This window comes from Schistocerca americana, chromosome 2 (assembly GCF_021461395.2).
Source record: "Schistocerca americana isolate TAMUIC-IGC-003095 chromosome 2, iqSchAmer2.1, whole genome shotgun sequence".
Taxonomy (NCBI): Eukaryota; Metazoa; Arthropoda; class Insecta; order Orthoptera; family Acrididae; genus Schistocerca; species Schistocerca americana.
In genome coordinates this window covers 750313352-750601709 of record NC_060120.1, presented here as the reverse complement: position 1 = coordinate 750601709, position 288358 = coordinate 750313352, and the positions used below count along the sequence as shown (strand labels likewise).

Below are 288358 nucleotides of genomic sequence, written 5' to 3'. Positions count from 1 at the left end.
GTATAAGTTTGCTCTTTTATTATTTTTGTTCTACTCGGTTGAAGAGAGGTTGATTGTGCCACTGCAAGCCCTCCACTGTGGGGCAAGGGAATGAAATTATAATTTAAAAAACCAGCCCCGGCAGTGAGTAGTTTTACTCCAGACAACGATGGTGTGACTAGCCATCGAAAGCTCGAGAATTTTATTCGAACTGACGTGGCTTGAAACCCGAGCAAATTTTACTCATTCAGTAATCCATTTGAGACGCTGAGAATCTTAAGGGCCTAAAGCACATTACTGTCGATTGTGAGATTGTCTCATTTATACATGCTTCTGAAATCTGTTGATCTTAACTGTGCTGTAAGCCTGCATTGTAGATATGAAAATTCACGAAAAGCTGTATCACTGGTTTCTCTCATATTCACTTAGATATGCGATTGACAGCAGTGTGCTTTAGGCCCTCGTGGATTTCATTTGTTTTCTAGCCAAGTGACATTACTACTTGAGTTTATCATTTCCACAAACAGCACTTTGTGCTTGGAGTTGATTGTGTACTGTGCCGGAATCGGCTTTCTTGTGCAGTGTAAACATGAACTATGTTGAATCTATTTTAAATGCTAGCAGAAAAGGAAAGCTGAGAGGAGAGATCGTGAGTCATGCTTGGATGGCTCAGTTGGTAGAGCACATGCCCGTAAAGGCAAAGATCCTGAGTTCAACTCCCGGTCTGGCACCCAACTTTAATCTGCCAGGAAGTTTCCCCTGCAGAGTGGGAATAGAAAAGTAAATTAGTTAGCTGCAAATGAATTAGGGCCTCCGAGAAACCATCCTTTGATTGAAAAATCAAGTAAGTGTGTCTACAAGCGAAGATTTAACAAGGAAGTGTACATTAGCATAAATCATTGTGTGGATGCAGCGTAAGAATATCTGATTTTCAGCCCAGAAGTAAATTCGTGAATCAATACATCTTTTATGGATCTCGTACATTTCTCTGAAAAAATGGAAAAGCACTAAAACTCCCACTTACCCAAGAATGCGAAACGGAGAGTTCCGAAGACTAACACATTACTTTGTTATTGCCCAAGATTGTACTTAATTATGTACAAAACAACAAAATTCCACAAAAACGTTTTTTTCTTTTGTCAGATACGTTATGCATCTTATTATTATTATTGTTATTATTTTTACTGTTGTTGTTATTATTGGCAGAGGCTTTAGTTGTATACGCTTGTTGATAAGCATAACAGTTATACAGCAGAGGCTATTAATTTCACACTCCCAAACTTACCAGGATCTAAAACTTTATGAACACCCAGAATGTATATTTATGAGACGCCACTGACTATAATTCCTGAATTCAGCCATGATTATAGTAAAAATACATATCAGAAATAATGTATCACTTCTCTAGTAAGAGAATATTATCACCAGCTGCGACACAGTTCCGTATTTGAACAGTGATCCAGTACTGTCAAACGTTTTTTATTCCAGTCTTTGATCACAACATCAGATCAACATTTGAGAGAATATTATCATTTTGAGGTGCGGAAGTTACAGAAATAGCTGTTGGCCAAATGAAACAAAAAAATCTGTAGTCTGCTTTTGGACGAAGTCTGCGCTCTGGACGTTCAGTACAAACTTAATTATCTATATGGATATTATTAATAATTTCGTGTGGCTCAATACACTGATGCACGTCTTTCTATTGGACGCCGTTTTGGTAACTTGTGTGTCCCTAAGCTACCTCAGTTATCCAACCTGGGAAAGGGAACGTACAGTTAAAAGTGGAATCCGAAAAATTTGTTGTTTCTGGCGACTCATCCCATCGTTTAGAGGGGAAGGCTAGGTTAAAACTTAGGCTGAAAAATCCTTCATTTCACCAAGATTAGATCCCATAATCTATCTGTTTGCAGACACGAATTTATGGTTAGACAATCGTGTCCGACATGTATGTAGGTAACTCATTTATAGGTTTTGAGGAATGATTTAGCGAGTATCGAATTTTGTTTCATATATTGCCGACCTTCTTACAAGATGTAGTTTAGGGAAACTGTTGCTGAAACTCCACACAAGCACAGTGAACATGGAGTTCTTGCAGTATTTCCACAACAGAAACTTAGGTCAGCAAATCCATATAGGTCACAAATATTGGTCTGGAGAAACTAATATTCTACCATCATTAATCACCATACCCTACATCCTTCAGGGGTACTATGAAGTAATTAGGTTTGTTAAAGTATGATTAAACCGTATTGACTCCATGCAAAGAGACATGTTCCATTTCCTGCTATTTGTAGACTTTTGTATCCTCTCTTTTCCTGTTCTTAAAACTGTATTATTGTTAAGTTTCCTAATGAAACTGTGGGACGCTAATTGCAGAGTGTTTCGCATCAGTACTGAGATGAGGATAGTATTGGGCGGCAGACACTCCCCACAGCCACTTCAAGATACCAAAGTGTTTAAAACGACTTGAAGAGATCTTCCATTTCCAGTATTTGGCGTTTGTTATCTGTGTAGGAGTGATTTCAAAACCGAAATATTTGTGGAAGAAATGATTTAGGCCTCATCTCGAAATGTTTAATTCATTTCATCAGTGTCATTTCATCTAAATTCGTTCCCTTCCCAATGCTTAACTTTTTCAAGGTATTCCATGGTGATATAAATAACGAGGTGTCTGGTTTCCATGCCTATTTGTGCTTCTGGTTTTACTCTATTTATGTGACCCTCAACTTTTTAGTTAAGCAAGAGCTGTCTGAGATGGCAGAGCAGTGAGTATCTTGAAAGTATTGTTAAGTCTTTCTAATATCCTCCAAGACGAAATGAAATTACAATTAGCATTATTCACTGAGCCATATCTGGCCACAAGTGCCATAACATTTAAAATGGCAGTCTCCTTAAACAATTGCCATCTCGGCAATTCACATATAAATTTTGTGATAACCTAGAGGGATTGTCAGTGTGAAACAGCTGAGAAACAAACTACATGCAAAATGTATGAACTGCAAGATACTGCATGAAAATTCCATCCCACACTAACATAGGTTAACATCTTGTTGCTTTGGTTCTTCTCTGTCTTCAGCTGCCTGACAACTGAAAAGTTCATTCATCAGGCGCTTTTTGCTGTAACTGACAAAGCTTCACCAGAAATTATATTGAAATCGTTAAAGATTAGATGATGCTGTACATCTCTTTACTTTTTATGGAATGAACGATAATTTTGCTTAAGGAAAACTGTTTTCAAGCATATAATATTCTAATGAATATTATTTATTCATCATTTTAATTGTATCTGGTGTTACTAAAAGAGCGAATTGCTTCTAGTTAATGATAGTTTTAGTCTGCAGATTGCATAAAGCAAAAAAAAAAAAAAAAATAAATAAATAAAACTTAACGACAGCTATGGAAGAGTATAATCACAAATATAATTTATATAATTTACTTTGTCTTTATTTATGATGACCGAGTTGCAGTCAGTGTATCTGGATACTGTTCATAAGTATTTAGATTTAAAAACAGCCGACCCGTTGCAAAGGATAAAGTAATCTTTACCTAGGTTTCGATAAGTTTAAACCTATCTTCTTCAGAAGTCGGCCTGAGGAAATGAACATCGTGATTTATATGAAAGGTATACACATAAGTCAAGATTAGAGTTTAACATATATTAAGAGAAACTTGTGTTACAGAATATGAGAAGAATTTCTTGTACTTACACTATTATATTAACATGGAGTAATACGTCGTTGCCATTTTTACAAACGTCTCCGTAGCTCCATTAGTCGAAATCAGATATTGCCCTAAGAGTAGGGTTTGTCAGATAAATAAAATTCAGTACATGGAAGCTGGAGAGCGCATAAGCAACTGAGTAAAATCAGTCTGCGTGGTAGCACTGCGACCAGGGCAGGTGGCGCTCAGGTCGCGTACTAAGTGCCGATTGGGGTACTGAAGCTACATGTAAAATATAAATGTTAATTGCGTCCTTAGATACAGTGACAGTAAATAAGAGGAAAGCATTTAACATTACCATTATGACAATGTGGGAGCCTTAGAAACAATAACGTAGGAACATATTTCAAAAAAGTAGGTGGCGCATACGCCATGAGTTACATGCAGTGGCATATACAGCCAAAATAAAATTATATTACCATATTAGTGAAGCACATAAAACGTATATAAGTCAAAACTTTAAAATAAACAGTAATGGCGTCTTAAGACATAAATTATGAAAGCTGGTCCACAATCTAGTTAATATATATTCACTGGGATCCGAGGTTTTAGGATAAGCGAGAATTACATGAGGGCCAGTGTAGTGGCAGCCATACATCATAAGTAAATCACATTGCATAAAAGGTAGTGAGCTTAGAGATACAGAAATGCATTATAGTTTCCTGAGGAAATAGACAACTGAGGTTATCAACATTAATGTTATGAAGTAAATAGTACGGGTTTAAAGCCTTCAAAAAATTGTCTACAGGCAAGATTCAACTGATCATTGAGTATATTACCGTCTTTGAGCGCTAGATGTTTAAAAATAAATAACTCTTCCCACAGATCTAGTCTCCGTCCTTTAACTTGTCTGTGTAGGATAACCGTGTCTTCTAACTGTTTAGGCGTATGGCCGGCTATCACGAGGTGTTCAGCAAAAGTAGAGTTGTGAACATTAGCTCCTTTTTTACCTAATAGATGTTCTTTATATCGTGTTTTAACAGCCCTGCCTGTTTGACCAATATAATATGAGGGGCAGTTATTACAGGTTAGTTTGTATACACCTGAATTAGAAAACCAATCGTTAGCAATTTCTACTGAATGTATAAGATTTCTTTTTAAGCTGTTGTCTGTAGAAAAGGAGACGTTACAGTTATATTTTTTATTTAGAAGACGTTTAATCCTATACGAAATGTTACCCAAGAAAGTGATGGAAATAAATTTTTTAGTTTCTGTGGTATCTGTGGGGAGGTTATTACTCAAAGTCGAACAATTTTGGGAAATTTTCTTATTAAGCAATTGATCGATCATATTCTGGTTATATCCATTATTAACAGCAATCGTTTTGATGACATTCAATTCCTTTTGCTGATCCGCAGGTGATAAAGGCGTGGTTACCATTCGGTGAATGGCGGAATGAAAAAACGCCAGTTTGTGCGCTTTAGGATGAGTTGAGTCAGCTGGAATGACATTATCTGAATATGTTTCTTTGCGGAAGATATTGAAATGAAAGGTATTATCTTGTATAGAAATTGTTAAATCTAGAAAATTAAGCTCACGTTTATCATTTTGAAGTTCTTTTGTGAAGGAATTTTTTTTTTTCTAGATTTTTCTAGATTTGAATGGAGCTACGGAGACGTTTGTAAAAATGGCAACGACGTATTACTCCATGTTAATATAATAGTGTAAGTACAAGAAATTCTTCTCATATTCTGTAACACAAGTTTCTCTTAATATATGTTAAACTCTAATCTTGACTTATGTGTATACCTTTCATATAAATCACGATGTTCATTTCCTCAGGCCTACTTCTGAAGAAGATAGGTTTAAACTTATCGAAACCTAGGTAAAGATTACTTTATCCTTTGCAACGGGTCGGCTGTTTTTAAATCTAATTACGTGGAACCGTTGCTGTTCCGCAGCTATGTTTAAAATAATAGTTCATAAGTATGCTTTAGATCCAAATCACATATAGGTACAGAAATACGAATAAAATTCATTGATCTATTTGTATTTGTGCTCCCAGCCACTGCAGTGGCAGGCAGCCAGCGACGCTGCATCTTTGATAGATGAGCTTCCCATTGGTAGCCTGCTCAAGATTCACAATGGCTAAGCAACCGTATTATACCTGTCACTAGTCTAATGGAGAATTGGCAACATTTTAAAATACGTTCGACAAGTATGTCTCCATCGATTTACTTCCCGGATTGGTTCGGAATTATCCCGGTAATTTGCACTTGATATATTCTTGTCATTTAGCATTAAATATCCTGAATGAAGATATTGTTATTATGTGTAACAAGATTTTACTCATCCTGTTCATCCAACTCATTCATTGTGTTACAAGCACACTTTTCACAGACAACGGAAGAATGCTCCATTAAGTTTCGGGAATGCAGCCGCATGTGTTCAGCTTCTTCTTCTAATATTTCAGCTGTATACCTTTCAGCCATCTTCAGGAAGAGCCGTACAAGCGTCAGAATGTGGGATCTTGTAACGAAACGAGCTTTCACTAGTTACTGAGACTACGGTTTCAAATATATCCTCATACGTTTTCTTGTGTTTCCTGCATTGGAGTGAAACAATATTTGGGTATGATGTCAGCGATGTCTAATTCAACGAACCATACAGCCATTGTCCATCTCTTTGTTACATAAGCAACAGAGTATTTATTGCACATCTGGTTGACAGTGTCAACCCCTTCCTTCCTCATGTTGTAGTCCATGATGAAGTGTGGTTTATTGGTTCCTTCATCAGCTGTGCATTCACTGTGCTTGGTGCTAAGAAGACCAACACATTTAATTCTTTTTTGGAGGGAGGGGAGCACATATGATAACATTGTGATATCTTTTTGGTATCCAAACTGTGGGGGCCCAATATTCCTCGAATTTAGAGGCAGGAATTCATGTTTTATTTTTCTTCTGAGTTCCCACACAAGTGATGTGCTTCTGCAAAGGTGAGACTGTCAGTAGCTAACTGATATACCAATTGTCGAAAGTATGACTGCAAATAGATCCATTCAAAGGTTCTGCAAGCAGTGCATAGTATCATACGGTTTATTTGACAACTTGTAAGGGACCACCTGCTCGTGTTCCACAATGTAGTTCAACTGATGTTGTACAGAACGTTTTGGCATCATAAACAGCAAAGAATTTCAAGGTGTGTTTGACTAGTCTGTTCAACATATATTGAATGAACAAATGTCATCCTCTAACATGCGTCAACATCTCATCTATGGCTACAAATTGTTCAAAATTATAGCTTTCCTTACAATTTGTAATAAATTTATCCAGATATTACCTGACCTGCAGTTAATTTATCATTCTAATGCCTTTGCATTCATACCACCTCAGTAGTAGAGCTACCTTCGTACGAGGACAGTCTGCATTTTTCCCAGATGTATCCAAGATGGTGGGGATGACGTCATCCAAGATGGCGGCAAGTAGACTTGGCAGCAGCACATGACGTCATTCAGTATGGCGGCCACGACATTTTCAAGATGGCAGGTTTTGGCGGGAAGATAGGCCACTTGGGCTACCTCCACTAACCTAAGTCACCCAACCACCACCTCTTCCTAGGAACTGGCGCCAAGTTTGAATTTTGGTGGTAAAGAAAGGTCACTTGGGGTTTCTCTACCATACTAAGAAAACTGCGTAAACAAAGCTCATCTCATCTACATCTACATCTACATACATACTCCGTAATCCACCATACGGTGCGTGGCGGAGGGTACCTCATACCACAACTAGTATCTTCTCTCAAACAGAACAAGGGAAAAATGACTGCCTATATGCCTCTGTATGAGCCCTAATCCCTCTTATCTTATCTTTGTGGTCTTTCCGTGAAATGTAAGTTGGCGGCAGTAAAATTGTACTGCAGTCAGCCTCAAATGCTGGTTCTCTAAATTTCCTCAGTAGCGATTCACGAAAAGAACGCCTCCTTTCCTCTAGAGACTCCCACCCGAGTTCCCGAAGCATTTCCGTAACACTTGTGTATGATCAAACCTACCAGTAACAAATCTAGCAGCCCGCCTCTGATTGCTTCTATGTCCTCCCTCAATCCGACCTGATAGCGATCCCAAACGCTTGAGCAGTACTCAAGAATAGGTCGTATTAATGTTTTATAAACGGTCTCCTTTACAAATGAACCACATCTTCCCAAAATTCTACCAATGAACCGAAGACGACTATCCGCCTTCCCCACAACTGCCATTACATGCTTGTCCCACTTCATATCGCTATGCAATGTTACGCGCAAATATTTAATTGACGTGACTGTGTCAAGCGCTACACTACTAATGGAGTATTCAAACATTATGGGATTGTTTTTCATATTCATCTGCATTAATTTACATTTATCTCTATTTAGAGTTAGCTGCCATTCTTTACACAAATCACAAATCCTGTCCAAGATATTTTGTATCCTCCTACAGTCACTCAACGACGACACCTTCCCGTACACCACAACATCATCAGCAAACAGCCTCCACTAACCTAAGTCACCTGACCGCCATCTCCTCCTAGGCACTGGCGCCAAGTTTGAATTTTGGCGGTAAAGAAAGGTCAATGAGGGTTTCTCTACCAACCTAAGAAAATTGCGGAAACAAAGCTCACCTCCACTGACCTAAGTCCCCTGACTGCCACCTCTTTCTAGTGATTAGTGAGAAAAGGATTCAGCCTGCACTGGGCTGGTGGAGAGAGGTAGGAGTGTACTTTATTTATTTTGGAACAATTTATTTAGGGATGGAGTATATTTATCACAGTGATACAGAACACATGCTCTGACATGCAACACAGCATACAGACATGTAAACTAGTCCTAAATAACTCATGTATAATGCTCTACACACGCGCTTGCTAATTGTAAACTGTCAAAATAACGCAGTGCACAGCCTACACACATGCAAACCACTCGTAAATAATGCAATACATTTACGTCCAGAGAGCCAAACAACTCGTAAATTGTCAAAATAATAATGCATCTAAAAGACTCTGCAAACATGCTTGCTAATCATCACCTGTCGAAATTATGCACCAGTCTTTATTTAAACAATTAGAGACAGCACCACCATCCAGTGTGTTCGCCAGGAGGTCCACACTCCAACTGGCCTATTACACAGTACCACCACCAGAGAGCACTGTCGTCCATTCAGAGGCATAATCCAAGATGGTGGGGGAAATGGCGGGAAACCGACACTGCCTGTGCTGGTCATAAGTTTTTATTTTTCAGGCAATGTCTCCACCATGAGATCTAGACTCCAACTGACCTAGTACACAATACTGCCACCAGAGGGTGCAGTCATCGCTCCCGTGATGTAATCCCAGATGGTGGTCTGGAGGGGGGAAGTGGCACAAAAATGACTCAGCCTGTGCTGGGTTGCTGGATAGAGTAAGGAAGGAGTGTACTTTATTTATTTTGGAACAATTTATTTAGGGATGGAGTATATTTATCACACTGGTACAAAACACATGCTGGGGTCAGGCCACACAGCCCAAAGACCTGTAAATTAGTCCTAAATAACGCTCTGCAGAAACACAAACAGCTCCTAATTTACCAAAATAATTTCAGTACAGACCTGCAAACTGCTCCTAAATAATGCAGTACACTTATGTGCAGGCACGAAATTGTATACTGTCCAAATAACAAATAGCACAGCCTACAGACCTGCTCACAAAATGATGCAACAGGCACACAATCAACGCACACAAGCATCGCCCCCCACACCCTGTCCACTGGACCACACAGGAGGTTAGCGGCAGCCTCCACGAAGTGACGTGGCCATCAGCTGTCAAACCACACACAGATGCCTGTTAGGGACCCGCACCCATTAGGCGGTGGCATTCTTTGCATACTTTACACCTGAGATATTCCTCTTGAAATACATGTTCACCTAGGCACCATTACTAATGTGACCAGATGGGAGCACAGACTTATTTACAGGACGCAGACACTCCAAGCTGGGCCGTGCACGCACTGTTTCGCTGCTACCCTCCCTCTACCTGCGGTCTGGCGAAGACACTGCAGAAATCCGTTCCAGAATAGCAAAAGCTGCTTTCTCCCTAGCGATTCTAATGGACCATGTGTGACGTGTGGCTGATGCATCACTGCACATCGCTACATAAAATCGCACGTGCATCTAGCAACATTCTCAATGTTATACTGAAGCCACATGGCTATCTAAAATAATAACCTATTCGAACTCTAGTAAATTGCATAGTGTCCCAGAAATACTTACCGTGCGATTTTGTAGGAGTTTTCGTGATGTCTCAGCTTGTATGCACGGAAATACTTGCCCTAACGGAACCTGTTTACGAAAGTAGCGCAGAATAACATCGAATACACTCTTCCCAGCGGTCTAACGTTATACCCCAGTCCATTATGTGTTACCCTTCCTGCTTTCAACACACACAAACGTTCCCACCGCTATGTAGAGGCTCCTATATCCCAGCACAAAGGATGTGAATGAATCGAGCATTATGACTGGCTCTTATCGAATTTACCCGCCGAATTACTGACGCCATCGGTATCGAAGCACCATCCACCGTTTCTTTCTTTCTGCAGATGGGAATTTCAGCAGTAAAATTATTTTGCACAGATCGTTAAATTGCATTGACAGTTAAACCTGCAAAATTGTCTACAGATCATCAAATAGATACGAGACTCACAAGAATATTGGAAGCCAGGAAGATATTTACCAGTATAACTACAATTAAATATTACGATTACTGCTATAGTCTGACACTGATCGATGTACAGGTAATGTCTCCTCTTGACGAGTGTGCTTCTGGAATGAATCTCAGTATCTATAGCGCACATAATTTTCCATGTAAAATATCCCTCTGATACCCTCGCGGTTATCAATGTGCTGAATCTACACATCCCTCTCGATAGGAAACACAGTCGTCCTCTCTAGTCATGCCACAACATAAACCACAGTAACTTTACTGCAAACGCACCTCCATATTCATTCTCAAATTTCCACACGATTGCGAAAGCTATCCAGCACATACTAAGTATTAGTTCGCTATCCGGTAGTCTAGAGGACAACACCTTAATTCATCTACATTCCTACACTCCTACAGGCCTCTCCATTCTGACAGCTCCTACCATTAAAGGGAAACATGAATCACCCCCGCACAGGTCACCGATGCTGCAGGTTGAGCACCCACAGGTAGAATCAATCATCACATATATATTACATCCCTGTACTTACAACTAAATGTTGCGATCGCGGTCTCAGTTGAACGACATTCGACAATGAGCGAAGTATCGGAAATACACCCTGTTGATGGCTATGGCTCTGGAAATAGAAATATCAGTACCATGACTTAACATACTCTTCCCTTTGCTGTCACAAGTGGTTTTGGTTCTACAGATGCATACAAATATCAATGTTAAAAGCTATAACCATTTTACACATGGAGGTATGACATTACCTCGAAATTAGGTGTTTTTTTTTTTTTTTTTTTTTTTTTTTTTTTTTTTTTTTTTTTTGCCCAGAGAAATACCATGATGGCGATCGCAGGAGTGTATAGTATCAGACCAACAAGTCGTGGTTGATTGAGAAGGATCATAGACAGTAGTAGATGGTGTGATGATTGAGGTCGCAAGAAAATGTACACTAGCTTCTCAGATCTCTAGTGTTACATTATCTGCTGGAAATGACATTCATGATTTGGAATTTGGTCTTTCAATTCAAGCACATACCTGCGTGGGATCCTATTGACAATTCCTTTAATGATTACAACCACTACTCAATCATATTTCTGGCACTCCCATATCTCGAAACGAGTCACCTTTCCCAAACCTAGCTGCTACAGGTTAATTCCAATTTGGTTTTAGTCCCCCCCCTCCCCCCGCCCCCCAATGCATCTTGTAACTGCTCCCATTTCTACAGCTTTCCGCATGTGATGGTTCCAATTTAGGCTGGAAATGAGCAGAAGTCGGAGAAAGTCATATCCACCACCTGCTGCAACCCATGTGGAAACAGAACGACCTGAGTTAGTGCAATAGGATCCTGTTTTGACCATTCGGTGGAAATGCGTGCAATGTGGTATGTTTCCAAACTATGAGGGCGAGTCAAATGAAAACCTTAAATATATTTTTAAACATTATTTATTGTGCAGAGGTGGTACAAAGCTGTGTCACTTTTCAACATAATCTCCCCCACGCTCAATGCAAGTCCTCCAGCATTTACAAAGTGAATAAATTCCTTTAGAAAAAAATTCTTTTGGTAGTCTGCACAACCACTCATGCACCGCGTGGCGTACTTCTTCATCAGAACGGAACTTCTTTCATCCCATTGCGTGTTTGAGTGGTCCAAATATATGGAAATCACTTGGGGCAAGGTCTGGTGAGTATGGTGGATGAGGAAGACACTCAAAATGCAGGTCTGTGTTTGTTGCAACTGTTGTACGGGCGGTGTGGTGCCTTGCATTGTCATGTTGCAAAAGGACACCTGCTGACAGCAGTGCACATCACTTTGATTTGATTGCAGGCCGTAGATGATTTTTTGAGAGCTCTGTGTATGATTCACTGGTGACAGTGGTCCCTCTAGACATGTAATGCTCCAAAATGACTCCTTTTTCGTCCTAAAAGAGAATCAGCATAACCTTTTCTGCTGATGGTTCTGTTCGAAACTTCTTTGGTTTTGGTGATGAGGAATCAAGCCATTCCTTGCTCGCTCTCTTTGTTTCCCTTTGTTTCCAGTTGGTGGAAGTGAATGCAGGTTTCGTCACCAGTAACGATTCTTACAAGGAAGCCATCATCTTCTCGTTCAAAGTGCCGAAGAAGTTCTTCACGAGCATCAACAAGTCGCTCTCTCATTTCAGGAGTCAGCTGCCATGGCACCCATCTTGCAGACACTTTGCGAAACTGGAGCACATCATGCACAATGTGGTGTGCTGACCCATGATTAATGTGTAAACATTCTGCAATTTCATTCAGTGTCACTCAGCGGTTTTCCTTCATTATGGCTTCAACTGCTGCAATGTTCTATGGAGTCACAACTCGTTGTGCCTGACCTGGACGAGGAGCATCTTCCACTGAAGTCACACCATTTGCGAACTTCCTACTCCATTTGTAGATTTGCTGCTGTGACAAACATGCATCACCGTACTGAACCTTCATTCCTCGATGAATTTCAATAGGTTTCACACCTTCACTACGCAAAAACCGAATAACAGAACGCTGTTCCTCCCTGATGCAAGTCGCAGTGGGGTGGCCATCTTTATACTGATACTGCGACGGTATGTGTGCATCTGCACTATGGTGCCACCTACAGGCCATTCTGCACGTTGTTTGTATCACGCTTACCAACTTACAGGATAACGGCGCGAAATTTCGATTTGTTATTACAAATTCAAGGTTTTCATTTGACTCACTCTCGTAGATATAGATACTACAGTCCAAAGCAGATCCATGTACATTCAAATAAATCAGCTCAACATGCTATCATTATTATTCTCTAACCTCCGACAGAGAAAGATTACGAACTATAAAAGCTCCACTAACTTCATTTGATATAGAAGTCACCTAGGCATCGATGCTGGCGCAAGGACGCATAGCTGAGGTGCAATCCAGTGCGGAGAAAGAGAATTTGCAATGTTCCCCTGAATAGCATTCCTAACAGGTCACCCCATCCATTATCGAATTTACCAGTCAAACTGCTGCTCTTTATCGTTGTACAGTAACAGATTTAAAAGTGTCGGGATGTAATAGCAGACAGTTAAGAAGAACAAGAAACAAATGATTTTTATGCGCGATGGATCTCCAGATGACTGGAGTTCGACAACGTTTTACGTAAATCAACAAAGCTATCAACTCTAAAGTATTGTTCTAGAGTCTAGGTACGGTACCTGGAAGGTATTGGTAAGAGGGAAGAAACACACGCACTCCTAAGGCTACAATGTTCTGCACTTAAAACAGATTATAATGTTAGATCGCTTGCGTTCCCAAACTATCAGTCATATTGAATGTAGTGCTGTTAATATTCCAATGTTAGGAATACAGGGCGAGTCAAAAGTCCTTGGACACCTTCATAAGTTGGAAGATTAAAGGTAAAATTGAAATGTGATGATGGGAACATAGGTTTGACGTGGGGCCGCAACTTGTGGATTGAATGTCATTCATGGCCGCCATCTTGAAATCCGCCATTTTGGATTCAAGTCTTTTTTTAATGGGAAGGGGGGGGGGGAGGGTGTATGACACATCAAATAACATTCACTTGAGCTCTGGAATTTAGTGGTGTAATTTGTTTTCGTCTATCTTGTACAGCTTAGATGTTATTAATGTTCAAAGTTGGGAAATTACCTTCATACCGACTGCTACAACACATGTGCTACATATTGTCCATCTCGTGCAGTGCACAACTGTAGTCGCCGCAGCCACTCTGGCTGCACTCAGAGGCGAGTGTATCCAGCAGTTTGGTCACAGGCGTGTTGAATGCTTTACTCCAGGGGACATCTTAAGCAGATAGTGTATGCTGAGAGCATCCGTGATTTGAGACACCTGGAGGAACACATACAACATGCCTGTGACCAAATTGCAGGAGACACTCTCCTCCGCTTGCAGTCAGATTGGTTGCGGCGACTACAGTTGTGCTTTGCATGGGATGGACAACATGTAGAACATGTGTTGTAGCAGTCGGTATGAGGATAATTTCCCAACTTTGATCATTAATAAATTCTAAACTATACAAGATAGACAAAAACAAATTACACCACTAAATTCCAGAGCTCAAGTAAGTGTTATCTGATGTGTCATAAACCCCCTTCCCATTAAAAAAATGGCTTGAATCCAAGATGGCGGATTTCAAGATGGCGGCCATGAATGACCTTCACTCCAAAAGTTGCAGCCCCACATCAAACCTATGTTCCCATCATCACATTTCAATTTTCCCTTTAATCTTCCAACTTATGAAGGTGTCCAAGGACTTTTGACTCACCCTGCATATTTCAAGCGCAGGACATACATAATTCTTCCTGCTTTCTCTACAATAAAATATGTTATCGAACTGTATAACGAAAAAAACTACTTCCTTAAAACATTGGCTCTGTGTGATACGAGTACAATACATAAAGCTTTCCGGAGATGTATAGTGCCCATTGTTCACATCCGATCACGATTCGGAAATTATACTATTTCTGCATCAGCCCTATATAAAACGATCGTTAGTAACGGCGAATACCTCTTACAAGGAAACAGACAAACGCATAGCAGCAGCAACCGACGTGCGAAAATTACAAGTCATCCATCACTAACTCTGTAAACAGCACAGCTGTCAGGCAAATGTGTACATGGGGATTGCTCTGCCTCACAAACACCTATCGCTAACTTAGTTATGACGCTGAAGTCTCGATTTTACACCGAAGATGCGACAGGGGGGGATGGAGTACATCACATAAATCAAATTTCGTTTAGAGGAATGTGTCAGGTTTCATCACACATGAGATGGAAGTCCTCTGATGATTGACAGGTTTACCGTTAACGATCGCAAGTAGAAAGTGCTTTAAACCACACAGAGAACAGGTGGCTGTATATGAGTAGAATGCAGGCTATGTCACTCGACTACTGCACCCTGACAGAACAGTGGAAAAATTGACCTCCAGCAACTTCTCCTTCTCTAGAATGCATCATCAGTCAACCATTAAATCGTACCTTGTTACTGCTCCATTTCAATCTGTCACACCTTCCACTCCCTGTTATCCTTTAACACAGATGCAAGTAAGTTTAGAGGCGGATGGTTCTCTGTCTTCCTGAAGAGCATCAAATACAGTGGTCAACTCACGAGTATCATTGGTACCTCAATGGACATACAGTATAATGCTGCCTCGAGGAGGAAAAATTGACTGGCTCCCTGATTCCCTTCGTTTCAATGTCGACGTTTTCTTGGATACCTCTTGCTGCCACATACTTGTTCCCATGTACAAATTGTTCGGCGCGAATCAGAAGATAAGCAAGTACTTCCTCAATTTCCCCACATTTCGATTTATATTCAGTCAATTTATACTTATTCCCTCGTTATTTTTTCGCAATTCTATCGATTTTGTCAGATCTATCCAAGCGATCATGACATAACCTCTCGTTCTGTGTTCTAAAATTGCTTGTAAATGTAGCACAGCTGCCAACACCTAGCCCAAATGCACTGATCGGGAGGTCTAATATAGCACTGTACTCGACTGTATCCAGTCACCTCCACATTGGAGAGCTTTTTCTCTGTTTTCTGTACGTCTGTGTATATGCGTGCCTCGCAGAAGCCTCCCAGGACCTGCAGTAGACCCGAATTAGCTTTCGAATGTGGATCCGCCGAGCATTATATCTGGAGCGATGTTGAGAAGCGGATCCACAATATGCCGTGCACGGGATAGGGTTTGAAGGTTTATCCACCACGAGCAATGTACGAAGCGGTGTTGGGATGCAGATCCACAATATACCACATCCGAATTAGCATTCGAGTGTGGACCTGCCGTGGACAATATATCCAGACCGACGTTCAGAGGCGGATCCACCACACGTCACATCTGCAATAGGATTGCGGGTGGACCAACTATGCATTACGTCCAGACACATATTCTTTGTTCGAAGTTTGGTCCACCAGTGGAGGGGACTGGGTCCTGGGAGCTGTCAGCAAAGCATGCATATACACAGACATACAGAAAACAGAGCAAATGCTCTCCAAATCTGGAGGTGACTGGATAGAGTCGAGTAAAGTGCTGTAATACACTATGTCCATGTAATATTTCTCCACTGAACTGAGGAGAATCCTTACTTCTGTATTCGTTTACATACACAGATTCACAATGCAATTATAACTCCACCTTCATGTACTGTAAGTAAGCAGTGCAGGCAATGGAAACCTGTTTTTGAGCTTCCACGAGCTCCTGATAAACGGGTTTCCCATCTCTAATGATCTCCACGTCGATGGGACGTCAAACCCAATCTTCCTACATTCTTTTGTAAGTGGATTCCTTTTCCGAGTTGGAGTAGAAGGTAACCTCCGTAATGGACCAGCAATGCATCACCATTCATTTTCAAAAAGACCACAGTGAAAATAGAGCAACAAAACACAGACAGCGTCAGCACAGCTCAGCAACAAACCAGGCGACAGCGCAGTCGACACTGGCTAATGGTGCTCTACATGTCTGGCAATGAACATCTGCAAATCACTAAGCAGAAAGTCTCCCTACCGCTACCGATCAGAACTAGGCAGTCTGCCTGCCAAGTTATTATTCCCATATAGTATAGATCCACGACAGCTCGCAGCGCTGGCTGGCGTTATATGGGAAATCACCACAGAGAATATCGTTGTCGGCAGATTCATAATAGAAGCGTAACATAATTAAAATTATGATATTTAGGTTAGATTTTGGCACAGGGGCTTGTTAAATTAGACTGTATTTCAGCCTATAAGCATTTTGTGATTTTGTATGACTAAACGCTGCTGTTAATATGCTAGACTTAGCTATACAAAGTTGGCAATACTGGCTGGCAGAGGGTGAAAACATGACATCATAGTCATAAAGGCTACCAACTTGTGCCAATACAAATCGAGCAGAACTTGGAAGCAAAATGACACTACTACAGGTACAGACACAATAGCATCTTTTGTTCATAGTAAATTTTGTGGTTTTATTGTTTTGATTATAAGGAATTATGTTTTGAAAACTTGGGTTTCAAAACAATATTTTGTAAAAAAAATATTTTACCTTGTAAGTTTCACAAGTTTTCAAAAATTGGAAGTGAGAGGGCTGCTTGTATGGTTGGAGAGGTGTTCTCTGACACCTACAATTTTAGACATTAAGCACTGGTCTCACAAGGGAGTTGTCCAACTTGACATGTCGAAACATGCCATGAATTTCTTTTTATACAGGGTGTTACAAAAAGGTACGGCCAAACTTTCAGGAAACATTCCTCACACACAAATAAAGAAAAGATGTTATATGGATATGTGTCCGGAAACGCTTAATTTCCATGTTAGAGCTCATTTTAGTTTGGTCAGTATACACTGTACTTCCTCGATTCACCGCCAGTTGGCCCAATTGAAGGAAGGTAATGTTGACTTTGGTGCTTGTGTTGACATGTAACTCATTGCTCTACAGTACCAGCATCAAGCACATCAGTACGTAGCATCAACAGGTTAGTGTTCATCACGAACGTGGTTTTGCAGTCAGTGCAATGTTTACAAATGCGGTGTTGGCAGATGCCCATTTGATGTATGGATTAGCACGGGGCAATAGCCGTGGCGCGGTACGTTTGTATCGAGACAGATTTCCAGAACGAAGGTGTCCCGGCAGGTAGACGTTCGAAGCAATTGATCGGGGTCTTAGGGAGCGCGGAACATTCCAGCCTATGACTCGCGACTGGGGAAGACCTAGAATGACGAGGACACCTGCAATGGACGAGGCAATTCTTCGTGCAGTTGACGATAACCCTAATGTCAGCGTCAGAGAAGTTGCTGCTGTACAAGGTAACGTTGACCACGTCACTCTATGGAGAGTGCTACGGGAAAACCAGTTGCTTCCATACCATGTACAGCGTGTGCAGGCACTTTCAGAAGCTGATTGGCCTCCACGGGCACACTTCTGCGAATGGTTCATCCAACAATGTGTCAATCCTCATTTCAGTGCAAATGTTCTCTTTACGGATGAGGCTTCATTCCAACGTGATCAAATTGTAAACTTTCACAATCAACATGAGTGGGCTGACGAGAATCCGCATGCAATTCTGCAATCACGTCATCAACACAAATTTTCTGTGAACGTTTGGGCAGTCATTGTTGGTGATGTCTTGATTGGGTCCCATGTTCTTCCACCTACGCTCAATGGAGCACGTTATCATGATTTCATACGGGATACTCTACATGTGCTGCTATAACATGTGCCTTTACAAGTACGACACAACATGTGGTTCATGCGCGATGGAGCTCCTGCACATTTCAGTCGAAGTGTTCGTACGCTGCTCAACAACAGATTCAGTGACCGATGGATTGGTAGAGGCGGACCAATTCCATGGACTCCCCGCTCTCCTGATCTCAACCCTCCTGACTTTCATTTATGGGGGCATTTGAAAGCTCTTGTCTACGCAACCCCGGTACCAAATGTAGAGACTCTTCGTGCCCGTATTGTGGACGGCTGTGATACAATACGCCATTCTCCAGGGCTGTATCAGCGCATCAGGGATTCCAGGCGACGGAGGGTGGATGCATGTATCCTCGCTAACGGAGGACATTTTGAACATTTCCTGTAACAAAGTGTTTGAAGTCACGCTGGTACGTTCTGTTGCTGTGTGTTTCCATTCCATGATTAATGTGATTTGAAGAGAAGTAATAAAATGCGCTCTAACATGGAAAGTAAGCGTTTCCGTACACATGTCCGCATAACATATTTTCTTTCTTTGTGTGTGAGGAATGTTTCCTGATAGTTTGGCCGTACCTTTTTGTAACATCCTGTATAGGAAGAATACACTGAGAGAACCAGTCAAAATTTTAGCTGCTAAGTCGCACTGCAGTTATTTCACAAAATGTTTAAAACTGGCAAATCCATAGTTCGCTACATGACTGGAGGATTGTACACTCGTACCAGAGCTGTAGTGCACTACGCGTGAGCAACATGGCAGGCGCATGTGCGTATCCTTGGTTGAAGACGCGTCACTAAACAAGATAACACGATTCGCCGTGATCTTAAACTGTAAACGTATTTCAATTTTCGTTGATAGTTTAAATCAGGAACAACTGCCCACAGTTACTGCTCACTCAAATTTGCAACTCATTTAATATCCATAATAATTATCAGTTGCTTTGCTGTGCCAAAGGCTAAGTGTTAACAATGGAATGGAAAATGGAAATGAGCGTTTGGCGTCATTGGCCGGGAGGCCCCTCGCGGTGCAGGTCCGGCCGCCATATCGCAGGTCTTATTACATTCGGCGCCACATTGGGCGACCTGCACGCCGGATGGGGATGAAATGATGATGAACACAACACAACACCCAGTCCCTGAGCGGAGAAAATCTCCGACCCAGCCGGGAATCGAACCCGGGCCCAGAGGACGGCAATCCGTCACGCTGACCACTCAGCTACTGGGGCGGACAACAATGGACATAAAACTGAGTTAATATCAAGAGATCTTCTGTGAAGTCTGGAAGGCAGGTGATGAAGTACTGGTGGAAGTAAATCTGTGAAGAGGCGTCGTGAGTTGTGCTAGAGTAGCTCAGTCGTTGGAGCACTTTCCTGTGAAAGGGAAAAGTACTGAGTTCGAGTCTCGGTCTGTTTTCAGCTGTCAAGAAATTTCATATCAGTGCACACTCCGCTGCAGAGTGAAAACTTCATTCTGAGTCATATTCAATGTGTTTAATGCTTAACGTTAAACAGTGTGCAAATCCAGTTATGGTTCGTAGAATCTGACTGTGAACTGTATAAATGGAAGGAAGACTTACAGTAAGTAATAAATACGGGCCAGAATGAAACTCTCAGAAATGTAAACGAAAATGTCCCGTTAATAATCAACATAACCATTAAAATTGAATAAATAACATGAAGAACGGTCCTTTAGAGGAGTTTTCTTGAGATATGAACCATATAGCATTGCTCGTGGGAGGTAATGCACAGCTACCGATGTACATCTACGAGATCGCAGTTATAGACGCCAGAGGTAAACCATCGTACGTGACATTTCACTAACTTTACAGGAGAGCATAAAGAAGCTGCTTCGGCTTGGATTTTGCTAGCTGTAAAATAAGTCAGATGTAGAATTATGAACAGCGTTGCTTTTTATATCCTTTCCCGCTAGTCTCTACGTTTACTTTGCCTTTATGAATTTTTTTTAATGATACTAAAGGGGTGGAGGGAGGGGATTGGAGGACAGCACTAATGATACGTTACCTCTCAGAAATACAGGGTGTGTACACCGAACTTCCCTATTTTGTGAGGCAGTTTAAAAATAGTAAGTCATTCTTTGTTTCAGGTCTGGCTTCTCCGTTGAGTGCAGAAAGACCTAAAGTTGCTGCCTAAATTTTTTCAACATCTAGCGTCCTTTCATTCCTGAAATGTTGTACGTAGAAGCGGAAATGGCGTTAGTTGAGGAGAAGGCACAAACTGTGTTTTGGTACGCAGAGTTTAAATCCATTGTTATGGCGCAAAGGCAGTTTCGTGGTGCTTACAGAAAAACAGTACCAGAAGCCAAGAGCATAAAAGCATGGCACAGTCGGTTCCTGGAAACTGGCAGCATTACAAAGGGGCATGAAGGAGGTCGGCGGATCTCAAAAGAACAAGTTTAGAATATCCGCCAAACATTCCAACGAGGTCCAAGAAAACTAGTTCATCAAGTTTCACGAGAAATTCAGATGCCTCGTGCAACTGTTCATAAAGTCCTCAGAAAGCGGTTTCGTCTGTATTCATATAAGGTGCAGATACTGAAGTCCAGAAAGCCAGCTGACAAGCAGCGACGATATGAATTTGCATGTGAAATGCTTAACCGAATTGACCAGAACCCTGAGTTCGTTCAAATGGTTCAAATGGCTCTGAGCACTATGGGACTTAACTTCTAAAGTCATCAGTTCTCTAGAACTTAGAACTACTTAAACCTAACTAACCTAAGGACATCACACACACGAGGAAGAATTTGAACCTGCGGCTGTAGCGGTCGCGCGGTTCCAGACTGTAGCGCCTAGAAACGCTCGGCCACTCCAGCCGGCACTGAGTTCGTGTCAAGTATAATGTTTCCTGACGAGACCATATTCCATGTCTCTCGAACTGTGAACAAGCATAACGTTGCGGAATCCACAGTGTCAGGGAAAGGGTACAAGATAGCCCAAAAGCGAACGTTCAGTGTGGCCTCATGTTTGACAAGATAATTGGGCAAGTCTTCTTTGCTGAAACAACTGCCACAGGAACGACGTATCTAGACATGCTGGAGACCGTTGTCTTTCCCCAGGTTGAAGACGTGCAACCAAACCTTTGGTTTCAGCAAGATGGTGCTCCACTGAAATTAAGAAAGAAAATCGATCATTCTTATTGAATACCAGCAGAAACACTAAGATATACAATATTTTCCTTCCAAAAATGCTTTCACGAATATTATTTGTTGAACAAAGTTTAAGTAAACACAAGAAAAATAAAAATTTCAGCTATAGTGGCTTACTTTTAAAAACTAAAGTAAGTATAGCTACTACTAAACATCTGCCACTGACAAACATTTCCGTCCGATTTCAGCCCATTTCATTAATAATTTGAAAGAGAGGACAAAAATATGATATGTAAATATATAAATCACTTGTAGAATTATCTGATATATCTGTATCATGTTCCAATTCTTCCTGGGTCTTCTTAGCTTGTGTTGACATAGTTTTGGTATATTTTTGTAGAAATAGTGAAAACTTTGAGGCAGCCACCTTAGTAGCTGTTGCATATCTTTATACTTTCCTGTAGCCATGGGTCTGACAGTATTTCGTATAGCACGAATTTTCAGGACATACCGCCCTCTTGTTCGCTATTGTACATCAGTCTCTTGTAATGCACCGTGTGTTTTGTAGAACACAGAATGTGAATACTCTGATCACACTTGTAGATGCACTACTTGGCAACCCAACAATTTTTTTGTTGACAAACTTTTGGTTGTCCATTTAACTAGAGGCGATGATGGTCTAAAGAACTTCAAAGTCTTGCCATTTGTAAATCATACACTTCACTCAGTCCCATGAAGCGGCATTGGCGAACAGACTGTTGCCAATTGCAAGGTGTTGTAGTCATGGTATTTTACCCCAGTTTGCTTTTGGTTCGTCCAGTAACGGCACAGACGCTATCTGTCTCCATATGAGTGTGTCCCTTCAATAAGAATTTATGTTTGATCACTTTAAGATCAGGAACACACCTCAGAATCCAAAAAGATGACACAATTATGCGGAAGTTACGATTCTGACATCCACAGTTACCGATCCATATCGTAAGTTCCTCAGTTTGAGATTCAGGCAGTTAGATAGGGCCTATTTCAGCAAAAAAGTTGACATTTCTTTAGGTACGTGACCTGCAACAGTTTCATCGCACATGCGACTATAGGCTTTCTGCTTCGAAGCGTCAAGGATTGTCAAATTGTATGTGCAGAGCTTTCTTAGATAAAACAAACTGGAATTAGTAAGGCGTGGTGTCAGCATACATTTCTGAAAATCAGACATGGGATCCTTTGTTTTTGATCTAGATTCTTTTGATCGATTTTGTCGAAAGTTTTGTTTTTTGTATCTTATATCTGTTTCTGAAAAGTGGGCATCATAATCTGATTTAATTTGGATTGCTTCTTACATCATTTATTAGTTTCACCAGAAACTCATCACAGTCACCACATGTATAATTAGCAGGTTCCTTTAAACCTAACTTAAACTTGGTGTTAAAAATGTTATGGTAAAGCCACTGCTTTGCACTTAACTCATGCTTCATTTGGTTTTCCTTGCAGTGATCTACATACAAAGAACCTAGTTTTGATATATTGATAAGGCTCCCAAGATAAGCCCAATTCATACTGTTCGACATGGCACCGACATATCACAGCACCATCATGTCAAGGTGTGTTCACACTGTCTGTCATGTCACGGCACTTCACGTCAACTCGCATGGCTGTCATAAACTGTTTTTTCGCTGGAACTCCGATCTTCGGAAGATGATTTTCAACTATTTTATGTGCGAGATTTATAGGTTTTCTTTACATCTTGTATTTGGCTTTTAATAGTTCAAGTGCCTTATCTGTACTCAGGTTAGCTAGTGAAACTACATAAATATTGACCAGTGACACTTGCAAAACTGTTTCACACAATCCAAAGAGCCACTTAACAATAAATAAGTCTACCATAAACACATATTTAAACAAACAATTCTAATACATTACTTTATTTAAAGTTCACAAATGACGCATTTTGCCAGTGTTGCAGGGTTGCAGTGCACTTCTTTATCAGACACCACTAATCAGCAGACAATTATATTCCACTCATTAATCAAGCTGATTCCACTCACAGTACTTTACTCACTTTAAGTTGCAGCCATATTGCATTCCATTTCATTGTAAAATATTAAATATGGTACCAGTATGTACGAAAACTTACTTTATAAATCTAGTAGAGGACCACCTATTTTAGTACACTCATGGACTGCTACCTCATTGCTTCAGTTAATCTTTCATCAGTTATTGTAAATTTTAACAAAAGAAATAATGAAATAAAAGAATTTATAAGATATAAGAACAATTGACATCAACCACAAAAATCACAATCAAATGAAATATGGAGATCTGTGCATGGCTGTGTATTGAGAGGAAATAAGATTGGAGGTTACGTGATCAAAACCGAACTGATGATGCCAATCGTCAAACCTTTCTTCCCAAGAAAAGTTGACGTTGATGTGACTTGACATGGCAGGACAGCCAGTGTGCATGTCGCCACTTGAAATGCAGTGCAGAACGTTTTGACAGTACGTGATGTGACAGCCAATGTGAATTGGCCCATAAAGTCCATCTGACTTCTCTTGTTCGTAGTAACCCTCAATTGTGGGGAACATTTTGATGTTCTGTTGCTGTTCCTTATTTCTTCACCCAACTAATTTTATGAAACCTTATTTCCTCTCTGATCTGGTTCAACAATTCGACCAGTAGTTTCTTGGCCAAAACTGCCTTGAAATACATTTCCAAAATACTCAATGTATTTAAGAAAATTTTTTTGCAAACTTGAAGTCTCTGGCCACCAACTTCAAAGTAGTTAAGGTGTGCCACAACACACCTAAACCCCCTCTTTTGTACTAACCGTCTACTCACATTTTTCTGCAATTACATGTGAAGCTCCATATAATCTCTTTAGGCCATTGTTATTTCCTTCACTCCAGAAACTGTTAAAAATACACTGCTTGTGTTCAGAAGTAATGTTTCCTGTACAATTTCTTCTGCAAGAAGATTTGTATGCCGGTATAACACATTTTTGCCGACACTATTGCACCAGTTTTAGATTTTTATTCTACACTTGCTTCCCGTTCTCTTTTCCTTATACTTCACTTCCACTTATTGTGGTGATGCACTCGTTTCTGGCGTCTTGCAAATTCCGTTCTTTCTGTGGTGTGAATATTAATGTCTTTCAGGGTATTAAATAAAAATTAAATTAAGCAGTATCATCTCCATCATCAGTATTATCAGCCAACCTATATGACTGAACACCCTCAGAATTTAAGGGAACTGCACTGTCAGAGTCCTCTGCCTCAGTACGATTGCATTCTATCTCTTCACGTCTATCTCATAGTTGCGTTTGTTACCAATGTCGTCGTGATCGGAGGTGTCCAAATGGTCGAACTCTCTACACTTGTCCTCAACTCTCAACTGTGATAAAGATGGTGACCTCAAAACATATGGAAGGAAGCAATTTAATACAATTTTAAATGATAAAGTCATCGTTAGGTGAATTTAAATAGCAGTAATTGTGTTTAAGTCTACAGAAAGTCTGTTTAGGTACATTTACATAAATGTATATCATACGGCCAACCAAAATGAAAACTGAAAATTGCACAACTGGAGTTCTTCATTTGTCATCAACATATCGATTCCATCATAAAAGTTGTCATAAGGTAATTTCACAAACCCCCTTCATTCGCAATGTCCTAAGCAAATAATCAAAATAGCATTATTGTGCAAAAACGTGATAAATTTCGGTGGTTGAGTAGTAGAGGTGTACCTTTGCTTGATCATGTGATAAGCATTCCAGTTGTGTCAGTTCTGCATATTTCAGCCACTCATTTTCGTCAGAAGAAAGAGCTGCTTCTGTAGTTGTCTTAGGCTCTGAGAGAGTTTCAACGATGTTAGTACTGTCCATTGGTGGCAAAGCATCCAGATCATCATTCTCCTAAATCGGGAAATGTACTGTACATTACGAGCTTTGTTAGTTTTCATTATAACGAATGTTATATTACAACCTGTAACAGCCATGCACACGGACTGAAAGTTTTTGATTTATGATGGACTCAGGTTGTTCGATAGAATATTAGTTGTTGAAGTACTTGGAATACATACACATTTGCTTACCTGTATTAACTTTAGCGCTATTTCCAGTATCCTTTTACTTCTTCCACTAATAGAATTCATTTTATTATTCCAGTCCGTCATCAAATGCTGCTCTAAACATAAAATTCTACAGCAATTTGCTGTCTCCTTATGATTAACAATGCGTATGACAATACGACAGGGAGCGGCGTATTAGTTTCGGTGAAATTGTCGTATCATAACTTTCCATTGTTTACCGCTGGGTTCATACGATAGCATCACATTGCTGAATTTCTTTTCTGTGAAATACATATATGCAAGGTAAGACTTAAACAATTCACATGGGATAAAAACCTCAAAATCCTCGTTTTTGTGCTTACGATAGTTTAGCTCTGACGTCCAAAATTTTGATGAACGTTGCTGATTTCAAGTCTTCTTCAACCTACTTAAGCAGATTTAAGAAATCACACAGTATAGGAAGTCGCAAAACAACGAAGTTTACTTCAAGTAAAAGTGTAGAGGAGATGTCATTAATTCATAGCTGACATGAAGACGAAGTCTGCTGTTTTCCCAACGTCGATCGGTCAGGTGTTGCGGTAGAACTGCGAGCAAATCACACTTCATCATTTCGAGGCAAAATAAGATAGTCTTGCGCAGTTGATTAATGCTGCAACGCATTCATATATACCAATGACAGTGATAAGTATGAGTGGATCATTGTTTCTGCAGCTTTATATTGATCTTCAGGGACCCAAGTCACATTAGGGGCAAAAATTAAAAGAAGGTCTATTCAGTGGTAAAAGCCTTATAAAGGATCTATCAAAATCTGGAAAAATAGAAAAGAATAATTTTTAACAATTCATTAGAAATGATTTCTAACCAGTTGCAGAAATTAATTCAGTGCTTTTGTTGGACTCTTGCCCTGGACATAAGGATATCTCTGCCTTTCACGAGGACGACGAAAAGACTGTTAGTACAATTCAGGTTCCACCCAGAACAACCAATGTGACTCTCGATAAAGCAGTTTTTCGACTGTGGAAAGTATCTTTCAGGAAATTATCGGACAATATAATTTCCCATAGCTCCAGGCCACTTGATGTTTATCAGGAGAACAATACTCTTTGATTTCAGGAATTTGTGTATTATCAGTTTGCATCGGCACATATTACGAATTGCTTGTATTACGGACAGTATGCAGCACAATAAGCAGAACAACGGCCAGGACTCAATAGCAATATTATTTAAATGAAGCTAGTAACAGCTTGGACATGCCTGAAAGCATTACTTTTTTTCCGTCAGGTGTGCCTGGTGTAAGAAAAACGTTGTTTCTCGCCATTCAAATAACACTTGGCTTTATTGTGACGCCTATGAGGAATAAAGAAGGAACTGTTTCATTGTTTCTAAAATATGTACAGATGCACAAATACGTCCGATCTCCTGTGGAAATCTCAGAGTAGGGAACAAGGAGGAAATGGACAGGGACTGTGGATAGGTGGCACTCGATGGAAGTGTGAACCGGTCGTCAGGCGTGCCGAGATATTCTGTGGAGTTAGCATACCGCCGCACGGGATTAGCCAAGCGGTCTGAGGCGCTGCAGTCATGGACTGTGCGGCTGGTCCCGGCGGAGGTTCGAGTCCTCCCTCGGGTATGGGTGTGTGTGTTTGTCCTTTGGATAATTTAGGTTAAGCAGTGTGTAAGCTTAGGGACTGATGACCTTAGCAGTTGAGTCCCATCAGATTTCACACACAGTTAGCATACTAGTGTGTTCTGGATGGCGCAGTGGCTAATGCGCCTGCCTAGTAAGCAAGAGATCCTCAGTTCGAATCCTGGTTGGTACGCATTTTCACTCGCCACCGTTGATTTCATCTTAGGTCCCGATGCAGCTGGCTCCCTTTCCCTTTCATTTTACTCTTCTCCATTTTCAATTTCCATATAAAATATAAATTATACAAAAATTATCATAAGGACTGTCTTACAGGAATTGTTATAAAATGATTTATGTGTAAGAAATATTCTATTTAAAAAAAAAATTAAAGTCACAATTGATGGAAGTCGTCTGTGGTGTACCATTAAGCACTGCCTTCATAACAAAATCTGAAAAAGGTAAGAGTATTGTCCTTACGAAAACAAAAGAATACGTTGAAAAAAAGAAGATTTCATCAGCAAGAACAACATAAAAAAGTTAAAATCAAACCCAACTAACAGGTTTCAAACACATGTTAAAAACGCACTCAAAAACATAGAGTACACATTTACAGACAGAGAGAAAAAGAGACTCGTACAAAAACACCCCAAGCCCCCAACAAGAGATGTCAACCAAAGGTCCATAAAGAAAATTACCCAATCTGCCAAATAGTAAAATTCAGAGCAGCTCCTACATACCTACTAGCAAAACAAATGCAGTCAGAGCTCACCCAGTATTATAAACTAGAAAATTGATAGAACAATGAGAAATACCTCTCAACTGGTAGAACATATAATAGACACTAAAATCGCTGACACAGCAACATTGCTCTTCTTTGATGTAGAAAGCGTGTACAGCTGCATCCCTGCTAAGGAAATTATAAAAATAATAGAAGAAAATCTGAAAACACACAACCAGCTATCTCATGAACATTCAGATGAAACAATAAAATTATTGCAGTTAATAACACAACAAAATCATTTTGAATTCAATCAAGAATACTACATACAAGAAGAAGGATTACCTATGGAATCACCTATTTCAGGAGCATTAGCCAACATTTTAATAAATCATATAGAAAAATTATTATATAAAGACATAATAACAAAGAAAAGGTACAACATCATATACTCGCACAGATACATGGATGACATAATATGCATGGTAGATGAACCTAAAAACAGAATACAGCATCTACACAAAGACATAATTACTGTGCACAAAAACATCAGTTCACAATAGAAGAAGAACAAGAAAACACACTCACCTTTTTAGACCTAACCACAAGAAAAAACAATAATAAACACGCATCTGATATATACAGAAAACCCACAACAAGTGACATTATCTTAAATGCAACCTCAGACCACTCACAGAAGCACAAACATGCAGCAGTCAGACACATGTTAAAGAGACTTAAAAGGATCCCCCTAAACACTTCCAATTACCAGAAAGAGTTAGCGACCATAAAACAAACAGCATTAAAAATGGACACAAAGAAACCATGGCAGACAAAATAAACAAATAATGCAAATAACTAAACAAATCACACTTACTCGAACAACATGCACTATAACAAAAAATGACATACAATGAACTTAAACAACAAATTCACACATAAAATAGGTAACATATTAAAAAAAAACAAGGAATAAACATAGCTTACAAAACAAACAATTCCATCCAAAACTCATCCCAAACTGAAAGCAAAACTAGACCGATACCAATAATGTGGTATCTATCAGCTCAGTTGCAAAGATTGTGAGAAGATATACATTGCAATGACTGGCAGGACATTCGACACAAGATATAAAGATCACATGAGAACATTTAAATATGGTATAAATCATTTGACATTTCCAGATCATCTAAAATAAGAACACCATAGACCAAGCAACATTGAAAACGATATGAAAATCAAAAAAATCAGTAAAGACAGATACTCCTCCTGTACTAAGAAAATTTCCACATACAAAAAACGTTAACATAAAATAAACAGTTCCTCAATGACAAATAAATATTAGAAACCAGACTCTATATAGAATAATTAATGAAATTAGATGAAAAAGAAAAGTGCCTTTTCCATCCTTCATCCCTGGCCTCTCTCTCCCCCACCCCCCTACTCAAGTTTCAATTCCCTTCTTGCTCCTCACCTTCTCCTGTAACTCACACTCCATCATCTGCTATATACTTATGTCCACTCATCATAGTTTCCCCCTCTCCTACAAAAAATACCTCTATCGCTATTCCTTCTCTACTCTTACACATTCATAAATACACAGAATCATAATTAAATAGAATTAAACTTATACAATAATCTAATATCAAAAAATATCATAGGTCAAAGACAAAGTAGTGGAAATGTTATATTGGCAACACTACAAAACACAAACCACAACAAATACTTGAAGCACAAAAACAAACAGAATATAGTGGTGTGCATAATAGTGTATTGTAGAAAACATAAGAAATGTAAAGTGCTGCAGAACATTTAAAAATTAGACTAAAACAATCAGTGTCTAACGCAGAGAAAGAACGTTATGCTAGCAGACGACATTTCCTGATGTAAGAGAGAAATCGATCGAAAATCACCATAAGTACAAATCAAGTTATTCTTAAGGCACTGTTTTTCGATCTAAAAGCAAATCAAAATGTAAATAACTTAATTACAGACCACTGATGATGCTTTACCTCAATAAAGCTATACGCGCCTGGTGAATAAAATCACGCATTTTTGTAGCTGCAATGTCAGAACAAAAATGCGCTCAAAGTTTTGTTTGTCTGTATCTATTTTTATTTGACATTGTACAACAATTTTTAACAGTAATTAATTTCTCTTGGTACAACTCCACATGGGCTTACAAAGTAATTTGCAAATTCGTCACGAATTTCTTTGTATGTGTTTAAAGTTCTCTGTGGTATATTTGGGAGTACAGAAATAGATGATGCGGCAGCATCTGGCCTCCAAGCCCCTGAATCATTTCACCTATCTTTAGGAAATAATAATCGAAGTCTACTTGTGGGCTGTAATAGCTCTTTGACATGACATTTCTCACTAAAAATTTGTGGAGACATACTGCTATAATAGTGACAGTTGGTACCTTCAGGGGTGTAACAAAATTTTTGGGGGGGGAAACGAAACACTGAGTCCATAATACCGAAAGTATTTTTCACAACCCTCCTTGCTCTTGACAATCGATAGTTAAAAATTCTTTCTTTTGAGCCTTGGTTGTGTCTTCCTGGATATGGCTTCTGATGTATTCCTGTAATGGAAAAGCATCAATTTCCATGTGTACATATGGTAGTAGCTTTGTCCCACAAAGTAAACATTAATGAGGTGGAAAGTTCAAATTTTTTTTTAGTTAGTTCACTTACAGAGATTTTCTTAAAAACACCTCCATGGCAGGGAGATCATCAACTTTATATTCCCCTATGAAATTAACTGTAAATCTTAGGGATGCTGAAGCAGAAGAAATTATCTTCACTTAAAATTAGAGTGTAGATTTAATTAATAAAAATATAATCAAATACACAGTGTGAACATTGATAAAGCTGACAAACTGCAGGGAAGGATTCGTGACTGAAAGTGGATGAAAGAAGCTCCTGTGCACATGCAACCAGAAATGCATCGTTGCCACAGTGATGGCACTGACCAATTGAGGCAAAACAACCGCTGTATCGTGTGTGAGATAAGGAGGCGAGCAAGTGTGCCGAGACTTACCCCAATTCACTGCTAGTAGCGTACGGCGTACGTCACCTTAATGCGCCTGCATGTAGTGCGCAAGTATTGCACCGCAATTAAGTGTAAAATTGAAAGTCAAAATTTACATTTAAAAATTAGGTAAAATATATTTTATTGTAATAACGTTTCAACTATCAAGTCTTAATGTACCTAGACCTGATAGTTTCCATAAAAATGCAGTTTTAAGAAAATAATAAGTGGCTCTAAATAACAAAGCTAGAAAACCAGAATTTGGTCAGAATGTGCCTATGGAGCTCATAAAAAAGTGGTACACGTTTCAAAGCTAAAGAACGAAAATAACGACCGGAATCCACGTTTTTAAGAAAAAGGGAAGGCGCTAAAAAATGTTTTTGCTTCAGTTCACCCTAAAAATCATAACTAAGAGACCATGTTAAGCCACCTCTTATAGTTTTTGAGTAATTAAGTGAAAACCAATTTTGTAACTAAAATATACCAAACTGTAGTAGATTAAGTACCTGTAATTTTAATGATAGAAAATCTTGGTTAAAGCAGACGATAAAAACCTACTACATAATAGAGCTATACCAAATTTTAGAGTTGTAGTATTAATAACAGCCAATACAAGTTTTCGTAAAGGAATGGTTCAGAGGTAACCATCTACTGATCTACTGTTAGTTCCACTATAAAAATTCTAGAAGGCAAAGCTTTTACTCGGGCAAGCTGAAACTTTTTCTGTGCTTTCAAACAACTTACTAAATACATGTAAAAATAAAGAAGATTCTGAATTAATTCATAACTATGTTATTAAAGATTATGTGTCCAAGAAAGCGGTAGTTCTGAGGTGGCTGCTGTGTGTTAAGGCGGTAGACAACATACGTTCCCTCGCCCGTCCGCTGCGGCACCTATATACCATACAGCCCGAGAGGCAGTAGGAAGGTTCACTTCGCACTCAGCCACTGTAAGAAGAGACACTGGAAGGTTTCAGATAGATTATATGATGGTAAGACAGAGGTTTAGGAACAAGGTTTTAAATTGTAAGAGATTTCCAGGGGCAGATGTGGACCCTGACCACAATTTATTGGTTATGAACTGTAGATTAAAATGGAAGAAACTGCAAAAGTAGGAATTTGAGAAGATGGGACCTGGATAAACTGAAAGAACCAGAGATTGTAAAGATTTTCAGTGAAAGCATTAGGGAACAACTGACAAGAACATGGGATAGAAAACGTAGAAGAAGAATAATAGGTAGCTTTGAGAGATGAAATAGAGAAGGCAACAAGGTAACAGAAGAGATATTGAAATTAATTGATGAAAGGAGAAAATATAAAAATGCAGTAAACTAAGCAGGTGAACAGGAATACCAACATCTCAAAAATGAATCGACATGAATTCAAAATGGCTAAGCAGGGATGGCTAGAGGACAAATGTAAGGATGTAGATGCATATATCACGAGGGGTAAGATAGATACTGCCTACACGAAAATTAAAGAGACCTTTGGTGAAAAGAGAACCACTTGTATGAATATCAAGAGCTCAGACTGAAAACCTGTCCTAGGCAAAGAAGGGAAAGCAGAAATGTGGAAGGAGTATATACATGGTCTATACATCAGCAATGAACTTGAAGGCAACATTATGGAAATGGAATAGGACATAGATGAAGATGAAATGGGTGATATGATACAGCGTGAAGAATCTGACAGAGCACTGAAGGCCAAACTGTAATTGGAAACAGGCCCTGGGAATAGACAACGTTCTGTTAGTGCTAATAGCCTTGGGAGAGCCAGCCATTACAAAACTATTCTATCCGGTGAACAAGATGTATGTGACACGTGAAATACCCACAGACTTCAAGAAGAATATAATAATTCCAGTCCCAAAGAAATTAGGTGTTGACAGGTGTGAAAAATCACCAAACTATCAGTTTAATAAGTCATGGTTGAAAAATACTAATATGAGTTCTTTACAGAGGAATGGAAAAACTGATAGAAGCCGACCTCAGGAAAGGTCAGTTTGGATTCTGTAAAAATGTTGGAACATGCAAGGCAATACTGACCCTATGGCTTATCTTTGCAGATAGGTTAAGGAAAGGCACATCTATATTTCTAGCATCTGGAGAAAGCTTTTGACACTGTTGACTGGAAAACTCTTTCAAATTCTGAAGGTGGCAGGGGTAAAATGCAGGGCGCAAAAGGCTATTTACAATTTGTACAGAAATCAAATGGCAGTTATAAGAGTCGAGGGGCATGAAAGGGAAGCAGGGATTGAGAAGGGAGTGAGACATGGTTGTAGCCTATCTATACTGAGCAAGCAATAAAGGAAACAAAAGAAAAATTTGGAGTAGAAATTAAAATCCATGGGTAAGAGATAAAAACTTTGATGGTTGCTGACCACATTGTAATTCTGTTTGAGACAGCAAAGGACCTCGAATATTAGTTGAAGGGAATGGACAGTGTCTTCAAACGAGGATATAAAGTAAAAATCAACAAAAACAAAATGAGGATAATGGAATGTAGTCGAATTAAATCAGGTGAGGCTGAAAGCATTAGATTAGGAAATGAGACACTTAAAGTAGTAGATGAGTTTTTCTGTTTGAGAAGTAAAATAACTGTGATGGTCAAAGTAGAGAGGATACAAAATGTAGGCTCGCTATGGCAAGGAAAGCGTTTCTGAAGAAGAGAAATTTGTTAACATCTAATATAGATTTAAGCGTCAGGAAGTCACTTCTGGAAGTATTTGTATGGAGTTTAGTCATGTATGGAAGTGAAACATGGATGATAAATAGTTTTGACAGGATGAGAATATAATATAGATTTAAGCATAAGGAAGTCATTTCTGGAAGTATTTGTATGGAGTTTAGTCATGTATGGAAGTGAAACATGGATGATAAATAGTTTTGACAAGATGAGAATATAAGCATTTGAAATGTGGTGCTACAGAAGAATGGGTAGGACACATTCTGAGGCATAAAGGGATCACCAATGTAGTATTGGAGAGAAGGGTGCATGGTAAGATTCGTAGCGGGAGACAAAGAGATGAATACACTAAGCAGATTCAGAAGGATGTAGGTGGCAGTAGTTATTCAGAGATGAAGAGGCTTGCACTGGATAGAGTAGCATGGAGAGCTGCATCAAACCAGTCTCTGGAATGAAGACCACAACAACAAGTAAGGAAATGTAAGTATTATTATCTTCGTTTAAAAGAAGATTTTTGGATGCATTTTGTCTTGTACTCCTTTTTCAATATTATATTTTCTGTTTGCTCCACTGTTAAACATCAAAATGTCAAGATCTACTGAAACTGTACAACAAGTCGCCATTCTCAACCCACCTAAGAAACGAGTGAAAAGATTAACATTAAGCATTTCAGAGAAGGAAATTATACTGAATGTTTACAAGACAGAATGTGATTTACCTCCAACAACAATAACAAGAGAAATTATTGCTAAAACTCCACATTCCACTGGGGTCAAGTGGCTCATCCATACACTGAGTGCTTTGGGAACATTAAGCTAAACTCACCAAAGAAAGGCAGCCTCACAAAAAAATAATTCAAAATGTTGACGACTTCAGCAGAAACATCATAAGGGGGAAAGTGCACAAGTTTTTGCAATGAGCTGCCTACTGCTGATAAAATCCTCTTCCATTAATGAAGATCCTGATCTGCTGGACTTCACAAGAATGTTTCACTCTTTACTGAAGTAGATAAATTTCATATAAGTTAATCGTGGATGTAAAAGCATGCTGATTGAGAAATGAGAGATTATTCTATGGAGAAGGCATTATTTAAGGATGATAAAATCAGCATGCCAGGAAGGTAGGAAAATCTATGACTTGGGCGAGAGCTGGCTAAATGCAGGCCCTACATGGAATAAAATCTGGGCAGATGATTCAGTGTAGTCAACTAAGGAAGCCTTTCTGTCTGGTTTGTCTACAGGGAACAAAGTGCCATCTGGGAAAGGAAAACGACTAATAACAACGCATATTGGGAGCGAGACAGGTATGGTGGACAAGTGTCTGAGGGCTTTCAAATTGAAAAAAACCCACAGACTATCACGAAGATACTAATCTTGGTTTTCCTAAGTTCTTCCTCACCTTGAAGCTAATTGTGTTATTGTATGTGATAATGCGCCATACCACTCCCACGAACTAGAAAAAATTCCAAACACAAGCTCCAGTAAACAGAATATTATAAACTGGCATTTGTCGGGAAAAAAATCCATTTGAAAATGAAATATAGAAGTGAGAACTACTGGCTGTCGTCAAGGAAAATAAACCAGCTTACTACGCGTAAGTTGTAGATGCTATGGTAAGTTCAGTAAACAAAACAGTTTTAAGAATGCCGCCATACAATTGTGAATGCTACTGAACTTGTCTGGGCACAGATTAAGAATTATGTTGCAGCAAGAAACGAAACCTTCAAACCGGATGAAGTGAGAGTACTTCTGGTTGAAGTGGTCACTGAAGTAATGCCGGATGTGTGTACATACATTAATATTTGTTTCATAGATCATGAATATGACATTTCATATGTTGTGGAATGTGTCACTTTAATATAAGTTTTCTTTATACAAAATAATTAATTTTTTTACTTGTTATTTATTTACTTCATTTCTAAAAATTGGTTTATTGAATAGAAGGAGTTGTCATTCAGTAATTCTAATAATTAAATGTATATGGTGTCTGTTCTTTCAGACATGTCCGAAAGAACAGACACCATTTATGACCTGCACCCGTCTAGAACGAAATTAGGATTATATTAATATCTTCAGCTGCTGATGGGCGTTGATATATATCAACGGGGATAAGTGAAAATGTGTGCCTCGACCGGGACTGAAACCTGGGATCTCCTGCTTACATGGCAGACGCTCTATCCATCTGAGCCACCGAGGGCACAGGGGATAGTGCGACTGCAGGGACTATCTCGCACACGCCTCCTGCGAGACCCACATTCTCACCTTATATGTCCACACACTACATTCGTAGTGTCGCACCCCAACACACTCATTACTCGTGGAAGACATTCTTACCAAGTTCCATAAGAGTTTGGGGAATAAGTGTGCATCCGCTCAGAAGAAGGTCATGGCCGGTATTGCCAGAACTACATACTTATATGGATATGGTGTCTGTTCTTTCGGACATATCCGAAAGAACTAAAACAAAACAAAAAGACTGCAGTCACCCCATAATGAAGATACTATAGGCGCTTTCCTCCTCCTGCTGTCATCAAAAGGCACGGTGACAGGCTCGAAGATCCCACTTCTGACACCAGATAAAGTATCAGAAGGATGGTAACAGACACAAGGGGCTCCATGGGCAATCATACCTAACAGTTACAAAGAGCTTTTATTGCTTTCACTACATGACATAGTAAGGCAGGCATGCCTTGTTGACTCTGGCTCAGGTTGATGAATGGCCTGCTGTGATGGCATCCAACTCAGCAGACGGTCCTTTGGTTCCATATGCGGCCACAGTGGAGGTATGTGGAGTCTGCTGTGTGTGGGGTATAACCCACTGCCCTTGGACAGAAGTTGGCTGGCGCCTGGTGATGTAGCACCAAGTCCTGCTAGGAACTCAGCAGTGGTGGCAGGAAGGGTGGATGGCAGGCCTGTGACACCGAGTTCCATGAAGGTGATGTTATAGCTTCAATGACTATGGGCATTCAAAGGAATGTTAAAGCATACAGGAAAATATTTCTGGTTAGCAAGTGAGACAGCATCAAAATAGCAGAGTGTGTAAGAAGTCAAATGGCTCTGAGCACTATGGGACTCAACTGCTGAGGTCATTAGTCCCCTAGAACTTAGAACTAGTTAAACCTAACTAACCTAAGGACATCACAAACATCCATGCCCGAGGCAGGATTCGAACCTGCGACCATAGCGGTCTTGCGGTTCCAGACTGCAGCGCCTTTAACCGCACGGCCACTTCGGCCGGCGTGTAGGAAGTCAACATCATATATTCAACTCTGAGGATGAAGATGTGTTGCACAAATGGATAAAACTCAAAATATGCCTTCAACAAGAATGCTGCAAATGAGATTCTAATGAATGGAAGAGACCCACCATGGTTCAATAACAACGTTAGAAAGTTGCTATGATATAGTTAAGGCCTGGTAGGCAAATGGAAACAGGGCAAAGCCAAAACAAGCAGTAGGAGATCGAGGTAAGAAGCATTCAGTGAATTTTAAAGTAAAATTTTGCCAGATGATCTGGCTTAAAGTGGTCTTATGTAAAGCCAGTAAGTGGATCAAAATCATCCATTCAACAGGTCAGTGACCATACTTGCACCAAAACAGAAGATAAGAGAGAGGAGGAAATTCCGAAGTCAGTCTTCCAAAATTGTGTCATCATAGTACACCATAACACGGTTCCCCTTTTAATCATTGAACAGAAAATCAACTTGAACTGTTCAACAGTGAAAAGGTAATAGGACCATATAAAATACCCATGGTGTTCTAAAAGTTAATGTGAAATTAAATTGCTCCCCTTCCTTCAATAGTTTATTGTACATCACTTGAGCAACTAAGGGTACCTAGTAATTGGAAACAAGTGCAGATCATTCCTGTTTCCAGGGAAGGCTGTCACACAGATGTGCATAATTGTTGGCCTATATCACCAACAACAATCTGTTGTAGAATTATGGAACATGTGTTATGCTCACACATTATGTCATTCTTGAAGAATAAAAGTCACCTTTATAAAACTCATTGTGGGTTCTATGAGGAGAGATCTTGTGAAACGCAGCTTGACGTGCAGAGGATCGATCATTGGCGCAGGGGATGGTAGTTGAACTTCAACATAAATAAATGTCATGCAATGCACATAAATAGGCAAAAAGATCCACTACTGCTCGATTACACTGTTGTACAAACTGCTGGAAACAGTAAATATCGTAAAATACCTAAAAGTAACCATTGCAGTGACCTAAAGTGGAATAACTACATAAAACAAATAATAGGAGCAGCATCTGCCAGACTGAGATTCATCAGGAGATCTTACGAAAATGCAATTTATCCACAAAAGAAATAGCTTACAAAATACTTATTTGACCTATTCTTCAGTACTGTTCATCAGTCTGGGACCCTTACCAAATGGGTTAATAGAAGAGATGGAGAAGACCCAATTAAGAGCAGTACATTTTGCCACAGAATCATTTACTTGGCAGGGAGGCATTATGGATATGCTAAACAAACTCCAATGGCAGGCACTACAATGTAGCATTGTGAATGAAGAGGTTTACTGTTGAAATTCCATGAGCTTACATTCCAAGAGGAGTTAGGCAACATATTAATTCCTCCCACATACATTTCATGAAATTATCATGAGAAAATTAGGTTCATATGGAGCTTTACCAACAATTATTTTCTACTAACAGCATTCATAACTGGAACAGGAAAAGGAGGAAACAGATTGTGGTATCAGAAGTATACTCTGTAGATGTAGAACCATAAACTAGTGCTATCCTCAGTTTTTCCTCGAGGCTAGAGCCCACACAGTTGTGAGAACATCTCCATCCTGATTTCGCTGTAGAGCAACACCCGTCAATGGCAGGAGTCCACTGAAGCTCCTTCACAGTCACCTGCGTTGGGATACTCCTTAATCTGTTGTTTCTGCCATTACACTGACACACCAACACCAGATTATTCTGGGTTAGCACTCTGGTATGATTACCGTATTTACTCGAATCTAAGTCGCACTTTTTTCCGGTTTTTGTAATCCAAAAAACCGCCTGTGGTTTAGAATCGTGTGCAAAGCAAGCGGAAGTTCTGAAGAATGTTGATAAGTGCCGCCACAACTAACTTCTGCCGTCGAATATACACTACTGGCCATTAAAATTGCTATACCATGAAGATGACGTGCTATAGACGCGAAATCTTACCGACAGGAAGAAGATGCTGTGATATGCAAATGATTAGCTTTTCAGAACATTCACACAAGGTTGGCGCCGGTGGCGACACCTACAACGTGCTGACATGAGGAAAGTTTCCAACCGATTTTTCATACACGAATAGCAGTTGACCGGCGTTGCCTGGTGAAACGTTGTTGTGATGCCTCGTGTAAGGAGGACCATCACGTTTCCGACTTTGATAAAGGTCGGACTGTAGCCTATCGCGATTGCGGTTTATCGTATCGCTGCTCGCGTTGGTCGAGATCCAATGACTGTTATCAGAATATGGAATCGGTGGGTTCAGGAGGGTAATGCGGAATGCCGTGCTGGATCCCAACGGCCTCGTATCACTAGCAGTCGAGATGACAGGCATCTTATCCGCATGGCTGTAACGGATCGTGCAGCCACGTCTCGATCCCTGAGTCAACAGATGGGGACGTTTGCAAGACAACAAACATCTGCACGAACAGTTCGACGACGTTTGCAGCTGCATGGACTATCAGCTCGGAGACCATGGCTGCGGTTACCCTTGACGCTGCATTACAGACAGGAGTCCTGCAATGGTGTACTCAAGGACGAACCTGGGTGCACGACTGGCAAAACGTCTGGCGTATCACACGGCGTGATGGTTTGGGGTGCCATTGGTTACACGTCTCGGTCACCTCTTGTTCGCGTTGATGGCACTTTGAACAGTGGATGTTACATTTCAGATGTGTTACGACCCGTGGCTCTACCCTTCATTCGATTCCTGCGAATCCCTACATTTCAGCAGGATAATGCACGACCATATGTTCCAGGTACTGTACGGGCCTTTCTGGATACAGAAAATGTTCGACTGCTGACCTGGCCAGCACGTTCTCCAGATCTCTCACCAATTGAAAACGTCTGGTCAATGGGGGCCGACCAACTGGCTCGTCACAATATGCCAGTCACTACGCTTGATGAACTGTGGTATTGCTGCATGGGCAGCTGTACCTGTGCACGCCATCCAAGCTCTGTTTGATTCAGTTCCCAGGCGTATCGAGGCCCTTATTATGGCCAGAGGTGGTTGTTCTGGGCCTGATTTCTCAGGATCTATGCACCCAAATTGCGTGAGAATGTTGTCACATGTCAGCTCTAGTATAATATATTTGTCCAATGAATATCCATTTATCATCTGCATTTCTTCTTGGTGTAGCAATTTTAATGGCCTACACAGGCATGCTTAGCAGGCACAAAGAAAAATATTGGCACCAAAACCTCTGAGTCAGTAAATAAATTCTAAAAAAAGGTAGAAGACGAGCTTTTTTCTCCACCCCGAATTTCGACCACTGCATTTTCACACATTATCAAACGAAGTAAAAAGAAATTCCATATTGCTCATCATCGAATGTAGCAGCCTTTCAAATATTCGTAGCAACAAAAATATATTTCTTTACACAAAAACATCAACAATGCACAAGGCTTTAGGATTGTCGCACGAGTTGATACGCTAGGGCTCATTAAGATTTCACGTAGCGGCATCTATTGCTTCGTGGAATTTTGTGAAGTGCTTGTTGGTGTAAGTGAATCATATTGAAGCGCTTCCATTATAGTGCCAAATTCAAAAGGGGAGTTATTTCTTTTGCTGAACAAAGTTCTAATCGCGCTGCAGGTCCACGATACGGGACTGATGAGAGCAACGTCAGGCGATAGCGACTGCAGAGAGACAAATTATTTGAATGTTCAAGTAGCAGGGAAGCATTTAGTGGGTCAAAGTGTGGCTGATATCATCCACTAGAAATAATTTTAAATGAATTTGTTGAGGAACAGCGTCAGGAATTCCTGCCTGTAAACGCCGAAATTCTAAAAATTAAAGACACATGAAATTGCTAGAGAGCAAAAAATCGAAAATTTTAAGTCTAGTCGCAGCTGGATTAATCTGTTTATGAAGCCCTGGGGTTTTTCACTTCGGAGGCGAACTTCCGTTTGCACAGAAGCTGCCGAAAAATTATTAACAAAAGCTTGTGGAATTTCAGCATTTCATAATTAGGCGGCGCACGGAAAAAGTAATACCTTCTTGGTCAGATAGGAAATGCTGACCAAAGTCCCGTATATTTTGACATGCCGTCAAATTATACGGTTGACGCCATAGTAAAGAAAGACATAAGTGTTCTTTCATCAGGAGGTGAAAAACAGCGGATGTCCGTCACGCTTGCTTGCACAGCAGATGGACATGATTTACCCCCATTCACAGTTTTCAAGCGAAAGACTTTACCGAAATCGGAAGTGTTTCCAAAAACTGTGATTGTATGAGCAAACGAAACTGGGTGGTTTTGGGAGGGCATGGTGCTGGAACGGATTAGGCGTGTGTGGAATCGTCGTCCTGACGCACTGCTTGGTTTACGCAAGTAATCTCTGGTTTGCGCAGTCTGTTGGCAATAGATGCGTACACAGGCCATACAACGCCTGCAGTAAAACGAGAATTAGAGGAAAGCAAAACGGACGTGGCAGTAATTCCGGGTGGGATGACGTCAATTCTGCAGCCACTGGACATCTGTTTGAATAAACCATTTAAGAACAAGCTTAAATGCATGTACACAGACTGGCTTTCGAAAAGCGAGACAACTGACACCAACAGGACGCGTAAAACGCGCATGTCTGTCGCAAGTGTGACAATGGATTTATCAGAATGTTTTAAATTTCAGCGTTTAATTTCGATGTTATTGTCAGTCTTATTTTATAAGTATTGCTACTCCGCATTGCACAGGATAAAAAAGCGTGGAGAGCTTCATCAAACCAGTCTACGGACTGAAACTAAAAATACGCGGAGTGATACATCCAAAAGAATGCCTAACAACTCAACTACTGCTATGAAAGGAAATGAAACTGAAAGACCTGAACACTTACGTGACCCAAATATGAAGTATATGTCCAGCGCTGATACTAAATTGTTTGGCCATAACGACGGTGGACCTTCTAAACAGGCAGAGAAACTTAAACGAAGAAAAGTAGTTTTGATGGCAGACAGTCATGGTCGTGGATTTGCTCGCCTTCTGAACGGTCAGTCCAGTTTACAAACAATCGCTTACATAAAGCCTGGTGCTTCTATGTCGGAAGTTTGCAATCATGTACGATCCACAGACGTTGCTGACTTATCCTCTGAAGACTTTGTTGTGCTAATTAGTGGGTCAAATGACGTATATAAAAACGAAACCCACAAAGCAAAACAAGAACTAAAAAGGTGCTTAGGACAGTTGACACACACAAATGTTTTAGTGCTGAACATTCCACATCGGCATGACTTACCGTCTTGGTCATGCGTAAATAAAGAAATAATCAATGCCAACCAACAAATTTCATTACTTTGCAAACATTTCAGAAATGTAGAACTCGTAAATGTTAATAATATTGGGCGCAGATTCCACACATTACATGGATTGCACGTTAACAACATGGGGAAAAAACTGCTCGTCGGAAAAATTGAAGAAATTATCACCAAGAGGCATCAAACACTCAAAAGTAAAATCGTCCTGGATTGGCCCCCCAAATATTCGAAGGAAACAACGCCAGCAAGACCTCACTCCCCAACATCAACAACAAAAGAAGGAACTAGGTGCCTCCAATATTCAGGCACAATGAATGCAGTAACAGCTCTACCAATTGCAGACCCAGCTCAAACACCAGCAGCAATACTATCAACAGCAGGTGCAGCAGCTGAACAACTACCAGGGGAACCAGACACAGAAGAAAATGCTGCTGCAGATGATAATAGAAGAATAGGTGCAGTCGGGAAAAGAAAAGCAGTACTTCCAGCACACCTGAATGATTTTTTATTGACAGGGTAAAGGTAAGTGATCAATTAAATATGCCAAAGTCTAACAATATGCCAAAGCCTAACAAACCCTTTAATTTCATGCTGATTCATCAAAATGTCCAATCATTGCTAAACAAATTAAGTGAAGTTGAAATTTTATGTACTGATGAGCTAAAAAACGTTTCTGTAGTGTGTATAACTGAACACTGGCTGCCTAAAGATGCACTGTCAGTCACAAAACTTGCAGACTTCAATCTTTCTTCATCATTTTCTAGAATTACATCCAGTCATGGAGGGTCATGTAAATTTGTCAAAAGTGGCATTGATTATTGTAACATAAAATGCATTGAACTGTTAGCTGAAGAGAAAATTTTTGAAGTATCCGCAGTTGAACTCTCTGCATTAAAATTAATAATCATCTGTGTATATAGGAGCCCTGATGGGAACTTAAATGATTTCTGTCACCAACTAGAAGCAGCTTTAAATACTATAAAAAACTTCAACAAAACAGTGATCATATGTGGAGATTTTAATATTGATTTTCAAGAAATCTCAAAAGACCAGCAAAGCTTGATGACCCTACTGGAAACATATAACACAAAAGCCACCATAGACTCTCCTACAAGAGTTGCACCAACAACTAGCTCAACAATTGATCAGATATTAATAAACACAAATGTAAATCACAATTTATGTGCCGGAAATCTTAATACTGGCTTCAGTGATCACTATGCACAGTTTATTGCTTTGCACACCCCAAGTGAAACAACTGAGAAAGAGGAACTTGTAAAAGAAGCAAGGAAATTCACTAACAAACAAATAAACCTTTTTGTACAGAGACTAAGTGAAGAAACTTGGTATGAAGTGTATACCTGTGAAAATACTAACAAAAAGTTTGAAAAATTCATGGAAATCTTCATGTCATACTTTGAAGCTGCATTTCCATTAAAAAAGCAAAAATGTCAACCTAACTTCAAGAAGAACAAATGGATTACAATAGGTATTAGAATATCTTGTGCAGAGAAAAGAAGATTACACGATATAGCAAAGACACAGAACATGCCTCATGAATTTCATTTGTACCTGAAGAATTACAAGAGGATCCTCAAAAATGTGGTAAGGAAAGCTAAAACAATGGCAAATGACAAATACATTGAAAACTCAAAAAACAAGTCTAAAGCTATATGGGAAGTTATAAAAAATCAAACAAGTGAAACTAAACAATATAAAAATGTGAACTTATGTTATGAAGGACAAATGATTTCTTGCCCAACAGAAATTGCAGGGACCTTCAACAAATATTTTGCAAACGTAAGTGAAGAGTTGGTGAGTGGACTGGAAGAACACAACAAAATATCACCTCCAACATGCAATAGTGTGAGAAATGTGTCTACATCTTTGTTCCTTTCACCCACAAATTCTGAAGAAATTTTATCAGTTATAAAAACCTTGAAAACAGGCTACTCATGTGGAATTGATGGAATACCAGATGCAATTATTAAAAAATGCTGTCTTGCCTTAGCTGAACCCTTGACACATTTGTGCAACAGCTCACTGGCATCAGGAACCTTCCCTTCATGCTTAAAAACAGCAAAGCTGAAACCACTGTTCAAAAAAGGAAATCCAGAATGTGTTTCAAATTATAGACCAATAGCCCTACTGCCTGTATTTTCTAAAATTTTAGAAAAAGTTTTTTATAAGAGATTGTCTGATTTCCTAAATAAAAATAAGATTCTCTCTCCTTCACAGCATGGCTTCAGGAAAGGCTATTCAACTGAAAGTGCAATATTTGAATTTCTTAATGAAATCTATACTAAACTGGATGCAGGTGAGTTTGTGACAGGCATATGTCTTGATTTATCTAAAGCTTTTGACGTCATTGACCATAGTGCCCTACTGCAGAAGCTTGACCAGTTAGGAATTAGAGGTATATCCAATGAGTGGCTCAAGACATACCTATGTGGTCGCCAACAGGTGGTTGAAGTGCAATATACTGACCATAACAAAATCAGCTACTACTATTCAGGATATGAAAATGTGAAATATGGTGTCCCTCAAGGATCAGTATTAGGACCCATTCTGTTTCTCCTCTATGTCAATGATCTTATGTACAACAAGTATTGCCAAACTACCCTCCAATTTGCAGATGATACAAGCTTCCTTATTAGTGGTAAAACAGAAGAAAAACTTAAAGACTCCGCTATCCAAACAATGAACAGTGTAGAACAGTGGTTCAGCTACAACAAGCTAATTATAAACAAAGAAAAGACAGTAGCACTGAATTTCTATAATGTAAAAGGAAGACACCACCCAAACATAGAAATAGAACTTAGGGACAGAGTTCTTGAAAGTGTTGACAGCACTAAATTTCTGGGACTCTGGCTCCAGAGCAACACAAAATGGGCGGTACATATTGAATATTTGCAAAGAAAACTAAGCAAAACCTGTTACATGATACGGATCTTAAAAACTTGTTGCAGCAAAGCCAGCCTGTTAAATGTATACTACTCCTATGTGCATTCTGTAATTAAATATGGCATAATCTTCTGGGGCAATACAACAACAAATATTAAACTTTTCAGGATGCAAAAGAGAATACTGAGAATTATTGAAGGGGTAAACAATACGAAATCGTGCAGACCCATATTCAAAAAACTGTCAGTTCTTCCTCTTCCTTGCATTTTTATCTATGAAACATCAGTTTTCATCAAACAATATGTCAATAGACACCCAGATATCTTATTAAAAAATGAAGATATACATGCATACAATACAAGGCAAAAATCTGACCTTCATGTGAAACGGGTGAGAACATCATTGTGCCAAAAAGGCACACTACATACTGGGATAAAGATTTTCAATAATCTACCTAAACATATTAAATCAATAGGTAAACTCTGTGGTTTTAAGGCTGAAGTAAAGGCATATTTAATTGATCATTGCTTTTACAGTCTGACAGAATATATAAAAGCCAAACAATAAAAATAAAGATGCATTATTAATATTCTAATTTGTATGTTGCCTGTAATGTTTGTTGTATTTATGAATCTGTGCTAAATTACTTCAATATCTAGTCCTTAGGATTGCAATACAAACTGTATTTTATCTTGTAAATACCTAACCATGTCCAATATCCTTGTATATATTCTATACATATAGGATTTGAAGGACTAAATAAATAAAAAAAATAAAATAAAAAAGACAACAAGAACAACACACACTACGCATTTGAAGTCATCACTAAAAATCTACTACGGAAATCCGACTGGCAAGACTGACTGGGATGTGTGTCAATATGACCAACTCTACGTTCTGAATTTTTTCCTACCTGTGACAAGAGATGGTTACTAATAGAAACTTTTATGAATCGTGAATCACATGCTGTATTCTCTTCACCATAAGAATAATACGTATGTAAACATTATGCCATGTATTCCTTCCTGTTTGCTGCTATCTCATTTGAATCCTATCTGCCTAATAAACTACGAAACTACAGTGAGACAACAGCAAACGCGGAAGAATATACATATCATGTCATGTTTATATTCGTATTATTCTTATGCTGAATAGTGATACAGTCAGAAATGAAGCACGGCAACTGACTACATTTTTAAATATAAGATGACTCTAATTTCTGCGCAGAATGTAATGTACTAAAGAGGCGTCCGAAAGATTTTCAAACGGAGAAAAATTTTCGCTAAACTCTCGTTCAGAACATCATCTGTCATACGCAGTCTATTATTTGGTTCTTTTGCTCATTATCAAAGAAAGCAGCAGTGTAAGTAACAACAAATAGCAGTCTCTTGCCATTGTTTCGCTAATAAGACAATTCCTCTCTTTTTTTATATTGTAAGCGGCGGTAGTGCGCACAAAAGCAAGCCATGCCGCGAGCGGCGACAGGTCGTAAACACTCATTATCAGAATGTGACAAACAATGCATGACATAGTTCAATGATGCATTTTCATCTTAGGGTGACGTAAACACCTATAACAAAGAGAACGGCACTTATCAGATCAAAGCAAAATAAGCAATCGATTCAAACCAGACGAAGCACGTGAAACAGAAAGGGTACCCGTATAAATACGGATGGAGCGCCTGACTCATAGCAATGGCTACATGGTAAAGCTTAACTGCTAAGCTTACAACTCGAACCAAATTACTGTAGCTGTCTCTTCATCCATTCGACCTAAATTGTGTCTCATGTTACAATGGACGAACTTTGTTTCGATTTGGAGGTGCGGTCTGAACTTTTCTCTCCCCTTGAATTTCGAGTCTCAAATTTCAGATGCGGCTTAGATTCGGGAATTTTTTTTTTTCATTGATTTCGAGTCTCGTTTTTCAGGTGCGGCTCATTTATTTATTTATATCCCATAAATCCAATACTGCGAGGCATTCGAATGGATGTAGGATGTGTCAGAATTATTACAAATAATACAAAAGGAATACATAAAAGTACCTCTTGCAAGAGGATATCTGGTATAAGACAAAATGCACATTAATAGGTATAAAAAAAATTACATTAAAAAATATGATCCATCTTAATAGCTAAATGAAAGACACAGTAATGTTTACAATGATTGTATCATAATATACAATAGCACATCAAATTAGTAAATGAAAAAATCAGTTACAATTAACTCTACTGAAATATTCTTCTACCGAATACAAGGAATTATCTAATAAATACTGTTTGAGCTGTTGTTTAAATTTGGGAAGCTCGTGGATAAGTAATTTCAGTGATGGTGGGAGAGCATTGAACACCTTGCAAGCTCATGTAATGGACTCCTTTTTGTACAATAGTAAGGTTTTTTTATTCATAATGGAGGTCCATCTTCCTCCTGGTATTGTGGGTATGGTATGAATTATTGGTTTTGTACGATTGTCCATTTTTACCAATGAAACATAACAGGGAGTAGATGATATATATTGGCATGCAGTTGTCAGTATCCCTAATTTTCTGAAAAGGTTCCTACAAGAATGTTTAGGCTGGACTCCGCTCATAATCCTAATAGCTCTCTTTTGGGCAATGAATATTTTTTTGGATAGTGGCCGATTACCCCAGAAAACTATGCCATACAGCAATAATGCATGGAAATAACTAAAGTAAGCAGTTTTTGTGGTGTCTCAGTCACATCCAGTGGAAATAATATGAACAGCGAATGTTGCTGAGCTGGGTTTTTTGTGGGGGTGTAAAATATGTTCAGACCATTTTAGACTGTTGTCACCCAGAAACTTGGTTGACTCAGCTTGTAGTAACTCCCTACCATTAATTGATCCTCAACTTTTTTCCTTACTTGGAAATGCACAAACTAGGTCTTATTAACATTTAGTGATAACTCATTATTCAGAAACCAATTACATACTTCACTAAAGACAATATTGGCCGATTCCTCAAGATTGAGGTTGGTAGTTTTGTTGATGAGGATAGAGGTGTCATCAGCAAAAAGAGTAAAGTGACTTTTAAAGCTAGTATGCAAGGGAAGCTCATTGATAAAGATGAGGAAGAGAAGGGGGCCAAGTACAGAGCCCTGAGGAACACCACAGCCAATAGAGCCCCAGCTAGATGACAGAGAGTACCCCTCAGAGTCGTTCAACATGACCTTCTGCTTTCTTCCAGCTAAGTAGGATTTAATCCATGAGCCAACTGAGCCACTTATACCATAATATCCAGCTTTTGCTAAGAGGATTTCATGATTAACACTATCAAAGGCCTTAGAAAGGTCACAGAAGATACCAACAGGAGATAATTTATTATTAAAAGACTGTAAGACTTGATGGGTGAGGGAAAAAATAGCTTGTTCTGTTGATACACCCCATTGAAATCCGAACTGGTTATTGTTTAATACCTTATAATGCATGAGGTGTTCAATAAGTCTTTTCTGAACCAATTTCTCAAGAATTTTGGAAAAGGTTGTTAAAAGGGAGATAGGTCGATAGTTGGTAATGTCGGCTTTATCGCCTATTTTAAAGAGAGGTTTGACAATATCATACTTTAGTCTCTCAGGAACAATCCCGTGCTGGATGGATTCATTGAATATGTGGCACAGTATTTTGCTTATCGGCTTATAGCACTCCTTCGGTAATCTTGAAGAGATACCATCTATGCCAACAGAATTCTTGCTCTTCATATCTCTAACCATATTATCAATTTCATGTACTGTGACAGGAGACACTTAAATCTACTTTGTTTTTTCATAAATAGCTTTTTGAAGGGATAACATGGCTTCATTAACAGAAGAAGTTTTTCCAGTTCGTACTGCCAGAAAGTGGTTGTTAAAAATGTCAGTGATTATTTCAACATTGTCATGAATGGTATCATTTGTTTTAATTTCTATTGTGTTTTCTGCAGCAGGGATTTTACCTGTTTCCCTTTTCATTACGCGCCATATGGTTTTAATTTTGTTATTGGAGACATCAATTTCTGATTTTATAGAAATACTCTTTGCCCTTATTAGAACTTTTTTAAGGACAGAGCAGTATAGTTAGTAATGTTTTCCTTTTCTACACTATAACTGGATTTGAGTGAGGCATACAGATTCCTTTTCCTCCTGCAAGATGTTTTAATGCGCAGAGTTAGCCAGTTTTTATTAGAGTAGGTCTCGCGTTTGGATTTGACAGTCCTTTTAGGAAAGGCCACTTCAAATAGGCAGATAAATTCATTTAGAAAAGCATTGTATTTGTCATTAACATTGTCAAAGAGCTCAATCTGGTCCCTGTCTATTTCTTGTTGGGAATTACAGAAGCTATTGATAGACTGTGTGTTAATTACTCTGAAAGTTTTACTGCAGGAATTGTTCTTGCAAAGAGGGCTAACATTATCAATTGAAAGTAGTTGACCATCATGATCTGAGAGCCCATTCAATATACGTTTTACAGTCATGTTTAGAACTCTACTGCTGTCTAAAAAGATGTTGTCAGTTCGACTTGTAGAATTAGCTGTGACTCTAGTGGGAAAATCCACCAGTGCTGTTAAGTTAAAAGAGTTCATTAAATGTGATAAATCATTTCTTCCCACGTTATCTGTAAGAAAGTCAACATTAAAATCGTCTACAATTATATCATCTTTTGTTTCTGAAAAGAGATGAGTTAACAGAGATTCTAACTGTTTTAGAAAAATACAGATTTTTGCCTGCAGGAGCCCTATAAAATGAAAGGACAGTAATTTCAGAGAAATCAGTACAGATTACAACTCTACAAAGTTGATCAATACAGTATTCACTCAAGTCTAAAGATCTATAAGCTATTTTGTTCTTAACGTAAATCACCACTCCACCCTTACCTAAAGAATGTCTACAGTAAAGAGCTCCTAGGTTATAGTTATTCAGTTGCAGTGTGTCACAACCAAGTTTCATAAAGTGTTCACTAAAACAGATTACATCAGCATTATTAATAAAGTCCTTATCTAAAATGTTAATGGATAGTTCATCTAGTTTACTTAATAAGTCTTGAATGTTCTGATGGTAAACAGCAAATTTATTAGCACTGGCTGGAGATTTGAGGTGGTTGATTGGGTTAGTCTCTCTTAAAGTATTAACATTAGGCTTACTTGGAGGTGTAGTTATGATACAATTCTCCTTTCCTTGTGATGATACCATAAAAAATCCTCACTACGAACTGCGGCTTTTTTGGACCTCTGTATCCTCCTCCTTGCAGGTGGCGCTTCTCCTTGGGTTGGTGAAGAATCCTTGTCTGTTAGCTGCTCTGATGGTTCTGCAACAGCTGCAAATGATACTCTGGGTGCTGATGATACTTCATCTTTTGGCTCTGGAACAATTCTTGATGCCAGTATATCTTCCTGAGGTGATGCTGGGAAAGCCTCTTCTGCTTGTGGGAGTGATGATATCCCCTGATCTTCTTCTGAAATTGTTGGTAGGTCTATTCTGGATTCTGAAGTGATTTCTTGAATGACCATTGGAGCAACATTATTTGTTGATGCTAGTACTACTGTTGCAACCACTTCTGATGAGGATGATTTTTCTTCAGTTGATTCAGGTTTTGCTGCCCTTGGTGAAATCTCTGTTGAGTCAGCAATTAAACCTGGTAATGCTGCCACAGGTGTCGGCTCTCTTGGATTCGCTGATGATGGTGAATTTGCTAATGCTGTTAATAGTGGGTCCACTGTTGGGAGTTGAGTTGTTGCAGTAATTTTGGGAAGTTGAGCTGCTGCATATGGCGGTGTTTGCTGAGATACTGAAAGTTGAACTGTTCTGGGTGAGTAATTTATTTTTTTGGTACTTTCATGCAGCATTTCCACATTTTTCTGCAGAGAAGTTTTATGTCCTTCCTGTTAAGGTGCAACCCAAGTATTCGAGTAAATACAGTATGCAAATTCTGAGCCACATGGATACAGACATCCATAATGGTTCATCAGATGGCGGTAGCTGCAACATACTGGTACCAAATGCTCTACCAATGAAATCAGCTGTACTTGCACCATCTGGGTCAGGTGCTGCCAGCTCTCACCATCCCATTTCAGGGACCACTACAGTCTGTCTCACCTCAGAATACAGGAAAACCAGCATCACCCTTTGGTGACTTCTGACTGGCTGTCCTGATGCCCCATTCTCAACCAATGCAGATAACAACTGAAGTTCCTCAAGTAAACATCTGTACGGTCTTCATCGTTCAAGGAATGGTCCGCAGAAGAAGACAAGTTAATCAGCCACTACCAGCAACCTATAACCTATCTACAGTACACAGCACTGCAAGATTCCTAACCCCCCCCCCCACCCCAACCCCCCCCCTCTGCAAGCTAGGTATGAGGAGGGAGGACTCAACAGCATTGCCAAAAAAAAACACCACTCCATATAACTGCTACAACACCTACAGACTGTGACCTGCTCGATCTGTGGTATGTGTTTATGTACCAATAGAGCCAACTACTGGGGCCAATAAAAGATCAGCTGCAGGCTGCTGTTAGCAGCAAAAATTTTTTTCTATTCCATAATTTTATGATGATCTCAGGCTACTCTTTACTATAAAGTATGAGGTTCTTTTGACTGCATTTGACAAGACAGTGTGTGACAAACAGCGCACTGTACATCTACATCTACATGATTACTCTGCAATTCACATTTAAATGCTTGGCAAAGGGTTCATCGAACCACAACCATACTATCTCTCTACCATTCCACTCCCAAAAAGTGCGCGGGAAAAACGAACACCTAAACCTTTCTGTTCGAGCTCTGATTTCTCTTATTTTATTTTGATGATCATTCCTACCTATGTAGGTTGGGCTCAACAAAATATTTTCGCATTCGGAAGAGAAAGTTGGCGACTGAAATTTCGTAAATAGATCTCGGCGCGACGAAAAACGTCTTTGCTTTAATGACTTCCGTCCCAACCCGTGTATCATATCTGCCACTCTCTCTCCCCTATTACATGATAATACAAAATGAGCTGCCCTTTTTTGCACCCTTTCGATGCACTCTGTCAATCCCACCAGGTAAGGATCCCACACCGCGCAGCAATATTCTAACAGAGGATGAACGAGTGTAGTGTAAGCTGTCTCTTTAGCGGACTTGTTGCATCTTCTAAGTGTCCTGCCAACGAAACGCAACCTTTGGCTCGCCTTCCCCAAAATATTATCTATGTGGTCTTTCCAACTGAAGTTGTTCGTAATTTTAACACCCAGGCACTTAGTTGAATTGACAGCCTTGAGAATTGTACTATTTATCGAGTAATCGAATTCCAACAGATTTCTTTTGGAACTCATGTGGATCACCTCACACTTTTTGTTATTTAGCATCAACTGCCACCTGCCACACCATACAGCAATCTTTTCTAAATCGCTTTGCAACTGATACTGGTCTTCGGATGACCTTACTAGACGGTAAATTACTGCATCATCTGTGAACCTAAGAGAACTGCTCAGATTGTCACCCAGGTCATTTATATAGATCAGGAACAGCAGAGGTCCCAGGATGCTTCCCTGGGGAACATCTGATATCACTTCAGTTTTACTCAATGATTTGCCGTCTATTACTACGAACTGCGACCTCCCTGACAGGAAATCACGAATCCAGTCACACAACTGAGACGATACCCCATAGGCCCGCAGCTGGATTAGAAGTCGCTTGCTTTCCGGAAATCTAGAAATACGGAATCAACTTGAGATCCCTGTTGATAGCGGCCATTACTTCGTGCGAATAAAGAGCAAGCTGCGTTGCACAAGAACGATGTTTTCTGAAACCATGCTGATTACGTATCAATAGATCGTTCCCTTCGAGGTGATTCACAATGTTTGAATACAGTATATGCTCCAAAACCATACTGCAAACCGACGTCAATGATATAGGTCTGTAGTTTGATGGATTACTCCTACTACCCTTCTTAAACACTGGTGCGATCTGCACAATTTTCCAATCTGTAGGTACAGATCTATCGGAAGCAAGCAGTTGTATATGATTGCTAAGTAGGGAGCTATTGTATCAGTGTAATCTTAAAGGAACCTAATCGGTATACAATCTGGACCTGAAGACTTGCCCTCATCAAGCGATTTGAGTTGCTTCGCAACCCTTAAGGTATCTACTTCTAAGAAACCCATGCTAGCAGCTGTTCGTGTTTCAAATTCTGGAAAATTCCATTCGTCTTCCCTGGTGAAGGGAGTGATGATGAGGCACATTTTACACTACAGGGTTCACTGAATACACAGATCTGCCAAATTTGGGATACTGTTAAAATGCATGTTGCGCATGAAGAGCCATTGCACTCGCCTTATGTGATTGTGTAGTGTGGACTCACAAACGCTTTTATTCTCAATCTGTTCTTCTTTGAAGTCTATACTTCCAGAAAGCTTGTCAGGAGTACTGTGGCATTTGCATGTTACTGAGACCTTGTACGGCATGTAATTCCTGTTTTGGAAGAGCGCAACTGTGGGGAACATCTCATGTTACTCACCTAGTGAAAGATCTGCTTAATGTAACCATCCACGAATGTGTTATCTCCAAAGGTCATCCAGATGCATGGCCTGCAAGATCACCTAATCTAAAACCAGGTGACACTTTGGTTCTGGGGATATCTAAATGAACGCATTTACCAGGGGGCAATTACAGTCTCTACCTTATCTGAAAGCCAGTATACAGGAAAATGTTGCTCAGATTCCACCGGAGCTGTTGCAAGCAACTGTTAATCACACCGTTTTACAAATGTAGCATTTCATCGTAGTCTCTGGTGCTCATATTGAACAAATTGTGTAAGAAGTGGTTAATAATGAAATCAACATTTGTCTTTCACACTTCTTTGACCTTTTCTACCAATGTCCCATTACTGTCAAATACATACGGAACATTTCTATACGTCTTTCTTGCATTCAAAGCACAGGTTTGCATGTGGTGGCCAAAATTTGAATTTTTTCCAGCATAAATCAGTTCCCCACTAATGCATTAGAATAGCTACCAAGGTCTGCTGCCATACGACAATTACAGCCCACACTGGACTTCTGTGAGTAGCTGGACTTTATAATTCTATGCACCCGGTATTTATAGCTGTGTATGGAAAGTCCAGCATGACAGTTTAAGATTTAGATACATAAACTACAGACAAAATATTAATTATCTGATATGGAACACGAGTGTGGTGTTTTGGTCATAGAACCTGGTTGGTTTGTGGGATTAAAGGGACCAGACTGCTACTGTCATCAGTCCCCCATAGAAGCTGATAATAAGTTGATGCAGCACTCTTATTCCCGATAGCTTTCTTCATTTCAGCATAATTGCTGTATCCCACATTATTGACAATCTGCCTTTACATACACCTATCTAGGCGTGGCCCTACACTCTACTTTTTGCCATTCCTTCAAAGGCTTCTAATAATTTCATTTATTGTCTGTGTTTCATACCCTCAAAGAGCTGTGTTCCAAACACAAATTTTCATTAATTTTTCTTTCTTACTAGACTGGCCACACAACTCCAGTCATTCTTTGGTCTCACCAGTCAGCCTCCTACATCTTTCAGTCCACATATTCTGCTCCAGCTAGTCCCATCATACTCGCATCCTCTCTGATTCTCTCAATCCATCGCAGCTGTGGTCTTCCCCTCCGTCTGTTGCCTCTGATGTCTTCTTCCACCATTGACTGGTGATCTGGCCTTCTTGACGCATTACGTGCCATATCAATTCAGTCTCCACTCACTGATTTTTATTTTCAAACGTTAGTAGCTGTAATTTTTTTTACAGAAAGATCCTTTGCCTAGAGGAGTCCTCGATGCTATTGCTTTTTTGCATTGATCTGTATTTATTGTTTACCTACAATTTAACTGTGCAGCATGCTCATCAATTATGCACACAGTTACCTTCAGTTTTTTCATTTATATGCATATTACAGAATTAGTTTATGAAACATCTGAGTCAGTTCTTGTTCATTTTGATGACCATTACTATCGTCAGTGAACTGTGCTACACTGATTTTCTCGTCAGGGTGAACAACTCCCACATTCACCCGTTAAGACCCGATTTTTTTCTGGAGGAAGGAAAACTCTTTATGTGGCGATACTCTCAGGTGATTCTTTAATGATTTTAGATTTATAAAAAAATATATAGCCAGTTTCAAAATAATTTGTACACTTGGCTTCATTTTATGGACTTAAATAACTAATTATGAAATATTCTCATTTTAATGAATAGTGAAATGATCATTCAATAATTACCATGCAAAATAACAACAACAATATTAAATTATACAGTGGAATATAGCAAATCAACTACATCCGTGTATTCTGGTGGTCACAAGCTGCTTGCTCTGCTACACTGACTTGCTCACAGTTTAATAGTGATGGCCAGCAGTTTGCAGCACTTGTGTATGATGGAAAGGTTGAACATTTGCAAATGAATACCTCAGGTTTCCATTGGGAAAAAATACTTCTGTTGTGGCTCAGGCATAGTAAAAGTCAATGTACACAATTGTAGCCAGAAGGTCTAAAAGAATTGAGATAGTCCTTCACTCCTCTCATTTCTTTTTCTGTACACAAATGTAACCAGTGATGAGCAACTCTGGGTTATATTTTTCCTGATTTTGGTCATTTGTATCATTCTTCAATGCACTTCTGTTTTGTGTAGAGAGAGTGGATTACTCTTCTAGCATCATTGACACCACACTACAGTATTGGTGAACAGGGATGCAAAATCAAATTATGATCTGAAATCAAATTATGATCTGAAAACTGTATGGTTCCCTGTCAGGCACTAGGGGCTTTACTTGATTGCCTTTACTTCATTCCGTCCATTGATGCAAGGAAATCTCACCTATAGTGTCTGTTCTTATCTAACTGCAATCTTTTTTTTCTTTTTTGAAAATTTAAAATTCATTTAATGTGTGCATAATAGATACAACATATATCATATCATGACAAGTTACTTTGACACACTGTTTGATGAAGTCAAAGAACCGGTCGTCCTACTTCCTACATGTATGTAGATAAAGGATAGTTAAGGTTTTTAACATCTTGTTGTCAAGGTATTACAGACTGAGCACAATTTATGTTAGACATAAATGGGGGAGGATACTGGAAACTGACCCATTTTAAAGAACTTTCAGTAATTTCAGATAATCATGGCAATACTAAATATAAATAACAGTTGAGTGTCTCAGCCTATGTACCACCTCTATTGGAGTAAGCACAAAAATATCAGACTCACACACTGAGGCTGTAATACATATTCATACTTAATATAAAACAACTTTAATCTTGAACTGCAGTTATAAAAAACTGCAAGGGAAGATGAGCTCTAACTTAGATCAAATCTTTAACTGCTGGGAGATGGAGTGGGGTGGAAAAACAGAAAATGGGCCAGTGTAAAAGAATTTTGGAATAAAACAAGGGAAAAATGGAAAGCCACTGATTAAAAATCTGTCAACAAAATATTTCCAAATCTTACTGTTTTTAAGTCACAGAGGTACGAAAAAAGTGTATCTGTTAAAGCATAGAATTTAGCATGCAAGAAAGACACTATTCCATGACCAGCCTATATGAGTGTAATCCATGGTAACCTCTGCAAAAAATAGTACTATCCTCACAGACAGTGACACAGAAGGGCAAAGGCTGATGGCTTCCACATATTTCCAAGATTCTTTCAACACTATACCCATTTAATATCATACAAGAACAAAACACAAATAAGAGTCATGCACCTTTTGTTTCAAAATCAGCTTACAGTCAGTAATATATGACTGATACATGTCACATTTTGTGTATCATTATGCAGTATGCTGTTAGTTGTCACACTAGGTTCCAGAACAACAGCTTCAAGCTGCAATAACTTCCTGACTTCCAGTTTTTTCTGTGACTATGTTAAGCGAACATCTGTAACTGCTTTTTTTTTCACTTTCACTGAAAGCAAATGTTTCAACAAAATATAGAATACAAGAATAGTTTTTAATAAACATTACAGTCTTTTGTAACAGCAACGTGAGTTGCATATGCATCACTCACTGCTTTTGAATTCTGTTTTCTACACGAGTCACATCATTTATTCCCACTCTACTATCTTTTAACATTTAAACAGCATACTTGAAAACAAACATAGATATAGGTGTGTGCATAAAATAAATAAATAACAAACTGTTATGCAGACAAAATTCATAAACTGCATCTCCAAACAGTAAAACAGTTGCAGGACTATTTTAACAATGTGTCATAACAAAATCATTACAGGACATGACTACACGTAAGAATGGTGATTGTACAATAGTAATGACAATAGTGAACATAGTGAAGGATATGAGAAAATGAACATTCATGTTCTGATAAGTTACAACTAAAATTACATTTTCTGTGAAATATTAACAATTAACATTGTATGTGTATACAACACAATAAATACTTTTAAAAATGCATAATAAATTACTACAAAATTCAGGAAAGTACTTCAAATAGAGAGCAAATATTATACAAATATTACAATAAATGTAGCAAAAGAATTAATGGTTAAAAGAACTAAATAAAAAATATATAAAGCTAAAACATGTCAATTTCATATAAGACTCAGCAGTTAAACAAAGAAAACTAAATTACAATCAAAATTTTATTTTAGCTGGCAGCATAGTATGTGCATATAAAACCTCTAAAACATTTTTACCAACATCACATTGTAAAAATTTATTTACCCTCTTAACATCATTAAAGGAATTACCCATTGAAAGCCATTTTGCAGGTGAGACAGAAGAATATACAGTAAAAGAATGATAGTGAAATACAGAAATGGAAGACAAACACAAAGTACAATGCTACTTCCCTCTCAACAATACAAATGTGTATATTTGTATAATGAACACTCTTTCACAAGACTTAAGTACATTACACATAAATCAGTCGTGAAAAAATTTTCAAGCCACTCTCACAAGTGTGCATATGTGTCACAGGAGTAACTCAGTAGGCTATAGCAATTTTTGTCCATTGCAAAAAAATCTCTCACAAAAACAGATAAGCTTTCCACATTTCACATCATTCATCGAATAACACAAGTTCCACAAAGACGTGAAGGCCCTATGCAGTCATCGTGGCAAAAGGCTCCACATTTCTTACATATTATCATAGCTTTCAAATTGCAAGCACACGGAGATGTGTCATTTCTGTTCATAGAAACATGATTATTGTGTGTCTGCTTAGAAACATGGGCCCTAACACCACCCTGTAATACAATCTGAGATTGTCCAACTATAGGATATGCCATATTTTCCCCATTGCTGGGTACTATGGTATAACTCTGCAACATACCGTCTGATGCTACATCACCATAAGCTAAATTAGGATTATCTTGCATCCTCTCTCTTCTAGTGACAGGTTGCATAGCTGGGTTTGGACAGTGTACCATAAATTGTTGTTCACTGTAATTGTTACCCAAGTACTCAGATGATGGTCCATTTTGCTGATCCACATCAACACTGGCTGGGCGGCCTCTGCCTATACCTCCACCAGCAGTAGTAGTACTGCCCCCACTGCTTCCTGGTCTAACGATACCACATGCACCAATTTGATTCTGGTTATTGGATGGTGGCGCACTTGATGCACGTGGAGGAGCATTCTTTCTGTTCAGCATTACATGTGTTGTATCATGTTGCTGCTGATCCACACCTGCTCTCTGTACTAAAATGTATTGACCAACATGTCCAACTTGTGGTCCAGGACTTTCCACTATCTGTAATAATTACAACAGAAAAGAATTATTCATACTATTTTTTTTCTTTTTAAAAGTGTGGACATGCTATTTGATATAAATTTTGTTCCCACAAACTAAACTGTACAAAAGAGTAAAAAAGAAAAAAATAATGAATGGGAGAGTGGGAACACTGCTGCAATTCAGTTATTCCATAGTTTTTAAATCGTGGAGTAGATATCATCAGTAGTATAAGACAGATTTAGTGTAGCACGAACCCAATAAGGGCCACAGAAAATATATTGGTTACATTTGTGTGTGATAGGCAGTGTGCTTAATAATTGTTGACTCTTGGTACTTGATGCAGAATCACATCTAATTGTAATTTAGAATTTATTTCCTAAACTGATGGCCTGCAAAATTAGTTGATTATGATTAGTCACCTGTTTCATCACTGGCAGTCTGTTTCAAGTTAAGTGTTTGGCAGTCAAAAGTAAATTATAGTGCAGAATTCAATTTTTTGCAACATTTAGCACCATTACTGTAATATGGATTTATATTTGCCATGTAAAACAACATGTTTTAAAATTGCTCTAGAAACAAAGCATGTTCCTCCAAGTACAGCTAAAATAACTCTAGTATTAAAGGTGTTATGATGTGCTGCTTGTTTATATTTTCTCTGGTATTTATTGACAGTTTTTTTTCCCCAACATCTTGTAAGCACAAGTGGCTACAGTAAAAATTAGTAGGATGGAAGAAGCTGGAAAGCATGCCAACAATGCATTCATGGGAAGATATAACCTCAAGCCAGCAATAATGTAAGATGACTTTTGACAATGCCACACCTACATGCTAATGATATGTCACAGTAACAATTGCATAAAGATGAGTTACAAAATACAGATAACAAACAGCACATCAAGAAGCTGCCATGAAAGCCTCAACAAAGTTGTTATGAAATGCTTGCTACTGAAGCAATCTGAATAAAATTTATGTTCCACTGTGTTACCAAACACACAATTATATTGTAAACAAATTTAAAGACTCCGATTGCAAAATTAATTTCACTTATAACTTAAACATTCTTGAGATAGCCAACAAAACCAGCTTTCCTTCCACACAAATATGATATGCACTTCAAAGGAAAAAGATGTTTTTGCATGAAAGGAATAATGGTTCTTGTGGTTAAATATACAGTATGATGCTGTACTTGGAAAATTATTGAACAAGACAGTGATGAAATGACGTAAGTTAAAAAAGGAAACAGCACCTTATACAGAGTGAGGATAGAGGGCAGGGAATATTTATTTTGTTATATTAGCATGGAAATAGGGGTACTGTTCTCTCTCTCTCTCTCTCTCTCTCTCTCTCTCTCTCTCTCTCTCTGTGTGTGTGTGTGTGTGTGTGTGTGTGTGTGTGTGTGTAAAGAGAATGATAATTAATTACTTAATGTATTCCTTAAATTAATTTAAAGTAATCTCCATATGCAAGACAATTTTTGAGCAATTTAAAGGTTGCAGAGGAGAGGGGACTTTTTAGAATAAGTCACCCTACCTTGATAGACTAGCATCAGTATCCAAATAACGTGCTGCCTGTCCCGACATTGCAATGCATGAAACTATTAATACTGCTGTTTTCATAAGATCTGTTGTTACACTATAGACTTTTTATTTCGCTATATTTCAGGTTTGAAATTATCAGTTGTTTTCAAAAGGTAATATGGACGTATTCTGCCTGTGCCCTTCAAATATTAGCTAACAAGTTTACACCCATATGTACTTTTATTCCCATTTCCATCAGTTGTGAGGGTCAGAGGTGGCTTAATCTGGTAACAGCATAAAAATTCCAACAAATTTTACTTCAAATTCTTGAGGTACCCCATTGTAAAACTACTTTGGTGGACAGGTGTTATGCCTGGATGAAGATTAATCTTTTTCCTTCACCCCCTGCCCCTCCCCCAATCCAGCAGGAACCTCATGTATTCTTGCATGGTGTTGGTCCACAACTATTGCAAAGTATTCACTCGTCTTATCAATTCTGGCAAGCTAAGAAAAACCCTTACCTTAATAGTCTCGGATGTTATTGAATTTAGCATATGTTAAAATGAAGGACTAAGTAAGGAACACCTACTTTTTTGTTTTCTCCAAACAAAGTTTCTTCTCCAAGATACAGCCCTGCAAAGATAAAACTGCACATACCGTTGTGAAGATATGAATTTTGGAAAAAATTTTAAAATGCTTTATCTCTGAAACAGTTGTAGATATTTTGTTAGTCTTTTTATTTGCAAGATAATTGCTTAATGATTACAAAGAAATTCTCCATTTGGAGTTATCTGTCAAAGTTCTTTTACTATAGTGTTCTTAACTTTTTCTATAATTTACAGAATTTTTTTTTTTCCAAAAAATGCCAACCAATAAAATTGATTTTTTTCTGTTGATTAGTACCATATAGTTCTACATTCCCTGAAAAGGAGAGCTTCCACTTTTAGGTTGAACAGGTTTTATAGATAGCTGAAATTTTTGCCATGGCTGTTTTATTATCACATAACAGGCTCATAAAAATCAAAACATAGCCTTATTTAACATAATTTTAGTTTTGAAAGTTGAGTAAGAGTGTCATTTTTCAAGTATTTTAAATGGTTCCAAAATGTATGTGAAAGTTGCAAAGATTTAAAAGGTTTCAATTTATACAATTTCTGTGCACTCTGTTTTGTACTGAAAGTAGCCAGTTAATGAATTAAAAATTTCTTCCACTGCATCAGTATCTTCCTTTGATATAGAGTGATACCTTCCTGTTGAATCAATAGGAACTGGAGCACTTACAATCTTCAAAACATTGTGAACAGGAAGTGAGCACTGATGGCATTGTTGCTATGCTTGAGCTGGAAACCTATATCCAGCAGCTGGTCCACGTGGTAGCATAAAGTTTACTACAATTTTGTTTAACTCATAACTGGTGTCTATAATCACTACAATTCACCAGTCACAGCCACAGTCACACACACATGCCACAAACATCCCCCTTCTCCGGTTGTGAATCCGAATATTATTCTGCTGTTTCCGAGGTGATGGCCGAACAATCGAAATTTCTCCTTTCTTGCTCTTTAAAGTGCGTGCAATATGAGTTCGCCCATCACTGAGTCCAAAAATGTGTCTTCTGAATTCCTTTCCTAGGAGTAGTTAGTTTGGACCATTCTTCTTTTCTCTGCTCACAGAATTCTTCGATTTCCTCTTTCGACAAAAGAATGAGGGCTGTGGATGTATAAGATTTCACTAATCTCGTAAAATCCTCAGCATTCTGAATCGCAGTTTTTTATGGTCTGGAAAGATTATGTTTTGTAGCATGGTGCTTCAGCAGGCCGCCTACACCATCACAAGGCCCTTCCCGTGACCAGTAGCACTGTATACCCAGTCACTTGGCACAAGCGACAGACTCAGTTCAAACATCAGGAATGATGATGCTCTGCTTGGCCCCCGTTTGCAGTTGAAGAATTTTGTGCATTGCTAGCAAAGCATGTGCTGAGTCATGTCTTGTGTTATCACTTATATCTGCTACACTTCTGGTCTTGTTTTGAAAATACAAGCGGGGAGGGCAAATATAAATGGGATTTTTGTTCCTGAACATCAACATTTGGTAGGACTGGCCCCACACTTCTGCTAAGTTTAGGTGGACTGTTACAAGTGAGGAGAGTGTGTTGTTAGATATTTCCTGCCGTTTCGTCAGTAACGCTCATGATATCTGAGCAACTGGTGTATCCCTCCATTGTGGAATGCATAATTATCGAATTTCTTGCTTGTGAAGGAATTACAGCGGCAGGAATTTGCCCAAGATTGACTGCACAGTTCAGTGCATTATCAAGGGGGTGTGTGTTTGCCTGGCATATAAAGTTCATGGAAGGACAAGAACATCCTCAGACCAGCATTACAGACAAAAACATTCGTGCGGTTAAAGATAATATTGATAACGATCGACGAGTGATAGTGTCAGAAATTGCCCAAAAAGTCAGAATCAGTTATGGGAGCTGTAAAGCAATCATCATAAATGACCTAGAGTTCCATAAAGTGTGTTCCAGTTGGGCCCCTAAACTTTTGACTGAAGATTGAAGTTGAGACGTTTGGAGGTCTGTCGGAGGCTTACAGCAAGGTTTGCGGAAGGAGGTGATGAAACATGGGTTCACCACTACACTCAAAAATCCATACAAGCCAGTAAGGAGTTGTGGAGGCAGCACCAGTGAAAGCCATGACTCAACTGTCAGCTGGCAAGGTTTTTTCAACCCCCCCCCCCCCCCCAAATCAGCAAGGCATTTTGCTAATTGATTTTTTTGCATGAGTGACGCACAATCAATGCTGCTTACTACTGCGAATTATTGAACAAGGCGAGAGTTGCACGTCACCGCAAAAGACGAGACCAATCAATTCAACAGGTCATCCTCCTCCATGACAATGTTGCAACCCCATACTGCAGCTCTAACTGTCTCCAAGCTACAGGATTTGTACTAGATTACACTTGATCATCCTTCTTACAGCCCAGACTTATTGCCCTGCGATTTCCATTTATTTGGACTGCTTAAAGAAGCTCTAGGAGGGTGATGATTTGAAGATGATGAGAGTGTGGAAGACTTTGTGTGCAACTGACTGGTAACATGACCCAGTTCTTTTTATGATGAGGGCATCAAAAGCTGCCCATACGCTGGGACCAACGCATTTCCAAAGGAGACTATGTGGAAGAATAAATTATAATTGCCTTGAGTTTTTCAATAAATGAATTTAAATAAAAAATAAAATCCCATTTATATTTGATCCACCCTTGTGTGTCACTCCTGTAAAAATTGAAATCTGGTCATTACTCCATTGATACCTTGTAATTCTTGTAGGAGAATTACAGACAAGTCCTCAGCAAAATCACAGTGTAGCAATGAACATAGTTCTTCAGCCTGTACACACCCCTTCACTTCTGCAATGTGTTGTTGTTTCAATTTCTTCAGATGCTGGTGTGTTACTGCTTTCACTGACGATTTACCAAGTACACCAATGAAACTGTTAAAGGCAACAGTTTTCTTTATTAGTTTATTTTCCTCCCATGTTGCATATGTAATTTCTGCAGAGTTATCTGCTACATATTCCAGGCCAAGTGTCTGTAAAGACAGTCATCCCTTTCCATGGCAGTCACCACATTCTTGAAACAAACAAGTCTCTCGCATGAAGTCACAGGCTACTAATGACTTCACATGCCCAACTAAGGTGTCATATATTACATGTTCCAGTAAGTTCTTCAAAGTTACCACACAAAGTTCAAAATTTGTGCAGGTACACACATAAACGGACATCCCTAGGTGGGTGTGGAACTACCCACTTAGGTCGTAGTGCATAAACTTTGGATCTTCCAATATGTTAAGTTCTATAGTTGCTATTACAAATTGCATAAGTTTCTTTAATATTGCAAGTCATTTATCTCTCCAAACCTTGCACATTTTCACTGTAGGATGCACAATATTCGACAGCTGAATTGATATTTGTGAAAAATTCCTGGCAACAGGTGCAAGAGTGTTTTGATTCATTTTCTTCTGAAGATGGGATTTCTACTTTGAAGAGTGTGGTCAGTTTTGCTGTAGTGTATTCATCCATGGATTTAGTAATTTCTCTGCACTTTCTTGATGCATAGAGCTTATGACCTTGACTTCACTGACCATGGCTTCTTAACAGCTCCCAACACCTGCCTTCGTAGTTGACTGATTCAGGGTATTTAATTCCTCCTCTATTAATGCAAAATCTGCATCATCTGCACCATGGGATGCTTCACCTTGTTCAGATACTATCATTGTTGTTATTCTGTCAAAACATTTAGAACACAAAAAGTCGTCACTGGAAACATCTTCACTTTGAAACAGAGTCTTCGAATGGGAACACTTATTCTCAACCTGAACAAAGTCTGCTTTTTTTGTTTGTTTTATATATCACTCTTTTATGGATATGCAAATAATCAGCACACTTCACTCTCCTGTGGCTCCAATCAGAAGACATTTCAAACAGTCCTTTTCAGAAAACACACTGCAACTGTGTCAACTGGCAAATTCCTCACCACACAACAGAACTCACTGGACGGTCTCAGATTTCTTGGAAACCCTTTTAGTAAACAAATTAGCACTGAACAACTGCAATACAGAAACCAGCAATGAACAACCACGACAAAGAAACTGACAAGAAACAACAACAAAATGTAACAAATATCTGCAACAATGAAAGTGAAAAGAAATAACTGCAACAGAGAAAGTGGAAAAAAAAAAGATAACTGCAACAAAGACAGTAAAATAGACATTGTAACAAATAAATTAGTAAGAAACAGCATCAGTGAAGACATAAAAAATAAAACCTGTCCAGCTTAAAAGTGGAAACCCTCCTTTACAGAGAATATAGTACTACAAATCAACAGAAAAAATCTAACTTTTCTGGATTGGCATTTTTGAAAAAAAAATTTTTTTTTTAGTAAATTACAAAAAAATTCAAAAGGTGACAGTAAAAGAACTTTGACAGATATGTCGAAACGGAGGAGACCATTGTAATCATAAAGCAATTATCTTTCAAATAAAATAAAAAAAAACCTAACAAAAGAACTAGAACTGTTACAGAGATAAAGCATTTTAAAATTTTTTCTGAAATTCGCATCTTCAAAATGGTGTTCGCAATGTCATTTTGGAGGCCTGTATCTTGGGGGGCAGGAATTTTTTAGGAGAAAACAAAAAAATGCGTGTTTCTTACTTACTCCTGAATTTTAACATATGCTAAATTCAATAACATCCAAGACTATGAAGGTAGCCCCCCTGCCTGAAGTGATACGGATTATGCCACCCATTACTGCTTTACCTTGTGAAAGGTGATCAACAAAGGATAATGCCCTTTGACAAACGACACTGTCCATATTCTCCCTGGCAAATGAAATCAGAGAACCACAGTCTTCTATTTTACTGTTCTAGTAGGTGTTTCATTTCTGGTGTGTAGGCGTGTAGAACTGTTGAGCCACACTATTGGCAGAGAGAGAGAGAGAGAGAGAGAGAGAGAGAGAGAGAGAGAGAGAGGGGGGGGGGGGGGGGGGGTGAGGGTGAGTGTGTTTTGGACATGAGGTGGGGGGGGGGGGGGCCTTGAATCAGCAGGTCATAAGAGCTCAATGTCTGACACCATGAATTTGTGCCCGAGGGAGAGGTCATCACAGGTGCTTTCAGGTGGAAGTGGTGTAAAGATTGAAGGGAACGATCAACACAGAGAGTCCAATCATTGCTGCCAATTTGAAGCTGCATCTTGGCAATGCACCAAGTGACACTCACTTCATGATCAGTGATCATCTGCCCCAGAATGCCATCACAGTGCTTCCCCCAGCCAACTTACAGTCCAGATGTGGCCTGGTGGCATTTTTCCTATTCTCTGAGTGAAGAGAGCCTTCAAAGGTCAACACCATGAGGTCATAACAAAGATCATAACAGATATCAAAAAGTCTTCAAGCTGCTGTTTTAAGAACATTCCAGAAAATGAGTCGCAGGGTACCTTCCAAGCATGAAAACTTGTTGGTATCAGTGTGCTGACACCAATGGGTGCTATTTTGAAAAATTTGAACTGTTTTTTGCGATATCTTCAACACAATTTTGAATCATCACTCTTCATATAAACAGTCCACAAAGAGCACCAGTCTTAATACACTCCCACAGATCACTGGAAATATTACTTCAGTGTCTATACATGACTGTAGCCAGGAATATGCACTCCATCCTGCCAGTTGCAAACATATTTGGATACCTCATAGGAACATACTTTCTTTAGCACACGCACATACGGTATTGAGTGTAAAGCTATCCGGGAAGTGAAGAACATCAAACATGGTATTCATTTTTGACATCACCAACCTACTCATTTCCGAGCCACTTTGAGATCTGAAAACAGAAAACTGAAATGGGCCAAATTTGGAGAATAAGGTTGGTGGAGAACTATTTTTATACCAAGCTCATATACTTTTGTTGTCAGAACACATGGTGTCAGATTTTTCCCCCGACAGGCAGTGCTTTTTTTGTACATTTTCACTCTCTTCACCCACATTTTTCATGTTAGTTTCATCTCTAGGTTGTTGTGAATGGTCCACATTCAATTTACAACTATAGAACAATGCCGGAATTCTTTGGATTATGTGGCAACCTTTCAAATATGGTTTTTAAATAACTTTCCTCAACCTTCTGTTTTCAAGACAATAAATGTGTCCCCTATTGAGCATTTAGGTGTCCAAATTTCATCCAGGATATTATGTAACCTGCCATGAGAGCACTACCACCTCAATTTAGTGATCTTCACAGTCTTCCATAACATCATCATAAATGTTAATGACTAATTCTTCTTCGGAAAGCCTTTGTTGGTCGTCTACAATATACCAAGTCTGACTGTCTTACAACTACAGAAAATAATCCATTGTTATTAATTGTTTCTGAGTGCTGGTACAGAGTTTCCATTAATTTGCTTGATCTCATTGTGCATCATTGTGCAGATGACTTTATATTAAACAAAAATGTCTCATAACCACAAAACTTAGCATATTTTAACTCTTTACTGCAGTACACGCAGTGATAATATTTCGTGACACATTATAACAGCATACTGCACAGGGACTCTTTAAGTGGACACAATTTTAAACATGGCTTTGAGCCAGCAACCATGCAAATTAAGATTTAACTTGACCAGGTTTTGACACCGACTATGGGTGTCTTTATCAGAAAAACTAAAATCAATTGTCTGTAAGGATTGTAACGCCATTAACATAGAGCGAAACCAAGAATAGATGGTTATTATACCAAACAAATTTATGAGGTGACTATATTGTATGTAATGACACATGAAAAACATTAATGAGCAAAATGCTCTTATCATATAAAATAGCTTCTTAAAATTGTATACAAATTACAGGTATTGGAACTAACATAACAATGGTACTTGCCGGTAAAAATTATAGCTACATGACATAGCACACCGTACGCCACTAAGGGCTGTAAGAGGAAACAGGTGCTGAAGGTGGCATCAAGCTAAGAGGCTCACAGGTAGAAGTTGCCACAATGTGGACATGAAATAAGTCACTCCTGCTATTAACAACTGAAAAAATCAGCTGCTTACATTAACAAAAGTATTTTAAATACCCAGTATTATATAAAATAAAAATTTTAACCACGACAGTGCGATAGCAGCTGGAAATATCACTTTGCCACGAAGAAAAATGATCCTAATCCTACTCCTAATGATCCAACTCCCCAAGACACTATCCAAATTGAACCCTGCCTGGAACAGTTTCGTCCTCCGTCACAGCGGGACCCACCTCCTCTTCCTCAAAATCACCCTCTCCAAACCTTCCATGAATTTCTCACTTCCAGCCTTGCTTCTCAATCCTCCTTAAAAAACCTTAATCCTACTCCCAACACCACCACTGCTGAAGCCCAAGCTATCCGTGATCTGAAGGCTGACCGATCCATCGTCATTCTTCCGGCGGACAAGGGTTCCACGACCGTGGTACTTGATCGTTGGGAGTATGTGGCTGAGGGACTGCGTCAGCTTTCAGACAACACCACATACAAAGTTTGCCAAGGTAATCCCATTCCTGTTGTCCAGGCAGAGCTTCAAGGAATCCTCAGAACCTTAGGCCCCCTACAAAACCTTTCACCTGACTCCATCAACCTCCTGACTCCACCGACACTCCGCACCCCTACCTTCTACCTTCTTCCTAAAATTCACAAACCCAATCATCCCGGCCGCCCCATTGTAGCTGGTTATCAAGCCCCCACAGAACGTATTTCTGCCTACGTAGATCAACACCTTCAACCCATTACATGCAGTCTCCCATCCTTCATCAAAGACACCAACCACTTTCTCGAATGCCTGGAACCCTTACCCAATCTATTACCCCCGGAAACCATCCTTGTAACCATTGATGCCACTTCCTTATATACAAATATTCCGCACGTCCAGGGCCTCGCTGCGATGGAGCACTTCCTTTCACGCCGATCACCTGCCTCCCTACCTAAAACCTCTTTCCTCATTACCTTAGCCAGCTTCATCCTGACCCACAACTTCTTCACTTTTGAAGGCCAGACATACCAACAATTAAAGGGAACAGCCATGAGTACCAGGATGGCCCCCTCGTACGCCAACCTATTCATGCGTCGCTTAGAGGAAGCCTTCTTGGTTACCCAGGCCTGCCAACCCAAAGTTTGGTACAGATTTATTGATGACATCTTCATGATCTGGACTCAAAGTGAAGAAGAACTCCAGAATTTCCTCCCCAACCTCAACTCCTTTGGTTCCATCAGATTCACCTGGTCCTACTCCAAATCCCATGCCACTTTCCTTGATGTTGACCTCCATCTGTCCAATGGCCAGCTTCACACGTCCGTCCACATCAAACCCACCAACAAGCAACAGTACCTCCATTATGACAGCTGCCACCCATTCCACATCAAACGGTCCCTTCCCTACAGCCTAGGTCTTCATGGCAAACGAATCTGCTCCAGTCTGGAATCCCTGAACCATTACACCAACAACCTGAAAACAGCTTTCGCATCCCGCAACTACCCTCCCGACCTGGTACAGAAGCAAATAACCAGAGCCACTTCCTCATCCCCTCAAACCCAGAACCTCCCACAGAAGAACCACAAAAGTGCCCCACTTGTGACAGGATACTTTCCGGGACTGGATCAGACTCTGAATGTGGCTCTCCAGCAGGGATACGACTTCCTCAAATCCTGCCCTGAAATGAGATCCATCCTTCATGAAATCCTCCCCACTCCACCAAGAGTGTCTTTCCGCCGTCCACCTAACCTTCGTAACCTCTTAGTTCGTCCCTATGAAATCCCCAAACCACCTTCCTTACCCTCTGGCTCCTTCCCTTGTAACCGCCCCCGGTGTAAAACCTGTCCAATGCACCCTCCCACCACCACCTACTCCAGTCCTGTAACCCGGAAGGTGTACACGATCAAAGGCAGAGCCACGTGTGAAAGCACCCACGTGATTTACCAACTGACCTGCCTACACTGTGAAGCTTTCTATGTGGGAATGACCAGCAACAAACTGTCCATTCACATGAATGGACACAGGCAGACAGTGTTTGTTGGTAACGAGGATCACCCTGTGGCTAAACATGCCTCGGTGCACGGCCAGCACATCTTGGCACAGTGTTACACCGTCCGGGTTATCTGGATACTTCCCACTAACACCAACCTGTCAGAACACCGGAGATGGGAACTTGCCCTTCAGTATATCCTCTCTTCTCGTTATCCGCCAGGCCTCAACCTCCACTAATTTCAAGTTGCCGCCGCTCATACCTCACCTGTCTTTCAACAACATCTTTGCCTCTTTACTTCCGCCTCGACTGACATCTCTGCCCAAACTCTTTGCCTTTACAAATGTCTGCTTGTGTCTCTGTATATGCGGATGGATATGTGTGTGTGTGCGCGAGTGTATACCTGTCCTTTTTTCCCCCTAAGGTAAGTCTTTCCGCTTCCGGGATTGGAATGACTCCTTACCCTCTCCCTTAAAACCCACATCCTTTCGTCTTTCCCTCTCCTTCCCTCTTTCCTGACGAAGCAACCGTTGGTTGCGAAAGCTTGAAATTCTGTGTGTGTTTTTGTGTGTTTTTTATTGTGTCTGTCTACCAGCGCTTTCCCGTTTGGTAAGTCATGGAATCTTTGTTTTTAATATATATAAAAATAACTTTCTTGCAAAGAAACCTTCACTGATCAAATAGATCCATCCTGTTCGACACACCCTCGTTCTCACAAAAAAGTCTTTTTTATTCTTCCATCCGCTGAGCTGTTCCACTCCTTCATCTGATGATAATCTCAATGCTGTGATTAATTTGAGAAGAACTATCGCATTCAATAATGGATACCAACCAACAATAACAAACAATATTTTCAAAAATAAAACCAACAACAGAATCACCACCGGTGACACTTCACCTAATAATGAACATAATGATACGAAAAAAAACTCTTCTATACTACTTTAAGGGCCTGTGTCTTACAGGACTAAACATCTCCTCCAAAACAAATATGATTGTAAAGTACCATTTGCTACTAATAATAGTTTGAAAAATAATCTTATTCATAATTTGAAACCAATGCATTCTCCCTAACAAAATTCACATGTTAATCATAACACAAGCTGTGATACATGTCCAGCCTACTGCATAGGTCAGACTGGACAAGCAACTGCTATTAGATTTAAAGACCATCTCTTAGGAAAGAAAGATACAGGTATAACTTGCTCTTTGCTGATCATTTATTAATTACAGGCCATAAGCTAAAGACCTTAATGACTTCGGTATCCTGTGAAAAGAAAAAGGTTTCAGACTTAACATCCACACAGAATTAATTTTTAAATGCCTTTCTCTTAATGATGGTTTCATTCTGAAACATTTGCAGCTACTTAATAAAAATTTCTTTAATGGTGTAAAGCCCTTACATAGAACACCTGAAACTGACTCCTCATTTTCCTCAGAGCAGACTCTAAAATACCATCTTTCTCTCTCCTTTTCATTTACTACATAAAATTCATTTTCACACAAAATGCATAGAATATCTGCTATTGCATTGTCCTGGTTAAAATACCAATACTGGCTGTCGACTTGTGAGATCAACACTTACATGCTCTTTAAAATATATTTGTTAATGTGACAAGCTGATTTTTTTCAATTGCTAATGGATGGTTCGTGTCCACATTGTGGCAACTTCTGCCTCTGAGCCTCTTAATCTGATGCCACCTACTGCGCCTGTTTCCTCTTACTGCCTTTAGCGGCATACTGTGCGCTACATTAAATAGCTATAATTTTTCCTTTCAAGTAACATTATTATGTCAGTTCCAATACCTGTAATATTTATATGGTTTTAAAAATTATTTTAAGAAGTTACTCTATATGATGAGAGCATTTTGCTCGTAAATCTGTTTTCATCTGTCACTAAATGTGGGAATATTTGTTTGGTATATTAACCATCTATTCTGGGTTTTCCTTTATGTTAACTGATTTTGGTTTTTCAGATGCAGACCCCCATAGTTGGTGTCAAAACAGGGTCAAGTTAAATCTTGTAAATAGTCTTCACGGGTTGCCGCCAGGTCATGTTGTGCTAATTCGGTGATATTTCCTCGGGGCAACTGTCCCGACATCTTCAGGTGGTTCAACCTCACTGGTAGCTAGGTAAGATTGATGGTATCCACACGTCAATGCCCCATTTCTAGAATATGCGCACGAAGAATCCACAGGTGCGGAAATCATGCTTGCGCAATGATTTGCAAATAGATGGTGCCATACTCAAACGCCCTTTGCGGAAAATCACAGAGGGGCTCTCCTTCGCGTGTGCCGTATGTTGCGTTAACTAACAGTGTGGCCAGACATTATTCACTAAAGACCATACTAGACCATGTTATGATGGGCCTGTTATCGAAAAATCTTGATTTCCACGTCGTGGTTTAATAGCAGCCAATCCAGGGTTCCGGGTTGTGCTCAGTTGAAATCCCGCATCCATGTATATGAGAGTATCGGCTGAATGGATATGTATCGCTTCCTTAATGAAGCAAACCCAGATGGGTGATACCACGGATAAAACTTCCGTCTTTTCATAAATCATGCAATGTCCTGTACTCGGACAGTGTTCCGCAATTGCCGACTTCTCCAACTGACGAAAGTGTGTATGACGTTTATGTTCATTGCAGCGTTCTTGTACTGTGCGACATGTCTCACCTATATATGCCGCACCACATTGAGAAGGAATCTTGTACACACCACATTTCCTCAGGCCAAGATCATCCTCAACCGAACCCAACAGGTTTCTCAGTTTTGCAGATGGTTGAGAAACACACTTAATGCCATATCTTCCGAAGACTCCTCCGATTCTTGACAACATGGCACCAAAATACGGCAATAAGGCCAAAGTGACAGTTTTGTCAGAACACTGTCTTCAAATGTTGTATTTCACTCGACAGGCTTTCAGGATCAGATACCACATGTGCTCTATGAACTAATGTACTACTGCATTTTCCACGATGGCAGCTTGTGGCCTGCAGATATAGTTCTGTATGCGTTGGCTTGCGGTAGAGGCTATTTCCTGAGGTTCCATCTGCTTTCCTTCATACAAGAACATCAAGAAAAAGTAAAGTACCATGTTTTTCCACTTCCATTGTAAAGTTTATATTCGGATGGAGCGAATTCGAAACGTAGGCAGAGTATCAAGCCCATGCGGCCACACCAAAAATGTACCATCCACATACTGCACAAAACAAGGGTTTGAGAGTGGCCGACTGTAGTGCTGCTTCTTCAAAGTCCTCCATAAAATAATTGGCCACCACAGGAGACAGAGGGCTTCCCATGGCGGCACCATCCAGTTGTTCAAAACATTGGTCATGAAATAACAAGTATGTTGAAGTGTAAGCATGTGTTTAAATAATGCTACTATGTCCTCCTCAAACTTGTTCCTAAAAAGACACAACATTGAAACTTACTAAGAGGTCCGACAATTGCAATCTAAGAGTTTTCAGGTGCCCTACGAAATCTTCAGAGTTTCGAATATGATGGTCGCACTTGCCTACGAGAGGTCCCAATAGTGATGTCACATATTTGGCAACAAAGTGAGTGAGTGCTCCTTGTTACTTACAATGGAACAGAGAGGCACACCATTTTTATGGATCTTGGGTACACATACAGTCTAGGAGGAACTGCAGCCCACTGATGCAAACACTTAGTGACTTGTGCTGGAATCGAGCTCTTTCTGATGAGTTCCAAAGTCTTTCTCTGGATCCCACCCATTGGATCACTTTTTAATTTACTGTATGCAGGATCATTGAGCAGTTTGTATATCTTGCTGTTTTTTTTTTCTTTTTTTTTCTTTTTCTTCCATGAGAGACTGTCTGAGTATGGCACCATCTACCTGCAAATCATTGCATATGCGTGATTTCCGCACCTGCGCTTTCTTCGCGCACTTTCTAGAAATGGGGCGCCGACGTGTGGATGCCATCAGTCGTATCTAGACACCAGCAAGGTTGAACCATATGAAGATGTCTGACAGTTGCTCCGAGGAAATATTGTGGAATAAATTCACACAAAATGATCCGGTGGCAAACCCGTGAAGACTATTTACAACATATCTGCTGGGAAAGCTTGAAGAGTCACAAGTTAAATCTTGTTTGCAACCCGTTGGCTGTATTATATAAATCATACTTGACAGACACCTTGCTTCTGCAGGCAGTGCACTATCAGTTGTGCCACTGAAAAGCCTCAAAGAGTGATTCAAACTTACCACAATATTAACTTTTACCCATTTCAAAAAAACCACATGTCACCCACCACCCAAGGTAGCTACCAATAAAAAAAACGGTACAATGTACTTGTTTGAAAGTTAGAAGACACTGGTTACAAGAATTACACTTACTTACAGTAATAATGTGTAACAAAATTTCCTGGTGTTTTATAAAAACACCCTATCTTCATAGAACTGCCTGTGATCCTCCCGGCTACTGGTCCATGTGTTCCCGCTAAAAGGATTGCTTCTCTTGTGGACAAGTTCTCCACCTGCTCCCTAAATCACACACATCGTCTGATACCTCATTGCATTACTAATTGCATTCTCATCTCATTTTCTTGTTGTCACCTTGTCTATACATGGATATGCTGCCACTGTACACTAACTTTCTCAGCATTCTGTATGCATCCAATTTCCCTCTTCCCTCTACATAGAGATATAAAGATGACATGCTATATGCACCTACACAGCTGCATGCCTTCAAAGGCAATGCCTGTGAACAAAGTTGGAGCAATTGTATGGCACTATCTTCAACTTGTTTATGAGTAATCAACAGAAGTTGGCCCTATGCATCCAATAAGCAAAATCTCTCATCTGATTCGGATTTACTGACAATATCTTTATGTACTACATACAGTATTAGGATTCTGTCTTTTTTTTGCCCAGCATCACCATCTCTTCACTTTATTTCATTGGGTTCTCTTCCTGTGTTGAGAGAGACGTTTTACTAAATGATGCCCACCTTTTTAACTGCTCCTTATATAATTGTAGCTAAGAAACACACACACACACACACACACACACACACACACAACCAGCAACAGTGTGTATACATAGGCTGTGCGGAGGCATGTACAAAACACACACACACACACACACACACACACACAGGGAGAGGGAGTTGAAATCACCACTACAATTTGAGTCCTGGATTGCTGTAGTTTTTTATGGTGAGAGATTATCTTCCGCGTACTAGTTTTCATATGTAGTAAATTTACAATAATTCAAGGGCATATGCTTAGCTACAAATTTTGATCAGAAGTTCAACAAAAATATATCAAGTAATTAAACATATTTTCTTCCTTAAATTTCAGGATAAAGAATGATTAGTTACCATGCTAAATGATACTTCCGATCCACTGCACTGCACTGACGATACTCGGGAAAAGAAGTTAGAAAAACCACTGCAATAGAAGGAAGGTAGGTTAGAGTTTAACATGTTGTCGACAATGAGAGCATTAAAGACAGAGCACCAGCTCAGTTTGGAAGGATTGGGAAGGAAATTGGCTTTAGCCTTTTCCAAGGAAGCATCCTGGCACTGGGCTGAAACTATTAGGGAAACCATGGGAAACTTAATTCAGGATGGTCATTTGGGGATTGGAACTCTCTTCTTCCTGAACATGAGCCTAGTGCCTTAACCAATGCACCACCTCATCCAGCTGCTTCGATAGAGGGTTCCAGTAAAATGCAAACAGTGTATGTTAATCACATTACATATGACAATCCGGCAAGAGAGAAGAAAGGGCTGGGGGCAAACAGGAATGTTAAGTGATTAAGTGGGAATGTGGGACAAGGTAATGTAGGTAATTGACGTCTTTTCTTTTTAAACAATGGAAAATCCAGGATGGGATGTAACAATATTGTGAAAAGGATAGCTGCTACTCATTATATTGCAGAGACGCTGAGTCGCATATAGGAAAAAAATGACTGTCACACGATAAGGTTTTGGCCAACAAGGCTTTTGACAAAGGACTTGTTGGCCGAAAGCTTATTGTGTGACAGTCTTTTTTATTGTGGCTATCTGCGACTCAGCATCTCTGCTATATGGTGAGCAGCAGCTATCCTTTTTATAATAATTCTCTTCTTTTTGTATATAAAAGATCATTACATTCTGAAAGTTAGACTTTGTTTCACTATTGTCCATATGTGTATAAGTTGTCATAAGGTAGGCAAACTTAAATTTTACCTTTATTTGATTGTAATTTTGTCTTGTGAGGCCAACCTTTTGATGTGACATATGTAGAAATTCAAACAGAATTGTACAACACAGAGATTAAGATCACAAATTGGTAAGGTATTATAAATCAGAAATCTGAGACTCATTTACTACGTATTTCAACAGGAAGGAAAAACTTAATCTGATAAATTAATGGACTTACTAATAAAGTAAACAGCACTAATTGATCCAATGAATGAAATTACAGACTCAATTTGGCACAACTTTGTTATCTCTTATTTTGGATGACATGTTGTGATAATCATATTTTGGATGACATGTTGTGATAATCATAATGATGCAAATAAAAAGTTAAGTTGAGGATGTAATTTTTCAAAGTGACACTCTTGAATAAATGTATGACGGAGTTCTTGCCATGTCATATTTGTCAATCTTGAGCTTTCGAGAACTTCCTCTGCCATCATTATCAGGAGATTAGAGTTCAGTAGACTGCTATGTATTTTAGTTGGCCGACTTCATGGAAACTTCAATTTGGCCAACTGAAATCTAACCTCCTGTCATCGAAAGCTTGAGGCTGACCTATCTGATGCTGCAAGAATTCTGTGAAGTATTTAATCAATCAGTTAAGTTATTCTCATATATTTACAGGTTCAAAGCATCGTAAGTAATCATTTTTCAAATGCAGTAGATGTAAGATAATTTGAACAGATACCTACACCTGACAATGCCCCAGCAGCACAAAACTAAATGTAAGGCAGAACATTATGTCTATGTTCAAACGCCACCAAGAATGTGCAATAGCTATAAGTCAGTCAAGAACCCTTGTTTCGACTATGGATAGTTTCACAATTTCTTCTCTGCAGTGATCAACATTCTGTCCTGAAAGCACTTTTGGCTCAAAGTTTATGAGGGTGTTCTCTCAAATTTCTCACAAAGCTTGCTGTCTGGGACTGTAGCTGCATTAGCAACCACAGACAAGACCTTCAGATTCTCACATGAAAAATGAATTACTGGAGGCTTACTGACTGAAGTTAAATGTTTTGTTCTTTGCATCTACATTAAAAGCGGTATATTTAATGATATTTGGTGTTTTATGACTGGAATAGTGTATCACTGATGGTGCAAGTAATTTTCTCGTCCATCTGAGATTTTATACTTTTGTGATATCCCTATATGGGAATATGCTAATATTAGTACAGGTGCAGGCTGATGGCAACAACTGCTGTTCACTACAATGAAGATTGTCAAATGATCATGAGAGGAGAGTACATAATGTAAAAGTATGGTGATTTGCACCACATGTTCATCTTCGCTATTCTGTTTCTCACTACACAGAGAAAAGTAAGAAAGATTAAACCAAAATAAAATCACAAGTGACATTTCAAAGGAAAAGAACAATTATCTACTACATGTTTAAAGCCCAATGAATTAAATAAGTTTCTATTCTTTAATTCAGCATTCTTCCAAGAGTACTCATCTGGAATAAATTGTTATTGTAAGAAATTACTTAAGAGAGAGGACTGAAATGGTATATTAATGAGGAGCCTGTGCTTCCACGATTAATATTCTCATGTAATAAAAATGTAAATCGCACATCATGAGGAGTTGTTATAGATAAGGTTCTACCATTCTACACAACAATGGTCACCACAGAGCACAGAGAGTTAAAAGTGTGTATCTCGTCAACTCCCAAGTCTCTGGGACTGCGAAGTCTGTATCCAGCTAGAAGTAGTAGAGCCCTCTCGGGATTACATATTGTGCAGAAAATTATGTAGAGCACCAACAAACACAACCAAGAAGGAAATATATGACTGAAAACAACAGAAAATATTCTGCAGTGTATTTTGAATTACGATGATCGGAATCTTGTACATCAGAGAGTATAAAATCTGAATACAGGTCCGAAGCAATACAAACTATGACTGCACTGTGAAGAAAAAGAAAAGACCTTGAAGGTTAAATCAGTTCAAAATACTGCTGTCTCATTGATTTATTTATAGAAAATATTAAAAAATGATTAACTTTTAGCAACTAAGCTACATTTGATGTTACTTAAAACTACATTAACATTTTTCTACAACTGATTTCTGAAAGGAACACTTCGGCTTTATATACTCCTAGCTGTGATGATATTTTCACTAACTAACGTCATTTCCGCACATTACCTTCACTGCGAACAGATACTAACGAGAACCTGTCAGCTCTATGGACTCCACGTGGTTTGGGTGTCAAGTCAATTTGCAGTAGCTGTGTGAAAATAGTGCAGAGCACATGTAAATGTGATTTAGAACAGGATAAAATTATTAAAATTTTGGTGACTAACCAAATTTACAAAGCCATTATTAGTGAATCTAGTAGTTGTCAGGATACAAAGTGACAAGCAATAAGTGACAAAGACAAGCCATTAGAGACAAAAAATGTCAGACTGGGGAAGGTTAAGAAAGGTTGGTTGATTGGTTGTTGGAGTTAAAGGGGCTGAACTGCGAGTTCATCAGCCCCCTCATCCATCATATATGTATCGAACCAGAAATAACCCTTGGAAGAAGACTATAAACGTCAAATCATGGGAAGCCCGATTGTAAGCAAGATACAATAAGACAGAGATAAAATCAAGGAGAAGTAGGAGGAGAGTGAGGTGAGCAAGCTGCTCTGCCCAGAATGAAGTTGATGTCCCTGAAGCACGGTAAGTGGTGAGAGCTGCATCTCACACCAGCAGAATCTCATTCTCCGCTGCACCAACAAAACAAGCAGCACAGAAAGATATTCCAATTTAGGAAAGAAAAAACATTAAAAACAGCAAATATAAATGAATAAGGAGAATAAAATTATGAGAAGGGTAGTGGCCAGGCCGGACCACCAAGCAAGAGCCACCACGGGCCCCTTAAAGCCAGACCAGGCGAGGGGTGGTGCACCTCCAACCCCTCAGGTGGTCAATGAGGCCAAAGTGCTCCACCCTACCAATGAGTAGAAACCACTTTAGCAGGTGAAACGTAAACCCAGGTCAGCCACGTTAGCGTTATCTGCTAGCACCAGAGGTAGCACGTCAGCAAGGTTTTCGATGCCACAAAGCAGCCAAATTTGGGCAGTCTAGTAGGACGTGGGACACTGTCAGGCGGGCACCACATCGGGAGTAAACTGAGTCCTCACATCGAAGCACATGGCTGTTGGTCAGCCAAATGTGGCCAATGCATAGTGAACAAAGAACAGTGGATTGCCTGCAAGAAGCATGAAGGAAAGACTGTCACACGGTTGTGGTCTCCTTCATCACCCACAGTTTGTTACAGGACTCCTGGGCGAACCGTTCCCAGTTCCAGACATCCAACAATTGATGGCATAGAGATGTCCCAAGATTCAATTCTCGGATCCATATTTCCAAAATTGGTGTTCTGGTAGCCAACTTCAACAAGCGGTCAGCATGTTCACTCCCAGAGATTCCAATGCATCCAGCAGTCCAAACAAAGACTACTTGCCATCCACCTTCACGGAAGTCAGAAAGACAATCCTGTATAGTCGTAACTAATGGGTGATGAGGGTAGCACTGATCTACAGCCTGAAGGCTGCTCCGGGAGTCACTGCAGATTAGAAGCATCTTGCCGATGCAAGAACGAGCATGCCTGAAGGCTTGTTTGATGGTCACCAATTCAGCAGTTACAACACTGCATCCATCTGGATGCAGTTTGTCCATCGGCTGTTGAGACATCAATATATACCAGTTCCAAACCTGGAAATGCATCAAGGACAACCAGGAACAGGTATGAAACACCACAGGGTCATCTAAATCTTTCAGTCCAAAGAATAAATCAAGATCGATTTGTGGTCAGGGTACACGTCAAGGTGGTGTACGTGACTGTTCTCCATCATGAGGTGACAGTAGGGGAAGTTGGGAGTTCAGAGCAGAGACATAGTAGTCGAATTGCAATTGTGACCTCAGTTCCGGGTCTCTGTTGTGGCAGGTGGACCTCCCAACTAGAAAAAAGGACATGGTAGTTTGGATGCCTATGGGAGCTGCGAACATGAAGAGCTTAATTGAGTAGCTGTTGTTGGTGACTTATCTGTGGTAGAGGGACTCCAGCCTCCACGAGCAGGCTGTTCACAGGGCTAGCCTGGCAGGCTCCTGTTGCAAGACAAACCCCACAATTATGTATCAGGTCCACACAGTATAATCACAATGGTTTATCAGGTCCAGTAATCGCAATACTGGAGATGATGCCGAACCATATGCCAGACTCCCGTAATCAAGACGGGACAGGATCAGGGCTTTGTAAAGATGCAAAAGGGTAGTGCAGTCTGCACCCCAGCTGATGTTACTGAGGCAGTGAAGAGTATTATGATGCAGCCAGCACCTTTGCTTAAGTTGGCAAAGAAGGGGAAGCTACGTCAGACAGTCATCAAAGAACAGTCCCAAGAAACAAGAAGTCCACCACATCGAGACGGTGCCGTTGACACTCAGCAATAACCACACTAGAGGGGCAACGGTAAAAGCAAAAATCAACAGCATACAAGGAGGGTGATACAAAAGACCTCACAGCTGCTGCTAGACCATTTATAGCCAGTAAAGAGAGTGGGACATTTAATACAGAGCTCTGCAGGACCCCATTCTCTTGGATATTTGGACGGTGGGGGTGTTACTGTAGGCAGTGCTAAATGGAACCCAGAAAGTAAGGTATGACAAGAAGTTTTGGACAGAAATCTGAAGTGCGACCCTGAGACCCAATTCATGTAGATAGTGAGTATCCGGTGTCACCATGTGATGTTACAAGCCTTTTGTAGGTTGAAGAAGACAGCAATAAAGTGTTGACAACAGTCAAAAGCTGTCCGGATGGCAGACTCCAGGCAAACCAAATAATCAGCAGTGGAACCACCCTGAGAGGAAGCCAGAGGGCCCAAAACTCAAGGAGCCAACACAGCTGCCAATTCCAGACGTGTTTAAGTAACTTACAGAGAACATTAGTGAGACTAATTGGGTGACAACTGTCCATCTCTAGGGGATGCTTACCTGGTTTCAGTACCGGGACAATAATGCTCTTGCTCTATGGAGATATAGTTGAAGATGGTAAAGATGATAATGACAATCCACTGATTGATGTTTGAACATTTGGACATGGATGTGGCCTGGCTCTGGGACTGTACAGGGCACAGCGCAAGAACACTGAAGAATTCCCACTCACTGAATGGAGCATTGTAGGGCACCTGGCAGTGAGCAGTGAAAGTTAAGTGCAATCACTTAATCCACTATTTGAGGACATGAAAGGCATGTTGATAGTTCTCAGATGCAGAGCCTCTAGTATAATGCAGAGGAGAAAAAAAAAAGAATGTGTATGTGGTCCAATGGCTGAAACGTAGGGTTCCCAGCATTCTTGCTTCCATCATTTTATTAGAGCCCACTTACGATCTCTACTGGCCTCGGTGATTTTTGGCATCCATCAAGGTAATATCTTCCAACGGAGGGGGAAGAGGGGGGGAGAGAGATCGCTAAGTTGGTTGCCGACAGAATGGCTTCTACTGCATTCTGGACAACCTCATCAATGCCTCCATTTAGTGGGGAACTCACAACGACAGCGGAAGTCACAGTGTCCCAGTCAGCACTGTGGAGAGCCCATCTAGGCGGGTGCCCAGGGGAGTGACAGGTAGATTGGGACGTGATCGCTACCATACACATCATTGTGGACCCTCCCGTGGATGGATGGGAGACGGCCAGAGCTGCAAATAGAAAGCTTAATGGCTGAGTTAAGTTCCACGAACCACACTGAAGCGTATGGAGGCACCAGTACTGAAGAGACAGAGGTTGTGATCTGCCAGTGAGTTTTCCATGTCTTTACCATGGCCAGTGATCGTGGTCCCACCCCAGAAAGGATTACTAGCACTGAAGTCTCCCAAGATTACAAAAGGTGGGGAGCGCCGAGAAACCAATGCAGACAAGACGTTCTGAGGCACTCTACCACTGGGAGGGAGATAAACTTTACGGATGATAAAATCCTGCAGTGCCTCCGAAGTTGTAAGAAGGGATCCAAGTTCACTATATACAAAGTTCAGAACATATGGGTACAATTCCACCTGACACCCTACCATACCTGGCATAATTCTTAAAATATCCCCAATAGGCATGAAGGGCAGGGGTATGCATTGCTGGAAACCAAATGTCCTGAAGGGTAATATAGAAAGCCGGGGAGGAGTTTAAGGGATGCTGTAGCTCAGAAAGGTGGTGGTGGTGGTGGTGGTGGTGGTGGTGGGGGGGGGGGGGGGGGGGGCGGGCTTGAATTCCACTGGAGAATTGCGCTATTGGTATACAGTGGGGGCATGACGGGATCAAGGAGGCAAGTTATGCTCCATGGTCATTCGTCTGCTGCCATTGGTTGAGAGGGTACAGTATTAAGACACATAGGTTCTGAGACACATTTTGTGGTGTGATCTGGTCCCGAAGTACCCCTTCCTGGCTAGGGAAGGCAGACGAGGGTGATGCATCTCCAACTGAGGGATGGGAATCGGCGTCCTTAGTGGGTGGGGAACCATTGCTCCCAAAGCGGGTGTGGGGGAAGTACCCAATTTATTTTGACCACCCTAAATAACTGTTTGTCCAGATGCAAATTACAAAATGTTTCAAGCAAATGTTCTTTAGCCTTCAGGGGGACATCAATTAGCATGATTACCTTTGTTGTAGCTTTGCTTTTTACAAAGATATGAACAGTGGTATGACTTTTTTAAATGACACCCTATATTATTTATTCGATAATTCATTTCCTCTCCTAAAGACCATTCAAAAATGTATCACAGTGTACCATTCACTGAAATACAGCATTATTAATAATGTAACACAACACTGACTTTGAGCCCGGGATCACAAACTTGTCCACTTGCTGGAGTTCTCAGAAAACAAATGAAAACCAAGTAAAATCGTAACACAAAATTGACTTTGACTCTCCTGTACTATTGCCCAGGAGTAGAAGATTGAAAGGTATTCAAAGTGGTGATCCTGGACACTGATACACTGGTGCACTCATTAAATGAAAGAATTATTTACTGCTTCCAGTGTTGCCTGCTGAAGAGAATACAAGCAAGCACGATACGTTCCTGCATGTCCTCTGGAGTTGTTGGAATATCACGATAGACATCTTTAATGCATCCCCAAAGGAAAAAGTCCAGAGGATTTAAATCAGGAGACCTAACAGGCCAAGTTACTGTTCCTCCTCGACCAATCCACCTGGCAGGATACCTTTGGTTAAGAACACGATGTGCACGCAAGGGTTTATGTGCTGGACATCCATCGTGTTGATACCACATAAGCATTCTGGTTCTTTGTGGTACTTCATCCAGAAGAGGAGGAAGAATTTGTCTGAGGAAGTTGGCATACTGTGCCGTTTAGACTACCACTGATGAAATAAGGGCCAATAATTGTAGTTCCAAGCATCCCACACCAGACGTTTAACTCTCCATTGACGCTGATGTTCCACCTGTCTAAGCCATCGTGGGTTGTCGCTGGACCAACAATGCAAGCTCCTTGTTTGAGAAGGAACATTCATTGGTAAATAGAACATTGGAGAAGAAGATCGGGTTGACGAGGATTTGCTGCTGCGCCCACTGACAGAACAGTACACAATTCTGGAAATCATTCCCATGCAATTCTTGATGTAGTTGTACATAGTAAGGATGGAACTGTTGACTAGGGAGAATACGATGTACACAGGTTTTAGGAATGCCAATCTCGTGTTCAAGCTGTTGTGTGCTCACACGTGGATTCATAGCAACAGAAGTGAGAAAAGTAACTTTGGCAGCTTTGTCTGTGCGAGTGCTACAACGATTGCATTGTCATGGGTTGAAACTTCCAGTTCCCTGAAGCGTCGCAACAAGATGAGAAAACATCTGTCAGGAAGGTGGGTTCTTGTCAGGATATCGCTCTCTGTACCGTTCCGCTGCCTGCACAGCATTTCGTCTAACTTCAACAACAACAATAAAAGAAACGTTATGTCGATGCAATTTGTAGGAAGGACAGCCTTTACTGCGTGCCTACTCTACACAACAGTATTTAAAAGGACTAAACTATTGTACTAAATGTACCTGTACATAAGAAAACAGTACTGCAATTACTGTTCTGATAACTTACATTCCCCATAGATGAGTAGCACTTCCACCTTCTTTTCGATGGCGTACATGCTACTCACGCAACTCTTCAACTGACGATCGTTGACGGAATGACGGGTGTGCATTCTACTTATGTTTACATTTGTCCTCTGTCAATGTCAGCTTGTGGATGTGTTCCATTACCCCGAGTACCTGCACTAAGTGCAGGGAGCGCCAATGTCAAAGTTGTGTTATGTAATTAATAACGTCGTGTTTCAGTGAATGGTACACTGTGATACATTTTCATTAGGTCTTTAGTAATTAATAACACCGTGTTTCAGTGAATGGTACACTGTGACACATTTTTAATAGGTCTTTAGGAGATGAAATGAATTACCGAATGAAAAATGCAGAGTGCCATTTAAAAAAAATCAAACCACTGTTCAGTATCTTCGTAAAAAACAAAGCTGCAATGAAGGCAATCATGCAGATTGATGTCCCCCCGATGGCTAAAGAACATTTGTTTGAAACAATTTGTAATTTGTATCTGGACAAACAGTTACTTAGGGTGGTCAAGATAAATGGGACACCCAGTAAAATGGAGGAGAGTACCACTGGCAGAGAGGGTGACATCGTCACAGCTATGGCATAAGACATTTTTATGCGTGCAGGATGTAGACGTTTAAACTTTTTCTTTGCCTCTTGGTACATCAGTCTGTTCAGAGTCTTCTATTCTTGTATTTCTCTCTCCCACTCTCTCTCTCTGAAAGACAGTACAATCTGATGAACAGGGAGAATGGTGTTCTCCACAGTTGATGCAGACGGGAGAAAGGACACCAGGAACGTTCGCATGCAACAGTCATCCACAATCCCCCCAGACTGGTCTGGCATCACAATGCCAAGACATGTGCATGAATCACATATTTGAAGCACCGCATAGGAGGGGGGACATAGGTTTCATGTCACGTCGCTATAGCATCCATCACTTTTCAGGCAAAAAATTCCCCTCAAAAACCAAGATGAAGGCCCTGGTAGCAACCCTATTGTCCTTTGACCCCCTATGGACATGACGGACAAAGCATACAACCTGCTGCCCCAAACTGTCATATAGCTCATCATCATCAGGCTGCAAGAGGTGGTCATGATGAAAATTATGAACTGAACCATGTTTAGAATATTATGGGGAGAGAGTCATCGGAATGTAACCCAGCTTGTCACAAGCAAGGAATGCTCATGAATGGGTAGGTGCGCTGTTTTCATCGAAACTGACCCACTCTTCACTTTGGGGAATACTGCGGACTTCCCAAACTTGCCCTCTATAGTCTCTACAAAGAGTAAAGGTACTGTGGCCCCATTTGTCCTCGTACAAACCTGGTATTGGGGGACCATTTCTCTGCTTGTTACTCAGCCCTAGGTTCCTCCCATGGCCTAGCCAGCAAGGAAAGATTTTGGGGTCGTATCTCTCTCAGTGTTGAGCGAGTTCTTTCCTTCTGAAGAGATTGCTGTGTCTGTATGACCACCAGTGGGAGAAAGCTTCATATGCTTCAGATGCAACTCATCTGCCATGGTGCACCCACTTCAAATGTGGGTTCTCCCAAGGCACCAACAGCGCGACCCCCGCCTACTCACGAGGCTACTACCATGGAGGTACCTGACAAACTGCTGCCCCCCCCCCCCCCCCAACACACAAAAACAAGATGGCTATTGTGCTGGATTTGGGGCATACTACCTTACTGGAAAGGAAGGGTGCTAACATGAAAAGTCACAAACTGGAACAGGCACCACACTGAGCGACCTTCTCTGCATGCCTGCATGATCCCCATTTCTGAAAAATTAAATAAAGTGGTGGATACTGAAACACAACTATGGAGATCATGTATTTATTAATGAATAGGTGTAGAGAGCACCAGAGGTGAAATGGAAAAGAATAGTGAAAGTATAGGCTTGCAGCACATAAAGGGAAGTAGTGCTGCAAAGGCTGGGGCCCTGTGGTAGCTAAGAATTGTGAGCCTTCTAGGCCTCTGGGAGGAAATAAGTTATATTTTATTTTTCTTCAAAGGAATCATCATGGCATCTGTCTTACAAGAACCACAGAAAACCTACATTTGGAAGGCTGAGTGGGGTTGGACCTACAATCCTCCCAAAAGCAAGTTCACTTTTTCTTGCCAATGCGCAGCCTTGCTTGGTGTTGACATGATAACACAGATAAGTAAAACGCTACCAGATAATCAAAAATTTATGGTTATAATAATGGGAACAAAGAATGGAAAGAGAGGAGTCATTTTTACAGTTCATCACAAATTTGAATTCATGTTAGTAGTGACATTCAGATGGACTTCACAGATGAGGTTTTGGGGAATATTTTTAAAATGCTTTTGGCATCGAGATTTAGGTACGCATCATCAAAGATACGTAAACACCAACCATTTCTGCTGGCGCATTCTAATCTGAAGGTTCAGTGACAGGCTAGAATCTGGAATGCCACAACTGCATAAGAAAAAGTAGCTGACTGGGAACCTGAACCTGCTTTTTCGTGGCGATGTGGAACTACACGAAGTAATTGAAAGACATTTCTTGTTTCTGTGACCCAAACACTGCTGCAAAGAGAACCCACTGCTGCAACACACAGGCATTTTTGTCTGAACATTGCATGATGACAACATGGAAAAAGTGGCTTCAAGGAAAGGAACAGACCAAAAGTACTTGTATTTGACTATAACACGCATATGGCAGCTGTTTGGAAGAATGAGAGACAGCTTGCAAACCATACAACAAAATGAGGAATGTATTAGCAGGTGGCATTCCACTACAAATCTGAATGGTATGTTTGAAAGTGCACACAACATTCTACAAGAATTATGGGTGATTATGGAATTGGAATTTCTGCTCACAATGCAGGAAAACTTGTGATCTGTGGGAGTGCAGACTACTCCAAACAAGTACCAACCAAATTCACTCCTACAAAAATGTTTCCTACCTAACATGGAACATCATGAATTATCTTTCAAGGCAGTGTGTGGGGTGAACTGAAGCTAAAGAAATATGTTTTACATTTCTTGTAATGATTTTTGTGTACACTTGTTTGATTGAATCCAATAAATGGACAAACAAAATGAATACTAATGTTTTATTCATTTACATAATACTTTTATTCTGCATGTTTAAATGCAATTCCTTTTTGAGATTAAAACACTGCTTCACTTTTCTTTCAGTAGCTCTAAACTAACAACAGCCAGAGAGATTTCACTGCCTACATGGAAAATACACAAGAGTAAAATGTTTCAATTTTAACACACACTTTTTGTGCTGTTGCTATCAAGTCTACCACTGCTTCTTCTTCACAAGGCAGGGTAACTGCATTTTATATGTGGGGGTTATGATTACAATTCATTCATTTATGTATCATGTTCCTTCAAGCATGTGGAAAGACACAAGTTACACATAAATAGAAACTACCACTTCAGGCAACTTCTGTTAAGTACACTAAAAACAAATTATGACTAGTACCTGATCTACTTACACTGATAATTATGAAAATTACTGCAGACTGCTTGTGCAGTTTATATCAAATATGTCAGATTGAGCATTTAGATAACTTTACACAGAACACCATTTTATGCATGTACAGGGTGAGTCAATGAAGACTTTACAATTTTGGATGATATAGAAATTTATTGAGATAACTTGCCCTTTTGTAGCAAACAACCTCAAGTTTCACATAAAAGTGTCAAGTTTATTTTGGTTTGATGTGACTGCCATTTCTCATATGGCAAACATCCCAATGTTAATAAATTAATTCCCACATCTGTTGCAGTAAATCAGATATAACTTGTGCAATGGCAGTGTAGATTTAATTTTTCAGGTGGACTAAACTGTTTAAGGGGGGGGGGACATGGTCTCCACTGAAAACCCAGAGAAAGAAATTTCGTAGTGTGAAGTCTGGGGAGCGAGGTGGCCAACCGACTGACCTGGGAAGCAATTATCGTGGAAACCTTGAAATTTCTTCAGAAAATGAGGTGGTGTATTGTCTTGCCGTTAGTAAACCATCCTATCTCGGTCATCATCACTGATCTGTGGAATTAAAAAATTTTCAAGCATATCCAGATACACAATAGCTGTGACAATTTCCTCCATGAAGAAGAAAGGGCCATACACTTTCAGTCTGCTAAGAGCGCGAGAGTAATTTGTAGGCCTGCTTGGATGTTCTTTAGCGTATTCAGTGCAAAATCTATGCCAAACATTTGTTGTAGAGTTCGTTTCATGAAATAAAAACACACACAGAGCACATTCCATACCACTGAAAACAGCCATTTTAATCGCGCACTTTGCTGGCACTCCTGGTGACAGAATGGGATACTGACACACCATGTGAATCAAATTTGACATTGTATGCTTCAAAATGACACATCCCCATTTCTGTAAGTTACCTCCATAAATTACTATACCATTCCAAAGCTGTAAGTCCTTTTGGACTCACCGTGTATAGCGACAAAGTAGAAGAAGAAAAACCTTTTAAATTTGACTCATGTGAAATTTACATTCCAAAACCAAAATATTTTGATTAGGTACACCTTTAATTTGTTTTTGAGCATCTGAGGATTTTCGATTTCCAGCCCTTTAATATACTGGTAATCTGTTATATGTTTTTGTACTGTATATTCTGAACCCCAGACAGGGACACACGTTCTATATGGAAATTATTTTTACTTCTAGTAACATAGTTGTGAATTTTGTAGTTCATCGTAAATTAGTTCTTATAGGTAACCGGAAATAGTATTAGGGTGCACATGATTCGTTTACCTGAAGAGGCTTTGCAAGATGTTTGGCTATGAACTTTATGTAGTATTCTTACAGCATGCACATGTTGAATAAATATTTTCCTGGTCTCAGCTGTGCTGCCCCAGAGAATTACATCTTAAGATAGAATTAAAAAAAAAAATTATTCCACAGGGCAGTATTGAGAGGAAGTGTGTAAAATATGCTAGGAATCCAGTCCGCAGGTTCAGCACAATGCACAGAAGGCAAAGTCAGCTCATAGTAAATTTATCCATGAGTTTGTGCCACTTCAGTTCATTATTGACCTGGGGCCTCATACTTGTGTAACCATCGATTCGACTCGGGGTACCTAAGTAATTTTTATTTGTTGGGAATTGCATAATACGAATCTTTGTAAGATTATAGGCTTAACCGTTTCCTGGGAACTTGTAATTCTGTACCATTATTCTCCTGGGTGTGTCTGCTATGGTTTATTTATTTATTTATTTATTTTTTTACTCAACAACATTATACTTACATCATCATCAGCCATCACAATTTAAGAGTCCTACAATCTTACAGGCAAATAATTTGCTTATGTTAAAATAGGAATGGGCCAAGCAATGTATCTTGTGGGATACCATATTTTACTTTTCCCCATGCTAACTTTGGTCTCATTCCTGTGGTATCTTTTCTGCATTCTATTGTTGTGGCTCCATCAATGTACTGCTGATACCAGTTGGCAATATAGTTGAAAATATCAAGAGAGTAGTTTTTCTTGTTTGGTTCTTACAGAACCGGAAGAATATGGAAGCCAAACAGAGCTGTTTTGTCAGAAAAGTAATTCACTGATTTCTTACAAGCTATCTTCTACAACAATTTTGTTAGAGTGTGAAGGAAGGAGTTTCAGCTGCAATTAAAGGCATCTTGCTTATTTCAGTGTTTATAAATGGTTGCTATTACCACATACTTCTTTTTAATTAAATATGCCTTTACTTGTTTACTGATTACAAAGGTAAGTTAAATGAAAGGGGGATGGGAGGTTTGAAATCCTACCATTATTGCTTTTCAGTGCCCAAATGAACACACTCTTTAATGGCTGATTTGGCAAAAGTGACGTCTGCAGCTGGATTACCCAAAGTTTTCCATGACCCATCTTTTGTCCCTGTATTTTCAGCTACTGTTAGCACAAATGCACTGATTTTTTTAATTAACATTTTGAATTTAACTACATCTGCCTCATTGCTAAGCACTACTGTCACCAAGGAGTTGAATATCAGGAGCTGCATTACTGAGTTTAATCATTTTATACTTACTAATGTTCCAAATTGCCCTTAGCGAACTTCTTTCCTTTGTTCATGCAATAAACTCACTCTGAATAGTGCACCACAGAAAAGTTTGCTTTTGTCTTGCTAGCTAAACCTGATTGATGGGGGATGTTTCACTGCTAACATCTGACTTTCTTGGTCAAATAAGTCAATATGGGGCTCTTTATCCACTTTATGAAAGACAGCTGGATTAGAAAGAAATTATCAACTGCTCTTTTTACTTGTATTCTTCCTGGGTACATTACTTTGGGCTACAAACCAAAGCTCATCATCATCAGTAGTTCAAAGTGTCCTTGATAAAAATGAAACATGTTGTATAGTCTTCAGTCCAAAGACTTGTTTGGTGCAGCTTCCTACACTAGTCTGTCTTGTTCAAGCCTCTTCATTTCTACATAACTATTGCAACCTACATGCGTATTAACCTGTTAACTGTAGTCAAATGTTGATCTACAATTTGTAATGCCAAACTTACTTCCATTTCTGAACTGACTATTCCTTAATGCCTCAGGATGTGTCCCCCATCAATCAATTCCTTCTTTATTCAAGTTTTGTCATAAATATCTTTTTTTCCAAATCAGATTTATTATTACTTCATTAGTTACCTGGTCTGCCCAGCTACATTCTACAAACATTTTCCTACAACATTTATACTAACTAATGTTTATCATCCTTCTCGAGAGTAACATTACAAATGCTTCTATTGCCTTCTTGTCTGTGACATTTGTCATCTTGGTTTTGCTTCATGTAAAGGTAAATTCCAGATAAATACTTCCAGAGAAGACTACCTAACACTTAAATTTATATCAGATGTTTCAATACTTTCTTGTTCAATAACATTTTTCTTTTTTCTTTTTTTTCCCCCTAGCCAGTGTTCTGTAACCTTCTACTATGGTCATCATCAGTGATTTTGCTACTGAAATAACAAAACTAGTCTTCTGATCTTGTATCTCATTGCCCAATATTCTGCCAGCATCACCTGATTTAATTTGCTATACTTATTCACTCCACTATCTTTGGTTCACTTTTGCTGATGTCCATCTAGTAACCTCCTTTCAAGGAACAATTCTGTTCAAGAGCTCTTCCAAGTCCTTTGCTGTCTCTAATTGAATTACAATGTCACTGGCAAACCTCAAAATTTTTACTTCTTATCCCTGGCCTTTAGTTCCCTTCTCATTTTTCTCCTTGGTTTCTTTTACAGCTTGCTCATCGTACAGACTGAACAACGATGGATATAGGCTACAACCATATCTCATTCTGTCCGTAACTACTGCTTTCCTTTCATTTCCTTTGAGTCTTAGAAGTGCAGTTTGACTTCTGCACAAGTTGCAGATAACTTTCACCTCCCTGTATTTTAACCCTGCTACCTTCACAATTTCAAAGAGTGTATTCCAGTCAACACTGTCAAATGCTTTCTCCAAATCCATAAATACTTTAAATGGTTTTTCTCATTCTATCTTCTATTATGAATCATAGTGTCAGCATTTTCTTGTGTGTTTCAATATTTCTCTGGAACCAAAACTGACCTTCCCAAGATCAGCTACGGGTTAATTTAAATGACATAAAAAGCGTTTATGAATCTGGGAAGTGACCCAATTGCAACAAGTGAAGTAAATGGAAAGAAATAATAATTAGAACATATATGAACACAAATGGCAATGCTGTTTGGGATGGAGTACTTTGCACAGAAAAAGTGGTAACTGAAAAAGTTCGAAGTAAAGAGCAAGTGCTACTGATGCCGCCCCCCCCCCCCTCTCTCTCTCTCTCTCTCTCTCTCTCTCTCTCTCTCTCTCTCTCTCTGTGTGTGTGTGTGTGTGTGTGTTTTCAATGAAGTAGAAGCTACAATTTTTGATATCGGAGAGAAAATCAGTACTTCATGCCGTAAATGAATTTCCATATATCTGCAATACAAAAACTCTTCTTCAGCTGAAACAATGGCATCTAATATAAATGAAAACACAAAGCTGGTTTTCTGTTACACTGGCTGAATTAAAGGCACATTCTGGTCTCTGTATTTGCACTTTGCAACTGAATCAACAGAAACACTTAGTGATAAACTGAAGAATGTAAGGCCAATCATTTTGCAAATTGTTCAACACTAAAATGATATCACTGATGAAGTCTGAAGAAATTTAGGGGCAAATTTTCATGTGTTAAGTACAACCAATCAAAAAGAGTTAAAACTGCCACAAAGACATACAAAGTATTCTTAAGAAAACGAATACTGCCATAATCTGAAGGAAAAAGGAAATTGGTAATGTGGCTGTCAAATTTCCAGTGAGTTAGAAGGCTGTGCCCAGAATGTCTACTGCTTTGTTGGGGGAATGGAGAATGATTTGCATGGACAACTGGTACTTGTTCACGGAACTGTTAGACAGGAGCAATCGTGCTATCGACACTGTTATGACCAGCAAGGAAAAATATGCCACCTCAATTCAGTTGAACTACCCTGAGAAAGGGGGAATGAACACATGCATTAGTCAGTAATATTCGTATAGTAAAATGAGCTAATAAAAGGAAGTACAATTTTACCAGCACTTCACAGAAGGCCAGGATTTTCGGAGGTGAATAAAACTCGAAGAATGAAGTTTATACCTGATTTTTTTTATCAATTACAATCAAGGACGGAATGGAACTGACACACACACAATCAGCATCTATCTTCTTATTCTAAGACAGGTCAAGGACTATAAGATATATTTCTAAATTCTGGATGTAGCAATGTTGAATGTAAGCATCATCGATCATTGAACCAAGCACCTAAGCGAATAAAGTCAATGTGCAACTGCAGCTCTTGAAGAACGTGATGCCTCATCTGACTACGTCCACAATGTGTGGCCAAACAAAGTAGAAATCCAACAGGGTTTTAGTCAGGAGTTAGGGTCATTTTAAAGTGAAAATAATGCAGATTATCTCTCTAAAAGATGCAAGGTCTGTTATGATCATGGTCCAAATGGAGACTCATGTTTTCAGTGTTGCACAGTAACTGTTCATGTGGACAAATGTTTCATGGTGTATCACAACGAAATAACCATAGACCTTGCCGTTGGTGGGGAGGCTTGCGTGCCTCAGCGACACAAATAGGTTAAAGTTGGATATAGTGGGAATTAGTGAAGTTTGGTGGCAGGAGGAACAAGACTTTTGGTCAGGTGAATACAGGGTTATAAATACAAAATCAAATAGGGGTAATGCAGAAGTAGGTTTAATAATGAATAAAGCAATAGGAATGCGGGTAAGCTACTACAAACAGCACAGTGAACGCATTGTTGTGGCCAAGATAGATACGAAGCCCACGCCTACGACAGTAGTACAAGTCTATATGCCTACTAGCTCTGCAGATGACGAAGAAATTGAAGAAATGTATGATGACATAAAAGAAATTATTCAGATAGTGAAGGGAGATGAAAATTTAATAGTCATGGGTGACAGGAATTCGACAGTAGGAAAAGGAAGAGAAGGAAACGTAGTAGGTGCATATGGATTGGGGCTAAGAAATGAAAGAGGAAGCCGCCTGATAGAATTTTGCACAGAGCACAACTTAATCATAGCTAACACTTGGCTCAAGAATCATGAAAGAAGGTTGTATACATGGAAGTACCCTGGAGATACTAAAAGGTTTCAGATAGATTATATAATGGTAAGACAGATTTAGGAACCAGGTTTTAAATTGTAAGACATTTCCAGGGGCAGATGTGGACTCTGACCACAATCTATTGGTTATGAACTGCAGATAAAAGCTGAAGAAACTGCAAAAAGGTGGGAATTTAAGGAGATGGGACCTGGATAAACTGAAAGAACCAGAGGTTGTACATAGTTTCAGGGAGAGCATAAGGGAACAATTGACTGGAATGGGGGAAAGAAATACAGTAGAAGAAGAATGGGTAGCTTTGAGGGATGAAGTAGTGAAGGCAGCATAGGATAAAGTAGGTAAAAAGACGAGGGCTAGTAGAAATCCTTGGGTGACAGAAGATATATTGAATTTAATTGACGAAAGGAGAAAATATAAAAATGCAGTAAATGAAGCAGGCAAAAAGGAATACAAACATCTCAAAAATGAGATCGACAGGAAGTGCAAAATGGCTAAACAGGCATGGCTAGAGGACAAATGTAACGATGTAGAGGCTTATCTCACGAGGGGTAAGATAGATACTGCCTACAGGAAAATTAATGAGACCTTTGGAGAAAGGAGAACCACTTGTATGAATATCAAGAGCTCAGACAGAAACCCAGTTCTAGGTAATGAAGGGAAAGCAGAAAGGTGGAAGGAGTATATAGAGGGTCTATACAAGGGCGATGTACTTGAGGGCAGTGTTATAGAAATGGAAGAGGATGTAGATGAAGATGAAATGGGAGATATCATACTGCGTGAAAAGTTTGACAGAGCACTGAAAGACCTGAGTCGAAACAAGGCCCCGGGAGTAGACAACATTCCATTAGAACTACTGACAGCCTTAGGAGAGCCAGTCCTGACAAAACTCTACCACCTGGTGAGCAAAATGTATGAGACAGGCGAAATACCCTCAGACTTCAAGAAGAATATAATAATTCCAATCCCAAAGAAAGCAGGTGTTGACAGATTTGAAAATTACCGAACTATCAGTTAAATAAGTCACGGCTGCAAAATACTAACGAGAATTCTTTACAGATGAATGGAAAATCTGGTAGAAGCCGACCTCGGGGAAGATCAGTTTGGATTCCGTAGAAATGTTGGAACACGTGAGGCAATACTGACCCTACGACTTACCTTAGAAGCTAGATTAAGGAAAGGCAAACCTACGTTTCTAGCATTTGTAGACTTAGAGAAAGCTTTTGACAATGTTGACTGGAATACGCTCTTTCAAATTCTGAAGGTGACAGGGGTAAAGTACAGGGAGCGAAAGGCTATTTACAATTTGTACAGAAACCAGATGGCAGTTATAAGAGTCGAGGGGCAAGAAAGGGAAGCAGTGGTTGGGAAGGGAGTGAGACAGGGTTGTAGCCTCTCCCCGATGTTGTTCAATCTGTATAATGAGCAAGCAGTAAAAGAAACAAAAGAAAAATTCGGAGTAGTTGTTTGGTTGGTTTGAGGGATTAAAGGGACCAGACTGCGATGGTCATCGGTCCCTTTTTCCCAATACTAAAAACACCCACAGAGAATAAAAACTAGTAACAGAATAGATCACAGACAACACAGAACAAGAGAGACTGAGACAAAGACCAGACAAAACGAACTAAAATCACACAGAGTGTGACGGTGGTTGGCCGACCATAGAAACAAAAAAGGAAAAGCCAACCACCGATAAACACATTAAAAACTCAGATTAAAATCGTAGGCCAATGGCCAGAATCAACACAAAAGAACATAACAAACACTCATAGTAAACGATAAAAACCCCCTGCCCGAATAAAACGTAATACTAAGCCAGCCATGACAGGGTCATCAGATAAAAGGGCAGGGAGCGTATCAGGCAGCACAAATGTCTGCCTGACCACAGCTAAAAGGGGGCAGGCCAACAAAACGTGGGCCACTGTCAAAGCCGCCCCACAGCGACATAGAGGAGGGTCCTCCCGGCGCAGTAAATAACTGTGCGTCAGCCGGGAGTGGCCAATGCGGAGCTGACAAAGGACGACTGAGTCCCTGCGGTTGGCTTGCATGGATGACCGCCACACAGTCGTCGTCTCCTTAATGGCACGGAGTTTATTGGGCGTGATCTGATCGCGCCATTCAGCGTCCCAAAGCGCAAAAACTTTTCGGCGGAGGACTGCCCGCAAATCAGTCTCTGGGAGGCCAACATCCAGAGATGGTTTACTCGTGGCTTCTTTGGCCAGGCGGTCAACATGTTCATTGCCCGGGATACCGACATGACCGGGGGTCCACACAAAGACCACAGAGCGGCCGCAACGGGCAAGAGTATGCAGGGACTCATGGATAGCCATCACCAGACGAGAACGAGGGAAACACTGGTCTAGAGCTCGTAAACTGCTCAGGGAATCGCTACAGATAACGAAGGACTCACCTGAGCAGGAGCGGATATACTCTAGGGCAAGAAAGATGGCAACCAGCTCAGCAGTGTAAACACTGCAGCCATCCTGCAAGGAACGTTGTTCGGAATGGTCCCCTAGAGTTAGCGCATACCCAACACTACCAGCAACCACCGAACCGTCGGTGTAAACAATGCCAGAGCCCTGATAAGTGGCCAGGATGGAATAAAAGCGGCGGCGGAAGGCCTCTGGAGGGACTGAGTCCTTCGGGCCCTGTGCCAAGTCGAGCCGAAGGCAAGGGCGAGGAACACACCATGGTGGTGTACGCAAAGTGGCCCGGAAAGGAGGTGGAACAGTGAAAACCCTAAGCCCGGAGAGAAGCTCTTTGATGCGAACCGCGATCGTACAACCAGACCGGGGCCGACATTCTGGCAGATGGACGACCGATTGCGGGAACAGGAGACGATAGTTTGGATGCCCGGGCAAGCTAAAAACCTGGGCAGCATAAGCGGCCAACAAACGTTGGCACCGTAAACGCAGGGGAGGGACACCTGCCTCCACTAGTACGCTGTCCAAGTACGCTGTCCACAGGGCTGGTGCGGAAGGCACCAGTGGCAAGTCGTATCTCGCTGTGTAGTATTGGGAGCAGTACCCGCAACACAGATGGGGAAGCGGAGCCATAAGCCAGGCTCCCATAATCCAGACGGGACTGGATTAACGCCTGGTAGAGCCATACCAAGGTAGATTGGTCGGCGCCCCAGCTGGTGTGGCTCAAGCATCGCAGAGCATAGAGATGCCGCCAACACGCCTGTCTAAGCTGCCGAATATGAGGCAGCCATGTCAACCGGGCATCAAAAACTACACACAAAAACCTGTGGGTCTCCACCACAGCAAGAAGTTTGCCGTCAAGATAAAGCCGCGGCGCAGGATGGACTGTTCGCGGGCTTGGCAGCCGAAACCTGAAAACCACGCACTACAGCCCAAGACTGCGCCTTGCGGATTGCACCCTGTAGCTGACGTTCAGCAGCTGCAATGCCAATAGAGCTATAGTAAAGGCAGAAGTCATCAGCATACAGGGAAGCGGGGACAGAATTTCCCACGGCCGCAGCGAGCCCCTTAATGGCAGGCAGACACTTAAAACAGAACCCTGTGGCACACCGTTCTCCTGGACGTGGGAGGAACTATTTGAGGCCGCGACTTGCACGCGGAAGGTACGATACGACAGAAAATTGCGGATAAAAATCGGCAGAGGACCCCGAACATCCCATCCATGAAGCGTAGAAAGGATGTGATGCCGCCATGTCGTATCGTACGCCTTCCGCATGTCGAAAAAGACAGCGACCAGGTGCTGACGGCGGGCAAAGGCAGTACGGATGGCCGACTCCAGGCTCACCAGATCGTCGGTGGCGGAGCGGCCTTTACGGAACCCACCCTGAGACGGAACCAGAAGGCCCCGAGACTCCAGCACCTAATTCAAGCGCCGGCTCACCATCCGTTCAAGCAACTTGCAAATAACGTTGGTGAGGCTAATGGGACGGTAGCTGTCCACCTCCAGAGGGTTCTTTCCAGGTTTCAAAACGGGGATGACAATGCTTTCCCGCCATTGCGACGGGAACTCCCCCTCGACCCAAAGATGGTTGTAAAGGTCGAGGAGGCGTCGCTGGCAGGCTACTGAAAGGTGTTTCAGCATCTGACAGTGGATGCCATCTGGCCCAGGAGCGGTATCAGGGCAAGCGGGTAGGGCACTGCGAAATTCCCACTCACTGAATGGAACATTGTAAGATTCTGGGTGGTGGGTGCGAAACGAAAGGCTCCGACGTTCCATCTGCTCTTTAATGGAGCGTAAGGCCAGTGGGTAATTGGAAGAAGCGGAACTAAGAGCAAAATGCTCTGCCAAGCTGTTGGCAATTTCGTCGGAGGCTGTACAAACTGCTCCATTCAGTGAGAGCGCAGGGACGTTGACAGGGGTCCGATAGTCATAGAGGTGTCGGATCTTGACCAAGACCTGCGATGGAGAGACATGGAGGCCAATGGTGGACACATACCGCTCCCAGCACTCCTGCTTGCTTTGGCGGATAAGGCGGTGGGCCCGCGCATGCAGCCATTTGAAGGTGATGAGGTGTTCAATGCAGGGATGTTGCTTGTGACACTGTAGCGCCCGCCGGCGATCTTTAATCGCTGCAGCGATCTCAGGCGACCACCAAGGTACAGTCTGCCGCCGAGGGGACCCAGAGGAACGGGGAATGGGGAATGGCAGATTCGGCGGCAGTAACGATGCCGGTGGTGACCGATTGAACCACCGCATCAATGCTATCATTAGAGAGAGGCTCAATAGCGGCAGTGGAGGAGAACAAGTCCCAGTCAGCCTTATTCATAGCCCACCTGCTAGGGTGCCCAGAAGAGTGACGCTGTGGTAGTGACAGAAAGATCGGAAAGTGGTCACTACCACACAGGTCGTCATGCACATTCCATTGGACAGACGGCAAGAGGCTAGGGCTACAGATCGAAAGGTCAATGGCGGAGTATGTGCCATGCGCCACACTGAAGTGTGTGAAGGCACCATCACTTAAAATCGAGAGATCGAGCTGCGACAATAAATGCTCAGCGGTGGCGCCTCGACCTGTTGCCACTGACCCACCCCACAGAGGGTTATGGGAGTTGAAGTCGCCCAGTAGCAAGAAAGGTGTTGGCAATTGGGCTATCAGCGCAGCTAGGACATGCTGCGAGACATCACCATCCGGTGGAAGGTAAAGACTGCAGACGGTAACAGCCTGTGGCGTCCACACCCGAACAGCGACAGCCTCTGAAGGTGTTTGGAGAGGGACAGACTCGCTGTGAAGAGAGTTAAGGACATACATGCAGACACCACCAGACACCCTTTCATAAGCTGCCCGGTTCTTATAATAACCCCGATAGCCACGGAGGGCAGGGGTTCGCATTCTACATCTACATTGATACTCCGCAAGCCACCCAACGGTGTGTGGCGGAGGGCACTTTACGTGCCACTGTCATTACCTCCCTTTCCTGTTCCAGTCGCGTATGGTTCGCGGGAAGAACGACTGTCTGAAAGCCTCCGTGCGCGCTCTAATCTCTCTAATTTTACATTCGTGATCTCCTCGGGAGGTATAAGTAGGGGGAAGCAATATATTCGATACCTCATCCAGAAACGCACCCTCTCGAAACCTGGACAGCAAGCTACACCGCGATGCAGAGCGCCTCTCTTGCAGAGTCTGCCACTTGAGTTTATTAAACATCTCCGTAACGCTATCACGGTTACCAAATAACCCGGTGACGAAACGCGCCGCTCTTCTTTGGATCTTTTCTATCTCCTCCGTCAACCCGACCTGGTACGGATCCCACACTGATGAGCAATACTCAAGTATAGGTCGAACGAGTGTTTTGTAAGCCACCTCCTTTGTTGATGGACTACATTTTCTAAGCACTCTCCCAATGAATCTCAACCTGGTACCTGCCTTACCAACAATTAATTTTATATGATCATTCCACTTCAAATCGTTCCGTACGCATACTCCCAGATATTTTACAGAAGTAACTGCTACCAGTGTTTGTTCCGCTATCATATAATCATACAATAAAGGATCCTTCTTTCTATGTATTCGCAATACATTACATTTGTCTATGTTAAGGGTCAGTTGCCACTCCCTGCACCAAGTGCCTATCCCCTGCAGATCTTCCTGTATTTCGCTACAATTTTCTAATGCAGCAACTTCTCTGTATACTACAGCATCATCCGCGAAAAGCCGCATGGAACTTCCGACACTATCTAGTAAGTCATTTATATATATTGTGAAAAGCAATGGTCCCATAACACTCCCCTGTGGCACGCCAGAGGTTACTTTAACGTCTGTAGACGTCTCTCCATTGATAACAACATGCTGTGTTCTGTTTGCTAAAAACTCTTCAATCCAGCCACACAGCTGGTCTGATATTCCGTAGGCTCTTACTTTGTTTATCAGGCGACAGTGCGGAACTGTATCGAACGCCTTCCGGAAGTCAAGAAAAATAGCATCTACCTGGGAGCCTGTATCTAATATTTTCTGGGTCTCATGAACAAATAAGGCGAGTTGGGTCTCACACGATCGCTGTTTCCGGAATCCATGTTGATTCCTACATAGTAGATTCTGGGTTTCCAGAAATGACATGATACGCGAGCAAAAAACATGTTCTAAAATTCTACAAGAGATCGACGTAAGAGATATAGGTCTATAGTTTTGCGCATCTGTTCGACGACCCTTCTTGAAGACTGGGACTATCTGTGCTCTTTTCCAATCATTTGGAACCCTCCGTTCCTCTAGAGACTTGCGGTACACGGCTGTTAGAAGGGGGGCAAGTTCTTTCGCGTACTCTGTGTAGAATCGAATTGGTATCCCGTCAGGTCCAGTGGACTTTCCTCTATTGAGTGATTCCAGTTGCTTTTCTATTCCTTGGACACTTATTTCGATGTCAGTCATTTTTTCGTTTGTGCGAGGATTTAGAGAAGGAACTGCAGTGCGGTCTTCCTCTGTGAAACAGCTTTGGAAAAAGGTGTTTAGTATTTCAGCTTTACGCGTGTCATCCTCTGTTTCAATGCCATCATCATCCCGTAGTGCCTGGATATGCTGTTTCGAGCCACTTACTGATTTAACGTAAGACCAGAACTTCCTAGGATTTTCTGTCAAGTCGGTACATAGAATTTTACTTTCGAATTCAATGAACGCTTCACGCATAGCCCTCCTTACGCTAACTTTGCTGGAAACAAGTTTCCTGAAGAGCAATGCAGAAGAAAGGGTGAAGGCTGATAAGTTGGCGGAGCTCAGCTAGATGGTGGAAAAAACCGCTGCAGTTCTACTGGAGGATGGTATTGTCCATGTCTGAGAAAGGCGTGACGGGACTTGGAAGACAGAATACGCCGCTGGGTCACCTGCTGCCTCCAATTGAGCACCGGTGCTAGCGCTATCCATGGCGTCTGACGGACCGGCGAGATCGCGGTCCTCAGCGGACGCCAGAATTTCCACCTCGTCCTCAGACGCAGAGCTTGTAGGAAGCGGTGGGATGGGTGCCACCGCAATGTCGTTAGCCTTGGGGACTTTCTTCTTCTTCTGTTTCTCTCGCTGTGCCTTTGGTGGTTCAGGCTGGGAGGGCCTCACTGGGTCAGTCTCAGGGACAGACGACGACCGTGAGGCCCTACGACCAGGGACCGGTGGTTGTTTGAGCCACTTGCGGCTGTCTGCTTTTGTACCGGTCGGAACTTGCGAAGGGAGGTCCCCAAGGGGCCCCTTCCTGGCGAGAGGAGCCGAAGAAGACTTACGCTTCTCCGGCTGGGAAGGGGGAGCTGATGTCCCCAATGGTTGGGGGGAGGGGGGGGGGGAGGGGGGGGGGGGTGTTGCTCCTGAAGTAGGTGGAGCAGGAGCAACAGGGAGTTTAGTGGCCCCCACCATCAAGGGGGCAGGTGTGGGCCTTCGACTCTGAGAGCTGACTGGAGCTGATGGAACTGTAGCAGGAGCGACAGTTGCGGCATAAGATGATGTCATACGCACTGGATGAAGCTGATCATATTTCCGCTTCGCCTCAGTGTACGTCAGTCGGTCGAGGGTCTTGATTTCCATGATTTTCCGCTCCTTCTGCAGAATCGGACAGTCCGGCGAGCAAGGCGGATGGTGCTCACCACAGTTCACACAGATTGGAAGCGGAGCACAGGGATGATCAGGATGGGATGGTCGACCGCAATCGCGACATACGAGGTCGGAAGCAAAGCGTGAAGACATATGGCCGAACTTCCAACACTTGAAGCACCGCATCGGGGGAGGGATATATGGCTTGACATCACAATGGTACACCATCACCTTGACCTTCTCAGGTAACGTGTCACCCTCGAAGGCCAAGATGAAGGCACTGGTGGCAACTTGATGATCCCTCGGACCCCGGTGGATGCGCCGAACGAAATGGACACCTCGTCGCTCCAAGTTGGCGCGCAGCTCGTCATTGGACTGTAAAAGGAGATCCCTGTGGAAGATACTGCCCTAGACCATATTCAGACTTTTACGGAGACATCCCCCAGCTTATTACAAGCGAGCAAGGCCCGCGACTGGGCGGAGGATGCCGTTTTTATCAACACCGATCCGGACTGCATCTTGGACAAGCCCTCCACCTCCCCAAACTTGTCCTCTAAATGCTCTACAAAGAACTGAGGCTTCACGGATAGAAAGGATTCCCCATCAGCTCTGGTACAGACAAGATACCTGGGCGAATACGTCTCGCTTTCATTCAATGCCTTCCATTCCTCCCATTGTGTGGTGAGGGAGGGGAACGATTTGGGGTCATAAACGTTACCTTTAAAATGGGCCCTCGAACGCTTAGAGACCGCTGGTGGCTGGCCACCAGCAAGAGAAGATGTGCCACGCTTCATTGCGTGTCATCCACCCTGATGCCACCTACTCCGACCAAGGGCCCTCCCCACGGGCGCCACCAAGCCACAGCAAAGGCCACCTGGCAGGATGGCTGTTGCCGGGAGTCCCGATACCCCAGGAGGATAGGCATCTACTCCTTGGCATACGTGGGGAGTTAATGGCGCAGGCATCAGTAGAGTGATCCCTGTGTTGTCAGGGGGCTACAACCAACAGGGTACAAGGCGGCCCCACTACAACGGACTGGCTACCGTGCTGGATGTTAGGTGACATGTGGTCCATGGTCGCTGTCAGTGCAGAAAGTGGCCCCGCACATTGCTTGGCTGAAAGTGCACGCAGGAGCGTATCCATGCCCAAGAGATGTAGAGCGGGCAGGACTGCAACGCAACGACGAATAAGCTGGCGAAAGTTCTCAACGCAAGATGGACACAATGCACCAAGTAAGGCGCCCTTGGGGTAATTCGGAGTAGGTATTAAAATCCATGGAGAAGAAATAAAAACTTTGAGGTTCACCGATGACATTGTAATTCTGTCAGAGACAGCAAAGGACTTGGAAGAGCAGTTGAACGGAATGGACAGTGTCTTGAAAGGAGGATATAAGATGAACATCAACAAAAGCAAAACGAGGATCATGGAATGTAGTCGAATTAAGTCGGTCGATGCTGAGGGGATTAGATTAGATTAGATTAGATTAGATTAGATTAATACTAGTTCCATGGATCATGAATACGATATTTCGTAATGATGTGGAACGAGTCGAATTTTCCAATGCATGACATAATTAGGTTAATTTAACAACATACTTAAGTTAATATAACAACTTTATTTTTTGTGTTTTTTTGTTTTCCTTTATTTTTTATTTTTATTTTTTTAATATTTTTGTTTTTTTTTCTTTTTTTTCATAATTTATATCTAAAAATTCCTCTATGGAGTAGAAGGAGTTGTCATTCAGAAATTCTTTTAATTTCTTCTTAAATACTTGTTGGTTATCTGTCAGACTTTTGATACTATTTGGTAAGTGACCAAAGACTTTAGTGCCAGTATAATTCACCCCTTTCTGTGCCAAAGTTAGATTTAATCTTGAATAGTGAAGATCGTCCTTTCTCCTAGTATTGTAGTTATGCACACTGCTATTACTTTTGAATTGGGTTTGGTTGTTAATAACAAATTTCATAAGAGAGTATATATACTGAGAAGCTACTGGGAATATCCCTAGATCCTTAAATAAATGTCTGCAGGCTGATCATGGGTGGACTCCAGCTATTATTCTGATTACACGCTTTTGTGCAATAACTACTTCATTCCTCAGTGATGAATTACCCCAAAATATGATGCCATATGAAAGCAATGAGTGAAAATAGGCGTAGTAAGCTAATTTACTAAGATGTTTATCACCAAAATTTGCAATGACCCTTATTGCATAAGTAGCTGAACTCAAACGTTTCAGCAGATCAATCAATGTGTTTCTTCCAATTTAATCTCTCATCAAGGACATACCTAAAAATTTGGAATATTCTACCTTAGCTATATGCTTCTGATTAAGGTCTATATTTATTAATGGTGTCATACCATTCACTGTACGGAACTGTATGTACTGTGTCTTATCAAAATTCAGTGAGAGTCCGTTTACAAGGAACCACTTAGTAATTTTCTGAAAGACAGTATTGACAATTTCATCAGTTAATTCTTGTTTCTCAGGTGTGATTACTATACTTGTATCATCAGCGAAGAGAACTAACTTTGCCTCTTCATGAATATAGAATGGCAAGTCATTAATATATAATAAGAACAACAAAGGACCAAAGACTGACCCTTGTGGAACCCCATTCTTGATAGTTCCCCAGTTTGAGGAATGTGCTGATCTTTGCATGTTATGAGAACTACTTATTTCAACCTTCTGCACTCTTCCAGTTAGGTACGAATTAAACCATTTGTGCACTGTCCCACTCATGCCACAATACTTGAGCTTGTCTAGCAGAATTTCATGATTTACACAATCAAAAGCCTTTGAGAGATCACAAAAAATCCCAATGGGTGGTGTTCGGTTATTCAGATCATTCAAAATTTGACTGGTGAAAGCATATATGGCATTAGATTAGGAAATGAGACACTTAATGTAGTAAAAGAGTTTTGCTATTTGGGGAGCAAAATAACTGATGACGTTCGAAGTGGAGAGGATATAAAATGTAGACTGGCAATGGCAAGGAAAGCGTTTCTGAAGAAGAGAAATTTGTTAACATCAAGTATAGATTTAAGTGTCAGGAAGTCGTTTCTGAAAGTATTTGTATGGAGTGTAGCCATGTATGGAAGTGAAACATGGACGATAAATAGTTTGGACAAGAAGAGAATAGAAGCTTTCGAAATGTGGTGCTACAGAAGAATGCTGAAGATTAGATGGGTAGATCACATAACTAATGAGGAGGTATTGAATAGAATTGGGGAGAAGAGGAGTTTGTGGCACAACTTGACTAGAAGAAGGGATCGGTTGGTAGGACATGTTCTAAGGCATCAAGGGATCACCAATTTAGTATTGGAGGGCAGAGTGGAGGGTAAAAATCGTAGAGGGAGACCAAGAGATGAATACACTAAGCAGATTCAGAAGGATATAGGCTGCAGTACGTACTGGGAGATGATGAAGCTTGCACAGGATAGAGTAGCATGGAGAGCTGCATCAAACCAGTCTCAGGACTGAAGACCACAACAACAACAACAACAACAACAGCAATATGCGTGATTCTACAAGGGCATAAAACAAGTATATTTGTTCATATTTGTAAACCAGCAAGAATGTAAGAAGCAACTACAACTCAAATGACAGCTGAACAGGTCTACAAAGTGGTTTACAGCAATGATTAAGTCATATGTAAACACTTGAAGTGTAAAGGAGACCACTCGCCAAATAGCAGCTTTTGGCCAAGAAGACCTTCATCAGAATTACACACACACACACACACACACACACACACACACACACACACACACACAACCAGTACCCCTACATTGTGCTGGCTGGAAACAGAATGCCGGGACTGCATTTCAACAAGTGGACTAGGTTGTGTCGGGTAGGGTGGGTAGGGAAGGCAGGAAATGGAGAGAAGCAGCACGTTTGCTGCCTAGGAATGTGGGAGGTGGGAGGGAGGGGTGCCAGGTGCACAGGCTTGGCCTGTGACACACAGGTAGCAGAGCCAGTGTGCTGCAGTGCACAATGTAGATGATGTGGATATTGAGTGTGTGTGTGTGTGTGTGTGTGTGTGTGTGTGTTGGTCTCCTTTATTCCTGAAGTATTTACATTCTGCAAGAACTTCCCTTACTCAGCTTAAGTCTGAATGAAAGAAGTTTCAAACCAGCTGTAATGATCTTCACATCAGTAGTAATAGTCACACATGAATGGTACGAAAAATTCCTTGGAATCCAGCAAGGTAACAAGTTAAAATGGAGCTTACACGTGGATAAACTAATCAAGAGGCTCAGTTCAGTGAGTTTTCTCTTGGAAGCATCTTCCACTGTGTTGACCTGAAGACAGGGGTGTCAGCTTATTTTACATATTTTCACTCCTTGTCATCTTAAGGAATTACCTTCTGGGGCAACATACTTCAAGTAAATAAAGTATTTTGTTCAGAAAAAAATGAACAGTAAGAATACTGTGTAAAGCAGAGCAAGACATTGGAAACTCCTCCCAATTAAAAAAAAAAACAGACCCCATATGCTACTCTTACTACAATTTATCTGAATATATTGATTCAAGAATTGGAAAGCTCTCTTAGCAACATGTTAAGTGAACAACAACAACAGCAGCTTCCTTACTAATTTAATAAACTAAATTTAGATTGCGTAAGTGTGAATACAATTAAGCAGTATTATGAGAGTCTACTGTTAATACAGTGTACAGGTTGAGTTTCTATAAAATGTTTGTCTTATGTTAATGTATATCTTGACTCGTTCCACCTCCCTGGAAGCTCTACAGAATGCAATGTATGAATGAATATAAAAATATTCACAAAAATTTTCTAAAGTAATTCCATTTTACATATTGTAATCGAAGTCCTTAGTGGAACAACAACAACAGCGTTAACAATAATAATAATGGAAGAAGCGAAGGTAACAACTCATCATACAGCTCAGGTGTTGAGTCGTCAATAGGTACGTACACAAGACAGAGAATTTTGATGAGCTTTCAGACAAATCCTTCTTCAGAATTAATAGAATGCACATACGCATGCATAGCACAGCAACATTCAAATTTTTGTTTATGTGCTTGTTAACATCTCAACTGTATAATGAGTTGCTACCTTCATTCCTTCCTTTGTTCATTTCCATCCTAGTCAATTCTGGCAGTTTTTATGTAATCTTAAATCCAAAATGTACTCGATACTATACTGCATTGCATGTTTGAAGATGCACCAAAGCAAATTAATAAAAGCCTAGATCATCATCATCATGCACAGCAGAGTATACAAAAATATAGTCACACAAACACATTATATCATGAATGAAGGTGCAGAGGGCAAACAAACAAATGTGAAAAAACTGCTGTTGAAAGAGCAGAGCATCTGACATAATGGATTCGCATTTGGATTTAGTACTCAGTCCAACCCTTCAAGATTTAGGATTTCTGTGATTTCCTTAAACCATTATGTTTTGATGGCTCCTTTGATAAGGCAATAGCTGATTTTCTTCCCCATTCTTGTACATGGGACATTATGGCATCTGCTTTCTGCCTTCTAAATACTTCTTATTTACACTTCTAAGTAGCAAACTGATTGTTCACTTTTAAACAGTAACTAGAGCAAGAAGGTGTATCAGTGAGTTACATCATGGTGGGTGACCAATTACGTGCAATGGTAAGCAAAGTTGTGGTGACACTAACTCTCCACTGATCTTCACAGTTACTCAACTACAGGAATATTTTATTAGAATAAAGGCTCAGTAAGATTAAAGTGAGATAGTAAGACATAGTGGAAATCAGTAAGGAATGGCTAATGCCACCAGCACAAAAGACAAAGGGAAGAGGGGAAAGAGCAAATGGGTCGTACTAGGACTGAGAAAATGTTGAAGGTGTAAGGGTTACCACTCTAAATAAAGAGCTGATCATAGGTGAAGAGAGAAAAAAAAATTGTGAAGTGGCATCATCAAGAGAAGAGGTTGACTTGCAATCCTTTTTTGCAACACTTGAGAGACAGAGATCATAATTATGTTTTATCACTGTTGTTTTATTGCTTATATTTGAATATTCAATTGACAGTGATAAAACGTAACTATGATCTCTACCTCTAAAGTGTTCCAGAACGGATTCTCCAATATGATGAAGATTGAGATCTCCACAAAGCTAAATATGCCATATAGTTACTTCAGTTAGTGGATATCAGTCATGTTGATGGACAAAGAACACACCAACAGAATGAAAAGTATTCATGAAATGTGCCATGTTAACTACAGCATTTAATGGCTTAGCATAATTAGTTACAAAAAGATTTCAAATTAAAACACAATCCACCCCTCTGGAGGTAGTTAACTTTCCATTGCAACTCCGATCCCTCTACATTCACTGAACTAGGCTTTTAATAGCACAATATTTTTGTGAGCTGTTTTTCACCCTACTTGTGTGTCCTAGTTTTGTCAGATATCTGATACTGAAGGTGTTTACTTTTTCTGACTGTTTCGTACCTTTGCCCACAATATATAAACTATGACTGAGAAATCTCATCTCCTTTGCTCCTACATGGCTTTTATCTATTTTGACCACAACCAGTGTTTTACTTCCATGTAGAAATCCGTAAAAAAAAACTAAAATGTCCTTTTTTTCCCTTAGAAATTGCATCTAGTTGTTTTACTGTTTGGGGTTTATAGTTTCATACTGTGATATCTGGAAGCTAGAAATTTGTTTCACTAACATATTATCACACACATACATACTTAGATCAAAATAAAAAAGTGATTTAAAGTTGAGCATAAGAGATGGCGATGTCAGTGTGCACACAATTTAACTCCAGCAGCAACAGTTCGGCATTTCTGTTCTGAATACATTCACCGGGTACACATTAATATACAGTGTTCGATTTACTTAGCAGGTGGTCATGGACTTATCACTTTTCTGCACACTCTCATAGCTATTTCAGAAAATTTTGCTGTGTAAAATAAACAAATGGCACACAGAAACAATGCAAACAATGAAAATGAACCACAATTGTTATGCCATCAGCGGCAAGTGTTGTGTGGAACTTGTGTGGCACACACACATAAGGTAACAGAGTGAAACGACAATGGTGAACAGAATAGAGAATCATTCTATGATTAGTTGCTGCTGTGTTAACTGTCTTGTAAACAATTAGCTGTCATTCTGATCAAGTGTAGGACACACTGCCCAAAATGGACTGTTTTTTGAAAACTGTTTTTATTGCACAACTTACAAACAGCTTTGACTGTTCTGGTTTACTGATTCTAAGTGAGTGAAGAACAAATTTTTTTGGTATTTGATCTACATGGGTAAGCACATTTCACTAAGGCAGGAAGATAGATTATAGTCTCCTCTGACTCCTCTACAGCTGAAAGGTCATCAAAAACAATCAATATTTCTGATGTAGTTTCTCCCATATTTGTATTTCATTTTGATTAACCAACTTTTTTTCCATGTCTAGGGATTCATTTACACGTACAATTAATGGGGCTGCATCCCTTTTAAAACAATGGTTTGCACATATTTGCTCCCAACTAGAATTTAACCAATCACTATTTATTTTAATTTTGTTGTCCAATGCCCAACTACTCTTTATAAAAAGTTTTTTAGCTGCCCACAAACATGAGAATCTACCACAAGACTTTTGTGTGTAGTTGTCAACAATCTTTTCGACAAGTCTTTCCTTAACTGGCAATAATTTTGTGTTTCACTTTTCCACATTAATATTTTATAACTCCAGGAGCCTATAGTTATTTAACCTCTGTGCAGGCCTCATTCAAATCCGTCTTTCATATTACATTTTTAGGTGCACATTCCTCTGTTTCTAAGATGAATTAACTTAACAAACAATGAATTGGCACTAAAATATACCAGATACTACATTCTCAATGAATCTATCGCAGCTCGTATCAAGAGAACCTTCTAACAACAGTCTTTTTCAGGTGTCTCAACATGTGCTCTATGTTCTGCAGTTTCTCCTCTGAAATCTACTCTGCAAACCACCAAGAGGTGCATGGCAGTGGGTCCATCCCATTGTACCAGTTATTAGGGTTTCTTCCCGTTCCATTCACACATGGAGTGTAGGAAGAATGATTGTCTCAATGCCTCTGTGCAATGATTATTCTAATCTTATCCTCATGAGCCCTATATGAGCAATACATAGGGGGTTGTACTATATTCCTTAAGTCATCATTTATAGCCAGTTCTTGAAACTTTGTTAATAGACTTTCTCGGGATACTTTATATCTATCATTAACAGTCTAACAGTTTAGTTCCTTCAGTTATCTCTTGGCACTCTCCCACAGATCAAACAAACATGTGATCATTCGAGTTGCCCTTCTCTGTATACATTCAATATCCCGTATTAGTCCTATCTGGTACGTGTCCCACACACTTGAGCAATATTCTACAACTGGTTGCATGAGTATTTCGTAACCAATCTCCTTTGTAGACTGACTGTAGTTCCCCAGTATTCTACCAATACACGTAAGTCTACCACATGCTTTACCCACAACTGAGCCTATGTGATCGAATCCGTTTCATATCTCGACAAAGTGTAGCACCGAGATATTTGTATAAGTTGACCGACTCCAATAGTGACTCACTGATATTATAGTCACAGCATTTTTTTTTTTCTTCATTTTGTGAAGCAGAGAATTTTACAATTCTGAATATGTACAGGAAGTTGACATTCTTTGCTCCACTTTGAAATCTTCGTATATTTATGCAGTTTCTTTCAGACAGTACTTCATCATGGATAACTACATCATCTGCAAAAAGTCTGAGGTTACTACTAATATCGTCAGCAAGGTCACTGGTATACAACACGACCATCAAGGGTCCTGAAACAGTTCTCGGGGGCACCTTAAGTTACTTCTATATCTGACGACGTCTCTCCGTTCAAGATAACATGCTATGTCCTTCCTGCCAAAAAGTATTCAATACAGTCACAAATTTCACTTGATGCCCCGTATCATCGTAATTTTGACAATAAGCATAGGTGTGTACAGAGTCAAATGCTTTTCCGAAATCAAGAAATACTGCATCTACCCGACTGCCTCGATAGAAAGCTTTCCGTATGCCATGTGAGAAAAAGTGTTAGGTGGGTTTGACATGATTGATGTTTTTGAAATCCATGCTGGTTAGCATTGAGGTGGTCATTTTGTTCAAGATAGCTCAATATGTTTGAGCTCAGAATATGTTCTAAGATTCCGCAACAAATCAGTGTCAAGGATACTGGATGGTAGTTTTGTGGATCACTTCTAGAGGGTGTCCAGGAAGTAAACATGAATTTTGCACCATCTTGCCATATGATGATGGGCAGCCATGATTTTTTGTTATCTGTGTTCCTTCCCATTAGCATCCTGATAGCTTGTGTGTGGTGAGTATTAAAAGTCATCACAAAACCAGTCAAAGTCCCAGGCAACCATTCGTGAATTGTGTGTGACACTCTGACGTAAAGCTGAGAGTTGAGTTGAGTTCAGTTCAGTTCAGGAGTTGTTCTGGAAGTTAGAGACAACGGGTTCTGTTTCGAACATTAAGGAAAAAGGGCAACTGCATTCTGTTCGAACACAATGAAAACATTGCTCTTGTGCTTGATAATGTAACCATAAGTCCCAGAAAATCAGTTCACCAATGAGCTCAGCAATTGAATTTAACCCCAAGTTCACTGCATGAAATCCTTCCAAAAGATCTGAAAGTGCATGCATACAAGATTCAATTTCGCAAGAGCTGAAAACTACAGATCATGGAAACAGATACCGACTTGCTCAATGGGCCGGCTCAACAAGAGGAGAACAAGAACTTCACAACCAGGGGCTCCAGCTCATTGTCTCAGATTCGACTGAAATTCAGTACACTAATTCTACAATGTGCGGAACACTCGTGTACAAAGTATTAGCTTCCCTCGTCAATTAGTTCCAGAATTATGACTTGTGAAAGAAGGTGGCGTGACCCGGAAATTGCAACCCACATCTGGCAACCTATCTTCAGACCCAACTACAGGTCTTAATAACTTTGGAACTACTCCACACAGTCCAGTGACATTTTTACAACCCAGTAACATCCACTTAGAGAACACACTCTATGAATCAAAACACCAACAACATATTTCTGAAATAAGAAATTCCAAAATGTGATTAAAAAAATGTAATATGTTAAAAGGTACATACTGTAGGTGCCCTCTATGCCAAATACAATTCACTCAAAAAGGGTATAAATTTTTTGTGGTAAGCTTAATGTGGTCTAAACACACACACAACTCATCATGCCCATATCAGTCACAAAAACTGTGTTACATGCACACAAAAATACAAAAATTTGAAAAATTACCTGAAAAACATGGATTTTCTAAGTGTGGTAGCACAACAGGGACAAGTGGTATCCAAGACAAATTTCAAACACTGCATAAGTAGAGCATAATATAACATGTGGCAGAATTTCAACTTGTTATTGCAAGACATTTGTGTACAATGGAAGTTGACAGATGTAAATTGTGTTGTGGAAAAACAGCCACATCAAATTTTGTAAAAACATGCCGTAAACTGTTCTGCGTCTTCTTATCCTCTCCCACAACTGTTTAATCCCTAAGCAACAACATATAGACAGATTAACACAACCTATCATTAATGTTTACTGCACCTTAACTGCTAAAAACCAGTCGATTGTGCTTCGAACAGAAGTTCTCCCACACTTTAGCTACTGTACTCTGTACATTGAGTGGCAAATTGTACTGTCTTCCTGACACTGTGGTGGAAACTAGAACTGTCTTAAGAATATGTTCAAAAGGTATCCAACACCTGTCTGCCAAACGTGGCCAATGAAATGATCTTGCTGGTCCTGCTGGTGCCATGAAGTTCACAAATATATCACCTTCTGCTTCACAGCACTCTGCAACACATCCTAAGTACCATTTCTCATCATAAACAGCAACAACATAGCAACCTGGTTGTATGTTGCTGCTTTTGCTTCTGAATCCTGAATCAGACACACTGTGAAGACACATGCTGTGCATGAACCTATAGTTATAACCGGACAGTCTGCTCATCTGCACATTGTCCGAGTCTGCTGGAGCGAAGTGATGATGGCTCCTTGTGCTTGCAACAGTTTTAAAGTGTTCTAGTCTGCTTTTTAGCAACTCTTCGACTGATTTCACCTCATCTTTCGAAACATAGAATGATTGTATGCCAGATATATTTTTCTGTACCCAAGTAAATAATTGAAGATGTGTTAGAACGTGACCTTCTGTAGGGTGCTGCAGACTAGCTTGTGATGCCATGCGCTTAATGGTAGCACCAATACCATCATATACATTTTTACCATGACCTGTTGCGAAAAAATTCCACTCTGCGTGAATCTGAAAGTCATGGTAATGTACACATAATTTTGAGATTTTTACAGTTTTTGTACTGACTATCTGCCCCATCACTGAAGTATTTCGCAAAAGGTATGTGAGACAGCTTGTTTTTCACATATGCCATGACAGTGTGAATGTGGGCATGAATTGCAATGGCATCATGAATTAAACAGTCACTAAAAACGCACAGGTTCATGACAGACACATCACCTGATTCACCTCTATAGTAAATCGCAAATGGCTGGAGAGTTTCTTGACTGTTGTCCCAATGATATCCTTGGATGGCATCTTGAACTATAAATGCATAATTTTCAGAAAAGTCTAGTATTACTATAATTTCATCGTTTCAAATTATCCTTACAAAACTGGAGATAAGCCGATTGTGCTGTTGCTGTGAAGCTGTGTGTGGTCAGTTTGTCCATTTTTTGACAACACATTTCAACAAAATCTTCCACTGTACTTTGCTCTGTTTCAAGACTTGTGTGATCCATGTGTGTCCATTGTTTATAAGAAACAAGTTCATTGTCATTCATAAGGAGTTGACCACACAGTTTGTTATTCATGTGTTCTGCAAGATTTGCCTTACCAGGGCACTTTTCACACCTGTGTATCATGCACTGGTAGGAACAATTTTGTCCAAATCAGAGCATATCTGGCATGATTTCTGTTCCTTTGGAGCAGATAGTTCTTCCTGTTCCACCATTTGTGTGTCAGCTATTTTGTGTTTTAATTCCATTTGAGCTTCTTGTAGTTTTCTTCTACCACATCTGGGCCTGTCTCTTTTCCCAACTTTGTGTGTCTTCATGGGGGACAAACCACAAGCAGTCATTGAAGTATTTAATTGCTCATCCACTGTGGTTGAAGGTGGCTGATACTCTTCGTCACTGTCATGTAAATTATCAGAATATTCTTCATTTTTTAGCATTGTAACACACATGGAACGTAACTTTTGTCCTGGTTTCATGTGAAGTCCCATGCACTGATTCACTTTCAATACTGATTTTATATCAATTTCTTCGAGGCTACACTTCACTCTCTACTTATGAATCCAAAATGGATCAAAACAACTTCTTTGTAGGAAAGAATACTTATCCAGAAACACTCTCATATGATGATAACAAACACTAAAGTTTCCTGGAACTGTACTTCTTGTGCCCACAGGGTGTATCCCGGATCTCCATAGCAACAAATCTTGGTCTGATTCATCCAGATCATACAGTACAAAGTGAATGCCACATTTTGTTCCATATGTTGTTTTATGTCATTCAGATGCTTGTGCTCTACCAATACTGCAACTTGTTTGAACAAAAGCACCACTAGTACACTCTTCTGTCTCCATACCGACTTTCCACAACAGTACTGATCAGTCTGAACTACAATCTTAAAAACATTAGTAACCTGTAATTGTTGCTTGTTTCCTTTGTTGTTCCTGCCTAACAATGACTCATTCTGTCCCTGAAAACTACCATTGTTTAACTTTCTGTTGCCTAATGGTTCCCAACAATTGCTGCAGCTTTATGTGAAACAAGCTGTCTGCATCATCACTATTACTGCTAAATCGTGCCAAAAGAAACGTAACCAAATACATCTCTGTCAACTTTTATTGTACACAAATGCCTTGCAATAACAAGTTGAAATTTTGCCACATATTATATTATGGTATACTTACGCGGTGTTTGAAATTTGGCTTGGATATCACTTGTCCCTTTTGTGCTACCACACTTAGAAAATCCATGTTTTTCAGGTAATTTTTCAAATTTTTGTATTTTCGTGTGTGACTGATATGGGCAAGATGAGTTCAGTGTGTGTGTTTAGGCGACATTAAGCTTACCACAAAAAAATTTATACCCTTTTTGAGTGAATTATGTTTGGCATAGAGGGCACCTACAATATGTACCTTTTAACATATTACATTTTTTTAATCATATTTTGGATTTTTTTATTTTCCCTCAGAAATATGTTGTTGGTGTTTTGATTCATAGAGCGTGTTCTCTAAGTGGATGTTAATGGGTTGTAAAAATGTCACTGGACTGTGCGCAATAGTTCCAAAGTTATTAAGACATGTAGTTGGGTCTGAAGATAGATTGCCAGATGTGGGTTGCAATTTCTGGGTCACGCCACCTTCTTTCACAAGCCACAATTCTGGAACTAATTGGCTGAGGAACTTAAAATTTTGTACACGAGTGATCCACACTTGGTAGCATTGGTGTGATAAATTTCAGCCAAATCTGAGACTATCAGCTGGAACATTTTCTCAAATTGGTTCAATTGACAATGAATGACCCACAATCATTTTCTCAGATGAGGCCCACTTCCACCTCAGTGGGTACGTCAACAAGCAGAACTGCAAAATTTGGGGTAACAAAAATCTGCGAGTGACGGTGGAAGATGAGATGTGGCCACAAAGCAGGCCTGTGTTGTGTGGTTTCTGGAGAGGGGAGTGATCAGCCCACACTCTTTTTGAAAATGATGAAGGAGCTGCCATAACTTTGAATGGCAACTGTTACAAAGCACGCTATCTGATTGGTTTTTCCCTCTTATTGATGAAAATAACGATTTTTGGTTTCAACAAGGTAGTGAGACATTTCACACACCCCGTGAAACGATTGCTCTGCTGAATGAAAAGTTTCTTCAAAAAATTCCCTCTTTGCGTGGTAACTAGGAATGGCCTGCCATGTCATGCGATTATAGGCCTTGTGATTTTTTTTTTTTTTTTTTTTTTTTTTTTTTTTTTTTTTTTTTTGAAACAAAACATTTATTTGAACAAACCGCAAACAATCACTAATAATGATTTCAACCGTTTCTCAACTCCACTGACACTAATACTTTTAATTCACTCATCTTTTCAGTGGCATGGGGATTAATTTGGGCAATTCTCCTGGGTTTTCCTTTGTAAAGAAACATTTGAAAATGGAGTTAAGCACTTCAGCTTTTGCTTTTGCTACCCTCAATTTTAGTTCTTGTCTCATTCGCTAGGGTCTGGACACTAACTTTCCTGTCAGAAACCACCTTTACATATGACCAGAATTTCTTTGTGAAAGATCATCTGACAATATTCTGCTACAGTAGTCACTGAAGGCTTCATGCATTGCTCTCTTGACAGCCAAATGCATTTCATTCAGCATATCTCTATCTGTAGCCCTACATTCTGTTTTACATCTATTATGCAGTAATCTCTGTTTCTTTAGAAGTTTCAGTACAGTGAGTGTTTACCATGGAGGGTCCCTCCACTTATGAACTGTCCTACTGGATACATATATACCCAGAGCGTGGTCAACCACTCTTTTAAACTTGAGCCATAGTTCTTCTGTATTCTCCTAACCTGTGCTGAAAGTTTCAAGTTCCTCATTCAGGTACACAGTATTGTTTTATTTATTTATTTATTTAAAATCTAGTTTACTGAACATATAGATCTTTCTGCTTGTTTTATTTGTCCTTTATACTTTGATAATCACTGTTGCCACAACCCCGTCATGGTCACTGACACCAGTTTCAAAGTGGACAGCCTCGAAGAGGTCAAGTCTATTTGTTGCCATTAGATCCAATGTGCTTACATCACGAGTGCGGTTCGTAACTATCTGTTCTAGGTAGTTTTCAGATAAAGCATTTAGTAATGCTTCACAAGATGTCTCATCATGCCCACCACTAACAAAACTGTAATTTTCCCAATTCGTAGTTCGATGATTAGTCTCCACTGAGGATTACAGTATTATTGGGGAACTGATGTACTAGTGAACTGAGGTTTTCTCTAAAGTTTTCAATTACATCAAGAGACGAGTTTGCTGGACAATAGAAGGATTCAATTACTATTTTATGCCCAGCCCTGATACTCAGTCTTGCCCAAACAATCTCACATGCAGCTTCAACTTCTCTATCTCTGTGGATCTGAGTTTCTCGTCTACTGCACAAATAAACTACCCCCATTTCCCATTTGCCTATCCTTTCGATCTATACTCAACATTTGCCCAAAAATCTCACTGCTATCAATTTCAGGTTTCAACCAGCTTTCTGTAACTGGTATTATGTGAGCTTCACTGCTTTTCATGAGCGCTTCAAACTCTGACACTTTGTTGTGAATGCTTTGGCAGTTGACTAAGTATTTTAAATCTCTCACCTCTGGGAGAGTAAATTACATGTACACTAATTTATCATAATACTGTTTCTGGAGAAAGCTATATATTGTTATTAAATAATTACCTGGAATGACTGCTGGGTGAAAAAAGAAGTTGTTTGGTCACATAATACAGGTATATGAGATAAAAGTTAAGGATGAGAGTATATTACATAAGGAAAGCTACAAGATATGTTGTTGTCAAGAAGAAATAGGGAGTGAGTGGTCCAGAAAAACAGAAGAAGGGAAACTATAGTTTACCTTCTTGTCAACTACAAGATTATTACAGATGGAGCATAAGCTGGGATTAGGAAACGAATTTGGCCATACCCTTTCAAATGACCCATCTTGGTATTAACTGTATGATATTTAGGAAAATCACAGTAACCCTAAATCTGGATTGCGAGACACAGGGAGGGGGAGGGGGGAGGTGCTGAACTGATAAACTATCGAATAAGTCCAGTGTCTTATCACAGTGCCATCTTGGTCGATGGTGGGGGTGAGGGGAAGGGGAAAGAAGAGGAGGGAGAGTGGGGACACAGGGATGCAGCCAGAGGATGTGATCGGTCTAATAAAAAATACAAGATAATTGAACACAAAATGATACACTAGCAACACTACCAGATTAAGTCAAGGAAAAGGGAGGCACTTTCATACACACATCCTGTTGGCTAACCATGAGATGTGCATCCGTTATTGAGGTCACAGTACACTTCATTGCAGAATGTGTTCTGCATGCAGATGGATAGATTAACAGTGGACATGTGCACCACAGCAAAGTAAAATTGACAGAGTCAAAGGCATGGGAGGTGGAATAGGGTTTGAACAACAACTTTGCAAATTTCCTGTAAACAAGGATCTAACATGATCTTCCATATCAATATTAATTGTAGAACATTAGTTTGTGGAGAAAATTAAGAACTTAAAAGTCTCTCCACCAAATATGAACTCCATCACATATGAGTACATGATGTATGTCCCACCTACTACACTGCAAAAGCACTGAGAGATTCCAGCAGTATTCCCAAAATCTTTTCACAGGTGTACCATTCATATCATGTCATGTCATAAACTCTTATTTTGTACAAATAATGCTTCCAAAACATTACAAACAAGACATCAATTAAGCAGCAAGTAAAAATAAAATATACAATGAACCCAAACTCCACTGACATAATTTTGGAAGTGGTTGTGGGGTATTTTCTGAGTACTTTGGTGTAAGAGAGCCATGTTCTATGCTGGCTCATATCACAGCAATAACGTAATTATGATTTATTCAAACTGTTACCCCAATTATGTTTGTTTCTATGAAAATATCTTCGCAATAGTGAAAAATTCTGTAATACCCTATCACCAAAACATACAGCACAAGTAATGGAACAACTCTCGGGCACAACACGTATGCTTATCACGTTTTTAGTCTGTTCAGACTGTGTACTGTACAGGCTGAAAAAAGTGCAGTATTGTTCAAAATCCCAATTAGAATGACCACAACTAGATGTACTGTGATGCATCATCAACAGTATTACGTGCTCCAGAATTTCAAGAGTTTGGTTACTGTATATCACTGTAAACATATAGCTAACAATGAATGCAGCTGGATGGTGAAGGGTAAAGTGGGCATTACTGCTGTCGACAGGAAGTACCTTAAGTGAATGGAACAAGTTTTGTTTTCACAAAAGACATTCAGTACATACCATTGATAATTGCACTGTTGTGCAAACATTTTTGTCCAGTATTGATACAAATACAAATGGGGGTAAGAAATCAAACACGATGCAATTACTCTGTAAAAAGCCCTGAACAATCTCAAATTTTGTCAGCAGAGTTTGGGTTCACCATATATAGTAAGGTTAGGTTCCTGTCACCTACAAGCTCTTTTTTTTTTTTTTCATTGTCCAGTATTGATACAAATACAAATGGGGGTAAGAAATCAAACACGATGCAATTACTCTGTAAAAAGCCCTGAACAATCTCAAATTTTGTCAGCAGAGTTTGGGTTCACCATATATAGTAAGGTTAGGTTCCTGTCACCTACAAGCTCTTTTTTTTTTTTTTTTTTTTTCAATTTAGTTTCAAAAGTAATCGTGGAAGTTATCAAAAGAATCATTAAGAAGAAATATTGACTGTGTATACTGGTAACATAAAATACTTTGTAGAACAAATCTAAAGTTTAGTTTCACAGTCATGTCATGTCATAAATAAGGAAGGAAAATTGCATCTAATCTTAGCATTAGGTTCTTTTACTGTCTATTGTACTCTCATTTCTTTAACTTATTTCCATAATCTTTCTTTCCAACTAGATTTATACCTAATTAGCCAGTAACAACATGCACTTCCCCTAAATAACACATTATGCAGTGCATTTAACAAAATTTTGTTTTGAAATAAGACTCTCATTAATGAACACCAGTATTTTGAACATCAATGCACTGCCTTCGCTGTGTGTCTACTTGACAGTTTGCTCCGAGAGATTTATACTTTTTATTGCCAATTATTCTGATTCTTATGTGTTTTAACTGCTATCTTTATCTCTTTAGTTTCAAAGGGATGAAATTTTAGCACCATAAATGTGCAGTGTTCTACGCTTTTTCGCATGCTATCAATCTTTGTACCAGCCTGAGAAAACAAACAGGTCACCAAAGACTGAGCATTAATTTCTTATTAACATTAGCTTATGCCCAGCCCTGGATTGCGTTTTACAGGTAGTCCTTTTTAAAGTGAATGTTATTTGATTAAGGTGTGTAACAACCTAGAAGATATGGCAGAACAGAAAATACATTATCTCCAGTTAGCTAATATTACAGACAGGAAATAATGATGAGAAGCTGAAACTGAGAAATTAACAGAATGTTTTGCAAGGAATGTTTGAAATACAGCGTGAGAAATTTCATAAAGTACAATACAAGAATGTGTACTGCACATGCATAATGATTTTGCATTCCAAAGTCTTCTTTCTCCGAAACTTGGGATTAAGCACTGACACTATTACAAATTGTGACTGAAAAGGGTTCACACAGTGACAGTGCAATCTTAGCCCACAAGACAAATAGAAAAATCAACTGACACTACCTACACTGAATTTAATGAGATGCCAAACTTGTTCAGAATATTTTGGAACAGATGTTTGTATTAATATGTTAGCAGGTGAAAGAAGTGACAATATTTACAAATGAAATGTATTATCTATTACAGCTGCTCGTAGAAGAATGCAACAGCACAAAGATCCATTTTTAAGCACAACAAAGCATTAAAAAACAGATCCTGTCAGTATCATTCAAAACATTTCAAGTTCTTGTGATGGCAATGGAAGAATGGTGAAAAGCAACTTACCTCAGGTACAGGAGGAGCTTGTGATTGTGGTAAGACAGCCATTGTAACTGGAATCCCTTGAGGGGATGTAAAAACATGACGAACCAATACAGGTGGTGACTGCTGTCTCTGATGATAGGAGCCTCCCTTTGAACTGGTCACTTTGTTTTGGCCACCAATGGAAGTTACGGATACTGGCTTTGACACACCAACGCTGTTGTTTACATTTCCATTATTAGGCAATACAGAAAAATTTCCAGAGGCCGGCAAAGGGGAGGTAAATGCCTTGGTGTTAGTGGAATTATTAGTTTGTCCATTTCCATTTCGTGAAGAAGTAACCACACCATACTGGGTAGCAGCTCGAGCACTACCAGGAGTTTCTGATTTTTTTGTAGCACCGACACCTGTAGTGTTCGAGTTAGCAGCCAACAAAGATGGAGGTGGCTTCAACTGACAACGTAACTGGTCTCGATTTGGGCTGTTCTGTATGACAGCTTGACATATTTGATAGCTTCGTTCTAGATTAACTGCACCAGGTGGTGGCTTATTCGAAGAGCCCCGAGAGCTTCGTCCTCCACCACTCTGCCCTCCGGAAGATACCTGCACATTAATAAAAAAAGTCCTAAATATTGAAAAGGCATAAATAGTATGGGACATAGCATATTAAAGTGACAGAATTACAATGTGAATATAAAATTTAGAATGTAGTAATTGCTGGTGACAGCATGAAACATCAAGTCTCAAAGCAAAGTTTCAATAATCATCCAGCTACAACACTTATTGTTTGGGCAATACAACTGGCTGTTGAATGATTTTTTACACAACAGGCTTTTAAGCTAGTAAACTGGAGCCAAGATGAACAACTAAGTGATTTCAACAACCCACAACTTATTTTACCAACACTAGTGAAATGGTATGGGACAAATGTTACTGTCATTAACAAGCTATGTTAACAATTTCTTAAAATTAGTAGTAGAACAAATTTTCTCTACCTACAAAATCATGTTAACAGACTACACCTGTGACATACTGAATAATGATATAATTATACAGGCTTTTCACCAGCAACTGTCTCTTCTTAATTATTCATTCAGTTGTTACAAGGAGAAATGGAACAATAGCCACAAAAATTTAAGTGACAGCATCTTTCAGATATACAATATCAAAAGATATAATCCCTTTTAGTGCCAAATACAATCTAACCATAATGCAAGATTTCAAAGGGGACCGGAGGGGAGGGGGGAGTCATGATTCACTTTCGGCACTATTCTGTCCACCTAAACCCTCCTTCTTAAACGAAGTTAAACAGGTTTTACCGTCTCTGCAGCCTGAACTCAGAAGGAGTTTCAAAGTATATGTGTTTCATTAAGATTGATTAGATCGATGATACACATAATTGAGTCTGATATGTTTAAAGAGTTCTTGCTGAGTGACTGAGACAAGTTAAAACTGTGTGCTGGAATGGTGCTAAGCCAGATCCCTGCCTTTCATGGACAGTCCACTACCTATCATACATGTGAGCATATTTCATGGAAAGACTCAAGGCTTCAACTTGTCCCAGGCTGCTATCAGACTTTTGAGGCAGGATGAGAGGCACGCTCAACTGAAGTAATTTGTACCATACTGGCCAGGAGTAAAGGGACTCATGTTCAGATCCTGAACTGGTACACTATGCTAACTTCCTACATACAACTGAAGCAGCGTGGAGTAAATGAAGTGTTTTTCATCTTTGTTGTTACTACCTTTGAAAGGCCTCATTGTGCCATCACGCAGGGAGTTTTTTCTGAAGGTATTCTATTTTGATAACAAGAACAGTACAATAAGGATGGGTTTTCTAGTATTGCAATAAGTGAATTGTATTTAAAAACATATAATGTTGATAACGACTCATCCTTTTATTCTCTGAGTGATGCATGTGCATCAAGAATGAGCAAGATCAAATATAAAGCAGATTAAGTGAATCAGAGTAGCAGTTCGAAGACAGGTATAATGCAGCTCTCCATGCTACACTATCCTCTTCATCTCCGAACAACAACTGCAACCTTCATCTTCACAGGTATCACTATAGAAAAGGGGTATGCCCCAGATGTACTGTGCAACATTTGGACACAGTAAATAATGTCCCGAATCTTCATTTCTGTGATTTACAAAATTCAATGAGAAACTCTGCATGTGTGTTTGACAGATTTTCTCTTAGTTCCTTCCACTAAGTTCTAAAATCTGACAGAGAAACTGACCGCCTTTTGTTTCTTCTACTGAGAATAGTATGCCATGTAACTGAGGTTTCTAAATGTTTCTCAATATACAATGAAGTCAGGGTCTCAATTTTTTTCCTTTAAAAATCCTTACTGAAATATCATTTTCTCTAGGAGTATGTGTTTCAATAATTTGCTAGCAGTTTAGATTTTACTTCAAATTTCATAGAGCACATTTCACCAGACAGCTTGAGAAAACGCATGCTACTATGAGTGTTAAAAACAATGTATCACTTCTTTATCTCTACTAAATAAGAATTTACCACTTCTACTTTTAATTTGTGAGTACTTCAATCACAGGCAGTACTGCTGTGTTATTGCCTCTTTGGGCATTACAAGTCAACAAAATGGCAGAGGACAAACTATGATTAATTTAGTCAGACTCATTTATATAATTCATAATGCAATCTAGAACAAAAATATAAGTATTTTCATTCAATGCCATCATTTGACCACCACAGAAAGAACCAACACAATATAGTGGCAACAGTTGTGAAATGCAATTTTAATAAACATTTTTGGAATAGTGATCAAAAATTTTTAAAAATTTTTCTTTCAAAAATTCAGTCTTGATCACAACATGTATGCTTCAAGAACAAAGGTGAACCGGTTTCGGTCATATCACATGACCATCATCAGACCCATGGCAACCTTTGAAGATGGTAGGTGGAGCACTCTTCTCAGCTGCTGTGATGTCAACTAACAACTAGTTGTGAAATAAACTAACGAAGAACGAGTAGTTAATTAGAGGAAATGTAAACATATTCTGAAAAATATGGCTATTACAGGCAGTCTGCATGACCAATAAGCAAGAAAATAAAGAATTCATTTAGAAATTTCCCCATTACTGCAATGACTGACAACGCCTGCACCACAGTGTGTCACTGTATAAATCTATTAGATAAACAGCAATTCATTTTGTTACTTAAGGATGTCAGAGGTATTGAGAGATTACGCAGACTTCTGGAAGGGCACAAGGGCTTTAGGAAAGGGAATAAAATTCTGTCTTGGCTCATATAAATGAATATACTACCTCCCTGATGAAACATTTTCATTTAGTTTTGCAGTCAATGTTTGTATAATAACTAGTCTGAAATGGTGAAACACACTTTTTACATAACATTCAAACTTGGTTACAAATTTGAATTTCCTCACAATGCTTTACAAAGGGTTTGTGGTGCAACTGAACTTGAGAAACTCAGTAAACGAGAAACTTGCATTTCAGCAGCCTTATCATTGGAAGAGGAAGCGTACTGTTTAGATGGTGGGATGTGATACCGAAGGGTGTTTCACCATTGGTACTACGCCATAGAAGGTGTGACACCTAATATTCTTGATTTCTTATTATATTTTGCAATTCAATTAATTTCTGCAGACATGTGAAGAGATATTGACTAACACGGACCAGCCAACTGATTTAGTAATGGTACTGTTGGACACTACAATATTCACAGTTCTTTTTAATATTGTCAATCTTTCACCTTCCAAGGAGAACAGAAAAAAGTAACTCTTAACAACAGAAGCAACATGGGATAACGCAATTCTTTGTTTCACTTGTGTAGCTCCTCATTTGAAAATACATATGCCCACACAACTATGGGTGGACTGTACACACTGTAATAAAGGAACACATAACTACTTGTGTGGAAATCTATATGTACACACCACTGTGCAGATAAATGAGAGGACAGTAAGAATAATGCCTACTATCTATGACTTACATATGAACAAGATTACAAAAGAAGCATTTATGAAGTTAAAATGTGAAAAAAATCAGAGGATAAATCTCTACTCATTCAAGGCCAAATTTCCATCACAGGGACTTTAGCACCTTAAATTCTAACAGAAGCACAACCGCATCAAAATCAAAAGAACTAACAGCAAAGCATCAGCAATCAGTTACCCCCAAGCAAGATAAAAGCGGGTTAGTTGTCACATTTCATGTGATTTATTTAATTAGCAAAAAGCACCAGAAAAATGCTAATGCAAAAGCTGAAATGTACAAATGCCTCAACATTTCTGTATCAAACTGTGCAAGTTTCAAGTAGCAATTTGTATGTATCAGAAGCCCTGCTAAATGATGGTATCATGTGCAATATTTAAACATATGTTGTTAGAATTTCAGTTGTGGATTTGTAAGCTGCTTCTGCAGAAAAAATGGTACATTTCACAGAGCATGCTTTTAGGTTTGAAAGGGTCTTACATAACGTAAGACACTTTCAAATGTTGGAGGTATTAAAAATGATCAAGACTAAGATGTGTCAAACAGAAATCAGACTTAAGGTAAGATTACAGATCACCCACAGACAATGTTACATTTATTTTATAATCTCTAAGCACTCATACTTCAGACCAGAATCAAATCTGCGTGGCAGATCAACAAGCATTGGTCTAGTACATAAAACAGCCTGAGTGAGGTTTTAGGCCAATTTTCCATGCTCATTTAGGCAAACGCTACGCTAATTTTCAATCCACACCTCAAAAAATACAGTACACAAACAGTTATCATATGATGACACAGCACACAGTTTACACGATTCACAGATAAACTGTGAATGTGATTTCCCTCCCTTTTGTTAACTGATGAACATGGTGGCAAGAGGTGGATGCAGCCACAAAGCTAAAATAAAATAAATCTGCCAAATCATGAAAACAGTAGATCTCATTACGATGGGATAAATACTAGGAAATAGAGAAACTAAAACCTTCTAATACAGTTTAAAAATCAATCAAATTGCATGACTGACCTTTCTTTAAAACGGATTAATACAATAGCATTTGTACATAAGCCCACAATGGTGAATAAAAAAAGTAGATATCAATTTGGAAAGCCATTAATAATAACGGGGACATAAAAAGAAAACCACCAATAACTTGTTGCAACATATGAAGGGACAAAACTACAAGAATCAATGAGGATTGCTAAAATAGTGAATGAAAATTATATTATATAAGCACATTACAAAATTTAGTTAAACAAAAAATGTAACTCAAAGAACAATGTAGACAAGCTCAAACATTAAAATTCAATACATCAGTCTCCAGTAACTACAGTAATGAAATTTATCAGATAATAATCAGAAGAAATATTTTGTGATCCAAATTGCAACAGCACATCTTCCCATATACTTCTCACTATATTTTACACACAAAAATAGTGATGATGATGATGATGATGATGATGATGATGAAATTGAAAACTACTGCTATATCACTCACCTATAATAATCTGGAAATCACATTCTCGCTTGCCTTACAAAGTATTTTACTTAAAGACTTCAAATAATTTTTGAGACAAAATAAGAGTTGGAAAAGTTTTATACGCAAGATGCATTGACGGCAAGGAATTCTTGGGCTCTGCAGGTACCAGAAATATTATTTTCTTATACAAAATTAATTTTTAAAAATGGGGCATTATTACTTTGAGATTGGAATAAAATAAACTTGCAGATTATCAACAACAATTGACTTCATTTTTGTAGCTCAAACATCACAGAAGAGGGTTACATATTTAAAGACTAACAACATCAACTAACTGTCTTAATTTGCAACCTGTGACATTAGGTATTAAACAAAACAACTTATGAACACTACTGCTGTCTCCTAAGCTGCTGTTCTGTCTCTGTAAGTGTTGAATAACAAATATGCGCAACAGCAACAGACAAAATATTAATCACACCCTTAAAAGAGCACTCTGACCACCTTGCATTGAAGAACTGGTGTCAGGTGGCCATGTGATCCTCCAGTGAAGTACAACATGGCAGTGAAGTGGTGTGTGTGTGTGTGTGTGTGTGTGTGTGTGTGTGTGTGTGTGTGTTGAAGCGTTTACACATTCGAAGTGTGACCTCTCTGAAGAGAGCATGGAAATTATGACAATGATCCCTTTTGAAAAGTTTTCCGTAGCTTGATAGTATGTGGCTGAAGAGGTCTCTCTCTCTCTCTCTCTCTCTCTCTCTCTCTCTCTCTCTCTCTCTCTCTGATTATACTTAATAGGTATAACAATTTTTTTTTCAACAACATAAATAAGTGCGATAGGTAATGTCTAATAAATGAACACCGGGAGAGAGAAAGTTGAGGGGGAGGGGTGGGGGGATTGGGGAGGGGGAGAAAGAAAGCTGCCAGAAACGATCATAAATGGCAAAAATTTAACACTGAAATTGGTCTTAGATTAACACCCCTACTTGTCACTACCATCAAGTGACAAGGCAAAACAGCAAAAGTTACAAGATGTGCTTATCAGAAATCACCTTCAATGGAGGGAGAACACTGAACGATAATACTGTAAATAACAGTGAAGTCAATAAGCACCTCAAGACAATCTGTGGTCACAAAACAGCCCGTAGGGGGTTTAATGCTCTGATATGCCAGGATACTTGTGGTACAGTCAAAAGACAGCGATACCATAACAAAGTCAGCGCCTCACATCAATACCAGAGAAGGTAATGAGGTCTCATAGCAAACTGCAACAATGAACGGGATATGCCGGTTGAGCCAGACCCTCTCTCCACTTTGCAGTGCTAACACACCAAGGTGCCAATGTACAGGCCAACTGAGCACAGGAACGCTAAGTCCCAGTCCGTGATCAATGTTTAATATGGCTGCATTGTGTTAGATGGGGCACCAGCGTATTTAATATTTTATGCTAAAGTGGGAATATTACACTCATGTAAATTTAAAAAAAAATCTGAATCACATAAGCCTGCAGGTTCAAGGTTGACATCAATATCAGACGAGAACACCACCTATCAGTAAAACGGTACCTGCAGCTCTCGTTGTTGCTGTAAACTGAAGGTAATGGATCACTGTGACTTGAGCAGACGTGCAGAATGCCTCGCAGACATATGCACAAACCATACCATCGTATCAGTGAGTTTAAAAGAGGGTGCATTATGGGCAGGACAGAATGTGAAATTGCTGCTCGTATGTAATGACGTGCTGCAGCAGTGCAATGGGTGTGTGCAGGATGGCTCAGCAGTGCAATGGGTGTGTGCAGGATGGCTCAGCAGTGCAATGGGTGTGTGCAGGATGGTTCATGGAGGGACGCAGAACACGACAAGATGGGTGAGGTCATACGATCCAGACCACATCCGTGTCATCCTCAGCTCTGGTAGAACAGCGTAACTCATTGTACACTATCAGGGGGTGACAGTATGTCGCCATTTATTATGGCATAGATTACATGCGCATAATACACTTCTCCACCTACCTTACACGAATGTGTGGAAACACGCTAGATGGCAATGGTGTATGGAACAATGTCACTGTGAACAGGAATGGAATCAGATAGTGTTTTTCGGATGAATCCAGGTTATGTCTGTCTGAAAATGACGAGTTTCACTTGGGTTTGCCGCAGGTACGGGGAGGCACCAACTCGAGGCCCTATGGTGTGGGGTGCCATTATGTACAACCACAAACCACAGTTTGGTGCTTGTGCAGGGTGCTGTGATCAGTGTGACCTATGTGAATGACATCCTGTGACCTGTAACCATACCATTTCTGCAAAACACCCCAGATGCCATTTTTTCAGCAAGGCAACGCACAACTACCACATGTTGCTGCACAAACACGTGAATTCTTGGTGTCACAGGATGTCAGCCTTTTGCCCTGGCCCGGAACATCACCAGGCTTGTCACCGGTCGAAAATATGTGTAATATGATGAAATGGCAGTTGCAGTGCTGTAACCCAATGATAACCACTACAGATGAACTCTGGAACCAGTTGAATGCACCATGGATGGTTATACCACAGGATACCACTCGTGCTTTATATGTGTCAATGCCATCACGCATGGGACAAATTATCAGGCTTCATGACAGACCCTGCGACTACTAGGTAACAGGACACATGCTAAAGCGAGGTGACTGAAATGCTAATCATTTCTGCAAAACATACTAATATACCTGTCCTGTGAATATGAACATCCTATCTCTAGTTGTTCAAGGTATGCTGTTTTTTATGTACATGAGCATATATCTACATACTTCGAATGAAGAGTCTTGTAGATCTGTCTGTATCCTGTGATACTTTAACAGTCAGAGGTAGTTATACAAAATCAGAATATTCCTGTGGAAATGGATTATACAAAGTTAAGTATACCAGTCTTGTTATGAAGTGAAATAATATTTTACATGTTCTACTTTCCACTCATTCTCCTTTTGGACCTAAAGAACCCACCATTGTACTGATGATGGTATTTCTGTCAGTGAACAATACTGTTGTTTAATTTCTAGACTTATTTTGCCAAAAGATTACATGTGGATCATAACATCAGGATTTCTCCAACTGGTCAGTAATAAAGTGCTCCAAGAAATTTCTTTCCATTTAACCGTGACATTAATGATTTATTCGCTGACAGTGCCAAAAGCTGCCAAACTGACTGATTCCCAATGTGAAGCTCAAAGGTCAATGCAACATCGTTTGGCTAGCAGTCACAATGTCCTGCACCTACTACTTACTTTGGCTGACAGATAAGTAAGTAACACTGGCTATGTGAACACATTATAAAGAAATAAAATTTTTGTCTCTTTAATTTAATGAAAAGGAAGTTGCTCCTCACCATATAGTGGAGATTCTGAGTAGCAGATAGGCACAACAAGAAGACTGTCACAAATGAAGCGTGAGCTGTCGTAGCGCGCGCGCATGTGTGTGTGTGTGTGTGTGTGTGTGTGTGTGTGTGTGTGTGTTTGTTTTGATTTTGACGAAGGCCTTATTGGCTGAAAGCTTTATTTGTGGCAGTCTTTTTGTTGCGTCTATCTGCAACTTAGTATCTCCGCTATACAGTTAGTAGCAACTTTCCTTTTCATTATATTGTCCCCTTAATTTGGATGTCAAGGAAGACAGTGCAGTTCGGTCAGCCAAAGGCAGTGGAGGATTATAATTGTTGAGACTTTTGTATCTACTTGTTGAAATATTGCCTGTTGGCTACCAGTTTGGGATCTTTGGCAGACATTTTTCTTCCCTGGTCATTACTGCTGTAGCTCTTCTCCACAGCAAGAACCTACATGTTGCTAAATTTTATTACATGGTCGGTCTCACACAGCACATGCTCTGCCACAGCCGATTTCTCCACCTGTCACAGCCTGCAATACAGTGTATATTCAATGATCCTGGTGTTGATGGACGGTCCAGTCATTCCAATATAAACTTTTCCATGTGTAAACAGTATGCGGTATATTCCCAACAACAGGAGTTGTCTCCTTTTACCATTTGCCAACCAGGGACATTAATTTTCTTGGACAATTTGTAAATAGTCTTTACGCCATGTTTGCGCAATATGTGACAGATTCTGTCCATTACCCTGGGGATGTATGGCAGAAAAAGTTATACCCGATACTACTTCTTCGAACATGTCACTTCGCATGCAGCTGGCAGAGTACCTGTTACCCCTTAGAACACATTCCAGTTGTTGCATCTTATGTCTGAGGTGCTCAAGCTCACATATTAATTCTCCTCCATGTTACAAGCATATTATTCATTCCTCTTTTGAAACTCTTATTGATGATTTGGAAGTTTGTGCAGGTATTCGTCTGTGCGCTATCCTTTTTTGACACACGCTAAGACCCAGGTTCTCGGCACTCCTTGTAAATGTCAGGCACGAATGCCTTCTCTTCCTGCCTTCGTCAGCAGTTGTGTGTGTGTGTGTGTGTGTGTGTGTGTGTGTGTGGGTGGGTGTGTGTGTGTGTGTGCGCGCGCGCTGGGGGGCGGGGGCAGGCATCATCTATTTTTGATGAAGGTCTTGTCGACCGAAAGCTTATTTGTGACAGTCTTTTTGGTGTGCCTATCTGCGGCTCAGCATCTCCACTACATGGTGAGCAGAAACTTTCCTTTTCATAATATTGTTATATTCCAACATGGATTTTTCCACTGTTTGACACCAACTTATTATAAACGAAAAGCCTCGTCTAAACAAGGCTGAAAATGTTGCTAAGCTCCCTGATGATGTCCTTCTTCAGAAGTAATTACCAGAGTACACAAATATACACCACCAGTGACTAAGAGCAAAACTGACCACTCAATGGCAGAATATACTGTATTTAATCCAATATTAAAACATTTTTTCCCAAATTTGTCATTCGAAAAATACAGGCTCATCATGCATTCACAGATTAAACTATTGCTGCTGAGTTTAACACTTTTATGTTGTTCAATTTACAGATGAAGCTTTGAATATTGAGGTCACATGCAGATTTATTTTGAAGAATTCAAAAGGGCAGGTCTGGGCAAATGATACTCGCATTTGAACAGGTTCAAGATTTCCTGATATGCCAAAGTGCTAGATACAGTATCGACGTTGCTTGAACAATCATGTGACATTTGACTCGCGCAGCGTTAGTGGAAAGGATACGGGTGAAACTATGAACTAGGCACTACAACGATCAATTGCTCTGCTTAGAATCTGAAAGTTTTGTGAAACACAGGAGGAAATAGCACTACATTCTATCCCCTTGCAAACTCTTTTTGTATTCAAACAGGTTTGCAATAAAAGCTCAAAAATATACATGGATACAAACATTAATGCTGCCTTTTAAGTAAAGGTGCTCAGCCACAGCACTACAAAAGATTTAGACGGGGAAACACTGATATGAGCTTGGCTGTAGGGGCAGGCAGCAAATTACGACACGATGCCAGACATGTGCAATTTATACTGTGTACTTCAGTTGTTTAGAAACACCTACCATGTTTCAATTGCAGTTTGCCTGAACCTATTCATATTTGGAATTGAATTGACTTCAAAGTTGCACAAATATTCAACAACAGTATTCACTTCTGCACGAGATGGTACATATCGAGATAAGGAGCAGTGGTGTACTTATGTTTCGTGCTACAATGTTGTTAACACTCACCATGATGTATGACAGGAAGATGCTGCTACTTACAGCAGCCAATGGGAGAGTGATGGGTTGATGATACGTTTGGAAGCAAATGACATTGTAACACCCTCATGTCGGCACAAAAGTAAAATCCAATATGTATATGGATAAAAGCAGCTGTGTTCTCAGGTCCCACAGTAACCTCAACATCAGAAATCACATCTTATTTGGAAGAAACAGCCAAATATTTGTGACAATGAAGATATAAATTTCACAGCTGTTCTGTTAGGATAATGATGAAAAATTGAGAGGGTCAGTAAGTGAAAAATATAAAAAGGAATAGGTCTGCAAATTAAAGTAAACCATTTCTTTTTTGTTTATAAAACAGTTTGTAATCCTGATTAGTCAGAATATGTTGATATGAAATTTTCTAAAGAAGCTTCTTGCGAAAAAAAGAAAGAAAAAGTGAGTTGTCTTATAATCAGGGTCATCTTAAGTACTTCAATGGCTGGTTCACAATCCATCACTCTCCCCCCCCCCCCCCCCCCCCCATATCAGATTCTCTTCACTATGCAGATGGTAATTGTCATTACAACACATCCTTTCATAATAAAATTGCCCTGGTCTTGATTTCTGCTAAAACCTATCCCAAACCCATCTCCACTCCTGCCACAATCACCCTCACTTCATTCAATTTACACCTCCCTCTCTGCAGGCTCCCACTTCCCCTACTTCATCTTCAACCTTCCAGTCCACTCCTTCACATAAAACTTGAGTGTCACACCCGACTACCCTGATGCTGCCAGGGTAAGTACACTGATGCCACATGTCCATCCCATCCACTTGCTGCTGCTCCCTCCCACCCATCAGTCACTTTTTTCTCAAGCCCATCCTCCCCCTCCCCACATCTTTATGCCTCTCACCAAATCCATCAATATCTTTGTATTCTTAGCCACACTAAATCTAATATTATATAACATAAAAATCTCTTGACTTGACTATAACCTATAATTTTACTTTAGCTTTGTAGGTAAGATTCAGTATGTGATTCTTTTTTCCCATGGCAGCTCAGCAATCCAAAATACCAACAACCAAACATTTATTTTACTCGTCCACTACATAGAAACAAAATTCACAAGTTACTGTAAAACATATAACTGGAATCTGTAAATAAAGAATGGGACACACTTAACAGATGCAGTGTTGTGAAGCATAATCATTTAAGAAATTCTTTGTAGTGGTAACACAGCAACTGCCACTATGAATCAAAAAATAGGCCAGCACAGCTCTGTACAAATAAAAAATGGAGGTAAATCCACAGGAAGTAGTAAAAATGTTCTCAATCTTAAGAAAGAAAAAGACTTCAAGTTAAGAGAGCAGTTTCAGATCTTAAACAAAAATGCACTGATCTAGCAAACAAGATGTACTCCATAAATCAGTGCAAACATTACAACAGACTGTACAAAATATCATCATGTATGGGCACAATAGCCTTTAAATTAATTAACAAAGAAAGGAAAGAAGGGATACAATGCCAAGGCACATACATACCCCAAAGTGCTCACAATAAGAATTCCAATGACAAAAAGGGTAAGGCATTCCCCACTGTGGAAGCAATGTGTAGTAGTGTGATTTCAACAAGTGCTCCACACTGCAGCAAAATTTACCACGTCAGCACCAGGACTTGAGAACTTTTACAAGCCACAGCAAAATATCCTCTGCAGTCAATTGTAATCATATGGCAGTGGACAACGTTCAGACTCTTCTAGATCACATTGGTCAACAGCATTTTCATCACAAAGAATGTCAATGATGATTTTGTTTTTTAGTGGCATTGTGGATCCCATACTCAAAAATGATATCAGTTTCTATTTATTGGGCTGTTTCCTTTCACCGCACTGCCCTTTATCTATCGAAATCCTTTGCAAAATTTAATTTAATTGTTCTGCAGATGTTGAAAAACTTGAGGCTTTCCCAATGCATTAGTTGTAGAAATGGTTCTCAGGCTTGACATCAGATAATATCTCATCAGTTCAACTGATAAACATCTTCAGGTGTGATGAACACACTGTCAAGCTATGACCAAAGCCTCCGATTTATGTCAGTCTAAGTGGGAACCATGCAGGTGTGAAGACGCCAAATTTTCCTGTACATTTCCCATTTAGCTCAGCTGTGTGTTGGTCACACCTGGATATTTCAGACAGTTGTGCAGACAAAATATTAAGGGTCTGACAACATCTCTGCTGAGAATAGTTTCTACAACTACCATACATGACGTTCAGTTTGGAAATCCATCTTCAGGAAATGATGGAAATTCAGCAGCATTCTTGATTTGTCACGTTGAAATGGATCCCACGGTCCCAGTTAAATAACCATTTGTGACTAATCAATGAAAAAGAATTTGTCATGATACTCTAAAGCCTTAAAAATAATAGTATCATTCAGTGTGATGGCATAATCATGCCAACAACATAAACAATGTTGGACATCCAGATTGCTCACAAAATTTTAAAAAGACATTGAAACATCTTGGTAACTATCGGTCTTAGTGCTCTGTGGTCAGATATGTGGAACTATTAACAGTTCTTAATGGATCTGCTGTAAATTTTCTCGGTTTTGTAAACAATGAATCTTATTAAGTAGGCTTCCTTTGTATTCAGTGGTTCCCACTCATTGCCTATGTCTTTGAGATCTCTCAGAAAAAATACACTAACGTGCTTTTTCAATGAGAATGCTACAATGTTCCACCTACTGCCTTGGAAATGCATGATCGGTTGCATGATAACTTCTGTGTTTCAGGAGATACTCCTGAATTCACCCAGATAGAGAATGGAAAGTATGTTGTGTTCTTGTATAACTCTGGTTTGCTGGACAAGATTTTAATGAAAACTAAGTGGGAGTTTGAATTTCACCATTCGTGATGGTGCTGTTAGCATGACTGACACCTGTAATGTAAACAGTGAACTGGAAACTGCTAGAATTTTGAATCTTCCCCAGAACTAGGAAACAATCACTTAACACAGGTTCTTTCAAACTGAATTTGAAATAAGGTCCAGTAGGCACAAAATCCAGTGTTATAACAGTTTACAGTCAATGCAAGTGTTCATAAAACTTGAGGTTCACTCCCACATTACTGTATCTGGGTGTACGGCGTGTTATCTACCCAGAACATAATCTACATGTCACTAGTGAAACAAGTCAGCGCAAATTCGCAAAAAATGGCCTGCAGCGGTGGTGTGTTTTAAGGAATGATCTACAACACTGCATCAGACATCTACAGAATAAGATACCTTGCCATTAATGTAGGAAGTAACAGTATGCAGAACAACCATTAGTCTCATTTGAAGACTTCCTTCAAACTTTGATTGAAGAAACAAGAACAGTTTTATTGGACAAAAAGATAGGAGGGGAAGTAGTATTCAATTCCAACCCGCAACTACAATACAAGAAAACAGCATAAAAGCGGTTGGTGCAGGAATTTATTGAAAATGACAGAAGAAGATAGAGGAAAATCATCAAAAACTCCAAGGAAGCAGAAATCTGATAATGGAATGAATTTACCAGCCTGTCTTGAGGTGGTACTCTTAAAGCAAGTGAAAGCTATGATACATCAGGCACAACAACCAAATGTAACAGACCACTTGAGTCTAACACGACAGGAAAGTAAACAAGTGATGAAAAAGGAATATAGCAGACTATAAAGCAACAACAACAAACAAACATTTCAAGTAAAAAATAATAATGAAAACAGTAAACATGTAAATAAAGTGAAACATGCTTCGAAATCTCTCTCACTGACAAACTACCAAGTGTAATGCAGCAATAATAAGTTGCTCAAACACCAAAGTGCAGCACAATTGTCAAAGGTGAAGGTCAAACTAAATTTAATGTTGCATGTCCTAAAATGAAGAATGAAGAAAAGAACACAACATGAAGATGAAGCACAGGTTGATATGATACAATCAGAAAATGAATCTGGACAACAAAAAATAAAACACATGAATAAATTGGAAAATATCAACTATTAACTGCAAGAAAAGTAGAAGATTGCAAACGCTCATAACTTTAAATATTTGTGGGATTAAAAATTAAAAAAAAAAGAGAGATGAACAATTTTGGGGAAATTTCTTAAAACGAATGATACCAGCCTTGCCTTTTTGCAAGCAGTCATTTGTGAAGAAATACATTTCTTTCAGACACACAATGTATACAACAAAGTTGGCTGCGGCGGAAGAGGTTGCTTTATTTTAACCAAGAATGGATTAGAATTATAGTGTATAGAAGAAGAGCTGCAAGGATGCATTGTCAAAGATGTTCCGAATGGGATAATCTTTTTAAACCTCTACAATACCTCTGGTTCAAATAACAGAGCAGCAAGGGAAAAGGTTTTCAGTGATGATCGCCTGTATTTTTTGAGACAAGCAAAAGGTATCAACATCATCAGCATTATTATTACATAGTAGATTTTTATTACATTTTAAGGGCAATGGATTCAAAAGGCACAACACCCTTCTGTAGCACCCAGCAAATCATGATTAGAGGGCTAAACATAAAGATGCAGTTGAACAATTTGCCATCACACGTACTCACGAGGCATATGTCTAGGCAGCAGCAACTTCATGGCTTGACAGACTACTTCGCAACAGGAATAACTATGCAAGATTACAATGTAATACCCATCACATTTTCCAACCATTTTGTTGTAACTGTTAAAACAAAAGATCTAACGCATCCCAAAATAATTGGCAGAGGATACTGATAATTAAATTGTGGCTTGCTATACACGACATCGGAAAATGAGTTCAGTGTTTGTTACAAATCATGAGTTAACTGAAAATTTTTTTTCCACAATGTGACCGAATGGTGGGAGGACCAGGAGAAATAACAGAGTACTACTATCTTTACCACCTGTGAACTGCAAGGAAAAATAGATGACAGATAAGATCAACAAAAGCAATTTTTAAAAATTCCAAAAGAAAATTTTAGAACTGCAGAAAAGCAAATTACAGGGGAAAATTATTATCTGTAAGGATTACAGGCATCTAACAGATGAGGAGTGGAGTATTTGTTACCTTACATACGACTGCCCCCCCCCCCCCCCCAAATGAACCACGGACCTTGCCGTTGGTGGGTGGTGGGAAGGCTTGCGTGCCTCAGCGATACAGATAGCCGTACCAAAGGTGCAACCACAACGGAGGGGTATCTGTTGAGAGGCCACACACACGTGTGGTTCCTGAAGAGGGGCAGCAGCCTTTTCAGTAGTTGCAGAGCCAACAGTCCGGATGATTGACTGATCTGGCCTTGTAACACTAACCAAAACGGCCTTGCTGTGCTGGTACTGTGAACGGTTGAAAGTAAGGGGAAACTACAGCCGTAATTTTTCCTGAGGGCATGTAGCTTTACTGTATGGTTAATGATGATGGCGTCCTCTTGGGTAAAATATTCCGGAGGTAAAATAGTCCCCCATTCGCATCTCCGGGCGGGGACTACTCAAGAGGACGTTATCAGGAGAAATAAAACTGGCGTTCTACGGATCGGAGCATGGAATGTCAGATCCCTTAATCGGGCAGGTAGGTTAGAAAATTTAAAAAGGGAAATGGATAGGTTAAAGTTAGATATAGTGTGAATTAGTGAAGTTCGGTGGCAGGAGGAACAAGACTTTTGGTCAGGTGAATACAGCGTTATAAATACAAAGTCAAATAGGGATAATTCAGGAGTAGGTTTAATAATGAATAAAAAAATAGGAATGCGGGTAAGCTACTACAAACAGCATAGTGAATGCATTATTGTGACCATGATAGACACGAAGCCCACACCTACTACAATAGTACAAATTTATATGCCAACTAGCTCTGCAGATGACGAAGAAATTGAAGAAATGTATGACGAAATAAAAGAAATTATTCAGATAGTGAAGGGATACGAAAATGTAATAGTCATGGATGACTGGAATTCGGTAGTAGGAAAAGGGAGAGAAGGAAATGTAGTAGGTGAATATGGATTGGGGGTAAGAAATGAAAGAGGAAGCCGCCTGGTAGAATTTTGCACAGATCACAACTTAATCATAGCTAACACTTGGTTCAAGAATCATAAAAGAATGTTGTATACATGGAAGAAGCCTGGACACTTCAGATAGATTATATAATGGTAAGACAGATTTAGGAACCAGGTTCTAAATTGTAAGACATTTCCAGGGGCAGATGTGGACTCTGACCAAACGCTCTATTGGTTATGAACTGCAGATTAAAACTGAAGAAACTGCAGAAAGGTGGGAACTTTAGGAGATGGGATCTGGATAAACTGTCTGAACCAGAGGTTGTACAGAGTTTCAAGGAGAGCGCAAGGGAACAAATGGCAGGACTGGAGGAAAGAAATACAGTAGATGAAGAATGGGTAGCTTTGAGGGATGAAGTAGTGAAGGCAGCAGAGGATCAAGCAGGTAAAAAGACGAGGGCTAGTAGAAATCCTTGGGTAACAGAAGAATCATTTAATTTAATTGATGAAAGGAGAAAATATAAAAATGCAGTAAATGAAGCAGGCAAAAAGGAATACAAACATCTCAAAAATGAGATTGACAGAAGTGCAAAATGGCTAAGCAGGGATGGCTAGAGGATAAATGTAAGGATGTAGAGGTTTATATCACTAGTGATAGGCTAGATACTGCCTACACGAAAATTAGAGAGACCTTTGGAGAAAAGAGAATCACTTGTATGAATATTAAAAGCTCAGATGGAAATCCAGTTCTAAGCAAAGAAGGGAAAGCAGAAAGGTGGAAGGAGTATATAGACGGTCTATACAAGGGTGATGTACTCGAGGACAATATTATGGAAATGGAAGAGAATGTAGATGAAGATGAAATGGGAGATATGATACTGCGTGAAGGGTTTGACAGAGCACTGAAAGACCTGAGTCGAAACAAGGCCCTGGGAGTAGACAACATTCTATTAGAACTACTGACGGCCTTGGGAGAGCCAGTCCTGACGAAACTCTACCATCTGGTGAGCAAGATGTATGAGACAGGCGAAATACCCTCAGACTTCAAGAAGAATATAATAATTCCAATCCCAAAGAAACCAGGTGTTGACAGATGTTAAAATTACCGAACTATCAGTTTAATAAGTCACAGCTGCAAAATACTAGCGCGAATTCTTTACACACGAATGGAAAAAATAGTACAAGCCGACCTCAGGGAAGATCAGTCTGGATTCCGTAGAAATATTGGAAAATGTGAGGCAATACTGACCCTAAGACTTATCTTAGAAGCTAGATTAAGGAAAGGCAAACCTACGTTTCTAGCATTTGTAGACTTACAGAAAGCTTTTGACAATGTTGACTGGAATATTCTGTTTCAAATTCTGAAGGTGGCAGGGGTAAAATATAGGGAGCGAAAGGCTATTTACAATTTGTATAGAAAAAAAATGGCAGTTATAAGAGTTGAGAGGCATGAAAGAGAAGCAGTGGTTGGGAAGGGAGCGAGACAGGGTTGTAGCCTCTCCCCGATGTTATTCAATCTGTATATTGAGCAAGCAGTGAAGGAAACAAAAGAAAAATTCGGAGTAGGAATTAAAATCCATGGAGAAGAAATAAAAACTTTGAGGTTCGCCGATGGCATTGTAATTCTGTCAAGAGACAACAAAGGACTTGGAAGAGCAGTTGAATGGAATGGACAGTGTCTTGAAAGGAAAATATAAGATGAATATCAACAAAAGCAAAACGAGGATAACGGAATGTAGTCTAATTAAATCGGGTGATGCTGAGGGAGTTAGATTAGGAAATGAGACACATAAAGTAGTAAAGGAGTTTTGCTGTTTGGGGAGCAAAATAACTGATGATGGTCGAAGTAGAGAGGATATAAAATGTAGACTGGCAACGGGAAGGAAAGCGTTTCTCCAGAAGAGAAATTTGTTAACATAGAGCATAGATTTATGTGTCAGGAAGTCGTTTCTGAAAGTATTTGTATGGAGTGTAGCCATGTATGGAAGTGAAACATGGACGATAAATAGTTTGGACAAGAAGAGAATAGAAGCTTTCGAAATGTGGTGTTACAGAAGAATGCTGAAGATTAGATGGGTAGATCACATAACTAATGACGAGGTGTTGAATAGGATTGGGGAGAAGAGAAGTTTGTGGCACAACTTAACTAGAAGAAGGGATCGGTTGGTAGGACACGTTGTGAGGCATCAAGGGATCACCAATTAAGTATTGGAGGGCAGCGTGGAGGGTAAAAATCGTAGAGGGAGACCAAGAGATGAATACACCAAGCAGATTCAGAAGGATGTAGGTTGCAGTAGGTACTGGGAGATGAAGAAGCTTGCACAGGATAGAGGAGCATGGAGAGCTGCATCAAACCAGTCTCAGGACTGAAGACCACCACAACAACAACAACAACAACAACAACAACATATGACTGAAAAAAGTGGAAACAGAGACATACAAGTAACACACTGGCTACATATGGTAATGTAATATACTAGTCAGTAACGCGTAAAAAAATATTTACAAAAACTGGACAGTGCGAGAGAGAGAGAGAGAGAGAGAGAGAGAGAGAGAGAGAGAGGGAGGGGGGGGGGGGGGGGGGGAAGTGCGCACAGTGATGTTGATATGCCTATACTCTGATAAAGAAAGAAGAACTTAGAATCATCATATTTGTTCCCCAGAAACTGATACTATGAAGAACAGCAGATATAATGCCAATAAAATTGTTATGCCTAGAGTTGAAAATAATTTCTTGGTTCATAGTGGCAAGATTAAAGCAAACTCCTTCAGAAACCTCTGGTCAGAAAAGATGTTTAGTGTAACTAATGAAAGTATTAGAGCTGTAATTTGCTCCTTAAGAGATATGACCTTCTGTTCATGGAAGCATCAGGCACAAACACTAGGGCTACTGAACATAAGAGTTAGAGAAAGCCTTTGATGAAGTTAGCCATCAATATCTAACAAGTTTGTAACAACACTTCAGATTTTCACAAACAACGATAGATTTACTGTTATTAAATAAATACCAACTGACTTCCTAGGTGCAGGTCAACAGACATTTCATGGAAGCAATCCCAATCCAACCTTCTGTTTGGCAGGGTTGCCCCTTATCAATGAAGCTGTTCATCACCTCCTTACAACAGTTAATTTGAACAATCAACTCCTCAATACCAAGATTACACAATGGTGAATAATGATTCACTGTGAACACCTAATGACGTTACCATTATAATTACAGAACCCAAAGCCACCACAAAAGTATTGGAAACAATGGACTGTTATAAAGAAGCAGCAAGGACAATAATAAAGGAAAGGCAACAATAAAACACATGTCTTGTGGCTAATTGAAATTGCTCATCCCATGCCACAGCCCTTCATCAAATGTGATGAAATGGACCTGCTAATAAAGAAATTAAGGAAAAACACAAACAAGATAACAGACATCAATTTCAAATGAATGGCAGAAAAAATAAGGAGTGCCCTTGTAGCAAATATTACAAGAAAATTAAATATCAATCAAAAGACTGAATGTGTAAACAGACTGGCCCTATCCAAAATCTGCTACGTTGAAGAAATCATACCCATAATTAGAAAATGGATTGTACAAATCAAAAACTACATAAGCTGGTTAATTTCAAAACGTATGTTGTTTCAGGTAGCCAATAATCAGCTGACAAAGCTACTTAATGAGGATGGCCTACCCTTAACAGGTTGTGAGGAAAAATATTCAGCTCTCGTAATGAAAAGCCTTGTAAATAGCCTCAAGGTGTCATCAAGCCTGTTGAACTTTAAAGTATGGGCGAGATATCACAACATATAATATGGCTACGACATATAATATGGCTGACAGTAGGGTGTCAGGATATATAATCTTTGCCTTGCAAATCACAACATATGTTTTAAAGAAGACTCCCAACCTAGGATTCTACATGACAAAGAGAGTAATTGAAATCAATGGCAAGAAAGCTTAACGGTCCCCAGCAAATCAGATGAAACATGAATACTTAAACTGGCAGATGCTCTGGTCTAATTTTGCAGACAAGTCATTGTTCAAGGTTGCACTCAGCAGCTTAGACGTTTACAAATGATTTAATCGCGACAGTTGCAATATGCCACATAATAAAACTGACTAGTAATCCACACTGCCAGTACTGTGGAAGGTTGATTCTGCCATACACCGCATAGTAAACTGCTCCAAATTACAGGTCTGTGGGGACAGATAAAGTTTAAATCAACAAGTCTATTATTCATGACTGTCAACCATACAGCAAGAAAATAGTGTACATGAATGTCTGTGCGTTCAGAGCACCCAAGGTGAGAACACTCACATCGATCATGTACTGTTTTACAATAGAGGAGAGGCTTTAAAGGACTTGACACCACATTATGAACAAAAAACAAGACACTGTCAACAATAAATGGAAAAGAGAAAAGTTTTTACTTTCTGTATGCCATATTTAAATGTTGTATTTGAAGTTAATGTACGAATTTTGTTACATCTGTTGCTGAATAAATTCAATACCGTCAACCGGGATTACTTTACATGCTTCCTACTAAGTTTTATCGAGCAGTGTGTGTGGTTGGTTTTGGAAGTTCTGAGCAAAATGGCTCCTTAGATAAAGACAGAGTGAACTTTACTGGTAGGAAAATCTTGTGTTACTCCTACATCATCCTGCTGGATGATAAGTACAGTTAACTGGCTGTGAATATCTTTATGTATTTTATGTTGCCTAGAAACTCTCACTGCATGTCATAATTATGCCTCATGAGAAGGGAACTGTAGGCAAAAGTTGTCTTTTGTTGAGCCATGTCACTAGGAAGCTGAAAACAACCGAAGGTGTAAGACTTATGATTGGGTGGGGTAACTTTGCAAAGATTGTTAGGTGCAAACAAAAGCAGAAAAGAAGAAAACCAAGAACTTTATTGGACAAATGGGCAAAGTGATGTCTTGTGATGAGAGAATGACAAGTGACTCAACACATACATTTGTATAGGCTAATGTTGGAGATATCTCTGAAATCAATTACCAAGACATTGTAGGTATATAAACCTAAGATATATGAAGATAGTCTCTGAAGTTCAAGGAACACCTGCCATCACTTCTGTAAATATTCAAACTTTACTGGCATGAAATTAGAGTTAGAGGCACTGCACACTGCTGTAGAAGAGCTATAAAAGTGTAGGGTGAGAAAGCTGTGCTCCATACACAGCAGAAACATTGATTTCAGCTTACTTCATAAAAACTTAAAATTAAAATGACTCTCCACATTTCATTTATTCTTGTAATGTGCTCCAACAAGTCAATAAAGCTATGAGAAATGTCACACCAGTTCAATTCAGATTTTTGGTTTCTTTCCATCTAAAATTTTCAGGCATGTGTAAAATTACCCATTATGAGGCAGTATTGTTAAATATCTTGCCAAGTATATGTCTGTGTAAAGTTTCCCCTTTAGAGGGAGTACCTTTACACACAATGTATTTTTACTTAAGACATGTCATAAGCATAATTTTCATTCATTTGAGGTTTCAATTGTCCTTAAAAACCCTGAGGGTATAAACAAACTTGTATCAATCAATTATATAACAAATCACACTTTATAAATTCAGGAAAACACAAAAAATGGTTACCACTGAAGGTTGCGGGTTTGTATCTAGTAAGATGTTTTGAAATTTTTAATTAACATTTAACTTTATCGAGATGACTTGGATCATTATTTTTGTTCAGTTAACTGATTTAAATGCATTTTTTTAAATTTCTAATACTTTGCCATAGCATTTTAAATGTTTTATTTGCTCTCACTTTTTTCTTCCTAGCATTCTTTTTTGATTTGGAATCTGTGCCCATGTGACATGTGAATTGAATTATTTTTTGGTATTAACTTCAATTATTTCCTTCATTTTACCATTTTATATTTTTGTTCATGCCATTGCATTCATTATTTCTGTTCCTCATTTTGTTTATAATCTCTTCTTTCTTTTAAATCTTCATCTGTGTTATTGTGATCACACAGTAACAAGAATTTATGTCTGAATGTTTGTATGATGATTACCTTGCAAAACATAACTCTCTTTTAACAAAAATACATTTTTGACAGCATTGCACAACCAACATAAACGCAAAGAATATTTCATCTTTTGATTTTTTTTAAACCAATAGATCAGTATTTTCAAATGTTTAAATATTAGATACATAAAAATAATTAAAATCAGATGCACAAACATTCCAAATGAAAATGGAATGATAGAAATAAAAAATTTGAGCAAATAAGAGAGTTAATACAACGATTAAGATGGCAAGACAAAAGATTAGAACAAATAAATAAATTTCAATCAATTAACTGAATGATAATAATGATCAAATTCTTTTTGATAATGATTTAAAATTTTGCAACATCTGGAGGGATCCAAATCCACTATCTATAGCTTATCAGGAATGCATCTTCACTACTACACCATACCACTGTTCTTCATCAGGAATGCATCTTCACTACTACACCATACCACTGTTCTTCATAACATTATTTTTTTTAAGCCTCTAGAGCATCATGCAAAATTTTTCTCAATGATTACTCACAAATGAGGGCCCACTAAAGTGAATTGCTGCAGGACGTGGTACCTGGGATCCTAACCAACACTGCTGTATATGTGGTTTCAAAAAGTCAGTTCTACCTCTGAAGAACCTTCTGTCCTTAGACAAAAACTTAATCATCTAGTAAAAAAATTCCTACAAACTTCATTTTTGGTGTAAGTTAGGTGACCAAGAAGTGGCCTTCCCATGTATGCTATTCCACATGTATCACATTACCGACGCGTCAGCTAAAAGAATCATTTCTTGTTGGCTGTTCCCATGATTTGGAGAGGACCAAAGAATTGCACTACAGATTATTATTTTAATCTCACAGAAACAGTTGGGCCCACCTCAAAAATAAAGCAAAAATGTGCAATATCCCAATTTTCCAACATTTTGAAAACTGTCTGCCACAGTGAATAATTACCAGTGTAAGTGATTCCCGAGCCCATGACAGTGAGTGCAGCTAAACACAGTGAGGAATCAACAGAAGACTGACAGATCTATGCATGTTCTTGATATTTCTAGCCCTTGCCATTCACAAAGAAAGAGAAGACTGATTGTAAGGAAAAATGGACTACTAGGAATGACCCATTACCTGTCCAGGACAATTAATATTATTAAATGTGATAGGAAATTATTAAAAGAGTATCATTGGACTCATTTAATAGCCTTACATTAGAAACTGTATTGGTAAATGAATGCTGAAAAGTTCTTGGAGGGCATGTGACAAATTTCGAAAGATACCACTGTTAAACACGTGTTCACATTGTCCATTAAACTCCAAGACAGTGGTTTAGATTACTTCAGAGTGATTACTTTACTTCAGTTTAAAATTTCATTGATCGCATTGTAAACAGAATAAATAATTATTGTGAATCAATAGCCCCCCCCCCCCCCAAAGTAAAAGAACCACAACATTATAAACACATCTTCTAAAATACTGTAAATATATTGCTATCAGTAAAATTACTGGAAGTTGTTTTGTGGATAAAGTTTTACACAGCAGACAGGAAGATGGTATACCTCTCACATGGAGAAATATAACACTGGATTTATTACAGTTTGTGTCTGCAACATCGAGTACAATGCAACACAGCATGCTGCTACCACTACTTTTAAAATCGATGTTGTTTAGACTGGAAATAGAAATGACTGTACTTTCACTGTTAAAAAAGCTGTGATATGTTAGCCACATTTCTTACCTAAGGTGCACCATACATTACGTATCCAGTGATTACATTGTTCAGTGCAAACACTACTAACAGGTTACTTAAACTTGAAACATGAAACATCATAATAACTAGAGTCAATAATGAAATTATAGCTAGACCACTTATGAAGTAATGATGTGAGACCTTTGGGCATAAGATTACCAACTGTTTTAACAGGACAGTCTCCTCGAAATATGTTCCACTATGCATGTCATGAACACTAGCACCATGGAGTGGTGAGGCAGTGCAACAGCAAACACCATCTGCAGCCAACGGGTGACAATACAGCATAAAATGCAGTACTGTTGGTTGGACCAACACCACCAGGTTAGCAAGGGATGCCCATAAGATGCCATGTGTCATAAAATTTAGATGTGATATTAAATGTTGCAGTGGTCACAATGTGGTTTGTGGAAAAGGCCTAAATTTGCCATTAGGCAGTAATTTAAGCAATAATTTCAACAATTTAAAGAAATAGCCACTCTTTGAACAATTACTCTTTTGCTGTAGAGATGTGGACTCAGGCTAGTAAAGAAACTCTTGGAAAAATAATTCTCTTTATGGAGATTCAATTTTAAAGGGTTCTAGAATAAATGACTGATTATGTACAAAGGATAGAAAATATGAAATGAAAAAGGCAAACATCACATTTTTAACACAAAATGAAGAACTGGAATTAAAACAGTCAGTCATTAACTTAGACAATAAATGGAACAATAAACATCACACAGTAATTATATGTTGGCAAAGTGCCAGTGGGTATTGATTAATGAAAGCACTTTCATTCCAGGTACATGATTTACATGTATGATTTAAAAAATCATAGCCTTCAGCTGTCACTTATACAAATGAACACAAAGAAAATGTTAAGTTACACAGAGACTCTGACTGTCTTAGATAAGTATAGTTTTTCGCAGCACGAAAGAGAATAACCCATACTGCTGTAGCTTTTCAATTTGAAGATGAATTATCAGCCAGATCTAGGGAAAGATGAAGTTTCATTATTAGTTATGGAATACTAACTCTCTCCTGTTTTCCCATAGACATAATTATATGAGAAAATGGCACTGTTCACCTTTATCTGCCACCTTCACACAGAAGTGTGGATTGATTTAGAACAGGAAAATAACAATGTGACAAGTGGATGGGAAAATTAGGTCACCAAATAAAATTATGTGATGATTATAAAAAGAGAAATGGTTTGATGAATAAGAAACTGAAAATTTAGTGACAGTTGGCGTCAATTTAAGTGAACCATTATGGTAGCTTCAGAGCAAAGGGCAATGTTATGAGACAGAACTAATGCAGATCGTCATGTTACTGTTGGCAGTTAATTGTATTCCCAACAAATCATCATCGAGATCGAAGGAAATAGAAATACAAGTCCTGTTTCTTACTCCAAGTCAGCATTAATTACGTTTAGCGTCTAGGCATGAGCATAAAAGTACTACACTTCTAAGAACATCTGAGCATATGGAACTACTAGTTCCATTTCTCTAGGGCATAAATGTAAAGGTTTTGCATCCTGGCTACACTGACGGCTGATTTGGTCAGATCTAGTTCAGGACAAAAATAGTACAGTTAAGAACAGGAAGAATGATCCTGAATATTATACAATACTAGTTGTCAACCGATAAGTAATGGAGAGGGGAAAAGGGGAGATATAAAAATCCACTAATTTATATTATTCTGAATTACATTGCTGACCAGTAGTAAAGGCAGTCATTTTCCAGATCAAGACCCCCAAATTTTAGTAGTAGTAATAATGCAAATAATCAATCTGGCAAACTGGAAATTGCACTAAATAAAATGATAAGTAACAACTTTACAGGATGTGATGTTGAAGTGACTGAAGCAATTTGGAAGTCTAGATAACAGCAGGAGAGATGGGAAGATAAAATAACCAATGAATGGAAGCAGACAATCATCATTCCACTGTTGCAGAAAGGCGACTTAAAATTGCTTCAATTCAATATGAATCACATCAACGAAGTGTCAAATTACGAATTATTTTGTCAAACTTTAAGTACACTACGTAGCACTTCCTATCAGACAATGGAAACAATCTGTAAGCCTTGAATTTAATGAACTGTTAAGTAAAAATGTCATAAAAACAACTTCTAATTTCCAAGTAATAGCCACAACACAAAGGGCTAGGAAGGTAATGTTGCACACACATACTCAGCAAGCAAAGATGATTCATGAATTTGAGAAAACTCCTAGTGAGTTACCTCATATGAGTGCAACTCCTTCAGAAATTGTAGGCAAGGGGCAGCCACAGCCGTGGAAATACGTCTTCATAAATGAAGGAAACTGCTGTTAAATGATCCTTTATTAAAATGATCTGTTTCACAGCTTGTAGCTGCATCCTAAGGTATACATCAAGTAGAAAAAAAAGGAGGAAAAACTATAATAGACAATACTGTCTATACCCAGTTAAAAAAGAATGTAGTAAACCATGGATAAAAGTACTCACAATCAGTTCATACAAAATTCAGACTGGAATTAAATGGACGATCCAACATTCTCAGTCTAGTCAAGATTAAGTAATGGTAGTGAGATAATAAAATTGGCAGAATGATGGAATCAACCATCCCAAATAGCAAGAGATCCTACAATAAAAACCAAGAGAACTTAAGGGGTTTAAAATTACAAGTCTGAAAACGTGGCATTAAAATGAAGGTAATTAATAAGACAGAAATATAATTAGTAGATAAACTCACTATTGGGAGATCATAGATGTGTGTGGCATTAGCATATGATGATATGCAGGCATGTCTTTATTGGCTACATTTTAGGTTTCCTATTTTATTAGGTTGTTATCTGATCAGTTCCTCTGGCTGCATACCACTGCACACTGCTTCCATAGTAGTCTGTTCTGCACTATGTTGCTCTCTCAACAGTGTGTTTATCTAAATATACTCCTGCATTATTAGTTACCTTCATTTTAATTCCAAATTTTCAAACTTTGAATTTTTGACCCTTGATATTTGCTGTACGATTCCTTGCTATTTGAGGTGGTTGACTCCATCATTCTGCTGATTTTATTACCCGACTACCATTCTTTCAAGGGGAATTTTTATTTTGACTGAGACTGTTGGGTCATCCATTTAATCCTAGTCTGGATTTTATATGAATTAATTGTGAGTACTTTCATCAATCATTTACTACATCCATTTTTAACTGTTTGTTATATTTTTTCTCAATTTTTTTCTACTCACATGTATACCTGATGATGCAGCTATAAGCTGCAAAACTGGTCATTTTAATAACTGGTCATTTAAAAGCTGTTGCGGTTGGTCAAAGTAATTTTTTTAATTCTTCTATGCTTTGTGTGCAGACTGCAGTTTTTTTAAGACAAATAAAAATAAATAAACTGGACAAATAAATATCTTTCTTAGGACAAATAAATATCCTTGACCAAATAAATATCCTTGATGGTCGAATGAGGAGTACTGTCTTATCAAATCAGGACTATTTAAATGCTGAATATGGCTTTAAGATGTCACAAAATAACAGTCACAGGATGTTTCTGTTCCTATTTATTATTAACTATGCGTTTTGGGCTCTGCCCATCTTCAGATAACCCAGTGAAAAATTTGTAACAGAATTGTTTCTAGAATCTTGCAAATTTACATAGAATCTTGCAAATTTACATAAGTGTCTTAAAAGAGGACCTATGTTAAAACATAACTGAACAACTGAGTTATGTTAAACAAAATACAGTGAAACCCCACTTTCACAATTTTCAAGGAACTTCAAAAAAATGATGTAAAATGTGGGTAAAAGTAAAATGTGGGATATAACATTTTAACACACTCCAGTCACTGCCCGTAGAAACTGCGAGCGTGCATTTATTGCCGTAACAGTCGGCGCTTTGAGAATCTCAGAGCACCGCCTTCTTGATTTTTTTCAGGTTGCTGCGCATTATATCTGTGTGATGACATCTGGAGTTGAGTTTTTCATTTTTGTAGTATATCAGAGGACTGCTAGATGGGGTTCCTGCCTCCCCTACCTGCTATTTGACTCTAAAAAGGCACCCAAGACAATTCCAGCGCACTCGTTCTTGCAGTGTGCTTCAGTAGTTCTCTTTATCGCAAACGTTTTGTTGTAAAATGAGAGACAGTTTGACTGAAGAGGAAATTCTGAGGCTGCCTGAAAAATCTGGATCTGAAGTTGACTACAATGGGTTAGAAACTGAAAATAGTACTTCTGAAACAGATGGTAATTATAATGGTCAGTCATTGTGTTTAGGGATCACAATTGTATTCTCGGCAGTTTCTCTGACTAATATAATTTATTTTGAAGGTAACAACGAGTGTTCCGAAAATGAAAATGGGCTATCAGATGTATTAGAAGAGTGTGAAGCTCCCATTCAATGAGGCAGAGGCAGAATACAACAACAACAACAGGAGTCCCAAAGCAATGTTGTTGACTGGGTAAATGATGTTCAACATCAATTACCGCTCTTTGAAGGTGTAATGTCTTGGCACCTTTGAACACCGACAGCACTGACTTTAACTGTTGGAGCGTCTTTATTGATGCAAATCTCATAAAAAACAAAGACAGAAACAAACGAACAGCTAAGCTGCAGCAACAATTTCCAAAATGTGGGGGCAAAATAAAATAACGTCCAGGTTGCTTTGGGCCAATTGGTCTGCTGTGACACTACATGAGATGTATCAGTTTTTTGCTATACTTATTCACCTGCGCCTTGTACACAAACCAAATGTTATGGACTATTGGAGCAATGAGCTAATGCCAGATTCCTCTTTACCTGCAAAAATCATGAAAAAGAGACAGATTTGGGTCAATTTACTTTATGCTTCACATGAATAACAGTGACAAGTACGTACAAAGGGGTCAACCAAACCATGATCCTATACACAAAATCTGACCTTTTTTTTATATATAAAATACTTTGTACTGAAAAGCAAGAACAGTTTTTATCATGGCGAGAATCTCACAGTTGATGAAGGTTTAAGTCCATCCAAAGGGAGAATTCGATTTCGAGTACATATCAAGAACAAACCGAGCAGGTATGGCATAAAATTTTTCATTCTAATTGATTCAGCAACAGGATATGTTTTGAACTGTGAAGTGTACACTGGGGCAAGTGCAAATATGTATTTTGTGTGGTATTCTGCATCTCATGCACTGTACTTGTCTTTTTGAGTTGGCCTGGTACTTTGCCTACTCTGTTACGAGGAAAACCATACACAAGCGTGCAAACTATCACTAACATTGTTTGTTTTGTGTAACATCACAGAACATATATACATAAATACAGCATTTGATAACGAGAATAAATTCTCGAAACATGTTTTGCTCAGCTTGAAAAAAATACATAACCTGCACTGTGTTTTTATTTTAAACATTTGAGCAACACAAAGTGAATGACAGTGTTAACTAGCGCTACAACTGGCCAAATGCCAAAACATGGTAAATATGGTTCGACAAATGTATCACGATGATCACAAAACCGTGTTTGCACAGTAGAGACAGTTTGGAAATGGTTATGATTGGTCATAATATCTTTATTCGAACGAACCTAATTAATCCCATCAGACACCACACCCTTGTACAGCTCGGCAGCAGCGGGACTTATGATACGAATTTTTCCAACTTTTACACATTTACCGGTTCAAATCCGCTGAGCAGTGCTATGGTGTCAAAAAAAACGTAATCATGTAATATTAGTAAACACTACTGGATGGCCAGCATTATGCCAGCGTCATTTTTTCTCCATGAGCATTTTCTCGTAATGTGTAAACCGCGGGAAAATTACAAATATGTTGACACAAAATTGTGTGCAAATTAACATTGTGGACATAGGAAATTTGATGGGAATGATAAAAAGAAAAGTCATAAATGGCAGGAAAGTGTAAGCGGAGTTATAGTGAACAGACCATTTAGTACAGAATGAATACACAAGTTTGACGAGAATGTCAATTAACAATGAAAGAAACAAAATTTACTAGTCCACTCAGCAAATAACATTAATGACCTAACGTGTGTGCTGCTTACGGCTGAGTAATGGGGCTGGCAGAATGCCCCATGTAAGAGAGTTCGTTGATGCTATGCGATGTTAAGTGCTGTGACACTGTCATAAATGGCCAATATTAATCACAAGTGGTAAAAATGTTACCTGTTACAAAATTTATACAGATTTTAGATACACTATAATTAAAAGCCCCCCCCCCCCCCCCCCCATGAACCATCATAGACCCTGCCGTTGGTGGGGAGGCTTGCGTGCCTCAGCGATACAGATAGCCTTACTGTAGGTGCAACCACAATGGAGGGGTATCTGTTGAGAGGCCAGTCAAACGTGTGGTTCCTGAAGAGGGGCAACAGCCTTTTCAGTAGTTGCAGAGGCAACAGTCTGGATGATTGACTGATCTGGCCTTATAACATTAACCAAAACGGCCTTGCTGTGCTGGTACTGCAAACGGTTGAAAGCAAGGAGAAACTACAGCCGTAATTTTTCCAAAGGGCATGCAGCTTTACTGTATGGTCAAATGCTGATGGTATCCTCTTGGGTAAAATATTCCGGAGGTAAAATAGTCCCCCATTCGGATCTCCGGGCGGGGACTACTCAAGAGGACGTCGTTATCAGGAGAAAGAAAACTGGTGTTCTACAGATCGGAGCATGGAATGTCAGATCCCTTAATCGGGTAGGTAGGTTAGAAAATTTAAAAAGAGAAAAAAATTTAAAAAGAAAAATTGATAGGATAGATTAAAGTTAGATATAGTGGGAATTAGCAAAGTTCGGTGGCAGGAGGAACAATTGGTCAGGTGAAGACAGGGTTATAAATACAAAATCAAATAGGGGTAATGCAGGAGTAGGTTTACCATATTTACTCGAATCTAAGCCGCACTCGAAATCATGGAAAAAAAATTTCCCGAATCTAAGCCGCACCTGAAATTTGAGACTCGAAATTCAAGGGGAGAGAAAAGTTTTTGGCTACACCTCCAAATTGAAACAAAGTTTGGCAATTGTAATATGAGACACAATTTAGGTCAAATGAATGACGATACAGCTACAGTAGTTTGGTTCGAGTTGTAAGCTTAGCAGTTAAGCTTTACCAGGTAGCCATTGCTGTACGTCAGGTGCTCTGTCCATATTTACACGGGTGCCCTTCCTTTTTCACATGCTTCATCTGGTTTGAATTGATGGCTTATTTTTCTTTGATTTGATAAGTGCCGTTCTCTTTGTTATAGGTGTTTATGTCACTCTAAGCTGAAAATGAAAATGCATAACTGCAGTCTCACTGTCTCATGCATTGTTTGTCGCATTCTGATAATGAGTGTTTACGGCCTCTCGCTGCTCGCGGCATGGCTTGCTTTCGTGTGCACTACCGCCGTTTAAAAAAAAAAATCATCTCATTAGCGAAACAATGGCAAGATACTGCTATTTGTTGTTCCTTACACTGCTGCTTTATTGATAATGATCAAAAGAACCAAATAACAGACTGCGTATGATAGAAGATGTTCTGAACGAGAGTTTAGCGAAAATTTTTCTCCGTTTGAAAATCTTTGCAAATGCCTCTTTAGTACATTACATTCTGCAAAGAAATTAAGAGTCATCTTAGATTTAAAAATTTAGTCAATTGCCGTGCTTAATTTCTGACTGTATCACGATTACGCATAAGAATAATACGAATATAAATACGACATGATATGTATATTCTTCCACGTTTGCTGTTGTCTCACTCTAGTTTTGTAGTTTATTAGGCAGATAGGATTTAAATGAGATCGCAGCAAACACAAAAGGATACATCGCAAAATGTTTATATTTGTATTATTCTTATGGTGAAGAGAATACTGCATGTGATTCACAATTCATAAAAGTTCCTATCAGCAACCATCTCTTCTCACAGGTAGGAAAAAATTCAGAACGTAGAGTTGGCCATATAGACAAACACCCCAGACAGTCTTGCCAGTCGGATTTTCGTAGTACATTGAAATGCTGCTACATTTGAAGATGAACAATACGGAATTTGTATTTAGTTCATTGGATAATGTATAAAAATGCAGAGGTTGAAACTCAAGGGCGGAGAAAAAAGCTCGTCTTCCACCTTTCTTTCGTTTTTTTTTTTTTTTTTTTTTTTTTTTTTTACTGACGCAGAGGTTTTGGCAACAGTATTAATCTTTGTGCCTGCAAAGCATGCCATTGTAGCGCTACATATATGCGACGGCAGAAGTTAGTTGTGGCGGCACCTACCAATATTTTTCAGAACTTCAGCTTACATTGCACTCGATCCTAAGCCGCAGGCAGTCTTTTTTTGGATTACAAAAACCGGAAAAAAAGTGCGGCTTAGATTCAAGTAAATACGGTAATAATGAATAAAAAAAATAGGAGTACAGGTAAGCTACTACAAACAGCATACTGAACGCCTTATTGTGGCCAAGACAGACACAAAGCCCACACCTACTACAGAGATAAATGAAACTATTCAGATAGTGAAGGGAGACGAAAATTAAATAGTCATGGGTGACTGGAATTCGAAGAGAAGGAAACGTAGTAGGTGAATATGGATTGGGGGTAAGAATTGAAAGAGGAAGGCGTCTGGTAGAATTTTGCACGGAGCATAACTTAATCATAGCTAACACTTGGTTTAAGAATCATAAAAGAATGTTGTATACATGGAAGAAGCATGGAGATACTGACAGGTTTCAGATAGATTATATAATGGTAAGACAGAGATTTAGGAACCAGATTCTAAATTGTAAGACATTTCCAGGGGCAGATATGGACTCTGATCACAATCTATTGGTTATGAACTGGAGATTAAAACTGAAGAAACTGCAAAAAGGTGGGAATTTAAGGAGGTGGGACCTGGATAAACTGACTAAATCAGAGGTTGTACAGAGTTTCAGGGAGAGCATACGGGAACAACTGAAAGGAATGGGGGAAAGAAATACAGTAGAAGAGGAATGGGTAGCTTTGAGGGATGAAGTAGTGAAGGCAGCAGAGGATCAAGTAGGTAAAAAGACGAGGGCTAGTAGAAATCCTTGGGTAACAGAAGAAATATTGAATTTAACTGATTAAAGGAGAAAATATAAAAATGCAGTAAACAAAGCAGGCAAAAAGGAATACAAACGTCTCAAAAATGAGATTGACCGGAAGTGCAAAATGGCTAAGCAGGGATGGCTAGAGGATAAATGTAAGGATGCAGAGGCTTATATCACTAGAGGTAAGATAGATACTGCCTACAGAAAAATTAAAGAGACCTTTGGAGAAAAGAGAACCACTTGTATGAATATCAAGAGCTCAGATGGAAACCCAGTTCTAAGCAAAGAAGGGAAAGCATAAAGTTGGAAGGAGTTTATAGAGGGTCTATACAAGGGCAATGTACTTGAGGGCAATATTATGGAAACAGAAGAGGATGTAGATGAAGATGAAACGATAGATGTGATACTGTGTGAAGAGTTTGCAGAGCACTGAAAGACCTGAGTCAAAACCAGGCCCCGGGAGTAGACAACATTCCTTTGGAACTACTGACAGCCTTGGAAGAGCCATTCCTGACAAAACTCTACCCTCTGGTGAGTAAAATGTGTGAGACAGGCAAAATACCCTCAGACTTCAAGAAGAATATAATAATTCCAACCCCAAAGAAAGCAGGTGTTGACAGATGTGAAAATTACCGAACTTTCAGTTTAATAAATCACGGCTCTAAAATACTAATGCGAATTCTTTACAGACGAATGGAAAAACTGGTAGAAGCCGACCTCGGGGGAAGATCAGTTTGGATTCCTTAGAAATGTTGGAACACGTGAGGCAATACTGACCCTATGGCTTAACTGAGAAACTAGAGTAAGAAAAGGCAAACCTACATTTCTAGCATTTGTAGACTTACAGAAAGCTTTTGACAATGCTGACTGGAATACTCTCTTTCAAATTCTGAAGGTGGCAGGGGTAAAATACAGGGAGTGAAAGGCTATTTACAATTTGTACAGAAACCAGATAGCAGTTATAAGTGTTGAGGGACATGAAAGGGAAGCAGTGGTGGGGAAGGGAGTGAGACAGGGTTGTAGCCTCTCCCCGATATTATTCAATCTGTATACTGAGCAAGCAGTAAAGGAAACAAAAGAAAAATTCGGACTAGGTATTAAAAATCCATGGAGAACAAATAAAAACTTTAAGGTTCACCAATGTCATTGTAATTCTTGTCAGAGACAGCAAAGGACTTGGAAGAGAAGGGAACGGAATGGACAGTGTCTTGAAAGGAGGATATAAGATGAATGTCAACAAAAGCAAAACGAGGATAATGGAATGTAGTCGAATTAAGTCGGTCGATGCTGAGGGAATTAGATTAGGAAATGATACACTTAAAGTAGTAAAGGAGTTTTGCTATTTAGGGAGTAAAATAACTGACGACGTTCGAAGTAGAGAGGATATAAAATGTAGACTGGCAATGGCAAGGAAAGCGTTTCTGAAGAAGAGAAATTTGTTAACATCAAGTATAGATTTAAGTGTCAGGAAGTCGTTTCTGAAAGTATTTGTATGGAGTGTAGCCAAGTACGGAAGTGAAACATGGACGATAAATAGTTTGGACAAGAAGAGAATAGAAGCTTTCGAAATGGGGTGTTACAGAAGAATGCTGAAGATTAGATGGGTAGATCACATAACTAATGAGGAGGTATTGAATAGAATTGGGGAGAAGAGGAGTTTGTGGTATAACTTGACTAGAAGAAGGGATCGGTTGGTAGGACATGTTCTGAGGCATCGTAGAGGGAGATCAAGAGATGAATACACTAAGCAGATTCAGAAGGATGTAGGTTGCAGTTGGTACTGGGAGATGAAGAAGCTTGCACAGGATAGAGTAGCATGGAGAGCTGCATCAAACCAGTCTCAGGACTGAAGACCACTACAACAACATAATTAAAAGTTAATAAATTAAAAAGACAGATAGGGTTTTAGTTCCACACAAGAGAGCTTTCTGGTGCTGGCTGGCATAAATGCTATGACGCTACTGTTGATGACCTGCATGTACTTACAAGTGATAAGTATAAGACATATTACACTATTTGATATAACGTATGTAGATTTTTTGTTACATTATAAATAATAACTGATGTCAACATGACAGAAGTTTAAAATACATACAGGGTTCTGCAATAAAAATATTTTGTGTAAAAAACATACACCAAGAACAAAAACAGAACTAAGAGCTTGTGTCAAGAGGTGAAAGTTGCTATGTAAACCATAAAATATGGAGGAGGACACAACCTAAATTAATAAAGTACAGAAATCCGGATTTTTGTTCGTATTTTTACACTTTTATTTTTTCAGCAATAACTCTTTCAAAAATGCTAAAGGACGGTTGTCTTTTGCTAATGATTTGTTCATTAATTGTTAGATTTGAGGCTGTTAGTGTAAATTTTGTTCTCTTCAAGGCTACCTTTTTGTTTCAAATGTAAAAGAGTCGGTCTATTTCCCATTGACTGTAAACAGTGATTCTGTTCTATCAGGTGCCAACCAGGGGTATTATTGCTGCTGGCACATGTGTGCTCCATAAATGTTATTTTAAAATTCTCTACCTTCCTGCTCAATATAGAAACTATCACAAGCAATTTACAAATACAAACAAAAACTTTCAAGAAGTTGAGGAAGCAAACAGACAGTACTAAAAATGCAGTCGTAAATATTTCTCTTTCTTATGATGACACATGCTCAAAAAAATCTGATGCTTTCAAAAAATCTAATATACAAGCAAGTTTCTGAACGAATAAGAAACTACGACTATTTTTGCACCATAACCTAGATGAGAGTACAGACAAATACAGCAACACAGGTGTTTACAAAATAAGGTGTAGGTCTTGTGATACATTTCTATGTTGGCCACACATTTAGGTTTAGATCTGACTGAACTGAAGATGTTTATTGGTATACGCCTGATGAGCTGCTTACAATATCCTATTATCCATATGTATTGGAATAACAGAAGGAGAATACTTTGAAAAGTGATAAAATGACTAGGAACAGATTCTTAATAATTAGGACCAGTTTGAAAGTTGTGTTTGATGATGATGTCAAAGAAGAAGAAACAAAGGACAGGCTATGGAAATTACACCCACTTATCACAAAAATTAGAGGAGTGTGTTTGAAGCAAGAAAAAGAGGCAGATGTGGCAGTACATGAGATGATGGTACCATTTTATGGTACAAGTAGTCTGAAGCAGTACCGCCCAAACAAGTCAAATCCTGTGGGTCTGAAAGTATTTGTTCTTGCAAATCCCAATGGACTTGTGATAGACTTCACAATTTATCAGGGGAAGACAACGTACCCTAATTATACTAAGGATTTGGCTTAGGTGAATCAGATGTAATCCAGTTGACAAAGTCTTACCCCTGGACATTTAATTTGTCATGACAGATTTGTCACCAGTCTGAAGCCGGTACACGAGCTTCTGAAAAGAGGTTTCATTTAAACTGGCACTATCCAGAAAAACAGGATACCCACAGAGGCAAAACTGAAAATGGACAAGGAGCTTACTAAGGAAGGCAGAGGGTTGTCAGATATGCTTGTCCATTATGATGGAAATATATGTTTAATTAAATGGATGATGTCTTCTGTCCATGGTATGGACCCAACAGGCAAGTGCGTAAGGTACAGCAAAAATGATAAGACTCAGACTGAAGTAACCAGACCGACGGCCATCCAAGCATACAATGTTAAAATGGGGGGAGAGGACCTCTTCGACAGAATGCTCTCGTATTGTCCCGTAAGAGCCAGAACCAAGAAATGGAATTTAGAACTATATTGCACTTGACTGACATGTCAGTAGTTAATTCTTGGATTAAGGACCAAATCCAAAAGAGGGTACCTTCAAAAAATATTCTTCAACTTAGAAAGTACACACTTATTCTCAGAGAAGTTCCTCTGTACAGTGATATAAAGGAAGTAAGAAAACAATGCAGAAGACGGTGAACAAGATGAAGAAGAACAGCCAAGTACAAAAGAGGAAGAACAGCCAAGAACAAAATGAAGAAAAGTGCTTGTTCCACTGCCCCACGAAAATTTTAGAACATCAAAATCTGCACACACGCCAGCAATTTCTGATGTTGAAGACTGGCAAAAATGTTGAAGACCAGGCTGCAGAGAAAGAACAAGAACACAACATACAACTTGTAACATTTTCCTGTGTCTTGCAGTGAAAAGAAACTGTTTTAAAATGTTTCATGAAAAATAAACTCCGATGACTGTGTTATACATTTTATTTACTGTGTATGTCACTTTTTTTTAATTACACTAAAATATGTTTTTCAACATACATTGTAATCGATTTTATTACTTTCAATAAATATGTTTGAATAATATTACAACTGTTTACTTTGGATGTCATTAGTGAATTTATATGTATCTTTCATTATACAGAGTCCCAAAATACAGTATACTGTACCCATCATTTCACGAAAATTATAATTTCTACAAAAATGTGTCCGAGTTTCAGAAGGTTATGGTAAGCAGCAATCTATCTTTTCCTAGACTGTTGAAATACCAACATGGAGTTTCCATTGTTTTCTTCAGGTCAAATACTGTAGTATGTTTTGAAATTACTGGAAATAAAACCCTGTGTATCTCCTAAATTTGTCTTTATCTAAGTTTGGCATTAACTTTTATTCGCGGTGCAAGAAAAATCTGCATAAATTTTGTAAATACTTTAGAATTAAAGGAGACCACTCACTGAAAAGCAGAGACATTGAATTGTTGCTAGGCACAAAAAAAGAAAGAAAATTTGCTATCTTTAGGAGTTATCCTAGGTGCTCTGGTTATTGGAGGGAGGGGGGGCAAGGGGTATAGTGTTGGGTGGAGTGGGTAGAGGGAGAGGGACTCAGGTGAGCAGCTAGTGGCTCGGAGGGAGGCAGCTGGTTTGTCAGCTAGAAATGCAGGAGGGAGGGGGATGGTAGATTTATGAGATGGCACGAATGCAGTAGCTGGTGGGAAGCAGTACATGCTGAAGGCGACGTGGTGATATGAATTTGGAGGGAATGACATGACAGAGAAAGGGAAACTATTGGGTGGAAGATTCAGGGCAGTGTGTTACCTGAGACCAAGGCCAGGATGATTACGGGAGCAAAGGATGTGTTGCAAGGATAACTCCCATCTGCATAGCTCAGAGAAGCTGGTGGTGGAGGGAAGGATCCAGATGGCCCAGGTTGTGAATCAGCCATTGAAATTGAACATATTATGCTCTGCTGCAGGGTTGTGACGCCAGATGGTCAACTTTGTTCTTGACAACAGTTTTACAGTTGCCCTTCATTCTGGTGCACAGCTCATTGGTTGTTATACCAACATAAAAAAAGGTCGTGCAGTGTTTGCAACAGAGCTGATATATGACACGGATGCTTTCACAGGTGACCCAGCCTCTGATGGAGTAGGATAAACCTGTGATACGCACGGGAATAAATGGTGCTGAGTAGGTGGACCGGGCAGATCTTGCACCTTGGTCTGCTGCAGGGATATGATCCCTGTGGCAAGGGCTTGGGAGTGGGAGTGGGAGTGGCACAGGGATGGACTAGGATGATATGTAGATTGGGTGGGTGACAGAACATCACTTTAGGAGGGATGGGAAGGATCTTGGTTAAGATGTCCCCAGTTTCACATCTGGATGAGAGATAATCAAACTCCTGGAGAAGGATATGGTTCAGCTGTTCCGGTCCAGGATGATAGTGGGTGACGGGGGAGGGGCACTTCTTTGTAACTGGTTCTTGAGGACAGTGGGATGATTGGGGGTGTGTGAGCATACGGCAAGGGAAATCTTGTTTGTGGACTACAGTGTGTAAACTTTTAGATGGCAGACCTCTCCCTAGTCCTGAATCGGTAGAAGTCAGTAAATGTCAGAAGGCTTCGGTAGGCACGCAGTTTCGACTGCTGCCAACATTACGTAGCTGACTGTGTTGTACAAGGTAGCCATTGTCGTCTGCTTCGTTATTGTTTTGCGCTGTATTGTTCTGTGTGTTTTTATTGTACAGTTGTGCTAAACATTATCAAAATGAGTGAAGAGGCAGTTGCTGGTCCATCTCGGGAGTCGCCAACAGCCCCTCCTGGTAGGCCTACGGTTAGAAGGAAACCAATATTACGTAGCGATGCTCGCAAAATTATATTGCGTGTGACTGAATGCTGCGCGGCACTTTTCACGCATCTCGATGTTTACCACGTCATATCTTCTGAATTATATGTCGTAAAGAGACATAAATTTGCTGGTGCATTTACTGATATATGTGGATACTGTATGCGAAATATGTTGCGATTAGAGTTAATAGTAACGAAATAATACATTAAAATGTCATGCCTACTGCGGCAGATTTACAGTATGTACTGAGAAAATGTAGTAAGCGATAACCATTTTTCCTTTCATTATTTTGTGGGGGGTGTCAGCGAGAAAAATTTTCATAAAGGTTTGAGATTGCATGTAACGTTTGTTGCTAGTCGCTAAGTGCTCTCATTCTCAAATAGTGGATGCATAAATCTGGGTATTTTCCTGCGGTGGCATCTCATTGTTTATGACGTCATATCTCCTCAAGAATGTGTCTTATTTCTTTTTTTTCGGCTAGGAACCTGCTTGGCCGAGATGGACCAGCAACTGCCACTTCACTCATTTTGATAACTATATATTTAAAAACAAAGATGATGTGACTTACCATACGAAAGCACTGGCAGGTCGATAGAAACACAGACACATACATACACACAAAATTCAAGCTTTCGCAACAAACTGTTGCCTCATCAGGAAAGAGGGAAGGAGAGGGAAAGGCGAAAGGAAGTGGGTTTTAAGGGAGAGGATAAGGAGTCATTCCAATCCCGGAAGCGGAAAGACTTACCTTAGGGGGAAAAAAGGTCCTTCCCTCTTTCCTGGTGAGGCAACAGTTTGTTGCAAAAGCTTGAATTTTGTGTGTATGTATGTGTCTGTTTGTGTTTCTATCAACCTGCCAGCGCTTTCGTATGGTAAGTCACATCATCCTCTCTTTCCTGATGAGGCAACAGTTTGTTGCGAAAGCTTGAATTTTGTGTGTATGTTTGTGTGTCTATCGACCTGCCAGCGCTTTCGTTCGGTAAGTCACCTCATCTTTGTTAATAGAGGGAAACATTCCACGTAGGAAATATATATCTAACAACAAAGATGATGTGACTTACCAAATGAAAGTGCTGGCAGGTCGACAGACACACAAACACACACAAACATGCACACAAAATTCAAGCTTTCGCAACAAACTGTTGCCTCATCAGGAAAGAGGGAAGGAGAGGGAAAGACGAAAGGATGTGGGTTTTAAGGGAGAGGGTAAGGAGTCATTCCAATCCCGGGAGCGGAAAGACTTACCTTAGGGGGAAAAAAGGACGGGTATACACTCGCGCACACACACACACACACACACATATCCATCCACCACGGATGGATGAATATGTGTGTGTGTGCGCGAGTGTGAAGGAAGCAAGGCCATGAACGTGAAGAATGTTGGTGTATAGGAAGGTAGCTCAACAGTAATGAACAGGGATCCCAGAGGTAAAGCGATGGGATGGTGTGTGTGCGCTTTATTCTAGCTAATCAAAGGATAACTCTGAAAGCTAGCAGGTTTTCTTTCTTTTGTGGGTGCCTATCAACAACTAAACACTTCTGCTCTTTGGCGGGTGGTCTCTCTTAACCTTAAAGCATTTACATTGTTCAAGAACTTTCCTACAATGTGTACAAATTTTGTAATAGCTAATGTTATTACCACTTTCAATTCAATATCGGCCATTTAATGCCATGTAGCATCAACAAGCTCTTTTACATGTGGCAATCTGTCAGCCACAACCTTCAGCTGTAAGCAGCATACACGCTGGGTCATTACAGTTACATGCTGAGTGGACTAATAAACTTATGTTTATTTTGACATTAATTGATATTCTTGTCAAAGTTGTATATTCATTCTATACTAAATAGCATGTATTTTGTTTAACATGTCTTTGTCGTTCAATTATGTTTTAAGGAGGGTAGGACGTCAAACGGGCCGACTTGGAGCAGGAGAGGCATCACAGGACATTTTAATTTCCAGTGTCTATACTTTTATGAATAAACTCATTAAATTTTGTCAGCATCACCAGGAAGGATTCAGGATTCACACTCATTGCAGTGGAAGTTCGAAAACATAACAAAATAATTTTTTTTTTTTTTTCATGTGAAATTTCATCATTTTTTCACTTACTAATGGCTGCATTTGTTGCTATAGGTACAATTTTCTTCATAAGTTAGAGAGATTCTTCAACTACTTTTGCACAGCATACATACCATACTTACAGGTGTATGAAATTCTAGAATTTATTTAATTTATAAAAAAATGAATGATCTATTGTATTTTAAACTTCATGTTTAGAAAAAACACAAATGTTGTAGTTAATTACTTCAATTTTTACCACTGTTTTTAATAGATTTGGAAAATTCTAGAGTCTCATACACTTTTGAGTATGGTTTGTATGCTGTTAAAAATTCAGTGAACTATCTCTCTTACTTATGAAGAAAAGTGTACCTATAGCAACAAATGCTGCCATTAGTAAGAAAAAAATGCTGAAATTTCACATGTAAAAAAAATTACTTCGTTATGTTTTCGAACTTCCACTGCTATGAATGTGAATTCTGAATCCTTGCTGGTCATGCTGACAAAGTTTTATGAATTTATTTGTAAAAGTATAGACAGGGGAAATTAAAATGTCCTGTGGTGCCTCTCCTGCTCCAAATCGGCCCGTTTGACATCCTACCCCCCCCCCCCCCCCCCCCAACATAGGTCCTCTTTTGAGACACTTGTGTCAGTCTGCAACAGCATAAAAAAAATTCTATTACCAGTTTTTCACCAGGTCGTGTAAAGATGGACAGAGCCCGAAACACGTCACGAATACTAAATGGGTCCACAAACATCATGAAGCTATTATTTTGCCACCATCCATCTACTTTAATGTTATTTTCATCATTGTGATTATACTGTTTGCCCACCTCTACTGTGACTCAGTCACATCTACGGTGTTTAAATGGCCCATTACTTTTTTTATCGGGGGGAAAGTGAGGATAAACTCGCGGTTGTAGATTAGGTACTTGTACTTTTCCCTAGATTCTGAATCTGAGGAAATACCTCAGACAGCTCAAGGAAGAGAGTTTCCTAGCGAATGTGAAATTAATTCTGTTTGGACATTTGGTCCTGGGAGTGGAGATGTACTGTTTCCCATGTGAGAAGTGAGACAACCTCTACGAAGTTTCTACCCAAATGTATTTAGCATATGGAAAACAACATAAATAACAAGAGGTTTCCCTCTACCGTCTCAGCTCAGGGTTTTTAGAGACACAATCATCACTGCAATAGTGCAATGAAGTAGTTTATAAAGTTCAAGAACAGATTTACGCTACATCTTGTTCCTATGGCATCATTAGTGGCATGAAATACTAATATAAATAAGTTTTTTAGCCTGTCACCATAGGAGATGCAACATTCAGTCAAAAACTTATTAAGTAGATGAGGCAATGCACTTTCAGTTTAGCATAGTGAACTGGCTAACCGTATGGTGGATATAGTGGGATGATACAGTTATTACCAATGTTGATCAAAAATTATACTCAGTACATCATTTATGCTTGTTCAGGAATCAGCAGGAAGCAGAAATATCAAATTCTAAACAAAGGAAAATCCAAGACGGAATATAACAATATTATGAAAAGAATAGTTGCTACTCACCAAACAGAGGAGATGCTGAGTCACAGAAAGGCAGAACAAAAAGATGGTCACCCATTAAGGTCTTTGTTGAGAAGACACACACACACACACACACACACACACACACACACACACACACACACACACACACACACACAAAAAACAGGCTTTAGCTACCTGAAACTATTGTCGCACGCGTGCGTGTGCGTGTGCATGTGCGCGCGTGTGTGTGTGTGTGTGTGTGTGTGTGTGTGTGTGTGTGTGTGGTGTCTATTTTTGACAGAGGCCTCATTGGCCAAAAGCTCATTTTGTGATCGCCTTTTCGTTGCACCTATTTGCGACTCAGTATCTCCGCTGTATGGTGATTAGCAAATATCCTTTTCATAATACTGTTACATAATATAAAATTTAGTGTTTTTTGTATTTTAATATGTCACAGAAGATAGATTTAACTTATATTTTCATATGAATTGATTCTGTTGTCCGTTTTTTCTCTCACTGTGTTGAGCAAATGAATACCACAGCCAATCTAAGATCATCTGGTACATGGGTGATGAGCTAGTCGCTATTATGCTTGCTACCCATACAATGACCGTAAGAAAGTGAACTTCATAATGTAGCATAGGCATCATCCTTTGGCACTTGACAATCTTGAGCAGACTGTAGCAAAACATTATTAAATCCACTTGAATATTTGCAAATTGTATTATTTTCTGTTTACTTGATTCCACAGTCCTGCAATAGTTTAGAAATGACATTTCCTGCCTGGACTGTTATTAAATGTATTTATTCACAATTACAATTCTGGTCTATTATACCATTCTTAAGATACAGCTGCAACACCATAATCTGCTTGGAGACCAGTTCAACTTTACGAATGCATTCTGTTCTCACAGTATTTTTTAATACAAAATTATTGTTCTTTAAAAAATATACCTCTTTCAATCTCACTATGAAGTGAGTCAACATATAATCATTCATTTTAAGAGGACACTGCCCTCATGTCAACCATGTTTACATATTCCATATGCATAATAAGACAGGAGTCTTTGTCATTCTTATAAAATAATGTAGCCATTTCACAAAGACGAGAACATTATGTGAAAGCAGGTGTCTACAAGAGAATTCACTCTATTTACTGTAAACACATACTGCTGAATTCATGTCCCCTGTGCACTTAAATTTCCTTGTGCCTCTACTAGATGTAGCATTTGACAGCTGAAGTTCTACAAATCTACTGGGTGCCATAGTTTATATCTATAGTGAGAGAGATACTTTCCTACATAATTTTCATGTTATATGTTACATTATTTAGTCAAAACTTACAATTTTCTTTAAAACCATTGTATTTCTATGTGGGAGCACAGAGAAAGATCTTTACCGTGGCAAAAAAACATTCTAGGAAACTAACAATGCTAAAGACATACAGTAACACAATCATTTGTATGTATTCTTGTATGTAGCATGTTTCACATCTTGTTTATGGACAATTACACCTTGACAAAAAAGTCAGTACTAAAAACTGTGTGTCTTGAACGCAGACAATTCATTACAAAATACAATTTTGTATGGCAGCAAAACCCTACTTTAAAAAAATTACTTGTAACATTGTACAAGGTGTAGGTACCTAATCTGCTTAAGTAGGTCCTTTGATAGCTTACTTACATGAGTCCACATATATGGGGCTCAGTGCTGAAACTATATTCTTAGCAATACTTTGCAATGTCTATTATATCATAATTAACCTTCTGTTAATTCTACCTCCAAAATCTTAAACACTTTACCTTTCTTTACTTTATGGAAGATCATAAGAAATGTTTTGATAACTGATATTTGGCATCCCCCTCTTCAAAGTAGGCTGTAAAACTTGATGTGTTGTGATAGGTTAGCCTTACACGTTCCTGAAGTCTGGTAGAAAACGGTCCCCCATTTGACCAACATAGCACTACGAGGATGCCCTGCAGTCTACTGTATACACCCCAGAGCTGGAAAGCAGCATAACTTTAATAGCATTATGTTGAATGTTCTGTTTTATATTATTAGTATGGAAGCTAACTGCTGCTTTTGTTTTCTTAAAAGACATACAAAAATTTTCTAACAGTGTTCCAAGATATGGCATCATAGTGAATCTTGATTATACATTCTTTGTTGCTTCTCTCTCTAGTATAATTTCATCTTTTATTGTTCTGTGCACTATATTGCATTACTGTTTATACATTCTTATCACCATTCCTGCTCCAAAGCAATTTTTAGTTGCTATATTTTGTAGGAAATTTAATTCTTCTTCGATATCCTGATTATTTAACGGTAAGCTCTTCAGGTGATTCAAAATTGCATGAAAGTATCGAATCTTCTGTGCTGATGACAGGATTGGTTCTGTATTATCAAATCTGTAGTATCTTTCTGATATAAACAAAATTTGTGTTTCGAATTAATGTTTGTCTTAATTTTTTAAGAAGCTGGTACAGTTCCTCTTCTCCATTTCCCTCGTGAACTTTGCAGTTATTCATAATAAGCAAAAATCATGATTGTGAATAAATACATTTAATGACAGTCCAGCAGAAAAAGCTGTCACTTCTAAAATTTACAGATTGGGTGAGTAAGCAATAATCAGAAAACATTTCAGTAGAAATAACTCATTTTGAACGACACAGCATTATCTAGCTAGCAACATGATTAACAAAATAACAACATTGCAGTCTCTTGAAACAAAAGTACACATAAATTTTCACATAAGTAAAAAGCTGAATATGGCTGACACTATTAACTGAAGACAAACAAACTGGAATTTATATTCCGAATTAAGCTACTTTGCATCACACAAAACACTGTAATATAAACCATTATCACTATTTAAGCAAAATAGTTGCAAAACAAAATAGAAGGATAATGTTTAAGAACCTGTGAAGTTTCTCGGACTGGTTTGCTTTTCATTTGGCTCTTTGGTATATGTGTTGGCAAAGCTCGCACAGGAGTAGTGCTGCTTAAGGCAAGGTATGGCACAGCACTCGAGCTTGCCACAGCAGCAGTCTTTGGTAGGTTAGAATTGATAATTCCATTTGATGGGACACTGACACAACCGGTCAGCTGGCTTGTATGCTGATTCATCAGATTCGGTGCTGATACCACAGATGGAAGGCATACAATCGTAGTCGGTGGGATAACAGTTGCAATGTTAGTCTTTGACACTGTTGGAGTAGGTAACGCTGCAGAAGCATTTTGGGGCAAACCACCCACACTGCTTGTCACCATAGATTCTGCATTTGTAACAGTCTCTGGTGTCAACGTCACTGAAAAATAAAAAGACAGTCTACAACACTTGCAATGACGAAACCTATTAAGATCTTATCTAAAAAAAAAAAAAAGATAATATGGTCAAACAGAAAGGAGATTATGAATGTAATGTCACAGATATTATATGTTAGTGAGAGAACAAAAAAGTAAATAGGAAGGAAACAGTATAACTTGGGTGAATTGCGGATCTTCGCCAAACATAAACTTAATTATGTAATTCGTGAATTTATACTACATATTTAGAGTATTTAATATAAAACACAATCAACCAAAAAAGTTAAAAATAAGCTGCAATAAATTACCAATCATTGTGGCAGTAACTATTACCGTATGAATACCAAAGAATCAATGCTAAGAAAGATTTCATTTGCTGAAACATGAAACAATACAAAATGAACCAATGTGCTACATATTTGCATCAATCGAAAGAGATGTTTGATGTACATCCAATTAACTTTATCTGCAAATTATATATTCCTGTACTCAAGGGAGTCCAAACGGAATGTGCAGTGAGAAATCACCATTCTGCGCATGATGTCACTGTCAAAGCACATGACTATAACACCGCAGAAACTACGATTATTGCAGACGCTTATATATAAACAAAGATTATGTGACTTACCAAACGAAAGTGCTGGCAGGTCGATAGACACACAAACATACACACAAAATCCAAGCTTTCGCAACAAATGGTTGCTTCATCAGGAAAGAGGGAAGGAGAGGGAAAGACGAAAGGATGTGGGTTTTAAGGGAGAGGGTAAGGAGTCATTCCAATCCCGGGAGCGGAAAGACTTACCTTGTTGCGAAAGCTTGAATTTTGTGTGTATGTATGTGTTTGTTTGTTTTTCTAACGACCTGCCAGCGCTTTCGTATGGTAAGTCACATCATCTTTGTTTTTAAATATATTTTTCCCACGTGGAGTGTTTCCCATATAAACACAAAGATGATGTGACTTACCAAATGAAAGTGCTGGCAGGTTGACAGACACACAAACAAACACGAACATACACACAAAATTCAAGCTTTCGCAACAAACTGTTGCCTCATCAGGAAAGAGGGAAGGAGAGGGAAAGACGAAAGGATGTTGGTTTTAAGGGAGAGGGTAAGGAGTCATTCCAATCCCGGGAGCGGAAAGACTTACCTTAGGGGGAAAAAAGGACGGGTATACACTCGCGCACACACACACACACACACACACACATATCCATCCACACATATATTGGTATATGTGTGGATGGATACGTGTGTGTGTGTGTGCGAGTGTATACCCGTCCTTTTTTCCCCCTAAGGTAAGTCTTTCCGCTCCCGGGATTGGAATGACTCCTTACCTTCTCCCTTAAAACCCACATCCTTTCGTCTTTCCCTCTCCTTCCCTCTTTCCTGATGAGGCAACAGTTTGTTGCGAAAGCTTGAATTTTGTGTGTATGTTCGTGTTTGTTTGTGTGTCTGTCGACCTGACAGCACTTTCATTTGGTAAGTCACATCATCTTTGTGTTTAGATATATATTTCCTATGTGGAATGTTTCCCTCTATTACAACCATATATATATATATATATATATATATATATATATATATATATATATATATATATATATATGAGTGTGTGTGTGTGTGTGTGTGTGTGTGTGTGTGTGTGTGTGTGTGTGGTGTTTTAAGATAAAAATGATTGGGTGTGGCTGGTTGGTTGCTTTGGGAGAAGGGACCAAACAGTGAGATCCTTGGTACAGGGTGTGCCATCGATTGTTTTACAACAGGAAGATGAAGAGAATTGGACTTCTTTAGCATCAGTTTCCCAGAGACATACAGCTTCAAAAACTGTGGACTGTGAAATTTTATTGAAAGGACCACATCAATGTGTCAAATGCTATTGTTTGTACACAGTACTTTAAATCTGAAGATTATGTGGGGGATTTGCAGGCACAGCTCTTGGATATAATTGCCATGCAAGTCCTGAAACAATATGCTGTGCCAAGTGGGAACCTTCTAGTTGGTGCAAATGTTTGTTCGAGAGCTGATAAAAAAAAACTCAAAGAAAGCACGGATGTTCCATGCAAGAGAAGCACGGATGTTCCATGCAAGAGAACGTCTGAAAAAGGCTCTAGAAACTTTTAAGAACTTGACATCCAAGAAACTGAAGGTGATTCACTACATGTTAACCATTTCAATGAGCATCAGAAATGATGAATAGCATCAGCTCAGAGATTGAGTATAAAAGAGAAGAAGACATATGTGATGCAGTGACAATTCACACTCTTTTTAGGAAATGTTACACCTTTTTAAGGAACAAACTCAATTTTCCATTAGCTGGTATTTTAATTTTGAAGAGATGGTCTTGCCCATTCCTTTGTCGTCCAAGAATGTTGAGTGACATGGTACATTTGATGAAAGTGAAGGGAAAGGCATTTTCTGACATGTGTGGATGACTATATGAACATCAATGGAAATGTGACATTTGATGAAGTGGATGATCAAGTTGCAGGCCCACATAGTAACATGTTTGTCATTAGATAGCATGTTTGTCATTATGGTTCAAGGACTTTGTTACATATGGAAACAACCAATATTTTATGAATTCACTATTCAGATGACAGCGATGTTGCTAAATTCAATTTTCTGGTGACAGTGGCATTGCTAAACTCAATTTTTTTCCTCACTCCATAACGCAGATTAAAGTGTCGGCGCAATAGTTTCTGATTTGGGCCATAAAAGTGTCTTTAACAAACCGCATATTGATCACATACATTCACATTTCCCCACATTTGCAGTAAATTGCGAAAAAAATGGGTATTTTCAGAAGTTCCTCATCTGTACAAACTGCTTAGCAACTGCTTTATTCACGATGGCATAAAGCCCTCTTTCAGGTTGTTAATGAATCATATGATATTCTTAATCAAGGGTTCATGTACCCGTAGCTCTCACAAAATGGGAAAAACATAGTGTAGTCAGGTGAATTTGTTTCGAGAAAATGATTTAAAAGTTAGTATTATGCAGGTTTTTGAGGGTCAGAACTGTAGTTGTTTTATGTCAACTTACAAGTTGCCATCCGTCTTCCAAAACATTAAAAGTACCAGATACCCCCAGGTCTATCGCCCCCCCCCCCCCCCCCAACTATTGTACAGGCACCATCGCTCTGCATTCTTGTAGAATGGTTGACAGAAGAAATTAGTGAGTGTTTATGGAATTTACAACAGCTCCAGAAAACAATCCAAGCTAAAATGTAATTATGCCGCGAAAAGAGGCTGGATGGCAACAGAAGGCAACTACTTCTGATCCAGAAAGAACTGCTAACACTGATTAATTCTTTACTTGCCCCCCCCCCCCCCCCTGTCACTCAGCGTTAAGTATATTTTAACAGGATGGCCGAACCACAACTGCATTAAAAATCGTGCAGATTTGAGGTACTGGCTGCTTTTATCAACATCCTCCTCTGAACGAAATGACACCTCACTTGTGTTTGTTATTTCTGGGAAAGAATGTCCAGGGCATTCCACTGTCAGACACTTCACCTGTGGAACTGGATGAGAACCAAGAGCAATTCCTGTCAATGACTGCTTTGTGGAATTTTGCAAGGCCATGCTAGATGGGAAAGCAGAGATAAAGGACTTTAAGTTTCTTTGTGAGATTGCTGCAATGTCTGCTATGTTGGAAAATACTGAACGCTCAGCAGAAGGTTTTTGGCAGCGAAGAATGATGATACACTGAGGTCATTGTCAAAACAATTAGCTTGCCCCACCCAACACCACTCTGAGAATACAAATGGACAAAATTTCTATCACATGAAGGATTGTTAGTGCCTTGTGACAAGTGGATGCAACAGATTTCAGAATGCGAGCTGCTATTCAATGAGGTGGACAGAACTGACACTGTCAAAAGAAAAAAAATTTTTCTAAAAGATTAGCCAGCATGATTTAATGTGTACATATCCTCATGCACCACTGGCAGTAATTAAAATATTCTTATGGACTCAAATTTTTATTAGTGTTCACTATCTCAATATGAAACTGAAGACAGAGATAACAGAAGCAAAAGAGAAGTGAAAATCTCATCAGTGGCACTCCTCAATATTCAGAGCAAAAAGTAGCTGCTATAAACTATGCGCAAACAGTAAATTTTGCACATTTAATAACCTTGTTTGTGATAGTGCAGTGGAGTTTCACGTCCCATTCACACAGTTCTGGTTTGTCACCAACGTCACTCCAACAACCAATAGCAGGGCATTTCGCTTGCCCACTTATTTTTTTTAAAGAATGTCAATCTGGAGCTCTGGGTCTGGGTTCACTTCTTCCATGGTCTGTCGGTCATCATGGATGTACTCCTGCTCAATGCAGACACAGAAACTCGCCACGTTGGCCTGAGGTTTTGCAACTCCTTCAACATGGGTAATGGGTTATGACATAGATGAAATCCCTTATGAGGCAACATGTCTACTGGCTGGGACTGAACAAGGACGTGGAGGCCACAGAAAGCAGCTGTTTGCTTGTGCTCAACACCAGGCTGCTTTGCCTCAATCTTCTGCCTCTACCTCCCCGTTGCCCTGCATTCATTTGTACTCTGAGTGCCCCTTTCTGGGCTCCATGTGGCTCTTTGTTCTGGACACTTACTCTAACTATCCATAAGTGGTCCGCATGGCATCCACTGCAACTTACGCCACCATCGGCATGCTCATCGGCCCCAAGTCGTGGTAATGGCTTTTAAACAATTCCACACCTCAAAAACAATAAAACATCTATTTAGGCCACTGTTTCGTCCAGCCTCCAATGCCGAAGAAGATCGTGTGGTGCAGATGTTAGTACGCAATTGTTAAAAAGCTCCAGGAGCCACCACCACCATGGCTTCACTCAAAATAATTCTGAGGACATACAAGACTACTCCCATCCATGACCATAACCCAGTGCAGCTACTCCATGTGCAGCAGCCTCATACTCTCCTCCATCTCCTTGGTCCACTGCCTCAGGAACCCTGGGCCTGTCATGCCAAGTGTTATCTACTACGCACAGCAGTGTCAACACACTTCTAAAGGTGCTTCATTTCTGACTACAGTGGTTACTTCACAACAGTTGACACTCCGAGGGGTTTGGAGTGCTGTCATACCAACTGACTCCATCTAAGCTTATCAACTGCACAACTACTGGTGGCTCAATCGGGCCTGAAAAGCAGGCTTTTGTCGGTCCCATAACCATACAGGTATAACCTGCGTTCCAGAACACCAGCAGTAGTTCCCTGGAAGAGAGCATGAAGGTGGAGGTCTCACCACAGCCTCTGCATGCTCAGCCGAACACCAACTGTACTACATGTTCACATTCCAAAGCCCAAAGCATACTCCCGGTCACTTCCAGTCTTCTGCACCCTTTTTAGGGGGGGTGATCTAGTACCCCATCTGGGTGACTTTGAGAGCCTGCCAGGGGACACAGAATTCAAATGATGGCCACTAGATGGCACTGCTACATATATGAGCTCTAGTTCTGCTGTTGTAGCACTGGCTACAGAACCAATTAATGCTCACTGCCATACTGTAAAGCTAGGCCTGCCTTCAGTTGCGATTTCCCTACCTCGTGTCGTTCTTGCTACACACCACTGTTTTGGTTACAGGATTTGCTACGCCTTCGGTTTTCCTCTTGAATTACTCATCTGCACAAATTATTCTGATGTGCCATCTCCATTTCCCATCTTTCTCTTGCTGTTGTCCTTACTCAGTGACTCTGCTGTACCCCTTGGATGGTTGGATAGTTTCTGCTGGTTCTTGAGTCCTAATCGTTCACTATAGGATAACCCTCCACGGTGTGTGTGTGTGTGGGGGGGGGGGGGGGGGGGGGGGGGGACATTACAAATTAACAGTTGAGCCCTAAAACCAGTTGAGTTTTCGCATTTTTGAGAAGAGTAAAGACGTCTGGACTGTGTTTTATAGACTAAACAGCTTTCAAAATTAAGCTTCCAAAGTGTCTGAAAATGTGAGTGAAAAACATTCAAAACCTACAGGTTGTTCAGTGATCAATGGTGTAACATATGTTAGGAATAAAATGCTCACAGAATACAAAAATAAATGAGGCAAGAGAATACTCTGGAATGGTAAGAGTGATGATGACTGCAATGAAAATTGGAGATAAGCAAAACAAGTAGCCACACAAATGGATGACATAAGGGCCCAAGAAGACCAGGTAAACCTGACTGACTGGGAGAAAGATATTATAAAACATTCAGGAGCAACATGAATGCACTAATATGAGTGAATGAAGCTTTCATAGAGCAGGCAATGTCTCAAATGGCTACTGCTGCGGCTGCTAATGATGAATATATTTCGAATACAAACAAAGAACTACATTTAACAGTTACCAATACATGTGCAATTCAAAATATAAAATGGTATTTTAATAATGCAAACAAAATAGGCACCCACTTACCTGCAGCTGACAGACACGTGCTACAAAGATAAATGCAACAGCATGGGAAAAAAAAAAATTTAGCAGTCAGTCAACCACCTGCAAAGGTACTGATTTTCTATGAGTGACTAGTTGAGTATTCTGGTGTTGCTTGGGTTTTTATTTATAAACGTGCCCAAGACTACGCACATGTAGAATTTATTTTTGAATTATAAAGCTTCTTTGTACACAACATTTGAAGTAGTATGATTGGGGACAAGAACAAAGAATTCATTTGCTTCACTAACAGGGGAGGGATGGCAGTGCGAAAAGTAGGAGACACTAAGTTCCACGCCCGCAGCACGCAGTGTCTGGCACTGCACTTTTTTTATGGTCACGGTATAACATACGATCACTGGGAACTTCACACATTTAAAGCAAAAATTGCAATCTTTTAGGAATAAGTGGGATTCAGTATATAAATCCACTCACTTGTTCCTCTTCCCGTCAAAATTTCAGTTTCTTTGACATTACATTGGAGAGAAGTTAACATCAAGCCTCCATAAGTGAAGGATTCTGATGAGCTAGATAACACATGATGCTTTCGATCAGAATTACATCATGTCCTATTTTTGGAAGGAGTTTCCAAAGAGTGAGTTAAAGCCTGATGTTATCAAGATGCTGTTACGTCTCACCTTCATCATATTCCTAAGACTGCACAGTCCTCTGTCTTTTAGCTATTCTATTGTCTTCAGAAAAATTCAAGTTTTATAGGCATTTTTATCAAAATGTAATCACAAATAAACTTAATAAACTTGCTTTTTTCTAACATAGGATGTAAATAAAACCCATCAACAGCAACCAAGTAATGTTGTAAAGTTTTTAAAATTCAAAGCAAAACCAGTAAACCCGTGTACCCTACCCAGGTAAATTCAATGTTAATTTGTATTTGACTGTGTATAAGACTGTGGCATCTAATTCTGTCACTGATGTAAACTTTCAAAAATAAGTCTGCCCCCGAGTTAAAAAAAAGCTAACAGCGCAATCTATTGGTTCTTTTGTTTACTATGCCATGATGATTAAACATCTGAACTACTAAGCTGAGCAGATGATTTTAGATAGAATGTTTACAAGATTATACAGTTTGCTGAGCAGGTGATTTTAGGCAGAATGTTTACAAGATTAAATAGTTTCAAAAGTATTTCCGCCCCTCTTTACCACAGAATTCTTACAGGCATTTCTGTGACATTATGGAAGGAATGATGGCTCTACCTGTTTCTGGATCCCATAGACTCTTTGTCGATTCACCATACAATTCATACACACCAGATGGTAATAGCAAACTGATGTAAAAAATAACAAACTGATATAAGCATTAAGTGTAATGTCATTTAACTCTTACAAGCAGTCACCATGAACTTTTTGAACCTCAGTAGTAGCCATTTCTATTACAATATTCTGATGGTTAACAATTCATCTCAAACTGTCACATGTTAAACCAAATCCATCTCCCAAATATTTGTAGGTATTATAACTAATAATAAGAATAGTAATAATAATAATAATAATAATAATACACAAACCTTCTAATTCCAGTTTTACACCTTGACTTGTTGGATAGTCAGCATACTGTGACTGCACAGATTTATTCAGCCCCTCCTGGTCCGATGTTACTGCTACCATAGATGGATCCATCTTTACGGCATACGGCCAGTCCACTGATAGGCCGTCCTCAGAAGCAACAGGAAATGTTCCTTCCTCTAACCTCACTTCCAGCTCCTCCTGCATTGGAATTACTTCTACTTCATCAGCAGCTTCTCCATCTTCAATTACCCTTAATGCTACAGGAACAGGAACTGGGACTGCCTCCAACGCAACAATAGGCACCTCTGTACTTGAATCAACATCCCAGCAACAGCCATCTCCACTAGAAACAGTTGTGGCAAAAAGGGCTGTCTGATTTTCTTCAACATCATCTTCTGCATCATCGTCATCGTCATCTTCATCTTCCTCCTCCTCCTCCTCCTCCTCATCATCATCCTCTTCATCGTCGTCATCATCGTCGTCCTCATCATCGTCATCGTCATCGTCATCATCTTCCACTTTGTTCATATCTGGTTCAGAGCTTGTGGGTTCAACAGTCACAGCGTGCAATGGTTTTCCTGGTACACACGCACTTTCCTCAAGGCTGGCAGTTACTTCAACTTTGGTGACAACACCTGAGCTACCGAACAATTCACTACTGTCAGTTCCAGCATGGGAAACACAGTTCTGATCATAAGGAACACTATCAGATGTCTGCGAGGTCACATTATTAGCAATGTCCACTTCTTTCAATTCTTCTTTTATATCCCCTAATGTTACAGCACTATTCACAGTTACCATTTCCATTTCAGAGTCAATAATTCCTCTGTTAGTATTGTCTGCTTCACATTTCTCAACAGAAAACTCACTTCTTGTAACAAGCTCAATCATCACATTCGTTTTCGAGTCTGTCAAATTTTGACTGTCACATTCTTCACTTTTTACGATATCATCACACATCTCACACTCAACAGAAATTTGAGACTCCAATTCCAGAGGAACGTCCGTACTAACATCTAACTTATTGTCTTTAATATCATATTTAGTATCCTGTTCATCACACTTAAAACTTGGTCCAAACTCACTGAAAAGATGACTATCACTAAATAATTCTCCTTTGTTTTCACTTTTAATGTCCTCTTTACTTTCACTTTCAACTTCATCTCTGCTTATAGTATTAAACTCCTCTCTGCTTACAGCGCTAATCTCATCTCTGCTTAAAGTGCTGACCTCATCCCTACTTTCAGAGCCAACGTCAGCCCTGCCAGCAGAGCCAACGTCAGCCCTGCTACCAGAGCCAACGTCAGCCCTGCTACCAGAGCCAACGTCAACCCTGCTACCAGAGCCAACTTCAGCCCTGCTACCAGAGCCAACATCAGCCCTGCTACCAGAGCCAACGTCAGCCGTGCTACCAGCGCCAACGTCACCCCTGCTACCAGAGCCAACGTCAACCCTGCTACCAGAGCCAACGTCAACCCTGCTACCAGAGCCAACGTCAACTCTGCTACCAGAGCCAACGTCAACCCTGCTACCAGAGCCAACGTCAACCCTGCTACCAGAGCCAACGTCAACCCTGCTACCAGAGCCAACGTCAACTCTGCTACCAGAGCCAACGTCAACTCTGCTAGCAAAGCTGACCTCAACTCTGCTAACGGAGCCAGAATCATCACCACTAACAGAGCCAACCTCATCTCCACTAATGGAGTCAACCTCATCTCTGGTAATAGAGCCAACCTCATCTTGGCTAACAGAGCCAACCTGACCCCTGCTAACCTCCTCTCTGCTTCCACAGCTAATTTCCTCTCTGCTTACAATGTTAACCTCCTCCCTGCTTCCACTGCTAACCTCATCACTGCTAACCTCCTCTCTGCTTCCACTGCTAACCTCATCTACACTCCCATTGGTAATCACCTCCCTGCTTCTACTGCTAACCTCTCTGGTTCCACTGCTAACCTCCTCTCTGCTTTCACTTTTAACTTCACTAAATTCAACAAGTAGATCTATATGTTCATTACTGACTTTAATTTCAATTGGCATCTCAGTTAAGCTCACAGTTCCACTAGCAATATTCTTGACTGTGCATTCTTCAATTTTTATTTCACTTTCTTGTTGCATATGAACATCTGATGAACCACCAACTATTTCTTGGATTTCATTCTCAGACAACTTTGTATCAACAACTTCTGGAACATCATTTTCTTCACACTCCATAGCCGTCAGGTACTGATTACTGTGTTGTTCTTTGCTTTCTGTAGTACTCTGGCTGTCACAATCTACGGATTCTTTAAGAAACACATCTTTGTCAGATGTCAGAACATCAACAGTTTCACCTGCCACATCAATGCATTCACCGGATAGTGTTTCATGTTCTGGAACATCACATGGTGCTACTTCATTGTTAAAACTCAGTTCATTGAGCACACCAAGTTTTTCTTCATTATCTTCAAATTCCTCAGCGCTACTTTTAGGACGATCCAGTTCCAAATTGCTTTCAGGAGTATCAGTTTCACATGATACACTGGCTGGAGCAGCTTCATTAAAGCTAATATCTGAAATTTAGAAAAGAGAAATTTAGTTACAGGACACATTAAAATAAAAAAAGACCACAACAACCTCTTAATGGATAAAACTCTACTGAGTAGAGAATCTGGTACCGTTGAAGAATTCAGTTACTACATGCCCTTACCAAATCATACAAAATGATATGCCAAATCACAAATATAATGAAACAAAAACCAGTAAAAACAAAATTACCATAATCTTAATTTCTAACACAACTTCATTAAACATTCACCACTAATCAACCATACAGTGAAACCACCATTACAATATTCCATCAAAGCAATAGTTTATGAATGTAGAAGATGGAAGTGAGATTTGCTTCCAAACTTTCTTAATTTCTCTTGGCATGCAGTGAATTGCATGTGGACCCTTATCATCACAGTGCTTAATATTGTAACATAAGCAGAGAACTGGAGCGACAGCCATAGTTACTTGCTGAAAAACTGTTGTAACAAAAGAAAAACACCTACCACTCTTTGACTCCTGTGGACTCAAGGCTCTCAACTTCTTTGAGGTCCGTTGAGAGTAGCATTCCGGACTTTCGAGGCTCCTCTTCTCTGTGCTACTGGTTACTGCCAAATCTGCTACTTTACAAGCTACAGCACTATCCACCTCTTCCCTGTAGCTTGCAATTGCTCTCGTAACTGCACCAACTGTTCTTAATCGCCTTGCACATGTCTGTACAGGTTTACTGTGACGTCCTCCACCAACTGATGTTGATGGCCTTAGCTTTATAGTTGTTTTCAATGGTGGTCTTACTGGACTCGGAAGCATAAGAGGTATATTTTCCGATCTCGCATCTTGCTTTTCACCCCAAATAGGTTCAAAGTGTTTAAGCTGTAGCAAAAAGTAATAACATGAGGAATTACAAAAAGAAGGTAAAATTTTACCACAGAAAATTTATGTATGAACAACAGCTTCCACATGTGTTTTGTGTGCGGTTTTCTGGTACCTACATAACAACGCACACTAATTCTAAAAACATACAAATTGGTTTAATGTAACATAATTAACTCTTAGCTTACACAAATTAACACTACAGGTTAAAAAATATGTTGACATTGCTACACTGGTACAAATGACCATATAAAAAGACGCCTGTAGATTCAAAAGAAAAGAAGCATCTGAACGTGGGTCACCAGGATCTGAAATGTCATAGCGCAAAATTCAAATAAAGTTATTTTGGGACAAAGTGGAATTTATAAATAAATTTACTTATTTAAACAAAAAAGTTTTTATTACTTTAAAATAAATAATAAATGTGTTATTTTTACTGTTTGCTGCTTGTAAGAGTTACTCATAACCTTACTATAGTGGTGCACACATAAGGAGCAGTGTACCACATGTTACTCCAGCAAATAGCTTCTTTCTACTCCGTCTGCCTGTAGAAAGTGCATCGGGATGCATGTACACATTTAGCACTGATTTTCATTTTAGTTTGAGTATGGTGTAGTTACTCAGCCAGTATAGAATTCATTACGGATGGCATAAAGCAAACACAAGTATTATATAAAAAAATTAGAACAAAAGTTTTCTGGTCACAAAATTTCTGACAAGCAGAGTCAGAAGCAGATACACTGCATTACCAGTTACCGGTGTAGGCTGCAGCTCCACTGTGAGACATGGGACTAAGACAGAGAGCACACTGGCACCACTGCAAAGTGTTCTCTGCCTCTCTCCCTGCACAGAATGTCACACTGCTCCCTTCTCACGTGCATCCCACTATAACTATGGATATTAGCAGCTCATTTCTGGCAGTTGTGATATTACTGATATACCAGAAAGTTCTAGATGCTAATGCATGCCTAGAGTTGGTGACAAGATATTAAGTGTGATGGTTGTACCCCAGCCCGGTTAAAAGTTAATTTTGAAAAAGGAATAGTTTAAAAGTGGTATATGTTTCGAGCCATGGAGATAAGAGAGAGTTCATGGATAGTATTTTTGTGAAAATTGTGAAAAATCCTTAGGTTTTGTCAAGTTGAAGACTGCTGAGTGATAGGTGTCTGGCAGCTATTTGTGGTACATGGAAAATGAATTTCTTTGTAGGTAACATTGTTTAAAACCTTGGATATCAAAAGAAGTCAAACCTTGGATATCAAAAGAAGTCAAACCTTGGATATCAAAAGAAGTCTTACAGCTGTGTGAAGCAACAGAATAATTAATATTTTCCAAACAAAATCACAATGAAACAAGCTGATCTACGTGGCTAAGTGGAAAGTGCATTATTTAACTGATTACAGCCAATTGTAATTGCTCAGAGCTAAATAAATAGTGTTCAAACTGAATGACTTATTATTACTTAGCAATTGTTACATGTGGTTCTCTATAATTATTGGATGCACGACACAGAATGGTTGTAGGCACATGATTTCCTGGTATAGCCACCTGTGCATCAGATGCAATGAAATCCTTCACTCATGTTATTGCTGTAAGTTAAGTGATCATTTATGAAATGAGTATGTACAGATATATAAGGGGGCTTTATGTGCTGCAGCCATTACTGTCATAAACCTTGGGATGCTGCTAATAAATTAAACATAATCTATCTGATAGCTTTTTCTTTCCTCTGATTTTTTAGTAGTTAGACAAAATACTTCTACAAATTTGTAAAACTGTGTGCAGATGAAAGAAAAGAGTTTTCAGTAATAAGGAAATACCTGCAGTCAAACACAAATCATTTCCAATATGCTTTGCACTTCAGAATGTATGATACATATCAACAATTTTATATTGAAATTTTACAACATTACACACACAAAAAATGTACTCATTAATTCACAAATGCTATTCACAAAATTCTTATAGATTCCCATACCGAACAAGAAATTGATAATCGATACTCTCACAGCTATGTGAAAGGGGGGGGGGGGCAAAACTGTCACTGTCATCAAGTCAATGGTTGGTTTGAGCACCACAATGCTATACAAGGCATGGTCATACTGGGAGGTGATATGCGCTTGCCTTCCTATGAATTTTGAAATGACTTACCCAGCCCACTGTAGGGAGACCTACTGTTTAATGTGAACTCTGGACCATGGTACAACTTGGCATTTTTTCCACATCAGCAATCATTGCCAGAGATGAAAGAAAGTGGTAAGTGACAGACAAAAACTGAAGGACTGACAAGGCATCGAAGCCCAGACCATTAGATCCTCCCCTTCAACAGCTGTCACCCGTTCGATGTGAAAAAGTCTCTTCCATACAGTCTTGTCACCCATGCACACTGCACCTGCAGTAGAAAGCAGGAGTTGTTGAAATATATGGATAATCTTACCAGAGCTTTCACTGGCGGAAAATATTCTGGCCTATAATCCATAAACAGATCTCCTGTGCCATCTCATGCTCTGACACCAGTAACCCAGTTAACCAGCCACCAACCACCACTCCTAATCCCCCAGTATCACCCTGGCCTTGAAAAGTTCAATCACACCCTTCACCAGGGCTTGGACTCCATTTTGTCGTGCCTTAAGATGAGGGATGTCCTACGCAAAATCCTATCCACATCACCCAAGGTAACGTTTTGTCGCTCACCAAACCTACAGAATATCCTTGTCCATCCCCACTCCAATCCTGTTCCCAGTACTGCGCCCAACTGTCTTATGGCTGCACAAAATGCAAGACCTATCCTATACATCCCCCTGCCATCTCCTACTGCAGCCCAGTCACAGAGATCTACACAATAAAAGTCAGAACAACATGTTAAGGCAGCCATGTTACATATCAGATACATTGCAATTACTGTAAAGCATCATATGTGAGCATGACAAGCAACTAACTGTCCACTCACATGAAAGACCACCGCCAAACTGTGGCAAACCTTAAGCTTGACCATTCAGTTGCCAAACATGTTGCACACCCCAACACTAATGACTTCAACAGTTGCTTCACTACACAGGCCATTTAGATACTCCTTTCCAGCTCAAGTTGCTCTGAACTACGAAGGTGGGAACTGTCTGTCCAGCATATCCTGCACACACTCCAATCCACTACTCTCCCCTCTCCCTCCTCCCCCTGCCCGATACAGGTTTCTCTCTCTCTCTCTCTCTCTCTCTCTCTCTCTCTCTCTCTCTCTCCCTCTCTTCCTCCCCACCCCCTCCCCTCTCATGTCCCACGTCCTGCTTTTTTCCACAACTCTCCCTTACTCACTCCCCTCCCCATCCCTCTCTTCACCATCACTTTCCTCTCATTTCTTCTACTCCCTTCCTTCCTTCTTCCCTCTATCTCCTATACGCTCTACTCTCTGAACTCTTTTCATATAGTTGTCCAGCCGCAAAGTCATCTGGTGAAAGATCTGCCACACAACACTCTACTGCCACCGCCTTGACTCGTGCGTCCTTCCCTATACCCTTCACACCTCCATTTACTCAGGCAAATGCTTTTGATAATTGATAATCAGTCTCACTGCTATCAAAAGCATGTACGTTTGGGCTACTGCTAATTTTTTTTCACTGTGTATTTCTGCACGCTACACACCAATCCTGCTTATTTTATGCATTATTCTTTTAGTGATATTCTTGGGTACAGGTGTCTACAAATCTCAAAAGTCATTAGGTATCAGACTGTCTGCTGTCATTCCCACAACTAGCTGTATACACAACAGAGAATTCACACAGTACACACGATCAAGGTGATCACATGGATTGCATTAAGATCCATGAGGTACAGGCAAGTTCTTTCCAGTCTTTGTCTATTCTAGTCATTCAAGCATACTTCTAACCATGTAAGAATGTATGTTATTTTGAGTTTTTAATATCACTCTCCAAAGGAAAGGCAACCATTAGTTGTACGTCAAAGTGATTTGAGGTGGATTTTTAAACAAAATGACCAAACATTTGTTACAAATGGATTAATACTATGAAACATTGTTGAGACTATAATGTCGCCGCCACTGAAACATGTTGTTCCAGCAACGGCTTCAGAGAGTGCCGACCTCGAATTTGGGTTATGCCGTGCTAGGGTTTCATGATGGACCTTCCACGAGTTATTTGATAGTGTTAGTTTTTCCTGAAACTCACATCACAGCTATAACATAAACTGTACTGTTATCCATTCTTGTAATTACCCAGAGTAAACAAGTTATCATTTCCACTCGACTTGACTGCAGTTATTCCTTTGTGCACCTACAACAATACTTGCATTTTTGCCTAAGAATAAGTAACTGAAATTCTTCAAATTGGCACAAGACAGTACTACTATATGATGTTGACTAATGAGTATAGTTGGATTATGAGAACGAATTATTTTGGATTATGAGAACAAATTATTTTGCGACAGCACTATTGTATTAAACATTCTTGGACTTCTTTCCATGTCAGTTCCCTCAACTGACACGGCAGGAAGCCTGAGAATGTTTTATACAAAGTTGCACTATAATTAAAAACTAAATTTCAAAAACCCCTATCTTCTCTGTACCACTTGCACATTGGTTACCTCACGACAAAGCAGCCACCGCAAGTGACCTCATCTAACTATTGTAAAGAATGTTCTTCCTTTGTTTCCAAGTTGTTCTCAGAAATCCATGGTGGCCATGAGCATTTTCCTTCTGACTTCTAAGCATGATTACTCTGGTTTCACCTGTCTCCTTGTGATTTCCTAACATTGTTAACAAATATATAAACATTTCAGTGGTCACATGAAACTCCTTAAATGAATCATCACACAATTATCTTGTTGTCATAACACCTCTGAGAGCTTGTGGTAACAAAGAAAAGTTGTGTACAATCTGATTAAAATTACTTGACAATCGAAGTCAAACAAATGCCACTACAGTGTTACCACATCAGCTGCTGGCTACCACTCGGTTATAGGCAACACAGAAACATGGCAGGTCACTTCACAAATGCTGTTAATGTACAGCACAGAGCAATGTTGAAAGTGGCCAGTCTGAGATGCAACAGAAATGTGATATGCTCTTTCGACAGCAGATTTTAAGTGATCAATGAATGAACTGTAGCAGATGATGCATTTTGTAGTTCTGTATGTAAACCTGTCTGTATGTAAACCTGTCCTAACCTAACCACAACCTTATGATGTGCAATATATCCGAGGATACGACGGCAGCAACTATGGTTTCTGCAGCAGAAGAGTTGTTACGGGACAGAAAACTAAAGAGAAGTTTCCTTTACTCTATGATGCAAACAAATAAACCAATACGTTAAAAAAAGATTCATGATCTCTTCTAACTAAACACCAAAGTCCCCATTTGAAAGATGTGTGTTTCCTTCAATTTCTTTCATTCGTTATAATCATATACTATAGTCTGATTAAAATTACTTGATAGTTGACACTACATGTGCTGGAACTCGTTTCCTGCAATCGGAGCACTCAACATCACACCCATACTGTTTGCCGTTGCCAAACTGCCACAACAATTATCAGTTGACTTTGAATTCCTTGTCTGACTTTCTTTCTTGATGTGTTTGGATCCTGAATCATAGGTCTGGTCCTTTTATTTCATATTTCATCACATTTGATAACACACCAGAACCAGAAACAACGCGCACGCACACGCACGCACACACAAAATAAAAGGAAATAAAATACACCCATGGCATTCACAGCTCTAACCAAAGCCAAGATGCAATTCAGCATCACAGACACAGTTATTATAATCACAGAATCACAGAGATCGGCTTGCATTAGAAAGCTTCTCACAACATTCATAAAGCCGAAATTTAGAATGTTGCAGTTCATCGTTGCAACTGGATCATCATTGATTATCATATTAACCCAATATGTAAGAGGTCACAGCTTTGAATTTCGTCATAAGCCCCACATTTCTTTTTTTATTTCTACCTCTAATCAAGAGTTCATTGTAATTTTTTCTATTAATTGTTTAAAATGTAATTTATTCTATTTGTAATTCTTTGCCGTCATTTTCATTATCATACCAACTATTATATTTGCTCTTACGTTTCTTCCTGTCACTTTTCTCGTTTGGAATCTGCTTGTGTCGCCTATAATCTGCAACCACATGCCAATGAGGAAAACTCATCGGTTGGTAAGGCGACAGCTCTTATTGTTACAGGTAACCAATGACAGATTAGTTTGCTTTTAGCGTTGAAACTGAATTTTTTCTACCTTGAGTTTGCTCGCAGAGTCTAGGTTTAATCACCATGGACAATGTGATTAAGATTTCACTGATGCCGCACATTGTTGCCCACTGTTCTCTTGGATACATTGCACAACATGAGGTTGTGATTAGGTAACTTAAAATCAGCTGTCTACAGGGCATTTCACATTTATCTCACACCTTGGGACACCCACTTCAAACATTGCTCTGCATTACACATTAACATCATTTGTGAAGTGACCTGCCACGTTTCTGTGTCACCTATAACTGAGTGGTAGCCAGCAGTTGATGTGGCAACCCTGTAGCAGCACGTGACAGATGTCAATTGTCAAGTAATTTTAATCAGACTGCACACAACTTTTCTTTGTGATCACAAGCTCTCAGAGTTATGTCAAGCAGATATATTACACAATGAAGAAATGTCTCTCTATACACACTCAACATATTCTCTTTCCTATATGTAACAGTGGATTTTTCAACTGGGGCAGTACCTGCAAACTGCATTCCACATATCACTGTTTCACTTTATTCATGGCAAACTCAGGGAAAATATGAAGATGTCGTCATTTTACTTGGCATAATTTCTTTATGAGATTACAGTATGTTATTTATCGTAGGGGATAACATAAGGGGAGATCAAACAGTTTCAATCTGCAGGCGTAGCCGTAGTGTATATGCAATGCAGAGCGAGTCCAATGTGCATATGTAAGCCGCAACATGTAGGCACTCATCTTTCAAATGCGTATGCAGTAAATGTGAACTATAGCAAAGTTATTACCCAATGGGCCCAAACAGGAACAACTTGCTGTTTTTCTTTTCTCGACTGCCGAGAGACAAACAGCAGCAGACATCCATCAGAGAATTAAGAATGTTTATGGGACAATATGTCAAGTTCCGTGCTGGGTGCTGCTGCTTCATGGTGATGCAAGTTCCCATACCAAAAATGTTGTAATGCAGAAATGGAGACACTCAAGCACCTGTCCTATAGTCCTGATCTCTTCCTATGGAATTATCATGCCTTCGGTCTCTTGAAGAAGGCCTTAATGTGTCAATGTTTCCTGTCAGATGAGGATGTGCAGCAGGCAGTGTTGGGTTTCTTCATGCAGCAGGGCACAGTGTTTTACAAAATGGGTACCTTCAACTTGGTGGGTCAATTGGATGATTGTCTCAATGCTCACAGCAATTTTGCCTGACTGGCTTACCAATTTTTTACTGTATGGCCTTCACATGGAAACTTTTTGACTGACACTTATACATAACAGAAATACAACTAATATGGGTTAAAAGATTGGACCAGAAACACAAATCATACAATTACAGTAGAACAACATTCCTGGAGTAGAGATTTTGTTAGCACAATATGAAGTTGCAAATGCTGCACAATGAAAGAGGCTTTTTTTCCCTACATGAAATCTGTTGTCACGAATGCTAACATACAATAACGTTCATAAACATAGAGGAGGCATTGAGTGCAGACAAGCACAATGAAAAGACTACTGAACATTTAAGCTTTTGGCCAAAACACCTTCTTCGGAAACAGAAAGCATATATACATACACACAAGCACAGCTCTCACACACAGCTGCTGTTGTCCAACTGTGGACTCTTAACTGCATCTGAAATGAGCAGTAATACGAGATAGGCTGTGGGGATAAGGAGCAGACATATGGAGGGGAGGGGGGGGGGGGGAGAAAGGATAGCAGGGTAGGGATGGAAGAGAGCCTGCAGGGACACGATGGGGACAGGACAGGGCTGCTAGTTGCAGAGCAGGTGCCCCATAGTACTGGCTGCTGGAGAGGCGGGAGAAAGGGAGCAAAAATGGGAGAGAGGATAGGAGAGAAACAGAGAAGTGGAACAGGCTAGTGCAGGCTGTTCCAGCTCATGAGCTCCATGCTGAGTTGTGGATCACTCCCTGCTCCAGAGCACTGTCACTCACTGTGAACAATCAAATGGGTCGGTGACACATGGTATGACAGGTGGCATGGCATGCCTTTTGATCCACCTGCAGCACCTTACATGATCACCAACAACATGCTCCTAGCAGCTATGATGCAGTGACATGACTACCTCGGGGATACAGGAAGTTAAGGAAATAAATGAGAAATAACTGTTTTGTTTTAAAAGAAATTGTATATGTTTATTGGGTGTCTGAAATTATACATGTTTTTCATATTGACAGCAAAGTGTCGCAGCGTTAATGTGGAGAATGGCCTTCAGTGTCGCATCCTAAAGAAAAGATCGTACCTTGGTTTTTATTTTTTCCATTGTTGAGAAAAGCTGCCCACAAGTATTCATAGATCCAAACAAGCACGTGATGTGTGGGGTATTTTTGTGGTACTTTTCCTTTTTTTGGTGTAAGAACGATACTACTGTGACAAATTAAGCATGTAAGCATGTTGCAGTATCTGTCTTTCATCAAAATTGAATTTTGCTAACCAATAACTTCAAACTGGAGTGCAAACAGTAAATCATCACGTGAAACCGGGACAGAAGTGCTGAACAACTTCATTTCTACTTTAAAAATGCTGAACTGTCGGAATCATGTTTCAAGAACATGATGAGCTGCTTTATCTTGGCTTGATAGTCGCCAAAACTGGTACCTTCCGGTAGTTTTAAAGAAGCCAGACAATTGAAGAATGTTAAAATTCCGTCACCTATCTGCTTCTCAAACAAGCATAACTTTTCCATGAATGCTCTGATTAGGTCTTGCATGTCTACTAATGCTGCTCTTTGCCCTGACCGATTTAAATAATTCATATGCACTTTTGTTTCGAATACTAGAGTTCTAATGTCCATTTTATATCTTTCAGACAGTATGTTTCTTCTCCTTTCATTTTGAGAAAAAAAGAGGTATTTCCTCATGAATGGTAAAGAAAACATCAAGAACTTTTCCCTGACTAAGCCAAGGAACTGTGCTGTGGTAAGGTATGTCCCATACTCTGCTTCCATATCTTTCAGGAGTTCTTTGAAATGGAGGCGATTTATAACGTGACACCATACAAAAATCACACATTTTATGACTTTCATCATACCATCTAAATCCAATAGTTGAGAATGTAGTGTCTTTTGGAGAATGAAACAATGAGCAGCAAAATATTTTTTCTTGAATTCATTCTTGAGTTCATGTTTTAAATGAGAAGTGAAACCTTGACAATGCTTGATCATTTATGGAGCACCATCTGTGGCTACAGAATGAGGCTTATCCCAAGACAAATTCATGTTGTCCACCAACTCATAACAGCTTCAAAAACATCAAGTCCTGTTGCTGTGTAATCTCGTTGTACCACATCCAGAAGTTTCTCCATTACTTGCAGCTCTATATTGACACCAACCACAAATATTGGAAGTTTAGCATAGTCTTTTGTCAAGTGCTAGCATAAATGCAACAAAGCTCTTGGATTTTCTCCTGAGCTGTTTCACTAAATTCGTTGTCACGCCCAGGTTTCAACGAGACACTGTTTGCTTTGAAAGGCAAACCCCTTCAAATGACCACAGCTCCGTTGGAAACAAACATTCTGCAACCGCTAACATGCATGATTTTATGAAAGGTCCCATGGAAAACAGCTTGTCACTCATAGCTATAATGTGAGCAACTCTGTACCTTGCTCAAACTGTATTTCAGTTCCATTTTCTTCACTGTCATTCAACAGAAAAGTATAAACACATTACAGTACATGAACTCTGCTGCACATTTCTATAACTTCTGTCCTAAGAATGCTTTTTCAAACTTACATCTCCTGGTATGTTGTTCTTAAGCCTGGCTACTAGCTCTCTGCATGCTTCGCCTTCTATCTACTCTTAATGCGCTGCGTGAAGATGTGTATAGTGACACCTTATGTTTTACTCCTTGGCAGAATTAAATACTTTATGACAGGTGAGGCACTCTGGACGTTCACCCATCCCCTCAATATATAGAAGTGTATCCTCCAATTAAGGCACAGGACTTCCGCAACTGATCACAGCTGCCACTGCCATGGATTGTTGTACGAGTTCCGGCCTGAGCACAGTGGCTTTGCTACCCCCCCTCACCCCCCATTACACAGGCTCCAAGCCACTACAGCGAGCACTCCTCCTCCCTGGGGCACTTGTGGAACAGCCTGGGCTAGTGGATGAAGTGGTAGAATAGAAAGCATGAGTGGTGCTGGAGTGGGAGCTGGGAAGTGGGTAGAGAAGTTTTGCTATTCCATCCTGGACTTTCCACGGTTTGATACTCTCATACAATATTTGTTTCAGATAATGTCCTTGCATTGCTGGTCATGTTGAAAGCAATGATCATCCCAGAGCAGCATTAAGAGTGGATAAATATGTAACTACAAATTGTTCAGTCTGAATAACTAACCTTCCACGGATCGAGACGGCTCATTTCTTTCTCCGCTTCTGCTTTCAGTCTTTGTTGGTTCTCTGGAGTAAATTCACCTTCAGCTAACCTTTCTCGCCACTCAAGACATGCTCGAGCAAAAAATTCATTATTTAAACCAGAAGAATTCAATCTGTGGAAAGAAAACAATTTTATAAGGTATTTTCAATGCCACATTACAGCTCACATTTTTACATTTATTTGTAATGACTGTATAAAATTGAAAGTATAGCCAGCTACATAGTTGTAAATGCTCTATATTTAAATCTGAATGTTGAATGTTACTATACCAAAATGCAATAGTGAATTGAATGGTGATGTTAATTTTAGGAGAACACGTGTGTGTGTGTGTGTGTGTGTGTGTGTGTGTGTGTGTGTGTGAGAGAGAGAGAGAGAGAGAGAGAGAGAGAGAGAGAGAGAGAGAGAGAGAGAGAGAGAGAGGGGGGGGGGGGGGGGGGGGGGGGGGAGTTACACATGAAACCCCTAACACAATATTACAGTCTATTTCAATGAAACAATTCTGCTACAAACTTGTAACATTTAAAAAATTTTCTACTACTCATCAGGAACAAACATGCCAAGATCCAACCTAATGTTTTTCTGAACCAGGAGTTTATTTCTCAGTAAACGGTGTAACAACAACATCGCTGTACTATTGTACATATAAGTAATTTTTTTTTTCCATCTGATTTTTCGATAAATTAGTGTAATCGATGTTCTGATGTCATTTCTTTTTTTTTTTTTTTTTGTTTCATGTCACTGTGTTAAGAAAACTGTAAACAAATTTCAATGTTAATATTAATGTTTATGTCAAATGTCAAGCAATATTGTAATAGAATTGAAAGGTAACAAATGTTGAAACTGTTGTAACATGATTGAAATTGTAACTGTGCGTCTGGTCCATACGTAGACAATGTGTTAGGATAAGTAGAATGCAAAACCTCGGGTAAATACCCTGTCTGAAGGGGAGCGGTAAAAGGTGGATGACAGGCGAGCGCGGAAAAATGCACGCGGGTACTGTACGGCACAACGGGCTCAGCAGTAGCAGTTGGAGTTTGGCACTGGTCTGAGCAACACGTTCTGGAGCGAGGAGGCTCTCCTGGAAGACGTAGTTTCACTGAGCCTCGGGTATGCCGTTCCAACACCCATACAGCATGGCAAAATTCCATAGGCACTAAATGGAAAAGTATTGCGACGCTATGAAGAAATAAAGTGCCGATACGTCAAGAGCCATAGCTGTGATTGTATGCGTGCTTTGTGCCTCGCCATCTCGCCGCCTGCCAACCGCCGCATCGATACGAACAGGTTGAAACTTTTAGTACTGTATTCGTATGGACCAGTGTTAATTTTGTTCCATACTGTTCAATAACAACTTAAATTTTACCAGAACTTTCCTATCATTTAATTATCCTCACAACTAACCTAGATAGGGTCCTTTCCAAATGTTGTGCAATCCGAGTGTCCCGAAATGAAAAATTAAATTTTGTGTTAATAATAATTACTTGCAGACCTAACTATGTTAGAATGGTGTTTCAAGAACTGTTTTGTTAATGAATCAGTAAATGAATAACGAAGGTCTGATAAAGTTGGAGGATAACTTTAACATTGATTTAGTAATGAAGTTTAATTATTTCGAGACAGGTATAAAGGTATTTAAATGAGTAAGAAATAAGATAAAGAGAGTAGTAACTCATATATTGGAAATCTTGAGCGCATAATGGTGTCAGTAATTAATTTTTTTTTATACAGTGATCATAACAGTTTCATGGTGTCCCCCCCCCCCTTTTTTTTTATTCATTTGAATTCTGAAGTGTTCTAAATTGATTTGACCAGCAAAAGTTAAAGTCAATATAAAAGCCAAAATTTATCAGTGTTTTATCTTTATTAAAATTGACATTTTGTTTGTGGCTCGAAATTACTATTTCTAGGGTAACCTATGCCCGATTTTAATCAGATCAAAAGACAGTACGAAGTTTTGTAGTATACATTATAGTGTAGTGTTATGTATTTATGTTTTTTCCATATCAGTACAGAATGTGAAACTATCAGTTCAATAGATTTTCTGGTTCTAAAATTTACTATATTATGCAGGGTTACTACGAGTTGGTTTGCACGAATATACACCAACTTGTACTGGAAAGAAACTCAGTTAATGTCTAATTAGGCTGGCGACCGTATTATTAACAAATTGGTAGCATCTTCTGTGTTGTTTCTTGTCCGTCCTGACGTGTAGTTGCATTTCGGATTTACTTGACGTATCACTGTTATTACAGAGTGGGAGTAAGTCTGATTTGCCACCCTTCAGGTACACGCGGTCAATATCTATACAAAAATCCTGCCTCGTAAGGTGAACCCCACTCACTTACCATAGTACAGGCTTTAATGAGTATTGTGTGCCCCGCGCGCACGTTACAAGTGGCTCCCGGTGACAGGACATCCAGTTGTTGTCGGTCACAAATTAACGGGAAACAGTGGATGTTCAGTGGCACGAATTGCAATATTATTCAGTAAAGTAAATAGCAGTGAACGTCAAGTACGGTATTGAGGTGTAATTTGCGTTCGGTATGGACAAGAACGTAAACACAGTAAATGAGCCGAGCGTAATGGAAGATGCGGCTGGCAATGACAGGAGTTTACGCGGCCAGATAACAGATGGCGTCAGCGGAAGACAATTGGCGTACATACAATATCACGAACATGTTAACGAACAGATTGAAATGTCGAGATTGGCTAGAACACAGCAAGGAATAAAACAGGAAGTAGAGGGTGACTTTGTAGATGATAGTGGGTATGTGAATGAATCCACTGACATGTTTGATTCACCACAGATAAAGAAAGAACCGAGAGAAAATTTTGAAGTAGGATCGGAACACACCGATTTCGTAGAACAAAACAGCGTGAAAATTTTAAGCACGAACGAATTATTTGAACAATTAACCAAACAAATTTGCAGGAAAGAGCGAGCCGCTCAAAATACAGAATGATCAGCTTAAAACACACGTTGACGAGCAGCTTAAAACACAAAGTAATCAGCTCAAAACACAGAATGATCAGCTTAAAACACAAGTTGGTCAGCTTAAAGCACAGGTCGAAGAACAAGGAATTAAAATTAGTAAATAAATAGAACAGGCAGAACAAAAAGTGGGTAATTTAAGTTCTGCAGTAAATACTATGAAGTCTGAAATTGACGCAATTAATAAAAATATGAATACTATGCAGGGGGAAATTGACGACATTAACAGTAGGTTTGATGTTGAAATTCTCAACATCCAAGAGAAAGTAGAGCCTCTAGTTGAAACAAAAGTAGACGAAAAAGTTTTCGGTCTTAAAACTGAGATCGTAAACGAATGCCAACATGGAATATTACAGTTGAAAAAGGCAGTTTCAGATACTGAAAGAAATTTAGGCAAAAAAGTTACCAGACGTGTACAAAAGTGTGAACAAAATACATCGAAAATTCAAGGCAAAATTTTCGATCTTGAGAGTAAAATCAAAGATAGGCTTGGTGTTGTCTGTAATGGCACGCCACTTACGAAGCTGTTGGAAGGTGAGGAGCGCTTCGATTCCGCCAGGAAACATAATGGATGGCATCCGTTAGATTTCATCAAAAATTGCGAGAGGATGTTTCCTGAACACTTGTCTGGTCAGGAGAAGATAAACATAGTAATTAGCGCCTTAGCAGGTGACGCTAAGCGCTGGGGAATTAACTTGAATACTGAACTAATGATGTTCGAAGAGTTTAAACAAAAGTTTACAGAAGAATACTGGTCCTAACAAAAACAGGATCATTTGTGGCACGAATTTATCATGGCCGAACTTCATGATAACAGGGGCAGGAATTCTTTGAAAGATTTCTGCGAATATTAGTACCGAAAGTTGACACATTTAATAGGGAGAAGATCCGATTCTGAAATCATGTGGGAGTTACATAAAAAGCTTCCAGAAGATTCGAAGAGAGATGTGGGAAGCAATCATCGCAGCTTCCAAGCTTTTCTCGAAAGGGTCGAAGACGAAGAGCACTGGCGCGAAAGTCGTGCCAATTATCAGAATTTTAGTAACAGGAATAACCGCAATAATGACGAGAGAAATGACGGCGATGGGTTTTGCGTCAACATGATACAGAGAGGTAGAGGCAGAGGAAGAGGGAGTTATCCAGGTCGCGGTAGAGGACACACCACGCAAAATAATAACGACGCGGGAAACTGATTTCCGCGAACGTTGCGGGCCAAACGGTAGCGGACAGAACATACCAGCCCCAATTTAAGAAACATTACCGGACTGACAGTAAAGTTATGAGACAGCTTAAAGACAGGCGTGGAACGACGCAACGTGTTGTTGCGAAACAAGCGTCAGGTGCGAGCGTAGATGACTCATCTTCACCGCGCAAAGCGATACATGTTAGCAGGCGAGTGGAGCATCAGAGGGCAATGGCCCAGCCTAGCAGAACAGCTGTTCAGAGAGAAGCCACTAGCAATGCGGCAGAATTAGGTACAAACATTGCCGTAAGAGCTGGTGAATACATTACGTGTGGTAATTCCGTGGCGAAGGAAATAGTAGATGGAACAGTGGATACACAGAGAGGTGCGGTTAGCAGTGTTAGTAATGAAGTAAATGGCGAGAATGCTAATTAGCAGAAGTAACTGATTGGCGTGTGCAGATCGATGATCTGTACAAGGGCCTCAAGCAGTGTGAGTGGGAGGATTTTAAGAAGGAATATGAGGCAAGGAGGTTAATTAGTGAAAAAGGAAATAGTAGGGATGTCGATAAGGTGACGTGGCCCAAATTTGGAGGAGAGAGTAAATAGTGCCGCGCAAAGTAAGCGTGCTGCCGATAGGACGAAGGTTAAAGATAGGAAGGAATTGGAGGATGAAATCCTAATCATTGACGAGGAAGTAACTTCTGTTAATGATCCGCCAACAGTACAAGCGGTTACCGAAAGGCACCGTGGGGAAGGGGCAGGTAATTACCTGTGAGTAATGGAAGTCCACGAGGATTACGCTAAATATGAAGTAACAGTGGATGTGAGTAAAGCTGATAATGAGGTCGTTTTGTCAAAAGAGGATACTGAGTTAAAGTCAAAGCTTGACGAAAATGCAGAGGAAGAACTTAGTGCCTGTCTCAGAAAAGCTTTTATGTTGGAACCTGAAAGCGATCCAGAATGGTCGGATTCTGACGATAGTTCAGATGACGAGTAATTCGGTACTAGTGAAAATAATGGGAATACAGCTAATTGCGATATCGTACTTACTGATGACGAAGTTTCAAAACAAAACCCAGATGTTGAGAATGAACACAGAAAAAAGGAGCCACCGGACGACTCAGTGTCAATGTTACAAAGAGTTCAAGTATGTGATGACTTTGAGCTCCGGGAACCAAAGAAACCGCCAGATATAGGTGATGTGCAGGTCAAAAGCATATCTTGGGACGATGTTATCGTCGACCCGGATTTGCTTAGGGAAAAACACAACAATGAAAGGCATTTGACGGTTAAACAAACTATAATACCAGTTGAAATTTATAATGTGAAATTGCAAGTACTTCTTGATACATGATCTCAGATAAGTGCGATCTCCCAATCGTTTTTCGAACACATCTGTGATAAGCCTCGACTAGTAATTATGTCAGTGACTGGTGTAAAAATTGTTGGTGCTACTGGCAAGACTAGCAAGCCGGTAAAGAACCAGATCTTGGTTGAATTTAGTAGGACAAAAGTTTAAACACGACTTTTTGGTTGTGCCAGACTTGAGTACTGAAATGATTCTGGGTATAGATAGGCTAGATAAAGAAAAAGTTATTATTGATTGTAGCCGGGAAGTGGTCAAAATTAATAATGCATCTATGAATTTGGAAATAAAATTTGAGGAAAATGGGAAGGTGGCCGATTCAGAAATTGGTTCTTTATTGTTGGAGATCGACCAAGGGAATGATGGTTTGACAAACATGTATGAAATGTACCGTGTCAAGAGGTTAATAGATGAGAGTGACAGGAAGGGGCATGATTTAGAGTCTGGGGCAGATTTATATTGGGCTTTGAGAACGTCATGAACACAGTACATCATGAAACTACTGGATTCCCACCGGAAGAAATTTTATTAGGCAGCAGAAGTAAAAGTTTAATTGAGGAAAAACTAGAGTTTCCACCTTGTACAAGCTTGGGGTTGAGTCAAAAGAAAGAATTAGTCAGAAAAAGGGCAAAGCAAAAAGCTGAATCTAGATCTAAAAGACATATAAAAATCTGAAAGTTTCAAAATTCAAAATTGGGGATTATGTTCTTTTAAAAACCCACGAAAAATCTAGTGAACTGAACCATGAAATTTCCAAATTTAAATACATTTATAATGGACCGTATATAATACAGAACATTCCACACGATAATGCTTACTACCTGATCTACCCAAAATCCAAAAGACCTTTAGGTGTAAGAAACGTTGTGGACCTGAAACTATGTTCCTAGGAGTGAGTAACCTAAGTACAATCAGAAAGCAATCTGCAGTAAATGTGCTGGATCTAATGCTCAAACTATTTTATTCCAAATGTAACAAACCTTTGTAAATGTATGTATACCAATGTCAGTGTGCTAATGTACTTATGTGAGTTTCAGATTACCAAATGTACTATAAATGTAAAGATGTATGGAGAAAAGGGCTGAAAAGAAAGGGTAAATGCTGCAAGCCAAATAAAAGATGAGACTGCCAAAAATCAAAGTGGGCAGTATATGAGTCATAATATAAAGGACTGCCAAACACCAAAGAGGGCAGATAAATAGTCAAAGGAGAATTGTAAGTGTGGTGCAGGTGATGTGATAAAAAGATGCGAAATGGACTGCCCAAATCTGAATAATAGGCAGCAAATATATGTAGTGATTTTTCTAAATATTATTGTGTGTTTATTAGTAAATAAGGAAATGGACTGCCATTCGATACAAGCAGCAACAAATTGTCTTATAGTGTATATAGGTATTTGTATATGCTTTGTAGTTAAGTGTTTGTGTTTCAGCTTTTGAATTTATTTTTCTGAGAAATTTAATAATAAGTAATTTGCTATTTAAATCATGTTCCGATAGGAGGTTGGACTGTGCCAAAGGCACTTAAGCAAACGATAGGTAAATGATCTTGATATATTAAAAAGTATAGACCTATATAATGTGAGTGAAAGGAAGTTTGTGGTATAAACATTTATGATGGCACATTCACGCAAAGATTCAGAACCCCTGTATAAATATAAAGTTTGTGTTCCCATCAAATTTGCACTTAGTGAAATTTACTTGAAACAGGGGCATGTGTAACAACAACAAAACTGTACAATTGTACATATAAGTAAATTTTCTTTTCCATCTGATTTTTCGATCAATTAGTGTAATCGATGTTCTGATGTCATTTCTTTTTTTTTTTGTTTCATGTCATTGTGTTAAGAAAACTGTAAACAAATTTCAATGTTAATATTAATGTTTATGTCAAATGTCAAGCAATATTGTAATAGAATTGAAAGGTAACAAATGTTGAAACTGTTGTAACATGTTTGAAATTGTAACTGTGCATCTGGTCCATACGTAGGCAATGTGTTAGGATACGTAGAATGCAAAACCTCGGGTAAATACCCTGTCTGAAGGGGAGCGGTAAAAGGTGGATGGCAGGCGAGCGCGGGAAAATGCACGCAGGTACTGTACGGCACAACGGGCTCAGCAGTAGTAGTTGGAGTTTGGCATTGATCTGAGCAACACGTGCTGGAGCGAGGAGGCTCTCCTGGAAGACGTAGTTTCATTGAGCCTCGGGTATGCCGTTCCAAGGCCCATACAGCATGGCAAAATTCCATTGGCACTAAATGGAAAAGTACTGCGACGCTATGAAGAAATAAAGTGCCGATACGTCAAGAGCCATAGCTGTGATTGTATGCGTGCTTTGTGCCTCGCCATCTCGCCGCCTGCCAACCGCCGCATCGATACGAACAGGTTGAAACTTTTAGTACTGTATTCGTATGGACCAGTGTTACTTTTGTTCCATACTGTTCAATAACAACTTAAATTTTACCAGAACTTTCCTATCATTTAATTATCCTCACAACTAACCTAGATAGGGTCCTTTCCAAATGTTGTGCAATCCGAGTGTCCCGAAATGAAAAATTAAATTTTGTGTTAATAATAATTACTTGCAGACCTAACTATGTTAGAATGGTGTTTCAAGAACTGTTTTGTTAATGAACCAGTAAATGAATAACGAAGGTCTGATAAAGTTGGAGGATAACTTTAACATTGATTTAGTAATGAAGTTTAATTATTTCGAGACAGGTATAAAGGTATTTAAATGAGTAGGAAATAAGATAAAGAGAGTAGTAACTCATATATTGGAAATCTTGAGCGCATAATGGTGTCAGTAATTAATTTTTTTTTATACAGTGATCATAACAGTTTCATGGTGTCCCCCCCCCCTTTTTTTTTTTTTATTCATTTGAATTCTGAAGTGTTCTAAATTGATTTGACCAGCAAAAGTTAAAGTCAATATAAAAGCCAAAATTTATCAGTGTTTTATCTTTATTAAAATTGACATTTTGTGTGTGGCTCGAAATTACTATTTCTAGGGTAACCTATGCCCGATTTTAATCAGATCAAAAGACAGTACGAAGTTTTGTAGTATACATTATAGTGTAGTGTTATGTATTTATGGTTTTTCCATATCTGTACAGAACGTGAAACAATCAGTTCAATAGATTTTCTGGTTCTAAAATTTACTATATTATGCAGGGTTACTACGTGTTGATTTGCATGAATATACACCAACTTGTACTGGAAAGAAACTCAGTTAATGTCTAATTAGGCTGGCGACCGTATTATTAACAAATTGGTAGCATCTTCTGTGTTGTTTCTTGTCCGTCCTGATGTGTAGTTGCATTTCGGATTTACTTGACGTATCATTGTTATTACAGAGTGGGTGTAAGTCTGATTTGCCACCATTCAGGTACACGCGGTCAATATCTATACAAAAATCCTGCCTCGTAAGGTGAACCCCACTCACTTACCATAGTACAGGCTTTAATGAGTATTGTGTGCCCCGCGCACACGTTACTACGGGTAGCGGGCAGAATTAAAGAGGACCACTGCATTTCCTCAAGCTCTTTATTTTTAGTGACTAACGGAATCGTGTTTTTGAAAACACTTAGATCACTTCCCAATTTCTGACTGTTCATCAATTTGTTAAATACACTCTATTTTTATGTGTTCCACTTTAGTTCCCGAGTAGTTTTCTGTTTATATTGCCACAACAACATAAGAAATGCAACTCACATTAATTCCAATGTTAACACATTTGTAAGGCTAATGGCATGCATTCATATGCGAATTGTCTTATTTTACATTCTTCCTATGTATTTAGACAATGTGATTGTTATTTCCATTAATCTCTTACTTTGTCAATACTCTTTCAGTTAATTATGACTTCACACACCAAATGTTTTTAATACCTCTGCCGAGGATTTCATGTTCTGCAACTATCTCTCTCATCACTCCTACTTCCTTGGAACCATGTGCTTAAGGAAAAAAAGAACATCCAGAGGAGAAACTCGTAACAGATTTTATTGTGGCTGCTCAGTTATGTCAAAGTTGAAAACTTTTTACATAGTTACAGCTTGTTATGTTTTGATGTCAATATTTTCCTTAAATCGTCAACCACCCCCCCACCCCCAGTCTCAGTTTTCTCCTTCACTACCATCCCATTTATTTTGTTTCACTCTTAATGGTTTTGGTTTCATTGTAGTCATTTACTGTAGCAATTTTGTTCAAAGGCATAAATGTTATTCTACACACGATACATTAACCTTTCTTAATAAGAGTTTGACAGGTCTTCCATCATGTTTATCAGCTGTATTACTTCAGCAAGATATAACATTCTATTAATATCCCACCCACTGTGCATTTCATTCTTTTATTATTGCTGTTTCTTTATTATGAGATTGATACATAATCTGTAAGGAAAGCCCAAACCATGAATTCATGTATCTCAGATTTATAGCATGGTCCAAATTAGTTACTTATTATTCATTTCCTGAGTCCTCCCTCCTCTCCTTGAAAATATTTTTCATAGCTACTGTAAACACAAATTGTGGACAATGAATTCCTTTGATTTTACGGGTATTTAGCAAACCTCTTATAATTTTTGTATTACTGTTGTTAAATTTTATCACGACTTGACTAATTACCATTTTGTCCACAATAAATAATGCTCAGAATACACATCTGGACATACATGTACACTACTGTAATTAAATATGTTATTTTCCTTATTTTTACAAACATCAAGGACTTTTTGGAAGAGAACATTGCACCAAAAATATTATCATTAGAAGAATGTACAGTATTATATCTAAATAACAATACGGCATCTGATAACTTACTTTTCCACGGCAATGTTCTTGAATAAACGCCTCACAGAGTGCTTGTCACATCAGATTTGTATTCAGTCTCAAGCTTTTGACAACTTCAGCTATTGTCATCATCAGAAGATTTCAGCAGGCCGCTTAACAAGGTACCTAATAGCTTACTACAATCTCCTGACAGTGGCGACAGAGAAGTCACCGAAAGCACAGGACTGAACACAAGCCTTGAATATAAGTCTGACACGGAAAAAACTCTGTGAACCATTTATTCAAGTACGGCACTTGTTACATAAAATACTGATGGCAAACTTTACCTACCTTAATGAATTATCAGACTGTGTAGATATGCTAGCTCTGTCAACATCTGGGAGAAGTTGAACAAGCTTGCGCTGATACAGTGGAGGTAAACTAGAAAATGTATGCTTATTCAAAAGAGCTCTCAAATTGGTATTCACAAGGATAGAATCTGGTGTTTCAAGATCAATACAGCCTTCCTTAGTTTGTTCCAACTGTGCAGCTGCAGAAAGTTTCTTATTTGACCTTTTTCTTGGTTTTATACTAAATCCAGGTATAGAGGCCAAGACTTCACGCATTGTTGAAGGTTTGGAGGCTATGCAATTGCCTTTAGCTAAAAAGAAAATTTGAAATGAGTCAGTACTTAAGTATGTAATCACAAATGTAATATAATGTAGTGAGAATAAAATGATAATTTCCATTTTATAAACTTAATAAAAAAAATGCAGTAACAGCTGTAGCTGCTTCTCTTTACCGCAAACTCTTTATTTCCAATTTAACAGAAACTAACGAAGATAGATAGAACTTCAAAAACATGTAACACATACAGGTATATTAAAGATACAATGTGCACACAGATAAGGACGTCATACAGCTACTTAATGCTAGTTAATGCTTCTATTGTGAAAGAGACTGTTTGCAGTGAGTGTAAGAAGATGGCTGCCCATGTGAAAGATCTTGTGCCCAAAAGTGAATCATCTGTGACAAGTTATTCTCAAGTACAGCATAAAAGACAGATCAAAAAGCTATACACCACTCTAACCATGTCAACCATCAGATTCTGGACTCTAAATTTTAAAAATTCCACTTTACTGAATGTAAAAAGCTCCAGTGCTACACCAGGATAACTGATACATTAAATGTGTCTGAACTATGGTATCCAACTGCCAGTTGCTGTAATCATACGAACAAGCATTCCAGCTCCACTCTGCCTTTTCTCACTACAACCAGAAACACTGACATTATCTGATGTCCTGCGTTCATTGTGTATCGTGATTATGCTGCAACATTTGTTTTTACTCTGCTTTCCTTCCATTGTATCCTTCTGAAACTTCAAGCTGCAGCTAATTTATTGGTGAATGATTTGCTACTTGACAAATCTACTGTCAATGCAGACAAACTGATAATTTTACGGAGTTTTGGTATGGTCATGAAAAGGTAGATTACAGGAGAAAGAAGAATGAATGAAAAAAGAAAGAAAGAAAGGAATGACGACAACCACCACCAATCCTAAAGAGAGCAATGTATCTTTCTGTCCTGAAGACCTAGAAATTTAAAAGTGCTATTGTGGTGTACATAAATCTGCATGCACCCATTAATGAAACATACACAGGCCATGATGAAACACAGAAGCTGTCATTTATTTGTTACTGGCAACAAGGAATTTCAAAATACTATAATTTTCAAAATACTATAATTTTCAAACATAACTGTATTTTTTCAGTGCAGTAGCAGTTAAGATCTTTTACAGATTTCTCATAATCTAGGATAAAGGGTAAAGCAATCTACAAACAGGGAGGAACACAGAATCAGAGAATTTTCACAGAATACCAAGTATTCACAATGCTAGCACACATCTATGTGAGCATGTTTATCACAGCATCTTTACAGGGAACTATTGCCACTACAATGTGATGTGAGTTCAAAGGATGTTTCACAAAGAAACGTGACACTCTGCAAAATATTTGCAAACTGAAGCTACACATTATTAACAACAAAGTAACAATGGCAGCAGTTGTGAAAAAAAAGTTCAGGGAATTCACAGTAATGCCCATAGATAACAGTCGACATAAAGAGAAATACATTGCAATGGTGGGGAATCGGAATTAATCAAGAAATTTCTAAACTATTATGGCATTACCTGCATTGATTGTAGTATTCTTCCTGCGCCTTCTAGCTTGCTGACGCAAAGCATGCTTAATTACTTTCTTGCTATGAGTATGTGAGATTCTTGCACTAATATCTTTTAAGGAATCAAATGAACATCCGGGCATATTTTCCATGCTACTAGCATACAACTTGGTACCACGAGACCTCTGTTCACATTTGATGCGGCTGCATCTCTCTGATGTTCCTGGAGTTGGTGACACAAAAAATTTAACTCAGCTGTTAGTAAAATAAATAATGTACATAGCACACACCTAATATGAATATTATTTATGAATTTATGAGAGAAATACTTTTTTTCTTTACTTTCAATGAAGATGATGTGCATCAATAATCTGAGATTATAGGCACCATATGCCCTGCAAAAATTCTGTCGCCTTCAATGTTAGGGTGATAAAGGAGGACATAGTATGGATCATATGAGATACCTGCAAATACATCAATATTAGGCAAGTGTGTGTTTTACAAACTGGAAAATATTCTTGCCTGCTATTGCAATGAGCAAACTGTAACTCTTCTTGAGAGGCTGTTATTTATTACCAATGCCTTAAAACTGGATGCTCTTAACAGAAGGGAGAGAGGTTAGTGTTCAATGTTCCATTGAAACCTGGTTCAAGATGAAACACTTGCTCAATTGGACACAAATGGGGAACACACAAACCAGGGATTTGTAGAAAGGAACTTCCTACCATTTACTTCCTGCCATTTCCGTTAAGTGATTTAAACCACACAAAACACAAATCAGCCAGATGGTGACAAGAACCACACACTTCTTGAAAGAGAGTCCAATGCCTTCACCAATATGCCACCTCACAATGTTTCTCAGTTGTGGCTGAGGAAGTGTAAGGTTCTTAAAGATAAAGAACAAGGAACTAGTGTGACTGGCGGTATGAACACAACAGCAACACCAAGTGCCACATCCTGACTGCGAGCAAAGAAAATAATGTAAAAACTGCAAAGATTTGATGACGGCCTAGGAAAGTATTGCTTTCAAGTTGGAAGAGTTCCATGCTAGATTTAGAGAGACGTCTTCAATACAATGAAGGAAATTTACAATCATAGATAAGCTGGAATGCAAATGAATTAAACCGATCCACAACTGAAAATCAAAGAAGCCATGCACTTGGATGGGTCACCGTCCAAGTCTGCCGCCAAGTGCTTTTGGCACCAGTCACAAAAACTGACAACAGCCAGGAGAGCCGTGTGCTGACCACATGCCTCTCTGTATCCGCATCCAGTTATGCCTAAGGTCTGAGGATGATGTGGAATCCGGTATCCGGTTCGTACCATTGGGCCTTCAAGGACTGTATCCACAATCTAAAGCAAAAATCAGAACATCTCAGGAAACAAGAAACAAAATTTGTATGTAGAATGTGTGTCATGTTATGGAACAGATCATAACATGGTTCTCGTTCTGATTTACACTGACAGGTCTTCGAGACGGCAATTGAAAAACTGTGAAGGCAGGACAACAATAGTCCAGTATAATATCTTAGACTTTCCTGGCAATTTGTTATCATCTCATTGAGATCAGGTGTTCTACCACTGGTTCCTATCTTCCCAACAAGGTATTTTGACACCGTAACTCTACATCTTCATCAGGTGTTCCCTGAGACTAGCTGACCAGAGCCCATATTTAAGCCTGCCAAGCGCCCCGAGTTTCGTTCATCTTCCACTCCGGATTGGATGTTCACTCTTTGGTCTGCACCTGTGAGATGTACTTCCGAACAGCTGTAGGTGTTCCTCATTCTGTCTGCAACTGCTGCGGCAGTCTCCTGTCGTGGTGGCTGCATCATGGTGTTCCACATTTGCTTCGAGACCATAAGATGCCCTTCTGCACTGCTCCAGCTGTTTTGCACCTGCTGTTGCCATCTCTTGCAGCAGTGTCAGTCTCCTGGTTCCCTGTAGTTAAGTCTGCGGCCACGAAGCGCAGTTCTCACATCCCACACTGCTGCTGAAGATCCGTATTACATCCGTGCTCACTGCAGCAGTCTCTTGCACAAAGATTGCCGTCCAATGTTCTATATTAAGTTTCTCCGCGCAAGGTGTGATCCCTGAGGTGTCAGGTTGTTGTTGCTCTTGTTGTTGTTGTTGTTACATATCTCATCGGTAGCTGCTGTGGTTGTCTTCCGCGGCAGTGGACATTGCCTGGTGCCTGTACGTGGTCTGATCCTGTAATTTACGCCAACAATTGTCTGAGGTTTGTTACTGGAGATATTTTTTCCAGTGTTTCCATAGCAGTTCAAACGCCGGATTCCACATAGTGCTGCTTTGGTACCCTGCTCCCTGACAAAGTTTTCTGCAGTCTTAATTTCAATTGATTCACTCATGACACTATCCCAGAATCTGCAGGTTTGGGCCAGGACCCTGGTTTTATTGTAGTCCATGGTATGTTCACGCTCCAAGCAGTGTTTTGATATGGCTGATTTTGTGACCAGCTGAAGCCTAATACGTCTTTGGTGTTCCTTAAATCTTAGGTTCACCATTGTGGTAGCTTGTCCAATATAAGCCACACCGCATTAACAACATATGTGATAAATATCAGGTTTTCTTAACCCCAGGTCATCCTTGACTGTTCTGATTTTGTTGGCCGGGTAGAAATATTTTAGATATTGTGTTTCTTCAGGATTCTGCTGATCTTGGCAGAGACAGGCCCTGCATACAATAGAAAAGCTATCTTCCTAGTATCTTCTTCTTGTTCCTCTTCCGGCGTATCAGGTGGTCGTCTAGTGGAATGTAAAGCTTTGCAGATGTCCACTGCCGAATACCCACTGTAAATGGACACTTGCTGGAAATGTTCTAATTCCGTTGTGATACCATCAAAGTTGGAAAGTTTCTTGGCTTGGTGTACAAATATTCTGAGTACCCTAATCTTCTGTGCTGGGTGGTGGCAGCTGTCAGCCAATAGATATAAGTCAGTATGTGTTGGTTTTCGATACACACTGTGGCCAATGGTGCAATCTGCCTTCCTCCTTACCAGGACATCCAGAAACGGAAGCTGACCATCTTTCTGTAACTCCTTGGTGAACTTAATGTTGGGCTGTCCTGAGTTCAGATGGTCCAAGAATTCTTCAATCTTTCTCAGCCTTGGGGCCAGGTGACGAATGTGTTATCCACATATCTGAATAAACACGCCGGCTGGTAGGTTGCAGTTGTAAGGTTCTCATCCTTGAACTTCTACCTAAACAGACTGACCACTAGCGAGGAAAAGTGGGCCACCAATCACCACTCCTTCAGTCTGTTCATAGAAACGGCCTTCACATATGAAGTAAGCAGATGTTAAAATATGCCTGTAGATATCCAGCAAAGTTTCGTCAAACTTCTCACTGATCAAATCGAGCGTATCCTGGAGTGATACTCTCATGAAAATGGATATCACATCAAAACTGACCATGGTGTCTGCGTCCGAAATATGCAAGTTTTCACAAGCTGAGGCCCTCACAACTGCCATCTATCAGCCAAAATGTTTCTTCATATATGTTGATGACGCATTCATCATCTGGCGTCAGGGCCAGGAATGACTGACAAATTCTTGAACCATCTGAACTCATGACACGCCAACAAAAAATTCATCATTGAGCTAGAGAGAGATCAGGTCAACAGCTGCCATCATCAAGCACAAAAGACTAGGGTGCTCAGGGCACTTGGACACCAAGCCAAGACACTTTCCAATTCTAGCAGCTTGACAATGGAATTAGAACATCTTCAATGAGTGTGCACTGACAATAGATATTTGACCAGGGACATTTGCAAAGTGTTACATCCCACCAGACAACCTGATCTTTTCTATGTATGTCAATATTAACAGAAATCTGAAGAAACATGAAATCAAAAGTGTATTCTGTCCATTCATCAAAATCAGGGCTTTTCTTGGATTAGTCAAGGATTATCTGGGGCTATGAAAACATGGTATTTAGCACATACTTTGTGAATGCAGAATGTTCATCACACCAACAGAACAGTGGACGTAAGACATAAGGAACGTAAAAGACATACTAGGTAAGGGTAGGCCACAACATCAGCAATAGCAGAACACTGCCTGGAGCACGAACACCCCATGGATTATTATAAAACCAAGACCCTGGCCCAAACCCCTAGATTATGGGATAGTGTCATCAATGAATCAATTGAAACCAAGATGGAAGAAAACCTAATCAATCGAGAAGCAGGATACCAACTAAGCACTGCGTGGAATCTGGCATTTGAATTGCTGTGGAAACACCAGAAAAAAACTCCCATCTCCAGTAATGAACCTTAGTCAACTGCTGGCATAAGCAAAAGAAAGAGTCCACATACGAAGCACCAGGCAGCGCCCACCACTGCAGATGGCCACAGGGGGCACAGACAAATTGTGGAACATCAGCAACCTGAGACCCAGGGAGCACACTTTGTGGCTGCAAACCGAATATGGAACAACACGAGGCAGCCGCCAACACGGGAGACAGCTGCTGTGGGCAAAGATGGAATAAGGAACATCTGGAGCAGCAATGAAGTAGGCAGCCTGAATACGGAACACATGGCGACTCATACTGCATGGACAGCATATGGAATGCCTATAGCAATGCAAATCTGCAGATAATGCACCTTGTGGACACGGACGAAATCCAGAAACACATGATGAGGCTGCAACCACCACAGGAGACTGCCACAGCATGCTTGGATGGAATGGGGCACGGAATACCTGTATCGATGCGGATGAGGGCGTGGACCGTAGAGGGAATATGGGATCTAGAGCAGATGGCACAAATAACTCCAGGAACAGCCCAGGATTAATTATTGGATCCAATCATCCAGGCAGCCTGGGTCAGGAACATCTGGTGAAGACATCGAGTTAAGGCATCGAAATATCTTGTAGGGAAGGCAGAGCAACAGAACCACACTCAATCTCAACAAGATGACACTGGCCCAATATATACAAAGATTTGAAAACTAATTCACACTGGCATGTGGACTGCTTCAGAAATATAAATGGAAGGTTTCACTGACAAATTAGGTGTGGTGAATGAAATGTAACACATAGGTCCAGCAAAGAACAAACTTGATTCCAAAATGTGAGTTGGTTGGACAATAATAATAATAAACATTTTTAAAAAGGAAAGTAATTGTAATTTTGATGAAATAGTTCACAGGTGAATGGCCAGATGTTAGTGACCAAAAGACACAATATTTCAACAAGCAACCGTGCTATCATCATCAAGTGCACTGATCAGCAGAGCACCTGGCTGTCCAACACAGAGCTTTGATCTCTCCTCACTGCCCCTTCCTCTGATCTAATTCTGTATCTGCCATACATGGCCAACATCATCTCCCGAGTCCTCCCATAGAAACACTGCTCTGTCCTAGGTTCATGACCAGTGTAACAGCATGGTGGCAGCACCTCTACTGCCGCTCAGCCTCCCCGAAGTCAGTTCATTGTGGGTATCATCATCATCATCATCATCATCTTGATAGTGAACCAGCACATCACTTCCTGCTTACACTGTGGTTGAGTTTCACGCAGCTCACTGTCCTGTGTGTTCATTGCACCCTGTGATTTTGTTTGCAATCATTTTTACTGTTGCAGGAGTTACTTTGTTGTTACAGTTGTTGTGTCGTAGTGAACAATGTTACAAAGAAATACATCGAAAGTTATGAGTGGTGAAGTTCTGTGTCATTCTCTTGGCCAGTGGACTGCCATAGTACCAGATCAATCAAGAGAAATGGTAACTAGTCTGAGACCAGAAAACTTAATGGTAGTCCGCTGCTTTCCAGTAACAATGTGATCGATGTACCTGTTGCAGCACTGAATAAAAACAAAAAACTATAATGAAGATTGTCAAGTAAATGTTCAAGAAAGAAGCTGGAAAACATCAAAGCCTGAAACTCTGGGGAGGGGGCAGAGGGGAGGGGTGGGTGAACTTTCTTTGGACAAACAAATTAAAAATACAGATTCATTTACTGAGGACATGATACTTGTTAAGATCATTATCACAGTAAGACACATGTGGCACTCGCAAGTTATCGTCACCAATAAGGGACCTGATGTTTGTCCCCCCCCCCCCCCCCTTGTGTGTGTGTGTGTGTGTGTGTGTGTGTGTGTGTGTGTGTGTGTGTGTCCTTCAAGGCAGTCACACATTCTTAGTCACAGTTTTGCACAACCTACAATTTCATGTGGATGTTGCTGCGGCTGTAAATTGTTGATGGAAAGGGAGGATATAGCTGTAATGCAAAGTCAATTTTTAAGGGACATCTGAGGCACAAATATCTATGAAATGGTGTGTCATTTCTGGTCTCGTTGCCAAAAAGTGGGACTGGACAGATAATGCAACTAATGTAAGAATGGCAATGCCTTCATGGCAAGGGGGGCAAGAGTTATTCTTTGTCATGCAGGCACTTTATAATGTTTTCTCTTGAAAGGTCTCTTGCTTTTTAAATCAAAGGAGACAGGAGATGATTATGAAGATACGGACCATGTTATGTTTACAGAGTGGTCCATAGAATCACTAATTCAAAATCTCTTAAACTGTCAATAACTGTTCGAGATAATGTTTCTTACCATTTAGTTATTGCTGACAAGCCACCCACAAAGGTAGAGAGAAAGGGGGAAATAATCGACCACAATGTTGATGTATATGTTAATCTTAGAAACATGGAGCTTATGAAACTAATCTCTTTATTAACCACAGTTTCAAATACACAAAAACTACAAGCTAGCAAAAGCATAGTACGAGGGGCATTTGAAAAGTCCAAGCACAATCCAAGAGATGGCACCATCGGTGCGTATCGAGGTCATGTTTAGTTAGTAGCATCTTTGGAAAGAACGCACACCAAGTTTCAGCCATATTGGTCTATTTCTTTGTGTTTGGCATTCGTGTGAATCAAGGAAGTCGAGTGATTGTCAAAAATGGATGAAAAAGAATTTTGTGTGGTGATTAAACATTACTTTATGAAAGGTAAACCGCCTCAGGAGACTTAAAGAGAAGTTTGATAAACATTATGGTGACTCTGCACCTTCGATTAGAACATTTTATAAGTGGTTTCAAAATTTTCGGAGTGGCCATAAGGGTACAAGTGATGCTGAACATTCTGGATGCCCTGTGGAGGTTACAACTCCAGAAATCGTTGATAAAATCCCTGATATGGTGATGGATGATGGAAGTGTTAAGGTGTATGAGATTGCTAGTGCTTGGGCATCTCTAATGAATGGGTACATACTATTTTTCATAAACATTTGGACATGAGAAAGCTATCCGCAAGATGTGTTCCACGATTGCTCACACTTGACCAAAAACAGAATCGCGTGAAGTGTTGCAAGGATGGTTTTGCAGCTGTTCAGGAAGAACCTGCAGGACTTTAAGCATCGTTTCTTCACTGGGGATGAAACATGGATACATTACTATACTCCTAAGACCAAACAACAATCTACACAATGGTTTACCAAGAGATAATCTGCACCAAAAAAGGCGAAGACCATTCCTTCGGCCAGAAAGGTTATGGCGACTGTCTTTCGGGATTCGCAAGGGATAATCCTCATCAACTATCTGGAAAAGGGAAAAACTATTACATCGTTATTGGACTGTTTGAAAACCAAGCTGCAAGAAAAATGCCGGCGATTGGACTGCAAAAAAGTCCTTTACCATCACAACAATGCACCAGCACACACCTCAGCATTTGTGATCGCAAAATTAATGGAAATAGGATTCCAACGCATTACACATCCCCCCCTATTCTCCAGAACTGGCTCTCTCGGACTAGTATTTGTTCCCCAATTTGAAAAAGTGGCTAGCGGGACAAAGATTTTATTCAAACAAAGAGGTGATTGCGGCAACTAATAGCTATTTTGCGGACTTGGACAATTCGTATTATTTGGAAGGGATCAACAAATTATAACAACATTGGACGAAGTGTACAAGTCTAAAAGGAGACTATGTTGAAAAATAAAAAAGGTTACCCCAAACGCATAAGTAGTTATTATTTTTGCACGGACTTTTCAAACGCCCCTAGTACATGTACAATCGTGAACCTATTATTTTAATCCAATAGACTTAATATGGTCCCAAATTAAATGTCATAATAAATTAAAGGTCGTAATAAACTTACTCTGTTTACCAATGAGGATGTCAGTGGAGGTCCATTATCGCCATAGAAATGAAGTAAAGTTGGATTCAATTGTATGTGTGAGGTGCAAAGTTTAACAAAATTATATTTTTGTTAAGTTTTAACATTTAATAAGATGGCCTTATCAGTAACCAAGTACAAACGAGTTTGTCTCAGGCATGCAGTAAATATAAAGCAAAATAAGTATTATTGTTCATCTGTTTCTGGTATTAGTTTTGTTCCTTATCCCAATACAGGACGGTCTTTTTAACACACGTTTTCTCACAGCATTAACCACACATAAATCTTATGTTTTGTTATGCTACAAATAAGTAGGTGGATCAGAAAACTTAATAACAGAGTAATTATAAACCTATCAACCTGTTTTTTGTAACATAGCCCTACAGGTAACCACTTGGCACTTGACGTGCTAGTGGACCGTAATGCGTCATATTTAATTGACATTATCTCATGTGGGAAAACTGTAACAGTGGTCTGGTTTGAAGTAGATGAATATGTGAAGTATTCTTAAGATTTCATTCACTTAACTTCAACAATAAAAAAGTTTCCTGCATGTCGAAAATTAGGTAATGGTGTAAAAAAATGCATTTTTGTAAACTGTCAGTGTATGGTATTAACAATTTGTTTCTGCAGATAAAAATAAAAGGAAAACAAAGAGCAGCTCACATAGAACACATTGATTTCAGTTACATAATTACAAAGTGAGTAGTTTGTGAGTTTGAGCAAACTGAATGCAATGTGAGATTGGACATTTGTTCTGTGGTACATGGCAACTCTGCTCCACACCTCCACATGCTCCTGCCGAACTGTAAATTCTAAAGTAATTTTGAACAGACTATTGATGTCTTTGTCAGAATCTTAACGTGGTCATAATCTACTCCACGTAATTCCAATAGTCAATGTTCTGCTACTGCTAACTTATTAAGTACCGCAATCTGGTATGCCATTGACATTCTGGGGAACTGTCTTTGACAGTAAGCACAGGGTACGTCTTGCCACATTTGAAGGGTATCTGATATATTCCAAATTTTCGTAACCCGAGGTCATATTTGACACCAACATACAGTGTCCATGTATAGCTGATGGGCAGCAGAGTCTTCACTTGTTTTTCCAGAGAACGGATTCTATCTTTTCAGATAATGCACCACAAAAAGAAATACATGCGTCCTCCTGAGGTTCCTCTCCTGTTTTTGCCAGTTGTTCTGCAGAACATAGGGCTGTCCGAATTTGCCACTCATTGTAGCCATTCTTCCAGAACACTGTCATCAGATGTTCAAGTTCTTGATTGAGATTTTCATTGTCCGTGAGGGTGCGAGACCTAGTTACCAATGTTGTGAACATGCCATTCCTCTGTACTGGGTGGTAGCAGCTGTTCACAAGAAAGTATAGGTCAGTGTGCATCTTCTTCCAGTACACACTGTGGTCTAATGTGCCATATACTGTTCTTTTCATCAGGACTGACAGACAGGACAACACTCCATCGAATCAGATTTCCACGGTAAAACTGATGTTCCGGTGTATGGAACAGAGATGAATGAGAAAGCCATTCAGCTTGTCTCTTCCATGTAGCCATATGACGAAGGTGTGACCATATGACGAAGACGTCAATATACCGAAAGAAACAGTTAGGTTTCCACTGAACTGATTCCACGGTTCCTCTCTGAAATGTTCCACACAGATGCTGATGACAACTGGTGAAAGTGGACTCCCCATGGCTAGCCTTCTGTCTGTTCATAGCAGTCACTGTGCAAAAGAAAATATGAGGATGTCAATACCCGTTTCTATGTAAAACTTCTGGCACATTAAGTTCTAATTCTTGTAAAGGCACTCTGCTAAAAAGAGAAACATCAAAGCTTACAAGCATATCGGTATCCTTAAGCTTAAAGTTGTTTAGGTGACCCACTAAACCCATGGAATTGCAAATGTGCTGTTAACTTTCCAATGTAACAGCTACATAAATCCTTTGGCTACTTAGCGAGTGAGTATGTCAGGGCAGCAATGTTGCTAACAATGAAGAGGAGAGTATTGGCACCAAATTTTAGTGAACTTTTTGGTATGTTGATGACACCTTTGTCATATGGCCACATGGAGAAGACAAGCTGAATAATTTATTTATACATCCCAATTCCAGATACCAGAACATCAATTTTATCAGAGTCAAAGGGGATGCAGTGCTCCCATGTCTGGATCTCCCCATAGAAAGAAGAGCGGAAGGCATGTTGGGCCACAGCGTGTACTGGAAGAAACATTCACTGACCTATACTTTCATCCGAACGGACCCCCTGGCCCAGAGGAATGGAACATTCAAAAAACTCGGTACAGGGCTCGCACTCTCTCTCACAATGAAAGTCTCAACCATAACTTGAACATCTGAGGACTGTGTTCCTGACGAACAGCTACAAGGAGTAGCAAATTCAGAGAACCCTATATCCTGCAGCTGCCACACAACAGAGGAATCTCAGGAGGATACGGACATTGTATGTATTCTTTTTTGTGGAGGAATCACCAAGTGAAGATGGTCTGCTATCTACCAGCTAAAACAACTAACACTGCTTGATAATGACAAAGATGACCTCAAATTATGAAATACCCTACCAATGCAGCAAGACATACATGGGTCAGGCGGTATATACTGTTAAAGATCATTGCTGAGAACACCAACGGCACACCAGATTGCAGCAGCCTAACAAGTCAGCAGTCACAGTACACTGCCTATTGGAATCATACAGAATGGATTATGACCATAATAAGATTCAGACACAGACATCTAACTTCTGAGACTGTGTTGTTAAAGAATCTATAGAGATTCGAGTAAAGAAGGAGATACCCACCAGCATACTTATCTGGGGAGCAAACCTAGGACAGAGCAGTGTGTCTGCCAGAGAAGTGTGAAAGGATGCTGGGTGTGGGTGGCAGATACAAGCAGTAGATTAGAATATTGCACTGGCCCCCAAATGTTCAGTTCTTATGCACACCTGATAATAGCAACTAGGTCGCTTGCCAAAATATTGTGACCCTGGGACACTGACATCCTGTCATTCACTTATAAACTATTTCATTGTGAAGTACGTTGGGAGAAGCTGAAGAACCACAACTGTAAATTTACTTGCAATTGGAGCAGTAAGGTTGCAAGGCTCAGATTTAAAATGAAGTTAAAACTTAATAACTAGTTAACAAGGAAAAGAAGTTCAGTTTGGTAAATGAAAATTAAGGCATTCATTGCATCAGTGTCTAAGAGAAGAATGGCACAGGAGCAACCAGTAAAGATAAAATTCTAAAGAGATGGGTGGTCCTCTTTTCCAAACATCTGGATGTCTGGGAGTTATTTGCACTGGTAGAATGATAAAAGGACAGAAAAATTTACAAAATCAACCCGAAACAGCTAAAAAAAATTTCCGTGGACTTAAAAAATGGAATGTAGTTGAAATAAATCAGGTGATGCTGAGGGAATTGGATTAGGAAATGAGACATCTAATGTAGTAAAGGAGTTTTGCTATTTGGGGAGCAAAATAACTGATGATGATCGAAGTAGAGAGGATATAAAATTAGACTGGCAATGGCAAGGAAAGCGTTTCTGAAGAAGAAAAATTTGTTAACACAGAGTGAAGATTTAAGTGTCAGGAAGTCGTTTCTTAAAGTATTTGTATGGAGTGTAGCCATGTACGGAAGTGAAACATTAGATGATAAATGATTTAGACAAGAAGACAACAGAAGCTTTCGAAATGTGCCGCTACAGAATAATGCTGAAGTTTAGATGTATAGATCACATAACTAATGAGGAGATACTGAATAGAATCGAGGAGAAGAGAAATTTGTGGCACAACTTGATTAGAAGAAGGGATCAATTGGTAGAACATGTACTGAGGCATCAAGGGGTCACCAATTTAGTATTGGAGGGCAGCATGGAGGATAACAATCATAGAGGGAGACCAAGAGATGAATACGCTAAGCAGATTCAGAAGAATGTAGGTTGCAGTAGGTTCTGGGAGATGAAGAAGCTTGCACAGGATAGAGTAGCATGGAGAGCTGCATCAAATCAGTCTCTGGACTGAAGACCACAACAACAACAGTGAGAAAACAGCAATGGCAGAGCTGCTTATTTAGAGCAGACAGAACTAAAGTACGTAACTGGGCTGTTGCAATCAAGGGATATTGTGTTGCGTTATGAGAGGAGACTGGACGCAGAGTGAGGGTAGGTGGTCCAGTTTACATCCTGAGGCGTCAGCGACACAGTGATATCTGTGATAAGCTATCCCTTGTGTTGCATTTACACAGTTATAAAGTGTCTTCAGGGTGGAAGTTGATGGCTGGGAATAAGCGCATGCGGCACAGTACTGCTGATGCCTCGTCAGTGAGACGTCTCCCCACACGTCAGTGAGCCACAGCCACGTGCTATGCTGGCGGCAGCAGTGGGTGATATGGCGTCACCTGCCCAGATGTTTTGCGATACAGCATGGCTCCCACTTCAGCATTCCTGTAGACAGCTTGTCACGCATTCAGGTGCAGACAGCAGACTGTGATCCAGAATGCTGGTTGTTGTGAAAACTAGGACCTGATCATCCACCATGGATTGACCAAGACTGCAGCAGATGTCCACATGTCAGCCATGGTGTTGTGTGAATGTGCCATATATGATCGGAGTGGAAATGACAGAATGCAGATCATCTACAATGATCCGTAGTGGAGAAGGGTTGGTCTCACACCAGTCTCCTCATCAGTGATTTCCCAGTAGGCAGCAATGTCAGTAAAAATCGGGTTGGCTGTGTCTCGGCACTGAATTCAACAAGCAGGTAGCAGGCAGGCCATCCTCAATCAGTTTGTTGTGGTTTCACTAGAACTGAATAGACTGTCATTCTCTCTGGTTCTAGCAACACTGAAAGAATGGCAGCACAGCTGAATGTGTCTTTCACTCTCCTAAAGCCCTCTTATTTAAAGGGCCCAACCTGCACCTATGTTGCAGTGGCACCAGGTATACAAACGCATTTGCCCTCGTTTATCAGTTCCACCAATTCTCCTTGCCTCACTCTAGTAATTCAATAATTATTCTGGGTTACTGAGCACTGGTCTTTCTGCCTACACTTGACTTTGTAGTGGCACTTTGTCTGTCAGTCTGGGGAAAGAATATTTGTGTGTCTGACACAAAAATAAAATACAAAAATTGCTATCAGAAACACCGCAAGACTAGTGGTCGTAATACTTATGGTTACCACATTTTTGAATCCATTCTCTCAATACAGCTGAGTATGTTGCAATGTTTGCCCCATGGGAATTTTGCCTTGCAGAGATGCTATTAGTGCGTCTAAAGTGCATAAGAGATCAGGATTCAGGGAATTTTTAAGATAGGTTAGATTGTGTGTTGGCAGTACTTCATATGGTTTCTCTGGCCAATACAATGCAGATTCGTTTAGTTGGAGTAAGTCATACCTAAGAGTATAGTTGGGAGGTGAAAGTTCATTCCAGCTACATCACAAGTTGTGCCATTCGCCAAAATACTGTCGTTACGTAACTCTACCTTTGTCATATCTTGAGGTTTTAAATTCTCATAGCAATTCATGACCACAGTTTCCATTGCAAAAACTGAGTAAATCCAATGTGCTCCTACCCTCTGAAAATGAAGCTGTGGTGGAAAGACTTGCACTTTGCATGTCTGTGTGTCAGTCTGCACTTTTCCAGCGGGACAAATGGTGATATTTTCTTTCAAACAATCTCTTAGACCCCTAAGAGACATAAGAGCAAGAGCCTTCCACACTCAAATTGTAATCACCTCTCACGATCTTACTTGTACCCATTTACCCATCATTCCCCATCTTACTAGATAAGGGTGAGCAATATAACAACAATACTGTACATATGTTCCTACCACTGATAGTCAGACCAATATGTAGAACTTTAGCCTGACTGTATTCATTTATGCAGTTGCTATGAGGTAGAACAATACTAAGTTCTTTCTCAACACCTCTGTCATATCACAATCCCACAGAAAATTATTTTCCTGGTAGGAACGGTTGTGAGGGTAGCAATATCAGATTCAACTGTCTGTTTGCTTCATGCTATCCTAATTTCCGTAACGATCCCACTCCAATTGTCACGCTGATGAGTCTAGTCTGACTATTGCTAGTTTACTGTCCAGTGTGCTCAGTCATTTTTATTTCCCCCAAATCACTGTTCACTGTTTTTTCTGTATTCCGGGTGTACTGGGACAACACTACACTTCAACTCAAGTACCATTATGGTTTTATTCAAAATGCTCTGCACGAAATGCAACAATTGTGTGTTACAGTTTTTATAGTATCTGCCATCGTTTTTATAGCATCTGCCTAACTGTGTTATTCAGATCTTGGAGATCTTCATCATCTGCTGTTCCAAACACTGTTTTTAGTATTTTTCCTCCTGCATCCACCTGCCCTCTTCCCTATTAATTAGCATCCACGGCACAACGTCAGTGATTTGTACCAGTTGATATCTCCGAGTTTGCCACATGACAGCCTAAATTCCTAGTATTCAACCTACACCTTGGTGAGAATTTTGTTACCTGATGCTTTCCTATGCAATTCTATGAATTCATCTTGTAATCCAGTCTTCTGCAACTGGTGTGCCACCACAAAGTGAACAATGTGATGTGAACATTTACATATTACTATAAGAAATTAATGGATTTTGATTTCAGATATAGCACAAATTTTTATTTTTTTAAATAAATTTAATTTACTTTATTCCTTCGATTTTAAGCAAAAAGATGTCTGTTTACTGTTTTATTATTTAATACATCTCATAAAAGTTATATTTTCATAGAAAATTAAATGTAATTTCTATGCTCAACTTTGTTGTTATACTTTTTATCTTAAGTTAACTGTATTCCCACCTGTACAACTGCACTGGCTATGCTGCTAGGGTGAGAATACTTTCTTACATTGCATCTTTTGTGTATGGTTGGCTATATGTGCCTTTCCTTAAAATTCCAGGGATAAGCAAAAATGTCCCTCTCTTACCATTTTTATTGCCTTGTTTTGATATTTGTTCCAATTTGTAGGCACTTCACAAATTTTATTATTCTCATCCTTCACCGCCAACTGACACACACACACACACACACACACACACACACACACACACAGTCACATAACAAGACTACATTTCAGTTCAACAATATTGTTGTTGTTCCATCCTGGACTTCCCATTGTTTGATTACTTCAGTTCAATTTCATCACAGCTGTGCTCTGCAGTAGTGCAAATATTGTGACTGCTTCATCAGTATTTTTTCAAGTTCATTGTACAGAGTGGTCTGTCCAAGTACTGAAACCATTGGGCCAAAAATAAAATAGAAGTTCAAAGGCAATATACTGATACTAACTTTTTTTTTTTTTTTTGTACAGTGACAAAACATATTCAATCCCCAGGTGTGTTGTGCCTGGTGAGAAAATAAAAAAAAGTGAAGCTCAAGACCACATCAGTGAATGTTTTGCAAAAAGTACAGGAAGTTAGCTATAAGGTAGTGGAACGTATCTTAATGGCAAGGAACTACTTAACGAGCAACCAGTGAAGAAATATTTTGTGCGCTTAATAAATATTTGGTCTGTAATAAATTAACGTCCGAGCATTTTGATAGTGTTTGTACAGATAGAGCCACTTCTATGAGGGGCCAAGAGAGAGGGTTAGTGACTAAAATATGCTAAGTAAATCCTAATGTACGAACAGGCCACTGCCTCATTCACTGAAGAGCCACAATCTTTGTCATCTCATCTGAAAACAGTGATGGATGAAGCAGTGAAAGCCGTAAACTCCACCAAATCTTAGCGCCTAAATATACTATGTGTCTAAAAACAGGATCACAGCACACTAAACTTCTGCTACATACAAAAGTACTGTGGTTTTCTTCAGGTAAACCGTTAAAAATGAGCGTTTGAACTTAGAGACGAGGTAACTAAATTTTGTGAATACTGAGCAGCATGCATATGCAGATTTATTCACAGATGATGAATGGATATCGAAGTTGTCACATCTTTCTTATATTTCTGTATACTTAAATGGACTATACAGAAAAATGCAAGGTAGAAATGAAAATATTCTGACCAGTATAGATAATATTCAAGGATTTATTAATAAGTTACATTTGTGGATAAAGACAATTGAAAACAGCCCATGTGATATGTCCCCAACTGTCTGGCTCCTTATTGACGACAATAAGCTGCTGACAGACTTAATTACAGAACATATAGTAGTCTTTTAGCAGATTATTCAAAACATCTTCCAAATAATTTAGTTTTAGGCTCACAAGAGAAACTGGCAGATTTTAAAGCAGACAGAACACTGAAATCAAAAATTTTTGAAGAGCCTTTGGATACAGTTTGGTTGTGAATAAGCAGTTAATGCCCAGCTATCTCCGAGATGGCAGTTACTGTGTTATTACCATTTTGAACTACAGATTTTTATGAACTAGGCTTCTTGAAGTTGACCGAAACTAAAACATCGGGGAGAAAGAAAGAGAGAATGAGAGAGCGAACAAATCATCCGCCTGTGTGCAGCTACACAAGGTGAAGTATCACACGGAATGTACTTTAAAATTCATATAATAAACGTCTATCCTCTACAGCGAATGTAAGTTAATAAGTTGCTAATAAATGCACAAGTCTATTCCTGTTTTATAACAACAACAACAACAACAACAACAACAACAACAATAATGATAATTGATTGCATAACAATATAATAATTTGTAATTATATTTAGATTCATATAATTTTGTGGTGGCGTGTTGAGTCTAAGCCACCTCGATGAACTGTGAGTAATAAAAGATTGTGGAACACTGCTGTAATCTGTGAACTTTGTTCCTTGTCTCCCACACATCAGCAGTCAACCTCTGTGCCCTCTCATAATTAACATCATATCCAGTTCTTGAAAAGTAATACACCTGACTAACAGTTGAATGCGAACATTACGCAATGCTCCTCTGTTGATGACGTGCGGCAATATCAGGATTACCACAACCCATACGGTTGTCCCTGTGATCCTTCACTTGAGGATAAGAACTTTCATCATTCCACTCCTCGTTCGAAAATAACTGAAGCTACGGTAACTATTACAAATTCACAATACACTTTAATAAAAGTAGAATAACACACGCATTAACCAGCTCTCAGACATAACGCAAGTGAACTCAAATATTGTTACTTGTAACAATTTCAATGCGTAGGGTACACTACGTGAATCACGATTAACAACTGGTACATGCTTTTTTACTTTTTTAGTCTTTTTCATGCACCTTGACTGTTGCTGGGCCTAGTGGCAATGCCTCCACCATTCCTCTAAAACGTTTACCCCTACTTACATGGACAATAGTTGTTTTAGTCTGAAACTGCACAATCACATTCACTGGAGAAGTCATCTCAATGATTTGATAAGGACTCTGATTCTTAGTCAAGAACTTCCTTGTCTTTCCCTTAGGCGTGTAGCAGTTAGTGACTAATAGCCATTGACCCATTTGCTATTGTGGCAATATTCCAAATGTTGCAGAGACCGTTCCTGTATTTCCAAAGCTTTAGTATTGGAACACTGTACTTTCTGCCCTACCTCACCTACTTTTTGCACATTTTTTAACCACTTCAGAGTTAGGTTCTAATTTAGGAATCATGATGTAAAAGGGGGATAGTGTTTTCCTACTGTATACCATCTCGAAGGTTGAGAGAACTGTACCAGATATACTTTAGGGTTATATGCACAAATTGCGTATTGCAGATGTTTGTCCCAATCAGCATGATGGCTGTTAACATAATAAATCAACTTTTCTTGATGGTCTTATACATTCGTTCCTTTCTGCCATTAGTTCGTAGATGGAATGGACTTGTCTGTAACTTCCAGATACAAAGTACACAACTGTTTTATCAAGTCTCATACAAAATGTGGCCAACATAGACACGAAGCCCATGCCTACTACAGTAGTACAAGTTTATATGCCAACTAGCTCTGCAGATAATGAAGAAATTGATGAAACATATGATGAAATGAAAGAAGTTATTCAGGTAGTGAAGGGAGACGAAAATTTAATAGTCATGGGTGACTGGAATTCGAGAGTAGGAAAAGGGAGAGAAGAAAGCATAGTAGGTGAATATGGATTGGGGGAAAGATATGATAGAGGAAGCTGTCTGGTAGAATTTTGCACAGAGCATAACTTAATCATAGCTAACACTTGGTTCAAGAATAATAAAAGAAGGTTGTACACATGGAAGAATTCTGGAAATACTAGAAGGTATCAGATAGATTATACAATGGTAAGACAGAGATTTAGAAACCAGGTATTAAATTGTAAGACATTTCCAGGGGCAGGTGTGGACTCTGACCACAATCTATTGGTTATGAGCTGTAGATTAAAACTGAAGAAACTGCAAAAAGGTGGGAATTTAAGGAGATGGGACCTGGACAAACTGATAAAACCAGAGGTTGTACAGAGTTTCAGGAAGAGCAAGTGGTGTTACAGAAGAATGCTGAAGATTAGATGGGTAGATCACATAACTAATGACGAGGTATTGAATAGAATTGGGGAGAAGAGGAGTTTGTGGCACAACTTGACAAGAAGAAGGGACCGGTTGGTAGGACATGTTCTGAGGCATCAAGGGATCACAAATTCAGCATTGGAGGGCAGAGTGGAGGGTCAAAATCGTAGAGGGAGACCAAGAGATTAATACATTAAGCAGATTCAGAAGGATGTAGGTTGCAGTAAGTACTGGGAGATGAAGAAGCTTGCACAGGATATAGTAGCATGGAGAGCTGCATCAAACCAGTCTCAGGACTGAAGACCACCACAACAACAACAACAACAACAACTATTTGTGCAGTGTTACATGCTATTAGGATTGTCTTCCAAAAGTTGAAGCAATCCTGTTTGTGTTTAACAGCTGCTCATATTGATGTTGCTTTCCCTGACTTCACTTCCCACAATGCTGTGCTTAGTGTCCAACGTGGCCACATTCAGGTTGCTGACACTGCCTCTGTTTGTGCCCTTTACACCTACACCTATGAGTCGCAGCCGAGTTCCCCTATCCTTACCCTGTGTGACATCTCGGCAGAGATACCATATAGAAGAACACGCATAGCACTATTCTTGGTTTCCTGCAGCAAGACTATCCGCTTCTGCGTTTTCTCTCTGTCGGTATGTCTGTGCACTGATCCTTGCGTACTATTTGAAAAGGTATCCACTGACTTCTTATGCTCCTGCGTTAAGGTTTTCAATTTTTCCAGAAAAGCCTCATGCTATTTCGCTTCTGATAGCATTGTGATAAACCATCAGTCAACTGGAATGTTCCTAACTTCCTGAAATCTTCACGATACTACAAGCATGGCTTTGTTTCATCTGACAATCATAAATTCGCGAAACAGAGAGTAGTCTCATCTGAACAACCACTCACTGGAGTGATAGATTAACATTATCAATAAATGCAGTTACAACCTCTGTTAATTTGCAGGAAAGAGGCACCGTACAGCAACTACCAATGAATCGAAAAGAGGGAAAGGTACACACACTAGTGTCTTGGTTTCCTCCAAGCCCGATTACAATTCTACCTGCCTACATAGCTTCTCTTTTTCCTGCTGTTGCTGGGAATTCTACACCAACAATATCTGTATCTGCTTTGTCTGTAGCAGATCATGCCTGTCATTTATTTGTAATATACTACTGCTGTTCACAACAACAAGGAATAAAAATAGAGCAACTGCACTCCCAAAATATAAACAATAATTATACATTAACCCTTTTGGCATATCATTGCTAAACAGGACTCAGAACCATCCTATGCCAAATGACCAAGTTATCTACAAGTACTACACATGCATAACATAACCCTCATACATGGGATTTCATGCCCTGACAGGTTACAAAACTTACACCGAACTGATGTTAAGCCTTTCGCTGCTACAGACATGCACTCTGCATTCTGTGCTGAGGACAGCATTGTCGTAACTCACCAAATGCTGCTACCCGTGCTGAAAGACAGCGTTCTGGCCCCTTTGAAATACTTACACTCTGATCTTAAGAAAACTATTTGGTGACAAAATCTGATTTTAGCCAATATTCCAGACTGGTATCTTCACTCAATAAAGGGCTGAATTTCTTTTCATTATTCGTCATCACTGCATCAAATTAAGTAAATCACTGGGCAAAGTTTTACAGAGTTTGCGTAGATGATAATGCATTGCATAAACTTTGCATACGGTCAATTTTAGCTCATACACTGCTGTATATGAAATGTAGATAAAATACTTAAAATTTTATTTAAAAGTGAGAGTAGAAAAATATCTCATTTCATTCTCTAGCTATTGGTTTTTATATCAGACAGACAGTCCCACACGACATGCCCATTTCTGTCTCTACCATTGGGAACCATGTGGTCATAACAATCATCATATTTCATAAACAGCTCAAGATACTGAAACAAGATTTTATGTAAATGACAGGATGCAAAGCAGCATATATGTTAGATAATAAATACTATAAACTTTATAATCAAAAGGAAAGTTGCCACTCATCATATAGCGAAGATGCTGAGTCGTGATAGGCACAACAAAAAGACTGTCAAAATAAAGCTAGTTAGGCCTTACTGGCCGAAAGCTTTATTTGTGACAGTCTTTTTGTTGTGCCTATCGTGACTCATCATCTCTGCTATATGGTGAGTGGCAACTTTCCTTTTCATTATATTGTTACATTCCATCCCGGATTTTCCACCTTTTTTCTCTCTCCGGGATATGGAAGTAATTCGTCCACACCAGTGATAGTTCGGCAGAACATGATGCATAAACACATCAATAGCATTTAAGGAAAACCCAGTAGCTGCATTTAAACATTTCCTCATCACCCAGGGAGCAGTGAAGCACAATGTGTTACCTCATCCACACAGCCATAGTTAGCTAAGTTTCCTTAAGATTCCCTCTGAACAGTGACAAATCCACAGGCTCTTGTGGTTTAACAAATGATGCCGTAAGGATCTCTCTGACTTTACATGGCCCAAACTGATACACATTTACAGCTGAAAGGCCATCAACAAAGAAAAAGTTCATTCATCACACCATAATAAGCTGGTAACTATAGATACAGGTCAATGCTCTAGATGTAGCTCCATTGCCACTGAAGTCCTGAGGTGACAGCCAATTCTGACACCAATGTTGTGACTAGGGGAGCTGGTGCCCCACTGTGATGAGCAGGCCAGGCATAGAGTGAACATCAGAGACCCAATGGTGTCAGTGACATATTGAAATCTGTAATAAACATTTATTCCTAGTACTGAGTTTACAGTTTTAAAGGTCTTCAAGGTGGCAGTCAGCAGTCGGGTGCACGTATGTGCCTCAAAGAAGTGCTGATATCTTGTCACCAATACGTGACGTCACCTCACAGGTTAGTGAGCCACACCTGCTTTCTGTGCTGGCTACAATGGGGGAACAAGAAAGTGTCACCTGCCCAGATGTTCTGAGATATAGTGTGGCTCCCACCTCAGCACTCCTGTTGACAGCCTGTAGTGCACTCGTGTGAGGATGGCCCTCTGTGGTCCAATATGTTGGTTGGCATGAAGACTAGCCTGGCATTCACAAGTCAGCCAAATATTTATGAATCAGCCTAGGGGGCTCTACGAATGTGCCATGCCTGGTCTGTGTAGAGACGACATCATGCAGATTGTCAGTCTGCCATGACCTGTAGTGGAGGAGGGCTGGCCAAACACCCAGTAGGTAGCAACAGCAGACCACGGCTGTGGTATGCGCCAGGCTTGCTGTGCCTTGGTGTTGAAGTCACCAAGCATGCAGCAGGCAGACCATCAATCAGCTTGTCGTGTTTTCGCTGGAACTCAATAGACTGTCATTCTCTCTCGTTCTAACGACACATACAGAATAGTAATGTGACTGAATGTGTCTTTGAGCTCTGAAAAGCACATTATTTAGTGGATTGAGCCTGCGCCTATGACACAGTCGCGCCGGTGTAAGAATCCATTTGTCCTCGTTTATTGAGCCAATCGGCGTTCCTTATCTTGCTGTAGTAATTGAGTAGTTATTCTGGTTTGCTGGGCTTGGATTTTTCTGCCTACATTTGACTTTGCAGTGGCACTATGGTGCTGAAGGTACAAGTGTTAATTCACACTGCTTTATTATGTAGCACGTTGATGGTTGTATTTCTGCCTTCCTTGCTCAGAGGTTGTATGGCAATGAGCATCAACAGAGTTTAAAAATGTCATGGAAAATATCGTTCTATGTTTTTTTGGTCTTTTTCTATTTGTCTGTTACCTTATAATACACTATGCTGTATGTTTCTATGGTTAAATGTTTATAACTGCAAGTACAAAATAGGAATTTTACGCCCAAGGGTACATTTTGCCCAGGGTTGGTACTCCATGCGACCATAATTCTTAGTATCTTCCCCACAACCACCTAGCTTGGGCAAAATTTGCCCGTATGTTTTTCTTTCTTTTATTCAGTTGGCAACCTCGAACACGAGTTTTACAGTGGTTTGTTGAGCGTCTAATTGTTGAGTTTCACTTTCATTGTTGATTTTAGACTTGACATTATTACCAGTAGCAGTTTGTGACAGTACAGCGACGCCTTTATTGTAAAGTAGATTTTGTAAGATGAGTTATAGAAGGTTGAACGACGCAGAAGTTCTTGCAGAACTGTTACTCGACGACGAATTACCAGATTTAAATGATTTTGAGTCAGATCATACAGAAGTAGAAAAGGATTCCAGTGAAGACGAGGAGGACAATGAAGAAGAAACAAACCCTGCAGGTAACGCTCCAAATAAACATGTTACAAGTTCTGGCAGAGTATACCTTGCAGAAGCTCCAAAATATAGTAAAAGGGTTTTGGTAACACAGTCCGTGAACGTCAAAGAATAACAAGTGCTGGGAAAGTAACAAGCATATGTGAATCATTTAAAAAAATTTTCACTCCTGAATTAGTACGGAAAATACTTGACCATACAAATGAAGAAGCTGAAAGAGAAAACGTATCTCCCGTTAGCGATTCTGAAATATATGCATTGATGGGAATTTTAATTCTAATGGGAGTTTAACAGGACACCAATATTTCTTTATCTGATTTATGGACAAATTTATTGGGAAGAGCAATTTGTAGAGGAGCTAAGGGTAAGACAAGAGCATATCAGCTATTGAAAATTCTTCGTTTTGATGATAAAGGCACCAGGTCAGAAAGACGTGTACGTGACAAATTTGCTCCGCTGCGTGAAGTATTGAATGGAATATTCCCACGCTACTTCAGAAGTGGACTTGACAATACAATTGATGAAATGTCGTGTCTCTTCAGAGGTCATTGTCCTTTCAAAGTTTTCCTCAAAGACAAACCTGGAAAATACGGAATATTAGTCAGAATATGCTTTGTAGTGCAACTGAACAATACATAATAAAAATGGAAGTTTATGCTGGAAAAGACAGTAGACCTGCCAGTGAACGAGGTCCTCTTGAGATTGTGAAGAGACTGGTGGAGCCAATAAAGAATACAGGCTACAATGTCACAACTGACCATTTCTACACTTTTGTGGAGTTGGCGGACATTCTCTATCAAGACTACAAACTTACACTGGTTGGGACACTCAAATCAAACAGAAAACATGTACCGCAGGAGCTTAAGATGACAGCAGGCAGAGAGCTGTATTCCTCCAAATTCGCATTCACATACTCATCTTCTAAGAAGCCGCCAGTAAAAATTGTCTCTTACATCACAAAAGAAAAACCAAAGAAAAATCTTTTGATGTTGTCTACACAACATCGTAATGCAGGAGTAGAAGTTGATACACCAAAAAAGAAAACACACATAAACCTGTACTATAATTCCACTAAAGGAGGAGTGGATGTCATAGATCAAATGATTAGGACATACTCTACAAAAAGGGGTACAAGAAGCTGGCCACTATCAATGTTCTACAGCCTACTTGATATAGCTGCAGTTAACTCATACACACTGTTCAAGATGAATGCGCCTAAATGGAATGAAGGGAAACCAAACCCCAGGAAACTGTATATCCATGAATTAGGCCACGAACTTTTGAAACCATACGTTGAAGAGCGAGCCATGGATTTGAAAGGACTCCAGTTGCCTATTATTTGCGCAATGGGAGAGATCCTAGGAAAGAAACTAGAGGTAAACAAAATTGCTGCAAATGAAGAACCAACTAGGAAAGCAAGGTGCTACTTATGCTTGAAGAATGCAAGTAACCAGAGAGCAAGAGACAACATCACAAAAACCAAGTTAACATGTGGAAGCTGTGGGCGCCATCTGTGTAAGACTTATTCAGAATCAACCATTTTGTGTGCAGGAGGTAAACCTCATCTGTAAGTGAAAATATTCTCTCCATGTGAAAAGTGTTTTCCGAGCGTTTTCAATGTACAATAACATGTATTTTAGCAAGTGTTTTCATTTCTGTTTTTGAAACTTTCTCTCAATGACAAAGCTGTATTATTCAGTTAATAGATCAAAGAGTGCTTAGAAACTTTAGACAGCCTTTGTATTCAATTACAAACCTTGTTATCTTGTTTACACAAACTTTCATTGACCAAGATTTGACCATTCTTGGTTGTTATATCCACCCTAAGAGTGTTAAAAAATTAAGCTTTCAATTATGTTGTCACTATTTCCTGTTAGACTAATATCTCAATGGAAACAGAATTACATAAAATAAATACATATTACAACAAATTACATGATTTACAACTTATTGTAACACGGGCAAAATTTGCTCTTGGTTGGTGCTCTGTGTAACCTAAAATACCTTGGTGTTTCTAGGGTTAACTACCTAGACCAGGCAAAAAACACTGTCAAACAATAATTTTTAAGAGGGCATTTAATGAGACATTTAAAACCAGAATGCGTCTGCTCTCTCTCTCTCTCTCTCTCTCTCTCTCTCTCTCTCTCTCTCTCCCCCCCCCCCCCCCTCTTTTTTTTAAGATCTCTAAGGAAAAAGTCTTCGTATGATGCAGGGATTTTTAAAAAGAACATAGGCTTTTAAAAAAGGTATGTAAGTAAGAGAATCTTTGGTCTTTTTCTACTGACTCAAAGTGTTTCAACTTTAAATGTTAAATGCTTTGTGTAACATATGTGTCAAATATTACGAGCTTTTACCTGTATACAGTATAGCAAACACTGATTACTATTGCAAGTATATGGCCTAATGAACAGTTGGTATTCAATCCTTCTGTTTCATCCTTTAAAAGTTTCACAAGTTGGGAGAAATGATCTTGTACATTACAAAGATGAAAATCTATAATTTTGTTTTCATAAATCAGGATAGAGAAGACCAAACACAACATTTCTGATACTTCAAAGAACATGGCACACATTTAATATATTCAATTTTCTACTTTTTATTTCCTTTTTGCTATTTGTAATGGGGAAGGTGATGTAATGATAGAAGTGCTTCCTCTTCAATCCCCATTTTGAAACTGATATGACTCATGGAACACACAGTTAAAGTAACAATTTGCAAGTTACAAATCGTGCACAACAATCTGCATCTAAGGGGTCATTTCACTTTGTTTCCAGACAAAGAGAATGTTTTAATGCAGGGGAGTCCAAAACAAGGACCAAAACAGGATTGGTAATAAATAATGAGGTACCATTGCCCTTAGGACAACATTTAAAATTAGTAACAATACAGACTGATATTCAATGAGTCAACTAAAAATAAACACTTCTGAATCAAAGTGTGACTGACAAACACCTACATAAAGACTGATACCTTTTAATAAGAAAGTACTATAACAGGGAAACTGCAAACGATCTTCAATTGCCGGGACAACAACATAAATAATACTTTAAACAGACAATGGGATTAGTTAATATCACAGAAGTATAATTCAATTCAATATCATCATATGATTACAGGACACACAACAATGTTGGTACTGTCAATGGCTATGTCAACTACAGTCATAACATTCATACTCTTTATGACAGTACCAAATACACTCCAATCAGATGAGTGATGAATTTCTGGATGCAACAGGTTTCTGTTTAAAACATCTAAACTCATAATTTCTGATATCCACATCCTGAATTTGTAAGGGTTCAAAACCAGAAACCCTGTACCTCACACAAAAAGATGAGCAATCTACATTTACCACACCTACTAGTCACATACGAGACTGAACAGTGGCATAACCCTTGTACATATTTGTTAAATTTTTTTTTTCTTTGATGAATGTTATGTTTGTCTGAAATTAGGTCGCAACTAATCTGCTACATGTTCTATACCATAAACAAATAGCACAACTGCATGTGCCCCGTTATGAAAGAAAAAAATGTACCACGGCAAAATTAGGGACACCATTCAGTTGCCTAGTGGAACAACTATAGCGTATCAACAACGCCTTTAATTTCTACAAATTTTGGTGATTTGGGTGAAAGTGAATAATGTCTGATATGGTTTAACTACTAGAATATGACCTGGGGAACACACTTCTGCAGGAATCAGACTAGTTGTAGGTGTAGAATAGAATAGATGTTTAACACACTGTAAGTGCGATACTTATTTTGCTAACAAATGGAGCATGTTGTAGTGTCTCACGTCTTAGAAGTATCATGATATAATTAAAGAACAATATGGTTTTAAAAGTACATCAAAGCAATTCAAGTGCGAGTTGCTAGAACTGTTACTGGTAGGTACAAACAAGCAAGTAAGTGTTAGAGAGATACTTCAGGAACTCAAATGGGAATCAGTGGAGGAAAGGAGACATCTTTTTGAGGAACATTTTTAAGAAAATTTAGAGGACTGGCATTTGAAGCTGACTGCAGAATGATCCTACTGTTGCTGAAATATAATTCACATAAGGATCACAAAGATAAGATATGCGAAATTAAGACTCATAGATCGTATTTTCCCCACACACTATCTGCGAGAGGAAAGGAAATGACTAGTAGCAGTACAAGCTACCCCCCGCCACGTACGGTACGGTAGCTTCTGGAAAGAGAGAGAGAGAGAGAGAGAGAGAGAGAGAGAGAGAGAGAGAGTGAGAGTGTATTTAGTATGTATGTATCTGGGTATACGTATAAGATTGCAAGATTTCTTGCATTCAAACTTAAATCACTCTAGGCCTCTAAGGGAACCAGGGCGGTACTTTATTAAATCCCTCACTGATTATCTTGAGGTCTCAAACATCTAACTCAACAAAACATTATTTAACATGGATTCCAAAAACTTGGTTGTATCAGGTAATTTCTGAACATATACTCAAAGTTTGGATGTGAAAACATTTAAACTAATGACTGTGGCAATTCCAGAACTTTAGGCTTTATCTCATCACAGGGAGCCATCGTTGTTTTCACACTGATATCTGAGTTGGTCTGACATGCATTTGTGGTGAATATTATCTAGCAACTAATCTGGTTTGTACAGAATAATGCTTTTCTTCAACATTTTATTTGACTATAAGTTAATCAAGGATGTTGAGTTGCAGAGTGATACCTGTGGAGTACAAAGCACTATGAGTGATTGTGTGAAGACAGATTTTAAACAGCTGATAAAGATATTAAGCAACATGAAGTCAGGCTGTTGTGTGGTTCTAGTGCCCTCACTCAAGTAAAGGTAATGGTGTGATGCTAGAATGCTAACACACAACAATTTATGCACATATTGAGCTGTGATGTGGTTAATGATTAAAAAATATTTTTAGTTTCATAGCTCTGGGGAACAGAAGGATGAAAATGTGGAGGCCACTGCAATTAGCAAGGCTAGAATCCAATGAGTGAATAGGATCAACTGCTCAAGGTAAGGCACAGAGGCCCATAATTAGCACTGTGTGGTGTTGTCCTGTAGTTTGGAGGGAGGCAATATACTATGCATTTGCTTTTAAAGGTGAACAAACAATGGGATCAAAGATTTTTTATTGTATTTATCTTACGCACTGACAAAAGCAATTCATCAGCTGCATACACTTTCCTCACTTTGGGAAGAATGTGAGAACATAGTGAGCATAAGAGATGAAGCTGGTCCTCAAATAGTCTATTACTTTGCTTCCCACCCTCATCACCAAGAAAGACAAAAGAAAACTAAAAGAAAAATTTTTTAATAAAATATTTATTTGCCAAGATCGCTACATAAAAAACAGTGACTAGCAGTGTCAACCTCTAAAACTGACATCTTCAAATCAGGAGTCACACATCTGGCGTCTACATCAAGATAATAGGTAGGAAACATTTCAGTGTCAACATCCTTAGTGAAATGCTAACTCTAGAAAAAAACTGAATAAAACTACACGGATATGATCCAAAGTCAATGGCATGAAGCTAGGTGCAATAAGACTCCATAAAAAAGATACATTACAACTGTATTAAAAATACACATATCTGAACTATACTGTGCAAATACCAGTATCATCATCTTGATTTAAAAGCCAAATCACTTTGAATAAAACACTCGAGCTTTTGATAGCTGTCTCTGCCATTGTCATCAGGAGTTGAAATCACTGACTCCTGGGGCGGGCACGGCATCACGCTTATATAGATGTAATGGCAGCATGTGAAAACTTCCAGAGGGGGCAAGAGTGGCGTACGTGCGAAAAGGCAAGTTGGGCAGCTCCTAGCAGCTCTGTCCCACTATGAAACCGAGTGACATCACATGGCACGAGCAGCCGGTACCACATTTGAAACTGCCACTTCCCAATCCCTACAAGGGTTGAGCCAACGTCTTTGCTTTCACACGATGTCCAAAGCTCGCCCCCCCCCCCCCCCCTGCCCAATTGAGTGTCCCATTCCCTAGTAAGATTGTACCCCTGGATTCTGTTAAATATGTCTGAAGCATACTTGTATCAAATTTACTATGAGAGTAGTAAAAACATATAAGATACAAGCTATTGTAACAGAATTACACAGTTTCTTTAATCATGCGAATAACAAAGTAAGGTGTTTAAATTTCCTGGGAAGAAACTGATACAAAGGCATCACTGTCCCGTTGTGTTATTGCACTATCATTACTTAGTCCAATGTTTGTTCTTTCCAATTACCTCGAATTTTCTCTTCAGGATTACTTACTTTGTGTTTGTAGTTCTCGCAGTGAAATTGTCACTCACTATTCTCATATCGCTCTTTTCAGCTTACATACAGTCTCAAACTGCTTTCCATTGCAATAAACATTCCTTGCAAGTATTCCACAAAGGTTTTCCATTGAGTTCAAATCTGGCCTATTGCAGGCCTGGGAAATCCATCAATATCTTTATCTTCAAATCACTTTTTGGTTGTTGCAGGACCTACATCTACATCTTATGAACATATACTCAGGTCAAACATAATAAGGCATCTTGAACAAAACAACCTCCTCCATACCAACCAGCATGGTAACAAAACATCAATCATGTGAAACCCGACCAAAAACTTATCATATGACATACTGAAAGTTCTGGCTCAAGCCAGTCAGGTAAATGCCGTATTTCTTGATTTCCAAAAAGCATTTGACTCGAACCACACTTACATTTATTGTCAAAATTACTATCATATGGGGTATCAAGTGAAATGTAACTGGACTAAGGACCTTTTTTGCAGGGAGGACACAGCATGTTACCTTGGGTGAAGAGTCATCATCACATTTAGAAGGTTTTTCACAAGTGCCTTGGGAAAGTGTGTTGAGCCCTTGCTGTTCATCTTGTAGGTCAATGATCTTGCAGACAATATTAATAGTACTCCAGGCTTTTTGCAGATGATGATGCTGTTATCTATGAGGAAGTACTATCTGAAAGAAGCTGCATATACATTCAGTCAGACCTCGATTAAGAGTTCCAACTTGCACACACAGACGCATTATCTTGTTGAAACATTAGACTTTAGTCCCCTAAGTCCTTGTACATTCTAATCAATGCTGCCTCTCGCATCTCAGTGTACATGTCAGAGTTAAGTCTGGTGATCAGTCGGACACTGTGTATTACAGTATATTAATAATTTTTACTTATGGACCGTCTGACAGCAACTGAATAAAACACAATTTTAGTGCCATACGCGTTTCGCCTTTATTTTCTGCAAGGCATCATCAGTGGCCTGGAATATGTACATATGTTAGCTATTTTATTTACATTTTTGTCATTGTGCCTATAGGTTATAAACAGTTCTGGTGGTTGGTATTTCCTATTAAGTAGTAATGTTTTGAACTGTACTTACAGGTTGCGTGGACAATTTCCTACATATTACGCTCCTGTTGCATTTTTGGTGTTCTTCTTCTTCTTCTTCTTCTTCTTCTTCTTCTTCTTATGAACGCAAATTTGCGGTTTTTTCCCCCATTCCACAACACTATGCACTGAACGCTTGTTTTAAAACAATGTTTTGGTTTCTGTTACCGACTGTCAAATGTTTTTGCCAAAGATCGAATGCTATTGCCAAACTTATGAGTGTAACTATTGAAGTATCTGTGGTCTGTTCGTGTATGCATTTGTGTGTGCGTTTGTGTGTGTGTGTGTGTGTGTGTGTGTGTGTGTGTGTGTGTGTTTTATGGTGTGATATATATATATATATATATATATATATATATTTGCTGTGTGTGTGTGTGTGTGTGTGTGTGTGTGTGTGTGTGTGTGTGTGTGTGTGTGTGTCTCCAGATGATGTGGGGAAGAGTTTTCTTTTTTTTTATGTTATCATTTCCTTTACTAAGTATAGTAGGGAGCCTGTGCTGATGTGTGTTTGTTCATTTATCACATGTTTGTTTTCTGCTATGGCTTTCTGGATGTGGAAGTTTTCTTGCATTTGTACAAGATGTTTGTCATGGTTGCTTATTCTCATTATTTTCATTTCTTGTTCCATGTTTGTAGGATGATGGTTGTAGTGTTTTAAATGCTCTGCAAATGTGGAATGGTTTGTTTCATACTTCCAACATCTGATATGTTCTTTGTATCTTGTTTGAAAATTCCTGCATGTCATGCCTACGTATACTGCATCACAACTTTGACATTCAAGTTTATATATTCCTGATTGTTGGAATTTGTCTCTCTTGGTAGCTGGCTGGCTTAGGTGTGATTGAAGGGTTTGCCCAGGCTTATATGCTATTTTAAAGCCCTGACTCTTTAGGATGTTTGCAACTCTGTGTGTTAGTTTATGTGTGTAGGTCATGGTGTACCATCTGGTTCTTTTCTGTGTGGTGTTGTCATTGTGTGTGTTTGTTGAGTGTGTTTGTAAGTTTTCAGCTTGTGAGTTCTTTTGTATTGTGGAACTGTTGTGTTTGTTTTTTATTTGTGTTTTTATTTTTTGATTGAGCTTGTGTACCACATGTGTGTCATACCCGTTGTTCCTAGCTATTTGTATGATTGTACTCATTTCTTGTTCATAGTTTCTCTTGCTGAGTGGGATTCTGTTTAATCTATGTAACATGTGTCTTAGTGCTGCAAGTTTCTGGCTGTGGGGGTGGTTGGATGTGGAATGTATTATTGTGTCTGTGGCTGTTGGTTGTCTAAAGATGTTAAATGTATGTTTACCATTTTCTTTTTTAATTGTAATGTCAAGAAAATTTATTTGATTTTCTTTTTCTTTTTCAAGTGTGAATTTTATGTTGTGATGAGCTTTGTTTATTTCTGAATGGAGTTCATCTATTTTTTCACTTGGCTCATCTACCAGACAAATAATGTCATCCACGTACCTGTACCAATATATGATTTTAAAACTTTCATTTGTGGTTATCTTATCAAATATCTGATTTTCTAGGTGACTGATGAAAATGTTTGCTAGTGTTTCTGATATTGGGGATCCCATGGGCAGTCCATCAATTTGTAGATAATATTCTTTCTCAAACTGAAAGTAGTTTTGTTCAGTTGTCAGTCTGAGCATATCTGTTATTTCTTTTATTGCGTCGGTGGTGAGGTTGCTGTGGGATGAGAGATTTTGTTCTATGATTTCTATTGTTTCTGTGATAGGGATGGAGGTATACATATTTTCTATATCGAATGAAATCAGTGATGCTGTGTGTGGTACCTGTATGTTCTGTATGTTTTCTATTAGGTTTCCTGTGTTTATCACTGTTCTGTCGTTTTCTACTTTATAGTGTTTTGTAACTAACTTTTGGAGGTGTTTGGCTATGCGGTATGTTGGGGCTTTCTTGAAGTTGATAACAGCTCTCATTGGCATTCCGTCTTTATGTACTTTCGGTTGACTGCGGAGTGTTGGTGCTTGTGGGTTTTTCTGTGTTAAGTAGTATTTCTGTTTGTCTGTGAGTGTATGTTCAATGTTTTTCAGTGTTCGTTTCACATTTGCCTGGAACCGTGTAGTTGGATCTGACTTCAGTTTTTGTATGGCGTTGGTGTTTATGTATTCCTTGGTTTTTGTGATGTATTGCTCTTTATCCATGAGTACTGTTACATTTCCCTTGTCTGCTCTTGTTATTAATACGTTATTGTCTGTTAACTTTTGTTTTAACCTTTTCATAGTAGCTGCTTCTGTTTGGTTGTTCTTATTGTGTGTCTGCTATGTTTGTTTTATTATGCCTTTTATTTCTTCTTTTACTAGTTCTCTTGTCAGTCCTATGTTTATTTCACAATAATTTTGTTGTTCTTCACGTGTAAGGATGTGTTCGGTTTCTACTATGAGATTTTCTATGTATTGATTGTTCACTTTGCTATTGGTGCAGTGTTTCAAACCTTTTTCCAAGAGCATTTTCTCATTTTCGTGTAGTTCTGTCTCTGTTAGGTTTACTAAGCGTGGATGGAATGTGTGTTGGTGTTCATGTAGTTTCACATTTAAAATGTAAATGTGTTTTTGCGTCTTTTTTACTGTTAGTTTCATTATCTTCTGTTTATGTTTGGTTTGTAAATGTTTCATTGCTGTGTATGTGTTGTGTTCAGTTTTTTCTACTAGTGCCATGAAAACTGCGGCGTTTTCTACGTTTTTTGCCAATTCTAGATGAGTCTCATAGAGCATCATGTTTAGGTGCTGTTTTTTCGAATAGAGCATCTTAATTTCATGTAGTAACCAATATCGTTCTGCAAATGATTGCGACTTCTGTGCCACTGTAGAACTGTTTTTAACCTTTACATTAATGTAACTTGGAATTAAATCGTTCTTTTTGCATGTTTTGTTGAATTTTATATGCTGTATCGTCTTATGGAGTCTCAGATGTATTTTCTTGAACCTGTTGTGTGAAGTGGACACTATGTAATTTACCTCAAGTGCAAAAGCATGCCCAAATTATAAAACTTTCATCATCAAAATTTCTGCTCATTCTTACCTGCTGCTGTTCTGTTCTCAGATTACGTCAACAATATTGAAATCCATCTGGCCCATCTAAATTTAACTTCTTCTCATAACTGAAGATCTACATCTACATCTATACAATGCAAACCACTGTGAGGTACATGACAGAGGGTATGTCCCACTGTACCAGTAATTAGTGTTTCTTCCTGTTCCACTCACATATAGAGCGCAGGAAGAATGATTGATTGACTGCATCTATGCATGCAGTAATTATTCTAATCTTATCCTCATGACCCCTATGTAAGCGATACGTAGAGGGTTGAATATTTCATTTAAAGTCAGTTTTTGAAACTTTGTTAATAGACTTTCTCAGGATAGTTTACATCTATCTTTAAAGAGTCTTCCAGTTCAGTTCCTTCAGTTATCTCTGTGACACTCTTCCACCGATCAAACAAACCTTTGACCATCCTTGCTGCCCTTCTCTGTATACATTCAGTATCCACTATTAATCCTATTTGGTACAGGTCCCACACACTTCAGCAATATTCTATGATGGGTCGCACGAGTGATTTTGTAAGCAATCTCCTTTGTAGACTGATTGCACTTCTCCAGAATTCTATCAATAAAGCAAACTCTACCATCCACTTTACTCACAGCTGAACCTACGTGATCATTCCATTATTCCTGCGAAGTATTGGTATGAGTTGGCCAATTCGAACAGTGACTCATTGATTTTATAGTCATAGGATACTACCCTTTTTTTTTTTTTTTTTTTGGTGAAGTGCACAGTGTTACATTTCTGAACATTTAGAGCAAGTTACCAATCTCTGCATCACAGTGAAATATTATCAAGATGTGAATGAATATTTACACAGCTTCTTTCAGATAGTACTTCATTATAGATAACTGCATCATCTGTGAAACTCCTGGTTTTTACTGTTAATACTGTCTGCATGGTCATTAATATACAACATGAACAACAAAACACTTTCCTGGGGCATGCCCGAAATTACTTCAACATTTGACGATGACTCTCCATCCAAGACAACATGCTATGTCGTCTCTACCAGAAAGACCTCAATCCAGTCACAAATTTCACTTGATACCCTATATGACTGTACTTTTGACAACAAGCATAAGTGCAGTACTGACTCAAATGCTTTTTGGAAGATTCTGAAATAATGATACATGTTTTTCAGATAACCTCAATCTAATCTGTTTATGTTTAGATGTTAAGAGTGGCTTCATGCAGTTATGTCTTGAATGCAAGATGTCGGTTATTTGACAAAATTTGTCGCAAACATCTGCAGTTACAGACAACCGTAAATCAGCAACAAGTCGAGAAGAACGGTTTGTGGCCCTTGCTTCGTGCAAAAGGAACCATTTTGATGCCTCAAGTAACTTTCTACTTTGCCCATATTTTCCATTCTGTCCATTTTGTGCACCCAATCCAACAAAATTATGCATCGCTGTACATGAACAATTCAACTTCTTGGTAATTTGACAATTAGTGTGTTCAATTTCCTTGTATGTATCGACTTTTGCTTTTTCATCACATGACTGTTTTCCATGTGGCATTGCCACAATCGTGGTTTAGTACACAACATTCACATCACTAATGGTACGTCACTATTGATGTCTCTTTCCTATCTTCAGTAAAGGCATGTATGCACTCACAAACACCTCACAGAGCCGAATGCCTATATACCAAGTTCCACCCTGTACCACCTGAATCACAGATGTCTTGCTATATACCATACTAACAGACATCAAACACCCCATTTGACCACATCTGTTGATATACTAGATTTCATACTACTGCATATACATTATGCACAACTATTCCAATCGATGATGTTAATTTTCCTGCAAATACTCATGTCTTCTATAATACTGATTTCCACAACTGTATAATGTAACAGAATAATAAAGGGGAAAACTACAGAGTCACTTTTAAAAACAAATACTACAACCAATAGATAAAACTATAAAATTATCACAATCAGTGTAAGAAAACTGAAGCTGCAAGGATAGAAGACATCTACTAATGGCATCAATATTAAGAAAAACTAATAATATCTTACAGAGAGAATAGACGGTAATAACATTTTATTCTTTACATTCTTCTTTTAAAAGAAAAACACAAACTATTACACAACCAGAGGCTAAATGACATTACATGGAAACTCCAGGCTGGAATATCACCAGCGCTAACGGCAGGTGTGTGTGTGTGTGTGTGTGTGTGTGTGTGTGTGTGTGTGTGTGTGTGTTTTCTTTTCTGGACAGAGCTTTGGCTGAAAGCTATAATGTTTGACAATTTTTTTGTTGTTCATGTCTGCAACACACCTCAACGGGTGATCTTTGCGGTGAGGTGCAATCTATCCTTTTCCTAATATTGTTTACTCTAGACTCTACTGCACAATATGACAGCTGGGAGGAACAGCCTCTACGTATAATAGTGACTTTATAGCTAAAAGAAAATGCTATGTATCTAATGTTGTCATAAGGGATCTAACATAGTACGTGTAGCAATCAATTACGTTCTGACTTACGAAACAAAGTGGTTTGAGTAAATGGCTGGTAGTGAAATTGATATGTAGTTCGATGCCTACTTAAAGCATTTGCTGATATTCACAATACATATTGGTTGTTTTTAATAGTAGAACTTTTTTGTTTCCTGCTTTCTGTGTTATTCTTTTCTATGTATCATAAAGCAGATATGTTCAGCATGTAATTAATGCTATTAAGAGCAACCAGTACGTATCCTGAAAATCGGTAAATTCACCATGTACCATCAGGCTAGGTGTCACTTCCTCTAAAAGCCAATTATTTTAACTAATTTATTTCATAAGACAAATTGTAGTTGAATGTTTTATGTATTGTCTTAGATCCTTTACAACAACATTACATGAATAACATTGTGTTATAAACCTGCTATTATACAGACAGGCTGTTTCTACTGGCATTCAGATTGTACAGTGAAGTCCACTGTGAGTTCATTTAGCCTTCTGATATGTGATAATTTGTGTTTTTGTAATGAAGGATGTAAAGAATAAAATATTATTACTGTCAATTCTAACTATATGATGATGTTAGTTTTTCATAATAGTATGCCATTAATGGGCATTTTAGGGAGCAAAATAACTGATGATAGTCGAAGTAGAGAGGATATAATATGTAGACTGGCAAGGAAGGAAAGCGTTTCTGAAGAAGAGAAATTTGTTAACATCGAGCATAGATTTAAGTGTCGGGAAGATGTTTCTGAAAGTATTTGTATGGAGTGTAACCATGTATGGAAGTGAAACATGGACGATAAATAGTTTGGACAAGACGAGAATAAGAGCTTTTGAAATGTGGTGCTACAGAGGAATGCTGAAGATTAGATGGGTAGATCACATAACTAATGAGGAGGTAATGAATAGAATTGGGGAGAAGAGGAGTTTGTGGCACAACTTGACTAGACGAAGGGATCAGTTGGTAGGACATGTTCTGAGGCATCAAGGGATCACCAATTTAGTATTGGATGGCAGCATTGAGGGTAAAAATCGTAGAGGGAGACCAAAAGATGATTACACTAAGCAGATTCAGAAGGATGTAGGCTGCAGTAGGTACTAGGAGATGAAGAAGCTTGCACAGGATAGAGTAGCGTGGAGAGCTGCATCAAACCAGTCTCTCAGGACTGAAGACTACTACTACAACAACAAGTAGGCATGTTCTATCTGTACAGCTTCAATTTTTATTATGCAAATTGTAATTATTACAACTGTAGCTACTGGTTTGCATTTTTTTTTTTAATTTGTGTTCAGGGATTTCTCCCTTTTAAATATTGTATTACATTATATCTACTTCATCAAACTGTACTGCCACCTAGTGGGATCTTCGCTAACATATGAGCTACTGTACGCAGTGCCAACCAATCTGTTGCCTTGCTCTTGTTAACTTTGGCTGACACTGCAGTCACACAGCAAGCCTTATCTGAAGTCACATTCAGTCCGCTACAATGACGTTTGCACAGTCTGTTTCACATATGTATTTTATAAATACTATTTTAAGGTATGTTTTTATTGGACTCTTACTGCATGTAGCTTTGTGCCATCGACTTGGGATCATAACCATATACACAGCCTAGTCACATTAATGTGACCTCTGTCACAAGCCGAAATAACGACCTTTTTTAGTGCAGACCACTGCAAGATGTGCAGGAAATGAGTCAATGAGGTTCTGGAAGGTATCAACAGGGATGTGGAGCCACACTCACTTCAGTGTCATGGCCAGCTATGCTACATGTCTTGGCTGAGTACCCATGGTATACAGCCCTATCAAGGTGGTCCCACACCTTCTCCATTGGGTTTCAATCTGGGACTGGTAGATGATACTGTGCCGAGGAAAAACAAACCACATGAAGGGTGGACATGGTCCCCAAGAATACACGCATATTTGAGTTTATCCACTGTGCCTTCCAGAATGATGATATCAGCCAGGTAACGCCATGATAACATTCCACAGACCATAACACTAACTTCCTCCAGCCTGTACCCTTCCTATGATTGTTGTAGGGTGTTTGCTTTCTGATGTTTCATCCCATACCCACCAATGCCCATCTGTCCATTGGAGCATAAAGCGTGATTCGCCAGAAAAGACCACTTGTCACCACTCAGTGGACGTTCCAATTGCAGTACTGACATGCAAATTCCAAACTACGTCGCTGACGAACAGCAATCAGCATGCTGCCTGCTGCAGATTCCCTTACACAACAACGTTCAAGGAACAGTCACTAAGGAGACACTTTTGATACCCCTGGGTTCATCTGGGCAGTCAGTTGCTCAACAGCTGCACGACTAAAAGGTCTGTTAGAAAAGTATCCGAAAGTTTTGGAACGATCTTTGATGTGCAGCAACATGTACGCTACATATTTTCATATTATGAAAAGTATAAATTTGAATTCCATCAAACACCGCATGTTACTTTCCGAAGTGTTCAAATCGAGATTGCGATGCGCTTTTGTAAGGCAGTCATAGCTAATGTCACGTGATCTCACCAGATGATGACAGTGGATATTTAGAGCATAGGATGCAAGACGTAGTTAGCCAATAATAATATCACTGTTAAGTAGCGCATATACACAAATTGAAAAAGTTAATATAATTATACATAGTATTGTTACAAGAAAATCAAAGCTTTAACATATAATACTGGTCTCGGAAATTAATAAGCTGCAAGAGAAGCTAAACTTTCACATATAATATTGACCTTTTTTGCGCATGTTACACTTTAAGATACATCACACAAATGTGCCAGTAAAATTTTTAATAACTACATAAATGTCTGATCTTGAGGGTTCAAAATTTTTCTAAATGGTTGTCCTCAAAGAGTTGATTTTTAAATGAGAGTCAAACACTCTGTGATTTCCGAAATTCATCGTACATTCTCGCACACAGTTCAGCTTGCATAAAAGGATATTTACTATAAAAGTAGTGCTTTTCAAACAACCATCTGCAATATTTTCCCGCGACCAGTTAAAAATAGGTTCATTTCTGCAATTGTCAGAGAGCGCAGCTACGATGATGCATGAAGACCGTATGTTCATACATGTAAAACATTAAAAGATCTTACATTATGTCATAAAAGAAACACATCAGACGATACTCCAAGAGCATTGGAATTTCGTGAACTAAAATGTATAATTTGGCTTACAGTGCACATTCATATGTACAGATTCAGATGTAAATTTTCTTAGAGTACCAGTACTATATTTTATCACATTTGGTTCTTTATTACGGCATAATGCCATATGTGCTAGAAGATGAAAAGCTGCACTTTTGAAATTCAGCGAACAGTTGAAACTAGCCAATAGTGTAGAACTAAACACTTTGTTTCAAATAAATTGACTGCCTCAGCGGAAAAGATTGATAAAAGCCAAATTTCTTTAGCAGGCCAACAAAAATAACTTTACTGGTCTGCAAGGCAATTAATGCTAGACTGTCAGAAAGGTGGAAATAAAACAAAATCTGAAACTAATAACGTATGTTAGCCTTCCGTAATGATGTGAATGTATTTTAACCCACTTGATAGCTCCCAGCCACAGAAATTCGTTTTGTTTTCATGTGACGTGAGAGCAATAAACAAAGAGGAAACAGCAAAATCACTAAACATAAACATGGGTCACGTGGAGACTATCCACCTCCCCACTACCACTCAGACTACTCTGTGCATCAGCATCGGCTCAACGATTTTTACAAACCGCAGCAATACTAGATAGTGGTGCCCCCACACTCGAGCGTTTGAGGTAGGATGAGGGGAAAAGAGAAAAGACTTTTCAAAGATATGTTCCTTTTGTAGCACACATCTTTTTGAAGAGTCTGATATATAAAACATGTTCGAGGAAATAAATGTAAGACATGTTATTTGGTCTTAAGTGTGCCAAAGTGCAGTGGCACGCCTCTTACACAGCATTCTTCTATTACAAGTCATTGTATTTCGCTCTGTGGAATTCAAACGTATAATTTTTGTAATGGATGCCATCAAACTATATTCAAAGCAGTGGAAATTAAAATGTTCTGTGGTGCCTCTCCTGCTCCCAGCCAGCCAGTTTGACATCCCCCCCCCCTTTTTTTTAACCTCGCAATTAATATTGGATGGGATTATTTGTAACCCGGAGAACAAGAACTCTTCAGAAAATCTGCACTCTATATTGCCTATTAGCTAATAACTTGCTTTTTTTGTGTAACATAAAATTAAATATAGGATACATGAAACCAATAAAGACAAGTGACAAGCAAGACCGTACACTTTTTTTCAATCCTTAGGGTGATGATGTGCATTTTGTCACTGTCTGCTAGATTAAACAAAATAGGCCTGTCTAATACTGCACACCAAATAAACGAGACCGTTTTGGCACAAACGGTCACTTTTTCTTAACACGACAGAATATAAGTTATGAAGTACCAATGTCAAATGCCTATTAGGCCTACTACAAGAAAAAACTGTATGTTTGGAAATAGTTTCACATTTCATTCATAGGCTCCAGCTTCTCAAGCATGAGATCAAAAAGTGGTAGTACGAAATTTTTATATAAATTTGGAATCGTCATTCTTCCATAATTTGTCTGATGTCCCCATTTCTTTTCCTTCCTTGTTCTAACGAACAATCTTGTCATCACTAATCCTGTAACTATTCCTGCCAGTTTCAAAACTTATTCTCCAGTTAACTTCACTAACCCTGCCACAATCAACGGCTTAGTTATCTCGCATTTATTCTCCGGTTAGGTGTTATTATGTGATCGTACAACGCATTTTCCATGCTACTCGCAGAATAGAACTTAGGCAGCTGCTACCTGGCTCTGTACAACTGGCCGTTACTAGTGTAGCAGTCTGCCCAAAAATTTTCTATCAAAATTTCATTTTCTTCGATACACCGAGAAGATTATGTATTATCTTTTTTACATGTTATCTCTGTTAGTTATTTATTTCCACTATGGATTTTGCTGGTAATCATAACAACGCTCACCATTCGCGAACCCAGTCAACCACATAAATAAACAGCGATTGCCATTCAGCCGTTCGGCTTTATTCCGCTCAGCTCGTGTAGCCCTGTCCCCTTCTGTCTGCAGGAAAGTTATTTTGAGATGTGACTGTGATTCCCCTGGCAGACACACAACATACACTATACACGCATTCAAAAGTCAACTTATGATTCATTCAGAAATAAACTTGGAATATGTTCAAAAACCAACAGGAATGCGTTTCAAAATCTATGAATAATCAATAGATCAACGTGCCCTGGATACTAGGCGCTTTGTGAAACAAAGTTGTTTTCTTCAAGAGTATGAATTTGGCACCCCCCCCCCCCCCCCCCCCACACTTGAAATTGCCGCCTGGGGCGGATACCCCGGCTTGCCCCACTGAATCTGACAGCTTGCATGCGCCAGTAAAATTTTTCCAGGTAGCATCTTGCTGCTACTGCTTATACAGCTAACAGCCACACTTCTATAGCCAGAAGCGGGAGATGTCGGCCTCACAGGAGATGTCGACCTCACATCGGAGGCAATTTGTTGTTATGAAGCATTGCACAGTCTTCCTAAAGTTGTTGACACATTTTGCTGTTGGCAGATGCTCGTATGAGCACTGTGTTTTGTTGTTATATATGGTGCAATTCCTTTGCAACTTACGTTTTATTTTCATTTTTTTTTCCTCTCTCGTTCATGTTTTATTGGTGCATTATTATTCTGCAGTAGCGGGGTAAAATAACATCCTTTGTTAGACTATTGTTTCTCACCAGTCAAAATTACAAAAATTCAACTGAAAACCAAAACAAAATAAAAAAATTCCGGAATTATAAAAAATTCCCGGTTTTCTCCCAGATGAAAAAATTTCTGGGTTTTCCCCAGATCTCCCGGTTGTGCCGGGTCATATACACCCTGCATATTCACAATGCCGCAGTCGTCATTCACCTCTGTCAATTATGGCCCATGATGCACCACAGTTGTCTCGGCATTGTTTTCCAGTAGTGCCATTTTGTATGCATGGTATATTGTAACCATGGTAGCATGTGAACAACAGTTTACAAACTTAGCCATTTAAGAAATGTTCCCACCCTTGGCACAAAAGTCAATGATCATGGCCTCTTTTGGATGTCAGTTCAGTTTCTGCACTATGACAACAACTGCACTGTTTTCGCATTCCTGCCACCCCCCCCCCCCCTCCCGACATACTTTATATACCCTCCACCGCCATTGTTGACACCTGCGAGTGGTTACTGCACGTGCATTGACATCTAATATAGGCAGTGGTCGTAGTGTATCTGGACCGTGTACAAGTCTATATAACCTCCCGGGAAATTTCAGCAAAGAAAATGACTTTCACAGCAGGACAGATTAGTGTAAAGTAGTTCTTATTTGATGGATACCAATTACTTGAACAAGTGCCTATTTTCACTTACTTTACAAGATTTTAACTTTTCATTTTGACCAAAATATGTAAATAAAATTATTCTATAACTAAACAATCACATAATTGTGGGTAATCAGCTAGTTCACATATAATCACTGCTCCCTTTTGAAGATTAGCATGCTTGGTGGCACCTAGTCAAGATATCAAAGTTGCAAACAGAAGCATACAGTATTTTTGAATATTCTTAACAGAACTCTCTCCATTTTGACCTTTCCAAAATGTTAATTTACTGTTCATCTGTCCCATTGAGAGGAACATTGTATTTTTCAATGTCAATATACTAAACATGTTCTGCTACTGTTGTGGCATTATCAAGGCTGGTAGTCACATGATATCAATAGATACTCTAAAAAGAAATAGAAAAATCTGCTGATATTCAGTAAGATTTCTCTAGTAAAAAATTATTTTGCTGAAGATACTAAAAATCACTCCCACTACAGGAAATATATCTTGCAAATGTCCTTTCTTTTTAGGGGGGGGGGGGGGGGAAGCACCCAACTGATAGTGTCATAAAATCAAAGAAACGTGACAATATACACTTTCAGTGCTGTGGGTTACCTGCAACTATTTCTTTTATTCACTGTTACATAATTCTAAACAATTTTCAGAGTAATGGGTATATCTGAGGCCCTGACAATAACAAGGGCCTAAAGCACATAGGTGTCAATTTTGAGAATGTAGAATGTATGTGTGCTCCTGTCACATGTTGATCTTAATCCGTGCTGCAGGCATTGTATGTAAGAAAAGTCACGAAAAGCTATTGCGCCAATTTCTCCAATACTCACTTCCGAATGGGCCCAACGAACAAAGGATAATTTTGTTTCTGGCCACAATTTTCTGCTATGTGATGCTGACTTTGGTCGAATCATAAAAGTGAAGATGAAAACCTTCAGTGTTCTCACCTGATGCTTGGCTCAAGTTTCAAAGAAAGCAAGATTAGCTAAAACTTTACAGTTTGTAAAGTAAACGTTACAATTGTCAGAGACACTATTATCACTAGCCTGAATATGAACATATAAAGACCTCGATAATCCATCAGACCTAACAGTCCACCATGCATCAGAAATTTAGCTGAAATTTTTAGCTCAGAGCAGCTGGCAGTACAATCAGACGCCTTCGGCAAATATCAGAACCATTCGATGTAGTGCCGTGTCAATAACCACTATCTGCCTCACTGAGACTGAAAGCTATCTAAATGACGATGAGTAGACAACAGATTGTTCTTAAAATATACGACTGACCAATTCTGCATCCACTAACGAACTGAGTGCATTTTCAGCAGCAGATGTTGACAAATGGATCGACATTGACGGAAACTTAGCTATTGATGGAGAGCTGAAAGGCAACGTGAGATAATGAAGTATTTTAAACCCACAGGAGGCACCAGAAACTGAGTGATGAAGAAGAAACACCAGTAACTCACATCTATTGAGATGTGGCTTCAGAAGTCTTAAATATTTGTATAAAATTCACCGAGAGCAGCTAGCAATACAATGCTTAGTCAGTTATGAATTTGCACACTATACAAATTAATTTTTGAAAAAAAAAGAGCTCAATCCAAGAAACAAATTAGCATTTCCGCAATGTTTCAGAGGGCTCAGAAGAAAATTTCAACTGAACCATCAATGGTAGATACCAGTGTGACATATTCCACTTCCTCGACAACATCAGATATCTGCACTATTCCTAAAGACAGTGATTATAATTAAACTGTACCCCATTCTTGTTTACAATTTTTATTAATTTGCTTGTTCTTTATCTTTTTAAATCAATGGTGCTTATTTTATTTACAAAAATTATTTATGTTTGTTGAACGTTTCCAAAACTTTCAGCCATAAAGTGATTTAATAGAGCCGTACAGTATTCGACTTTCATTCAATTCCATTTTTACAGAAAAGTAGTACATACTTTAAACTTTTACATACTGTAATCTTCCCTGTCGTGTTTAATAAAAAACAGTCCCTTGTCTTTGTAAATTGAAACTACAGGTTTTGCTTGTATCCCTGTTGTTAAACAAGATTTTTAAAATCACCTTCATAATTTGGCATATTTGATAGTCCGGTGTTGACAGATCCCCGTGCATGCCAGATTATCAAGGTCTTAATGTAAAAACAATCCTAAATAAAAGGAAATATAGGACGTTGAGACTTGTTAAAAAGCAAGTCGAATCTGTGAGACTTATGGTTTGTCTACAAATCTGATTTTAACAAACATATATCTTTCTCAAAACTTTGTGTCTGTGTTTTGGGCTATTATGGTTTTCAGTGCCTCATTTCATGTGATGCAGGACTTTCCTACGATTGAAAGTTAAGATAATCTCACATTCCAGTTGTAAAATTGCAAATCTTACGTGGCACATGAAATGTAACACGAATAAATATTTTAGAATTAGTATGAAGCTGTTTCTTTTGTAGTAGTATTGGGTTCACATACACAATGCTTGAAAAATATTTAACAATAACAAATAGGTTGGTTTGTGAAAAAAATAAACAATAATGTTTGTTCCTTGTTATGTTTTCACGTGTTTAACAAAACAGAATAAATTATCATGTAAAATTTGAAAATTTTATGCAAATGGGCATTCATTACTGACCTTTGTATTTAAATATAATATCATTGGTACAATCGCCATCTGAGTCTGCTTTATCATCTACTTCCATAACCATAACTTAGCTCAATTACTTTACACACTGGTGCCGCATCCTGCAATGAATAGAAGCACAGAAATTTTACAACAAAATTCTTGAAATAATAACAACAACTGAAAGTAAAGGCGAACAACCTGGAATGTTGAGCCACACTGTTCTTTGTCTTGTTCATACACGTATCGAAAGCCCAACAACACAGTGGAGCTGTACAACAGTATTTTTACAATGTTAATATTAATCAACCATTTTTACACCAAACTAATGTAATTTACTACAGTCAAAAATTATTAACAACATCTTAAACAAAGAAAGAAGATTAGGGTTTCTGTACCACAGATCATGAGATCATTTGAGACAAGCTCAGATTGGGAAGGAAATCGGTAGCTTATTTCAACAGCATTTATTAAGTGGGCTGCCATGTTTGTGTATTGCCTATAACCAGGCTGTAGCCGGCAGCCAATGTCACAACTCTGTAGAGGAAAGTGACAGATGTCAACTATCAATTAACTTTGTTACAACCTGTTTTCACTTTTCTAGTTATCCTGTAAATTCTAACAACACATTTGCACGTATGTTACGCACAACTGTGTTTAACATTCTCCAGAATATTTACAGAAGATATTTTGACAAAAACTGTATCTCAATAGTTCTTCATATGTGACCTTTTAACAGTCACTGAAAACTGTCACAATTTTAAAAATGTCTATAGCTGAGTCAGCGTAAGTTGACCCCAGACAGGTGACAATGCTGTTGCCGGCTTTCAACTATGAAGTGCAGCACTGAGGCATTGTCATAAGGCCGTTTACAAAATCGCATCTGTGATTGGTTGCAGTAGCTGCGGTGATGCTATGTACAGCCCATTGTAACTGTCAGGGACCTCCTTACAGCCACTCTACTATAAGCAAATGCATCCAGAGCAACCTCAAGTGTAAATTCTACCCTCATCTGATGAATTCTTGAGTATTGCACATTAAACTGGGACCCTTACTATATAGGATTAATAGAAAAGAGAGACAGAACATCCAAAATTGGTATGCTATGGGGAGTGCTACTTTTAAAATGTAGAATGTGTAGACTACAAGAGGAGCAAAACAAAATATTACTCTCTCCCATGAACATCACACAAAAAAACATGGCAGTAGACAGAGAAATTCAGAGTTCATATGAATGCATACCATTAGCCACTCTTTCCAAGAACATCCTTTCCTGAATGGAACAGAAAAGGTGGAAATGATTGTAGTACTACACCAAACTCCTTTCACCTCACTCTAAGTTAGCATGCGACAGACACAGATTTGTTTCTAATTTTTCTTTTTTAGTCTTTGTTCAACCAGGCCTTTCAGTCAGACACATAAGGTCACAGGATATCCACAATATAGAGATTAAAAAAATAAGAATAATGAAATGTTGAAGCATGAAAGTTTATAACTAAAATAACAACTACAGTTACAATAATAGTGAAATTAAACACATACATTATTAATAACAAGTAACGAAAGATAAAGGCGTCTGGTAAGGCCTGTTACAGACACCATAAAGGTAATGTGGTATGCTAAACAAGGCAGGATTACACGAAGAGATGACTTGATCCAAAGAGCAGTATTGCTGTCACATACTCATCTGTCTCCTCTTGTCCTCACAACAGGTGGGCTCCTTCCTCTTTCACCTTTCCCAGTGAATCCTCCTCTACTCCCTGATGCAGGAATTATTAGTTCTGAAAGCTAGGATAGTACATGTACTTTTATATGTCTCCATGTTTCAAGGATGAGCTGTCCACCAATTCAAACCCCAGACAACATGATGAGTCAATATATTCATGTAGACTAGATAATTCATGGATGGTACAGACACAGACTGAAGCCAAATACAATGTTGATGATGATATCTGGTTTGTGGGGTGCTCAACTGCATGGTTATCAGTGCCCATACACATTCCCAACTTTTACTAAGTCCAATCTCATCACTTTCTAGAATGATGATGAAATGATGAGGACAACACAAACACCCCAAATACAATATTCACTGGAGAATTGAGTGCTGTGGTAGCACCTTGTTAGTGTACGAGTTAGTGTTGATACCAAGCTGGGAGGGTGAGACTGGTGTGAACACAATTTTGCCATGTTTGAATGTACTGCCAAAAACTTCAGGCTAGTGTCATACTATTAGTGTTGTTGCAGTTCCTGATAAATCAGAATTCTGCCCAATGGCAAAATGAGACTAAAAGTCATACTATCTATAATTTAACAAATAAAAAAGAAATTGTATTACAGTGTGCAATAGCCACTAACTACTACTGAACTGCAACTGATCAGACACTCAAAAGATTCACAGAAAATTTGGATTTAAAACAACATTCATCAAACAGGAAGTCATAAATGTAGCGTATTATAATTTATTTACAACAATTTCACCAAGTTGAAAACCAGAGGAGTGTGACGAAACTATAGTATCTTATGTTACAATGGCATACAGCATAATAACTAACAGAGAGAAAACTGAGCCAGCAAGCATTTCATGAATTCTCTAACTATATGTACAGTAACAACAGATGAATCAGACCTACAGACAGTTAATAACGAAAATAATGACAGCCCAGATCTAAAGCCAGATGAAGTGAAATAAACAACTCAACTTATTAAGGAAGGAAAGTTGCCTGTGAAGGATGTTGTTTACCTAGGAGGCAAAGTAACCCAAAAATAACTAGCCTAGTGAAATTATTTCCAGAATGGCAGTGGAAAACTGAGAAACATGTCAGTATTACCGCTTTGCCTGGAATTCATGGATTCTGAGAAAGCTTTCACTCAGTTTCAACATAATCTGTGCTAACCGGCCTTAAGTCTATACCACCACATCAAAGAAAATACACTTCAACAGCTCAGCTTCTATTACACATCATCAAGATAGTAAAAAACCCAAAATTGAAAGCAGCTCAGATACGGAGATTCACGAAAACAATTCGTGATAGCCTTAGAGACTACAGTCAGATCATAATGTAAGAGAATTATGATAGACTATGGGTTTATGAGACTAATCTGGACCACCATCAATTTGCCGATGACACGGTACTGACTGTTCACTCCAAGAAAACTATGTGCAATGGTTAACAAAAGTATCTGTTTCTATAGAAAGAGAATGGCCTCGGCTGGTAACCCACAGCTTATTAGACACAGCCCACCTAGTCAACCTCAGGTAGCAGATGACACACTGTACAGAGCACCTACGTACACGTAAACAAATCTTATATTATCGGTTTCCAATAATGGAAACAGAAAATCAATATGGTTACAATGACATAAGTGTGCTAGCACATTTCTGGTAGCAACGAGTAACAAGCAAGTTTTAGTCCGAAGTCATACACATTCCTCAGACTTCTATCAGAAAACTAAATCCCATCAGGCACCACACTGTGTGGCTTCGTAGAGTGAACAATCTAGATTAGTAAATGGCTAACCTGGATAATGCCATCCAGTGTGTGTTGCTAATAGCTTCCAGAGGCAATGAAAATTTGTTGTTCAGCATCCCACATTATTACTGACCAAATTTAATAACTTAAAATTCCGTCTTAATCTACTCATTTCGATGTATAATCTTATGCTAAAGGTTTAACACAGTAAATAAATATTACAGTCAGAAACTGTGTATATGTCTTGAGGCAGTGTAACACACCACATTAAAATACCCATACACCATCCATTCAATATCTGAGAATGAGAGCACTTAGTGACTTCCAACGAGCTTTACACATAATTACAAACCTCAATGAAACTTTTTCTCGCTGACAGCCCACACAAAATGATGAAAGGAAAGAAGTTAGACACTTACTACATTTCCACTGTTCATGCACTACAACTGCTCCATTGGGCATGACATTTTGATGTATAACTTCTTTACTACTAATTTGATTCACAACACATTGTGCAGACAGTATCCACATATATCAGTGAATATGCCTTCAAAATTATTGCACTATACAACACAAAGTTCAGGAAATGTGACGTCATAATCATTGAGACACGTGAAAAACTAGCTTTTGCTTAAAATGGAGTACAAATTATGCAAACTGCTTTCATCCAGAGTTCAATAAAGAGAGCACTTAGCGACTTTCAACAAACTGTAAACATAATTTCAAACTTTTTCTTGTTTGCTTGCTCAACGTCAAACATTTAACACATTAATCCATAATCAGAAGTTTGAAGCTGTTTTACACTTAAAAAAATAATTCTTTACAGATTTGGGAGTTCAATTGTTAATATCTATGCCTCCAATGCAGATGAATTCAACAATGGAAGAATGTAATAGATAGTACACTTGAAATTAGGATTGAAAATTAACTATATTAAAACGAAAAGTAGAAGAATTATATTCCTGACTCTGAAACCATTCTTCTTCAGTTACCATTCCAATTGCGTTTATTTTGTAGAACGAATAACTCTTACTCCTCTTTAGCAACTGGTTTCAGATGTGAACGTTAATTTAAAGAATCAGTTATATACATTTTGTATTTAAGACAGGTAAACACAACTACTAGATGGACACAAAAAGAAATTAAACAGAAGAGTAAATTTACATGACATGAAGGACATTTAATCAACTATACAAAGTTTTCAAAACATGCTTCCTGCATGTCTGAAATGGAAATAAGAGGTTAGTTTAGTTATTTGCATGTTCTATGGGTGATAATAATTGCGATCTCTTGCTACTGAGTGGACCAAGTCTGGTTTACGATTACAATACACTTCTTGTCTTTGCATAAAAAATTACACACACACACAGAAATTATGAAATCTTACTATTATGATTATAGTTTGGGTTTGAAATTTTATAATCTATTAAATCGTATAAGGGATCTTGTTAAATCGTGTAAGGGATCTAAGATTTTTACCTTACTCCTTTCTGTGCAACACTAATACCAGGTGAAGAACAATGGAAGTCATTTCTTCTTGTAGTATTATTTTTATAAGTGTTCCTGCTGTTTTCAAATTGTGATCACTGACAACAAACTTCATAACGCAATGCGCAAGGCTCTAGAAGATTTAACATATAGCAATAGAACATGGACTTTCAATGTGAAAGTCACCCAAAACCTTAGATTGCTCAGTGAGCACTGGAGAGATGGGTACTGGTGCCTGCTATGAGAGACAGAAAAACAAATAGGGGAGATCAAGGAACACAGTAAAGTGTTAACTACTGACAATGAAATGAAAGTATGCTTTACACACACACACACACACACACACACACACACACACACACACACACAGAGAGAGAGAGAGAGAGAGAGAGAGAGAGAGAGAGATGAATGAGTCATATGCTTTCCATGTAAATTATTTACAAGATTAAGACAGAAAAAGACCAAGATGATTACCCTATCAAACATTTGTAAATGACATTAAAATATGCACGAGCAATATGGATGCAAATAACTGACAGTGAAAATTCATGAGGGAGTCTAGAGAATCCACTTACAAAAGGAGTGTTGTCAAATACATGATGATGATGATACTGTCATCAACACAGTCAAAAGCCTTTGTTAATCCACAGGATACCCGGTGCCCAAAGTTTTTTAATGCCTTCTGCTATCTTGTATATTGTTAACTGAAACCCAATTAATAAAATCGAACAGTAAATCTGTCAATATGTTACAATTACATAAAACATCAACTACTCTAATGTACAGAACTGTTATGAAATTTTTTGTTTAACAGGTAACAGTGATTGTGGCACTAATAATAAAATCATCATTTTTTCCACTTTCCTGTGTAAAAGATGCACAATTAGATATTTAAGCCTCTGCGAAGGCATCTTCCTGCAAACATGTTATACAAATTACTGTATGCACTGCCAACTTGGGGAACACAGATTGAAACCTTCCAACCAAACCTAGACCTCAGGCCATGCTGTGTAATCACAATCATGGTTTAAGGAGGGAGGGGAGGGGGTCTCAGGCACTATCACATTCTAACCTCTTTCTAATCTTTAATTATCCTACTTCCTATCCGGTTAAAATAATGTGAATTGTTACATCACAAAAACTTAGTTATTGCCTCGATTTCCTGTCTGATAGCTTCTGCCCTGTCTTCAGTCCCCTAACAAGTCTTCTGAAAGACACCCAAGTAGTCCTCATTAATACTCTGTAAGCCTTTATACAATTTGCACTTTTATTTTAAATAAGATTCTTTGGAACTATGTTAACCATGTTGGCTGCTGGTTTTTAACTGCATTAGTGGAAGACGGCTTAACACGCACAGCCAATGACCGTCCTTCAAGTGTTGAAGAAATTATTCTGCTGTAAGTGGTTTAGTACACCCCCTCCTTTCCCTTCCCTTTCATATCTTGGTCCTCATCACTGCTTTCTTAAAACATACCATCTCATTAAGATGAGTATATCATGACAATTCATTAGTAGCCCCTTACACATTGAAGCTATTCAGTAACAGGTCAATTACTTATTTCTGTGCCGGTAATTACCTGTTTTACTGTAGTGTGCACATAAAGAGGACGGCTGTGGGGCTATGCACAGTGGAAAGTAGCAGTGTACCACATGATACTCCTTCCAATAATGTCATTCTGCTGCATCTTGGAAATGTCACATTCAGACGAAAATTAAAAGCAGCAAGGTGATGCTTCACTGCTCTTTTTTTCTGTATGATGTCGCTATTCAAGTCCACATTTAGTATTATACTGCCTTTTTTAAGGCCGATTTTAACACAGTTCTAATTTTTTCTCAGAAAGATAGTAAAATTAGTGTTAGCGTGATTCTTAAATAACTACCAACCCAAAAAATTTGACTCTAATTAATTCAGAATATTGCTCATGAAAAAAGCTCATAAGAACATTTGGTCAGATGAGCTTTTATCTTACAGAATACTTGCAGAAGAAATCGGGCAATGTTTATCCCTGCAGCTGAAATTGGCCAATGTTTATTACCACAGAGAGAGTTTGTGTAATTCTTCATCTCTGAGCAAATCAAGAGTTCTAATTCAAAATTACTTTTAGTTTGTTACAATATTCACTTCAGTCCCCTGCTATGTTACGTGGCCTGCCTTTTATCTTAACCACTGTATGAACTACTTACGAAATCTGAAGCAAGCAGGAAAACCTGACAACCACAATAAAAAAAAGGTTTACCTTTATTTTCCATGGTATGATAAACTATGTGATATAACAGGCCCTCCCACTACACTCTGATTAATAAACTTAACCAGCTTCCCCTACCCAGGCTTGCACAATCTGATCAAACATATACAGACATTCATACATAATGGAGAAATGACCACTAGGTGTCACAACATGAGCACCTGTCAATACAAAAAAGGATTGGGAGGATTGTGTTGTCAGTAGAGAAGCAATAACAGCAGAATGGATCAATCAGGAGAGCACTGTGACTGGGAGCATGGGCTAGTCACTGGACGCCACTTGAGTAACAAATCCATCAGGAGCATTTCAACCCTTCTTGAGTTGTCCAAAGTGACTTTTGGTGATGTGATATGAAAAAACAACCACAACTCAAACAAGATCAGGCAGATCTTATGCACTGATGGATAAAGACCATCAAGCATTGCAAAGGGTGGTTGTACAAAATCACATGAATTCAGCTGAAGCAATCACTCAAAGAATTTCAAAGTGTTACCAGCATTTCGGCTAACAGAAGAGACTTTAAAAAAATGCGCTACAATGGTCGAGCAGCACCTCTTAAGCCACACATTTCTGTAGTAAATGTAAAGCAACACTTGAGATGGTGTAACGAACAACACCACAGAACAACGGATGTCCGGAAACAAGTGATGAAACCTACAGCAATCCCATGGAAGGGTTTGGGTTTCGTGAATGCCTAGAGAACATGACCTGTCATCATGTGTAGTGCCAACAGTGAAGTACACAGGAAATGGTAGAACTGTACGGATGTGTTTTTTATGGTTTTGGTGGCCCATTATCGCGCTTAAGAAAACACCAAATTTTCATAGACATGAAAACATTTTACAGTATTGTGTACTGCATAGAGTAGATGAACAATTCAGAAATGATGACTGCATAAGCGTAACAATACACCCTGTCATAAAACAGTATTGTGAGGCAAAGGCTTGTGGACCATAACACTCCTGAAATGGACTGGAGAGCCCAGAGCCCAATCGGAACTAAATGGAACACCTCTGGAATGAATTAGAATGTCAACTTTGTTCCAGACCTCAAGCATCCCAACGTCACCACCTTCTCTGGCTTCACTTCTTGAGAATGAAAGGGCTGCCATTCCTCCACACATTCAAACCTCTCACTGAAAGTGTTGTCAGTAGAGTTCAAGCCACAATAAAGGCGAAGAGTGGACACACCTTATGTTACAGTCTGTTAACAGGTGTCTGTATACTTTTCTTAAGATAGTATCAAGCTGAATATAGGATTCAACAAACCCATTTGTGTAGCTTAAGCAATTGTTTATATGATAGATCTACTTTGTAAATATCAGTTGGTCTACTTATGTGTAGTGATATACGAGAGCAGGCATGTAGCTCAGTCTTGTTATCCTTTTGGAACACGGGTGTGACATGTTCACTTCTTACCACTGAACATTATTTTTAGTCTAATAATATGCACTTCGCCATGTTTATATATGGAGGCATAACAACTGAGACAATAAGTCTGTGACTTCCGTTGCGCATGTTTTAATAAATGCAGCATTCACATCTGCGGCCAACCCCTGAAATTACTACAGGTGGAAAGCAAAAGGTACGTCTCAAACTATACAACAGGATTCCTACCAGTTCCATTAAGAGATGAAACATGTGAAGAATAACTGATAATATGACTCATGTTGTTAATAGTCAAGTTTGATCTTCATTGTCTCTTTGAAAGTGAAGAAGGGAGGGGGGATTCTTATTTCTGCCTTGCAATAATTTCTTACAGGATTTTGTACGGTATTAGGTGGGCATCTAATGGTGTAAATGCAACATTAAATCTACTGCCTGTAAGACAAATTTTTGCTGTTGCTAATTTCAATTTTCATATAGTCAACAAACATCAATATACTTATCTTAGTGTCATCATAAGCTTCAACATGATGGATCATTCTCTAAGCCATGACATAAATTCGACTACCGAATCCTACTACAACATTAACAAAGTTTCGCATCCAGTACATTCACTACCACGATACAAGCAATTCTACATTTTACTTTTATTGTCACTGTTATTGCAATTTTATATGCTTCATAGAATCCATTACACACTGTGAAATATTCTAGCCATAGTTCATAATTTCATTTATGTGTCATGTGGAACTATCAACCTCCACTACTAGGTAAAGTCTTCCTTCAAACTTCTTGATGCATTAAAGTCTTAAGCCAAACAAATCCACAGAACAGCTGCTGTCTTCTAGTGCAATGAACTCACCTTTCACATACTGCATCTCACTTTTTTCTGAAAGTTAAATTAATTATTCACCTAAACAAGAGCTAAAGCAAAAACTATCTGAGGGTGAAATGGCTGGCTGTTTACCAATTTTACAGAACCTGTAAATTTCCCCATTCCTAAGTAATAGTTATTGTTACTATGGCTGTTCAGGCCAATTTGCACATTTCTCCCAAAACATGTTACTTTCACATTCTATCTCTATGTTCTCTCTCCCTTTCTTTCACGTTTTCAAGCTGACTGTAAACATTTCTAAATACTACCATGAACAGAAAAACTTCCTTCAAACCACAATTCTGACACTTCAATGGTAGTGATATCACTTACTTACTTACTCCTATGTAATTACTGTATTCCTATTCTCAGAGCGAAAGTCACATGATTCATTATCCGTTCTCAACTAGTCTCTTGACACCTGCATGAGCTATAATGGCTATGTCAATAATTAATCTTACTGTCACACTTAACACATTGTTGCCACAATAGTCCCAGCATTAGAGACTACAGTGTTTACAAACACTGAACATACATCAGTTTTGACACTTTCTATCACAGCAGAACGGAAGTGTTTACGTTAGAAAGCAACAAATTAAATGAAAGCGCATTACCTACAATTAATCATTATTTCTAAATACAGGTCTACATGGAACATCAACGATAACACCACGCCAGTAAAAATAAACAAAACGAAAACAATTCTCTGAAACACAAAAATTGTCAATATATCTAACGCCTATTCATAATTTGGAAAATTTACAAGAATTTGTACGATGTTCACCAAGACATCTGAGCTGTTGCATTCTACAGATTACAATTTCTGGACGAAGTTATCCGTTACCAAGGTTTTAGAAGAATTATGAAAAACCAATCGGTGTACATCTTCATTCCTACATATTTCACTTTCGTATTATCATCATCTCGGTTCAACTATAAATAAAATCTGTCGTCTCATCTCTCTCAATGAAGTCTCCCACAATTACCTTTGCTAATTATGCGTTCTCCTCCTTTCAGTACCATCTACGGGATATAATGCGAATCATATAGCGTGACTATACTTGCAGAAACAACAGACCCTAACATTCTTCAAGAATAACACAGATTTCCTGCTGATTGGCGACGAAGCTGTGGCTGGATACAGGTGCACTCCACACATCAAAACAAATGTTTCTTCAAAATGGTGCAATTGTAGAACAGCGTTCCACATATATTTAAAAATAAATATTACAATAAGCACAACTTGTATACAACTACATATATAGCGAACAGCGACTCCAAATTATCTCGAGGCAAACGTTAAAACCACGACACGGCTTTCTACGCATTCAAACAATGATGGACTGTCACTTAAAACCACTGCCTGTGGGAACTCACAAACATATCAGACTTACAATATCAGTATCACGTACGCCAGTGAAACCATCTCCTTCAGCCCATGACTGCCACTTTAAGATTTTATATTTCTAAGTTTACTTGAATTATGTTACTCGACACTATCGTATTGACAACCGCAGCAACACAATTGCGTCTTTCTACTACACTCTCTGAGCTATTACCAACACAATGGTACTTAGTGATGAAACTCTTTGACCACGAGAACAACTCTCGTGTCCGAAGCGATCTCCAAAATTGAGGACTTAGTCAAGAAGACAATAACACAAGGCTATCGTTTGCTGCATTAGAGTTTTGCCAGTAACCCCCAAGGCCGAATCTTTACACAATCTAACTCTCATGTATAAAATAGCTCTCATTATCAAATAATGGATGAGTATAGCCTTGGTAATTTGCGATCCGTTCTCGGAAAAGGTAACTCTTCACGCTTCTCAGTTCTTATGACCTAATATCTTCTGAACTATGTGCCGCATAATGCTATACTTTTGCAGGTAAAATCAGTGCTGAAGTAATAAATTAAAACTGTGAAGTTACAGGACATATCTGCAACACCCTTATCTTCCCACCTGAGCGAAGCAACGTGGATAAAGCTTAATACAGGTAATGTAGCTTATACAATATTTCTCAAGATATTGGAAGAACTTTTCTCTGTTTCATATTGAGCGGAGGATTTTGGGACAAAGTGGCCTGCTGTTTTTCTAAGGACGCAGCAGTGTGGCAAAACACATCAATAAATACATTTTTTTTTCTTTTTTGCCGCCGACCAGCGCCCAGGTGAAGATGTCGACTGCATTGACAAGAGCCTCGCTGCACATTATTAGAACGAATACACACAGAACACAGAAAGGGATGCAGAGGGCGGCCCTTTTGATCTGCATGAAGTCAAGCGTTGCGCTCAACGCCATATTGAAACTTAATAAACGCGAAACTATAGTTGCTTATTACTACGGCTCGAAAGAGGCATTCTCACGAAACGAAACCAATCGAACCGACTAATGAAAACTATTATGCAAAGAAACGCAAACGAAACAAGTTGAGATTAATCTTTGGTTAAAAAAGTATCACATAAGCTTCTTAAATCATTATTATTCATACAATCGAACTGCGAACTATTACTGCTTTCATCTTCAAACGTCACTGAAACTATTTTGTTTTACAATTGTCGTTTTTCCTTCCAGCAAGTTTATTTTATTTCTTAATTTTTGTTTCCTGGAACTGTGAGCTGATAAATGAACTTCACTTCCAACAGAAACACTGTTATGAGACACCATGCAGGAGTTTCAGTGTTTGTATCAGTGTTGGAATTTTCATCCCTGTTTTCAGCCTGAAAGTAATACATAGATATCAGTTTAAATGAAAATAGGCGTCTGCATTAATATTCAGTTTACACAAATGCTTTGAATCGGGCCCAGATCTATAAACTCACTCAAACATATGTAATATGAATCGTATTTATTTAATGACTGATGATTGATAAGTGTTGAGAAGAAACATTTGTCAAGTAATCCAGCCTAAATATGAAACGATTCAGCTTTCTGGTTAGGTAAGTATCAGTGAAGAATGTCTTCATTTTCATCATTTTCTTCCAGCGACAAGTGCAGCAATAAACCACAGTCACTAACTGGAGAAATGTGCGTCTACTTACACAAATTGTTCACGACTGAACTGCTTTGTTCTAAATTTAAAAACAATTTCGACGTGTTAGCTACATTTATTATATATTTCTAACTTTACAGAACATCAAACAACTGTTTACTTAAAGCTAAGTCCATCAGCTGAATACACACTTAATAAAATAAACAAAATGTATGCACTTCCTTTGGCTTCAAAAAGCAGCTGTTCACTCAATTTTAATATGGCAGATTTCACTTATGTGCGCTAAATTTTGGGTACATGAAGTCCAACAGAATTTCTGTACTGTATACTCCGTATTCTGTGGAATAGGTTTATGTATGACTATTTGTAATAAAAGATTTAATACGAGTTTGAATTCTAAAGTACAATGTTCTTGTAGTCTGCAAATAGCTTAGATGATCCGAAATTGTGCACTGCTCTGACTGCAATATACTGTAACAAAGTCGATTTCATTGATGAAGAATGAATGAAATTTAATTTGAGAGGAGTACTTATTTTATACAGAAATCCCTTTAATGCAGATGAAATTAATAATTCAATTTATTTTCATTGTTGGAAAACTAACTGCAGTGTTTACTTTGTACTGAAATATCTTCAAGAGAATATAAACAATAATACTACACAATATTATGAAGGGTTAAATATTGAAGTGAAATACTTTGACTTTGGTGAATTACTCTGTGTAATGAGAGTTATGAACTAGAAGAATTTAAAATACTAAGATTTTTCCTGTTCTCACCTTTCCAGATTGGAACAACCAACAACAAAATACTAAATTCAAACAATCCTAATGATCAGATTAAACTGTTTAAAAAGATCAAACATGAATTTACCTTGTTTTGTGGTGTTGTCATTCACCACACAGTCATTCAAGTTATTAAGTGAAAACAACCTACAAGACTCCACTAGAACATGATGGCAGTCAGGGACATCGAGCTGTATCAGCTGTGCAGACTTCTGCATCCTCAGCAACACCAATGTCTCATCCGTTTGTGCTGTTGGAGGATGTCCCACTTTTTCTACATTTGTTCTTCATTGGCGCCATTTGACATTGTCCCACAGCCAACCCAAATGGCAACACCACAGCACAGGCCTTCCCCTCATCATCACCTGCTCACTCACTATCTGATGACAGTGTGCCATTTTGACTGGAGGAATGTGGTGTCAACAGCATTTTCAGTGACCACACCCGGTTCACCGTGCACTGCCGACAGCTACATGAGAGACAGCACTTTTAAATCTCCCTCCAGAGCCTGGCTCAGCATGCTCATTCTCCAGTTCTTCTTCTTCTTCTTCTCTTCAGGGCATAACAACTCTGTGTGAATCTTAGCTTTTTCAACAAATATCCCTCATTCTGACCTTGTCACCCCAGTTCACCAGCATCCTCTGCTCTGAGAAATTTCATATCTTCTTCCACATCATCTGTCCACCAATTTCATGGCCTTCCTCTCTGTTTTCTTCCAGTTGGTCTACATTCAAAAAAATTTTTAGTTGTTCATTTATATCCATCCTAAGGACATGTCCAAGCCAGGTTATTCTCGTATTCTTTATTGTCCTTACACTGCTAGTTCTTTGTATGAGGTGATCCAGCTCAGTGTTCGTTCTAGATTTCCAGACAGCATTGTTATCCTGAAGTTCTCTGCAGCTCTTGCACATAACCCTGCATTCAAATATCCTGAGATGCTGCTCGTCAGTACTCGTTGGTGACCATGTTTCACAATTATAGGTTACTACTGGCCTGATCTTGGCCTAATAAATTTGAAGTTTACTCTCCAACGCACGTGGTCTCCAAAGGAGGGCGCTGCAGCTCTGGTTGGCTAAGGAAATTATTTGCACAACCGTAGTTCAGAGCTTTGCCACAGATACATTGTATCTATAGACTTATTAGCATTAGTACAGATGAAGGCAGTGTGGACTTAGCACAAGGACATAGTATGATGCTGGTAAACATCAGGCTCTACTAATATTCATAGACTCAGAGTGTATCAGCATTCAAAACTACTTGTTTCTATCAAGAAAATTACTTTCACTGAATGCAACTCAACATCACAGAAAAACCTACAGTTATACAAAGTTATGTATATCTCAAATATTAAGTCTAAAACTTATTCACCTGTTATCTTTTGTAGATGTCTAATTGTCTTTATTCGCAACCTATACTACTGACACATCAAATATTATAAAATCGGAAGAAGAAAGGATGGTACTGTAATCCTTCATAGGAGTACTGTACAGGAGTTGATTTTATAAGCAAATGTTACAAGTGTTGAGAGTTTCTCAAGCTTTCGAGAATGAGCAAATTAAATTGTCATGTATCTTCAGTACATTAGAAGGCCAACGTCTGCGAAAGAATTGAACAGTATCAAACTCACAGATATAAATGTAATAACAATACATAAGAAAATTTCAAGTAACGCTTTATTGCTATGGTACAAGGTTTGAAATCAGATAATGAAATCTTCTAAAAATAAAAAAGTGAAATCGAAAAGAGAAGACTTTCATATTATAAAACGTCATGCTCAAAACATAATTAAAGAGGGGTTCTTCAAAATGGAATGCTTACAAAACACTTGTGCATCGCATTTTTGAATATTACATATGTGATATCCACAACAAATATTTCTGATGGGGGGGGGGGGGGGGGGGGATATCGAATGTTTGCAAAGAAGGACAACATAACTGACAATTGGTTTGTTTACCCTGTTGAAGAGAATCGCCAAGCCGCTGGAAAATATGAAATGCAGATGCTTGAAGAAAGACAGCTATTATCGAACAAAAGCCTACTTACAATGCTTCAATAAAGAATATTAAGAATCTAAGGTATCCTTTAGACTTCTGTGTATCCCCATAGAGACAGGATAAACAAGATTAGACTAGTGACCATACACACAAGGGTTTTTATGCTGCAATTCTTTTCGTTCCCCATACATAAGTGGATGAAGATATATTGAGCTACTGCTTTACTTCTTCAGCTGGTACTGCTACCACAGTTTAGGATCACAATACCTAGAGAGCAATGGGTTTATAATAAACGGAGAAGGCCCTATTATTTGTTCACTCTAAGAAGAGTTACGGCACTGTAGATATTGGGAAAAGGTATTCTCATTTGCCACAGTCAATTCTGATAGCTTTCTCGGCACAGAAAACCTAGTCAGTCATAGTTAGCAGATAACACTGTGTTCTTTGCGTCTATATACTCGGAAACAAAAACAGGCATAACACATGGAATTAAAGATCACTGAAATATTACATGCAATTAATTTGGAAAGGATTAAATTTGTTGAGATGCCCAGTGAGGAACCTTTCACGCCCAGTATTGAAATATGAGTTTTGTACTGGTTGAAGAAAAAATTGAATATCAGACCAAAGGCGTCGTACACCACAAATGAGATATTATTAGAAAAAATTAAGTTGACACTCGGTGCTGTGGCTGATGGGAGCGATTGTAAATGGTAAATGCCTATACAAGATCTGCCATCAGCAACTGCACTGAGTGTCAACTTAGTTTGCACACGATTCATGGAGGTATAACAAGGGAATGACTCTACAGAGTTATATAATACCATGGCCGTGGGTATTAGAGGCTGTAGTTGTGAAGCTGACAGCACTTTAGATTTTAAAATCAGTGGGCTGGCTCAGATGGGCTGAGATTACACTTTACTTGCTAAGTTCAGAAGTTATGATAGCTATTCTAAATTTGTAGTCTTTTTGTTGTAGATATGATTCCAATTATTTATGAAGTAACTTCAAAAAGCTTGAGTCTCTTATCAATATGCTGACTTCTTGTTAGTGATGCACACTTTATTCTTATTTTGACGCAATGGTTGAAAACCTTGCTAAGCCTATTGGTAACCCATACTTACTTTATAACAGCATTTTTTTATCTGACATTCATAGCTACAATTTCAGTAACCACGCATTCTCATGAGATGACAACATGTAACATTTCCTAGACCTGCGATTATTTCAATCTATTGTTATCTGAAATGTGTAATCACTGTCATTCCTATGTAAAAGGCATTAAACTGACACAACAGGTTCTAGAAACTGCAACATAATATCTTTTAAAAACTTTATATTTGACTTCGTCATTGTAGTTTTTAACAAACTTTATGTATATTATTCATCAGTATGTTGAATATGGATTTTTGTCACAGATCATCCATATCTACACTCCTGGAAATGGAAAAAAGAACACATTGACACCGGTGTGTCAGACCCACCATACTTGCTCCGGACACTGCGAGAGGGCTGTACAAGCAATGATCACACGCACGGCACAGCGGACACACCAGGAACCGCGGTGTTGGCCGTCGAATGGCGCTAGCTGCGCAGCATTTGTGCACCGCCGCCGTCAGTGTCAGCCAGTTTGCCGTGGCATACGGAGCTCCATCGCAGTCTTTAACACTGGTAGCATGCCGCGACAGAGTGGACGTGAACCGTATGTGCAGTTGACGGACTTTGAGCGAGGGCGTATAGTGGGCATGCGGGAGGCCGGGTGGACGTACCGCCGAATTGCTCAACGCGTGGGGTGTGAGGTCTCCACAGTACATCGATGTTGTCGCCAGTGGTCGGCGGAAGGTGCACGTGCCCGTCGACCTGGGACCGGACCGCAGCGACGCACGGATGCACGCCAAGACCGTAAGATCCTACGCAGTGCCGTAGGGGACCGCACCGCCACTTCCCAGCAAATTAGGGACACTGTTGCTCCTGGGGTATCGGCGAGGACCATTCGCAACCGTCTCCATGAAGCTGGGCTACGGTCCCGCACACCGTTAGGCCGTCTTCCGCTCACGCCCCAACATCGTGCAGCCCGCCTCCAGTGGTGTCGCGACAGGCGTGAATGGAGGGACGAATGGAGACGTGTCGTCTTCAGCGATGAGAGTCGCTTCTGCCTTTGTGCCAATGATGGTTGTATGCGTGTTTGGCGCCGTGCAGGTGAGCGCCACAATCAGGACTGCATACGACCGAGGCACACAGGGCCAACACCCGGCATCATGGTGTGGGGAGCGATCTCCTACACTGGCCGTACACCACTGGTGATCGTCGAGGGGACACTGAATAGTGCACGGTACATCCAAACCGTCATCGAACCCATCGTTCTACCATTCCTAGACCGGCAAGGGAACTTGCTGTTCCAACAGGACAATGCACGTCCGCATGTATCCCGTGCGACCCAATGTGCTCTAGAAGGTGTAAGTCAACTACCCTGGCCAGCAAGATCTCCGGATCTGTCCCCCATTGAGCATGTTTGGGACTGGATGAAGCGTCGTCTCACGCGGTCTGCACGTCCAGCATGAACGCTGGTCCAACTGAGGCGCCAGGTGGAAATGGCATGGCAAGCCGTTCCACAGGACTACATCCAGCATCTCTACGATCGTCTCCATGGGAGAATAGCAGCCTGCATTGCTGCGAAAGGTGGATATACACTGTACTAGTGCCGACATTGTGCATGCTCTGTTGCCTGTGTCTATGTGCCTGTGGTTCTGTCAGTGTGATCATGTGATGTATCTGACCCCAGGAATGTGTCAATAAAGTTTCCCCTTCCTGGGACAATGAATTCACGGTGTTCTTATTTCAATTTCCAGGAGTGTACTTAAATTCTTTTATACATCTTCCCGCAACAGGGTGAACTGGGTACTTTGGTATTGCATTTGATAAGAAGCAAGACTGGTTCATTATTTTATCAACTACAGTATACTTATCTTTAGTACATTACTGCATAGTGGTCACCTCCAAATTTTCATAATCATAACATGAAAGGTTTCAGGCCATGGACAGAAAAAAGTAGCCTCCTCGTGTTCTGCAATGACACCCAACAACATGGTGTATGAAGATGACAAAATAGGTTCGTTTTATGCTTGGTCTATATAAAACCGCTGATTTTAATCTGTAAAACTCAATTACAAACTGTAGAACAATTGCAAGCACACCAAAGTGTGATCTTTGGAAAATTGGGAAACTAACAATATTAAACATACGCTGTAAAGAACCTGATTTATCAACAGAGTAAGATGTCCTTTAACATATGGTGTAGGTCTACAATATGTAACATTAGAGATAAAAAAAAAGTATTTCACTGTGTTTACACCATATCCATAGGAAGATTTAATCAGTGCATGCTAAATTTACGGCAGCTGTTGTGTCCGGTGGAGTAAGTTTGATATTCCAGGTCAAACATACGAGGTTTGGAACTTAAATAGTGATAACTATTTATTCACAACCGATACAAAAGAGTTACACGTTTGCACTTGTTACTGTCCTTCAAAATAGTCACCAACCTTGTGAGAACCCGTTGCCAGGCGTAGTATACCGTTAGCAGAGCCTGTTCGGTTGATCGTGCGAATGGAGTGGTCTACTGCCTGTCGAATCTGTGTAACAGTTCTAAAGCGAATGCCATGAAGTGGTTCCTTCATCTTCGAAATCAAATTAAAGACACAAGGACTTAAGTCCAGGGAGTAAGGTGGATGGTCAGCACTTCCCAGTCCCATCAATTGAACAGAGCAGTCACAGCTTGCGCTACATTCGCCCATGCATTGTTATGCAAAATGATGGGTGGGTTGCGCAGAAAGTGTCGCCGCTTCTTTCGCAAAGCTGGTCGCAGGTTTTGCTCCAAAAACGAACAGTAATACTGTGCATTGACAGTCTGCCGTGGAGGAACGTAACGCGTTACAATAACAGCATCACAGTCATATACGAGAATCACAATAGCTTTAGACCACTCCATTCGCACCATCAACAGAACAGGCTCTGCCAGTGGTATACTACACCTTCCACATTGCTGGCAACAGGTTGTACACAACACTGGTGACTACTTTGAAGGACAATAACAGGTGCAAACATATAACTCTTTTGTATTGGTTGTGAATAGATACACTCCTGGAAATTGAAATAAGAACACCGTGAATTCATTGTCCCAGGAAGGGGAAACTTTATTGACACATTCCTGGGGTCAGATACATCACATGATCACACTGACAGAACCACAGGCACATAGACACAGGCAACAGAGCATGCACAATGTCGGCACTAGTACAGTGTATATCCACCTTTCGCAGCAATGCAGGCTGCTATTCTCCCATGGAGACGATCGTAGAGATGCTGGATGTAGTCCTGTGGAACGGCTTGCCATGCCATTTCCACCTGGCGCCTCAGTTGGACCAGCGTTCGTGCTGGACGTGCAGACCGCGTGAGACGACGCTTCATCCAGTCCCAAACATGCTCAATGGGGGACAGATCCGGAGATCTTGCTGGCCAGGGTAGTTGACTTACACCTTCTAGAGCACGTTGGGTGGCATGGGATACATGCGGACGTGCATTGTCCTGTTGGAACAGCAAGTTCCCTTGCCGGTCTACGAATGGTAGAACGATGGGTTCGATGACGGTTTGGATGTACCGTGCACTATTCAGTGTCCCCTCGACGATCACCAGTGGTGTACGGCCAGTGCAGGAGATCGCTCCCCACACCATGATGCCGGGTGTTGGCCCTGTGTGCCTCGGTCGTATGCAGTCCTGATTGTGGCGCTCACCTGCACGGCGCCAAACACGCATACAACCATCATTGGCACAAAGGCAGAAGCGACTCTCATCGCTGAAGACGACACGTCTCCATTCGTCCCTCCATTCACGCCTGTCGCGACACCACTGGAGGCGGGCTGCACGATGTTGGGGCGTGAGCGGAAGACGGCCTAACGGTGTGCGGGACCGTAGCCCAGCTTCATGGAGACGGTTGCGAATGGTCCTCGCCGATACCCCAGGAGCAACAGTGTCCCTAATTTGCTGGGAAGTGGCGGTGCGGTCCCCTACGGCACTGCGTAGGATCCTACGGTCTTGGCGTGCATCCGTGCGTCGCTGCGGTCCGGTCCCAGGTCGATGGGCACGTGCACCTTCCGCCGACCACTGGCGACAACATCGATGTACTGTGGAGACCTCACGCCCCACGTGTTGAGCAATTCGGCGGTACGTCCACCCGGCCTACCGCATGCCCACTATACGCCCTCGCTCAAAGTCCGTCAACTGCACGTACGGTTCACGTCCACGCTGTCGCGGCATGCTACCAGTGTTAAAGACTGCGATGGAGCTCCGTATGCCACGGCAAACTGGCTGACACTGACGGCGGCGGTGCGCAAATGCTGCGCAGCTAGCGCCATTCGACGGCCAACACCGCGGTTCCTGGTGTGTCCGCTGTGCCGTGCGTGTGATCATTGCTTGTACAGCCCTCTCGCAGTGTCCGGAGCAAGTATGGTGGGTCTGACACACCGGTGTCAATGTGTTCTTTTTTCCATTTCCAGGAGTGTACTTTGGAAACTGAAATAGGAATCCCTGGAAGGAAAAAGATGTTCTTTTCGAGAAATTCTATTGAGAAAACTTAGAGAACTGGCATTTGGAGCTGTCTGTGGAATGATGTTATTGCCGCCACGTACTTTGCAAGTACGGACATCGAAGGTAAAATTCAAGAAAATAGGGTTCATGAGGAGGCATATAGTCAGTCATTTTTCTGTCACTCTATTTGCGAGTAGAACTTGCAATGAATCTGGTTATGGTGAGATAAGTTTACTAACCGATATTGGATCATATCCGATATTGGATCATATGAAAACCCGGAGTTCCGAGGTGAAGACTCAAAACCGTGAAATCCACCACCATATAGCAATATGAAATAGTATAAACGTCAACATGTATAAATATTTGATGTAATTACGGTGATGATTATGGCCTTCTTAAAAGGATAAGCAATGATAAACAATTATTGTATATTATTTATGAAGTGTGTGTTCCAAAGACGATTTTGCACAAATAGATCGATATATGATAATACTTTCTTTGCTATGTGCTGTTAGAGGTAAAACTTTGTTTTTGAGTTAATAAGTAGTACGAGTTGGAAGTGCGAGGATGGAGTACAAATTATGTGTGCTGTGTTAAGATTGTGGTTGCCGTTGACCTGTATTGTGAAGTGAAATGATTGAAAATGTATGCATTCCACACCAAAATGTCCACCAGTGTTCATATTATTTAACAAAATGAACCAAAGCGTCCTCTAAAGCAGTATAAAAATTACATTTTATCATGGACTACGAGTCTACAACTTACAACAAAGAAGAAGAGTAAAAAACGAGTGTTATGAAAACTGTTTATTCAAATTCTATCATTACTACTTGTCTCTGTAGAGTGTCACTAATTGAGTACCAAGTGCTGTGAAGATGTGACCAACCGCCAAAATTAATCTACTTTGGGTTACAAGATGGTTGTGACGATCAGAAACAGGAAAGGAAATGACTGGTAGTGATACAGGGTACCCTCTGCCATGCGCTGTACGGTGACTTGCGGAGTATCTATGTAGATGTAGAACCTGATTCATACAGAGCTCGCCAATGGGCTTCTTTGGGGATTCTGAGAAAGCTTGTACCACTGTGTCCACACCTCTTTTGTCCACTACTGATTTCTTTCTGCCACACCGTCACTTCTTCAGATCATGTACAATTCCTTACTTCACTGATCTGCTGTAATTTCGTTATTGTTACATGTGACAGTGGCGCAGTATCAAACTCTGTCCACCTTTTTCTCTGCACTTCTTTCATGTTTTCATATTTCCAGTAAACATTTAAAATCCACTTCCTTTGCTCCAAGGATAATTTTCCTCCCATCTTGTTATTTATGCCTAGTTACTGACAACTGAAAATAAACAAACGAAAAACAAATGAATGTGGATACAATAGCCACGAGAGTACCATAGAATCAGAATTGGATAATGCCATCATTAACTACTCAATTATTAAAGTTCAAACAGTGTAAACCCTTTGTCGGACACCATGTACAAACACACGACAGCAGTAACGGCCTCTCCACATTTTTTTTACCTCATGACATTGGATAAAGTTAAAAGGAAGGATATGTGATGTGAGAAAGGAGAAATGTGAATTGTCACTTGCAGTAACAGAAGTAAACATTTATTTCATAACAACACTCAGTCCATCTAAAATTTAAGAAATACATTCCATCTAGTAAGCAAAAACATACAGGAACGAACCTGAAACTGGAAAGAGGATAACAATAAAGGAATATGCAATATGTAAATCAAAGAATGACAGCAAAAGTTTTATTAAACATTACAGAAAGCTTTTTCTTTTTCAGTTACAATATGCAGGTAGCTGTACAATTTTGTGCCACAATCTTGTGCAATATTTTTAATTTCCAATCGGTTCCCTCCTCCTTGTAATATATTAGTTCTTAGCAATATGTTTCTTTTATTTACTTCTTAGTATTAATAATATATAACCACATGAGAATAATATGAACAAAGTGTACAGTTACTGAACGTTGACCATTTTCAGTTTTTAAGCCCACAAACATTGTGCCATTATAAATATTGCAGACAATGTTGACAATTTGTCTTTCTATCTACTGGGGTACACAGATTTATAAGACAATCAAGGAGCTAATTTCAACAGCCAGTTCACTTCTTCCCTAAAGAGGTTCTTAATATCTGAAAATTTTGCCGTTAGCAGGTCGCTGGACATTGACTCAAAATGAAGTAATCTTAATGTTAAGTCAATGTCGATCTGGTTCAGCCAGTTGTTCCTAATACTTCTGAATTAACGAATGGAGTCAGGCATCACAAACACATGGGAACCACAGATAGGAAGGAACATGGACCACTAGAAATCCTTATCATGAATGAAAACATATTACTATTGATTATGTAATTTTGCCTCCTATCTACGTAATTCTGTAGCTCTAAATTCGTTCGAGCAATCAATCATTCATGATAGGAAACACAGTCATAGCTCAGTCACTCAAAATGATTCTGAAATTTTACTTGTTAGAATGAAATCAGGCGATGGTTCTTCTTCTCTGCAGGCTCGTGCTTTGCGGCAGTCTGCTAATCTGTACAAATAAAATACCTCGTAATTTTGGGAGCGTTGTATAATCAGTCGGGAAACCTCAGATCAAGCAGATATTTGGCTTTGATGAAGTTTAACCTTCCGAAGAAGTAATGGAGCTCTTGGATTATTAAACGCAGATTCGTATCCAGTCTTTTGGAAGTCCCTTCTGATTAACAACTACGCAATATATCAATAAATATCATTAATTCTCAATTGTCAAATACACACCTTTGTATGAAGGAGCAATCTATACATATATTTCCTTTTTAATCGTGCTGTTCGTATCAGTTATCTTCTGTTATAAATCTCAATAATCAGATTACAGTTCTTCCAAAACCAAGCTCAGGCATGGATTCTGCGAGAATGAAGATAGAAAATTAGTAAACGTCATTCAAGGGTAGAATTGTATCAGAATAATTCATCGAATATAAAGAGATATTACAATTATATTGTTATCATGTATAATAACTAGTGTCAGACCACAAGAAGAAAGAAAATACAACGCAGTAAGTGTTAATTTTTTGGAGACTGAAGTGCAACAACTGGTTAACAGGAAATAAATGAATAGCTTTTTCACAAATGCCATACAAAAAAGGTGTAAGAAGGAGAACCTCTGATGGGACTTTATTATCTGCATACACATGAAGTTTGGTCTCCTTAAATCAAATACAAGGCTTTTACTCACTTGCAGAGGTATGAATTTTTTCTCTCGTCCCATGTATCCATAACAGTTTCAAGGAAATGAGCAGTTTGTGTATCATTGATAGGGCATATCTTCAGTGAAGTAGAAAGACGCAGAATATGTTCCACATGTGGTATGGTTAGTAATACACTTGCACAAATTCTATAGCTAAATGCATGTAACATATCAAATGAATATGTCTGCTTATTCATTGTCAGTGGTACAGCAATTTGCATTAGCCTCTGAATGCTGAATAAGTTTCCTTGCAATGTTACTTAATGCACTTAAAAGAGCGCCAAAAGGAAGTCTGTAGCTACCACTGTTGATATGCCTACACTAAATATTTTCTATTGGTGACCACCTAGTTACTCTAAGTGAGACAGGTAAAAGCCAATTCAGCTCACCATATAATAGAATGAAACTATACATACATTGAAAATGAGTTTGTCATTGATTTCAGTATTCAGTTTGGCCGGAGGTACCTCTCCAGGCAAGGCTGCAATATAGAAGAATATTTTATTGTTTTTAACTTTTCTATCCTATTTTCCTACACTAATTATGTTTTACTCAGTACACAAACATTGAAAATTTTGTATGATATCCTCCTTTAACAAGGTTAAATTCATAGCTTCTCTTATTTGTATGCATATTTTCTTCTCTTTTCTGGATCACACCTTGTTGGTTTTCCATTTCATTTTCTTACATTAATTATGTTTACTAATTACATTAACATTGACAATTTGATATGATATCCTCCTTTAATCAGGCTTAGTTCTTATCTTCCTCTTATGTGAATGCATATTTTCTTCTCTTTTCTGGATCACACCTTGTTGGAGGCTACACCTTACTTAAAGAAGTAACCCAGAAAATAATTGCGGCACTGTATCTGATAAAAGCAGCGGCCCCTGACAAAGGAATTCATGACAGTTCCTGTTTACTTCCAGTCCTGTCATTACATTCATAAAACAATACTTCTGTTGAATGGTTTCCAGTCACTTCTGGGGACGTTTTTTGTTCAGCACTTGCAGTACTCTTATTTGACTTGGAATCTAAAGGCTGATGCTAGGATTGTAAGTATTTTTAAAAATATTGGGAATCCTATATGTATCGACATTTAAAAGAATATCAATGGCTGACCCCGATATATCAAGAAAAATGTCGATACAAAGGTATATCGAATTAAAAGTATCGACGTACAGCCCCAAAAAATAGGGACTGCATATTCTAAACATACTGTCAGTTTTATATCTGTATATTTACGTATAGCAGCCTGCTTATCCCCCTTAGAGCAAGAATTGAAAGGAAAAGGATGCACGTTCAAGATTGGCGATTACCATATTGCTAACAAAGGTAACTATATCAAAGTGACACAATAAAAGGTGCCAAAAGGGTCCGTCATTCGGTTTCACCACATATCAGATTGTCATAAACATTTCATGCCGAGTACCCTATTTTTTCACTCCTGCAAACGCCAGCGACCTAGCAATTGTAGTGCCAAAATTGCATGATGAAGTTAAACATTGCAGTTTCTGCTGTTAGCGCCGAGTGTCGATTGCGTCAGCATTGCCCCTCACATGTCTCTTGTCTCCATTAGAGATAATCAAAGGATGTTAGCGTTTATCTCTAATTAAAACGGAAACCACGTGTGTACCTCACCCCTCATGGTAATGTACATGTGCGTCAGTGAAAAAGACCAATAAAAAGGTGTTACCATGTGGACGTAATGTGCTGTTCCAGTCTCTTCTGTACCTAAGGTCCATCACCGTTCCCTTTGAATCCCTACGTAATTCGGTGCTCTCCGATACACACGATCGAACAGCGGAGGAGTGGTACTCAAGCGTCAACTTTAGGTTACACTATCTCCGGATATAATTAACATTTTACAATGCAACAAACGGCACTGATTACGTATTTGTTTATATGTTCAGATGTGCTAACAAAACTAACGGGGTTCCATTTAAAAAAACGTAGGTTTGTGTTAAAAACATACCTCCATGCATTTTTTTATGGTTTGTATTAACCAATTACACTAGCCCCTCTCCTCATGTTCGGTCTGTGGAATCGATTCGTTAGTATTTGATATCCAGCGGTAATGTTAGGTGACTCACCCTATATATATATATATATATATATATATATATATATATATATATATATATCTGTGTGTGTGTGAGTAGTAATCAAAAAACTGACTTTGCATTAAAATTGTCTTTAATGCAACTGATATGCTATTTCTTCAAATCAGAAATCTTATTATTCCATTCACAATACCACTCCTATTGCAATGGGACTTCTTCTTTTGTTCCACCTACACTTGCTTCACACAGTCAAAGAGAAAGACTGCATGTGATGAAAGTTCAAAAAGTAGTAAGACTCCTTCACACAATGAATGTAGAATTGTGTTCTATTTCAATTTCAAAAGAACAGTTCCAAGTATTTATTGACAAAAAGTAATATAAATAAATATATCTGCTCTCGATGTTGCCATTTCGATATTGATATATCATGGGGGGACATAAAGATTAGATATATAGATGTATTTGGAAAAAATATCGATATTTTATCAACAGCCTCTTGCTTGTTGGATATCTAACTGCTCTTGCTGAAAGGAATACAACTTGTTTCTGGCACCTGCAAACAGAGTGTGTATTAAATGGGAACATATTAAATCAAACTACTGTTATGTGTGGATAACAACTGCTTCAACAGACTGGTCTTTTGTACTACTTGAGCATTAGAAACTAAGTCTACGAACCAAGTTGAATGTATGGAAATATTCCCTGCCATAACATTACCACTGCCACCACTATTAATCATTTAACTAGTGTCTTCAGTGTTTTTGGACCACCCAAGCAGCTAGTTAGCGGTGAGCCTCCTGCCTTTCTTTCGGCCCTTTTCAAGGCCTTCTGTTTCCAGAACAGTGTCAAGCATGTCACCACCACCCCATACTATCCCCAGGGGTCCTTTTCGGAGAGAGTTAATCGGAATCTTAAGTCCGCTTTGATTATTTATCATCAGAAAACCCACAGTAAATGGGACTCCAGTCTTCCCTGGCTTAGTTTTGCCTTTAATACCGCCAGTCATGAAGCCTTGCGAGCTACGCCTGCAACCTTGATCTTTTCCTGTTCAATTAATTCCCCTCTTTCGAAGTTGTGGGGAATTCAAGATCTTATTCCAGCCAATATTAATCTGCGTGTTATCAAGGAAAACTGGAACTGAGCCTAGTGTAATATACTCAGAGCCCATAATAAGCAAGCGGAGCGTTATAGTCGTAATCGGGAAACCTTTAAGGGCAGGCCAGGGGACCAAGTTTATGTCCACAATTTCCAGGGGAGGAATGTGCACACTGGGAATCTTAGTAAATTTACTCCTCGTTTTTGAAGCTTTGCACTATCATGTGTAAATTGGGTCCAGTAAATCTGTTGGTCAAGGTGAACAGCTCAGGTAAGCAATATCAGGTTCACCTTAGTCAAGTTAAGTTCAAGTAGATCAGGGTTTGGATTACCCCCTCCCTGGGTTAAATTTGAGGTGGGGAGGTTGGAGCCTTGCTGGCCCCGGCTTATGCGTTTGTTTAAACCTTGACTGTTACTCTGCGTTTGGCTTCCCGTGGTTATTGCGGTTATGCCATGGTTCTTCCTCTTTCTACATGTGGCAGGAGCAGTGTGTATCGATATTTGCACTGTGTACTATCTTTGGTCTGGTGCTTACAGTTTCCGGCTAGCTGGTGTGCGATAGTCCATCGGTTGGTGTGGATCGGTCAGGAAATCTCTGTGCGGTGCAGTGGGCCAGGCATGCTGGCAGTCTCTACACAGTGTCAGAGTGTGTGGGAGCTGTTCCGATTGGTATGAAGTTCGTGGCTCACTGACCCTGGACATCAAAGTTGAGTGGTGATTTAATTACAGAAGCCAGTCTGTTGACGTTGTGACGTTGGTTTTCATGGTTGGCTGCTGGAGGTATTCCCGTGAGCAACAGCGACTGTTTGAGTTAGCGAAATTTTGGCCACCATCCGGTGGAATTTAACTGTATTTTGGTTACTTGAAGTCCAAGTGCACCAGCGGAATTTTCTGCCTTGTGGCCGTTAGCGTTCTGGTTGCCTGCCCTAGCCGCTGCTGTAAAATTCAGGCAGTGTCCTTTCCTCACCATGTTGTCACAGTCACACGTGTATGTAGTTTTGGAATACTTAATTGTGGATGGCTACACCATCTACATTTTGGCTTTGGAGTTCCTTGTGTACTGGTCGGGTGGAAAGCAAGTCATCTTGTCGGTGGGTCCATTGACTGTCTCTTGGTTGGTTTGCCGTCAGATTGGATATGGTCTCCCCTAAGTGAACGTTAATATTTCAAGTGCAAACCGAACCCCAGAAACTTCTGAGTGCCACTGGCTGTACTGCCTTTTCTTATTGGTGTTTGATTGTGTGTTTTAATGGCTCATAGCCGTTGGTTTAAATTTGTATACTTTTAGTTGGGTTTTAAATAATGGGCCTTCAGCCTCTTTTTTAAAAAATGTTGAATGACAAAGCTTTGCTCTTTCTGCCCCGTAAATATTTAATGTAGTTGTCTTCTCAAATCATGGGCCTTCAGCCATTTCAGAATTAAAATTCCTAACTTGCTAAATCTTAGATTGTTTGGGATTTAAGACTCTTTAAAATATATTTTTTCTAGCTTTGGGCCTTCTGCCTTTTGAAAATTTATTGTAGTTGCGTTTTTAAATCATGGGTCTTCAGCCATTTTAAAATTAAAATTCCTTGCTTTTCAAGTCTTAGATTTGTTTGAGCCTTCAGCCTCATTTGAAATATTATTTAAGGATAAAACCTTGCACTTTCTGCCTTTTAAAATTTATTGCAGTTGTGTTTTAAATCATGGGCCTTCAGCCGTTTTAAAAATTGAAGAGGTTGTGCCCATAAGTCATAGGAATGTCTAACATATTCAGTCGATAGTAAAGCTCGGAAATTTGCGCTGTAATGTTTGAGCAACTACATAAAGTTATATGTGTTCAAGTGTAACTGACTCATTTTTGGCCCCTTACCACAATTTCAACTACCTGTTCTGTCCTGCGCATTTAACCAGGCGTTTCATAACTAAAATGATGACGCTAAAATGTGTTACACAGATGTTCATGTCGCAATGACGTCCCTCACTCAGTGTGTGGTGCGATCTTTGTCTTGACCATCGAATTTACGAAAGCATTGCTAGAAGTCCCCAAAGATGGACCAGGTGTTAGGACAATAGTTAAAATCTTGGCTGGAATCTTTCAACTGTCTTATATCTGCTTGTTCAGCAGACCTCACTGGCTGCTGTCTCACAAGTAGTAGTCATCTGGCGAATGGTAGTGAGTGCATAACAGGATCTGCCTCAGAACTGGCTCACTGCAACTAAATAGAGGAAGGGCTCAGAAGCCCGAATATTTGTAGCTGCCTGTCGGGGGCAGATGTTCTTCATCACATGTGTCCCAGTCTTCAGTTTCAGGCAGCCAGCTTGGTACTTTCTGCAGTGTCAAAACTGGTGAAAGTCATTCTTGTGTATGATTTATGTATTGTTACTCCACTGTGTGTGGTTGGCAGAATGACGTTATGCTCCCTTCGTAGTGAGGTTACACTGCTGCATTGGTGATTTAGACACCTCTCTCACTCAGTGTGAAGTAATGGACTCAGTTGCATGCCACACTATTTGTAGTACCAGGCGTTCTACCTGTGTGACATGCAAATGTTATGGAGTGCTTGCCAAGGTGGCTCAACATCAGCCAGGGAGAGGTTTAAAAATTTTTATAGTGGCCCATGATACTTTTCTGCAGCACAACAATTTACTCTCCTTTAGAAAACTCGCTCCTCAGGCTACTTCTGAAACAATGTCATTATGCACGTATTTACGTTGAAAAGTATATGTTGTACAGGATATGTTATCTGGACTCTCATGTGAGCTGAACCACAAAGTTCTTGCTTTGTTCCTTTATTTTATAACACTATTTTCTATTTTTCACTCACTGACCTCATCTGGTTAATCCTATAACGTATCTCTACTTTATGCTAATACAAATTCATTGTTTCATTATGTTACGCTTTATGTTCCTTACTTATATGAGTAATCTGTTCCCTGCTGTAACTTCATCCAATAGTGTAAGAGGTTGGGTTTCAGGATCGTGTTTAGGGAAGTCAGACTTTGCTCTGGTAACACAACTGTTTTCCAGCCAATACAACGCACTGTGTGATAACTTGATCATGCTCATGTCAGTGATGGTAGCTGGAAGACGAAACTGTGCTCCTGCTATATCACAAGTTGTATTATTTATCAATATATCACTTTTCTGTAAGTCAACTTTTGTCACGCCTTTGGATTTGCGATTCTCATAACAGTTCTTGATCATGATTTGCAATGAGAGAGCTAAATAAAGACAGCGTGCTCTCACTCTGTGGAAAAATGAGATTGTGGGGCCAGCACTCTCTCTTTGTCACTTCTCTTTTCTCTAATGACAACTATATCTATCACACACCTGTGTCTGTACCACTCTGTACAAATTCTAATGCTTTCTCCTATAGATTCCTGTAAGTTTTCCAGTGACATCAGATTGTAATCTTTCCTGTGCTCCGAGATTATCAACACTTTCTGAGTTCGCACTTGCAGTCACTTGCTATTAGTTCCCCACTTTATTGAATATGATTGAAATGGGAAACACTGGCACCATGTGTTCCTGTCTACTATTGGAAATCGGTTTGACACATATTGTACTGCTGTATTAGTACTAACCTCGACAGCTGCTATATGACAGAATAGCGCCAAGTTCTTCTCAGTTAATTCTACTACATGTTGTACTTCTGCTCGAAATTCATTTGTTATCTAGCGTCATCCTGCTAAGAACTATCATACTGGTAACAGTGCAGAACACAGTTGTGCTCGTGTGATGAGATAAACTGTTTCTTGCAACATTGCTACTTCAAGTCTTGCATCATTGGGGCTACCCACCAATGCTTGCAAAAGCATAGTTACAATCATTCTCCCATCTAGTAACCTCAACCTATTCTGTTCTCTCTCTAAGTTGTCCTTCATTGTCCAATAGTGCTGTCAGGCTCTGTACTAATTCTGTAGTTAGCTCCAAAACCGTTTTGGTGTTATTTAACACATTCTGTTCTAAGTTTGACAGATACATAGTATGCCATTCCACTGTGGTATTGGCAGCATTCGCTATTACTTGTGTTTGTCAAACCATGTTATTCAAGTTTGCTCAACTTCACTATATGCGATACTAAACACTGTTTTCAATAAGTGTTCTCCTGCAACTAAGCATTCTCTTTTCCTTTGCACTAGTGATTGTGGTACTACATCTGTTGTTTCCATCAACCGTGTTCTTCGTTTCCTGTATGAAAGTCTCATCTCTTTGTATACTATTCTTCCTTTATTTCCGCTAGAACTTCCTCTCTCTGTTCTTCCTAGGGTAATATCAAGAACACATCTTATAACCTGCAAACCTCAATCTGTACTTCCCATTCTAGGCGCTACAGTCTGGAACCGCGCGACCGCTATGGTCGAAGTTTCGAATCCTGCCTCGGGCATGGATGTGTGTGTCCTTAGGTTAGTTAGGTGTAAGTAGTTTTAAGTTCTAGGGGATTGATGACCTCAGAAGTTAAGTCCCATAGTGCTCAGTGCCATTTGAACCATTTTTTTTTGTACTTCCCATGTATCGAAACTTAACCTCACTGTCCACTGATGGCTGGTCAGAAACACTTCTGGCGTTCTGGAGAATAATATTCCATGAGTGTGTAAGGTGCAATGTGTGTATCCTGATCATCATTAGGTAGTCTTTTCCTAACTTTCTTAGTGTTTCCTTTGGCAATGATGAAGCTGGTACAATATGTGGTAATGTATCTACAGTCTCTTTGAAGGGTCTTGATCCTACTGACGTGCACAACAGATGTTTTGATCGGTAATTTTAACTTTACATTTAATGGCGAAGTCATTCCAACGACTTAGTGTGGAAGGTGGTACTTAGTTAAAACATCTTGGTTTTGTCACTAGTATCGACTGACCATTTCTATACTGCGACCGTTTCGCCATATGTTGCCCCATTTGTTACTGACATTCTAAGTCTTTTGTGTTGGCGCGTTTCACCCTTTTGCCAGACTTCCTGTAAACATTTCGCAGATTCCTTTACTGAGCCAGTATTAGTTCGAAGTTTAGGGTTTATCATGTTGAAGGGCGAGAGCGTCTTTCTGCTATAAGCCACTTAGAATGGCAAAACAACGGTAATGGTATGGACTTTGGAGTTGTATGTCGAGACTGTGAATTCAAGGTACATGGCCCAATCGTTGTGTTGGCTGCCTACATACTGCTTAACATTTTAGAAATGGCTCTACTCATCCTTTCCGTCCACCTATTTGCTTGTAGATATCATTTTCGAATGTGAAGCAGATGACATAACTTTTTCATTAAATCTTATACAAAATTTGTGCACTGATTAGTAAGTAAGATACCCAGTACACCAAACGTGAGTACCCATATACCCATCATCATTTGTGCCACTGTGTTAACTTCTTGATCAGAAATTGCTACCACTGTTATGAATCTCGAAAAATTGTCTATTACCATCAGTATATTCTTATTCCCCGCTGGTATTCTACTAAATGGTTCTAAAATATCTAGACCAATCATTTCAAAAGGCTTAGTTCCCTTGGCAACCTTGGTAACTGAATGTTCTGATGACTAAGGTCAGCCCTCTCTGTGCTTTCACATAGTTTTCCATTTCACATTTCCTCTTTTTTCAGCAGAATGTTTCAGCATCTCATCTATCTGTTTTGTGACTACCGTGAGCAGCTAACATGTGGTCATGCTCTTGTCTTAAAACATCGTCCCTGAACACTACCAGAATCATCAAACATTGTCCGCACTTCGTCAATCTGCAGAGTAAGGCATCATCTGTCACGAACTGCAAAGTGACATGGATGCCTGGCAGTCTATGTCAGATACCTGTGCCTTCAGCTATTCTTCCCTTCCTTGGCCTAGGTCTTGCAGTAATCTGACTTCCCTGCTTAAAGTATCAGCATTCATATGCTTCCTACTGGGCCTGCAAAACAACGTCACAGCTGAATTCATTGAATTTGAGTGCCAGTCTCATCACTCTAGTCGAGGGATCTATAATCTAAATTATCAATTTAGCGATACATAATCTGTTACTACCCTAAAATTTCTGACTATACAAATAGCAGTGAAAGGAAGTGATTTTGTAGGTAAGTGCAAACAACTCCTTTTCTGAAGGTGAGTGGTTCTGTTCCACCTTGTTTAGTTGATTTGATGTGCATGCTACTGAATGTTCTTTACCAACTACATTGTAATTCAGAATACAGTCTAGTGCACCACTGCTGACATCACATGACGAAATGTACTCTTTCTCAAGGTCAGGAAATATCAATACTATATCGATCTCCTTGAATATTTCATTGTCTCAAATGCTGTTTGACACTCTGTTGGTTAAAATTTGCTCCTTTTAAAAAAAAAACGATTCAACGATTCTGTGCTTTCTGCAAAATTTCAGAAGAACTTCTTGTAATGGTTACATGTAGCTAGGAATGACTGTAGTTCTTTCGATGACTATGGTGTTGAGAATTTATCACCTGCTGATGCTAACTGGGGATAAGTTTATACACCATCTCCTCTAATTACATTTCTGAGGTAGCTCACTTCTGTTTGTGCAAAATGACATTTACCAACACTGAGCATCAAACATGCTATACACAGTCCATTGAATACTTCTTCTAAAGTCTTGCGTGTCATTCCATATTTTTCGAGAATACTATGATGTCACCCAAGTATATCATACGCCTCTTAAGCTTTAATATATGAAGTACTCTGTCAAACAATCTCTGAAATGTACCTGGTGCATTCTGGAGTTCAAATGGCTTTCTGTGATACTGATAATGGCCCCATGGTGTTATGAAGACATTTTTCAGTCTTCTGGGACTACATCTAACTGGCGATATCCACTGCGCTGGTCCATCATTGGGAAATACGGAAATTAGCCTAAGTTGTCCAGTGTCTCAGTAATATTTGTGATGGGATGTAATCAGTGACAGTTTTTCATTCAGTAAATGCTGATCACAACACAATCTGTGTTTTTAGTAGCATCTGGTGATTTCTTTGGAACACATCCCATGGACTAGTACTATGTTCTATGAGTATTATTCCCTCCACTAATTGCTGATCAATGAATTCTTCCTTTTGCGACTCCAGACGCCTTTACACAGGATATCTTCCTAGAGATGGGGTATAATCATCATGGGTATACAATTCTGCACAACAGGCATTGCTGATAATGGATCATTTATATTAAATACATCCAAGAACTGTTGCAGTAAAGCTTCCCTCCTTGTTGATCACAGTCTTGCAAGTGATTCGAATTTTCATGTAATCGAGAGGCACAAATGGCTTGCCTTCATCCTGCTCATCACATGATCTACCTTCTTAGTACAAAACGTATAAAGTGGGAACCATTATGCCCTTTGGCAGACTAACCTTGACCATGTCAAAATTATTTAGTTTAATAGGAGCCATAAACTCAGAAATTGTATTATTAATGTGCACAAAATAATGCATTTATCCAATCCTCTACTGGTACTACACACACAATACTTCTCGTGGTAAGTCTGTAACTGCTGTAACCCAAAACAACTTCCCTGTACTGGACAGTACATTGTCATGCAAACCAATCCTTAGCATATTTATTTGCAATTCAATTGGCAACACCTTCAAGATTAATGCACCTTGTCACATTGCCTTGCTTGTTGATGTTACTCACAACAGAAAAAACGTTCCACCAACCTCAATTGTATCCCAACAATGACCAATTTTAGCATGATGTTTATCAAGGAAGTCAAGTCCAAGATTTTCAGAATCCTTTCGCCAATATGTCTCAACACTTCCTTGTGTTCCTGAAAACTCTTAGCTCCAATGCTTAAATCGAGCATTGTTGTCTCTAATGACTTAATGTCATTGCCACCTAGCCCATGTAACATGTGACATGGAGACCTTCTGTCTAAGAGGTTCAGGCTAACGACTGATATGTGTGCTCAAAGATCCTTAAATACGAGGTGCAGGGCATGTAGCTCACATGATCCAATTATCCCATTCCCAAACACGTAATTCACTCTGAGTTAACAGTGGGCAAAGGATGTGTGGGAGATCAGAGTAAACGATTTATTGCAAGCAATGTAGGCAAACATGAAGAAATGTCACATTAATGTTAACAGTTGGTTGACCTCAGCTCTTGTTCATTCAACCTGGAGGATTCTAGCCCATCGTGGGGCGCTTCTTTTGGAAGAAAACAGCTGATAACCAGCGACTGATATGAGAGTGTATAGAAAAGAAGATGAAAAGCTGACACAAAATGGAAGGATAGATCTCCACCAAACTGGAGCACTTGTCGTCAATGTGGTAAAATTTGTACCACTCACATTGGACTTTATAGTCGCCTCAAGACTCACAGATGGTTGGGAGTAAACTCTTCACGACTTTAAGTGATTGCTATGACTCAATGGGTAACAATTCCGATCGAAGTTAAATATTTTTGTCAAGCAGCAACATAAACATCACTGCTACTTGTTTCACTAAAACACATTCCTGATAGAGGGCGCTCTTATGCGTAAATAACATGAAAAACTCCAGAATATACTTCTATCCCATGAGCAAGACATCCCCAGAATCTGCTACAAATGCAAAGATAAGAAAATATTAGCATGTAGCAGGATGCAACCCTACTTCTCACTGCTCTGTAAATACCCATCCCTAACATCTTTCTTATTTTTGTATTTTAGGGCCTCACATCTACCCTTATGCCTATCCAGTCTCTCTCCAATAACGTCTTGTTTGCTAGGTTCTCACACTATATTCTTCAATGTGCTGTTTTGCTTTTTTCTCGTCTTTTTTTCTTTATTTGATATTAGTTGTTGAAATTATATTTCTCCAAGTTGAAATTGGAGAAAATATATGGAAAACTAAAATAATGTCCCTTCTTTGTGATTGTGATATCAGTTCTAGCCTAGAAAGGATCATTAGCACTTCAAGATCGTCATCAGTCGTTATTAAATCCCAACTTGTTTTCGTCATCAATACAAACCAAAAGAGATGATTAAAAATTTTGGAACCAATCTACATATTTCCTTATGGACTTTTGTCACATGATCCAATGTTGCTGTTCCAGATAAGACTGAAAGTCCAATATATCCAGAGTAGTTGTGGTTACCAAGTAATCAGTGAAATGACCCATGTACCAATTGTATGACTGATGTTTTCTGCCTGGGAACAGTGCCATTCCAGTTGGATTTTACAGAACACACTCCTTTTAGATAAAAAATATTAGTGTGTTGTATGATGTAAAACTACAGCCTTTGTAACTCCAAGTCTTTAACCACAAGGTGAAGATGATCACGTACAATTCTGAATCTCCTAAAGGTTTTAACATAAATAATTCATTAACTAACATTTAATTATTACAAATTGTACCATGAACGACATCTTTGCAATTAATTTTCATTGCACCAATGCCTAAAATGGCCAACTCTCATAACACTCAACTTATTACACGAAAACAACGAAATATGTAAATCCAACCTGATGTCTCCAAAGTATCAAGTGAGGTACACCAAATGACCAATAACAGTCTAACGCCAGATGAATTCGGTTGTAACATCCTCATCTTATTCATCTTTATTTATGTTTAAGCCACTGGGCAGGGTCTGCCAGCATCTTAGAGACAACGTTAGGAGACAACTGTTTATTATTGTTTATTTCTCTTATTTTATCTCATGTACTCACAGCAATTGTTGTAAACAATATATGTTACAGAGCTTCCATGAATAACACTGTGTCTGGAAGGCATTTTAATACGTTTTCTTGGTCTTAAGTGAGTTTTCGATACAATATGATGCAAAAAATTTTATTATACATTTACAATAACAATGAAGATAATTACATGATATGAAAATGTTGTTTTCATCATTCATTTAGGTCATCTTTTCAGTCTTTACGTCAGTAGCAGATAAAGTCCGAATTTAGAAAAAAAATGTTTGTTTGCTTTTTGCTACTGATTCTTATTCATTTAATTCTCAAACTTTAACTTATATTCACAAGGTTTTCATGTTCGTATTCATGAAATAATTTACCTATATATTCTTTGATGACCATAAATGCATGCAGTAAGACCTGACATTCGAAGTTGACCGTAGTACACTGCTTAACAAGAAGCTACACAGTCAACTCTTGAAACTATGCTTAAGGCAAAATTACAGCTCCAAAGTTAGTGACCACTAGGTATAACAAATGCGAAAATTATTACATTTTCCAGCTTATACATCAAACTGAAAAAAATCATTCTGTACTGATACTGATAAGACTGATGTCAAGTAGAAAATATATGGGAATAAAGTGTTGTAGCTGTTTTGAAGTTTATTCTTTTAGTAAATAGAAAGAATGTAAACACATCGCCAAAAAAGTCCAAAATGAGTCAAAAAATGGCTCTGAGCACTATGGGACTTAACATCTGTGGTCATCAGTCCCCTAGAACTTAGAACTACTTAAACCTAACTAACCTAAGGACATCACACACATCCATGCCTGAGGCAGGATTCGAACCTTCGACCGTAGCAGTCGCGCGATTTCGGACTGAAGCAAAATGAGTCGATATCAATCAATGCATACAGTTGAAATTTGTATTACTCCAGCTTTACTCAACAGTGTTTATTATTTTGTAGGATAGTAGAAATTATTTGATCTTATGTCTATTCTGTAAGAAGGACTACGATGTAAACAAACAATCACTGTCAACTGAATACAAAGGCAACAGCATTTTATTAGCTTCCTGTACTAAATTAAGCAGTCCCACATACATGTAAATAGGGAGACAAATAACAAGGACATGACACCACATACCCCATAGTGTATGAGAAAAATCTGTTGTTTAACAGAAACCATGTCAATGTATATTCATAACTGGAAAATCAGGAGCAAAATTAAACAGATAAACACTGGAAAATCTGGATCGATTGCTATGTTCAGATCTGTGACTTTCTTTCCTAGGTGTCATTTCGACTGTTGAAGAAGTTTTTTTTCTTTTATTTCGCATTTGTTGTTAACAGAAAACTCACATTCTTCCTGAGCTTTTTCACCTAAACACTTTCAGAGGGTGTCAACAGTAGCAGAAGACATTTCACAATGTTTTTCAAGCCCACAGTGCATTTTATAGCCTTCTGCCTTTCTGCTGGTAGTGGTCTCTTTCTAAAAAATATAGAACAAATATTGCTGAACATAATACATTTGAAATGTGTTCCACTACAAGCTACAGCTTAATTTTGATTATTCTCATTCTTTCATTTGAAATCAAATATTCTTAATACTTAAAAACATTTGATCAAGCTTATTACTACCTATTTATATCACATTCCTTTATAAACAGTTGTTATACATAAGCAACACATCTGAAGATAAGAGGGGTGGGGCAAGACAAATGGTTACTAAAGAAGCTCCATTTGACTGTTGTTGTTGTGGTCTTCATTCCATGGATTGGATTGTTGTTGTGGTCTTCAGTCCTGGGACTGGTTTGATGCAGCTCTCCATGCTACTCTATCCTGTGCAAGCTTCTCCATCTCCGAGTAACTACTGCAACCTACATTCTTCTGAATCTGCTTAGTGTATTCATCCCTTGGTCTTCCTCTACTATTTTTACCCTCCACACTTCCCTCTAATACTAAACTGGTGATCCTTTGATGCCTCAGAACGTGTCCTACCAATTGCTCCCTTCTTCTAGTCAAGTTGTGCCACAAATTCCTTTCCTCCCCAATTCTATTCAATGCCTCCTCATTAGTTATGTGATCTACCCATCTAATCTTCAGCATTCTTCTGTAGCACCAGATTTCGAAAGCTTCTGTTCTGTTCCCGTCCAAACTATTTATCATCCACGTTTCTCTTCCATATGTGGCTATACTTCATACAAATACATAAAGAAAGGACTTTCTGACACTTAAATCTATACTCGTGGTTAACAGATTTCTCTTCTTCAGAAGCACTTTCCTTGCCATTGCCAGTCTACATTTTATACCTTCTCTACTTTGACCATCATCTGTTATTTTGCTCCCCAAACAGCAAAACTCATCTACTTCTTTAAGTATCTCATTTCCAAATCTAATTCCCTCTGCATTGCATGATTTAATGCGACTACTTTCCATTATACTCGTTTTGATTTTGTCGATGTTCATCTCATATCCTCCTTGAAGGACAGTGTCCATTCCTTTCAACTGCTCTTCCAGGTCCTTTGCTGTCTCTGCCAGACTTACAATGTCATCGGCAAATCTCGAAGTTTTTGTTTCTTCTCCATGGCTTTTAATTCCTACTCCACATTTTTCTTTTATTTCCTCTTCTGCTTGCTCAATATACACATTGTATAACACTGGGGATAGGCTACAACCCTGTCTCACCGCCTTCCCAACCACTGCTTTCCTTACATGACCCTCGACTTTTATAACTGCAGTCTGGTATCTGTACAAACTGCAAATAGCCTTACGCTCCCTGTATTTGACCCCATCACTATCAGAATTTGAAAGATGAATTTCAGTTAACATCGTCAAAAGCTTTCTCTAAGTCTACGAATGCTAGAAATGTAGGTTTGCCTTTCCTTAATCTATCTTCTAAGATAAGTCATAGGATCAGTAATGGCTCACATGTTCCAACATCTCTATGGAATCCAAATTGATCTTCCTGAGGTCGACTTCTACCAGTTTTTCCATTCGACTGTACAGAATTCGTGTTAGTATTTTGCAGCCATGATTTACTACATGGAGAGTTTGGTAATTTTCGCACCTGTCAATGCCTGCTTCCTTTGGGATTTGAATTATTACATTCTTCTTGAAGTCTGAGGCTATTTCGCCTGTCTCATACATCTTGTAATTTGACGATATTGAGATAAAGGTTAATGAAGTGGCTGCATTGTCAAAGTGCTAACCTGATAAAGTTTAAATGCTCTTGCATGTCTTGAGATTATTTTCACTATGACATGCTCCAAAACCTTAAATTTCCACAAATGCATACAGGTATTAAATTCTTATGCCAGAGAACAGATGAATTTAATGAAATTTTCCAAAAATAAATGGTCTGTAATTAAATATAAATTTTTCATTAATGTGTACAGCAAAATAAGTAATATCTACAACCTTCTGAGAAAGCAATCAAATAACAAAGTAGGACAATGAAGAACAGTAAAGTGTACACCTATAATTTGAATGAAAACTTGTTATTAAAACAAAAAAATGCCTACCTTATAAAAAAGAAATAATAAGTCACAACACACTCTATAGATGTTATGCTGTACATTGCTTTTAGGCAGATGCCGCCATGTTAGTGACCCCAAAAGAATAGCGGACTATTGTTTACAATTGCTTTATGTTCTTAATTTATGTCAAGTAAATGTAACATTCATTTTAAATAGTAAGTGTGACAGTGCTTTCTTGAGTAAAACTATATCGCGAATGCATTTGCAGAGGTTGTTCTGGTCTTATGTGCATATTTGATTTACTAATATGACAGTTTTTGGCCTTATTAATGCAACTTTCTTTCTGTTATACGTTTCAAATAACCAAGAAGAAAAGTATGTGATACGAAAAGGTTACTTTTGTTAGCCAAATGTCCCTTAATACAGAATGACAAAAGCGATTTTTGGTCTCTGCTCTCTTCCCGAAAATGCTGAGAATATATTTTACTATGTTGGGTCGGTATACAATCTTAGCTTTTAACAGTATTCACCCAGAGAGCTTTTGAAATTGGACTAATGGGAAATCCAAAGTCAAAGGACAGAAATAAAATCTGCGCATCCAAAATTCGTGCGTGTAAAAGAAAATATCACTTCAACAAGTCTGCTCCTGAATGAAATGTGACTTCTCTGTATTTTACACTATAATCGGAACTTTTAGCACCCATAAAAGACCAAACTGTCATTTTCTTAGTTACCAAAACGCTTCCATCAGCAGCTAATGTTTGGGACACCTCACATGGAGGGAATTGGCTACAAGTTGTCGGAATAATGACAACACCCTCATTATACCGTAATGACAAGCCGTCATTACACTGAAACCAACATTTTCATAAGCTGACTAATGATGGCATCCACTTGCAGACATCATCAGAAACACTGTTCAATTTATATTTATCCTAATTGTCGTTCTTTTGGTAAAGGATATTACAATGGTGAAATCTTGACTAGTGTTTGGTTGCAAGCTACGTAAAAGGAAGTACTCGTAAATTTTGTTGACAAGTTGTTTTAAGAATACAGAATAATTTGCTAACATATTTTCTGAAAGTAGGATGTATGTTGGTCCTTAGGCCTAAAACTTCTTGAACGACAAAAATTCTGAGCTACTGTAATGTTAATATCTAATTCACTACGTGAGTTTTCTCTTTAATCGACTTTTTCTGATATCTTATGTTTCTTAATTTTTAACTGTTTCAGTAGTTGTACCAATTTAAGCTAAAATTACCAAATATAACGATATTTTTGTGTAAAAAGTGGACATTGTTGATAGAAATTTGTGGCATTTCTAATAAAAGTATGATAAAACATTTCACCTGTATCATTGAGGAATCGTCAGAAAACAAAATGTGCTCTGCCAAACTGATGTTTTGTCTCATACTTCCATGAAAGTGGCAAAGTAAGTGACTCACAATATGACAAAAACAGGAATTCTGTGTAGAGCTGTAATTCTGTCTTT

The 288358-nt window shown here is 39.2% G+C and overlaps 1 protein-coding gene across 6 annotated transcripts; it reads right to left on the bottom strand.

Moving 5' to 3' along the window:
- Positions 1-56830: 56830 nt before the first annotated feature.
- On the bottom strand, positions 56831-257562 carry LOC124594946. 6 transcript variants are annotated; one of them, XR_006978167.1, is made up of 11 exons: positions 257427-257562; positions 246582-246691; positions 201781-201993; positions 199944-200253; positions 189243-189393; positions 178302-178668; positions 175269-177818; positions 166934-167322; positions 120546-121124; positions 75230-75299; positions 58775-58850 (listed from the first exon to the last, which is right to left on the bottom strand). XR_006978167.1 is itself a non-coding variant. In XM_047133450.1 (10 exons), exons 2-10 carry the CDS (start codon positions 246652-246654, stop codon positions 58161-58163), a joined length of 5322 nt encoding a protein of 1773 aa, XP_046989406.1. In that variant the 5' UTR covers positions 246655-246691; positions 257427-257562; the 3' UTR covers positions 56831-58160. The 6 variants fall into 6 exon arrangements, 5 of the variants coding, with proteins under 5 accessions (XP_046989406.1, XP_046989408.1, XP_046989409.1 ...); XM_047133450.1 differs by lacking the exon at positions 75230-75299 and having other exon boundaries at positions 56831-58850; XM_047133452.1 differs by lacking the exons at positions 75230-75299; positions 257427-257562 and adding an exon at positions 257019-257118 and having other exon boundaries at positions 56831-58850.
- Between the last annotated feature and the right edge of the window lie 30796 nt (positions 257563-288358).

What these genes read in the sequence shown, in the direction of transcription:
- LOC124594946 (XM_047133450.1), bottom strand. Translation starts at nt 246,654, where the DNA reads ATGGTTATGGAAGTAGATGATAAAGCAGACTCAGATGGCGATTGTACC. An exon ending in TATTATATTTAAATACAAAG is followed by an intron (nt 201,994 to 246,581) that starts GTCAGTAATGAA and finishes CACCAACTCCAG; the next exon opens with GAACATCAGAGAGATGCAGC. An exon ending in TGTAAAACTGGAATTAGAAG is followed by an intron (nt 167,323 to 175,268) that starts GTTTGTGTATTA and finishes TTTATTTTTCAG; the next exon opens with TGACGTTGACACCAGAGACT.